The sequence below is a fragment of the Caretta caretta genome, chromosome 10, assembly GCF_965140235.1.
Source record: "Caretta caretta isolate rCarCar2 chromosome 10, rCarCar1.hap1, whole genome shotgun sequence".
Taxonomy (NCBI): Eukaryota; Metazoa; Chordata; order Testudines; family Cheloniidae; genus Caretta; species Caretta caretta.
Window position 1 is genome coordinate 77,458,214 of NC_134215.1, and position 251,570 is coordinate 77,709,783.

General features: G+C 45.1%; 2 protein-coding genes and 1 pseudogene across 7 annotated transcripts; all 3 read left to right on the plus strand.

Moving 5' to 3' along the window:
* The first annotated feature begins 16,342 nt into the window (after nt 1–16,342).
* Nucleotides 16,343–66,983, plus strand: ALDH1A3 (aldehyde dehydrogenase 1 family member A3). Its single transcript, XM_048867621.2, has 13 exons — nt 16,343–16,563; nt 21,294–21,398; nt 32,527–32,667; nt 36,936–37,065; nt 38,768–38,829; nt 42,529–42,657; nt 45,630–45,743; nt 49,082–49,184; nt 49,961–50,145; nt 58,018–58,182; nt 60,753–60,910; nt 62,185–62,259; nt 64,748–66,983. Exons 1-13 carry the CDS (start codon nt 16,465–16,467, stop codon nt 64,818–64,820), a joined length of 1,539 nt encoding a protein of 512 aa, XP_048723578.1. The 5' UTR covers nt 16,343–16,464; the 3' UTR covers nt 64,821–66,983.
* Nucleotides 66,984–69,903: 2,920 nt separating this feature from the next.
* On the plus strand, nt 69,904–179,686 carry LRRK1 (leucine rich repeat kinase 1). 6 transcript variants are annotated; one of them, XM_048868355.2, is made up of 35 exons: nt 69,906–70,132; nt 72,340–72,466; nt 77,231–77,446; nt 99,751–99,914; nt 101,696–101,867; nt 104,450–104,629; nt 105,256–105,404; nt 119,193–119,419; nt 119,802–119,929; nt 120,217–120,380; nt 121,186–121,323; nt 125,587–125,699; nt 126,936–127,012; nt 132,432–132,561; nt 133,409–133,521; nt 134,784–134,998; nt 138,114–138,278; nt 139,254–139,426; nt 141,978–142,098; nt 142,383–142,542; nt 143,315–143,591; nt 148,281–148,452; nt 149,659–149,822; nt 151,353–151,492; nt 154,046–154,295; nt 157,851–158,017; nt 159,854–160,051; nt 160,716–160,993; nt 161,811–162,005; nt 162,887–163,038; nt 164,587–164,704; nt 166,451–166,567; nt 173,451–174,295; nt 176,101–176,202; nt 178,145–179,686. In XM_048868355.2, exons 3-35 carry the CDS (start codon nt 77,380–77,382, stop codon nt 178,320–178,322), a joined length of 6,009 nt encoding a protein of 2,002 aa, XP_048724312.2. In that variant the 5' UTR covers nt 69,906–70,132; nt 72,340–72,466; nt 77,231–77,379; the 3' UTR covers nt 178,323–179,686. The 6 variants fall into 6 exon arrangements, with proteins under 6 accessions (XP_048724317.2, XP_048724312.2, XP_048724316.2 ...); XM_048868359.2 differs by having other exon boundaries at nt 126,936–127,000; XM_048868356.2 differs by having other exon boundaries at nt 77,234–77,446.
* On the plus strand, nt 82,537–86,765 carry LOC142073466 (centromere protein H-like; annotated as a pseudogene).
* Nucleotides 179,687–251,570: the final 71,884 nt, after the last annotated feature.

The following is a 251,570-nucleotide window of genomic DNA, read 5'->3' on the forward strand; positions in this document are numbered from 1 at the left end:
GCGTCTGCTCCCTTATTAGGGGAGATTTGCACGTCTCGGCCTTTGGTGTCCCTTGCAAATGAAGCTCACACCCTAAAAACATGGATCTGGTTAGTAACTCGCTCCGTTCCGCATGATCTTTGTATCTGGAGGGAGAATTCTTGCCTTCTTCCAATGTGCGGTGTCTGGTTAAGCATCAGCCTCTGCTGGCTGGATTCCTTTGCTTTGCCTTGAGCTTCTCCAGTTATTTTCCAAAGTCACCTTTTCCTTTCCCTGCTCACCTCTTCTCTCCCTCCGCCCCCGTTTCTACTGGCTTCGCTCCATTTCACCCTCCTTACCTGTGACCGCTGCTGTGGCTGGTGTTTGAGATGGGCTAGGATTGCTTTCCTAGCCCCCGCTGATGATTAGTTAGTTGTTTTTTAATCGAGGGACTATCAGGCAGCAATGACTAGGTGGCCACACTGCTACCTGATCTGAAAGCCCAGTTGCAGGGATAAGTGAATTATAAGTGAATTTAGTAGGGCTGGACTTTGATCCAGTGCATGCAGGACAGAAAAAAAATCCAGGGGAGAGAGAATTATTCAGATGCAACTGGACCAGCAGTTACTTCACCTGCTATCTAAGGTATTTATGTGCCCCTCTATTACTGTAATAGCTGAGCATCCCACAATCTTTAATATACCCCCCCCCCCACACACACACACACACCATGGGGCCTGGGAATGCTACTATCCCCATTTTACAACTGAGAAAGTGAGGCACAGACCCTCAAAGGTGTTAGGCTCCTAACAGCTATTGAAATCCATGAATGTTAGGAGACGAAGTAGCTTTGAGGGTCTGATCCTAAGTGACTCGCTTAAGGTCATAGAGCGAGATGCAGGGTTGAGAATGGAACCTGTTTTCTGAATCCCAGGATCATGCCCTAACCGCTAAGCCATCTTTCCTCCTGGCTATAGCATACCCTGTCCTAGCCCTCTTCCGTATCTTTGGGTACGTCTACACTGTACACTCCTTTCAGCAGCCTGTAGCGCACAGACACTGCACATCTCCCTAGAATGGGTATAAACAGCAGTGTAGACCGTGAGTGAGCAAAGACATGTCTGAACCCTATGGGTACGTATCCTACATGGCTCTCTACACACCCCCCCTGCCTCCCCCGTCTACACTGAAATTTTTTAGCCATGTAGTGTCCTGCAGCTGGAGTCTTTCCTCACTGTTGGGAAAGGCTCTGGCACTGGGGAAAGACTCCAGCAGTGGGGAAAGTCTTGGGGCCTTTCCCCACTCTTAGATCCTTTCACTGATGTGTGTAGCTACACATGGCAATGTGGATGCAGCCTGCTTTTCACTGCAGGGTGTAGCTCTACATTCCTTACACACCACTACCAGCCGTGTGCAGTTGTAGCCACACCGTCAGTATCCTGCTTGGCTTAATTTTTCCTGTTACAGCTGTTTTACACCAGTGTGACTCCACTGAGCCAAATTCCATCCTCATTTACATGGGTATAAATCTGGAGTAACTTAATTGCCTATTGGAGTTACTCCAGTCTTATGCTGGCTTCACTGAAAGCAGGATTTAGCTCACTAACTTCAGTGGAGTCTCTCCTGTTTTACTGCCATGTAAAGGAGTTAACAGGACAGAATTTGGCCCTGTTGTAGATTCCAATGTTGATTGTTCAAAGAAAGGCTTTTATTCACTTGTCACTGAGGAGAGTCCAGAAGATCGAGATATCATCATTCCGGGCTGCATCTAAGCACCGTAAAGGAGTCATTGAGTATATTATGGCTGCTCCAAACAGAAACTTGCACCAAAATAACTATAATGAATAATCTTTTGCTAATTCAGTGCAGGTGTGTCTGTGGACACTAATTTCAGAATTAAAGTTTTGTTTTAGCCTGTCTTTAATATTTTTTTTTTTAAATCAAAATAGGACACTTTTTTGTGACACTGTCTTCAGTGCCAAAAAGGTGTGGTTTGAACATCGCAATACCTATCTTGCTGTAAAATCCTAGGGGAGGCAAGTTGCAGATAGTTTTGATGTCTGTGCAACTAATTGAAATCAACACTACACCCTACACCTAGGGAGGACCTCAACTAGCTACATTTGAGTGTAAACACAAGACTTTAGACATAGAATCAGCTCCTCTGATTAATAGCTTGGAATGTCTGAAGACCATGCAGTTGCACCTGATGCACAAAGAAGGATGTTCCCATGGTCAGGGCACAGGCCAAAGACTTGTGTCCCTGCTCTCCCAGGGTATGTTTGCATAGAGATTAAAAAACCCAGGCCTGGCCCTGGTCAGCTGACTCAGGTTCTGGGGGGGTGAAAAATTGCTGTGTAGGAGTTTGGCCTCAGGTTGGGGCCCTGCAAAAGTGGAGGGTCCAAGAGTTCAGGCTCCATCCCAAGCCTGGATCTCTACACAGTGATTTTTAGCCCTGTGAGCCTGAGTCAGCTGTTGCCAGGCCGTAGGTCTTTTATCCCTATGTAGACATTTCCCCCAGAGGCTTTCTGTGTGATCTTGAGCAAGTTGCTTAGTCCTGAACCTAAGCTATAGCCCAGCACAGAGCTACTTTCCCTGAAGCCCTGTCTACACCAGACACTGCTATTGTGGATGGAATTAAACGTATCCTGTTTCAATCCAGTCTGCATGCTCTAGATCACTCTGCTTTTGTAAATGAAATCAAAGGACCTTTGCTGCTGCCACTGAAGTCAGTGGCATATTAACTTCAGGGAGAACAGCATCAAGCCTTTCTCTGGACACACAACTGCAGTATCCTTTTGTTCAATTTCCTTATCTGCAGAAGCAGATACGCTGAGCTTCATTGGTACCTAGACATTAGGGCTCAGATCCTCAAGTATTTATGCTCCTAAATTCCACTGAAATCGTTAGAAGTTAGGAGCCTGAATACCTTTGTGGATCTGGGCCTCCCTGACTTTTATTTCTTTAATTGTTTTAATAAGACACACCTACCAGGAGAGCATCCCAAACCCAGTATGTTCCTACTTCCCTGCACAGAGCAAGTCATTTTAGGGTGAGCTCATTGACTCCTGTATGTCATTTGGGCCAGTTAGAATGAGGGTTGTTTTACTAAATGGTGATTGAGTTTTGAATGGTCTCCCTGGAGCATTGTGCGAACGCCTTCCTCCCTTGGGAAAGATGCAGTTAACATAAGAATGGCCATACTAGGTCAGACCAATGGTCCATCTAGCCCTGTATCTGGTCTCTGACAGTTGCCAGCACCAAATCTTCTGGGGAAGTGCTCAGAACTGGGCAATTTTGGAGAGCTCCACCTGGTCTTCTCCTCCTGGTTTCTGGCAGTCAGAGGTTTAGGGTTGCCTGAGCATGGGGTACATCCCTGTACATCTTGGCTAATAGCCATTGATGGACCTATCCTCCTTGAACTTACCTAGTTCTTTTTTTAACCCAGTTATACTGTTGGCTATCACAACGTCCCCTGGCAATGAGTTCCATAGGTTGTTTGTGTGCTGTGTGGAAAATGTACTTCAATATGCTTGTATTAAACCTGCTGCCTATTAATTTCATCGGGTGACCTCTGGTTTTTGTATTGTGGGAAAGGGTAAATAACACTTCTCTAGTCACTTTTTTTGACATTATTCATGATTTTATAGATTCTATCATATCGCCCTCTCAGTGGCCTCTTTTCTAAACTGAACAGCCCAGATCTGTTTAGCCTCTCTTTTTGTATGGAAGCTGTTCCTACCCTTGATCATCTTTGTTCTCTGAATCCTTTCCAGTTCCACTAAAAGAAAAGGAGTACTTGTGGCACCTTAGAGACTAACCAATTTATTTGAGCATGAGCTTTCGTGAGCCACAGCTCACTTCATCACTTCATCAGCTGTGGCTCACGAAAGCTCATGCTCAAATAAATTGGTTAGTCTCTAAGGTGCCACAAGTACTCCTTTTCTTTTTGCGAATACAGACTAACACGGCTGTTCCTCTGAAACCTTCCAGTTCCACTGTATCCTTTTGGCAATGGGCCGATCAGAACTGGACACAGTATTCAAGGTGTGGGCACATTGTGGATTTATATAGAGGCATTATGATATTTTCAGTCTTATTTTCGATCCCTTTCCTAATAGTTCCTAATGTTCTGTTAGCCTTTTTGACTGTTGCTGAGCACTGAGAATTCTGACCCAACCGGGGGAGTGCTGCAGGAGGTGTGAGATTTGGCAGTCCCACACCAGGCCTTTACACTAACACATAGGGTTTTACTGGCTTGAGCAGCAAGACATAATCCCTGTAACTGGGGAGGGTTTTCACTCCAGCTGACCCTGAGGTTTGGACAGAGAGAGGCCCAAATCCTCAGAGGTAAACAGGTGTCTAAATCGATGTCCCTGGGAGGCAGGCACCGAAATACGGCCTTTGAGGCTCTGAAACTGCATTCAGTGCTCGGGTGGGTTCTGAAGCACTGACAAGTTGCTCTCCCTGAGGTGCTGCCCAGTATTTCAAGGGTTTATCTTTCCTGACAGGTAAATCAGGCCCAGGAACAATAAACAAATGGCTTCTTCAGCCAGCCCCTGGGAAATGGGTCTTGTCTCCTTATATAGAGAGATCACCTTTTAATGCCAGAGCTTCACCTTTCCTTTATTTCTTCAGAGAGGATTTCTGTATCCTCAGTTTATCCTGAATCCCAATCCTTTGTAAGGGGGCCTGGCTGCAGCTCGGATACCCTGGCACATTAACAGCAGGTGGTTTCTGTGGGCCGGTTTGCGTTTGAAGCAAAGGCGGCCTTTCCTTAATAGGCATAAAGATGGTTTCCCTAGCCTTGGTAACCATGTCCCTCTGCCAATCCTTTCTCATGCCCAGGTTAAAAGCAGGAGAGGAGGATGGGGGCAGATGTATGGAGTAGGAGATCTGGGAAACACATTGGCCATGTCTATACTACAATATTATGTCGACCTAACTCACACTTCTGCTTGTGTGTGCACTTTGTCTCCTTGTGTCGGTGGTGCGCGTCCTCCCCAGGAGCGCGTCTATCGATTGGATGGTCTGTGTGGGGGATTGTGGGATGGCTCCTGAAAGCCAGTAACAGTCGACGTAAGCAACACAGTGTTTACGCTGAGACGGTGTTGCTCTAACTACATTGACTGTGACTCTGCGCCGCTCAGGGACTAAATCCGTGTATAGCGGCACTTAGGTCGGCGGAAGCCAAATTTAAGTGAAGGCGCGTCCACGGGTAGGTTGACGTAAGGCAGCATACGTCAACCCAACCGGGTCGTGTCAACCAGGCCTTTGACTGTGCTTTGAGGGTGGCTTAAAAATCCAGAAGGGCAGGAGCGTGTGTGCAGGATATGGGGAGGTGGTCTAAAGGGGAATGGAAAATACCTCCCGAAATGCGAAAGAACCAAACTTCCCAGGACAGCTAGGGTGTGAATTCCCAAACTGTGCAGAGTTCTGCAGGGATCCGGGGCTAGGTGGGACTCTGGTTTATCAGACATACATACACTGGTTATTTAGGGTGACCAGATGTCCTGATTTTTATAGCAACAGTCCTGATATTCGGGGCTTTTTCTTATATAGGCGCCCATTACCATCCCCACCCTCCATCCCAATTTTTCACACTTGCTATCTGGTCACCCTACGGCTATTACACATGTATACGCTGTCTGTGGTGCAGGGATCTGGATCTGAGTCCGGTTGATCACATACACCCCCCTGGAGCACAGCAGGTCTCCATTTGGGCTGGATCCTGGCCTCTCCCTCGCTGCGCACAGCTCCTGTGGGGCCTCCCAAAGCCCAGATCTCTCCAGACCCTTCTCTCCTCGTTAGGGAAGTGTTGGAAAGTTGCTGAAGTGCGAAATGAGCCTGCGAAAAGCTCGTTGTCCTAATTAAACTTTGACAAGGAGAGTGACAAGAGGCAATGGAGGGGAAACAATGCCACCAGTGTTGGGGACCCAGGCCTGAGCTGGGAAAGCCTTTGTCCCCGGGAACAAAAGCAGTTGTTTGCATGTGTTAAAGTCCATTAAACTTCATCAGACCCAGGTGCAAACACCATCCGCCCCAGAGACCCTCGGAACCCACCCCACCTTCCGAGAGCTGCAGTCAGCGCTAATCAGGGCCCCGCTCCCATGGGGCACCGCATCAAAACGGCTCCTTTACAGTGGAAATATTTTGCCCTGAAATGAATTATTGTCACTCTTTCTATCACTCTGCCGCATGGGGCTGGCGAGTGGGGGCACCGATTGCGCTGGGGCCTTTGTTAACGAGGCAGGGAGTGGGGGAAAGGGCCGTCATTAACATGTGTGTAATATAATCACTTAAAACTGGGTGGGTTTTTCTCTCTCTCTCTCTTTCTCTCTCGGACACTCTCTCTCCTTACTCCCCTCCCTGGAAATGAAAGCAGGGACTCATACTTTATTATTGCAGGACACAGTGTTTCCTCTTGTGTTCATCACCCCCACCTAGGAGCGGAAATAGATCAATCCCAGTGCAGGGTGGGATCATGGAGCCCAATGGACAAGTACTTGGCTTTTAAGTGTTTTATTTACTGGAGTGCCAATGCAAAAGGACAGTCCTAAAATCATAATGTAGGGGGAAATTATACCTCCTCCCCGACCCTCAGAGGACAGGGCCAGACCTTGAAATAAAAAAGGTAGCAGCAAAAAGAAAAGAAAACTGAATTAGGCCAGGAAGGGATGGGGTAGGCCCAGAAGGGGAAGAAAATAAATATGTATTTACTAGCTAGAAAGAGTAGCTGTGCAAAGACAAAGACACACACACATGAAACAAAAACCCTTGCTCAGGACCAAGCAGATAAATCTTTAAAATCTCCCTGTAATGTTTGCAAAAAGAAAAGGAGTACTTGTGGCACCTTAGAGACTAACCAATTTATTTGAGCATGAGCTTTCGTGAGCTACAGCTCACTTCATCGGATGCATACCATGGAATGTTTGTGTTTCATAAGACCGGAATAATGTGTTGTCCAAGAACAAACCATTCCTGGGTCATTGTCTGTCCCAAGTGGACTTACTGGTTAGTTTCTGCCCCACTGCTATTTTCAAAGACTCGTTTTAGGGGGATTTTTTTTAATGTGGTGTTAATAATAATTTATTACTGCTGATGGAATTGGGAGACATGTCTCTTATTTGGCAATTTGACATTAAGGCCCTGATCCAGCAGCAACTTAAGCACATGCTTAACTTTAATGTGAAGTCAGTTGGGACTGATCACGTGCCTAGAGTTAAGCAGGATGTGTTTGCAGGATCAGGGCCTGAGAGGGTATCTTCTTTAAGACTATTTGTTTGCCTAATTTATTCTGTGATTTTCTAATTGCATGATTGCAGCAGGCAACATTCTCCGATGGGAAAACCTGGGACGGGTGAGCTGTCTGCTGCTACTCACTAATAATGTGACAAAGTCAAATGATTATGTTTGCAGCAGCTTGATTTGGGGAGGGAGACGAGGTAATGGCACTGGGCACGTTGCATTGTAAACTGTTCAGCTGTGCAAGCCTATGTGCACTGAGGCGTTCATGGCAAATTGTGGGGCACTGGGCCCAGAGCAGATGTGATCATGAATAAGAACGAAGAGGAGCTGAAGGGAAAAGCATATTTTAGGATCCTAAGATCCTTAGTAGGCATCCAGTGCTTACAACACTGTGCACCCGCCTACAAGGCCTCTTACCACTCTGAGGTGGATAAGTCTAATATCTATAGCAATGTAATCTCTTCTATTATATAATATGTATTTGCCTGCAGATAATATGCAGCCAGCTTTTGCAGGCAAAATAATGCCCTGGTCTAGATTGCTGGATCAATCCAGGAAGTGGTTCCAAGTTTACAAATCATGTTTGCTGTAGCTTCACAGTATCGACCACCTTGAATGGTTTCTAACATGAGTTCTCAGGTTTTTTCAGAGCGTGCTCCACATTTTAAAAGAGAGGTTATCCCACCCCAAGAACAATATTCACTTCCATTCATGCTCCCATTTCCTCAGACACTGGTGCAGGCAAAGACAAGGGCTGGGAGGAGGGAATTAAAAACTCCTTCAGTATGTGAGAGGTAGGGTGACCAGACTTCAAGTGTGAAAACTCGGAACGGGGTGGGAGGTAATAGGAGCCTATATAAGAAAAAGAACCAAAAATCGGGACTGTCCCTAAAAATCGGGACATCTGGTCACCCTAGTGAGATGTCAAATATTTTTGCTGTTTTATTCTTCCCCTACCTGCTTCACAAAATATTTGTGGGGACCAGAACACCAAAGAGAAGGCCACTTCTAGTCTTCAGAAAGCCTGGCTCCATGCCTGTGATTTGGTTGAAAGAAGAAGATTTTGACCAGATCCGTTGCTTAGTTAGATAAACACCATGTAAATTATAAAAGGTTATTTTGCAAACCAAAGGGTTGCTTTGCATTTAGGACTGAGATTAGACGGTCTCATGTTTTACTAGTAGCATCCTAGCAATATCCATGTTGTTTCATTGCATCTTCTCACCCTTAGAACACGATTTGTTTTGTTGGGGGAGTAGGGAAACTTTTGCCTTCAGTCATAGAACTATTACAATGGATGCTGTTACATCAGTGGGGTGGAAGAATAAGAATTCTGAGAAGAACAATAGACCATACAAGTTGATGTCCAGCATTGCCTCTTGATCCAGAATGGTGCCACCTCCATTAGACACAGCCAGGTTTTCAGATGATGTAAATCAGCATAGCTACACTGAAGTTAAACTAATTTATCCTACAGTCAATTCCCTAGTCAGCCAATGGGCCAGATGTTTATGCCAAATTTGTTTCCAGGCATTGCCATCTAAGTTCCCCAGCACCACTGTGCTGAGAGAGTGATCCACAGGGCCTTCCCTGTCAGTTCTCCTGGATACAAAGTAAATGAACCTGGAAAAAAGCAAAGGAGCTGTGAGATGAGTACTCAGGATGCAAGAAACAATTGTAGGCAAAAATCCACCACAGTAAGATTAAACGAGAGTGGAAAACCTGGTGAAAATGCCTCCCTGAGGTAGTTTGATCTAATTCCAGCAGCCCTTGAGGCATAGATAGCCATGGCTGTCTCACGGCCTAGTGCACCGTCCCTTGAAGTGACAGGGGCACACCCACCAGGAGCTCACCCTCCTGGCATAGGTAGACAAAACTGAAGCACAAAGGTGTGTTCAGGTCTAACTGGCGGCAGTGCGGGAAGATCAGTCTGCTTGTGACCCAGCACCAAGAAGGCAAAGGAGCTAGTGCTGGATGACTGAGAGGAGATGGGAGAAAAGTGTTGAGAGACGTGGCTCTGCAACGATGCAAACCAACAAAGCAACCCAGAGCTGAAGCTGTCACCCTTAAGGCATCAGGCTATGCCGGAGGTATTGCAGACATCCGTAAATATTGCTGCAGTGGTTGGATGTAATAGGGTGAGTCAAGAATGGTGTGACCTTTATTTTAATAGTCTCTTCCTGCTACATCTACTTCTGACACATCTATGAACAATTATGAGCTTACCCATTTTTCACCATCTAAATGGCAGCCTGGTCTTATTGCACTGAGTGTAGGGTTGAGAACCAAAACCACCCGAGTTTGAATCCTGGCTCTGCCTCAGACTTGCTGCATGGCCGTGGGTGACTCAATTAGTTTGACCCCCGTCTCCTACTGAAGGCATCTCAACAGCTGGCAGGACCCAGCCCCAAACTCTCTGGATGAAATTCAAGCACTGGCACAAATAAATACGACTCCTGTTGAACTGAGGGGAGTTGTGCCCACTTATGCCAGGTCTGCATTGGTCCTTCTGTGTCTTGTGTTTCCTATGAGTAAAAGGGGGGTGGTCATTCTTGCCTGTGTCACAAGGGGATCAATACATGTTTTTAGATCTCTTTTTGAAGGTGAAGAAGTTTTTATTGTTCTTATTGGTGGTGTTATTAGGGGAGTTATACCAGAAGGCTACACATAAATGTGGCTGGTCAAAGTGCATGATTTCTGCCCATCCTTTCTGTGTCACCAGCTCATACCCTATATTCATGTTAATTCCAAACCACCTTTTAAAAGAACCAGTAGCATGCAAAACATCTGCCTTAAACACATCTCCCCCCAAATATCCATAAATTCACACAAAGAACAAACCAGGTATGACTAAAATACTCTCCCAACAATGGCGTATAAATAGACCATCTCCCTTTATGCTGTGAAATACACGTTGTTTTGTTTTCACTCCATCAGGGGTGACCCACTGGCATGACTCGTTAGATTGTTCTGGAATTTCTTCTTCCTCTTCCTACTTCTCCCCCAGATATTTTGTCCCACTATAACACTCATACTTGGCACTTCAGCTGAGCAGTCCTGGTAGGCAAAATAAAGACTGAGGGCAATGGATTAATTCTAGTAGTGTGCTTTCCACTCTACCAATTTTCTAATGCATTCCCTCTGGCCAGACCTTACCCAGTTAACTTCCTCTGCATATGACAGTGGATAATCAAATCCATCGGGAAGTCACCCACTCGATAGTCCAAATTCTGACGGCCAAAAAGAGTACATCCATAGCTACCTGGAATGTACAAACTCTAAATGGTGCAGGAAATTAGCACAGGTAATTAAAGAAATGGACAGATATAAAATTGACATCCTAGGACTTTGTGCAGTTAGATGGAAAGATCAAGGTATGATAACATTTGGAGAAAAAACAATGTTATATTCAGGTGGAAACAAATATGAGAGGGGTGTAGGAATCCTCATGAATACTGCTGCAAAGAAATTGCTTCTGACTTGGCAGCTAATATCCTATAAGCTACTGGCAGCTCAATTCCACTCTCGGCACATTAAGTGCACCAGAGTCCAGGCATATGCTCCAACAAGCAATGCAGATGAAGAGAACAAAGAGCAGTTCTATACAGAATTGAACGGTGTAATGAAAGAAACACCAAACCACAATCTTGTCCTGGTTACGGGAGATTTTAATACCCAGATCAGAAGTGAAAGAAGAGGTTGGGAAACAGTCATCGGCCCCCATACAACTGGAACAACGACAGACAATGGCACAAGACATCTTGAATTTTGTGCCGAAAACAATCTTAGCATCTGCAATTCTTTCTTCCAACACAAAAAGACATGGATTTCACCAGATGGCCATACACAAAATGAGATTGACTATAGCTGTGTTAGTCAGAGGTGGAAAACATCAGTGTTAGACACAAGATTATTCAGAGGAGCAGATATAGGGAGCGGTCACTACTTGCTGAAAGCAAACATCAAATTGAAATTTAAAGCGCTCAAAAAGAAAGAACCCAGACTCCGATTACTCAATACACAGAAACTACAAGATTGCAGGATACAAAAAGAGTACCAGAGAGAGGTCAAGAACAGGTCTGAGGCCCTTAAAGATCTTGAAGAAAACAAAGTGGGAAAATACTACAAAAAAGTGCTAAACCAACCAGAACCAATTACAAGACTGGAATTTAACAATGATACATCTATATCTAGGTCTAATGGTTTATCTGAGGTAAAAATTGAAGAAGTAAAAAAAGCATTGCAGAAGCTGAAAAACAACAAGGCACCTGGGTTGGATGGCATTCATCCTGAGATGCTTAAATATGGAGGTGAAGATGTGGAATCAATCATCTGTTCGCTGTCCAACAAAATATGGATGGAGGAGAAAGTGCCGGAAAAACGGACCCTTGGTATCATAATCAAGTTACCAAAGAAAGGTAATCTAAACAATTGTTCAGATTGGAGGGGAGTAACAACTGAAAAGTATTAGCAACAGAACAGAATGAAAGAAAAGATGGATACCATCCTACGTGAACAACAATCTGGATTTAAACAAGGGAGATCGTGTACAGATGCTATTTTCACCCTGAAACGGATTATTGAGAACACAATTGAATTCCAAGGCAGTCTTGTCATCAATTTTGTGGACTTTCAAAAAGCATTCGATGGTGTAAACAGAGAAACAATGTGGAAAATTGTGGAACAATATGGAATTCCAACAAAATTAATCAACATTATGAAGGCATTCTATGCCAGCTCAAAATGCTGCATTAAAATGGATTGAGTAAGCCATTCAGCATCAAGACAGGTGTAAAGCAAGGGTGTGTCATATCTCCTTTTTTATTTATGCTAGTCATTGACTATGGATTAAAACAATGCAACAGTGATACATATGGCCTAAAATGGAACAATTCAAGGCTATTTGATCTGGACTTTGTTGACGACATCGCTTGTATCAATGAAGGTACCAACGGACTACAAAAATGCACAAATCAACTAAAAGAAGTAATGGAAATGTAAAGTCATGTTAATGGAGACTACAGGGACAGAAATCAAAATTGAAGAGGAGGAAACTGGAGAAGGTGAATAATTTTATGTATCTTGGAAGTAGCATCAGCCAAGATGGTACTAGTTCCGAGTAAATAATAAGAAGAATCGGGAAGGCAAATGTGGCATTTGGAAGACTCAGAAACATCTCCCTCAAGACAAAACTGAACATGAACAAAGTAATTATCGCCATCACAACATAGATCAGTGAGAGACAGTAACTTACCAAGAAAGATACGCAAAAGCTGGATGTATTTCATCACACGTCTGAGAAGAATATTGGGAATAACAGAGAGAGATAGGAAGACTAATGAAGAAGCCAGAAAAATTACTGGACAAAGTACCCTCTCACAAATCCTCTACAAAAGAAGACCTCAGTGGCTGGGACATGTGCTGGAATGGAAAAAGAACGCTTACCAAATACCACCCTTGAATGGAAGCCAGAAAACGCAAGAAGAAAGAGAGGAAGACTGCAAATAACATGGAGATGAACAGTCATCAAGCACCTCAACATGAAATGTGAAGATTTGGAGCGAAGGGCAGCTGACAGGCAAGGCTGCACATTGGGCTACCCACATTTGCCATCAACGGATGGGATGGACTAAGGTCTAAGGTAAGGACTGCTCACATAGTCCCATGGCATCTACTGGCCCAGTTGGGAATTGCAATTTATGGGGGACCAAAAAAATCTTCAGCACTGAGATGGGCCAGCGAGCGCAGGTTTTAGTTTTGCAAAACCAGTCTGAAATCAAGACTTGTCCTGATAAAATGGACTCTAGATCTGCTCCACCCAAAAGGTCATGGTTTTGTCCAACTCTTGCAACAGGCAAGCTAGGATGATTTTGACTTTGCAAAATCTTATCAGCCAAGTGTTAGTGAAACCCAATGAAAACTAGGGATAGTTTGGATCCAAGTTCCACGTTCTCAGAACCACCAAAATTTGGGGATTTCATTAAGAGATTCTTGCTTTGACCCTCTCTAGCCTAAATGAGAAGTGACAAGCTCAAAGGTGGTGGGTAGTTTATAAACAAATTTATTCCATAATTTTCTATGTCTGACTCATTTGACGACAGTATTCTCTAAAGCGACACCTACATACCAGGATAGCTGCAAAAAAAAAAGTGAAAAGTTATTTAAAACATAATAATATCCCCCACAAATTATTTAGAAATAATGCACATTGGCACTCGGTTTTGTTATTGCCAGGCATCTGTCCCTTTCAGTGTTTGCAGCTCCCAAGGGAAAGCTAGCTAGCGATTTGTGACTAATGTGGCTCTTCTGGCTGTGGAAATATTATGTTGCATTACTTATCAGCTTTCACAAGCTGAGCCGAGCCAAGCAGTGTCCGACTGGGTTCTTACCTGGATGGAAGATCTCAAAGGGAATACAGGAAGTCATGCTTATGATTCATGCTGTCTCTTCTAAATCAGTATTAACCATTAGACTGGCGTGATGTTATGAGGCCTACCACCACTGGTAGTGCTATTCTTTTAGCCAAGATATAAAAGCAAAATCCTGACTTCTCCTGGAGATTCGAGACCCCATAAAACATTTTGTAGGGTAATTCTGGTGTCCTGACTCATCTTAATATGTTGTATGGAACATTTATTTTATATCGGACAAAAATAAGCGTGGTGGAGTTTCATTTTTATATGTGAAATACTCTACAAGGAGAATTTACTAAATGTGTGTGTCTATATGTACATACACATGTACTGACTTGCCCTCAGTATTCATTAAGTCCTGCAAAGACTTACACACATGCCTAACTTTACTTATAGTGAGTAAAGTTAAGCAACTGGGTAAGCCTTTGCAGGATTCAGCCCTAAATCTGACTCTCTGGACATGTTCTGAGTCTCTTACAGCTCTTTAAAGGAAAGGACTTCTCCCGATGTTTAACTTATATAATGTTATTGATAGCTTGCCCTAGGTGTGAGGCACACACATAATGGCTGATCGCCTCCCAAAGGGAGTTGTAGCTGAAGGACCCAGTTCTGTTTCCTTTCAAGTCAATACAGCAAAACTGCCATTGTCTCAACTAAGACAGGCTTGGGCTTGAAGTCAGACCCAGATAATACAGTAGACACACATGGGACTTGGGGAATCCAGGTATCATATTAGTCTGGAGTTTTTGTTTACTTCTTCTTTTTCTGTCTCTTTTTAGAATACTCTTGGGAAGATTTTTGGTTTGCAGAAGACGTGAGTGTGAAGGTTGGGGGGAGGAGGGTTGCATGAGGAAAGGGAGGTAGTTTGGTGCACCAGGGAAGTGAGGTGTTTCCAAACAAAGGCAGCATAGAGGAAAGCATGAAGTTGAGATCAGGAGAAAGATCCAAAGGGGGGCGGGGAGTGAGCCAGGAGACAGGGATATAGCGCAATTCCCCGTACATCTAATGAGGAGGATGCAGCCTTTTCTGTGGGATACGGACATTGCTGCTGAGATCACCTTGAGAGTAGAGGACTGCAATGCAAACAGGGTCAGAGTTTCACATGTGGGGCTAGTCTGGGAAACTGAAGCTAGTAGAGATTGTGGCAGCTCATGCTAGGTGGAGCTACTCCTCATGAGTATATATCAGTCAGTTCTCCAGGGTGTGAACAGGCTGCTGCTTGGCTTTGGGAGGTGTGACTGTGAGTATCCTGAGGCTGACTCACTGCTCTTGGCAAGTGTCCTTCCATAGGCCAAACTGAGGAGATAATTGGTAAAGGACTGGATGATTAACCCATTAACAATGTGATTCAGCTGGTCCGGTGAGGACAGGGAGGAGAGGGGAAGGCCAGAAAAGTGATATCTCTTGCCTTGTGCCTAAGGAGAAGACAAAAGCCGTATGGGGGAGAGAAGGCTTGTATAGCAACTTCATAGAATATCAGGGTTGGAAAGGACCTCAGGAAAGTCCAACCCCCTGCTTGAAGCAGGACCAATCCCCAATTTTTGCCCCAGATCCCTAAATGGCCCCCTCCAGGATTGAATTCACAACCCTGGGTTTAGCAGGCCAATGCTCCAACCACTGAGCTATCCCTCCCCCCACTGAGCTATCCCTCCCCTTGCCAGCAGTGTGTGCATGAGGGCTGTTTGTAGCAAGGAATAGAGGGGTGAGGGGCCCCCACCCTTGTGACACACACCCTTGTGTTTAAGATTTTAGTTTTGACTTAAAGGCATGAATGACTTGTGATATGCATCCTGGAGAGACGTCCTCCCTGGGCCGTGCAGTCATGGAGGTGCCCAAACTGGATCTTCAGGGTTTGAAATAGGAGCTGCCAACAGGGCATTCTCCAGAACTCTCTGCCTGCCCTCCCCTGAGCCAAAATGCCCAAGTCAATAGCTTCCAGGCATCTCTTTAGAGACGAGTCTTAACGCATCTCAGACCTTGGGGGGAGGGATGGCTGTGCTGAGGATGGGATATGTATGCCAAGTGCTAAGGTTCATAGAATATCAGGGTTGGAAGGGACCTCAGGAGGGCATCTAGTCCAACCCCCTGCTCAAAGCAGGACCTTTTTTTTCTTCTTTTTGCCCCAGATCCCTAAGTGGCCCCCTGCAGGATTGAGCTCACCATCCTGGGTTTAACTAGGCCAATGCTCAAACCACTGAGCTCTCCCTTTTGTTGGGATGAGTGTAACTGTTCTCAAGGTTGCCAAAGCTCTTCGCCTACCCTGCAGCACCCAAGCAAAGTGGAAGCCGGCCGTGAGCCAAAGTCAGTGGGTAAACTTTTTAAAGGTGGGGGGGGACTGGACGCGGTTGGTCTCTGGTTGCCCCGAAAAGACCAGAGAGACCTAGCTGGTGGGCTCCGTGCCTAGCCAATGGGCTGCATGTTCCAGGCTTGCTCTTGGACCCATGCAATTTTGTTAGTAGGTTAATTTGCTATCACATCTCCCCCCCCCCCCCCCAAGGAGACCCTTACAATCACCCTCATTGTTTGAGCCCTGCCCTCATTCCTAGGGCCACAGCTTGGGCCAGCTGCTGCTGCAGGCGCGGGCTCAGCAGCGCCCCGGGCTGGAGGGACGGGGAGCGGGAGCGGGCGGAGCGGGGCCGAGCCCCCGGGGGACGCTGTACCTGCCCCGCCGCCGCCGCCGCGCGGTGCCCGGGGATGGAGGGGGCGTGGCGAGGGCGGTGCGCGGAGCCTGTGGGCGCTCGCCGGCCGGGAGCCCTTAAAGGCCGCGCCGCCCGGCTGTCAGCCGCAGAGGCAGGGCTGGCGGCCGGAGCGCGGCGCTCGGCCCGTCCTCTCCCTCCCTCCGGCGATGGCTGCGGTGAACGGCACGGTGGAGAACGGGCAGCCGGACAAGAAGCTGCCGGCGCTGCCTCGGCCCGTGAAGAACCTGGAGATCCAGCACACCAAGGTGAGCCGGCGCCGCGCACCTGCCGCCCGAGACCCGGCTCTGCCCGCCGGAGGTGCACATGGCCCGGCAGGAGCTCCCCCCAGTCTGCCCGCGCTGGCCCGGGCGCGGGGCGCCCCGGCAAAGGGGACCCCGCTCTGAAAGGAGGGACTCCGCTTAGATCCAGCTGGGTGGGGAGATGGACAACCACCCCGCGGGAGACTTTCTGGCTTTATTCTAGCCAGGATTCCGGGTGCCCGGTGGGACCGTAGATTCTGGCCAACCTGGTCAGGAGCCAGCGGGGATTTAAAGCAAAACAAAATCTAAATGTCTACATCAATGTAAGCTGAGTCTAAAACCAAACCGCTCCGGCGCAGAATGCACTGGGCCCTGATCCTGCGACGCCCTCAATCCATACTGAATGCCAGGGGAGATCTGGGTGCTGCAGGAACGCAGGGTCTGACCTCTCAGGCAGGAAACTTATTGTTGTGCACCTCTTCATTGTATTATGTCAACAATAAGATTAAAGAGTAGATGGGGAAAATTAGGTCATTTCCTCCTCAAAACCTGAGTTTGCAAAAACTTTCCCTTCTTTGTTATAATTCTTCTCTGTAGGAGCGGGACTCCAAACACAGAAGTGTTGCACTTCCCATTGTTGCAGGATACATCTGTCTAGTACTTTTAATTAACAGCAGATTTCCCCCCCTGTCTGCTGTGATTCAGAGGCTCAGTTAAATCCTTATTGATCATGCAGTGTTCTGTTTAATTCCTTTTTTTTTTTTGTTTTAGCTTGATATTCCACAACCTCAGTCTGTGCTCTTGTATTTTAACAGACTGGAAGTTTATTGTGGTATTTGTAGCAAGTGGAGAAAGGTGCAGGTTCTAGGAGGGATACAAAAAGATATTTGTCATTGGATGTCTCCTGCCTCCTGCAGACATGTCAACTGCAGGAAATCAAGTGAAATTGATTTTTGGGGTGTTTCCCCCTCCCAAAGTTTATGATTTAGCAATTTCTGCTACAGGTTGAAGTTATAGTTTTCCTCTTCTGCACATTAGACTCACTTCAGCCCCAAATGAAGTTGCATCTGTGTGTTCCTGAATTTGTACTGCTTAGTCACCCTGTTCTTTGGGATTTTGCTATCGAAGAAGAAAATGGTTTTTGTACTGAGTGTGGACCTAATGTGCCATCCTGGGTCACTAACAGGGTGAGGCATATTCCCAAATTAGTATGCTGGGCATACAAGAGCCAATCCTCCAAGATATGGAGCACTTCTTGGGAACTCAGAGGGCTCAGCAGTTTCCATTGAAGTCACATCTGGATAGAGTGAAGCTGCGAGGAGGATTAAAAAAATTCCTATAAAAACAGGGTTTTTTTTTTTTCTGTGGATTCAGTCCTGTTCCCATTGTGGATACTGGGGGTTTTGCAGTGGCTTCGTTGATGGCAGGATCAGACCCTATATTTATGGTATAGGAAAGGGAATTGGGAATCAATGTTGCAAAGTTCAGAGGGCCCTCAGCTTCTGCCAGAGGCACTAGGAGTGAAGGGTGCTCAGCAACTTTTAGGATCGGACCCAAAATTGCTGGTTGCGCTGATCGTACCCCTCTCAAAATGTCTGATTTTACACTTGGGGGGGGGGGGAAAGCTCCTGGTATCCTTGCTAAAGTCAGGGCTTCAGTGTAAAAACACACAACCAAAAGTCCAGTCCGCTCTTATGCGATCAATAGAGCTTCCCTTTAAAACACAAAAAGAAAAGGAGTACTAGTGGCACCTTAGAGACTAACCCAATTTACTTGAGCATAAGCTTTTGTGAACTACAGCTCACTTCATCAGAAAGCTTATGCTCAAATAAATTGGGTTAGTCTCTAAGGTACCACTAGTACTCCTTTTCTTTTTGCGAATACAGACTAACACGACTGCTACTCTGAAACTTTTAAAGCACCTTGGTTATCCCAAGCCACTGAAATGTAAAACTTCCAAAGCCCTTGTTAGAAGACTCCTACTTTGTTCTTGATATCCAAGACATCTGCTCATTGCTGGTTTCTAAGGCATAGAGTTGAGTCATTGCAGACCTCAACATCCTTTTTTAGGAATTGTCACATTGTGGTAGTTAAACCCCTATGTTGTTTTCACCAGTATCCTACAGCACTGCTCCCTGTAGTGGAGGGACTCCTCAGGTCTATTGACGTATGACCTTTACTTTGCTAATTTCAACTATGCGACTGGACTAGACAGGCTAGTGGGGTTTAGAATGTTTTAGTTAATATAAAAGAATTCATGCTGCTTACATTATATAAAAGAGATCATTATAATTTGTCTCCCAGCTGCGAGAGGACAAATAAAGCTGAACTGCATTAATTTCTCAAGTTGAAAGTTGTTCCTTCGGTGTGTACCTGGATCCAAATGTGATTAGCCATTTATTAATAATTTGTCAGCAGATAAGCTGCCGTCTTAAACCAGTTTTCCCTACGTTACTTTTTAAAAGCTGAGCTTTCTTCTAACCTGGGACTTGCACCTTCTGCTGCTGATTTCAGAATGGCGTAATGTTACTTTGGACAGACTTTTATTAACTTCACTGGCGGTTGCATGTGAGATGGGTGTGGAGAATAGGACCCCTAGAGGTGTCTAGACAATCCAATAGACTGTCTCAAAAGTGGAAAATGTTATTAATTAGAGTATAAATTCTGGTTTGATGCTCAGAACACATCATCTGATGAGGAAAATTGTGGGCAATATTAAGCTTAGAATGATGATAAATACACATCTATGGGGGGATTCTGCAAACTCTATCAACTTCTCCCAGATGTTTGCAGCTGTCTCCCACCAGCACTCATCCCTCTGTAAAGTGAGAATCTTCTTTTCAATTCTACTAGCTACTGAATTGGGGAAATGGTTTTAAGACCAAGTCTTGTATTGATCAGCATGATGCTTTTATGAAGCAATGATCGCTCACAAATGATCTTTCCATAATGTCCCTAGAGATGAAGATGAAAGCGAGTGCGGTGATGATCCATGTCATACGCTCAGAGTGACTTCTTATGGAAGAACCAAGCTTAGTTGTATGACGGTGAAAAGAATCTTGGCGAGTCTGTCAGTCACTTGCGTCCGCCGTTCGCTGGAGTGATTTCATCTCCGGCTCCCTGATCCATAATTAATGCTAACACATAGATGCAGGAAAATGGTGCCCCATTCATTAGTAGCTGTAAACATTCCATTGTAGTTTCATGGGCTCCCCTCCCTGTATCTCTCAAGTTTGCAGTGAAATGTTCCCCATTTTAGACCCAAATTTGCCTTTGTCTTCCATAAACCTGCTCACTCTTACCATTTAAAAATGTTTGCATCCAAAGTGCCGGATTGTAATTTGTGAGCTCCAGGCTACTTAAAACTTCCCGTGCAGTGAGTTCCCTTCCAAAACTCCATTTTGGTGTCTTGTCACACTGAGTATGGTAATCGTGACACGTCTGCCCCCCACCCCCCAAAAAGTGGAAAATCCTCCAGGATAGGTGGATCTAAAAATCCACTTTCAGACGCGTTCACATATAGGCAGCTTCCTCCAGTATGTGCTGCACACACTTTGCAGAAGTATTCAGAGAATAATATTTATTTATTTTCAGTACTAATATTAAGGAGTAATTATGCTTTGAAATGGGCAAGAAAAGAAATCTATGCGATCCAATTCAATGGGCATGTTGAGTGTGCAAAGACTGCAGGATTGGTTAGGTTTTTGGTTTTTCTTTTTTTGTGGGACAGAACTCTAGCATGAGCTGATGTGCCAATAGACTTGTACGTTGCATTGGAAAGGGGAAACACTTTTGTTCAAATAAAATAATTTACTGTCTTGCAAAGATTAACCAGGGCTCATTATCTAAAGACTGTTTGATCTCATTTTATTTACAAGGAATCATTAATAAAAGCATCATCAGATAGTCTCAAGATGGGTCAGAATAGTGCAGATGCTTGTTGAATCAATTCTATATTGGTGTCTATGCACAGTTCATACTAAATATCAAAATTTTAATCATTTTAAAAGTATTTGAATGCATTTTTAGTTACACAACATTGGGACTCTTTGCCCTTGCTATAGAAAGGCTTATGGGTTTGTTTGCTTCTTTTGGTGTGTGGTTTTTGTTTTTGTTTTTGTTTTTTTTTTTATTGGCATATAAGAATAAACTGCCATAGACAAAACTTTTCCAATTGATTATTGACAAAAGACTGGCAAAGTGTTAGGGGCGTGTGTGAGTAAGGACTCCTTGGGTGAGGTAGCATTGCAAAATTGGGTCCATACTGCACATTCACTGGTGGAAAATGCTAATGGAGAAACCACTGATGAGTAGCCCAAAATAAGCAACATCAGCAGCATATACCCAACATCTATAATGTTTGTGCTTGAAATATGTAGATTTCTCTCGGTGTTTGCTTGCTAGACCCAAGGAGATGGGATGGAATAAATCCTGGCTATTTCACAAGTCTAAATCACATGAATTACACTGCGCAGACCTGATCCTGCATTCTTTGGTCAAGCAAAACTGCCTTCACTGGACCTCTATGTATGTGTACTTCCCTCGGTTTGGTTTAACTGCAATTAAAAATGGAACCCTTAGGGCCTAATCCTGCAAAGCTGCTCAATGTTCTTGACTTCCTTTGGCTTCAGTGGGTTCTCCGCTCCTTGCAGGATCAGGCCCATAGAGAGAGATACTTGAGCTTCCACATGGTACATGTATGTTTGCTATTTTTTTTTCTTTTTGACCCCTGTTAGATATTTATTAACAACGAATGGCACGAATCCATGAGTGGAAAGACGTTTCCCACATATAATCCCTCAACGGTTGAGAAAATCTGTGATGTAGAGGAAGGTGATAAGGTAAGTTTCTCTGGGTTACAAGTCAGGAAAGCATCCTGGGTTCGTTTTTCCTACAAAATGTGGTTGGCCCACCTGTAGGTTTAAAGCCTGTGGTAGCTACCATTGTGGCATGCTCATTCAAATGCATTCGAGAGAATCAGTTATGTCCCACTCTGCTAGAATCATGAGTTGCTTCTTTGCTAAGGATGGTGATTACTGTAACGATTTAACTGAATCCTAGGAGTGATACCAAGTATTGTTTAGAAGGAAGTAATTGATTAAACACCTACTGCCCCATTGCAGCCCTTTTTTGGTCACTTATTTGATGTAATTCAGCGCCCCCCCCCCCCAGCTTGCAAATGCTTACTTGCTTAGCTTTACGCACATGAACAGGCTCAGTGATTTCAGTGGGTTTACTCACATGTGTAAAATGAAGCCTTTGCAGGGTTGGGGACAGAGATTGAGACCAAAGAAGGAATGTACATTTATTTTTAAAGATCCTTTTAGGGAAAGTTTTTTAAAAACAAACTACCTTGGATTCTGGTCCCTTCTCTGTGGATGTGCATTACTCCCATTAATAGGTGATGATCAGTCAAACCAAAGGATGAGTGGGAGTGCTCAATATTTTATATTGGCTTTAGTATCAAGCACTCTATAGTCCATGCCTTGTGCATAGGGCTGGATTAACCATTCGGCTAATAAGGGTATAGCCTTAGACCCTCCTATTTTTTTTAGGCCCTACTGATCAGGCAGGGGGCATGGCCAGGTGGGGGGAGCAAGCTTGCCCCCTGTGGCTTGGAAGGTGCAATGGTCAGCCTGCTGCGTCTCCCCATGCTGCAGGAACACACTGCCAGGGATCCGGTTAACACTGGTGACCGGGCACTAAAAATCGGGTTACCATGGGAACCCATGCCAGCCATGGGTGTAGTTTGAGCAGGCATTGTATACCACCCCTGATTTCTCCAGAGCTCCTCTTAGCTGACAGGGGAGGGAAGAGGCTCCCTCTGTCCCTCTCCTCCACTGAGGCTGGCAGGCAGCTCCAGACGCTGGGTCCTAGTGCTAGTCATCGTCCTCTTCTATGTGTGCTCGGTCCCATTTCTGGACAACTGGTGAGTGCCGGGGGGGCAGGGCAAGGGGATAGCCAGGGGAAGAGACCGTACGAGAGCGGTAGGGTGGGAAGCTTGCACAGAACCTGCACGCAGTCTATCCAGCTCCTGCCAGAACTACTGTCCCTCCCGTGTATAAGGAACGAATTCCCACACATTTGTAGGAGAAACAAAACATTCCATTCTGGATTCCAGTCCTTTAACTTTTACAGAACCTTCCCTTGTGGGGCTTCAGATTGATGATGCACTGTGTACAATACTGTATTGAACTGTACTAAAAATCAAAGAAATCCAAATTTTTTTCTTTGCTGTATTTTTCTGTATTGCACAGGCAACCAAGTTCTTTCCTTATGCTCATCCTAGTTCCACATGCCAACGCATCTTTGTACATTTAAGGGGTTGAAAAATTACTGGAGGAAGCTCAACACACAATGTTGTAGGTTTCTCCCTCCCCACTCCCTCAAGGATTTTAAATCCACTTCTTAGCAATGTATGATAGAAAGACTGGCTGAATAGGTTAAAGGCAGGTTCTGTCCATTTGCTAGTTCTCTAGAAGTTCAATCCATCATAAAAGTAGCTCGCATTTGATTTCTTTTGAGTTTCATTCCAAAATCTTAAAGCTAAATAAACTTGAAGTTAGTCCTCATTTTTCTGCCCCAACTCAAACCAACTTCTTTCCCAAGGGGAAATTGTTGGGTAAGCATGGGATGTGATTCGAGAAGGGAATGAGAACACAGGCCAGTTCCTGCTGACCATTGCACCTGTGTAGCTGTATTGACTTCAGGGATTTTTGCACAAGACTAGATTTTTGGTTCCTTCTGCTTTTTCCCACCTGGTATAAACAGAATCTCATTCACTTTCCTCCCCTAAACTCGGAACACTTAAGGGAAAAAAATAAGCAAGGTCTGCTTGATTTACACAAATAAAACAGGAACACCAGACCTGATGTTACAAGGGTGTCCCTGCAGCAGCCTTGGTCGGATTGTTCTTTTGAAAGGTCCTCAATGGTTCTTTTAAGAGACTGATTTTTCAGTGAAGTCTCTTTGTCCAGGAGAGCAGAGAGCACAACATGGAATAGCTCTGTTTTGTCAACTCCTAGTGATTCAAAAGCTGAAAGGCTTTAGATTGTTTAATGTTTGTACAGTGGTTTTTGAAGAGCTAACACAGTACAAAAGTGCTAAATATTATGACAGGGCAACCACTTACAGATTGGTGTCCCTTCTAGCTGTTACCTTTTTCTTACAGAAAGCTTAAAACAAACAAATGCAAACCATAGAACTCATGCCTAGGAAACCTTGTATCAGAGCTGCTGATCACACGTTCTAGAATAGATAATGCTTAGCCCTTCCATGAGCACAGGGGACTGGACTAGATCACCTCTTGAGGTCCCTTCCAGTCCCATGATTCTAACTGAGGAAAAGCTTGGTGACAGAATGGCCTGATGTGGTGCATCACTGGAGACTAACTACACAAGCTGGGTATCACCCCACAAATATTTGGGTTCAATGTGAAAATGGCAATTCATTGTCCTCAGCCAGTGCAACACTGGGAGGCTGCTTTCCGAGCAAGACAGCCTAAAATTATGCCACCCCATGTAACTTTCCCACTACTACTTGCTCTACTTCAGTGGATTTTACACCTGAGTGGTTTTCTTTTACATAACAAAAGCTGGCTGCCTCCCAGAGGGAAGTCAGAGGGAGATGGGGTCTGTGGTGTAGAGGCCATAGCTTGGGGAAAACACCTGCAGGGCTTGGCTTTGCACAGTGCCATGTGGAGAGCTGAGGGTTGAAGCACCAGGTTGAAAGAGGTGAGCAGGATGGGGAGTGTTGGAGTGTTCACCCTCATACAGACGAGCATCCCACTAGCTAGGAGGAAGGAGGCCTAAGAGAAGGACTGCATAGCATCCCCTGTGCTACCTCCTACTCAGAAGTATCTGTTTGAAGAATGGAGTGTCGAGGGAGTAGAATAAACTATTTAATGTTACATAAATAAATGTCAATATGTATGTAGAGAAATGTTTGATGCCTTCATAATTTCTTTTGCAATATGTCATTCATACTTACGCCTTTCCCTCCCATTAGATTTAGGTTGCTCATAACCTTAATCTGGCCCTGCTTGTGCACACAAACCTCTGATTGGAGTCAGTGACACTAGTAGGGCTGCCTTCTCCCCATACCACAACTCTTCACAAACATGGGCCTTGTGGAGGTGCTGTAAGGGGAAGGACCAGTCCAAGAACTTGCCTTTTTCCATCTGATGACTGGAAGGCTCTCCTGTCACCGTTGTTAGTGGTGGGGCCTCACCCTCGTGTTGTGGAACGACGTCCCCTCTTTATCAGCAGTGGGATGGGGAACGTTTTAAGCACAGTGAGTATCCTCACCTCTGTGGCCAAGCTACACACCACAGCTCTAGGATAGGAAAACTGAAGGGCCAAAGGTACTTTGTTAGAAGAATGCCCCTGCCCATCCCAATGAAGTTCCCATGGACCCTAATGCTATAACAGGGTTGCCACTTCTGCAGTACAAAAAATCGGGATGTCTCGGAGTGCTGGTACAGTACACTGAGCACCCTTCCAGATTTCCCAGAAAGCCACCTCCAGAAAAAAAGGAATGATCCTGGGAAAACCTGGGCAGGTGGCCACCCTGACTATATATGGCAATGGGGTGGAGTCTATGACTCAGCCTGAGGGAAGAGGGCAAGGCTGGGTAGTGGTGCAAGCTTGTCACCGGCTTAATGCAGCCAAATCCAGAGAGAGGAACCCCTTAGAATAAGGAGAAGCCTTCCTGCCTGCAATGTCCAGAAGACTTGGCCTGTCCATGGACAATGCAGCAGTGGAGGCAATTGTAAAGTGGCCAGATAATATCATGAAATTACATGTAATTATAGGCTAATTTTATATAGCACATCATTGGATCTAATTATAATTACCATATAAACTGAGGGCTGAGGCTAATCCTGAGGTAACTTTGTTTTACTAGGCAGAAACCGTGGCTCCGCTATAGCTAAGTGCCTCTTCGAGTAGTTACAAAGTCGTTACGTGGGTATTTCAGGCCTGCTTTTCATGCCTCTGTTAAAGAAACCTGTTGAGCAAAACCAAGAAGACCACCTCATGTCTTGCCTACAGAGAGAGCCCTCATTACTCTGTTCTCTTCTGGGTGCCAGGGAGAGATTTTAACTTCTAGCTCATGGGACTATCATTGGAAAAATCCCATCTCTGGGCTCTCCTGAGAGAGACTCTCTCTGGCCTATAGGGATCAATCTGTGGAAGGTCTGGAAGTTTCTGTGGATATCCGGTGTGCAGGCTAATCTCTCTATACAGGGGGGAAAATGCACTATATTCTGGTCACAGAGGGTATGTCTACACTGCAGTGTAAAAGACCTGTAGTATGGCCATGGCTGGCCCAGGTCGACTGTCTTGGGCTTGTGGGGCTTGGGTCATGGGGCTGAAAATTGCACTTAGACCTTTGGGCTCAAGCTGCAACCTGGGCTCTGAGGCCTACTAAGTGGGGGGAGGGTCTACATTACAATTTTCATCTCCATAGCTAGAATCAATTGCCCCAGGCTCTGAAATGCAGAGCTGTGTTATTTTTTTTTATTGTGTTTTAGCTGTACCCAGAGAGTCTCTCCTTGCATCCCCTAAATCCTACATGCAGACACTCCTGCTGTATGTATGGGGTGGGAAGGGGGCAGCAGGCAAGGCTGGGGTTGGGGCTGAGTGAGTTTAAAAACTTGTGTTCGGGGCCCAAAACAGGCCAAACTGGGTGTATTCCCCTGAGCTTTGCTTTGCAACTTTGGGTCTGTTAGTGCCTAAACATGACACTCTGAGGTTAGTGGTTGCAAATCCACATGGCCTGGAACCAAAGAGTCTTGTGCAAACTGAACCCCCTGAGACGAACACAGCCCCAGTTTAATCCCCCCCATCCTAGATCTCTGGAAGTTTCATGCAGGCAGACTTGGGTTTGTTAATGAAGAATGCTGTGGAACTGGGCTCCGGAGCATTCTCAGTGGGGTGCCTTGAGGAGACAGAAGCTACGCAGTTGCGGTGGCTAAAACTCTTGTAGGGGCTGCAGTCACTGGTGTTGTCGCTACAGAAGCTGCTGCTCACCCTGACTCTAGATTGTGGGGGCTGGATTCCATCTCCCTTACCCTCTGTGTAAATCCCTCCCGAGATGCCTGTTTGCTTAGGCTGTGCATGAGGGATGGGAATTTGGCAACTAATAATCTGGCGATGACGGTTGGCTGTGGGGCTGAAACGTGGCCAACTTGTTGTTCGCTTGGGAGCAAAGGTTTTGTTTTTCTTTAGTTACAAAATTAAAATGGAATTACTTGCAGGCAGAGGGAAATCCTGGGTGGGGAAAGAGGAGCTGGCAGTGATGCTCTGCTGGAGTTTTCCTTGGCCTACAAATAAGGGCTGAGTGTTCGTGTCTGTCGGGCTGATACCAGGCATGGGAATAACTGATTTGCCTAATGTTAAGGCTGTGTCATTGTGCTGCTTCCAGGGCTGTTACCCATCCTGACCTGGCAGACCAGTTCCCTGTAAAATACTCCATCTGTCCCAGTTTGCCTCCAGTGCGATCACATCTCTGTCTGCCTGTGGTTGGCATAGTCCTGTGTGCAAGAGTGAATGTCGAGTGCTCAAGGGATGCCTCGCTTTGTTGTCTTTCTGCACATGGCTGAGTTCCACCCTGGAGTGGAAAACCTGCAATGCTATGCCCTGGCTTTATGGGTCACAGCCAGGCCAGAGGAGTCGGCCTTTCCTGTGCTTGTGATTCTTAGGAGTTTTAAGGGTGTCTGTTGCTATCCATGCCACCCATCCTTGTATTTTAGGGATGGACTGAGATTAGGAGGAGCAGTTATAGATGGGTACTTACTACAGGCTGAACTGGTGGGGCTGCTTGTAGTTAAAGTGACCCAGCGTTTCCCATTGTTACCCTCCTGCCCCGTTTTTAGTTGCTTGTAACTTTGTCCAACATTGACCGTTTGGGCTGAAACTTTCCATGCTGAATGTCTGCCTCAGTCTGAATATTCTTGGGGGATTCAGCCATTTATGAGAGAGATTGGAAGGGAGAATACATTGTTTTTTGCCCATGTTAACAAAATTCTTCATGCTGCTTCATTGAGAAGCTCTAGTGGCTCCATGCTTTGAAACAGAGACTTGACATTTGGCAGGGGTTGTCACCTTGGTCCCAGGCATGTGCCTGTTGCTGTTCCTGTGGAGATGCCCAAATTTGACTTAAGTGTTCAAAGACTTATTCATCTGTTTGCCCATGATCAGTAGAGACTTACCAGAATTCCCTGGAGACTCCATCGGCACTGGGCAAGCTCTACCCCCTCTCTTCACCTACTAACCATAGTGCACGTGTGCTATCCTCACAGAGCCTGGAGCTGACCAGGACTTTCTTTGCCATTGCTCCTCTGGGCTGCTGTGGCACTGGGCTTGGGAACTAATCGTTGGGGGACCGTCTTCCTAATGGACTCAATGTTCCATCTGCTGGCACCCTGGGAGGAGGAGGAGGAAGGGGGCTGACTCTAATGCACAGGTGATGAGCTGGACCTGTGAGTTTGAGTAGGAGGTTGGGGAGGGGGAAGAGAGGGTTGGACTGGGATGAGCCGTAAGGGTCCTGTGGAGAAAGTAGTCTGTGATCATGTAATGAGAGACTGTATCACAATCGCATACACACACAAGGGGGCTGGATTAAGGTTTCACAGGCATCTTTAATTCTAGCGTTTCCTAACCTTTTAGCATTTGACTTTGCAACCTTAACACTCTTGAGGTAGTTTTGTGTGTGCAATACTAAATAAATTCCCCCCACAGATTGAAACTCTGTGAATTGTTAGGTCTTGTGTGTCCCTCCTTTTTGTCCCATGTTTTGTCCTTGGCACCTTGACAGCTATGACTCTGTCCTTATGTCACATATTGTGTCTACGGATTGCAACATCTGTGTACTGTAATGCACCGTTCTGACCCCTTTCGTGCCAAGTTGTCATAGGGTGGATTAAGAATGGAATTTCAGCCTTACCTAAGAATTTCCTGGTCTTTGCTGGTTTGAACTCAGACACTTAATGTGAGGGGTAGCTGAGTTTTATTGTGCCTGTATTGTATGGCATTTCCACTGAGGTATTTTGGGGAAGTCCTCCTGCTTGCATGCATAATGACTATGCAAAACACCAAACCATGTATGGTATCTGGGAGCGCAGCGAGTAGGAATGAACATAGCTAACCACAGAGTCGCCCACATGCCCAGTTTTGGAGAACAGTCATGGTCCATAGTAATGCTGTGTTCTGTAAGATTGCTCCTAGCGTGACTTCTGGAAAGGGCTGGATTGTTGATGATGATTGATGATGATCTCAGTGGAAAATTGCAAAGCAGCTGAGGGCTAAGTCACTTCTTTTTGAGATGCTAGCACACAGGGTAGTTAGTGCAGGAAGGGGGGCCTTTCCCCAATCATGGTCCCATGAAAGGAAATGAACAAGATCTTTATGTAGCTCTCAGGAGCCCAAGAGGATGTGGTCTGCAGATTAGGGAGTACATCTAGCATCCCAGCTGGCTAGCAAGTATTTTGCAATCACCTGAAAGTGCTACCCAACAGATGGTGCTCCCACGCAGAAGCACTAATGGCCATCCCACCACCTAGGACTTCTGCTTTGGCTTGCAGGTCTCCTTTTGTGGAGGATGTACCAGGCAGCATCTCTGTTCCTTCTTCCTACACTAGCCAGGGCAGGACTGAGCCTTATAAATACTCCACTCCTAAGTCTCAGATGTCCTTTGCAGGGAGGTAGTCATGGTATTCAGAAGGGATGTTTGCTCTTTTAAAGAAACAACCCAGTTTTAGTAACAGTTTGAATGTTCAGTAATATACTGCAGATCAATTAGCTTGTCTACTTGTGAGTGCAGTGTGTAAGCAGCCTAGGGTGACCAGATGTCCACATTTTATACGGACAGTCCCAGTTTTTGGGTCTTTTTCTTATATATTCTCCTATTACCCTCCCCACCCCTGTCCCGATTTTTCACACTTGCTGTCTGGTCACCCTAAAGCAGCCAGGGTTCTGTACTGAATTATCCCCGACTCTCTCTCATTTTGTGCATTGGTACCTTTCTGCTGGATGAGGCAAATACACATTTGGGTCTAGATTGTGGCTTTAAGCCCTAGCCCAGTGGTAGCTCATGGAGCATCACGCCACAGATAGTGTGACTTGGAGCACTGGGTGAGCGAACAAACCACCCGTGATTGCTATCCCAGTAAGCTTCAGAGCTCCCAGTTCTTGGAGCTTGACTCCACTCCCATTGAAACCAATGGAAATATTCCCATTGACATCAGTACAAGTTGGATCAAGCCCCAGATGTGCCTGGGGCCTGGTGAGCACAAGCCTGTGCATTGCACAAGTGTGCAAGGCTGGTGGGAAGGCTCTTTGTGCTGCATGCCTGCCATCCCATTTGTGCACTCTCAGAGCTAGGGGCAGTCCTTGTAACTTCATTTCCCACAGGCCTGGCCAGCATGGGCATAGTGCTGCCTGTGCTAAGGGTCTTCCATATCCCAATAAACACAACAGCGTTTAAAGGGAATGTGTTTAAACCTGACGCCTTCATTATGTGTTGTGTCCTGCCTGATTTACCGTTAAAATATTTTTCAGCCGTGGCTTGCAGATCCTAATTTCAGCATGAAATTGGGGACTTCTTAGAAGTGGGAAGGTTTGACACTGGTTTCTGCTCTGATTGGCAGGTGCCAAATGAGTTGATTCAGATTAAACCAATTATGTCAAATTGTGCCCTGTATGTAACCTGTGTGAATTCAAGGTAGGAGCTTGCCAGTAACTCCAGAGCCCTGCTACTGTCTGTTAATGCATCCACCCAGTTACAGTGTGCATTCACTCTGACACCCCCCACTCCCACATACACGTCAGTCTCACAGAGCCTACCATAGTTGTGGAGATAAAAATAGCCTGACATGACCAAGGTAACTGGGTGCCTAAATGCACTAAATTCATAGAATATCAGAGTTGGAAGGGACCTCAGGAGGTCATCTAGTCCAACCCCCTGCTCAAAGCAGGACCAATCCCCAATTTTGCCCCAGAACCCCCTAAATGGCCCCCTCAAGGATTGAACTCACAACCTTGGGTTTAGCAGGCCAATGCTCAAACCACTGAGCTATCCCTCCCCCCTCTCAGGCAGCAGCATAGCCAATGCCCTTCTGACAAGGGTGGGGTTCTGTATTCAGCTGCTTGTACAAATAGGCTGATTAAATACCATGTAACCCATTGCAGACCTGGAATAAGTAGGTGTGCCTGTAACAGGGTGGCTTGCCTCTTTAGACCTAGAGACCTGGGGACAGCCCACCCTAGTTATTAAGGAGGCGCATCTGAACTCTGACTCCCCTGTAACCAGCCTCAGGAAGCTACAGAGAGAGAGGGTGCCCGGGGAGCTCAGAGGCTGTTGGAAACAAGTAAGCTCCAGCAGAGAAGCTTGGGGTGAGACTACAGGCAAGAGAGGCCTGGGAGCGAAGGGTTAAATGGATGGACGTGTGGTGGGACTGGAGAACTTTATTTTGAATGCTTGTTCATTTAATACAACAGGACCCAAGAATGGCTGTGAATGGACAAAAGGTGGGGAAACTGCTTGCAGGACTAACCTGAGGTGATGGGGGGGGGGGGGGCATATAGGAGGCAGCTTGCCCAAGAACATTAAATAACAATGGGATATGGCTGTTTATAAACCTTCCGGTGTAATTTTAATCACCAGTTGTGTTTTTCTGTAGCACTCTTCCATGACCCACTCCTCCCTTGAAAGTGTCTGTCCTTAGTAAGGTGTCATTTCTTGTTTGTTGGCATTCAATATGTTCTGGGATAGGTCTGTCTTGTTGTCTCCCATACTAGAGGACTATGTAGTTTCACAGAGTTAGAATAATCCTGTTCTAGAAGATCTTGCACAGGGCGGAATTCCTTCCAAAGAAGGCGGCAGCGTCCATCAAACATACACTTGGGGTGAAATCCTGGCTCCATTTAAGCCATCGGCAAAACTCTCATTGGTTTCAGCAAGGCCCAGATTTCACCCTGTTTGAAAAATATCAGTGTACGTTTAGAGGGGGGAAAATTGCTGGGGCATATCGTGACCGGATAAGGTGTATGTAGGGACACTTCACTCATGTGAGTAATCCACAGCAACGTCTTGTGTGAGTAAACGTAGCAACCAGTGGTAGAACAAAACACATATTTATCGTCATGGGGCCCTATCCCCGGCTGGAAATTGACTTCAGTGGAGCTATGCTGGTTTGCATCATTTGAGGGTTAGGGCCATAGCATTGAGCTAAAAACACTAGTAGCCCCCCATAAAGGGGGACGTGTGGTTCTTCTGAAAATGCTGTCTAGGATCTAAGTGAATTTTGTGAATTAAAACTGTTATTGACACATTTGATTATGGATTTATAAGGGAAAACTAATTTACAAGGGAAAACTGGGATTGTCCAGTGAGGTCTGTGAGCTGTAACTATTCCCTGGGCTAAAACCATCATAATATCCATACTCTGAATATATCCTCTTTCCCACCTCTTTGTTTTAAAAAATGCTGATCCATCCAGATTTGGCTTGTGAGTGCACCAGGCCCAGTCTTGCTGTCAATGAAAGTCTTGCCTGTTCCCCACTAGGACGGGGGCACACTTTTCACTCTTGCCAACAAAGTATGTAGATAAGAAAATATAGGGGCTTGAATATATATATATATTATTTTATCCTGTCAGGGAAGCCTGGTCCAATTCTGTAAACTTCACAACTTACCCTGAAAGATCTGATTGTCTCTGCAAAATTTGAATTTAGGTTCCTATCCGGCAAAGTCAAATCCTACCAGAGTCTGAAGCCGCTTAGGTCAGATCTTGCTAGATTCCATGTTCAGCAGCAAAACAGCAGACTCTCTTCGCAGATGATCCAATATTACAGCAGGCAGGCTCTGCAGGACACTGCATAGGAAGCAACCTGCTTGGGAGCTGTTCATAGCACTATGCAATTTCTCTCTCTCACCTGAATATTTCATGTGTGTGTTTGGTTGCTTTAGCCAGATGTAGATAAGGCAGTAGAGGCCGCAAAAGCAGCATTCCAGAGAGGATCTCTATGGAGACAAATGGACGCCTTAAGCAGAGGGAGGCTCCTCCACAAACTAGCTGATCTCATCGAGCGAGACCGAGTCATTTTGGCGGTAAGTGAAACATGGTGGGGGGGAGCGATAATAAACGAGAAGCAATTGACTGACTACTTAATTCTGTCCCTCTGACTGCCCTGGAGATCTGGGGCTGTTTGTAGCTTGTGTTTAGTTTGTTTTGAAAGGGGAATCCCATCTGCAGGGAAGCTTCCGTTTCCCAAGCTCCCAGCTTGGTTTAGTAACATCTGGATAGAGGGACTTTTTAATAATAATTTAAACAGCTCTCTCAAAATCAGTGACTTTTTTTTTTAAGGGCATCTTTGCCTTGTTAAAGGGAAAAATTCCAAATCCATCGTTCGTACTTTTCAGTGCTCTGGATGAGGTCACCCTAGATCTTAGCATTGCAGGTGAAGCCTACCTCCCTCTTCAAACTTGAATAGTGCGCCCTCCCCATTTTCCCCCCCACACCTCCCCGCCACTCCAATGCCCACACACCATGAGAGGGGAAATCCCCTGGCTGACTTGGAAAAGCTGCCTCTCCTCCCACCGTTTGATCTCCATGTCCCATGCAATGGGAGGCTAGGAAAACTTTCCAAGTCAATGGGCTTGAGTTGTCCAGGAACAACAGCAGCGAAACCTCACCTTCTTAACTCATTTCTTTTTGCCATATCCTCCCCCAGCCCCGTGTCCACTTGGTGAAGTACAGTTGATGGTTGTCTAGCTTTTGGGGGGGGGGAGGTAGGGCGACAAAGGATGCTCAACACTTAATGCTGCTTATACTTACTCTGTGAGGAACACTGTTTTAAACTACTAGGTGTTATTTGCTAAACCAATTTTTTAAAAAAAGAGAGAGTGAGCAAGAGAGCCATGGAGCCATATAAGCATTGTCTTTGGGGCTGCCTCTGTGCTGATCGTTTAGCAGTCTATCGCAATTCAACAAAGCGCACATAACTTTAGACAGGTGCTTAAGTGACATTGACTTCAATAGGGCAACTGACTTGTTTAGGCTAGGCTGGGCAAAACTGAGGCCGACGTGAGTAAAGGCTGCAGAAAGGGGCCATGAGAGCCTGTATCCACAGAGTGGATTCATGGGAGGTGGTGGCACCCATGGGCAGTCATGTTCATCCTTGGCTTAACGGCATTGGTGCCAGGGGTGAATTCAACTCCCTCATTTTAAGAGAGTTCAGGTCATGCATCAGATGTCTGTATCATGTGTTATCTTTGAGTTACTGATGTAAAAAAAACCATATCCCTACTTGAATTTAATGTTCTTGCCTATGGTGTTGAATAAATCTTTAAATAAATGAAGTCCTAGAACAAAATGAGCAAATAACCCCCACCCTGTTTAAAACTAACAGACAATGACAACTGACTAAGGCTAAAAGCATCTATAATCACTATGTTAACTATTGAATCGTCTGTGGAATTAATGAAAGAAACGTGAAGAGAATAACAAAGATACAGAGTTGGGAACAATCTTGCATTGGCAAAGGATGACCTAAATAGGTCTGTGCCATGCCTGACTTGGGTGTTCTACTCATCAGAACATTAAAGGGGACAAGTGACAATGGCAACAATAAAACAACGTGACTGATTTGCAGTAAACCACATCAAATGGACTGTCTAAAGGATTTAACTTCCTTATAGCAATTGAAATAAATGGCAGAAAGATGTGTGTGAAGATTTTGAGCTATTCACAAAACATCCATTTGTTCCTCTGGCTCTTCATAAAAATTATTCCACGGTGACTTGACTGCTCACAGAACCAATGCACCTGCATTGTGTATTGCAACTCCTCCCTCTTCCTAATCTGGTTCCCCCAGGAAGCTTGGTCCATGCAGTTCGGTCCTGACCTACTTCTAGTTCCTCTGCCAGATAGAGAAGTGAGTGATGCTAGACTGTGATGGCTGTGTGATATGGGACCAGAAGGTGAGACACCAGCTCATTTGGACGTGACATTTGTCATCATTTTTAAAAAAAAAAAAAAAAGGCAAAAATTAATTTTTGCCCTAAGCCACAAAGTTCTGGCTCAAATTTTTGCAGAAATTAGAGTGGTTAGATCTCAGTAACCAACAAATTTTTTTTAAAGTTGGCCTTGTGCCCCTTTTTCTTTCCAATGGACAAATTTTTCTGCTTGGTTTTTAACCTTCAATATCAGGAATGTCCTGTCTGGTCGTCTTTGTTTGCCAAAGAATTTGATGGGATTTCAGAGGATGTCTGTTTAGTTCTCACATTTTAACTGAAAGAGATTTAACAAGAATTTCTCCAAAACGTCGACTGGCCATTGATATTAAATGTGTGTTAATAAAAACAGTTCTTTTAAACTGTTAAAATTTTCCTTCTCCGCTTTTTCAGTCTTCACTCTTGTGATGCTGTCCTGGAGTTTTCCAGGATAGACGATGTAAAAACATATATGCACAGAAATCTCTTGACCTTTTCTATATATTACAGAGGAGCAAAGAGGGTGCACATCCAATTCTTGTCAATTTGCAAGTTACTCTTAATTAAAAAAAAAAAATGTAAAAGGTAGCACAGGGTAACTACTTCCTGCTGCTTTTAGTTCAGGACTTAAAATGCATCATTGGGCATGCTTTTCACGAACATGCTGCTCGCAAAATGAAACTTCAAGTAGGATGTGACACTGTGTGAATTTGGACACACTCTTGTTTACACCGAAAAGAGAGAATACCATTTTGCAATAACGTCCCGGTCTTGAAGAACGAAGCCTCGTGGTCAGTTGGAAAGGAGGACCTGCTCCACAACCTGATAGTCAGTGGAGAGACTTCCATTGATTTCTGTGGGACTCTCTTCTCTAATTTTGGATGTGGGGCTAAACTAAAAAACATACAAGCCCTCCTGGAGTTCAGGGATGTTGGATCTGTACTCAGGCCAAACTGTATGTTCATATTGGCCCTGATTCAGCATAACACTAGAGCTTTTGCTTCGTTTTAAGCACAGGCTGAAATCCACCCGTACCTAGCACTGCACTTCAGAACATGCTTATGTCTTATGGCCATTGGGACTTAAGCACATGCTTAAAAATTAAACACCTACTTAAGTGCTGCGGGGAATAGCAATGGGCTCAGCCGTGTGCTTAGAGTTAAGGATGTGACAACTTGCTGTGGTGAGCTGAGGCTTTTCCTAGGGCAACCTCATTGACCAGTCTTCATGGTTGACTCAAATCTCAAGAATGAGCACAACCAAAACCCCAGTTCTGAACATCCCTGAACTCAGGAAAAATCCAAGTCTGCATCCATGTGGTCTGCATCAGAGTATCATAGAAGATTAGGGTTAGAAGAGACCTCAGGAGGTCATCTAGTTCAACCCCCTGCTCAAAGCAGGACCAATCCCCAGGGCTTTGTCAAGGTCTTAAAAACCTCTACAGATGGAGATTCCACCACCTCCCTAGATAACCCATTCCAGTGCTTCACCTTCCTCCTAGTGGAATAGCTTTTCCTAATATCCAACCTAGACCTCCCTCACTGCAACTTGAGACCATTTTCTCCTTGTTCTGTCATAAGCTACTACTGAGAACAGTCTAGCTCCATCCTCTTTGGAATCCCCCCTTCAAGTAGTTGAAGGCTGATATTAAATCCTTCCTCCCCCCCCCCCCCCCAACTCTTCTCTTCTGCAGACTAAATAAGCCCAATTCCCTCAGCCTTACCTCATAAATCATGTGCCCCAGCCCCCTAATCATTTTTGTTGCCCTCCACTGGACTCTCTCTAATTTGCCCACATCTTTTCCGTAGTGCAGGGGCCCAAAACTGGACACAATACTCTGGATGTGGCCTCACCGGTGCCAAATAGAGGGGGAATAAGCACTTCCCTCGATCTGCTGGCCTTGCTCCAGCTAATGCAGCCCAATATGCCATTAGCCTTAGAAAATGACTTGGGGATTATAGTAGATGAGAACTGCCATTTAGCCAGTTGGTCCCCAGCTTGTAGCAGTGCATGGGGGTCTTCCATCCTAAGTGCAGGACTTAAAACTTTTGTCCTTCTTTTGGCCCAATCCTCCAATTTGTCTAGGTCACTCTGGACCCTATGCCTACCCTCCAGCATATCTAACTCTTCTCCTCCCCCCCCCCCCCCCACTCCCCAGCTAGGTATCACCTGCAAACTTGCTGAGGATGCAATCCATCCCATCATCATCCATGGTGTGGGGGAGGGGGGAAGAGACCACCTCTCTCCATTGCGCAGGGTGCGAGAAAGATGAAACCTTGTAGATTGCAGAAAATTTTTTGTCTAGAACCTTTAAAAACAACCCCAACCCCCACCCCAATAATTATTAAGCAGTATATAACCATGCATGTGATTTGTTGTTTCAGACCTTGGAAACAATGGACACAGGGAAACCTTTTCTTCATGCCTTCTTCATTGACTTGGAAGGCTGTATAAAGACACTTAGGTATTATGCTGGGTGGGCTGATAAAATCCAAGGAAGAACTATCCCAGTGGGTAAGTTGAACCATTCCATGTTCACCTTTAAAAACTCCTTCAGTCTGTGATATCAAGTACATTGAGACAATCAGTTTAAGGAGTTTCCCTTCTGAAAAATTCATCCCTCCCTCCCACCCCACAAATTACTTTATGCCTTTTCCCTTATGGAAAGGCCATAGAGTTTAACGGAAGATTATATTCCTCCCCGAGAGTTTTGGAATTGCCCTATAGACTTTTATGAGAATTCTATCCCTGGTTATTGTACATCCAGTTTCACTGAAACTAAAGATTTCGCTGTTGGTGAGAGTGCATTGGAAATCAAAGTTCAAAGGATATTTTTGAGTACCTTCTTTGTTGTTAGTTAAATTAGGTTTATTGGAGAGAGGCCAGATCTGCTAGCTCAGATCTGTCGGTAATCCAAGTACATGGCAGACATTCAGTTCCTGGGGGTTCGGTCAAGCTCTAGTTTGTAGGGGTATTTAATTTATTTATAAACACTTGCAGCACTCGTTAAAAACTCCTCTCCTAGGGTCTGTGCTTCATTACACCCATGCCAATGAATTTAGTGTGAGTAACTTAGGGAAGAATCTATCCGCTCATGTGTGAGCACAGGTGTGGCCTTGGGAAATGACGGCTGGTTTTTAAGATAACAAGGGTGTTTGCACGAAGTCAGCGAACAGCTAATTGAAAGTCATCAGCCTGCTCCTTTCCTTTGCCCTAGTGATAGCTGGTGGTCTATGAAGGAAAGAGCACCACAGACAAAGGTTAAAGACTGGCTCCTTCTGGTAGCTGTGAAGGACTGCACTCCTTGCCCGCCTCCCGCCAGTCAGCATTGATTTAAGGGTAGCAGAGTCCAAGCCTGTCAAATCCGATATTTCTGTCACACAAGCTCAGTTTAATTTGTAGAATTTCTCTCTATGGAGATGGCTCTCAGTCTTGTTTGAGATCACTTCCAAAGTGCATAATAACTAGAGACCACCCCCTAACACGGAGCTTCATAAAAAGCAAAAGTTTTAGTGGGCAAATGGTTTTATTAAATAGTCTTTTTTTTGTTTGTTTGTTTTGTTTCTGTTCTCAGAAACAAAATGATTCTAATTGAATCAAAACAAAACTTGATTTTTGTATCAAATTGAAATACTGTTGTGTTTTTTTTTTCCACATATTTCTTGTGGGAATCTGTCACAAAACTTAGGAATTTTTCCCTAAGAAATAAACCTGTTTCCCCACCACCACCACCAAAACTAAAAATCATAAAAGCGTTGATAATTCATTTTCTTTTATTCGTCACTGAAATGAAGAATTACACCAACTGAACATGTCTGAGCAGCAGGAGCAAGTGTAAGGGAGGAACTGACCGAGTGGAATTGATGTGATGCAAGTCAGTGGATTTCAAAGGGTTATACCAGTCTGAATTAGAACAGCACTTGGCCCTCTGTAGATCGCAGATCTGAATTGTTCTGTGATAGATGTATCCTATTGAATAACTTTCTTCCTTTTTGAAGAGCACCTTGCCTGAGTGTGGGATAGAATGGATGACTCCACAATCTTCTCAGATTAGCTTCACCTCATATAACTCATTTATATTCATTCTGCCTCACCATTCTGTTTATATCATCATTTTATATTGTTTCCACTATTCAGCCCCGCACAAGTGCAGTACATACAGGTATGTCACAATATTGGCTTTGATCCCTTACACATTTTGGTTTTTGTTTTGCAGATGAAAACGTTGTCTGTTTCACCAGGCATGAACCGATGGGTGTCTGTGGGGCTATAACTCCAGTAAGTATAAGACTGGCTAATGTTTTTAGCCAAGAGGTGCTCGGACCCTGAGGATCCCCTCTATTTACAAATATATGTATGCCCCACAGCATTACAGCCATTGCCCTCTGTCGTGGGGCAAGTGCGCCCTGTCCCCTCTTGGGGCAGGGTAATTACTTCCCCACAGTCATGTCCTTACAGCCACCCCTTGTCTTGGAGTTGTGTGGGCTAACAGTAAAAGTCAATATGGCCGCACTCTCAAGGTTGTCTGGCACACCAATGGCCAGAGTCAGGGTGATGGCCCCTTCCCACAGGGCTGTGGGATCCAATGGCCCAAGTCACTATGGCTTCAGCTTGACTGGGGTGTATTGCCTAGTGGTCATCTGTCAGTGTGGCCACCTGGCAAGAATCAGTAAGTTCGCCCTCTCTCAGGGCTGTGTGGCCTGGTGGCCAGAGACAGTATAACTGCCCCTTCCGTGGGGCTACGTGACCTAGTGGCCTGTTAGAGGAGTGGGTGGCAGCCTGGTAGGAGGGCCCAGGCCCTCCCTGCTTCACCAGGTCCCAGCTCAGGGCTCGGTCAGTGGCAAGTATGCCTGTCACTGGGGAATCCATCCAAAATATGCCAATTCCACTCGGCAACAGAACTAGTCTCCCTGAGCTACTTCCTACTCAGTTCCTGATGCCATGGTCCCAGCGTTGCCATGGTCCCTGGGCTCCTCGGTCAGTGCAGCTCCCAACAACTCCGTCATGCATTGGGTGTCCTCCAGAGTCTCAGCATCCCTGGCTTCCACTCTCTGGGGCTTCTGCAGTTCCTGGGCTGGAGCTTGCAGCGTGCATCCTCTCTCTTTGGTGGTCAGCCCTGAATGAGCTGAGCAGCTTCCTTTTATACCTAGTCTCTAGCCAGAGCATGCCTAGCAGGGCCACAGGTTTGTGGCCTCTTAGGCCCAGAGAGTGGAGTTAACTCTCGCAGTAGCAGTGCGGGGCAAGTGTGCCCCATCACACCCTCCTAGGCGAGGAGGCTGGACTGGAGGGCATTTCCTTTGGAGCCTGATGATGATTCTTGACTCATCAGAAGAAATTGGCCTATGGTATTCCAAATAGCTCTTTGGCATAGAAGGCTGGGTCTCAAGATCAAGTCAGTCTCCCATATGGCACTTACACAAGAGTCACCAGTGACCAATCCATGATCATCTGCTATTCTTACCTCTTGAGCCTTTTCTTACTGAGTGGTTGCAAGCTAGTTGTCCTGACAGTTAAGGCTGCTGACTGCCTCTGAGGCATTGTGGTTTTTTTAGTTTTAAATTGTCATTTTTTAGTTTGTTTCCTTGTTCCATAGTTTGGTTTTATAGCTGATCAATACCATTTTTCTTCTCCTGATGGGTTTGTTTCTGATGCTGAGAAACTCTGGCTAGTACTTAGAATTCCTCAGTTCTTCAGCAAGTGGTATTTGCTTTATTTAAATAGGCAGCCGGACTTTACAGCTGTTGAGGAGACCCTAATGGCTGTAAAGTGCTTTGACCATCTGTTATAGAGGCAGAGTAGTTTGTGAGCTACTCTGCTGTGAGAGTCTGTTGAGGAAGGTCAGAGAAAGATCTTGGGCCAGTGTTGTGGAGGGTGAACCAGACTATACTAGAGGCTAAAACAACTTTCTGTTTTTACTGGGACGCTGGAGACTTAGAGCCTGATCCAGTTTGCATTAATGTCAATGGACGTTTTTGCTTCTAACTTCAGTGGGAACAGGATTGGGTCCCTCGTGACTGACTTCTGACCTAGATCTTGGAGTTGAATGGGCTGTTTGTTTGGTTTTCTTTGCCCGATAGAGGTGACTGCAGAGAGAATAGAAGATGGCATAGATGAGTGTCCTGTAGATGATAGATTGACATGCGGAGACCGAGTTTGGCTTGGGAATGCATGCTGTCTCACTCTGTTTTACAGAGCCTGGCTCGGTTGAGGTAACAGAGCATTGTCATTTTGTGACTGTGCTGCATTTGAGTGAATCGAGTCCAGTGAAGTTGAGACTCTCAAGTGTTTTGCATTAGGGGCATAAGACTGAAGAGGCCCTCTTGGGTCATCGAATCTGCAGCCAGCCCAGTCCTACAATCCTGTTCATACACTTCGCAAGCTCCAGCTTGCATTGACAGCTGATTTAAATGCCTCCATTTCCGTCCTCCAAATGGACCTGACTGTTTGCAGATGCTTTTTTGGATTTATGCCCCTTCAAAAATTCTGTGGTGGCTATTTTCAGGCAGGAGGTTTGGAAAGCCACCATATTGTGGGGAGGGGGAAAGAACTGAGCAGATGCTATCTCAAGATTCTATCTCTAGTGTTGCTATTTAATCTATGGGAATTGTACACAAATATTGGGCTTAAACTGCAAATGTAATAGTTATCCAGGCTGATATGACTCTGTGCACCCTGAGGCATATTGTTCCACTTTAAGGACATTGTCATAATAAAAAACCAAGGCCACTATCCATTCTGGTGTGTAATTGCCTTGATTTCAGTAGCATCTGTATTTGTATTTGCTTCTGTAAAACCTCTTATTTATTTTATTTTAAAATATCTGGACAGAATCCCTGTACATTTGAGATCGTTTAGCTCAACGTCAATTATGTGGAGTTAAATGATTTGATTAATGATCCCTCCAACGTACTGAGACCCACCTATGTTCAGAGGTGCTGACTCTGTGGGTGCACCAGGGCTGGAGCACCCATGGGGGGGGGGAGTGGGTGCTGAGCACCCACTAGCCACCAACTGATCAGCTCCTTCTGCTCCCCTCCAGCAGCTCCCACCTGCCACCATCAGCTGTTCAGCAGCAGCCAGGAGGTGCTGGGGGGAGGGGGCGGAGCTGGGGCAGGAAGAGGCAGAGGAAGGCCGGGGTGTGTTTGGGGAAAGCTGAAAGTCAGCACCTGTGCCTTTATTTACAAATTATACCAACCTCCTTTTGTAAAGTGCTTTGAGATCTACTGATTGTAAGAGCTAGGTATTATTGCATGGTGGTTTGTCCCAAGTCTGGCTCTCTGGCTAGTCTCTTCACTTATACCAGCACAATGGCATTCTGGGGTGGGGGGGATCCTGGCAGATTTGGATCACACCTTCACAGTATGGTTTTCAGGTGTTTGATTTTTAAATCATGGGTTCTAAACCTGAGCATTCTGGCCTCCAGGGAGGGCTGGCAACAGGCATTGGGGAGGGGGTCATGGCCACGGTGCCCTTCTCAATTGCCAAATCGGCGAAGGTCCCAGTTTGCTGGGTGAGGCATCATGTTTTGGAAAAGCAGGTCCCAGTATAGGAAAGGTTGAACCACTGTGGCAGATTATTTAAAATTCTGCTTTGTGTCTGGAGTTATGGATTAGAATACCAGAGTCTTATCTTAGAAGTTACATTACTGTTCTGTTACCTGTGTGAAGTTCTGGATTCCTGTCTTGCTTGCCTCCATATATTTACAAAGAAGACCCTTGACTTGAGACTATGGAAGTCTTACTACAGTAAGAGAACCCGTCATTCGTGACTGGTACAATTTGTACTCTAAACTTTTTTCAGAGGCAATAGCTGTGTAACCCACCTAGGCGCTATACGCGATGTAACGGTGGATGTCTTTCTAGTCATTTTATTTTCTCTGTAGCCAACAAATGTCACTGAAAGCAAAGGGGAATACTGCACAGAGGTCAATAGGGAGCTGACTGGTGCTAATTTCATCAACTTTATACTCTCTTTCAGTGGAACTTTCCATTGCTTATGCTTGTTTGGAAGATGGCACCAGCACTGTGCTGCGGGAACACACTGATTATTAAACCAGCTGAGCAGACACCCCTCACATCCCTCTACATTGGCTCCTTGATCAAGGAGGTAAGAAATCTTAGCAGCACGTTCAAGGAGTTTACGCAAGTTACCGTTTCTCATAGGCAGCGAGTCCAATTCAAAAGGCAGCTGTAGCCATCGTCAGCTCCCAAAGATGTTGCTGCCAGCTCCGTTCGATGCCAGATCTAGAAACAATCTCCCCTTTTTCTTTCAAACTTTTATCTCTTGATCTTCTGTGCATGAATGCCCTAATTCACCAAGGTATTTATGCAAGTAGTCCCAGTAACTTCAATGGGACCAGGCTAGCCACATGCTTAAAGTTGGGCACGTGTTTAAGTATCTTGCTGAGACAGTGCTGAAATCACCAGGTATGTCGTGGGTTTTTTTTTTTTCCCCCCCCCCTCTTTTCTAATATGTTTAGTGAGACTATTTGGAGCTAAATTCTGCCACCCTTAGTCATGTTAGCGGCATTGTCCCATAAATTGTCGGGCTGATCACAAAGCTTGAGACTACTTGGCATGAGTACAGGGGGCAGAATTTGGCCCTTAGAATATGGGACTGGATCCTGCAGCTGCTTAATGCACAGAAATTGCACTACATCATTGTGACTGTTTTATTATGATTTGACTTATGAAGGTGTGCCTGGTGCTTAACAGAGAATGAAAGTCTAGTCCCCATACTGAGCAGAGGGCTAATGACGCAGGATTAGGGTCCTGGGTCATGGAAAATAATGCAGGTGCAGGCATGTGCCCTCTCAGTTGAAAGATCAGGACCCAAGACCCTCCCAGGAAAATACATTTCAGATTTATGGCCTAAATCATCTTAACCAGGGAGTTGACTTCACCTGGTTAAGATGATCAGCAAGCCCACTGATGTCAATGCAGTTAAGACAAGGATGAATGCCCCCCATGGACGCCACCACCTCCTCCACCCATCCTGATGGCCCAGTCCTGCAGTCTTTACTCACATGGGCCTCAGTTTTGCCCAGCCTAGCCTAAACAAGTCAGTTGTCCTATTGAAGTCAATGTCACTTAAGCACAGGTCAAAAGTTATGTGTTCTTATGTGCTTTGCTGAATTGTTGCCATGGGCAGTCCCAAAGACTATGCTTATATGGCCCCACACATCTCTTGCTTGCTTTTTTTTTTTTTTTTTTTAAAGTAGTTTAGCAAATACCTAAGAGTTTAAACCAACGTTCCCTGCAGAGCAAGTAGCAAAGTGTTGAGCATCCTTTGTCTCCCCCATCCCCTCCCACAAGCTGGAACAGGCAAGCTAGACAACCATCAAAACCCTAAAACGTTACCCAGAAGAAAGTAGAATTTTCCAAGGCAATTTATAACCAAACCATGTTCCTTTTTTATTTTATTTTTTTTTTCTGTGTCAGATGAGATTCCTGCAGGTGCATTCTCTTATTCTCTTAGTGCAGGTGCATTCTCTTATTCTCTTAGTGCAGGTGCATTCTCTTATTCTCTTAGTGCAGGTGCATTCTCTTATTAGCCTCATGAATGTGTGTACTGGAAGAATCCACCAGAAATGAAGGGAGCTGAATAACAAGTGACTCACAGGATACTAGGGTTGTGTGCCTGCACTTCCCAGTCAGAAACAGACTGGCCAGCCTAGAAATATATATCTTCACAGCAGCCCCTGTTTCAGAGAATATCAGGTTTGGAAGGGACCTCAGGAGGTCATCTAGTCCAACCCCCTGCTCAAAGCAAGACCAATCCCCAATTTTTGCCCCAGATCCCTAAACGACCCCCTCAAGGACTGAACTCACAACCCTGGATTTAGCAGGCCAATGCTCAAACCACTGAGCTATCCCTGCCCTGCCCCCCCACCCGCCCGCCATTTATTGTTTCAGAGAGCAATAAGCAGATCAGTTGGGCCAAGACTTTGGCTTGCATTTCACTAGAATTTTACCAAAGTTTTTCCTATTGTCATTGTGCCAGAACACACAAAATGGCTGTCATAGGTTAATACATTATAAATGTGGTTAAAAACTGGTTACCATCTGCTCTCTTGGCACTAGTGGGGAAAAAAACGCATCATCGAATGGTATCTTACTGACATCTTAATTCTCCTGGCCTCTGAAGAACCACAAAGGCAACCGTGGGAACTTTCTGCTCAAAACAAACTTTAAAGGGCCAGATTTTGCCTTTAGTCTCCCATTGACTAGGGATGCACAGCTGTGGCTGGAGGCTAAATTTGTCCAGAAGACTATTTTGTTATAACAGCAGGGCTGCAAAATGCAAATCCTTCAATAATTCTCTCTCTCCTGGTGATTCCAGGCACTTGTGAGTGGCTCTTATTTTCATCATGTCCAATCCAGGAGGTAGCAAGCAGCCACAGTGCTGGAAAAGATCATGAAAACCATTCTTAATCTGGAAAATTGTCTGTTTGCCTTTGATTTCAAACCTTTGGGTGCTACATGCTTCGTTCTTAAAAAGTACTAAGCATACTTTGGGGTTTAATTAACATTCGGGCCCTGATTCTGGTTTCAGTGTGACCACTTATGAGAAGTCATACATGTACGTAAAGTGTTTGCAGGATCAGGGAAGAGGTGCTGGTTAACTCGCTGTGGCATTGAGAGGCTCATCTAATTAATGTTTATAAAATTCTTTGAGATGCTCAGATCGAAAACACTATAGAAACTATTTCCATTGACAGGTTTCAGAGGAACAGCCGTGTTAGTCTGTATTCGCAAAAAGAAAAGGAGTACTTGTGGCACCTTAGAGACTAACCAATTTATTTGAGCATGAGCTTTCGTGAGCTACAGCTCACTTCATCAGATGTATGAAGTGAGCTGTAGCTCACGAAAGCTCATGCTCAAATAAATTGGTTAGTCTCTAAGGTGCCACAAGTACTCCTTTTCTATTTCCATTGAGTGATGGTAAAACCTCCATATGGGAGCATAGTTTACATGTATATCCTGGTTCTTAGTCCAAGAAAATTGGAGTGCTGAGAAGAAATCTGAATGGTTCTTATTACCCTATTTCTATAGTATAATCTCTCATTTCATTTTCAGGTGGGCTTTCCTCCCGGTGTGGTAAACATAGTGCCAGGATATGGCCCCACAGCTGGGGCCGCCATTTCTGCCCATCAGAACATTGACAAAATAGCTTTCACTGGATCAACAGAGGTAGGTGATCACTTCCTGCTTTAAACTTGCCTTTAGCCTTAGTGCATTACCAGATACTGCTCTTTGCAAGGAACAGTATTTCTCTGGTAGAAGTGCTATCTGTGGAAGCTTGGACCATTGTAAATTTCAGTGATACCCAGTGCTTGGAAAAACGAAATCTACTTGGTGGAATTTTTCAGAGGTTTTTGGCTGCTCCCACTGTAGTCCACTTCTGTCGAAAGCATATATATATATATATAAAACCCAGTGTTATATCCATTCTGGGCCAAATCCTGATCCCATTGAAGTCCAAGTCAATGACAACATTTGTTATGAAAGGGACTAAGAGTTGGCCCTCTGATAGTAAAAATGGTATCATAAAAACACCTTCAACCCAATGTTTTCTTCTCCCTTTAAATTTAGATACAATTAAAATGTCACTACAATAAGCATCCTTTTTGGCTGTACATGCATGATAGAGACGTAAGCCTGCTTTGCTCAGGGAAAATGATCTCTCCAAGTGCTCGCTTGGGGTTAGCAGTCTGGGGGAAGGGAGAGGGGTGTGCCTGGTCAGTGTTGTGCTGGTCCAGCTCTTGTTGTCTGTTAGTACTGAGCAAATAACTGGCAACCAACTTATATACTGAATTTCACTTTTTTAGTGAGGTGATGAGCCAGATATTTGCTACTAAAACCTGAGCGCTCTAATGGCAGGCCGAAAGAGAACATGCCAGGGTGGTGAATGCTGCTGAATCAAAATTTGCCGGCGAGTTTGAAGAGTTTTGTTTTAAGAAAAAGAGGACTTGTGGCACCTTAGACTAACAAATTCTGAAACTTGCTCCCCCCTCCCCCACTAGTTGCTGAGTTCCTTTGCCCCTGTAATAATAATGCAAGAAAATCTATAGCAAAATGTATGCAGCATGTGTATATCTTCATCTGCTATGACAAAGGGCAGCATCCAATAAAGGAGGGTGCGTTATGCCAAGGATCTATGCATGTTGGCTATTCAACTAGGCCATGTGTTGGACTTGTTTGTTTTTCATTTTCCTCTGAGTACTCACATCCTACTCGAGCATTCTTCCAACGCCTTCATTTTGACATTCACTGCATGCTTTTTATAATTTGCATAATTATGATAAATTACACTGAGCTGCCTTCTCCAACACCAGAGGTGTGTCTCATTTTATAGGTTCAAAGACATGCTGAAGGCCAAATGTTTTGTGTTTAACAACACCATCTAGTGGCTCATCATACATATGTGCATTCCCATTGGTTATCCCAAAGGGGACATGGCACAGAGCATCCTTGTTCCTTATGAAGATTGTAATATAAATATGAATGGGATCGGCAGCATGCTCATGTTGAGTGTTGCCCTTTGATACTCTATATAATTAGACAAAATATGTAAAATACATAGAATTATCTTTGTAGGCTAAGAATAATCTTTCTATAATCAAAATCAGGCACTCTGTTCTAAAATCCTAGAAACTTTCTTGTTTTTATGGATCCACTTTTTATAAAACATGAACAGATCTATCTAATGCATTATCTTAATGTTCGGGCTGAAATCCTGTCTCCATCCAAGTCAGTGGGAGGTTTTCCATCAACTTCACTGGAGTCAGGATTTTACACGTGGTATTTTTATCTTTGAGTTGTGGGTGGGCATTTAAAAATCAAAGTGCTTTGACACAGTAATGAGGGTCATATTGAGTACATTAGTTAGGTAGATATTTCTAATCCTTTTCACTTTCTGGTTCTTGTGTATTAGCATCATGATTTAGTATTTGGGTGCAAATACTGCAGGCGATTGTTTAAATCAAAATGAACATGGAAAGGTGGAGAATGAAAACGTTTTTAAAACCATGTTTTAGGTTAACATAAATGCCTAACAATTTTGATCTTCAATTACCTGACAGTGTCTCCTTCTAGCTTCCTACTTTTCAGCATATTTAATTTATTCCTAATCAAGCAGCTACCATATAAGGTCTCTCTTACTCAGTTAGCTTTATAGCAAGTTATGTTAATTTTCAGCAGAAGACCGCTTTCTGTTTCTATTATCTTGAGGGCTAGCTGGGAGGACTCTGCACTGCTAATTGGAAGGACCAGGTTCACTTCTGGTTTGGGAATCTTGCTCTGGTTATAAAGGTAGCAGGTGAAACTTGTGTAACAAGCTCTTCAGCTGATTGAAACTTTTATGTTTTTTTACTGTTCTGATTCAACAAGATCTGAGTGTTTCTCCCAGGCACACAACTGAGTACAAGGTTGAAAGGACATACCATAGAATCAAGGAGCACAGTCTCTTTAGTGGAACAAAGAGAAGGCTAAGGAGTAACTTGGTCACAGTTTGTAAATGCATGTTTAGGGAACAAACATTTGATGATGGACTCTTCAGTCGAGCAGGCAAAGGTAAAACAAAATCCAATGTCTGGAATTTGAGCCTAGACTGATTCAGACAGCAAATAAGGCCTACATTTTTAAGGGCCAGAGTAGTTCACCATTAGAACAATCTACCAATTCTTCAGTTAAGATTAAATCTTTTCCTAAAAGATAAACTGTAGTTCAAACACACATTGTTTGGGGAAAGTTCTGTGATCCGTGTTATGCAGGAGGACCGACTAGATGATCACAATGGTTGATTTTCAAATCATCTTGTCAGAAAATACTAGGGGAAAATTCAAATGAAACAATTTTTTTATTTTTTTTAAATTATTTTTGTTCAAAAATTTTCGTGGAAAAAACACTTTTTTTTTTTTTTGACCAGCCCTATTTATATGACTATATTGTAAATTCTTAGGGCAATTCGTTCTGTAGTCAAAAATTAAAACCTGTCATGTGGTAGAGGATCTACTGATACCAGAGACCGAATCCCTTCTTTAAGTGCAAAACTCACCTCATTAATTGTGGAGCCATGACAGTGATTTCATAAGAAATGGCAGGGTGTCACCTGATTGTTCTTTTTATAAGAACAGTAGTCCATTAGTAGTCCTTCCTGCATTGTCCAATTAGGGGCCTGATCCTGCAGCCCTTACTCTGTCCAAAAAATGACTTCCAGGGGACCGCTTGCATAGGTAAGAACTATATAATACCAGGCCCCTACATTTCCCTTATATCTAAGACAAATGATAAATATTTGTGATTTTTAAAATTGCAAGGCCCACCTTGGATGGCTAAGTACCTTGTAGAAGCAGGTGGTGAGAACTAGAAAATTCAGCAACTAGAAACCTGGAAGAATTATTTTGCAATTCCAGCTGTTTCACAGCCTGTCCTGCTCTTGGTAACCTCATGCATTTTACGACACTTTGAATGAAGTAATTTTTTTTTTTGAGGAATAAACCTGTGTCCTGTGAATCCCAATGCCATAGGTTGGAAAACTGATCAAGGAAGCGGCCTCTAAAAGTAATCTCAAAAGGGTGACCCTGGAGCTTGGAGGGAAGAACCCCTGCATTGTGTGTGCAGATGCTGACTGTAAGTATTTGTCACATTGCAATTAATTAATTTTCTAGTCTCCGTGGCCCACACAGCACTGCTAGTGACTCCCATGTAACCTCTCCAGCAGAGGACACAGCGTGGTCCAACTTGCCACAAAGCCTGGCCAAGACCTCTTTGCTAGAGGGTGTGCTACACCACGCCCTGCACCAGCCAGGCTATAAAGGGAGGGCTCATGTGAACAGGAGCAGACTGTTCCGAATGCTGCCCTCTCTGGGGCAGGGAAGAGCCCCGCTGGCTGAGGCTGCAGAGATGGTGTATTGTATCCATGCACCCCTGCTCGGCTGCCCACACAATTTTCTCAGCCAGCACTCCTGCGCTGACTTGTTTTTAGTCTCCCTGACGGAAGAGAAGCTGCAGCTGTTTTCTGTAAAGGCAGCATCCGTCCCACAATACTTCCCATCACAGGGGATAAGGACTAAATTCTGCCAAGCTTAATGGGACTACTCCGTGTGAGTCAAGGTGACTGAACTGGGCCCTTAGCTGAGACGTGCGCAACCAGAGACTGTACCGGGAGGGAGGATGGTGGTGCAGACAGTCAGAAGATTTGGTCATGTCTCGAGGCTCACAGGGAGCTTTCTTTTTTGGTATTTTTATAGGCCGCCTTGAAATGAGCATGTTTTTTTTTGTTTTGTTTTTTTGAGGAAGCATTGAGAGGGGGAACAGATAGTGAGGGACTTTCAACAAGTCTCGTTAATTTCTGGTTCAAGTCAGTAGAACGCCTCACTCTCTCTGTGGTGACCTTTCCATTCCAGTGGACTTGGCGGTCGAATGTGCCCATCAAGGAGTTTTCTTTAATCAAGGCCAGTGCTGCACTGCTGCCTCTCGAGTATTTGTGGAGGAGCAGATCTACCCAGAATTTGTCAAGCGCAGCGTGGAGTACGCCAAGAAAAGACTCATTGGAGACCCATTCGATGCCAAAACTGAACAAGGGCCACAGGTAATGATGATGTGCTCAAGAATAGTTTTCCACACTCCTGGGGCGAGTGGTGCTCCTGTGTGAGCTGCAGTCCTGATCCAGTGACTAATACCTCATTGTATTCTTTCTTCTCTCTGTTCTAAACATCAATTAATCATGAGGGTTGACATGTTGGCTCTTTCCATAAATGAACTGAAAGCTGGACAATAAAGAAATTTACCCAAGTGGGCTGCCCTTTTGCATAGTAATGCAAAACCTATTACGGCACGGAGTATTTTGTGCAGGCAGAGTGTGGTGGCTGCAGATGTGTTATTATTCAGCTCTAAAACAGTGATGCCACCCCCTTGCAGGAGGAATAATATGTAGAAGTGGAGAACAAAAACCCCTAATGCACAGAGAGGGGTTTAAGCAGAGTCCTTTAAGCAGAAGGCAGGACGGTGCCAAGCTGAATATCAGTCTTGCCAACATTTTGGGCTTTTACACCTCTTCTTATCCCTTCTAAGGAAGCCATAAAGATCCACAATTGAGGGAAATGTTTCATCTTCTCCTAGGTCAACCAGTTATTAATAAAACATAACAAACCCATGGCACCTTAGAACTTGTGCTCTGCCAAAGGTAAATGGGAAAATGCCACTCCAAAAAGTTTCACGGCTTGTTCTAACTCTGGAATCCATAACTTTCTACTGGTTCAGACTTTTCCCAACACAGACTTGAAAGGCTTAGGCCATCACCCTGATAGCCCTGTATGAAATAGGCAGGTTCTGCTTACAGTTGGAGCTCTGAAACTGATGAGGGCCCAGCTCTGCCAGCCATTCTGACTGCACATAACAACCTCCTCGTGCAAGTCATGGCTTTGAAATCACTGGACTGCTCGCATGAGTAAATTACAGCTCAAGGTGAATAAGGATGGCAGAAAGGGGCCCTTGATAACAGGTATGTGGTAATTAAAGAATGCTAACTAATGGCTAGTGAGATAAGACCAGATTCTGATGCCTTTCCCTGGGCCTAGTCTACAGCTAAAATTTAGATCAACATAGCTACATTGCTCAGCAGTGTGAAAAATTGGTATGCCGGAGTGCCGACCTCCACCCCAGTGTAAATGCAGCTAGGTCAATGGAAGAATGCTTCTGGCTCCTGCCAGCTGGGGGGAGAGATGACCTACCGCACCTGGGAAACAAAACATACCTCCTGGTCCTGTAGGAAGCATCTACGCTACAGTGCCCAGCTACAGTGCTGTGGTGTAGATGTGGCCTTACGTTGAGCAACACCTTCCTTTGCAAACAGTCCCATTTGAAGCCAGTGGTATTACTTGCAGAGTAAGGGCTGGTCTACACTTAAAACACTGCAATAGCGCTGCTTCATAGGTATCTCCTTCACTGCTGACGGGAGGGGTTCTCCCACTGGCCTAGGTAATCCATCTCCCTGAGAGGCAGTAACTAGGTTGGCAGGACAGTTCTCCTGTCGACCTTGTGCGGTCTACACTAGGTCAATTTAACAATGTTGCTCAGGGGTGTGGATTTTTCACGCCCCTGCCGTGAGTGATGTAGTTATATAGACCTAATTTTCTAGGGTAGACCAGGCCTTAGTTGCTATTCAGTGAGAGTGAGGGTACTTTGGACTGAAAGCTCCTAAGGGTTGGAGCTGTGGTTTTTTTTTTTTTTAATTCTGTGTTTGTACAGCACCTAGCACCACAGGGTCCTGGTCCATAAGTAGGTGCTATGGTAATACAGATGATAAAGCAGCTAGTAGTGAAGTTGGGGTGTTCACTGGCTCACAAGCAACATGACCACATGTCCTATTTCTCCTGTTCTACCTGATCTGATGCATATGACTTTTCCCTCTTTCCCGCATGTCTGTGTGCTAACCATCTAAACAAGAGGAGACCCAAGATAGGGAGTGGAGCATGGGAGGCTGTTTTCAGCACTGTCCTGTAGCTTCCAGTGCAACACAAACCATTTCCTCTGTCTGCACATAATCAGAACAGCTGCTTCTCTGGAGTCTGGCTTTTGGACAGGGTGCATTCCAGGCTGGCAGTGGGGAAATGTGTGCATTTTGGAACAAATGGCTCAAATCTCAAGGAGGGAAGGAAAAGGAAAAAACCTTCAAAACCATTTAAAATATCAAAAACCAGTAAATCCTCCAGAAGTAGTTATCAAAGCTACAGGGCTCAATCCTTAGCTTGTGTACACCATTGAAACTCTGCTTACACCATCTGGCCCAGCGTGTCTGAATCAGATTCTCCTTTTACTTACACCTATGTAACTCAGGAGTTACTCCATTTGTAGTCAGTAAAGTTATTCCTGATTTACACCAGGCTGAATGGTCTGGAATTTTTTTTTTTTTTTTAAATCTGCAAAATTTTTTTCCAGAAAAAAATCCCTGATGTCCCAAATCAAGGTGGTTTTTTTGGTCCTGCTGTGAGAATCTAGGAGTAGCTCCCCAGCTGGTGTAAATCAGGATAGCTCCACTCAAGTCCTGTGGAGCAATGCAGAGTGCCAGCAGCTGGAAACCTGGCCCATGGTCTAGACATTTTTAAAAAAACACAGTTGGGAGACTTTGGCTGAATGGCTCCTTAGGCCTGTGTCCACTGTCAGAGCCGCAGCAGGCAGATTCCATTGTTCTCTCCATTACCTTCTCCTGGGCAGGGAAGATGAATATAGAGAGAGCACGTCTTAGATGTATGTTTAATAATTTGCAATACTTAAAAGCCTTAGCTGTTGCTCTGGGCATGGCACACCCAGAGGGGCGTCAAATAGGCATTCAAACAGTAAGGAGAAGGAGCACAATGTCAGGGCAAGGAAGCTACATAGAATATTTCTTCTTCTCCTCGTCTTCCCCCCCCCCTCCATGCATGCTATTTTCCCTGCTGCAGAATATCCGTGTAGCTGATGGGCCACATAGTTGCTGGGCCCCAAACTCCTTTTCTATCTGCACAAAGGGTCTTGTTCCATCTGCATCAAACGTCAAAATGTGTGGCAATAGCCCCAACAACTCACACTGCATTGCTCCTCTGGGCTGGGTCATAGCATGCAGCTGGCGCAATGGGAGCAGGCCACAACACTACACTCTCTCCCTGAAGATGCCCAGGAGCTGGGAGGCTGCTTTCCTGGGGATGCCCTGGCCTTACATCCATTTGTGTCTCCCTGACCCATAGGAAGGACAGGTATGGCCCATGCATATTTGTATATGAGCAGCCGAGTTACTGCATTCGCTTCCCCTTTGTAGGGCCCCAGGGGAACACATGTGTAACCCTTCTGTCAGCAACAAGGTCCAGGTTCAGTGTCTAGGGGTTCCTTTTCAACAATACACCACAAAACCGGCTCGAGCCCACACCCCTTGGGACAATAACACACCACCCGCTGGGCGCCTGTAAGAGGCAATACTTCCCTTCTCCCAAGCACAGAGTCTGAGTTTAGCAAAAAACTTTTAATAAAAGGAGGGAATTAACTCAGCATTAATTTGGGAAAACACCACCACTAGGGCTCATAAACACAAACCATGAGCAAAAGACCCACCCCCAAATAAGTTGGGCAGTGTCCTTTTCCCCTCTTAAGTCCAGCAACCCAAAAGTCCCTTTAATGTGCCCATCCTTCTCTGTACCCCACTCACAGTTGCCAGTGCAGCCCCAGACTTCAGAGGTTCATCTGCAGAGTTCACCTCCCACCTTGTGTGGAGGGGGGCAGGGGGAGAATCAGGAGGCACCTTACATGCTGCACTGTTCGGGCACTTGCTTGTTGCCCCCAAAGGCAGATTGCCACGCCTCTGTGGGGCTCTCCTCTGGCCCTCTCCACCAGCCACCCTGCTAGCCACTTGCTATGCCTCTCCACCAGCTGCCCCCTCACCAAGATGTCTTCAGCCCCCACACTTAACACAGCTGTCAGTGATTTCAGCTGTTAGTGGGACAGCCTCTTGCAATAGAGACACTATCACAAAGTAGGCCTAATATTTAAACCAAGGTATCAGCGATTTCAGCTCTGCAGCAATTGAGTCCAAATTAGCTCTTTTGTTATACCATGGAGAGCGGAAGGGTTACATGGTATCTGGGACCCTTAAACTGGGCCCATACCACCAGATACAAGTACCTCTCCCCACCCTCTCTCAATTCATTGAGCTTTGGGACCCATGTCCCCTGTCTAGCGAGTGCCGCTCAGTTGAGGGTGAGTCCCTCCATTGGGGTATGCCAGGTGCAGTTCTGCTGCCCTCAGATCACACAGCAAGGATAGCAATCCTCTATTACTCCTGCCCCAATAACAAGGAGACTGGGGATCCAACACCAGCCACAAGTGATCATTTGAGCAAGCAGTCCCATCATGCGGAGCACCTAGGCAGGGTGGGTGTGTCCATCCAACCTATGTTGCAGCATACATGGCATCCAGCATGGGGGGTCTGAGCCAAGTGCTGATTTCACATGCAGATCCAGGGAATTCTGGTGCTTGGGGTTGAGTGACTGTAGAGGATAATACAGTAAGTCAGTCCAAACTGCAAATTTGCTACCTAATCCATCAATAAATGGTGCCTGGCAGACAATATTCGGTTGTGTTAAAACCCTAATAGACTGGGACAGATTACCACTGTCTGCCCATTCTGATGAGATATTGGTGGATTGGGTATCTAGTCTACTTGCACAATTACCTGCTACAGCCGATGGAGGAAGAAAACCGTACAGTGTTCTGCCACACATTGGTTAAGGGTATTTTACCTTACATTTCTAGCAAAGATCAAAATGGTCTGGAGAAGGGCCACAATGATGGCTAAAGGCCTGGATGGGGCATGCAGGGGAGGAGAAACCACAAATAAGAAATATATTTTGCTTGGGAAGAAAATGTTGGCGGGACCTTGAGGGGGGCCCTACAAAATTCTGAGTGGCATCTTGAACTCCAGTTAGTCTGTGGTGTGCGTTTGTGGGTTGAATACCTTTCCTTGTAATAAATGAGCAAGACAACACCCGTAAAACAAATGAAAGTGAATATTCCTTTATGCAACCTAGAGTCACCCTGTGGAATTCAGTGGGCAGAAGCCACTGAGTCAGACATTGGTGCTGGATTTTAGGAGGCTGGATAATTTCAATAACGTGTAGTTGAGCAAAGCAAGATAATAAAAGAGTAATCAAATCTTGCACATCAGGTCATAAACATCTGCTTATGAAATAATATTGAAATACTGCAGGCATCAGGAAGGCAAAGCTTCTCCATGTAGACCCTTGCCCAACTAATCAGGTGTGCTAGAAGGAGGGGTTGTTCGTTTTTTTTTTCTTTTCTTCTGATGCTTCTACTATGATCGTTGGGGGAGGGGTATACAATATTGTCTGTGTGTGTGTATATATATATATATATATATATAATTTGCTTTCCTCTGAATCAGGTATTGACCACTGCTTTCTGCTTTAGATGGATCAATAACAGCATTTGTCTTAGCAGATCAGGCATCTTTAATAGAGGGTAAAACCAAAATTCAAAACTGTAAATAATAAATAGCTCTTGTTTGATCAGAAGCATAATATATCAGAACATTTCGCAGTCTTTAATTTATTTCTCCTCACAATGCCCCTGGGAGGTAGGGAAGTACTAATATTGCCATTGGACAGATGGGGAAACTGAGGCATAGAGGCTAAGTGACTTGCCCAAGGTCACACGGGAAGTCTGGCAGCCCAGGGAACTGAACCTGAGTCTCCCAGGGGCTACATTACTGTCCTAACCATTGGATTATCCTTCCTCTCCTTGATAAAGTAGTGGTCAGAGTTAAGAGTCTTGCAAGCTCTAGTTGAAATGAAAAGCACCAGCAATCCTACCCTTGTATGTTGCTTTTGGAAACAGGTTGTTTTGTTTTTGTTTTTTTCCTCAATGTGTTTCATCATCTAATAGGCCTTTGCTTTACAAGAAGTTACAGCTGTATAAATATTCTTGTTTTTTGTGATGCAAAGTGGTTGATTGACCTAGATTGGTCATGGCCAGAGACAGGTCAGCATGGGAAGTGCTCACAGATACTTTCAAATTATTCACATGTGGCAACCAGGCAAATAAACAATATGCAAACCACCTGCCAACTCTTGTAGGTGGCACCCTGCATCATCTGTGATCGCAGCCATTTCCCCAGGCAGTACTTTGCGTTCTTGAAAGATTGTTTTCCATCCTCTACTTTACCCTACCCTATGTGTTACATTTGAGTTCAACATGTATACTTTAAAAGAAAAGGAGTACTAGTGGCACCTTAGAGACTAACAAATTTATTCTTATTTATCGGATGCATCTGATGAAGTGAGCTGTAGCTCACGAAAGCTTATGCTCAGATAAATTGGTTAGTCTCTAAGGTGCCACTAGTCCTCCTTTTCTTTTTGCGAATAGAGACTAACACGGCTGCTACTCTGAAACCTGTCATGTATACTTTGTATTTGCTTTGTGTTTTTGTTGCAGAGGCAAATTTTGCATGCACTCAACAACACGTACATTATATTGTGTTCTTCCTTGTGTACCTGGCTTCCCAAATATCTCATTATTCCCCAGAGCTCTGATGTTTGTTTTTTGGGTAAATTCAGATTGGAAGCATGAGGTCAGAATTAATTATGGCGAACTGTCGCGGGTGGATAATCTAGCGGGGGTTATATGACTGCGTCTGCTTTGGGCTGGGTCTTGCATCCTGATGCCCGCATCTACTAAGGTCAAAACAGGACCCTTCTCTGACTAGAGGCCAAATTACTCATGAAAGTTTGTAGTGAGTGGGAAAGATTGACAGTCCAATACTGGATCATTTTGATGTGCACTTGCTATTAAAAACCATTTCCAAAAGGAACAGGCTGTAGTACTGCCCACCTGAGGGCTGTGGTATGCTTAGATCTTCACTGGTTTAACAAGGTTGGGGATGAACCGCGTCCTAGGGCTGTCTGGTCCTGCCAGTGTGGAAAGAGGATGACAGAGGACCAGAAATTGTTGCGACACTGTTATGGGTCTATCTGCGTTAGTACCACAGGGTGCGGTGGCGGGGGGTGATTTGAGGTAATGCAGATATACCTGAGCTAGTTTTAATCCAGCTATCTCGGGTGCCGTTAGCAGTGTAGCCATGGCAGTTCCCCGTGAGTGAGGACCAGGTTCCAGGTAGGCTTGTCCAGGCCATACTGAAATGCATTCTGCCACAGGTTCACTGCTTCCAGTACCTGAGCTGGCTAGACTACCGCTGGCTTGGGTATGGCTATGTGAGCTGCAATCACTTCCCATGACTGTGCTGTAGACCAATGGTTTCAACCAGAGGTACCGTACCCAAGGGGGGTACACAGAAGTCTTCCAGGAGGTGCATAAAAAGCACTAGTGAAGTCAGTACAAACTAAAATTTCATACAGACAATGACTTGCTTATACTGCTCTAAGAACAATATTTATATTCCAATGGATTTATTTTATGATTATGTGGTAAAAATGAGAACATCAGTAATGTTTCAGTAAAAGTGAGCTGTGACACTTGTATTTTTATGTCTAATTTTTGTAATCGAGTAGTTTTTAAGTGAGGTGAAACTTGGGGGTAAACAAGACAAATCCGACTCCTGAAAGGGGTACAGTAGTCGGGCAGGTCGAGAGCCACTGGTGTAGACATACCCTTAGTCTCCAAAAGGCTTGTCTACATTTGAGTGTTAATTCACATTAAGGGAGGGGGTGATTTTTAAGTGCAATAGCTATTTTGGACTAAGTCCAGGTATAGACAAGCTCTGTTAATCATGCTTAGATATGGTCATTTTCGTAATGTAGCTGAATCCTAAGTGAAATGCAAACCTCAATAGTACAATCTAACAATGTGCTGAAATTGTTTAACCATTGTCCGATAATATAGCTGCAATTGAATCAAGTCTTTGGAATTACAGTGACAACACAGAGCTGCTGTTCCATGACATGCCTTTTGTATCTGACAGATTGACCAAAAACAGTTTGATAAAATTTTGGAGCTGATAGAAAGCGGGAAGAAAGAAGGTGCCAAGCTGGAGTGTGGGGGTTTAGCCATCGGAGACAGAGGTCTGTTCATAAAACCCACCGTGTTTTCCGAGGTTACTGACAACATGCGAATTGCCAAAGAAGAGGTACAGTACTCATCGGCGGGTTTAGATTTCCGGTCGCGTGTAGAAGCCACAGCCACAGTATTTTAACAGTGCTTTTCCTTCATTATTTTCAGTGAGAGTCCCACTAATCTGAAAATTTTTCAGCCACGATCTTAGTAGATGTCAAGCAAAATAAACTGCTGAAAATTGCAGAATTTATTAAGTTGACAGAGCATCCCAAAAAGCTGCGTGGGGCAGAAATGAATTTCTAACGTATCGGTAATAGGGGAATTTCCGAGGTTTATTTAAAAAATAATCTGCCAAATAACCAGAAGTGGCAATTTAATAAGAGGGGAGAGGGAAGGGGATATTGTCAAAGTTGTTAGAGCCAAAGTGTGATTGCCTGTTTTTCTTTTATCTGTTTGCATAGTACGTATAATTCCTGGGGGTTCTCCCCCCCCCCCCAATAAAACAAGTGCTTTCTTGCCCTTCTTTTTCAAAATAAGTGCCAGCAGCACAGTGCCAATGAGCATGCTACAGGAACGTATCTGTGCATGAACTTCAGTTGTAAGTGTTCAGGCCCCTATTCAGAAAAGCACCTCTAATCAGGAAAGCTTCCTAAGCCCCCATTAAAGTCATTGGCACTTAAGCACATGTTTAAATTTAAGCATATGCTTCAATGTGGTGCTGAATCAGGGTTTCATGTAGTTGCTTTGAACGTTGTTACTGAAAACGAAACGATTTTTAATGGAAGGGCATTGACAGTATTTTTCTGACTTGCAAATTCAGCAAATTGCAATAATTCAGGCATATATTTACTAGTTACAGAAATTCCTCACCTGCCTGCTCTCTCTCCATGATCAGAAAATTCTTGGACCATCTAAATCCACAGTTACATATTATACATAGCTGGCTTGGTAGGGTACCATGTGCTGTTTTGTGCCCCCTACTGGATGGAATGAGAACTGCTCAACTATGCATGCCAGGGTTTATGCTGCCCAAAGTTAGGAGATGTTCCCCTTTAGCTCCAGGGATATGCCCCCTGTGCTTTTGGGCATGGTGATCTAAGTTCTAACCCCACTGTTGCTATAAAGCCATGAGTACTTGTAGTGCCTCCGAGTGAAACCCTGACGTTGGAACTCATGGACAAGTTAGAATATCCCAGGAACCTACAAAGAGAAACTTGGTGAGCCCAATAATTGCAGATGTAAATGCTATTCTTCTCTTGCTGTTATCCTTGTTTGTGCTGGCTCAGTCATCCTAGTGTCAAAATACTGGGAAAACCAGACTTGTAAGTCAGAAGCTCTGGTTTTCAGTATTGAATAGCAAGCAAGCTGAAACAAGCGGCATGTGATTAGACCCTGAGGTGTCCCTTTGAAACAGTATTAACTAATGTATTTCCATTGGGAAATGGAATGGGAATAAAGTGGCTGCCAAGGTCCTGTTGACACTGGTGTCTGATAGTTTAGCCTAGACCTTTTTATGGGGACACTTACTGTGTACTCCTGGGAAAGCAAGTGTTGTCTTGATGTGTCAGATCTGCCATGCAGTCTCTGAGGAACCTGGAAAAATCTCAGTCAGCCTGGGCGTGAGTGTCCTAAAAATAGAGAAGAATAAGAGCTGAACACACAATCCCATGACGAACCTCTCTCAAATGAGTTACCTCCAGATCCCAAACTCATGATTCATGGGGCTTCTCCAATTTCTTTCATTTGCAGTTTTGCTGCAAATATGTCCTTTTACTCTGTCTGCTAGTAAGACTCCATTAAGAACACAGACCTTAAAAAGGCAGGAATTTGCAACAACTTGTTTGGAGTCCATCTTTTTGTGAAACAATTGATTTAAGCTCTTGCAGGGGATGTCCCTGTGGAAAGCTACATGTGGGAGCATGTCTCCATTTCATCAGTGGAGTATCAGCCTGCATAGCATATGATCATCAGCACATAGAAGTCTCCTGGCATTGCTTCTGTATTGTACTTTGTGAGAAACTTCAGCCCACTTGTGCTCAGAACAGTAGGCTTCTACTATTTTGTGGCTGCAGATTGCCCTTATGAATATACGAGCCAGGTTATGCACCTGCAGAGCGAGTGCATGCAGAAGTGGTGGGCAGCCACTTGTGTGTGCAAAATCAGTGGCTTGTATCAACAAAGCTATAGAAAACCAGAGGCTATAGAAAACCTGGGTGAAAATGTATGTAAATGTTGTACATTTCAACTACAGCAAGTGCCTGTTAAGCCCATAGAAAGTTAGAGTTCTGAATGGAGAAAGAATGAACCATTTTAAACGTACCCAGAACTTTCTCTTGCCCATTTTAACCAGATAATTTTTGCTCATGTAGATTACAAGATTCCATAATGCGAAGGAAAATCTTTAATCTTCTGAGGTTTGCATAGGTCTATTACTGTAGCACCTCACTTCACACTGGGCCTGAACCAGATTCCATTGGCAATCAGTGGGGAGTTTTGTCATTGGCTTCCACAAGAGCAGGTCCATCATACAGATTTAAAACCTTAAAACACCAGAACTGAAGACATCCATATAACATTTCTAAGTTTTAATTTTCAGAACACTCCCTGATCTTTGCAGAGTAATGCCGGTTTAATTGCTTACAGATTTTTGGACCAGTGCAGTCGATAATGAAGTTCAAAAGTATAGAAGAGGTCATAAAAAGAGCAAATAACACTGAATATGGACTCACAGCAGCAGTGTTCACAAAGAATCTGGACAGAGCTCTGACATTAGCTTCTGCGCTGGAATCTGGAACAGTCTGGTAAATGTGTTTCTGCCTATGGGATTGCGATACACCGAGGTAGTTTACAATGTGTCTGAGCCCTGCTGACCAGTAGCACTGACCCTGAGCTCCCTTCCTCTTGAAATTTTGTCCTAAGAAGCAATAGCTATTGCTCAAAATGAGATAGTGAGAGTGAAATGTATTTTAGAGAAACCAAACTGTGTTAGTTCCCACACATTTTAAATGTACTCTCTCCTATGGAAAATCCCAACAGCATATGCTGCCTTATCGATGAACATGGTTATGCCTTCTGAGAAGCTTTATTATGTAATTATTGTATAAGGTCTCAGACAAGGTAACAAATCGGTTTGAACAGTAGATGGCACCATGTTACCGGTTAACAAGGCAAGTCAGCATTTTGTGTACAAAGCTCCTGATTTAATATTAGGACAGTTTAAAGAACTGGGCTGAAATCCTGGCCTCGCTGTAGTCAATGGCAGTTTTGCTCTGGTGCCTGATAGTATGGTTTTTAAAAAATCTTTTCTATTTAGAAACAATACTTTGTATTTATCCAAGATTTTCAGCCTCTGCCTCGGTAAGGATATTTACTGGAGAATAGGGTCTTTGGTTTTGAAGAAGACCTTCACCACACTTCTTCATGTGATGCTAAAGTCCTGTCTGTTGCAACAGACCAAATCCTGCTCACCTTGCTCAGGTGCTGTAGTCAAGGGATCAGGATTTGAATCCTTGTAATCACATCACAGCTAGTGTCCTATAGAAGTAGAACCTCGGTGGAGCTAGTGTGACATTCGCTCACCAGTGGGTTACACTAGCAATTTCTACTCTCACCACACCACAGATGTGTCTAATACAATTGTATTCCTACACCCATTGCTACAGGTTGAGCCGGCATGTACTCTGGACAGTAGCAAAGCTGTTGCAGCTGAGACGGGCATGTCTAGACAAGGAAACAAGTTATATTTTTTAAAAAGTGTGTTTTTAAACGAGGCTTGGAAACTAGCATAGACACAGTTTAAAACCTTTACATACGTGTTCGCTGGTCCTGGCTGGAAAATGGACAAAAAGGACCAATCTTGGTAGAGAATGATGGTTTCTCAAATATTCTGTTTCCTGCTATGAAAAAATCAAACTCTGTGGCTGAAATGACCAAAATGTAGTGAACAAAACACCTAGTGAAGTATATAAAAGGGAAGAGATACACGTTTGTCAGGCAACTCATGGCTATTAATAAACATGAATATATTTCCCCCATCTTCCAAGTGTTTAATCTGATAAATTATGTTTGATCATAGGATCAACTGCTACAATGCCCTTTATGCACAAGCTCCTTTTGGTGGTTTTAAGATGTCAGGAAATGGCAGAGAACTGTAAGTTTGTTTTGGTTTTTTGTTTTTTAACTCAGTTTTGTTATCTCTTTTCTATCTAGAAATTTAAATGCAATATTGTAAGTGTGATGACTTAGTAAGGATTTCACCGAGCTTGCCTTAAACTGTTGGGGCTGGATTGCCCTTACACCTCTATGTTGTGATTTATACCAGTGAAACTTATCACAGAGTTCGAGAGCAGAAGGGACCACCAAATCAGTCTGACCGCCTGTATATCATAGGCCACCAACCCCCCACATTAAACCCAGCAACCGAAAAAAATGAGACCAAAGTATTACAGCCCACAGGAGACTAGACTGTTATGTGCCCGAGGCCCCTACAATGGCAGGGAAATAATGGAGTGAGAGCAAGAGGGTGTAAAAACTTCCATTGTGATTTGTTCATGTGAATAGTGCCCTTAGAATCCCCCTCGCCCAGAGTGCAAGTCATCCACAGCACTCAGTGCTCTCTGTCCTAAAACCGCTTTTCAAAACTCAGTTAACTAGCTCCTACTCTTGCTTTAACGATAAAGGATATTTCCTTGCCAGGTAAACATCAGACCAAGGCTGTCATGTGATGAATTCCCCTTGCTTCACCTGCTGATAGAGGTTAGGGCTTGGGAAGGTGTTTGGGGATGGGTTCCTGTGGTTATACAGAGAGCCTGCCAGAGAAAAATGAATTCTGCTTCCCTCATTCCAAGGCTTTTCAGTTACTGAAGGGCTGCTAGCTTTTTCTCAGTACCTCTGGAAATCAGGTCTGTCTCAGGTTGGTCACCCCAACATTCTAGCACCCAACTTAGCGTCCACCCTTGAAAATTTTGGCCCAACGTCCCATGAGAATCAGTGGCAGGACTGGGAACAGAACTCACATTTCCAGAGGCGGATTCATCGCTGCATAGGCATAGGAGAAGCAGCTTGCAATTACCCTGTTCAGGGGCTTCCTAAGGACTTGCTTTGTCCTAAGCACAGAGCTCCTTCCTAGGTGTTAACTAACAATCTATTATTAACCATCTCAATTGGCTTTGTTTTGGAAGAGAAATGTGTTCAGATGCTTGATTTGCTAAACAAGATGGAGAGTAAGGATGATGAATCATCCCTCCAAAGAATTATAAAGACCATGAGAAAATGTATAGCTTTCCTTTGCATGAGGGCCTGCCTAATTAGATAATCACATCAGGGCTTTATCCCCTGACCAATGAAGAGAAAAGGGGCAAATCCCCCTTCCCCCCTCCCCGACCTGGACGTAATATAATGAATGCACCTATCATCCAGTTAGTTGTTCTATACTAACATTATCTGTTAGGCCACACACGACAAGTTTCCCCCACCCCCATATTTTATATATGTATATACAGTACATGCTTCCACACAGAAGCTTATTTTATTCTAAGGAAGAAGAGATCAAGTGTAATTTTAGTTACTGTCTGTAATTTTAGTTAGTGTGCACGCAGTGCCTTTCCTTCTGCAGACTCCCAAAACGCTTCATGAATTCCACCAAGCTGGGAATTGAGACATTCCTCATGTGAATATTAGCCCCTCAACTCTTGCTAGACTTGTATCAAAGCGCGCGTGCGCTCTCTCTCTCTAGAGATAGATAGATATGTATATAGAAAGTGCATTATGAGTAGGGCCCTACCAAATTCACGGCCATGAAAAATACATCACGGACCATGAAATCTGGTCTTTTGTATGCTTTTACCCTATACTATACAGATTTCACAGGGGAGACCAGCGTTTCTCAAATTGAGGGTCCTGACCCAAAATGAGTTTGTTGAGGGGTTGCAAGGTTATTTTAAGGGTCGGGGGGGGGGGGCGGTATTGCCACCCTTACTTCTGTGCTGCCTTCAGAGCTGGGTGCCGGAGAGCCCTGAAGGCCGCACCCTGCCAGCAGCAACGCAGAAGGAAGGGTGGCAATACCGTACCAGGCCATCCTAATTTCTGTGCCGCTGCTGGCAGCGGCTCTGCCTTCAGATCGGGGCTCCCAACCAGCCACCCCCGCTCTCCAGCTGCCCAGCTCTGAAGGCATCGCCACTGCCAGCAGCAGCGCAGAAGTCAGGGTAGCAGAACCACAACCCCCCCACACACACACAATGACCTTGCAACCCCCCCGACAACTCCTTTTTGGGTCGGGACCCCGACAATTACAACACCGTGAAATTTCTGATTTAAATAGCTGAAATCATGAAATTTACTATTTTTAAAATCCTATGACCATGAAATGTACCAAAATGGACAGTGAATTTGGTTGGGGCCCTAATTATGAGACAGGACGGGTCCGCTCTCTAGCTGCGATAAGTCAGCAGAGCGCCATTGGCTTTGGAGGACCTATGTTGATTTAAAGCCGCTGATGATCTGGGCCTGCATAGCGTAGATAAAATGTAGCGATACTATGAAATAGGACCTGCTGGGTGAAAGCAGCTGTCCTACATGAAAATGTGGTATGGTAAAAATGGCAAATGCAAGCGCTGTGATTGCTTTATTTTTTCTTTCAGTGGTGAATATGCTCTTGCGGAATATACTGAGGTGAAAACCGTCACTATTAAACTATCCCAGAAGAATCACTGAGAGAGCTGGAGGCCTAAAAATTCTGACACTCTGAATGTGACACGCAGACATGGGGGACAAGTTCAAAACATGGGGGAAGGGGTGGGGGGGCGGGGAAGAAAACGGCACTTCTTTTTTTCAAAGAGAACTTTTTTACTCTGTAGAAACTTTGAATCTACTGGAATGCTCGTCAGTTAGCTTTTGGAGACAGAATTTAATTGACCTATCAGCTGTTCATTCTGTGCCCTCACATGCTGTATGCTGCATTCAGTGGACTAGTCCTTGGCTTTACATCAGTCTCTTACCAGTGACCAAACTTCTGGTCACACAGTGCTTTACAGGAAGTCTGCTTTTATCGTACCGTGGCTTTGAAGGCAAAATCACCCCCAGTGCCATATTAGAGAGACCCAAGGCATCACTAGCATGGAATGCTGAAAGACCTGTGGACTTTAGCTGGTGTACACCAACATAGCTCCATTGACTTCAGCGGCATTGCTGCTGATATAAGCCAGTATAATAGCACTGAAATCACAGGAGTTATATTGGGGTGAAGAGGAGAATTGAGCCTTATGGGGAGGGGGGAGTTTGTTTTTGTGGAAGGTTATGTAAAGCACTTTTATCTGAAAGAGTTGTCTTGGTCTCTCTAATACACACACATCCTCCATAATGGTGACAGCGTAGCCCCATTGACGTCAATAGCGGGTTTGCCATTGACTTCAGTGGGACCAGTTTCATCCTACATATTTAGACTGGAGGGGGAGGGGAACTTTTGTACCCTATGTATTGTGATACATGTACTCTACAGGTACTGAAAACAAGTCATTGACTCACCAACCTGTCTGGCTTCAGAAGAGTTCATACGGTGTATGATAAATCTTCACTAAGGCACTTTTCACAAGAGGATTTTGCACTGCATCTACAGTAATGACGCCAGCGCTCCTGCCAGTCTTGTAGCAGGGCACGCACACTGCAGAAAACATCCATGGGATAGAAAACCAAACAGAAATCTTCCAAAAGAAACGGAAGGATGGAGAGACAGCGAGACCTGCGTCTCACTTCTCTGCCATCATCATTATCCCAACATGTGAATCTCATTTTGTTCAGCTGGAGCTGTTCGTTATGTTGAGCAGGATTAGTAAACTCTCCTAAACCTCTGTTTCCCCCCACCCCCAGATGAATGTAATTTAACAGATTTCTGAAAATATGCTATGAAAAAGAAATTGCTCCCAGGCCAGGACTGTTATGCAAAGTTTCAACTGTCTTCATTCCATGGGCTAAATCACCGAGGATCTATGCTGGAGGAAGCCATTGTGCAACCTGTAGGTGGGCAGTGGTATAAAATTCCTGCCATGCTGGCAGTCAGGCCCCAAATTGGGCAGCACTGGCTGGGGAGGGCGATTTGTGGGGAGGGTGGTCGGAAGGTGCTCTGATTGCACAGCCAGTTCCAGCAAGGCTCTGTGTAGAATCCTCAACCAAGATCCAAGCTGAGGGAAGGTAGGTGATGGGCAAATACCCCACTCGGGCATCATGGGAGCAAATTGGCCTGAGGTGCATAACTCCTTTGTGTTGTACCTAGGACTCCTAAGGCAGCAAATGCCTGTTGACTTCACTGGAGTGCTCATAAGGGCCCTTTGTTGTCAAAGGGAGTTATGCAGGTGGCTAAAGCAGCAGTAGATCACAAACCCCAGAAATTAGGGTTTAAAGTGGAAATGCATTGTGGGGCAAACCGCAAAGCTAGAGCCTAACCCAATATCTTTCTTCACCAGAGATGCACCTCCTGGATAAGTAAGAATTATTACCGTGCTGATGGATGAGGAGGTATGGAAGAAGTTTGCGTGGGGCTGAACTCCCTTGTTAGTCACTGAATCTTGAAAGAAATTAGGCTTTTGTACTCCTTAATCTCTGATCACTCATAAATAACATACCACTGACAGCTGTACACAACTGGTTGGGGGGCAGGGGAGGGAAAAGTGTCTGCTCTCCCATGGATGTAGGAGGTGGGACTTCCACAGATACATCTCCCCACCTAAATGCAGAAGAGATCCCATGAAAGTCCAAATGGGAAAACTGTAAATATATTTCTATAGGTTTCAGAGTAACAGCCATGTTAGTCTGTATTCGCAAAAAGAAAAGGAGTACTTGTGGCACCTTAGAGACTAACCAATTTATTTGAGCATAAGCTTTCGTGAGCTACAGCTCACTTCATGAAGTGATGCTGTAGATCACGAAAGCTTATGCTCAAATAAATTGGTTAGTCTCTAAGGTGCCACAAGTACTCCTTTTCTATTTTTATAGTACATTTAGCGAGATCTCAACTGTCTTATCAGACAAGCATTTTACTATTGCCAACTTACGTTTTCTAGAGCTACAAGCAAATGATCTGGAGGCAAGGTAAATAGTAAAATGAAACTGGAATAATAATAACCAATATAGCTTTCCGTATTTTTTTTTTGTTTGATAAAACATCTTGGGGGAATGAAAACGTGACAACATCTGAAATGTACAATCTTTTTTAGCATTTGGTTTTTATATATAATATTTTCACCTCTTTTTTTCCTCTCAAGTTAAACAAATGACTTAGTAATGTATTCTCTTACTGTATAAATCAGGGTTTGACTTTACACACTGAATTTTCTAAGTGATATATCAAGTAACATTAGCCACTAACATAAAATGACCCGTTAGAGGATTTATATTCTTTCATTGCACAGTAATACTTTTCATATGAAATACTGCTTAATTTTTTAAAAATATATTTATAAATTAGAGTACAGTTAATCTAATGTATTTTTATAGCTGAAGGAACATGGAAATGTTATATGTGGTTAAACCTCATGTATATATTTAGAATATGGGTATCTTTTTTTAATATTAGCTTTTCAATTCTTAATAAAAATGTTTAACTTGTTGTGGTATGGTTTGTATAAATGTTACAGGTGCGATCTTTCTCTTTCTTTTCTCCCCACCCCCCCACTCCATTATCATTCTGGAGCTGTCCGGAAGTTTACAAAATTTGGAATTTTGATTTTTGTGAACATTTTGGCTTGTTTCTGGACCAGCTCTCTTCATTCCTTACATGGTGTTCTCTGCTTCTTCCTCTCTCCTTTGTGCTTCTTTCCACAACTTCTCTCTAGTCCTGTCCAATCATTTACACCCTTGCATCACCACACACAGGGCTTGGAAATGTTGCCACACGCTTTGGCCTTGCGTAAGCGCTTTGGGTAGCTGGAGCTTTAACAACCAGAGTACCTAGCCTACTACCCAAGATCCCAATGTCCAAGATCAAGTCTCAGATGAAAAGCCAAATCATGGTACCAGCTCCCCCTACCATTGCTACTACAGCGCTAGCCCTAGTCCCTGCTTGGGAGCCAGGGCCTTTATTTTTCCCTATCATCCTGTAGCTAGTAAGTGCCTGATAAAACAAAGCTCTTCTGACCCATTCCCGCTGCTTCTCCGTTCCATATACACGTCCTGCCCTACAATTTTAGCCTAAACTGCTTGACATGGCCCCTTTAAGAAAAGGTAAGCAACAGTGAGGATGTAGTGGGCCCACTCTTGCAGTAGCCTGTCATCCAGTAAACCTTCCATTAGAGGCAGTGGGTTTTGCCCAAATACAAACTGCAGGAGAGAGACTGGGATGAAACCAAAAAAACAACCCTGTGCTTGTGGGGGACGTGGTTCAGACCTGGGTCTGTGTTTGTAGCAGGCTAGGGTGTCTGGCTCAGCCAGACAGGGTACTGAAGTCCCAAGCTGGCAGGGAAAACAGGCTCAGGGGTAGTCTTAACACATCAGGTGACAGCCCCCAAAGGGCCTCCATGACCCCACCCGTCACTGTGATCAGACTTGCACCCACTCACTAACCTTCCTTTCACATCATCTCTGAATTTGGCCTGTTGTGTCAAAATGACAAGATGTTTTTGTTTAAAGTTTTCGTGTTTTTTAAGCCAATCTCATGATTCGGGGGCGGCCGCAGGACTTTTGGCAATACTGATTGCCAGGCTCAAACATGAAAAAATCATGCATGAGGCCAGAAAAAATCATGACATTGGCATAAAAATCACAGGAATTATAAAAATAATAAATTCTGAATTTTTATTTACCTTTATGGTTACAGAAGTGCATATATTTTTAAAAAATGAAATCTGAGTTTTTCATGCAATCGTAGAACTCCAGGAGGGGGGGCTTTCAGAAAAATACAAATTCTAGAAAACTTGTCTACATGATTCATCAATTCCAAAGACCGAAGGGTTCACTGTGATCATCTAGTCTGCCCTCTTGTATAACACAGGCCATAACGCTTCCCAACAATAATTCCTAGACCCTATCATTTAGAAAAGCATCTAATCTTTAATGTGGACTGGAGGGATGTCAATTTTAGTCCACACTAGCGTGTTGTGCACTAACTGATCCTGCTGGTGTGCACAAAAAGTTTCCTAGTGCGTGTTAATGTAGACTTGTTTTAGACAGCACTATGCACAGAACAGAACTTTTAATGCATGCCAGCAGGGCTCACAAGGGCCAGTTTGTGTGCGACATGCAAGTGCAGACTAAACTTTACACCCCTCTGGTGTGGACTAAAGCACTGTGCAGATAAGCCCTTAATCAAATTGTGAGAGTGGCCACATTAGCAAAGCGGGCGTAAAACACTGCCCAATCCCCTTATATACCTCTGTGTGCATGTAAAATGACACATACACATACACTCCCCTTTCTCCTCCCATACTTAACCACACTCATATTCAGCCCCCCATCCATGCCCCTTTCTCCTCTGCCCTCCTCTCACACTCACCCCCCACAAACTCCCCTTTCTCCTCCTCCCACACTCAACCACACTCATATTCAGCCCCCCACCCATGCCCCTTTCTCCTCCCCTCACACTCACCCCTCCCACGCACTCCCCTTTCTCCTCCTCCCATACTCAACCACACTCATATTCAGCCCCCCATCCATGCCCCTTTCTCCTCCCCCCTCCCCTCACACTCACCCCCCCACAAACTCCCCTTTCTCCTCCCCCCACACACACTCAGCCCCCCACCCATGCCCCTTTCTCCTCCGCCCTCCTCTCACACTCACCCCCCCACAAACTCCCCTTTCTCCTCCTCCCACACTCAACCACACACATACTCAGCCCCCCCCCCGCTGCTCTCTGGATTGAGGAAGTGCTGGCTGCCCCGGCAGGCTGCGCACAGCCCTGGTTCCTCGCTCGCCCCGCCGCGCAGCCCCAGCCCGAAGGTCGCTGTGGCCGGAGCAGCCGGCGGCGGCGTCCCGGCCCCGCACCCCCGAGCGGTGCCCCCCCCTCGCAGGGACGCCGCCCCGCCGCGGGGAGACAGGAGGTACAGCGGCTTCGCGGGGTCCCCGCTGGGCTGCGCCGGGTTTCTCTGCTTCTGCTTCTTCCCCTTGCAGGGCCCCCCCCCCCCGCAGCAGGGCTGGCAACCTCCTGCCCTCTGCAGCAGAAGTTTCCCCTTCGTGGAGGGGGAAGCCGGGGGTCTCCCTAGGGCGACCCAGGCCGGTAGTTATCTGGCCCTCCTCACCATAGTACGGGCGCCCTGTTCCTGAATGCCCCTCCCCGCGCTGGCAAACACACACCTGCCTTCCTACAGGAGCGCTCCAGCTGGGTGCTCTTGAAGGGCACAAACCGCATTGAAAAGGGGCTTGAAGTCGGTCCTGGAGGAGGGGGTGCTGCCATAGGGAAGAGGAGCGTTTCCCCCCCCCCGGCTGGGGACAGGGCAGGCTCTTGAAAGGGACCCAATGGGGCACACTCCGCTCCATAACTTTGCCAGGCCTATGGCGAATGAGGTGTGGCGCCTAAATAGCAGCTGGATAGTCACACCTGAGGTTTGAAGCGGCTTGGCCCTCTGGATGGTTTACATTGTGGCTGCTCTTTGGTAATCCACAGTCAAGGGGATCCTGGTGGGATAACCACTTTCCTTATCTTTGTTAGAGCTGGTTGAATAGCTTGCCCTAATACTGTTTTTTTTTCAGTGAAAAGTGGCTTTTTGACAAAGGGTTAATTTTCATGACCAAATGTTTTTCTTTGGACGTTTTCAGGTTTTTGTTGAAAAAACCAACTTTAGGGTTTTAATTTTTTTTTTTAATTAAAAAGAAAAGTTTGTTTTTGCCAAAATATTTTTGGGGGGGGGGGAGGGCAAATCATTTCTTCACCCGCTCTCATCAGAATTTTAAAGATCGAATTTATTTTTAATCGTTTATGCCGGCCACATTGTTTGCTTTTCACCTGCTCTGAAAGAGGAAATTATACTCGTCTGTTTCGCCTTTTGTTTATTCTATATGTGTTTGTATAGAATAATAAAGACAGGCAACATATTACATAGCAGGCAACAAGTCTAGATCCCTTTTCCTTATGGTCTAAGGCCCCAAGCTTCCAGACATTTAAGCATATGGTTAATTTTACTCATGTAAAAGCTCACATTGATATCACTGGGACTTCTTATGTGAGTAAAGTTAAATACATGCCTATGTGATTAGAAACTCAGGGCCTGTCTCAGTCTGGTTCTCAGGAGAAATAAAAGAGTGAGAAGAGGTTCACAAAAAGAAAACATTTCTATAAATGTGGATTGTTTGGGGTCTTTTTTAATAGAACCTAAATTTGGGATCCATAAAGGAAATGTTTGGGTTAAATAAGTCATAAGCAGGAAGCTGTTGTCCTTTCCTGAAAGCTGGTTGTTGAAGGGAAATAGCCTATATTAGCTTTAAGGAAAAACTTCTTTTTATACAATCACCATTACAACAGCCATCAGGAAGCACTTGGGGCTCCAGAATAGAAACACTTCACTTTTATAGTACAGAGTATTTATTATTATTATTATTTTCCACTTATATAGACTTCTCAGACAGTAATTTCAGAGTGCTTCATAAATAGTAATTAATCAAATGTTACTATGTGTCTGGAGGGAGATAAATAATATAACCACTTTGCAGATTTGGAAATGGATGCACATAGAATTTACCCGTGATTTGCTTAAGGTCACACAGCATACTTTTGTCAGAGGGGGAAACAGAACCCAGGAGTCCTTGCTCTGACCACTAGTTCTCCCTCTCTCTGCTGCTATGACCAGTGAAACAGTGTACAAATGCATTGTCACTTATCCGAAAACTTGAGGTAGATTCCCAATTTTGACATGTGTCACTTGCGGAGCACTTAAAAAAGTCCTTGACAAATGACTTAAGTTGAAAGATGAGGTGCAATGTCATGGTATTGTGACAACTGATTTAGTCACATGGGACATTAGGAGAAAAGTGGCAATCCAGTGGAGAATGCAACAGGTACAAAGGGTTGGCCTTGAATACAAACTCTCTTCTGTTTCCAACTTCTGTTATTTTTTTGTATGTTTCTAAACATTCTTTATCTAAATAAGCACTGGGTGCTTTATTTTTTACTCTGTCTGCTTTTATTACACGTGATGAGTGATATTAGTGTCTGCCAGCATGTCGTTGCAGGGCACTAGACTAGATGAGCTCTTGCGGTTCCTTCCAGTCCTATGATTCTATAGAAGTAATTGGATTCTATTTTTCTTCACAGAGTTTCTGGTGATCCAAGAAAGCTGAGGATACATTGGCTTCCTATAAAGACCAAAGATGGATTGCTGTTTAGCAGGGATTTTGCCCTAACCAAATACCAAGAGCCACATTCTCTTCTCGTTGCCTTGGTAGGTATTAGAGGTATTAATACCGCTTCTGAGTGTGACTACATCCTCACACTGCTTCATCCACATTCATGCTCCACAATATTACCTTGTGAATACCTCTGACACCATCCCTGGTCTTGGATGTGGCATAACATTGTTTTCAAACGCATTGGTTTGAGCAAAGGACTCAAGATGCTATTCCAGTCTGCTCTTGACTTGGTGAGTAATCTTGGGCAAGTCATTGCACTTCTATGTGCCTCAATGTACTTACCTACAAAATGGGTCTGATACATTCACAGGGGTATTGTGAGACTTAATGAATGTTTATGAAGTGTTTTAAGATCTTTGGATGAAAAGGGCTGTGAATGCAAAATATTTTATACGATTTTATTTTAAAAAATTGGCAATAATTTCTTTAGCCTGTCTCTAAAAGTGAGCCATTTGCCTGCTAGTGAATCTTGAAGGAGAAGCTGGACAGATGCTGAATGGAATCTAAATCTGCATTAAAATATATTGCTCCTTGCTCCTAGTCCTGCTGAGAGGAATCTCGCAGAAACTACAGAATCTTGTGTAACACCAGCCTGTCTAATAGTCAATAGTTACTATACATTCTAGGACAAAACCTATGTTATTGGAGTTAAAAGTTGAGTGTATGTATCAGCATCTTAAGGGTAAAAAGCATTATAGTCGTGTTCCCCAAACCAACCATGACAAATCCAGGAAATTCAGGTTATACATAAAAGAAATTCAAAGGTGTTAAGGTATAGAAATGCATATGTAAAACATCCCAACAACCTTAGTTCAGTCTTGTATTGAGACCATGCAATAATAATATAATTATGGTTAAGGCATTTTGTAGTCTCAGATTAAATGAAATTGATTTTTAAAGACACAGTCCCCTTCCCCCACCCGCTCACCCCCCAGGGTCACTATAGGGGAGAGTGGCTGGATTAGGAGTTCCTGAAATCATGAATGGGATGATTTTCAAATATCTAATGGGCACTAAGTCCAGAAAATGAAAATTACTTTCCCCCACAATTTCTGAAATTGTGCGAATGTGTGCCATGGATTGTACTGCAAAGAAATGCCACATAAGTCTGAATGTGTGCTGGAAAGAACGACTGAACTAGTCTCTGCTCTGCTCTGCAGATTCATGCTTGATGTAACTCAGTGGAGTTATGATCAAGATGAATTTGAGCTGTGATCAGAGGTGGATTTACTGTGAAACAAAGAGTGCGGTGGCACGGGGCCCCCAGTGACAGGAGGCCCCCCAAAATGCAGGACGAATCTCATCTGACAACCTGCCCTTGGGTCCCTGCCAGCAGCGCAGCAGGGCTCAGGCAGGCAGGCTGCCTGCATTCGGGGGCTGGTGGCCAGTGGCCCCATGCTGCTCCCGGAAGCTGACGGCTGCTGGCACGTCTCTGCGTGTCCCTGGTGGGGCGGAGGTGGCTCCACATGCCGCCCCTGCCCTAGGCAGCACATGGAGACCCGCTCTCCGCAAGGGGCGTGCAGAAATGTGCCAGCAGCAGGGCTAAAGCGGCTCCCTGCCTGCGTTGCCTCCCTCCCTCCGCGCCGCACCGCTCATGGAGGCGACTGGTATGTCCCTGCAGCCCCTGTGGGGGGGAGGGGGGTGTCCCCACACGTTGTCCCCTGCCCCGAGCACTGACTCCGCAGCTCCCATTGGCTGGGAGCTCCAGCCAATGGGAGCTGCAAGGACAGTGCCTGCAGGCAGCAGTGCGCAGAGACCCCCCGTTCCCCCCCTCACCTAGGAGCTGCTGCCAGAGGGGTGCGCCAGTCACTATGGGAGCTGTGCCGCCCAAGGTAAGTGCCGCCCCCCTGACCCCTCCTGCACCCCAACCCCCAGTCCAGAGCCCACATCCCACACCCAAACTTCCTCCCCGAGCCTGCACCCCTCACCCTTCCCACACTCCAACCCCCTGCCCCAGCCCAGAGCCTGCACCCAAATTCACTCCCTCCCAGAGCCCAGTCCCCTGCACACCCTCCTGCACCCCAACCTCGTGCCCCAATCAAGGTACCTCACTTTATTGTCATTTACGTCCTATTACTTATAATATAGGAGGAGGATGAAGAAAAAAAGAATGAAAAATGGGGGGTGGGGGAGATAAGAGAGAATGTTCTTTTTCTTGGCTGGGTCTCAAGGGGGTCCCCCAAAAATGAAGCTGCGCACAGGGCCCCACTAACTCTAAATCCGCCACTGGCTGCGATGTCAATCATTCAACCCTGCAGAAATATCACACACACTAAATCTTGGACTGCAGGCATTGGAAAGCAGAGAACCCCCGTGTTAATAGTTTGCAAAATGACATGCTCTGTTATTCGGCAAATATTTTTGCTATTTTAGTTTTCTTAAAAAACAAACAAAACCCCCAAAGTTGTTTGTCCCATCATTGTTGGGTGGTTTCACATGAAGTGACCCAAATTATCTGCTGATTTAATAATTCCCATGTTGGTCCTTGAAAATAATGGACTAGATCCTCTTTATAGAACAAAAGGGAGGAGTGGGGGTGATCAGGTATTTTCCACTGAATGCATCCGATGAAGTGAGCTGTAGCTCACGAAAGCTTATGCTCAAATAAATTTGTTAGTCTCTAAGGTGCCACAAGTCCTCATTTTCTTTTCATGGAGGTTATGGCTCCCTGATCCTCAAGGCCTGATGCCACTTAGAGCTGCCGCCGAACATCGCTAGGTTATGCTACTGATGTGGGGACCTTAACAGACCATGTACCAGTTGAGGACTGGCATGGCATAGCATAGCAGGGCTCGGCCATGCCTCTTACCTGCTCCAGTGATACCCCCTGCATTGGGAAAAGGGCCAGAGGTGCAGGGACTGGCTGCAGTATACATGCATCAGCAGAGAGTGCAATTCTACCACAAAGAAACACTCTGCTGGCCACTTGCAGTTGGGTTACTGCTCTTTTCACCCACCTCAGTGGCACACAAGAGACATAACCCACCTAGTGAATCTGGCCCTGCTCTCTGTCTACAGGTTTACAGGGAGTATAATCCTGGGTCAGCCGCAATATAGACCATTAGAATTAAATGATCACTGCAATCGGATCTGTAAAATGGTGAACTTGTCAAATCAGACATGTGCAGGGTAAGCAAACACTCCCTATCTTGTAACGACTGGCTAGTAGAATTTACCCTGTCTAATTCCAAAGCAGGTCAATCACATTGTTATTGGCTCACGCATGTACTCCCACAAGCTGTAACATATTTTACTGGCAACCAAGGAGCACACAAAAATGCATGTCCTAGCTTTGAAAGCATCAAAAATTCGATTCAATATGACCTTTAAAATCTAATATGCCACTGATCCACATAGCCTTAGGGCAAGCAGTAGCTGGAATGGGCATTTGGTCTTTGTTGCCAGACAAGCTCCACAAAGTGGGGATCACTAGAAATTGCATTTGTCTGTATGGACATAAAGTAGGACCAGACTCAAACCTCTGCATAGAAATGAATCACTTGCCATTCACAGGTTTTGTAATGCATTGCCAACTGGACTTAAAGTCCTGTGAAATGAAGGAGGAATGTGAGGAAGCGGAATCCAGATCTGTTGAAGGATGAGTGTATTTTGTACTGCCCTTGCTCTTAAACCCCAATTCAACAAACAGCTCTAGTTAGTAAAGCACTGAAGCATCTGCTTAAGTCTCATTGACTTTAATGGCACATAAGCACATACTTAATGTTAAGCACATGTTTAAGTGCTTTGCTGAATTGGGGGCCTCCTTTCATGCCTTTGATGGCATGCAGCAGACATGAAAGAAATGGATTAAAATCAGATCTTTTTAGTGATGCTCTGTTACATTAATGAAATAATTTACATACTGAAAGTGAAAGCAGAAAATAAAGGAACAAAGTATGCTAGTTGTGTGCATACTGTAAATGCCACAGCAGTGTTAGACAGGAGACTTTTAAAAAGAGAGAAAATTTCAGAGACTCGACTTTAAACAGGTAAGAACTTCAAAATTCCCTGGGAGAGTGAGACAATCAATGCCCTGGTCATTGCTAATTTTGCAGGGTGGTTAAAAGAAACGAACAATTTGTAGCTCTCGGAAATCAAATATGGCTCCTTGGATATGTTCCTGCAAAATGTTTATTTTGCAATGAAATCCTTGTGCATTACTGGTCTAGATACGAAGTTTGTGCTCTTCTTTTCCCCTTGTATTCTTTCCTTCCATAGAGGATTTCCCCTTTTTGGTAACCAGAACAGTATTTGTTGGGGGTAATATGGAGTTTCTCAAGTGCACTCTTACTGGGATCCACAATTTCTGCTAAGATTTCGACTTCTTTTGTGACTGAAGATGGTTATGAAGTGGAATTTCTTTAGGAATTTTCAAGAATTCCCACCAGCAGGTATACACCACTTCAGTGCTCAGCCTTTACACTAGCCCACTGAGAGTCAGAAACTAGATCTGCATTCCTTATCCAAAATATCCCAGCTCTGACTGTAGTCTCTTTAGTAGTTTTGGCTGAGAGAAATTGAGACTAGCCCCCTTTTTTTAGTGTGGAGACATTGTCACGCTATTTTGTTGATTCACGCTATGGGTAGCTAAAGTATTATATAATAAATTGTATTTACACTGGCATGAAATGAATGCACTTTTGCAAGGTAATGTCTAGAGAAGCACGTTTTGTATGTGCAAAGGAATAAACATCTTGCCATTCCCGTGCTGGGATGATTTATGGTGTTTGCTTTTTCTTTTCTTTTCTTTTCTTTTCTTTTCTTTTCTTTTCTTTTCTTTTCTTTTTTATTTAAAGCAGGGCAGATGGTGTTTCTTCATGACTGTGACAACTAGCAGTGACTCCAATCCTGCACCTGGAGAGATTTCGTTTGACTTTGACAACACCATTTAATTTTAAATGCTGCAGAAAGTTGGCTTATTGAAACTTCGCAACTGCAGCCCAGAATGTACTGGTGCGTGGGAACTGAGGAATCCGCTGTTAGCCGAGAATGCAACATGGAGCACCAAAATGGTAAATGGAACAGCTGTTTCTTTCCTATTTGGAGCAGCAGTAAATATTTAGACTTTGATTTTTTGAAGGTGCCCAAGGGACTTAGGTGCACAGGTCCCATTGGAATTCAATGAGATTTAAACACCTAATTCCCTTAAGTTGCTTTGAATATCCAAGACCATATCTTCAAGAATCTACAAAATGTAACAGTTAATTTTACTTGCAAGAAGAATGACACATATCTATTAATAAAGAAGGAACAGTGTTCCTTACAAGTGGAACTAGTCAATATTTCTATCACATACCATTGATTCAAAAATGTGTTATAAGGTTCATAGTTTTTAGCACATGAATACAAATGTGCTGCCAGCTATTGATGTAGTATGTGCTCAGGGTACCAAAGCTTTTAAAATCAGAGCATCATTCCTAAGGCTGAACAGATCCTGCTCCTATTGTACTATAAACTTTAATTCAGCAACTACTGATAATTTAAGGTTAAAAATCCGTAGCATGGATTAGAAAATTTGTGTTTATATAATAATATTTTGAATCCATAGGTAGAAATCCTTCTTTAAAAGGTGATGTATGTTTCAGGTTAGTTTCTGTTGGTGTGATAATTTCTTCTTCAAATATTATATTTGTTGCCAAAATTGTCAATCACGGGACAATAACATTAATTTTCTCCAAGTCAAAAACAGTTATGTCTCAGTAACAAGAACCAGTCTTTGGCTTATTATATTAGTGTGTTTTTCCCCATAATAAACAATTCATAAGGAGGCAGTCTTTGCGTTAGAAGTGTGGGATGAGGTGTTTTTGACGCTGGGTAGTGAGTAAGCAAAGCTCAGAAGAGGCTAATGTTTTAGCAACCTTATTTTGGATTTTATCAGCAACTATGAAGCAATGCCTGATACTTTATTCAGAGGCCTTTTTACCTTTATCAAAGACATTTCGCACCAGTGTCACACAGAGCTCCGGGAACTCTTTCCTTTCCCCGTATGTATTATGATCATTTTGTGGTGGCTTTTTTTTCTATATTTAAAGCTTTATCTTTGTACAGTGATCAGGAGCTCTTGGGAATAAGGATTAAATCTGGTATTTGCCTTAAACTGTTAATTGTATGTCTAAACTCTCTTTCTGGAAATCTGAATTCATTTCTGTTGGCATACTAAATTATAAACCATGAGAAGAATTTTAATCTGCTGTAACTATTAGCAGACTTTAATGGATCACCAACAGTTTTAGCCTGTAATTCTGATTTGACAGATTTTCCTCAGTGTTTCAAAGAGAAGGTAAATAAACAAGTTTGTCTGTGTGTAAATAATGAGGTGGGAAGGGGAAAAAAAGCTATAAACTGTTTTTCTATTTAATGATAGAAAAGAATTTCCATGAAGAAGCTGGCTTTCTTCATGGAAATTTTTATATTGCTTCGTTGTGTAAAATGAGCCATAAGTTACAAGTAACATGTAGTGTACAAAGCACACCAGTATAACCACGATACATAGAATTGTGTGTGTAAGAAATTGTAGGGTTAGGGAAGATTGGCCATGTGGTATTGAGGTTAGGTTTTCAATCATGTACTACTTCAGGAAGTTTGCTACCTGTGTGTATGCTGTATGTTTTTAAACTTATTTTGGTTAAGGATTGCTTAGTTTCTCCCAAGGATGAATTATGTCAGCTAGTCATTCCACTCCTTAGATTAGATGGTCCTTGTTCGCCATTTGGATTTACTTACCTAACTTGAATGCTGGAATGCAGTGAGTCATTAAACCTTCACATGTGAATGTATTGTTTTCATGCTTTTCATGCAGATGGTGTCAGCTGCTTTCATTGTGCATGAACCACTGGGAATAATAATAGGCCATAGCGTCTCATCTGTAAATATCAGGGATTCCAGTAGAGGTATTTCTTGTAGTCCTGTCATCTTATGCTGGGATCCAATTAGCTCTCACAAGCTGAGCAGGGTAGCTCTGGTCAGTATATGAATGGGTGGCTTCTAACACATAGTGTAATGGTCTTTTGGCTCAGTAACTGGCTACTGCATCCAGGAGGGTACTGGAGGCCATGTGCTGCTGGAAGCCCCTTCTGTCAGATGAGAAATCACACTTGTGTTCTGATCGCTTACCAGCCTTACAATCCTAGGCCACTTTTCATGAAAGCTGAACATTGGGGCAGATCCTCAAGCTGGAGCATATTGTCCTAGCTACGTTGACTTCAGTGGAGCTGTGACAAGTTAGACCAGCAGAGAATCTCTCCCATTCTGTGTATCTAAGTTCCCCCTGCAGTTTAAACTTGGTATGTTATTCCTGCCCTAACTTGTATGCTGGTTTTGTGTCCGGCTAAACTTCTGCTCTACTCCCGCTCTGAGGTAGCTGCATTTCAGTGGTATGTGAAGTGCTCCCTATATAGCCTTTGCTACCTCCCAGGGATGTTGCTAAGCTTAATTAGCCAATGTCTGTAACACACGGTGGGTTCCTCAGATGGAAGGCATTATAGAAGTGCAGAGTAATATTTATTGTTTTTTCAGCTGTCTAAATAATTGACTCACTCCCACCCCACCTCTGCTTCCCCTCGCTATTACACATTAATATCATGCTTATTAAAAGAAAGCATTGTGACCCATATGGGGCAAGTGTAGGGATATGGGGGATATTCCTGCCTTTTGTGAATCAAAAGATCTTTACCCTTATTGAAAAGTTCTATAGAATTTAATGGAGATGAAACCAAACGGGATTTTGCAGCAATTCAGTAGGGTTCTAAAGAAGTTACTCTACAAATTATATAATTAGAATTAGTTCCTTTCTAGAGTGCTGTTTTTTCTAATTTTATAGAATTTTGTAGCAGGGATATAATTCTCTATTAAATTCTATGGGATGATTCAAGAAAGCTACAGAAAGGTAATCACTGTTGATTGAATTCATCAGGGCTCTCCTTTGAAAAATACTTAGTGACACCTCTGTTGGTAAAGCCTGTCTAGGTGCAATAATAAATGTGGTCCTGAGCCCCAGAGTGGCCAGGATACCTCTGTATGATGGTTTCTAAGGGGAATTGGGCCACACTACAAAAACATTGAGAGAGTCTCTTCCTTGGTTTCAGTAATGATTAATATTAAAGAAATAATAATGATCGCTATCATAATACTTTTTATTTCCATAGCAACTTTACAAAAATTAACTAATTAAACCCTTACAACCCCCCACTGAGACAAGTCTGTACAGTAAAAGGATCATGCTGCCCACCACTGGAATTCATCAGCTGTCCAACGGCACAGAGACACATTGCATTACAGTATAGGGTAGGAGCTGAAGGAAAAAGAACATAAATTTGCCCTGCAGATTTAGGTGGCCAGAGCATAATTACATGAGTTGGAATTCAGAGCGGCCCAGAGGTTTAATGCCCTTATGTCTCTTGAAAAATGCAAGAAGATCTTTGATTGACCATGTGTGGCCCAATCCACCTTTTTATTTCACCTGAAAGGTAGCATTCCTGTCATTACAGAGGCGCCTACAACCATGCTAGGGCATTAATTCAGAACTGAGGGCTGGTCTACACTGACAAGTCAGGTTGACCCAACTTCATAGCTCAGGGGTGTGAAATATCCACACCCCTGCGCGACATAGTTAATCTGACCTAACCCCTGGTGTCGACAGCATAGTGTTGATGGAGGAATTGTTACATCAACCTAGCTACTACCTCTTGGGGAGGCGGATGAACTAGTGTGATGGGAGAACCCATCCTGCCACTACAGCGAGGGTCTACACTGAAGCACTCTGGCAGTGCTGCTGCATTTTAAGTGTAGACACAGCCTGACTCGGATGAAAATGAGCTGCCTGCACATCACCAACCCCACTTCCTGCATCACGGAAAAGTCTTTCCTGTAGGTATCCCATCCAAGCTGTGACCCACCCTGACCTTGCTTCGCTTGTGAGATCTCGCAGGGTCATTTTAAGTGGCTTCCTCATGAAATAGTTAACTCTGCAAAGCAATTTCTCGGAGAAAATTTCACACGCCGTTAGATAGTAACTACTTTTGGTTACTTAGTAGCAGCATAATCCATATTTGAACGGCTTTCCTTGAAGAAGAGGCCCCCTTCTCCATCTCTGCTCTGTTTGCATTGGGGGTCAGATTTGCAAATGTGGAAGAGAGACTCTGGTGCCTTAAGCAGCCTTTGGCTCAGCCCCTTTTCTAGTGGGTAGATGCCCCCATCAGTACCGGCCCCCTCACTAATAGCAGGCGAGAGGCTGAGCTGTCCTCTCCCGCTGAAGCACACTGATGGGAGAAGGGGGCGGGGGGCAGGAGAGAGAGAGTTTACAAAAAGAAAAGGAGTACTTGTGGCACCTTAGAGACTAACCGATTTATTTGAGCATAAGCTTTTGTGAGCTACAGCTCACTTCATCGGATGCATACTGTGGAAAGTGTAGAAGATCTTTTATACACACAAAGCATGAAAAAATACCTCCCCCCACCCCACTCTCCTGCTGGCAATAGCTTATCTAAAGTTATCACTCTCCTTACAATGTTTACAGTGTTCCTCCCCGTGCTGTTTCTGCAAATTTAAACCACTAGTCCTGTTAGTCTGGCACCAACTTTACATCAGTTTAGAAAATAAAAGTCTACAGCAGCAACTAGTGACTGCCTCCTAGCAATAAAAATAGCTGAAGTCCACATAACCCTGGGCGTTAACATATGTGATGCCTCCAGATTAGACCTTTGTTTTTATTTCTGGAAAATTCTGCCTGGTTGACTGTGTTTTCTTTAATGTCAAGGGCCAGGACTTGCACTTATTACTGTGACTGTTTTGTTGTTTTTTTGTTCATAAATCTTTACTGCTGAATGATTGGGGGGGGGCGGGGCGGACACAGGTTTTGAAGTTCCATGAACAGTAGTGGATCTAAATGTTCTCTGTGTAACGTTTTACAAGGAGGAGTTATGCCAGCAGAAAGGGGTCATGGTTATAGCACAGGACTAGGGGTCAGGGCACGGGCATTCGAGACCCAGCCATGTCACGATGCACTGAATAGCCTTCAGCAAAAGGCTCACAGTTGCTCTCAGCTTCCCCATCTGGAAGAGAGGGTGGTGGTGTGAGGATGAATTGGATGCCCTTGGGGTGGGCAATGCGCTACAGAAGCACTGTATGTAGTGTTAGTTTGGAGTTTATGGAATAGGAATGAGAATAAACGAATCATGAACTTTTTTTCTTCCTGCTTCTGAATCTGAGGTCTTTGGGGGCAAACGGTGAATCAAAAATAATCCTACAAGCAAAAAAACCAAGTTGCTATGTGAGCTGGACTTATTGAGCATGCCCTCCAGAAACAGAAGTAGGAAACGGCAAGCAGAAATAGGAAGTGCCCTTACACAGCAGTAACCAGGTTTTATTTTTAACCCTCTTGAAATGTAGACGATATACAGAAGTGGTGAGATTTGGTGGAGGCCCAAAAGCTAACAGAAATTCAGCTTTGTTTAGAATGCATTGAGATTGCTTGCTGTCACATAAAGATGCTGTGTGATACCAAGGCAGCACATTGCACATTCACAATTATCTTGACCAAGATTTTCAAAAAGTGACTAGTGATTTTGGTGCCTCAGTTCTCTGACACCTTGAAGGGGGCTGATTTTCAGAGGGCAGACGCTCAGCATATTCTTAAAAAACAGGCCCCTCCAAGGTGTCTCAAGGTGGGTGCCTAAAAATGATGGAGGCATCCAAAATAATGAGTCACTTTTGAACATCTTGGCCTTTGTGAGTAGGACGCATCTGCGATTGCACTCCTAATCATTGCTCAGTGACTTAGCCTCGTTGGTGCTGTACGCTTACAGGGGCCGACATTTATACAATAGTGAGCAAAGCAAAAGAAAAACAAAATACAACTATTAGCGGTAGATTGGCTCTGCATCTCTTGAACCCGTGCCCCGCTGCAAAGAGGAGAGACATGCAGCAGGGAATCAGGAACATATCCACAAAACTGGAGAAGCCGGCAGCCTCCTGAGGGGCAGGAAGCCAGGGGCAATGAAGGGAAGGGGGTTTGACTAGGAGCCAGGCACAGGAGCTAGCAGGAGCTGGACCTGGACATGTTGCTCTGATAAGGAGGCACAAATAGAGCAACAACTCACGGAATATAATACAACAGTTCATGCAAGCGAGGGAACTATTCCTCACCCAGTTACTGAAGACGAGCCGATTAAGACAATCGAAATTTAGTAAGACAAACAGACCAGGTGAGCATCTCCTTCCAAATCATAACCTAGGTGTTACAAAGGATCCAGTTTACAGAAGCCAGATGCTCTCAGGACCAAACTGAGACTAACTTATGCTGGCTCAAAATGTATCTCAGTGACTATAAAGCACATAATGGTAATGCAGAGAACAAATCCCACCAGCATGCGCATGAACTGGAAGGAAAACCAGCGGATCTTAAAATAGGAGTCTACTGCTACACATGCTGGATAATATAACCTGGTCCAAACCCACACTGTGAAGAAAGACACTGTAAAAGGAATGAGAGGCCATGGAAGTGGACGAGATGGTAAAGAGGATAAGTAGAACCTTGCAAAAAGAAATACAGATGTCCACACTGATTCAAACATATCCAAGAGCATCAATAGTAAATTCTTTGTAAGCACCGAGAGGATAATAGGGTGACAAGTAATAGCCGACATGGATTTGTCAAGAATAAATCATACCAAACCAATCTACTTTCTTTCTTTGACAGGGTTAGTGGCTTAGCGGATGGGGGGAAGCAGTAGACGTGATATACCTGGATTTTTAGTGAAGCTTTTCACACAGTCCCACCTGACATTCTCATAAGCAACCGAGGGAAATGTGTTCTAGATGAAATTACTATAACATGGGTTTAAAACAGTTCAAAAATTGTACTCAAAGAATAGCTATTTGTGGTTTGCCATGTTCACTGAAGGTAGGGCAAGAAGTAATCCGCTTACTCTGCATCAACAGAGATTTAGGTTAGATATTAGAAAAAACTTTTTACCTATAAGGACAGTAAAGTGCTGGATTAGGTTAACCAGGGAGGTTGTGAAACCCCCATCAATGGGGATTTTTAAAAACAGGTTACACAACCACCTGTCAGGGATGATCTAGTTATACATGGTCCTGCAGGGGAGGATGGACTAGATTAGTGGTTCTCAACCTTTCCAGGCTGCTGTACTCCTTTCAGGAGGCGGATTTTTCTTGTGCACCCCTTGTTTCAGCTCACTTAAAAACTATTTGCTTAAAAAATTCAGACATAAAAATACAAAAGGGTCACAGCTCAATGTCACTGGAACATTGCTGATTTTCTCATTTTTAACATATAATTATAAAATAAATCGATTGGATTATAAATATTGTACTTACATTTCAGCGTATAGTATATAGAGCAGTACAAACAAGTCATTGTCTATATGAAATTTTAATTTGTACTGACTTAGCTAGTGCTTTTTATGTAGCCTGTTGAAAAAAATCTAGATGAGTTGATGTACCTTCTGGAAGACCTCTGCATACTCCCAGGGGTACACATACACCTGGTTGAGAACCACGGGACTAGATGACCTCTCAAGGTCCCTTCCACTCCTACATTTCTGGGAGCAGAGTCGACTGAGCAGAGGGTACAACTCCAAATACAGTTGTTTTACTGCTTGGGGAAAGTGTGATCTTTATTTGGGCAAGAAGAAACAAGACTTCCTATTTAAATCCTTAGTTTTTAATATAATATACAACCAATACATAGGAGTTCAAGCAGCCTGACAGAAGTAATGGTAACAATATAAGGGAGGCAATTGGAAAATCTTTTGCAAACAGGACTTTTATATAAATGGGTCTTAAATGCTCTTGCGAGTATGTGATGATAAAATAGTTGGGGGACAGGGTTCAATCTGATGGAAAAACAAAATCACTGTCCTTAGTTACATCATGAAATTACTAATTGCCTGGCGTGTGTGCACATCCAACACTTACAATCGCGATCATGGCTACCATTTTACCAATAGTGTTGTAGATACATTGACACGTGCAAAAGGAATTGTGCTGAATAGTTACTTTTCATAATGTCAAAAAGACTATATAGGCCTGTTCCAAAGCCCATTGAAATTTACGGGAGCCTTTACACTAACTTCAACAGGCGTTCGGTCAAACCCTCAGTGATGGTCAGAGCCATTTGGTCAGATTTTTTTCTTTGAAGGCCAACTTCACTAAAGATGCTACCAGTGTTTTGCTCTTCAGAATACAGCCAGCCCAGAGGAAATGTTTGCAGTGCAGAATGGGGTGGGATTTTTGTTCCATCCTGTTCTAAATTTTCTATAATAGTTTGATTTTGTATTTATATTTTGATATGGTTCGAACCTGTACTTCATTCCAACTCAAAGGAGGTTGGCTGATCTGAATACTAGGGAAGGGCATTTAGGCCCTGATGCTGTAAAGAGACCCTCACAGGCAGACCCTGCAATCAGCGTGGTTCTATGTTGGTACAGGTGTCTTTCCCTGAGTGCTGTCACAAGAGTCCTGCTGTTTGGAGGAGTGGGACCTTAGTGCAGTTAATAAAAACAGCTAAACCCATAAACCTAAACTGTACCCATGACGTTTATTTTTACTGTATCTAGCCAAACTTTTAATGACAATGTGATATAAAAATAAAATGGAGCAAACAATGCAAAGTTCACCCTTCGTTAAAGTCTGATTGGTTTAAAATAGCTTTTCCATCATAACAATAGCAATGCTGGGTTTTTTTGGGGACTGGGAGGGGTCACTATGTAGCTGATTTGGCAGTCTTTGCAAACCCACACCTCCCCAGAGTAATACTTAGAAGTGACATCCACCTTCAAAGAGCGGTGTAGGTGTTAACTAGTTCAGCCCCACGAGCGAGGCAAGAATTATTGTCCCCATTTTGCAGATGGGGAGACTGAGATGGAGAAATATCATGACGTGCCCGAAGCTGTAGCATGTGTTGGTTGCAAGAGCCAGGGTTAGAACTCAGGGTTTTACTCTCTGCCCTGTGTTCAAGACTCCCAATTATGCTGACCTCCACTTTAAATCACTGGGCCACATTTTTATGCTCAAATGCTGTTGGATTCTGCCCAATTCTAGGACCACTTTTCCTCACCCTTAATCTGTATCAGCTGTAAGGTGTAGATTTCATAAGACTGAACTCTTTATGTCAATTGCTTATTAATGTGGTTTATCAAGGACTGTGTTGGAATCACAAGCAATCACTGTGGTGGGGTGTTTCCTGGAAGCAAGGTGATGCGAGCTGTATCTTGCTGCCTTAGAGAGCAGTCTGTTTGCTCTCTCTCTGTTTTGGAGTTCTTGTGTGTTATCATGGAGTTTTCTACAAAATAAAATGGGGTTACACTGCAACCTTCCAGCAAGAGCATTTGTTTTTATCTAACTTTTTGAGTATATGCCATGAACATATCAACTAATCCCTGGGATACATGAACAGAACTCTCATTTAAATCCATTGGAGTCATACACATATGTGTAAGAGGGTAGATTGTGTCCATGAGCAATTTCCCCCCCTTTCTCACTGCCTCTTTGTGGTTTCATTAGTAATGCTGACCTACTGCTGCTGTCTAGGGATTGATTCCTGTTGCAGAATGAAAAATAAGGAGAATTTTCCTTCCACTTGGCAGTACCACAGAAATTCTTTCAATATGACGTATTTCCATACATTTGGTATAGGCTGGGGCAGGCACATATTATTAGTACCTTCCATTGAGCGCTCTCGTGAAGGTGGGATTTCCCTCTCTGCTTGTGTGTTCCTGTTAGCAGTAACATAGCCACCTACATACAGAAAGGGAAAAGTCTGTTCTCCGAGGAGTTTAAAACGCTGGGTTTCTAAGGTGCTTAGCTGGCACAAGCAAAAGAGCTTTTGCAGTGGTTAATCTGGAACTTTGGATGTCTGGGTTCAGTTTTCTCCTCTGCCACAAACTTCCCATGTGACCTTGGGTAAGTCACTTAGTGGCTCTGTGCCTCAGTTTCCCATCTGTAAAATGGGGATAATAGCACTTCCTCCCTCACAGCGGTGTTTGAGGAGACTGTGTTAACAGAGTACCTCATGAAGACTTGTACTGAAATTGTACTTAGGGAATGTTAAACTCCACCTTTCCCTTCATTTTCCCTGCCTTCTTTTTTGTATTTTAGACTTCAAATAGCCAATAAATGGCTTGCAGTGTGACAGGGCATAATCTCAGAACTCACTGGGAAAAGCTCAGTGAAAACTGTCCATAATCCCTTGCTGCATACAGTTGCAAGTTCTGGTAAAATAATGAATAATGAAGCAGGGCAGAGATTCAAACTTAGAAACAAGAAGTCTGGATAAATTTAGCTCAAATATTCTTGGTATGTTTGTGGTTCCTGTGGAATTTACACTGCTTCATGCTTTAATGATTGCATTATTGTTTAGAAAAACTGGCATCACTGACTGGACAAAACTTTACAATTAAGACTCTTTAAAATTGTTTTAAATGATTCACCTGGATTTCTTGTTTTGGAGTTACTCATTCCCCCCCCCCTCCCCCCTTCTTGGGGAAGGAGAGTTTGACTATAGATTATTACTTAATTGAAAAGCCACAAAGCTGGGTTTGCAAGGCTTAGAGCTGATACACACTTCAGTATGATTATCTACCTTACATTAAAAGTCTGTCTAGGGAGTAAGATTCAAAGGGAAAGCTGATTATCACTTCAGACAAGAACTCCCCCAGAATCTCTCTCTCACATCAAAGATGTTCGAAAGCTTTTGCGAAAGCTTTTATTTTTGCATCAAACAGAATTTTTTTAAACACTAATGGACGGGATCCCCTTTCATATCTCAAACATAGCTCCATATTGTTAACTAAAGTATAGCTCTCTGTATTCAGCCCACCGTTGTGGGTGTGATTTTCCACTGCCTTGCATCTTGAGTACTCTTCCTCACCTGGGCAAAGTGAGAATAAAATGCTATCACATCTGAAGTCTCCTTTGTCTTTACATAAATGGTAGCCGTTTGCACCCCTTTGCACTCATTGGGCCAGATCCTCAGGCACACTGGATTTGTGTTTAGCACACATTGGTGGGAGGGTGGATATAAAGTGGCTTTCCTGTTTTGGCCCCTGGTGCAATTTAGATCAGCCTCTAGGTTGCTCTGAGTTTCATTGGCTTGTAAAGGTCTCTTAAGGCTCTCAGCTCATTCAACCCCCTCCCCCTTTAAATTATACCAGTTGATCACTGCGTTACGCTGTCAGTATACTCCATGGGTGAAATCCTGACCCCATCCAAGTCAGTGACAAAACTCACATTGACTTTCCTGGGGCCTGGATTTTACCCCATATATTTTGCAAGATCAAAGTATATGTATTTCCAGCAAAATACACATAGTAGAAGTTTGTTTGCTCAGTGGTAACGCCTCCCTCCCAGTGAGAGAGAACGTGTGTTTACTATGACTAAGGGAGACATTTTTTGTGGGAACCGCTTGCTGAAATTTTGGCTGCACATCACTTGTCTCAGGACCAATGCTGCTTATCTTGGATATTGCTTGTGGATGTTTGACACGCTTTCCACACTTTTCAGTCCATTCAAAGCACAGCTGCTAAGATAAACTTCCTTCCATGTTGTTCTCTCCATACCCACCTCTCTGAGGATCTGATCCAGCTTCCATTGAAGCCTATGGAAAAATTCTCATTGAAGAGAGGAGCAAGGGGGGGGGGGGGGTCGTGCAGGGAAGAGGCCATGCAGGAGCAGGGCCTTGGGGGAAGGGGTGATGTGAGGCCAGGGACTTGGGGAAAAGGGGTGGTGTGAGGGTGGGGCCTTGGGAGAAGGGGCGGTGAGAGGGCGGGAGCTCCAGGGGAAGGGGCATCGTGGGGGCAGGGCCTCAGGGGGAAGGGGCAGTGGAGGGGCGGGGCCAAAGTTCAGGATCTGGTGGCCACCCCACTTTTAGGGACCTTCTGCCATTCCTGCCCTGTGCTCCCCCAGTGCCCACCACAACCACCCCTCGTCTGATCCTCCCACAAGCCCGTAGCCTTTTCTTCTGCTCTACCCCGACACATGGAAGGAGTATCCTCTCCAAACAAGCTTGTAAAGCCGCTAACCCTTCTTCAAATTCCATCTCCAGGCTTGCTTCTATTGTGAGCCCTACCATCAATGGCTAAGAGCTATGTGAAGGGCCAGCAGGGATTGGTGGGATAGTTGAACCATCTATCGCATATGTAGGCCCTAATTCAGGAAAGCAATTAAATATGTGCTTAAGTCTGACTGAAGTCAGTGGGACCTACTCACATGCTTAAAGCTATGCTTAAGTGCTTTCCTGAATTGGGGTCATCATCAGCCTATGGAACCCCATGTTCTTAGCGTTGTGATCTCTTCCCCCTTTCCTCATATTGTTTGTAACATTCACTGGTGTCTTGTCTTAAATTAGGCCGTGATTCAGGAAAGCATTTCAGTGTGTGCTTAAAGTTAAGCATGTGCTTAAGTGCTTTCCTGAATAAGGATGCTTTCAGGCCTCAAATTGTGAGCGGTTTGGGGCGAGGACTGTGTCATCATATGCGTTTGAACATTGGCTAGCACAGGGTGGCCCTGTTCCCAATTCACTGTTGGTATTGCTGTAGCAGCTAATACGAGTAATCATTAGTGCTGGTTGGAAACTAGTAAACACGTTTTTGAAAAAAATATTTAAAGGAATGAAAACCTTTTTTTTTTTGTTTTTTAGGTGTTTTTTCCAATGAAAAATGAAACACTGGAATATTTCCCAGGGGGTTGGGAAGAGAAGGTTGCTGTGGGAAAGCTGGAAAATTTCAAAAGAAAGTAAAATTGGCCATGAAAATTTTAATTGCGAAAAATGGCCATATTTCGTTTTTTAAAAATCAGTTGAAAATTTTGACCAGCTCTAGATATACTAATTAATTCCCTCTCTTGGTCTGGATTTCATGGGTTGTACTTTGTTTAGTTGAACAGGGATGGTCCTTATATCTCCTTTTTGTCACTTCCCACTGGAGACCCAGGAACGGTGCTTTAATATTCTCTCTTTGTTTGGCATAGTCAATATTTGGAAAAGCAGCGTGAAGGGAATCAAAGAGAGAACAGTAATTGTACTTATGCCTGTTCCAATTAAAAGTATATATCTGGTAAAGAAAAAGAGTAGCAGAGGTGGCTTATATCCATATTCACGTTTGTGAATGATGCAAACTGTAGGACTGGGATGAAATCACTGAAACCATGCCGCAGAAATAGAACTTTCGTTTAAAAGCTGAGTCATTTTAATTTTTCTGCACAATAACCACATCTCTGGCCATTTTAGGGGTCTGTTCCCTGATATTTATTTTATTTTATTTTATTTTATTGTTTTCCCTACTGAATGGAATTTAATATCAACTTTTTCACTTCTTTCAAAAAATATTGATGTTCTATTAAAGTCTTTTGTTTATGCCTAGAGGAGTATAATATGGGTAAGGACGGTGTAAGCTTCTTCACACGGCTCACCAGGGCACCTCGGCTTTGATCTGGAGGGGCAATATCTGTGGGCAGGAGGTCAGCGCTTTCTGCATGCCCATTCTGGTCTTGGCCTAAATAGAGTGTTGACACCTGGCCTCCTGGTTATGATGATGATTTCATGAGTCTGACACCTGCCTACTAAAAACTGGATTGTGACCACGAGAATTTTGAAAGCTCTTAAGTAATGGGGAATTAATTTGTTACATAACATTAAAGTTAATGGGCCTGATCCTGCACTCAGTTAAACAGGTGAAGTCACCTGTGTGTCTGATTAGCCCAATTAATTCATTTTTTCCCAGTGAATTAAGCAAGTTGCTCTGACTTGTTCTTGTGCCCCTCCTACTTGCTTCTCTGGAAACCAGCCAGGATCCCACCAGCGCAAATGCATCAGAACAAACTTTTAACTTGGTTTCAGCTTCATCTCTTCCTCTTCAGCACACGGAGCAGGAAGGGCAAACAGGAACCCAGGGACTTTCGGACAGATAAGCATTCTGCATTTATGATCTGAGGACAGCAGGGTTAGCTAGCTAATGCCTGCAAGTGTTCCTAACGCAGTCATTCTGAGTCCCATTCGGAAAGAGAGAGGGGCAGGTCTAAGTTTGCTTTTCGCTTCCTGTCATTTACTTGCGACAGTTTGGCTAGCTTGCCTAGGATACGGGATCTATGTTACATGTTAACTCGCTCAGTAAAGGACAATGTTTATAACTTGAGTTGAGGGAGTTGGGGATGAGATGTGGAGAAATGTACATTTGAATGTCTGAGTGTATTGTGAGTTGAGACTTTACATAGGGTTTGTCAAACCAGATGATACAGTATTGGTCCCTCTTTAAGTCTTTCATTGTAGCCCAGACATACAAAATACCACCATGCACTTGAATAACTAGCCTGGTGGTTCTCAGACTTTTGTACTGGGGACCCCTTTCACATAGCAAGCCTCTGAGTGCGACCCCCCCATAAATTAAAAACATTTTTAAATATATCTACCACCATTATATATGTTGGAGGCAAAGTGGGGTTTGTGGTGGAGGCTGACAGCCCACGACCCTCCATGTAATAACCTTGCGACCCTCTGAGGGGTCCCGACCCCCATTTTGAGAACCCCTGAACTAGCCAATGGTGCAATGCTATACATAAGGCAAACATTCCTTCCTGATGACCACAGGGGAGTAGTTACAGCTTTAAGTGTGAAATTTAAATGCCCATATTCCCTTACCATTCATAGCTACAAATATAGCTAGTAGACATGAACTTATCCAGCTCTGTTGAATGTGATTTAACTTTCTATAACACAAGTCGCAGGTTGATGCTGATGTTGTGATGCACTGAAATGTATTTCTTTGCATGCGCTCTAAACTTGCTGCCTTTTCATGGGATTAAGTGGCCTCTTGAATTTGTGTTATGCTCCAGCACAAAAGGAATAACTGACCCATTTTCACTCAGACTCCCAGAATAAAGTAATTCATTCCCATAATCCAAGGTAGCAGGCAGATATACACCCAAATGCAGATGATTCATTACAGAAAATATCCTATAAATGTAGAACTGAAGCTGCAGCTTCCTAGGCCTGCTACGTTTTTGTAATTTACCTCTGGGTGTAGCTTTTCAAGGGAGTAAAACCCCAAATCATTTTCCTTCCCAGAGTCCATTTTTTTCACTTTCTGATTTTCATTTACAATTTTAACAAATGATTTCACTTCCAGATTAAGGGAATTTTGCTTTTGACCATTTCCAATGGCTTTCACTATCATGGTGCACAATGCGTCACTGAAATTACCGCTTGTCAAAGTTTGTCGTATAAAGTCCACAAACACTTTATATGGGACAAAATTTGACATGCCAGGTACTGGCACTCAAGCAATTTAAAAATAGTGCTAAATCAAACAACAGCAGCAAAAGACCCCTTCAATTTCTGATTTTTCTCTGGAGTCAGCCTGGCACTATTCCTCCTGATTTCATCTTTGGCCCTCTCTAATTACATAGTTACCAGCTCCATTTGTAGGGGAATTGGGCATTGATTATACTCTATGTGTTGTGGGTGATGCCCAGTTTTACATCCTCTTTTCCACTGGCCTACCCAGGGGCTCTCAGTGTAGAACAATTGCTGTAATTAGTTTAAATAATGGATGTTTGATTAAACTGAACTGCTAAGCCCTCAGAGTCAGCACAGAAGAGATTTCCTCTTTGCTTGGAGAAGTGATGTGATGTTGGTTGCATGGAGAATGAGAAGGTTTGGTGTGATCATAGCCCGTGTCTCCAGTCATTACATCACACTAGTCACAGAGAGAAATCACTTTACCATCAGGAGGGCTTTGCCCAGTTCTGTCACTTTGGCTCTTCAACAGATCCAGGCCATTTTGTTACCTCCTGGATGGATTTATTGTAACCTCTCTGATGGGTCTCCCAGCAGGGACTTTGTAATGGTTCTGATTGATTCAAAATGTCTCCACCAGGATCATAAATCAGACAGATGGGACTTTGTATATTTCATCTAAATCATAAGAACCATGTAAATTAGATTATAAACTCCTCAGAGCAGGAACCGTGTCTCCCACTGGGATTGTACAGTACCTAGCACAATAGAGCTCGATCCTGAGTAACGGGGCTGTGATGTAGTAAAGCCACTCTGTGGCCATAATTGCAGCCACAGTGGCTATCCTCCTAATCCCCATGTGCATGGTTAACGCCTGGTGGAGCTCCAGAATTGTCACTCCACTGTCCTTGGAGTGAGCTCCCTAGCACATAGGGTGGGGCGGGTGGGCCTGCCACAACTGGGGCCTGCTGTGGTGAGTGGGGGAAGGACGTGTGGTTTGACCATACAAATTTACCAAAGAAAATAAAGAATATGCCCCAAAGTAGTTTGTCATCCATGGAATGAGATCTTCTTCCCCGCCCCCCTTTGTTTAATCTGGAGAATAACAATCCAGTCACCTGTGCATGGTTGGGGCACTATCTAAATTCTCTCCTAGTTTGATTTTGTTCAGAGGGACAGGGGCGTTTCACTCCGTGTCTCCCTTTCCTTCTGCAAACCCAGCATATTTAACACCGATTTCAGGGTTGTTGGGGTTTTTTGTTCAATAAATTGGGAGCCGCAAATACGCAGGCAGGGGATTTGTGAAACCTGTTCTCAGACTCTCTAGAAAGTAGAGCTCCAGGTACCTCGTCTGGCTGTTGGCACCTTTGGGGTGAATCAAGGAGTAAAGTACTACTTCGAATTAGTGCATCATGGTGGCAGAACCTGGCCTATAATGATTGTGAAGTACTCTCTAAAGGAGACTGATCCAAAGCCCACCCAAGCCAATGGGAGTCTTTCCACTGACTGCAGTGGGCTTTATTTAGGGTCCTAGAAGTGCAAAATAATTGTTAGTATTATTAATTTAAAACTTTTCATAGAAACAGGAAATAAATGGGAGCGTGGGTCTGTTACAGAAGGTGCAGGAGGCATGCTAGTATTAGCATGGCCTGGAGTTTGTTTCAGAGTTTCACAAATACCTGCTAAAATGTCTGGATTATTATTGTAAAATTTCAGAATCTGTGCTGGGTTTGGTGATTTATTTATTTTTAGTCTGAACTATTTTGCCCATTTTAAACAAGGCCAGTACCCACCACTTTTCCTTTTTTCATTTGCTCTGTGACAATGTTCAAGAGTCAAAATGGCAAAAGATTAATCTGATAAACCTCAGCACTAGCCATCTGGTGCTGCTGAGGAATTAATGTCTGAGGTCACCCTGGTGCCGCTATCTCCCCACCCACCCATCCATCCCCATCCCCCGAATCCTCTCTTAAGAACCAGAGGGTTGAATTTCACTGTAATAGGACATGGAGATGAAAATTACCATCAAGGCTAAAATGCGGTAGTCACTTCAGACAAAGAGCCATCTCTCCAGCCAAGAGGCGTTACATCTAGTGGCCGCAGTAAGGACTGTCTGGAAGCTATTTCTGCTGATGCAGAGTTCAGATGGTTAAGAGTTCAAGGAATTAATAGCTTAATGGACCATCACTGAATAGGTTGATACCTTATGGGAGATGGTCTTAAAATAATTATCTTCGATTTGCTCCAGTCCTTGGAATCGTCTTCCTAAAGTATGACAAGGTTAGTAGCAGTTTTAAAGCAAGGGTGATTGGGGTTTTGTTTTGTTTTAAATCCTTTATTGAAACAGAAAAACTCCCCGCTCCCATTTTATCTTCTCTCAAACATCTCATTTGTGTCCTGTCTGTTTTATGGTAAATGAAATATCGTGATATGAAAGTATTTATGTCTATTGAGTCCAAAGATCTTTTGCCTAATCTGTTATAGGGAGTTGTGGCCTTTTAAAACTTTATATTGTGACTTCTCAAAGACAGGTACTACTCATATATTCTGGTGAGTAGATAATTTGGAATGTAAAGAGACCCATACGATACTGCACAATCTGCCCCTTTACTGTGCTATCGTTCACTGACATATTGATAGTTTGCTGTGGAGTTTACCTGCAGTCACTTTTTTTAATTGAAAGAACACTGTCAGTTTAGAAATGGTATATTTTAAACAAACAGATTCCTTATCCAGGTTACTAACAAGGCCTTAGAGTTAATAAAACTGCACGTAATTATAAAATCCCCATATATTTTCCATTGTTTATGACATTTGTTTACTTTTTATTGCATTTTGCTTAGCTTGCAGAATGCTGTCAATTTCACTTCCAGGTTGTTAGTGCCATAACATTTAGGTTGCAAACAGAGCAGGGTCATGTTTGTTTGTAAACAACAGTTTCCTTGCATACTTTTTAAAAAGAAAATCTGAGATATTTCTACTGCTCTTAGCTTTAAAAAGCCTGATATTGAATAATCTGTATTTGAGTTGATGGTGACCCCTTAAATAATATTGAAATCAAAAGTGTGAAACATCTCCTAAATTAGTTCTTTTAATATGAAGTCTAAAGTGGGTTCAACTGTGAAAGAAAGAAGCACTGTTAAAAGTCAGTGAATGCCTACAACTTTTCCCTTTTAAAACAATGCTTGGTTCGCTTACTGTCCTCATTGGAACAAACAGAGTCTGGGGCTTCAGAAGTCTCAAATAGGGCAGATACCAGAGGTGGGGGTATGAATAGGCAAGAGAAAGCCCATGGGCCTTATTTTGTTTGATTCTGATGGCCTTTTACAATATTATCAGAACTTCTTGGGTATATTTATAGTAGTGTAATTCACTAGTCCCTATATGTTATCTTATATTCATTTAGACCCCTATTCAGCAAAGGACTTAAGCACATGCTTAATGTTAAATCCCTGCTACTGAAGTACATGCTTAGATCTAAACTATGGGCTGGGTCTGGGCTGGAATACTCAGCACCTTGCATGATGGAACCCTTAAGGGCATTTTCAGAGTAATTTGTCTTCAGCAGATGGCCACACGTACATTCTTTCAGTAATTTTACACATGTGAGTTGGCCCATTCAGTGAGACCCCTCACAGGTGTTGAAGTTATTCACATGTGTAACAGTTTGCAGGATTAAAGCCTTAGGCAAAACTTAATTTACCCTTGATTTCAATGGGGAGTTCTGCTTAAAAATGGATGATACAATATGGCAAAATTAACATATTTTAGCAAAGAATTTTCCCAGAAACATAAATGCAGGTATTAAAGGTAGTTCAGTCATAAATCTTCTAAAAATAAAATCGTCTTTGATCAAAGAAAGGTAATTATTCTTTTCTTTTAATACTTAATATAAATTAAGCAAATAAACATACTTCTTACCCATTATTTCCTATCTCTTAAATAATGTTATTAATATTTTTGCAATTGCTTTAAGAAAACCAGTGCAAAACTTATGACAAAAGTAGAAGCGTGGTTTCTCAAGCTGCCATTAGTAAATCAGGTAATTACTGTGACCCAGTCACACCGATTGCTATGCAACAGATGACATTTTTTCTTTTGAGACCCCAAGAATGAATGAACTGGGTTCCACTCTCACTTAAATCTGTGGAACCTCATTAACTTCAATCTGGTCACATGGAGGTAAATGACTTTGAGGGAAGAATTTTTCTTGCCCTGTGACTCCTCAGTTTTGCTCTCTTTCTGATTGGAAGTTGGTTGAGTTGCAAGCTTTTTCTGTTGCTAATGATCAAATGATAGCTCGGGGTCTCAGGCTTTTGAGGAGTGAGATCAGTTTCCCTTAAGCAGAGTGTTATCTTAGAAAGACATTGTGATGACAGTTACAAAACTAAGTTAAGTAATATGCAATATCAACTTTTTGCCCTTGTTATGACGTTTAAACGTAAATACAGTCATTTCAAAGACTAGAAGTTAGCTAGGTTCAGTGAAGCATTCTTCTTAGCATATGCGCAATATGCCTCAGGTGGTACGTGACCAGCAGTCATCACTTAATTTGGTCTGCTGGTTGGATCTTTAGCTTCCCTGGCCCGGGCCAGGTACCGATGGGGGGTGCGACATGAACGCTGATTCACGTCTCCCAGTGAAGCAGTTATGAGCCCTATCTTTCCCACATGATATGAGTGTTCAAATGGAGCATTAATGGGTTAGTTCTTGGTTATACTTTAACAGGTGCTGAGCTCACTGGGGTAGAGACCCATTTTCCTTTAAACTTCCCTAGCTAGTGAAGTACCATCTTATCACCATTTGAGCTAGTGTCTTATAATGACTTACCTGTGTTGATCACCTTCCACAGCCATTAAAAACCTGCAAAGAAATGAATGCATTCAAATAGACAATTTAAAAAGTAACTTACTGTATAAAAGCACAGAAAAATATAGTTATTCTGATAGGTCAGCTATAGCTGTGCAGTGATTTTTAAATGATCGGGGCAGGAGATTAGTAACTGTTAAATGTTCTTCTATATATTCAGCAAAATCCCTACGAATTGGGGGTGAAAATTGTCCCTGTTGCGTGAATTCAGAGCTGCTGCCCATTTCACTTTCATTTAATATCATGTTCATTTGGTTTGAATTCTTGCTGTTTGCCCTTCACACATTTTGCAGCTCCTGAGAAGGATTATTGTTGCCTGCATATCTTAATAGCATGAATCTCTGGAGCCGTCTCAGATGTCTCAGTGAGTTGAGCTTGATTTAAATAATTAATGAGCAATGTTAGTCAGAATGTATTGGTAATTCAAACTGCATTATCCAAGGGTATGTACTGACAACTATAGATTGATTCAAATGTATTCCTTATTCCAGCCTGCATTACACTAAAATTCACAAAGATCTCCTTGTTACCTCATGCAATAAACCCAGGCACACAACTAGTGTGACCAGATAGCAAGCGTGAAAAATCGGGATGGGGTGGGAGTAATTGCTTATATAAGACAAAGCACAGAATATTGGGACTGTCCCTATAAAAGCAGGACATCTGGTTACTCTGTGCAAAACTGATCTGCTGGTGGCTTTGAAGGGTTCTTTGAGACAGATTTTAAAGGAATTATAATGATGGTTTAGTAGGAAAAACTTCTTTAACTACTAACAGATCTCTCTTCACTGGGGAGAAAGCACCCCCATTTTCTTTCCATATAATTATGTCTCATTCTTTCAGGCTTTTCATAATTTCATTTTTAATGGAGTCAGCTGTTGCTGTTGGTGGTTGTTGGTGGTGTTGTAACATTTACAGGCCTCAACCAAAGTCAGGGCCCCATTATGGTAGGCAGTGCACAAATACATGGTCCAAGACAGTCCCTGGCCCAAAGGGCATGCGCCCTGAATAGACAAAACAGACAAAGGATGAGGAAGGAAACCGAGGCACAGAGAAGTGAAATGACTTGCCCAAGGTCACACACCAGGTGAATTACTGAGCCAGGAACAGAATCCAGACTTGCTGACATTGCTGGCCAGTGCCCTTCCTGCTAGGCCCTGATGCCTCTTGGGCACTTTTTAGTCATGATTGTTTTAGATATAAGCTTATTTGGGATTTGGTTTTTTATGAGCTGAAAAAGCAGCCTTGCAAACTCGTTGCCCCATAATGCACTCCCCGTCAACACTAGCTTTATGGCTGCCTCTTAATGAAGGCCTCTGTCTGCCGGTCCTGACAGCTCATGCACCTTTAAAGGGAAGAGTTAATCCCTTTGCTCCCCAACTGGGGGCGTGGTGCATATACACCCCATCACACATCCTCAGACAAAATGGATCTAATCTTTCTAGGATGGTTTTGTAGCTAAAACACAGGATTTAGGGCTCTGGTTTCTATTCCTGGCTCATCCAAGGTGGACCTGTGTGACCTTGGGCATCTTGCTTAATCTCTCTGTGCCTCATTTTTCCCATCCAGAAAACGGAAGATGATAATTTTTCCTCCCCTCATATGGGTGTTGTGAGGCTTAATTAATTAATGTGTATAAAGAGCGTGCGAGTCCCTCTGATGCGAGGTGCCACAACATGACAATGGCTTGTTATTTAGTGTGACTGTACTGATGGTGGAAGAAGACTTTCATATAAGAAGTAGGCCTAAATAATAATTCAGAGCTGTCTTGCTACCTGTAGGGACCACTCAGTTCCTCAGAACTACTCCAGGTGGCAACCTTGCCTAAGTACTTGCTCAGCCCATGTTGTTCTGCTAACAGACTCTAACAGAATCCAAAGTGTGTCTGCTTTTATGCACCTCCCTTTGGAAAGTCCCTCTAGCAGAGATTAAGGAAGTCATTGCCCTTTTCAGTTTCATGTCCCCATTGGAAAGTTGTCTCAGCACCGGTTTTTAGGATGTTCTTTGGTTGTTGTTGTTGTTTTTTACTGTATAAATTGGTTAGTCTCTAAGGTGCCACAAGTACTCCTTTTCTGTATGCACAAAATAATCCACAGCAAATGGATTGCCGTTTGTTCTTCTCTGTGTGCTTTGACATTGCAACAGTGCACGAGTAATAAGCAAATGCTTCTTCCTTTCTTTTCTTTCCTTTTAACCAAGGTACTGTGGACATGGGTGGCAAACAGTCCACAGTTGGCGATGTCTCCGTAGGCCACTCCCCTGTGATAAGAAGCATTCAGGACGCTTACAAAAGTGGAGACACCAGTAAGGCCCAAGAGCTGATTAAACTCTCATGTGAGGAGAACATATTACAAGTGGAAAAGGTAGAGTATGTGTTATCTGTCATTGGGTCTCATTGGAAAAGAAACCTACCAACTCTGGGCTTGGATCTGCAGTTGTTTCTCATGCAAAAGGCCCATTCACTTTTATCTTACAATATTACCCAGAAACCCGCAAAAGCTTGGAGCCTTATTGTGCTGGGCACCACACAAGCACAAAGTAAGAGGCAGACCTGCCTTAAACTTTCTAAATAAACAAGAGAGCCAATGGTGTGGAGAGAAAACAGGCACAGGTAGGTGAATTGGCCTATCCAAGGTCACATAGCAGGTCAGTGGAGAGTGGGTAAAATCCTGGTTCCAGTAAAGTCAGTGACAAAACTCCCATTGACTTTGATGGGGTCAGGATTTCCCCCCAAATTTCCCAACTCCCAGTCCTCTGCCCTGGCCACTGGACCTTACTGCAGTTTTGCCTGGGTGAGGACTGAGTAAGCCCTGCAACATTTAGCTCTTCACTTCTCGACGCTATTTCAAGATGATCTGCTTGGTTGCAGGGAAGGGAAAAGATAACTCTTGCACCCTCATTTCAGAAACTGTCAATTAACCATTCGTTCTTCACTGAGTGTTTAAAGTGAATGGTTTTACTCAGAAAAATGACTTTGTAAAAATGGTTTGGGGAGGAAGGGGGGGGGCGGTTTCCATGTTGTTTCATGATTCTAGAAAAAGAGGCCACTCATGGCAAAATACATTCTAGATTATGGGGTAAATGGTTTAGTAATCTGTATTCGCCCAAGAGGGGCTTGTGCTTTGAGTTTAGTTTTTGTTCCATTTCTGTTAGGATGTCATTGGAGATGATAAAGGGGCTGTTTCAGCCACTTGGACAAAGCTATTGGCTTCTTTCATGCCAAGAGTAGTGTGACTTTTACCTCGCCTACCCTACTTATGGCTGCTGGTTCTTTTAGCTTTGACAGGAGATGCTCATGCGTTTAGATCCAGAGGTCCCAGCTTCAGTTCCCAGCAATGACCTCTCCAGGGGCATTGCATAACGCCAGCAACTGAGCGGGCACTAGTCATGGTGTAGTCTGGAACGATTGTGCAAATCTGCTTGGCAGGAGCTGATCACTCTAGATATTCTGGGAGGTGGGGTTCCTTCAGGTCAAGGTTGAGGTTTCATATGAGGTAATTCAAAGGAAATGTACAATGTGTCTGGCTGCCCTGAGCCTCTTCCAGAGTCTACATCACAGACCTTGATTATCTTTGGAAGATACTGAGTTGTTTTAATATAGAATGAAAACTTGCATTCTGTGGTTACACAAAAAATGTAAAATCTTATCTACTCAGTGTAGTAGACTGTTCCAATACAGAAAACAGATGGAGTCAGTGAGATAATTTAGAAGGGCATTTACAGAAAAGAGATTTTGTCAGCTGAGAGATTGGTTTGCCCAAAAGCCATAGTGTGTGTAATACAGTAATATAAAGTACTGAGTATTACAATCGGCAATGAAAGGCGGTCTGTATTCAGGCCCAGATTTGGGAGGTCTGTATTCAGGCCCAGATTTTACTATATGCTTCCTCTGTGACCCTGCTCTCTTAATCTCTTTCTGTCTGAATTTCCCATCTGTAAAATGGAGATAATAATTCCCAGGGGTATTGTGATGATAAATTCATTAGTGTTTGTGAATAGAGTTCATATACCACAGTGATGGGGGACATTTAAGTACGTAGCTAGAAGGCCTCCGTCATCACTGTCTACCTACTTCATAGTCCTCAGAAAAAGATGCCGGAGGGAGAGATTGCCTTGCCTTATTCTGCTGTGTTTTCTCCACTAGTGCCAGCTTTTGAGTGTTGCATCAGCGTATGGAGATCTGCATGCAGTGCGGTATTTACTCAAGGAAGCGTTGGTGGGGTTACCGACGGAACCCAATGATGATAATCCGGCTGTGGTGGCAGCATATTTTGGACATGAGGACATTGTGAAGGAATTATTAGATTCTTTGCTCAGTAAGTTGTTCGTCTGACTGACTGTCGGTGACCAGCTTGTTCTCTACCTTCCCCGCCTACTTTTGCCTCAGCCTCATGGGATTGCACAGTTGTGTTGCAGATTCAGACCAGCACTGCTTTTCTTTTGCCTCCTCCAGAAAGGGGAAACGGGTGGCAGGATCTGATATCCCTTGTGCCTTGAGACAACTTCCCTTCTGGGAAGAAATATTCCATGTTTGCTGACAAGAAGCCGTTTTTGGCAATCAATTCCTATCAGTCATCACAGCTGGGTGACATCCCAGCCCCTGCAGACAACAGAAAGTATTTTCAGAAAGCACAATCCCACTTAAAAAAGCGTTCTGGCACTCTGCAGTGATACAGTTCAGATGAGCCAGAGCCAGAGCCTGTTGAGTGAGCACTGGTTCGAGCTCACAGGCAGCCCTACATTTTCTTCTCTTTTGCTGTTGGCCTTTTCAGCTTGTCTTTTCGGGAGGGTTGTTTGTTATTTTGAACATGTTATTTATTTCAACGATGTGCAGTTACTGCTGATGGAAAAGGCTAAAGCTCCAAACCCTAGCGTAAGAGCAGATGCAGGGGTCTGGTGCAGCCCTACAAGGTTGGATACTCTAGGCATCAGGGCAGTCCGTTTTAAACTCCTGGTCCTTCATTCATGAGGGCTAATGGGTTTTTTGCCATTGACTTCAGTGGAAGCAGGATGAACCCGTTCAAAGACAGGTAGATGAGCTTTTAATTTTTAAAAACACATTTAGAAAATGAAATAGCAATAGAAAAGTTTCCATCTCTATTAAAAACAGTTTGGGGGTTGAGTTTAAACATCCCCCTGCCAGGTTTGCAATGCAGACATTGCATTATTGTGCTGGGTCGCTGGAACAGAAAATCACACTGGCCAGACCATTTTTATGACCCAAGCTGAGCAGGGGAAAGAGGAGGAAGCGAGCCACATTAAACAGTGAAAATTAAATTTGATTTTAAAAAATCTGTTCAGTCTCAGTCATCAACGATGGTTTTAGTAAGACAGGAAATTTCGATCAGTTTGAAGCTGACCAAGTCCCTGTAGATTCTGAAGCTAACTAATAAGAAGATTGCAACGATTTCTTTTACACTTTCTGGGTTTTTTTCTGAGTTACAAGCAGCATAACCTTCAGTAGATTTTTATGCAGGACTCCCCACTGATTACCATGAGAATATCATGCTTGGATCAGTACTAGGGCATGATGATAATAAATGACCTATATATCCCGTGCCAGAAGTCATGCTCTGGCAGATTTGCTGCAATGACTCTCCTTGGGAAGGGATGGCCCAGTTAAGGTGTTTGAGTCCGTAGCTCACTGTCGAACTGGCGCCTGGCTTTCAGGAGATTTGGTGGTGTTATGGAGTTGCTAAGGGTGAAGAGGGTGAGGTAATTTCAACTGAGAAATTATGAAGAAGTTGCATGTAAATTCAAGCATATACAGTAGACCTTGCAGGGCTCCAGCTCGCACCTGCTGTGAATGTTTTATGCAGGATGTTACTTGGTAACATAAATGGAAACTGACAGTTTGTGCGTATTAAATGTAAGTCTGGGAAGGTTTATGAGGAACACCTGCGGTGTACGCTGAGAGACCATGTCAGGAAGCCATTTAATCATGTAAGGCAAAAGGCAGGCACAACCCTGCGCAAAGCCTAAGGAAATGGGCTATCTTGGGGGTTGGAAACCAACCGTCATCCACTCTGAAGCCTCTGGACTCAGTCATCCTGCTGGGATTTATAGGCCCTCGATTCACCTAATTGCAGCCTGCTAACCGGCTGCCAACCCTCTTCTGCACTGGCCTGTGAAGAGCTAGTACAGAACTGAGCACTGCCATGGGTCTGGCGTCTCCCTGAGTACCTGCTCTGCAGCCACGCGTCCCCATGGCGAGTCTGATGCTGTTCTGGGCCCCCAGCGCTGCTGGGCGAATGTCGTGAGAACTGCTGAGGGAATGGGGATTGTTTAGTCTGCGGAAGAGAAGAATGAGGGGGGATTTGATAGCTGCTTTCAACTACCTGAAAGGGGGTTCCAAAGAGGATGGATCTGGACTGTTCTCAGTGGTAGCTGATGACAGAACAAGGAGTAATGGTCTCAAGTTGCAGTGGGGGAGGTTTAGGTTGGATATTAGGAAAAACTTTTTCACTAGGAGGGTGGTGAAACACTGGAATGCGTTACCTAGGGAGGTGGTGGAATCTCCTCCCTTAGATATTTTTAAGGTCAGGCTTGACCAAGCCCTGGCTGGGATGATTTAGTTGGGGATTGGTCCTGCTTTGAGCAGGGGGTTGGACTAGATACCTCCTGAGGTCCCTTCCAACCCTGATATTCTATGCTTCTGTGCCTCTTGTCTTGATGGGAAATGAAGAACAGAATGGACAGCACTTAGCATTCACCTCAGTTAAGAAAAGAGAGTGCATCTAGTCAGGTTAGGATTCCTCTAAAGGATGCGGTAACAGCATAGTCGACGGTCTGGCCATTTGGGGGCCCCTTCCTGTACGTCCTGCCTTTTAAGTTGTTAATGATCAACTATTTCGCATCAAAAGCAGCAAATAAAGCCCATGTCTTATCGTTCTGATAGGTCCCAGTAATTTCCAGCGACTCCTGAACTGGATGCTGGCCATCTCCTGCCAGCAGGGACACTTGGCGATAGTTAAATTCTTAATCCTCACCTACAATGCTGACCCCGGGAGCTGCGCAGTAAGGAAGAATGAATTTCCAATTCTTAAGAGATTACCACTGTATGCTGCTATAAAGGCAGGTATGTAATTGCACATTCTGCAGCTGTGTCCCTTTTTTGATGATAATGTCTTCTAAAGAATGGGACAAATTCTCTCCCTCTCACACTGATGTCAACGTGGATTGACTTATCTGGAGTTATTATGGATTGACACCATTGTCAATTTGGCCCTGAGCCTTTTGTCAAATTTAAGGCAGAGCCCTGCAAAATGGAGTAAACTCAAACCATGGGAGACTCAGAACTTCCTCCAGTGGTAATTCTTATAATAAATTCTCTGTTTCAATTGTCTAGTTAGAATTTCTTTTTCTTTTTTTTTTTAAACAAAGCAAGAACCTCATAATCAAACATATATCAATCAGATACACTCTTTGAAACCTAGATCGGATCTGGAATGAACATCATGTATATTACAACACTGCTGCACATACAGCTTTACAAGATGCTAAAAATGAAGCAGCAGCCAAACTTGGTTCAATGTTTTGAAGGTTTGACTGTAGCAAGGAGCATAGCTAGAGGAAACAGGCTTATTTAGTGCAGTTCCTTTTTTGCACACCCAAGCTGTTTTTTTTAAAGGGTTAGTTCCATAGCTCCTTGTGGCTTCGTCCTTTTGAAAACAAGAGTACACATAGTCTGTCTTTTCTTTCAAGGGAATGAAGATATAGCTGTGTTTTTACTTCAGAACGGGGCTTGTTTTTGTTCTTACATCCTGATGGACAGTCCTGATTCTAGCAAGCACCTTTTGAGGAAATATTTCATAGAAACAATCTTACTACCTGGTAGCGCTCCAGCAAAAACAGTAAGTAGCCATTTATGTGTCTTCTGAGAAGGTGTTATAAGAAAGCATCATACTAATAATTGATGCTTATCTTTGCATATTGTGCAATGAGTATTTTTTCTTCTCATCTAAGAGGTGGTTTGCTATCAGATACAGAGCAACCTGACACTATGTCTGCTACAGAGTAGCTTACAAGTCAATGATGAAGTATAAGCCATAAATAATTGGGTCCATTAAACGATATCCTTTTGCAAGCCACAATATATATATAGTCATTTCCACTTGGTCATTTTAATGTTATGCATGAACTATGATGGTGTTTGGGAAAGGAAAGGTTGGTTTTGTAGTACAGGCACTGGGCTGGGACTCAAGAAACCTGCATTCAATTCCTTGCTGTGTCACAGACTGCCCATGAGCAAGTCACTTAATTTCTGTGTGCCTCAGTGCCCCATCCATCAAATATGGCCAATAGAGCTTCTTTTCTCTCACCCTTTGTCTCTCTTGTCTATATAGATTGTAACAACATCAGGGCAGCCTCTTACTGTGTCCATGTACAGTGCCTAGCACAGTAGGGCCCAGGTGTCAGTCAAGGCTGCCAGGTGTCACTGCTGTAATAAAATGGTTCATATTTACTTTTCCACGCTCAGGTCCTTTATATGCCTTTTTTGGTAGGATGTATATGGGGTGCAGTCATTTTGTTCCTCTGTGAATAAGAAGCTAATAAGTTTTAGGTTGATTGGGGTCGGGGCGGGGGGCATTCATGACTTAGCCAGTGACGTATAGCACGACCTCGGGCAGATCACTTAACAGCCTTGTGCCTCAGTTTCCCCACCTGTGATAATTGCTTTGAGATCCTCAGATGAAAGATGCTGTGTTAATGCAAAGTATTATTATATTTCACTGTTTTATCATACTTGTTTGACTACACTATCCTCTTCATTATTTCAACTTCAGTTATCCACAGTTCCCTCTTATCCAAAATTGGGTTATGTCCCACAACACCTGCTTTTGGAGCTACATAGATAGGTATGTAGATGATCAATAGAACATTTTCTCAGTACTCCAGCACCTTAATGATTTCAAATCACTTCCCTTCTCCCTTGATATTTAGATAACTGAGGCTAAAAATAAATATCTAACCCTGAGCCTTTAATAGTCATGTTCTTCATCAGGTCATAGAAAATCGGGTGAGGGAGATGACATTGGCAAAAAGCTCTGCTTATACAAATCCCATTGCAGGGTCAGTGCCGCTGTTTGCCCAGCACTTAGCACAATGGAGCCTCAATTCTGGCTTTATAGATAATAAATACTAATAAATAAAGGGGCTCTAGTGTTATACACTTCTCCATGTGATTGCCAGAGCTCCCTCTGACTACTCGAGATAAAGCTGTACAAGACAGGAACTTCAATCCACACATGTCAATTCTGTTTTACCCAGTTGCCCTTTGATTTACCGACTCTCTTAATTTAATTAGGAACGCTAAATTCTGCCTTACTCATGCCGTGTCTACACTTAAGTCATACCAGCATAGCTACATCAGCTATGTCAGCAAAACCCCTAGTGTAGACGCAGCTTTGTTGATGGAAGAGGGGTTCTATCAGTATAGCTAACTGTCATCTGGGGAGGTGGTGTTCCTACACTGACAGAAAAATTCCTTCTGTCTGTTTGGGTTGTGTCTACACTACAGAGCTATGCTGATATGACTATGCCAGCATAGGTTCCGTAATGTAGACATTGCCTCAGTTTTATATGGCCTGGTGATGAGATTGATTCTTGCAAGTTCAGGGCTTGTTTTTAGCTTGTCCGGTGAAAGGAACTGCACTGTACATCCTTCTTCACATTTTCAAACCCACCTGTTAGAACTTAATATTAGGTATAAAGCACTGGGGTTGGGATATTCAAAGGAAGTTAGGGACACAAATCGCAGACACTGGCTCCCGAAAGTTCCTTGGAAACTCCGAGCTATGATTTTATTTATATTCATTCAAAGTCTGTGTAGCCCTCACTAAAATACCCAAGAGCTATGAAATATAGAAAATCTCTATGGACCAAATTATCAGTGGAGTGTTGGGGAGGACTCCATTTATGTGCGTACAACCTTGCACAGACAGGTAACAGGACACCTGTTTGTGTACACAAATAGCATTTATTTTGCAACTTCTGTCAGTTGCATGCATAGGTGATAGTGAGCAAAAAAAACAACAACTCTTTGTGGAAGTGCACGCACTTAAAAATTGCATGTGCACGCACAGACCATATTAAAAAAATTGTTCTATGCATATAAATATTGTACTATAAATGCATTATTGACAGTCCATTAAAAGTCTTGTAAAGTCATGCAGGATTTACCCTTGGCCTTTTTTTTAACTTCACTAGCCTGTACATTGGCCCAATTTATACTTGTCTGCAATCAAAATGGAATGACATAAAGTGAGTAAAATCTCCAATAAAGCTGTTCTTTTAACAGATTACGCCAAAACACTTGTTGCCAGAACACTTGTCACCAAAACAGTGATGGTTTCCCAGACTGCAGAATTGCACAAGACACAGCTTACTGTGCAGCAATAAATTGTCCTGTGCAAAACACTCAAGTTTAGGCTCCTGGCCAAGCTGTCACTTTAGCTCTGTGATTATATGCTACTAGCTTCACAGGAGGCTGATGCTTGTAAATTTAGGGGTTGCATTATGTAATGTGAGAAAGAGGCTGGATGTCATATGTCACAAGAACAGCAGGTGAGTTTCTGTAGAGTTAAGGGCATTTTACTACAGTCTGGAGCTAGCAAAATAGTTTTATATGAGACTCCCAAGGAAGTCTCATAGGTGGAGGTGGAAGAAAGTGGGGATGAATCTAAGGTGATTTCTTAGCTTTTGATAACAGATGAATAAAAGGAGATTAATTAAGCCCAGGAATGCCAGAACAGCAGCTGAGACAACTAAGTAACATACTCGTGCTTGTACAGAAGAGGTGCTTTCCAACGGAGTGGATATCCCATCGCAGAATACAGGTCTGAAGTGCAGTACAGGAATTTGTTTTCCTTGTGAATATCCTGACAATATTTAACATAGGCTCTATTATAAATGGCTTAATACTTTGCTGTTGTTACACCAAGAGTGAAGAAGAGACGAGTTTGGAATGATTAATCGATTAGCAGAAACTTGGCCCTGTTTCTCATGGTTGCTGTTTATTTTTGTATGTTGAATATTTTAGGTTTTCTGTTTGAATTAGCTTTGATATATTGGGCCAGAATTCACACCTAGTGTAAATCCCCTGACATCAAAGGACTCCTGCCAGGCATGAAATTGGCCTGATGTCTCTGCGAAGTTCAGATCTTTGAATAACTGGAACAACACAGTTCAAGAAAGCGCTTACGTGTGCACTTAAAGTTGATTGCGTCCTTAAGTGCTTTCCTGACTAGGGATGGTTTGCTGAATCCGGGCTTGGACGAATATGCCCCCAAAGCCCAGCTTGAAGGAGGAGGAAAGTAAACATTATCTTTTTCTTTCCTCTAATTAAAGCAAGGACTAGACAACAGCAACCACGAAGATCGGCAGTGGGCAATTTGGCACCAGACTCCATAACATCCCATGGGAATTGGAGACTAACTCTCTCCATTTGAGTGAGGCAGACCAGGTGGTAATATTTTTAGTCTCAGGACAGGACAAAAAAAGAAAAGAAAAGAGATTACTCCATCTTTGCTTTCAGAGGATGGAAAACATCCCAGTTGGGTGCTCAAAAGGGGGTACTGGCCCTTTGCACAGCAGTGAATTTCACCTAAAATCTATGCATACAAGATTTTATTATTAGGACAGCCTGTTTACACCCACTGTTCCTCTCAGACAGCCGCAATGCTGTTCGGAGCACTACTTGCTTTCACTCCATCACGCTGCAGAAGGAGAAAGATGAAGGGCTAATTCTCACTTTTCTTAAGCCTGTTTCTCTTTTTTCCTAATATAAAAATCCACCCAGCCACTGCCACAATAGAAAGAGGAAACGCTCCATTTATATAGGAACAGGTTGCAATCACCAAAATATCCACTGCGTTAAAGTGTAGGTTGAGCAGGCCACAGATTCCGGACATTTAGATGAACGTGGTCTGTACACAGATATATCTAACTGTCCAGCTGCATGTAGTGTCAGGAATATTTTTTTCCATTACAAATAGGAAAAGAGCAAAATAAACTGTTGCAACTTTCCTAATGAGCCCTTTTGCCAGGGGTGTGTGTGTGTGTGTGTGTGAGAGAGAGAGAGTCTTCTCTGGCTTCTTCACCATGCTGATTGCTCCATTGCTGTTACAGAAATCTTCACTGGCTACGCCCCAGCGTCACTCTGGCATTGGGCCTACAATCCTTACATTGTCCCTTCCATGGCAAGAGTGGCAGTCTATCAGACAGGTATAAGAGCTTATCAGACAGCCTAGGTTTCTGGTAAATACTATTTGCTCATTAGTAATTAGTAAATCAGCATCACCACACCCAGCAGAAGAATTTTAACTAGGAAAGAATTTTAGAAAGTAATTTAGCTAGAAAGGATTTTTATACTTCTGCAGAATCAAGTAGCCAGCTGCTTGCCAAGATTGAAAGGAAATTACAGAATAGGACAAACAGCAAAACTCCAGCCAATTATCCTACACCTCCTTCGATTGTGGATGCATAATGTAACCAAAGTCTTCCATTTAGAAGCAGCAGGCTGCTCCTGACTAGTTCCAGTTAGTTTTCAAGACTGGGAAGGGGTCAGATGATTGCAAAATGCTTACCACGGTAGGAGGAAAGGAGTCTGTAGAAGCCTTCTTTGGTGATATTGAAACCAGTAAGTGATTCACGGGCAGGCTGTGTACAGAGACTGTTAGTCTATTAGGACTTGAGAGCATCGGGCGCACTCTGTGGAGCCAGTAACAGAACAGCTGTGTGGCCCCAACACATTGCCACTCTATGCTTGTTTATTCAAATCCCTGGGGTTCTGAGAGTTCGACATTCACGGAGACAGGCTTGCCTGCGAAGCTAGGGGAGATCATTAAGTGCTAGCTAGGAAAGAAAGCTCCTTTCTTGATGGCATTGCAGCCAAGTTTTCGCAAAAAGAAAAGGAGTACTTGTGGCACCTTAGAGACTAACCAATTTATTTGAGCATGAGCTTTCGTGAGCTACAGCTCACTTCATCGGATGCATACCGTGGAAACTGCAGCAGACTTTATATACACACAGAGAATATGAAACAATACCTCCTCCCACCCCACTGTCCTGCTGGTAATAGCTTATCTAAAGTGATCATCAGGTTGGGCCATTTCCAGCACAAATCCAGGTTTTCTCACCCTCCACCCCCCCACACAAATTCACTCTCCTGCTGGTGATAGCCCATCCAAAGTGACAACTCTTTACACAATGTGCATGATAATCAAGTTGGGCCATTTCCTGCACAAATCCAGGTTCTCTCACCCCCTCACCCCCCTCCCAAAAACCACACACACAAACTCACTATCCTGCTGGTAATAGCTCATCCAAAGTGACCACTCTCCCTACAATGTGCATGATAATCAAGGTGGGCCATTTCCAGCACAAATCCAGGTTTTCTCACCCCCCCCCCCACCCCCATACACACACAAACTCACTCTCCTGCTGGTAATAGCTCATCCAAACTGACCACTCTCCAAGTTTAAATCCAAGTTAAACCAGAACATCTGGGGGGGGGGGGGTAGGAAAAAACAAGGGGAAATAGGCTACCTTGCATAATGACTTAGCCACTCCCAGTCTCTATTTAAGCCTAAATTAATAGTATCCAATTTGCAAATGAATTCCAATTCAGCAGTTTCTCGCTGGAGTCTGGATTTGAAGTTTTTTTGTTTTAAGATAGCGACCTTCATGTCTGTGATTGCGTGACCAGAGAGATTGAAGTGTTCTCCGACTGGTTTATGAATGTTATAATTCTTGACATCTGATTTGTGTCCATTTATTCTTTTACGTAGAGACTGTCCAGTTTGACCAATGTAAATGGCAGAGGGGCATTGCTGGCACATGATGGCATATATCACATTGGTGGATGTGCAGGTGAACGAGCCTCTGATAGTGTGGCTGATGTTATTAGGCCCTGTGATGGTGTCTCCTGAATAGATATGTGGGCACAATTGGCAACGGGCTTTGTTGCAAGGATAAGTTCCTGGGTTAGTGGTTCTGTTGTGTGGTATGTGGTTGTTGGTGAGTATTTGCTTCAGGTTGAGGGGCTGTCTGTAGGCAAGGACTGGCCTGTCTCCCAAGATTTGTGAGAGTGTTGGGTCATCCTTTAGGATAGGTTGTAGATCCTTAATAATGCGTTGGAGGGGTTTTAGTTGGGGGCTGAAGGTGACGGCTAGTGGCGTTCTGTTATGCAAGGTAGCCTATTTCCCCTTGTTTTTTCCTACCCCCCCCCCCCAGATGTTCTGGTTTAACTTGGATTTAAACTTGGAGAGTGGTCAGTTTGGATGAGCTATTACCAGCAGGAGAGTGAGTTTGTGTGTGTATGGGGGTGGGGGGGTGAGAAAACCTGGATTTGTGCTGGAAATGGCCCACCTTGATTATGATGCACATTGTAGGGAGAGGTTTCAGAGTAACAGCCGTGTTAGTCTGTATTCGCAAAAAGAAAAGGAGTACTTGTGGCACCTTAGAGACTAACCAATTTATTTGAGCATGAGCTTTCGTGAGCTACGTGTAGGGAGAGTGGTCACTTTGGATGAGCTATTACCAGCAGGATAGTGAGTTTGTGTGTGTGGTTTTTGGGAGGGGGGTGAGGGGGTGAGAGAACCTGGATTTGTGCAGGAAATGGCCCAACTTGATTATCATGCACATTGTGTAAAGAGTTGTCACTTTGGATGGGCTATCACCAGCAGGAGAGTGAATTTGTGTGGGGGGGTGGAGGGTGAGAAAACCTGGCTTTGTGCTGGAAATGGCCCACCTGATGATCACTTTAGATAAGCTATTACCAGCAGGACAGTGGGGTGGGAGGAGGTATTGTTTCATATTCTCTGTGTGTATATAAAGTCTGCTGCAGTTTCCACGGTATGCATCCGATGAAGTGAGCTGTAGCTCACGAAAGCTCATGCTCAAATAAATTGGTTAGTCTCTAAGGTGCTACAAGTCCTCCTTTTCTTTTTGCGAATACAGACTAACACGGCTGTTACTCTGAAACCAGCCAAGTTTTGTTTCAATTTATTACCATACAAACACAAAATCCAGGGCCAAATTCATCCCTGCTGTAACCCCATTGACTTTAATGTGTTTACACTAAGGATACATTTGGCTCACTAAGCTTAAGCCAGACAGCAAGGTTTGACTCATGCCTCTGGCTTCCAGGGCTCATATATGAGAACGTTGTGAGTCCGAGAACCAAAATCAGAAGGACAAGTCAGTGCAAAAAGCTTAATGCCAAGATTTTCAAGATGCCTAGGGGATTTGGACGCCCAGTTCGGGTCTTAATCCCTTAGGTGGCTTTGGAAGTCAGCCTGAGTGCTACAGTGATAGATTTCTAGAGTATTAAATAACCTCGGGATCATGACTGTGCATTTTCTTTGTAAATGATACACAGTAATAGAAGGTAAGACATGAATGAGAGGCAGTTGAGACACATGGTCTTTCTTGCACCCACAGAAGCATGGTAGTTCTATCTATTATTATTTGTTATGCTTATGGTAGTGCCTAGGGTCCGACTGAGAATGGGCCACATTGTGCTAGGCCCTGTACAAACGTAGACACAGTCCGCCCCTAGTTTTTTACAATCTAAAGAGACAAGATGGACAAAGGGCAGAGGAAGGGGACAGAACACAGAAGCAGCGTGAACAATGTGATGGTGGCAAAGGTCGTGTCAGCGCCATGATTTGTTGCTTTTGTTGTTTGAGTCCACTCAGTGGCGTTGTGTTAGAAGGGGATTAGCTCAAGGGAGAGACAGAGAGAGGGAGGGGCTGGAGCAAACAGCCAGTCAGTGCAGCAGGGAGAATGTTCAGCGTGAGGTCTGTAGAAAAAAGTCTGACAACCCCATCAGTGTCCATCAGCCCCTGCTCGAACAGCTTTCTGCAGCTGCGGTGCCCTTTCAGTCTCCGTCCGGTTTCTCTCTGCCCTTTCTTTCCAAAAAGCCACGTGGCTGAGGAGAGGGGGCTACCACATGGGCCCTAGTGCCTCCAAAGGGTGGAAGGCTCTCCTTTACGGTTCTGGGGCTGGAATGGTTCCAGCTGGGCCCCATTTGCCTCCTTCCCTTCCCCTGCTTGAGCTGTCCTTATGTATTTCTTCTCCCAACACCCCTGTGAAGAAGCAAAGTGCTGTTATCCCCATTTTGCAGATAGGGAAATGAGCCATAGAGCCTAGCCCAAAGCCACACAAGTTGTCTGCAGTAGAGCAGGAACAGAATCTAGGTCTCTGGGGTCCCTGTTCACAACCTTCACTAACCCATCCTTCCTCCCCTAGAGTGGAAACTAAACAACCAGGCTAGCTAACATCTGGCACTTGATTCCCAACACTGCGAGAATGTCAGAGCACTGACATAGGTCCCATATATGGCTGCAGTTCCTAAGTATAGCATTTTGGATGGAACAATAGCCCAGGGTTTTGGCTGCAACTCTGGATTTCCGTATTTTTGTGGGTTTAAGTCACGAATTCAAATGGTCTTTCACACATCCACAGCAATTTGGAGTGGAGTGGTTGGGGAAACCCTTACAAGATTTCCCTGCAAAACGAGTGCTAGACTGTCGACATAAAGCTCATGTGTGAAACATTTTCCTTGTGTGCCTAGCCAAGGGGGGGTCCTCATTTTTGACTGCCTATCCTAGGCGCTATGGTAATACACATAAATAATAATAGTGATGATAATGCTAGTGGCACCTTAGACTATTAACACTGAAATAACCTTTGAAATATAACTTCACTGTTTGTTTTGTTCTTTGCAACTTGGATGAGGAAGTTCTGCTTATGGAAGGTTTCAGGGACAGTCCGGACTCCCGCCCTAGTCTGTATTGCTCCAGAAGTACAAAGCACGGGGAAAGCCATCTTAACCGGCTGGTGGAGGATTTCCCCCAGCCAGGGGTTACCTCAGCTGGTGGAGAGCTTCTCAGCCTTAACAAAGCGGGCGTGTTAGGCCTGGCCGGAACCCTGCTGGGCTCCAGTGCTCCTTGCCTGCTGGAATGGTCCCTCGGGCTCGTAGCCAGCAGAGCACAACTAAAGCTGTGTCTCTGATGAGAGCTAGTGAGTATAAGTAGCCGTGTAGCCCCATGGGTAGTTGCCGCGGAGGCCCGACGGAGCCATGCCACGTACAAACCCTCCCGAGACCAGTGGGTATGTACGCAGGGCTTCTCGGCCGTGCCACCTCTGCTTCGACCTGTGCGTCCGCGCCCACCGAGCGCGCGATACCTCCAGTATGTGCGCACCAGCAGGGGAATCACCACCCCTAGTGTAGACGTAGCTTTAGAGTAATCATGAGGCTACCAAGTGACTGCCAGCTGGCCCCGGGGTAGGTACTGAGGAACAAAGGTGACACAGCCACCTTGTTTCCAAACCCTTCCTCCCGGTCCCGTGCCGAGGACTGCTTGTTGCGGTTGCTGGGCTCTGCTTCTCAGGCCTAGCCTCTCCAGATGTTTATGTGAAAACAAACCTTGTCACTGAAATAATAATCAGAAACTGATGAAATATTTCAATTCTTCTGTTTATATAGGGGATCTGACTCTTCCCTCTGCTCCCATAAGGGGAAGGGGCCCAGATCAGACTCCTCTCGTACCAAAGCGGGGAGTGGCATTGCCACTTACCTGCCTCCTGCTGTGGAAGGTGCACAGCAAGCTGGAAGGAGGCAGGCTAAGAAGATGGCTGATTTCCGTTGAGTCATTGCCCCTGGTGCACTCCTCCACGGAGTGAGAAATGCTTTGCAGGGCTAGGGGAACGATCGAGTAGACAGCACATGACTTGTCTGTCTTTCTGCCTAGACACTTATACTGTGGTCACCTTCGTGGTACCAGCTCAAACGCTATTCCCAGTCTTGCCTCCTGATGCAGGTGTCAGAGACGTGGGGAGCAAGGCAATCAGTGGACAGCCTCTTGTTCCCTAGATTTGTAGATTTTTAAGGCCAGGCAGGACCATTATGATTTACTCTCACCTCTTGCATAATGGGCCGTAGAATTTCACCCAGGCCGTTTCTACACATAAGAGGTTTTCTGGTTATATCAGCAAACCCTCCTAGTGTAGACACAGTTTATACCAGCAGAAGGATCATTTTGCTGGTATAGCTTGGACCAGTTCCCCAAACAAAACAGGCTGTGCTGGCAAAAGGGCTGTTTTTGCCAGTATAACTGTGTCTATACTAGAGCTTTCCCTGGCAAGACTATGTCAGTAAAAAATCACTTCTTTAACTGACATAGCTGGCAAAACTTTTAAGGCTAGACCAGGCCCAGGTCACTCTTGCATCAAGCCCATAAATTCTGGTTGAACCAGAGCATGTCACTTAGAAAAACATTCAGTCTTGATTTAAAGACTCCAAGTGATGTAGAATCCCCTGCAGAAGTTGTTCCAATTGTAAGTTCCCCTCACGGATAACAGATTCATTTCTAGCCTGAATTTATCTAACTTCAGCTTCCAGCCATCGGATCTCGCTGTGCCTTTGTCTTCTAGATTAAAGAACCCTCTACTATTAGAAATCTTATCCCCAGGGAGGTACTTACATACTGTGATCTAGTCCCCTCTTAACATTGTCCGAGGCCAGGTCTACACTAGAAACTTTTACCAGCATAGTAATGTTGGTTAGGGGTGTGATTTTTTGATTGATTGTTTTGCAGATTTTCCATGCTGGCAAATAGCCTTTGGGTAGATGCACTTATAGTGGCATAAGATCAGTATAAGCTATACCAGCCAAAGCACTTTTTGCTGGTAAAAGTTTTGTCTATATTAGGAGGTTTTGCTGGTATAGCTAAGCTGGTAAACCTTCTAGTGTAGACCTAGCCTTAGATAGGCTTTTTGAATCCCACATGTTTGAATCTTTCCCCCACCTCTTCCTGGTGAAGGGGCAATCTGGGTAATGATCGAAAAGAAATTCTGCTAGCTTATCTGCCCATGTTTTCTCTCCTCATATGGAAGAGTTTTTCCCATGTTGGGGGATGATTTAGCTGAAGTTTTATTAACTCCCACAACCCTGTTGTGCCAGCACTAATTGGCAGCATTCTTCTGATTGTATTCTGGAATGATGGCAGTGGAGGAGGGTGCCCAGACCTGTCTGTGTTTTATGCCCTCTTTATACCATAACTCAAAAGTGTGCCCACTGATTTTTGTCTAATGCTGTAAATAAATTTGCTTTTGGGCTGTTACAAGCTTCAGCTGGGAGTAAATGTTTAGAGCTGACATATAAAATGTAGCCACTGGGGTTTGTTAATGAACAGACCATTAAACAGAGAGGCACAAGAGACTCTGTGATAAAACTGCATTCACTTGGTGTCATTGCAAAATCTCTGAAATGTATTTTGCACAGGGTGCTCTGTAGTCACCATTGCACTGGATGCCCTGGGTAATTTGATTTCTCACTGTGGACTGGGGAAGCCTGTATCAGATGCCATGGCCACACAGCAGTGTGATGTGTGTGGCCTTGGGCAAGTCCATGGCCCTCTGTGCCTTATTTTCCCCATATGCATAATGGGGATAATAATAATAATTTCCTTCTTAGTTCACAGGGAGTTTCTGAGGTTTCGTTAGTGAATATTTGTTAAGTGTTCTTATGTCTAAAGGACTATATATATCCTATATATTGTTACTGTTATTTGTTAGACTGCACAATTATTCATAATAATTCCAATTTCCTCTGCATCTTCACCACTTGCTCTTCTTTATCTGGAATTCTGTATACCAAATAAGCATTTGGGATCAACCTGGAAACCACCTTTGTATTTCCTTTTCATTTAAAATAAAATGTAAAAATAAATCACGGGGCTATAAATTCAGAATTTAAAAGGAAATGAAATCAGCTTATCAGTTGCTTGCTGCCTCCTGGTGGTGCATTCATGAATCACTCCATTAATCCCAGTTTTTAGGGTTTAGCATTATATCGTATAGCACAGGGGTGGAGAACCTTTTTTCTGTCGCAGGCCACTGACGCACATAAAAAAATTAATCGCGGGCCACTCACCCGCCATGGGGGGCACAGAGGCTTGGGGCTTTCCCCTGAGGCAGGGCAAGCCGGCGCTTGCAGCTCCAGCCCGGGGGAGAAGTGCCAAGACTCAGGACTTCTCCCCCTCCCACCCCCCTGCAGCAGGGCAAGCCAGCCATTGCAGCTCCAGTGCTGCGGGCCAGGTGAAATTTACCAATGGGCCTGATCCGGCCCATGGGCCATAAGTTCCCCACCCCTGCTGTAGCATCTGAAGCCACTCTTGGGGTAAAATTTTCAAAAGCACCTAAATCTCATTTTCAAATGTTACTTAGACTCTTTGAAGCCTGTGTCTCCACGCAAATGAATGGCACTTAGGCTTCCAAGTCACTGAGGCACTTTTGGAAGTGTTGCCCATGCGTTGTTTCAATGCAGAGGCGATCATTAGGTGGTCACGTTTTCCCAAGTGTTCATGGTAGTTCAGGCTTCCACTTTGTTTTAGCCTTTAATAACTTTCAGATTTTCTTTGATAAGAATAGGATGCAGTGTTCTTTTTGTCCTGTTCTCACAGGCCGCTGTGGTATCTCACAGGCCGCTGTGCTGCCCAAATGGTGCTATTTTGCCAATTTATTTCTAACTTCACGAGCAAATTTCCCCTGTTCACAAACACTCTTTCCAATAGGGCAGCTCTCATTCTTCCCCTGGTCTGGACATGCCTTTGTAAAACACTCCTTGAAATGGCTCAGAGCTGGTGATGTTCCAAGGTTTGATAGGGAAGAATGATACATGTGAAAATATTATGTATTCTAGCAAACAGCCCACCAGCGATAAATCTTATTCTACTGCTGCTAATCTCCTACGGGAACTCCCTCTTAGGGCCGGTCCAGACTGGGCAGTTTTGGACTGGTGTTGCTAGACCGATGTTGCTGCAGTGGTACAGACCTCTCATGTACGTGTGACTTGCATTAGTGTAAGTTACCGTAATTTGACCACACTGGTGCATGAAATTTTTTACCCAAGTGCAGCATATCTACCCTATGGGCTTGCACCGACTCCTTTCCAGAAGCTTTTAGGCAGCACTCCTTGAGTGCTTCGCACTCTCCACCCCACATCTCAGATGTGGGTGCAATCCTGCACCTGCTTCACACACACAACTCTAAACTAGTCCTTGGAAGAGTGTCACTTGGAGGAAATCGAGCCTGTACATCCAGAGGTGCAAGGATCCCCCTGGCAAAGGACCCCGTATAGCTTCAAGACACGAAAGAGGTGGGGAAGCTGGGATTTAAGAAGGACTTGCAGTATGTATCCACATCTAGGTTCTCAGGCTGTGGCCATCACTGAGGCATCTGAGTGCCTCCTGGATCGCACAGAGCTCCTCTCCCTGCACAGTATAGGATGGGGCAGGGTTTGAGGATCTACCCTGCATCCTACAGAGAAGAGTGTGTAGGTTTCATGGAAGACCACTTCACCCTCAGTGGACCAGCTCTGTAGCGATTCCACTGCTTAGGCTGGGCACTGGGTCATTGGATGAAGCCCACGGAGCAGCTTTGTGATCAGGGCCTCTGACATCAATGCATTATTTTATAGCTGGGTCATCTGAGTTCCTAGAAACTAGTTGCATGGAAAGTGAAGCACTTACAGCTACTTGATGATTTGTCAGTATTGTAACAGGCCCTGGCTTATTACCATAAGGCAAGTGAGTCATATTAAAATTGCTTTTTGTTCTTTCTTTGGCATACAGGCACTGTCTGTGAGTTGGTCAAATCTCAAGCTGCCTTGGGTGGATCTGGACTGGCTGATCGATATCTCATGTCAGATAACTGAGCTCGATCTGTCTGCCAACTGCCTGGCCTCCCTCCCATCCGTGATTCCGTGGGGACTGATAAACCTCAGGAAACTGAACCTATCTGACAACCAGCTGACCGAACTGCCCAGCGTCCAGTCATCCGATGAAATTATATGCACAAGGTGTGTGTGCTGTATCCTTAAATCAAAGGATAGCGAGTGCAAAGAGCTGCTTCAGATCAATCAGTTGTGCATGTGTGACAGACTGAAACCTGAAGAGAACAAATGAACCTATGCCCCTTGGGCAGATGAAGATCTTCTTGGTTTTATCTTTTCACTACGAAGACTCAGTTCTGCTCCATACTTTATAATACTGTTATTTCCAAGTTAATTATCAGGATGGTCATGTTTTAAAGTGTGGCTTTTGCCATGGCTTGTGAGAACCATACCTCATACCTCTGCCCAAGGGGAGCTAAAAATGTGATAAAATAGATGTCTTTATACAACACTAGTCATTGCTCATGCTTTTATTTATTTTTTGTTGGATGTTTTTCCATACTTGCAGGTTACTTGAGGTGGATGTGTCCATCAACAGGCTCTGTATTCTCCCTTCTGGATTCCTTCATCTCACAAAACTTCAAAAACTCATTGCCACCAAAAATTATCTGGAAAAGTTATTTGATGAGGAAAGTGGTATGTTAGCTCCAGTGATCAGTGTTACCCTTACACTTTTCACTCCCAGGCCTGATCTTGCAAGGGGCACCCAGGCTTCCTTTGACCTCTAACCCACCAAAGCCAATGGTGGTCGTGAGGGTGCTTAGTACAGCTATGGGATCTTCATCCAAAGCACACTGAAGTCAATAGTCTTTCTGCTGACGTCACTGGGCTTTGGCTCACACCCACAAAGTACTGAGCACTATGCAAGATTAGACCCAGAGTGACAGCCCTTCACTAAATTTGTGGTGTTTTGTATTTTCTAGCAACTAATTGGATTGGATTAAGGAAACTGCAAGAACTTGATGTGTCTGACAACAGATTGGTGGAGCTCCCCACACTGTTCCTTTACTGCTTCAAATCCCTAACCATCCTCAATGTTTCCAGAAACAATCTGAAATTGTTTCCAGACCCCTGGGCCTGCCCCTTGGTAAGTCAAACTGCTCTGGTGGGAGCAAAAGAATGAGGAAAGCTTTCCACGCACAGGACAGTGCAAAGAAATGGGATGTGCTACATTAAGACTCTGTCTAGCTTCTTAGGCTGAAAAGCTGGTCTCCCAGTGCAGTGGTGATACCAGGGTGATTTTAACTTTTGGATTTTCAGGGTGGGTTTTTGGAGATCCACTGCGGTTCAACTCTGTTCATGTGGATATTCCCAGTAGGGCCAATGGTACCACTGCCATGGATAAAGCAAACAGCTTGGACCCTGCGCATATGACCGAAGGATGTACTGGGTCGTGTTACAAAACCCACAGCCTTCCTTCAGATTAACTTTAATCAAGCCAGTGGATACATTATGAGACATCAATACCTACATGTCATTGTGTATTTCAGGAGGAGATAAATGTCAGTGTTTCATGGATAGTGGTAAAAAATAATGAGTGCAAGAAAGTATTTTGTTGGTTAAATATATATTTGTGGGGGAAGAGTTACAGTCTTCAAAATAACAATTAAAATGCATATCCTTAAAAATGGATTTGCCTATCAATTAAGTGTATGCTTGTAGAGTTTATTGGGGGTTGCTTGGAATTAGACTTGCAGGAATTGGATCTTAGACCTACAAGTGCACAATTCCTTGTTGTGCAGTAGTTACTCTTAAAAAAAACAAACTAGGAAGGCTGCATGAATCAAACGTGTTAATGTATAAAACGTGACAATTGATCAGCATGTTTCTTGAAAGATGTATGTGTCTTAAAATTTGTTATTGTCTCAGTATTTTTTTTTTCATGCTTCCAGAAATGTTGTAAAGCATCTGGAAATTCATTGGAGTCCCTCCCGGACACATTGACTGTTTTCTGGAAACATCACCTCAGAGAAGTGGATTTTTCTGAGAACTCACTAAATGAAGTTCCACAAGGACTTTTCCAACTTGAAGTAAGTGTAAAACCCTCCTAGAGCTTTTTCAACAGAACCTGTTCAGGACAGGAACACCAACTGCAGCGTGTATGTGATTATGAACAAGGGATTAGAGGATCTTTGTGTGTTCAGTAAGATAATGTCCCTTTGCTCCCTTTGCAGAGCTATTGTGCGGGCCTTCCATGCAATATTTAATAGCTGCCCCATTTTCTCCAAAGGTGCACTTTAGCCATGTCCCAAATGATCCTTGTGTATTGTTTGTAACATGCTTTAGGATTCCTTTGAGAGCTATTTTGGTGCCTGCAGCTGTGTCTTTAGGACTGCATTTTTTTAAACCAACCTCCATTTGGTAGTTGCAAGTCAGAGTTAGACGTCCAATGTCTAACTTAATTGCACCCACAGGTCATTATGAGTGCAGAAGGGAAGGCCAGTTTGTTAATCTGTCCCAGAAAGCACTATATAAGCAGGAAGTATTATTGTTCATTGGGTCCATATTAGTGCTGTGTGAAATACTTGCTTTGAAACCTGGTAGCATAGGAAACCTGGGTTAAGGTGAGTTACAAACTCAAAGCGCAGACCACGTTCATTGAAAGGTTCATTGTGTTTGACAAACCTTTCATGCAAATGCAGGGCCTCTTTCCAGCTAATAGGACAGATTCATGATTTTGCTCCAAACTTGTTCAGAATTTGTGGTTTCAACATGAACCAAGGCAGAACTCAACGGTTTCATCTGAGTTTCCATTTCAGATTGTGAAGCACAGGGGCATAGTCTTGAGTGGATTGAAATCAAGGAAAACATTTGTGAAAGTGCCAAGATTTTCACAGCTCTACCCAGCATGGAAAATTGAGTGGTGACAGCATATGTCCATGTCTGTCTAAGTCAGTTTACTTGGACACCAAGGGAGCAGTTGTAGCAGGAAAAACATCTGACAGGAAGGTGTAAGATAAGCCACATTCAAGAGAAGCCATCCTGGTCAGCCCTGATTTCACTTGAAATCCCCATAAAGGTAGTGGGAGAACAATGCCTCTGAAAATAATTCTTCACCTCCCTCCCCAATCCCACTCAGCTAGCCTGTTCCCAATGGAATGCCCACAAGGGAAAGGAGGAGCGTGCTAGAGAGATGCCTCTGGCTTTGTCCCGCTAATAGGAACAGAGAAGATCACTTTCTTCCTAAATTATTATTTGCAGCAGGCTACAAGTGACCTCTGCATGTGCGAGTTGCCTTTTCATTACATATATTTTTAATGATTTCTGCTCATCATTTCCTCTATCCTGGCACATCTCCGGAAGGATGAAATCTATGTGCTATTGACTTTAACATCACTTTTACTTTACTTGACTTTAACATCACTTTTTTTTCTCTGAAGATAGTAAAAATACAAATGGGAGAGATTCAGTCGACACAGCAAATGCTGGACACTAGATGGTGCTCCAGGGTCACATTTCATCCTACACTGTAGTTTTTGTGTATGGAAGGCTGGATTTGTGCATGATGTGATAGCTCCCAGGGCAGCATGTCTAAGTGGAGTTGGATAAATTCTCCACTGGGCTGTGTGATTTAGAAGCTGGCATACTTTGGCAGGCACTTGGGCATCCTAGGTAGCTCCAGCTCACATCTCTGTTTCTTTAGTCCTAACCAGATAACATTAAAAAGTGCCAACTCACCCAAGTTACCCAGAGCTAGACTGAGATGTGATTACATGTGTGCCTAAGGGAATCGGAGGAAATAAGAACAATAAACCTTCATCTTGGATGTGGGTGCATTGGAGCAAATGAGACTACTCACCCACTTGCACCCTCTCTAGGTTTATATAGGTGGCGAGGGGTGGAAAATGGACAGAACTTTGATGCCAGCCCGCATGTGCGTACATGCTCACTGGCCAGCAGTAAATTACTATCCCAAGCCCATGGAGCAAGGAAGAAGTGTGTCTCAGAGGAGCATCTCTGGTATAATGCTGCTGCTGGAATGTTGTAGTCCACCCATCACCCTTTGGTCAGTGCTGGGTCTAAAGTCAGGATCTGGTCCATGGTAAAGAATATGATTTAGATATGTCATTGTTCAGATGTGGCAAGAGAAGGGGAAGCTAAACCAGCTCATGTTCTATGATTCCTTGTGCAGCACAGATGTTCCTACACAAGGTCCTTTTCAGCTTTGCTGTAGAGCCCATTATCCTTTTCCAAAGAAGCTGGTACTTTTCCAAGTCATGGCTCACTTCTCTAGAGAAGTTGATCACTCCTGGAGAAAGACCAGGAACTTTTCTCTGAGGGACATATGCAAAGCAGTCCTGTCATGTTTTCCAGATCCCTTACAGGTTGACTCATGCAGCCCCTGTCATAAGGAAGTGACAGTAGCTTTTTCCACTCTGTTTTAAATTATATGACAGTTCCCTTATTGTGTGTTGTGGCAGAAAAGAGAAGGAAGTTACCTACTATGGTCCATTTCTTGCTCCTGACAGCGCCCCATCTCCCTGAAACTTTGCCAGTGGACAGTCACGATTCTGGAAATCTGTGGTGATACCTGCAGGGAACTTGGCACAAAGTGTTGGGTGGAGGCAGATTCTTCTTGTCAAACTGAGGTTGATTCCAAATGTGCAATGATTTTGACAAAATGTGGGGGTGGAGTAGGGGGAAGGCTGTATGGTTAATTTGTTTATACTTCTCTGGAAGTCTCTGGTGTCGTTCAATTCCAGCATTTAAATTGACTCAGCATGTTCCTTCACCAGTTCCCTTCCAATGGCCTTCTCTAATATTTCACAGTTATCTATATTTGTTACTTTTCTAGCATTATGTCAAAGCTTTGTTGTGCCCCTGTCCTGGCACTGTGCAAGTTACACATTAAATACCGACCTACTCACCTGTTGATAGGCGGCTACCCTGGTCCCACTCCGATTTCTTATTCTTCTATTTGACCTCATCACAGAGGAACAATCTCACTTTCTGAGACAGTGTTATTGTGGCTTGATTAAGTACTTGCCACACTATGCCAGCACAACCTCTTAAGTGGTATCCACCATTTACACTAAACCTTAATGGCATATGGAACATAAATGGTGTCTAAAATACCTAGGGTCAAATTCTCTGCTGGCACAACTCCATTGACTTTGGGTATATTACACTAACTTCAGTGGAGTTATGCTAGAAAGAATTTGGCATTTCTAGGTTAGAATTCTGCTTATCTCAGATCACATCAGGGGATGTATTGACTAGGACTTGATTAAATTTTCAGTCAAAAGCTGTCTTCCTATGGATAATTGGATCTTTGACAAAATGAATATTTTCTTGGAAAACATTGACTTGCTGAAAAAACAAAAACATTGTGGCCAAAAATCCCAAAAGTTTCAATTTTAGGCCAATACATTTTTTAATCAAAAGTTGAAATTTCTCATGGGGGAACTCCTCATCCCCAATTTTCCATCTAATGCTGACACATTTCAAAAACTATCTTCTTTTCCAGCTTTTAAAAGCACTTTATAGTGCCTTTGGGTATTGTCCTGTTGCCTTACTACCTTGAGAACATCTCTTCAATGAAAATCTACTCTTGTTTTATTAAAGGGACACCATCAAATGGTTTTAGCTTCAAATTTATTTGTAAAGCAAGGTGGGAGAGTGGGGAGATTTACAAAATCTGGCATAAATCATTTTTTTGTAAATTTCAATTAACTTTTTAGGAGGGAGGTGGTATTTGGAATTTCACCATATCTCCGTGGTGCTACTTAATACATGAAAGCAAGCAAATGAAACTGAGTACAAGTAAAGAGTAAACCAATAGTGTAAATGGTGAAAGGAAATGTAAATCTACTTTTAATAATCTAAACCACATGTAACAAAAATATATGCAGATTCTACTGTATAGGTAGCTCACATTTTACATTTTGGATTTATACAAGAGAATATATAATCTGAAATATGAATTAGTAGGAGAGGGCCCACTCATATCTTAATCCACACACATATGCAACACCTATGACAAACATATGGCATAGTATCCATATAAAACATATCTCTTATCTACATGGGACTGTTTCATTAACACCAAAGCTGACGTTTGGAATTTATAGTTGAATCTTTCAGTAATTGTGTTGGGCTAAAAGGAGATGCACTAAATGTGTGTATTGGAGAGAGTTAAGGAGGGGAATGTTTATATCCTAGGAAGCTAGTCTCTTTGTTAAATAAGAAGTGCTTTCTTAGTTTTCCTGTGATTTAAGGAGCTGTACTTACCAAACCTCTTTCTGCTTGTTTAATGGATTGCTTCTTGTAAGTGCAGCCTATTCCTCTTTCAGGCGCTGGTGTCACTGAAGCTTTTGGGAAATCAGTTAGTTTCGTTGCCTTCTCAAGATAAGTGGACTTGCAGGCAACTTAAATCACTGGATCTTTCTAAGAATCAGCTTGGGAAGTAAGTGTTCCTTTTAGTTTGTGTCAGAGCTAAAATTTAAACTAAAGATTAAAAATTAATAACAAAACCGATCCCTTACATGTGGTAGAAAGTGACGATGCTTTGACAGACTCGCTGGATTAATTCCCTCTATATAACATATAGTTATCCGTACAGCATGGACCACATCTTCTTTTGCATCTCCAAAGTGTCTTGTACACCCATGGCATTGAAGAAATATTACCCTTAGTTCCTTTGGATATAGCACATGACATTATATCATGAGTGAATAATTATTAGTGGTAATAAAATGTAGAACACGCTTCACTCTGAGTGGTTTACCAATGCAAGTACTTATTTGTGGGGAGCATATCTTAACCATAAGCGTTTTGTCTGGGCTTAAACTTTTGTACTTCTGTTGGGAGTACGTGTTTTGAAAAATGTTAATAATCTTTGGGTTTGGTTTTTTTCATTAAAATGTAACAGGCCATTAGCCCATAGCCAGACTAATGACTTTGGTGATTTAGAAAAGAAAAGAAAAATTCGGAGTGATATTTTTTCCATTTAGAAAACATTATAAGGACGTTTGATAGGCAGACTTGCGGGTCTGTTCCCTTCTCCAGCGGTGACTGTCAGCGCATCCAGCTTGCATGTATATCATCTGGGTGTATGCCCAGCAGCTCTGCTAGATTCATTATGATTTGCCCTGCCACTAGTCTGCATGGTCCATGTCAATAAAGAAGGATGTATAAATGCTCTAGAAATGTCTCGGCCCGCCTCCACAATAGCATTCGTGGGTCACCATGTCACAGTACTAGCTGTAGCAGGAAAAGGCTATTCTCCAGAGTCTCTCAGTTTGCTATTTGACAATCTCCTAAGCCTTGATGCCAGTAAAGAGAACGCAGTCAAGTGTGCATTTCCCAAATGGAATCAACACGATGCCCCAGAGCTAGGCTAATATGCTGAATGACAGAGATGAGTCTGAACCAAAACCCTTGGGTCCAGACGGTTCTGAGTTTTGGTGGTGTTCAGAACTGCTGCTGAACTGTGTGGCTCAGACTCCTCTTCCACATTCATGGGAATGGGAACCAGCAAAGGCTGTACTCTGACATTGTGAAGCCTTGCAGAGGTCCAAATCCTACAAGGTGCTGAGGTCCCAAAGGGTGGGCCCATAACAGTACGGGTTCATGTGAATGTCCCCCCAGCGTGGCTTTGCCTTTCTCAAGCATCGCTTTGTGCATTTTGTTTCGTCCGCAGGAGCGAGGAGGGGTTTAAAACAAAGCGGATTTCCTTTTTTACCACAAGAAACCGAGTGCGTGCAGGTACAGAGGCAGGTATGGTGTGTGGTATGTCTCCTGGGAAGGAGATGGTCAATTGCGCCAAGTGAATTCCAAGGGTGCAGGGATCCTCCTGGAGTCTGGCAGATGAGTGGTCAGTAGTGCAGTGACATGAAAATAAGACGGGAAATGCTTTTAACGTACAGATTATTATAGAACTGGTCTATCCCCTCTGCCCAAATGGCTAGTGGGTGAAACCTGCTTCTCTCCCTGAACTATCAGTCCCTCTCTTTGTCCAAATTACTAAAGTGCTTGATGCAGAGTAGCAGCCGTGTTAGTCTGTATCCGCAAAAAGAAAAGGAGGACTTGTGGCACCTTAGAGACAAACCAATTTATTTGAGCATGAGCTTTCGTGAGCTACAGCTCACTGCATCGGATGCATTGTATTTCTGTTGGGAGTACATGTTTTGAAAAGCTAGTCACTCTAGCTAGTGTGCCCGTTAGTTCACTGAGATGGGGAAATGAACCAATAATTAGATGATCCCAAGGGGAATACAACTATGTCGCTGAACTTGCAAGGTAGGTTTTGCCCTTTGCCGCTTTGATGATTGCCAAAGGTCTGGCAGGAGATTTTCTGGATTACCACCTGTGAAATCCCATAAAATTCAAAAGACCATTTGAAGATATCCACACTGATCCCTAATCTCCCTAATCCCTAATTAATTTGCTCTGCTTTTCTTTTTGTTTGTTTGTTTTTATTTTAGGCCACTCTGATCTTTTATGTGCTGCATTCTTCCTTGGGAGTACCTTCCTGACAGTGCATTTAACAGTGTGCCCGGGGAATTGCACAGAACGGAATAAAATTCAGGTTTTGTGGTGACCGTTAACATTGCCCTGGACATCCTGATGAGAATAGTCCACTAACCATATAGTCTCACCTCACTGCACTATGAATGAATCCCTCTATTTTTCCCCTTCCTTCATGGGTCATGGACAAAGCAGAAGCATTACCCCCAACACACCCATGACCCTTGCAAATCTGCATTAAGACAAAGACTATAATAAAATCTCATGCTTCAGGGCTTTAGCTGGTTGGCTACAGGGGTCAGGAAGGAGCTTTTCCCCTGGGGCACCATTGGTCAGATATGTTCTGGGAGTAGTTTTGCCTTGCTCTGAAGCATCAGGGATTGGCCACAGCTGGAGATAGGACACCTGACAGATGGATCTGAGGTCACAGAGAGAATCCTCTTCCTAGATGCCTGGCTGCTAGGTCTTGCTCAAATCCTCTGGGTCAAACTGATCTCTAGATTTGGGGTCAGGAGGGAATTTCCCCCCAGGTCAGATTTGCAGGGATCTTGAGTGTTTTTTGCTTTCCTCTACAGCATGGAGCATGGATCACCTGCTGAGATCATCCAGGCACACCTCACCTAATCAATAGCCAGCCATTGCAGGGGCCTCAGGCATTGGAAAACATAGTCCCAACTACATATATAAAATGATGGAGTCTAAATTAGCTGTTACCACTCAAGAAAGAGATCTTGGAGTCATTGTGGATAGTTCTCTGAAATCATCCATTCAATGTGCAGCGGCAGTCAAAAAAGTGAACAGAATGCTGGGAATCATTAAGAAGGGTATAGATAATAAGACAGAAAATATCATGTTGCCTCTATATAAATCCATGGTACGCCCACATATTGAATAGCGTGTGCAGATGTGGTCGCCCCATCTCAAAAAAGATATACTGGAATTGGAAAGGGTTCAGAAAAGGACAACAGAAATGATTATGGGTATGAAACGGCTTCCGTATAAGAAGAGATTAATAAGGCTGAGACTTTTCAGCTTGGGAAAGAGACAACTAAGAGGGGATATGACTGAGGTCTATAAAATCATGACTGGTGTAGAGAAATTAAATAAGGAAGTGCTGTTTACTCCTTCTCATAACACAATAACTAGGGGTCACCAAATGAAATTAATAGGCAGCAGGTTTAAAACAAACAAAAGGAAGTATTTCTTCACACAGTGCACAGTCAATCTGTGGAACTCTTTGCCAGAGGATGTTGTGAAGGCCAAGACTAGAACAGGGTTCAAAAAAGAACTAGATAAGTTAATGGAGAGTAGGTACATCAATGGCTATTAGCCAGGATGGGCAGGGATGGTGTCCCTAGCCTCTGTTTGCTAGAAGCTGGGAATGGGCCACAGGGGATGAATCACTTGATGATTACCTGTTCTGTTCATTTCCTCTGGGGCACCTGGCATTGGCCACTGTTGGAAGACAGGATACTGGGCTAGAGGGACCTTTGGTCTGACCCAGTATGGCCATTCTTATGATTTCTCTTGTTCTCTGCCTGTGGCACACAAGAGTCACGAGGACTGAAATGCTTTGTTCAAACCCAAGTTATTGGGCTCAATACAGGGTTAACTGTATTGAGCCCAATTAACTGGGTGAAATTTAATGGCTTGTGATACAAAGGAGGTCAGACTGGGGGATCTAATGATTCTTTCTGGCCTTAAATTCTAAGGAACCATGAAACTTGCAAAATTTCCTCTCCGTGGAGGTAGAAGCTGCTGTCCAGCAAGTAATGTGTGTGTTCATATGAAGAAAATAAATCTCTGTTGTGCGTAAGATTTTCTTTAACTAGTTACAAATGAAAAGAGAAATAGCAGGATTTACCTAGAAAGATAAATGCTGTGACATCAATCCCGAGTATAGAACATGTGGGAATATGACCCTGAACCTTTGTTCTAAAGAGTTTGTCAGCATCAGGGGCATCATATCCTCTCTGTAAAGCTATTACAACAGCTGGGGGCCGGGGGCGTGAACGGAGGACTAACCCCAGGGATGCTTTGAGCCAAAGATCTGTCCTGGCCTTACTACCAACCCCACCCCACTCAAATCCTCCGGCTATTCCAGTTAATGCCCATCTTCTGTGCCTACTGTTGTCGAATAATGTGAAAAGAGGAGCTGAGAAGGAGAGACAAAAGGAGAGAAGGAGGCACTTTCGTCAGGTCATGGAGCAAGGGGATAAGAGGTGCATTTGTCAGTATGGGCTAGGTGATGTCGATCCAGCAATCAGCTGCAAATGGGGAAGGGTCTCAGCAAAAAGGATTGGTGTGTGTTATGTTGAAATAAGAAACATGAATGTTATAACAAGAAGATGGAGATTCAGAGGGCCAGACCTTCAGCCCTGCCATAGCTCCTTATGCTGCTCTGGCCGTGCAAAGGGACATAAAGCTAGTTTAACCAGCTCCCTGGGGATTCCTTGTGCAATGAGAATCCCCAAGCAATGCAGAGCCAGCAATGCAGAGCCAGTCCAGTCTTCATAACAACCCCTTCCCCTAGAAAAGGGGGTGGGACCTTGTGAAAGGGAGTATGGCCTGAGTGCCATGGCTCTCTGACAGTCCCTAGCTAGAATGTCCCCTTTGATACGTGGGTATCTGGGTGTGACTAAACTTGGGCCAGGGGCCAAACCAGCTCCCTGGCTGGCGCCAGGACTGGACAGCCACAAAGATGGAGTAAAATCACCTTTGTCTCCCAGCTTCTCCTCCTGTCCCAAGTGCAGCTTGGTGAGACCAGAGGACATGACCAGGAGTTTAAAGGACATTTAGTGAAGACAGGAGTCAGAATGCATCAGTTTCGTACAAAAAGCTCCCTATATTTAATATAGTTTTACCAAGTAAACTGTTTACTTATGTCTAGGAAATTATTTACAGAGGATGATTTACGGATACTCAGTACACTAGGTTGATAAAACTCAGAATAAACTTCTTGCATATGTATGTGGTTGCATTTGTGTAGTTTACCCATCCAAAAATATTTTTAGGATGGGAATTCTTTTAACAGAAAATCCAGACCCAAGCCAGAAAAGTCATACATAATTCATGAATAAATAATTACAATTCATAAACACTTTGAGCCTGCTTCTAACATAACACACTCTTTTCTATCTAGGGTTAGGAAATGAATTGGGAGCATTGCTGCTATTTTTGGTAGTTACTCCTGTGTGTCCAGGATGGACTGAATCTGTCTGTCTATAGCTAGATTAGTTCCATTCATCCATACTGAAGAGGAGCAATAAACACTAAAAAGATTAAATTCATAACAAGTCAAAAAATGAGTGAACTGAACCCAGGAGTGTTGGAGGAGTGTTCATCCTCAAATTTAAAGACGTTAATTTTTCTTGTGATTCACTTTACTGGTACTTTCCTCAATTTCATTTTCACTGTGGCAATGCACAGTTAGTTGATGATCACTGCCTACATCTGCCCTTCTGTATACTTGGATGTCTTGAGGTGACGATCAGAACTTTATTCATATGATTTTTGCCATCAGGTGAGAACCACATTGTTTTATGGTGGTGTATGATGAAGGAGTATCCCTCTAACAATAAGATGGTTCAGTTGACATAATTCAAGCAAGTGTTCCCTGTTAAGTGAGCCGGTTTCACCGGTGCCCTTTATGTCTGTCGTGTCATGATTGTCTCTCCCCACCACAGCATTTATATCACCCATAACAATAAAAATATCATCATGTGGGACTTGCTGATGAGCTTCTGAAGACCGTTATAAAAAGTATCCTTATTGTCATCATTGAATTCTCTTGTTGGGGCGTAGCATTGAATGATGGTCATTTTTATATAGCGTTTCTGAAATCTTGCTCATATCATTCTGTCATTCACTGGTTGACAGTCTGAAATGGCTCTTTGTGCAGCATCATTCCAGATCAATGCAGCTTCTTCTATGCCTCCATCTGGGGCCCTTGAGTAAATCTTAGCTTTATTGTTGCCTGTGGTGAGGGCCTACATTGACTCATCTGCCCACTGTAGTCACTGTCAGATCCTGCGGCTCGCTAGCTCCCCCTCTGTGCAGGGTTAATTCCATAAATTGACCTGATTCTCTGCTCACCCTGAACTCTTGTTGAGTTATTCACATGTAGTTATCAGAGAGTATTGTGGCCACATTTTGGCTGCTCTTGTGAGAGTGCAGGGAACAAACTTCCCAGTGCTTGTGCTCCTTGCGTGCAAGTTATGGGGCTGGATTGGGCATGGATGTCATTGCTCGGACCGTGATGCATCTCAGAGCAGACGCTGTCCAATAAGGAAACACATGCTACTCCACCAAAAAAGAAAAATTAAATGTTCTTCTAGACACATTCCCATCAGTGACTGTGGAGACATTCGGTCTGCCTCAGTGCTCCACAGGTAGAAGGTCTCAGTTCACTGCTGGGGGTTTGCACCTCTACACGAGGGCAAAATCCAACAGTGCTGTGATTGTAAAAACCGTAATCTGGGCCTGGATGCTTTATTACCATTGTTTCTGTTGGTGGTCACTTGCTTTGCATGTATTGCTTCATGGTAACTAATTCAATTACCTAATGACCTTGCTGAAATGTTAAAGACCAAGGGTTATTGGTCTAGAGCCTTGTGGCATGTTCTGTTTGCTTTCATCTCAGCATTTATTTTCTCTCGTGTTGTTTCAGGTCCCTTCTTGGAGTTTCCGGCATTCCTGAGTGACTCTCTGGAAGTCCTGTATGTAAATGACAATAAGCTAGACACCGTCCCACAATCCATTTGCCTTCTGAAAGGTCTAACAGAGCTTTATTTAGGGAAGTAAGTACATGCCATGAAAAGCCACATTATTACTCTGCTGCTTTGACGACCAACCTTCTGTCTGAGGCTACATCTACACTACAAGCTGGGGGTGTGATTCCCAGACCCGTTTGATAGACTCATGCTAGCTCTCATTGAGCGAGCATGCTACAAATACTAGTGTAGACATGGTAACTCGGGCAGCAGCGAGCCACCCCCCAGTACAACCCCACCCAGACCCCGTGGGTACATACTCAGCCTTGCCACTGTTTGCTGCTGCCGTTGCTACTGCATTTACACCACTATGTTTAATGCTCTAGTTCGGTGAAAGCTAGCACAAGCATGTCTGCTTCAGCCCAATCTCCAAATGTAAACGTAGCCATAGAGTCGAGGCGATGAGCACATGTAAAGTCAGAGGGAGTTGAAGACACTCAGCAGCTCATAGGATTGGGCCCATAGATTTGTATAATTAGGTTGGAGATTTTAACCTTTAAACTCTAGAGTAAGGACAGTGGTTGTAATGGGCGGAGCAGAGAACTGGATGCTGCTGGCCTGAATGCTAATCCTGACTCTCCACTGTCTCCTTCTGTAGCCTTGAGCTTTAACCATTCTGCCCAAGCTTCCTCATCTACAAACTGGAGATGATAATACTCACCTGCCTTACAGGGGTGCTGTGGGGGTTAATTAAATTTTACCAAGCACTTTGAAGATGGAAATCACTATGGAAGTGTGCTGAGTATTATGAAAATGTTAATGGAAGAGAGGGGCAGATCTTTGTGAAGACAGAATTGTGTAATATGGGAGCCCCTAACAGTAGCTACGTACTTACAAAGCCTGGTTGTTGGTAGATTGATTTATTTTCCAACAGTAACCCTGGTATCCGAGAGCTCCCTCCAGAACTTGGACAGCTGGCTAATCTTTGGCAGCTGGATGTTGAGGAACTAAATATCAGCAACATTCCTGCAGAGATCATAAAAGAGGGTAAGTCTGTATTCTACACGTATTTTAATAAATTCATCTCTTTGAACAGAGCATCAGAATTACTTTTTTTTTTATCATCTTGGACATGAAAGAACTATATCTGCATAGGGAATGTTAAAAGGAATTGCATAGGGAACTTCCCACACAGTGCAAAGTCAACCCCAGGACACAACAGGGGTCCAGGCCCTCTCTTGGCCATGGATGCTACCACACAGTATCTACCAGTCTCTCCAGTGGAAGGGGAGGGGACACAGAGAGAGGTCCGAGTCTCTCTGAGGGGAGGGGAGGGGAGGAGAGGGGAGGGGAGGCAGGAAGAGATCTGGGCTGGTTCCGATTTCTTTGGTGGCAGGGGAAAGGCTGAGAGACCCCGGTTGATCTGCCTCACCCAGGGCCAGTCCTTGGAGATGGGGAAGAAGTAGCAATTGAATCTCTCAGCCACCAGCATGGCCTGAAGTAGGGGCTGCATCTCTTCCTGGGGCTTTGGCTCCCAAGACACCATGCAGCTGGCTCCCCATTTCCCAGAACGCTGTGAACCATCTCCTAATGCAGCCTCCTCCACCACTTCTGGTTCCAGACCCCCACCTTGGGGAAATTCTGGTTGCGCCACTGTTCAGCCCTCAATGCAAAACGCCAACTATTGGCTCCGTTTACGAAAGATTTTTACGTCAGAAAAATGACCTGTAAATGCAACCTTTTGTTGGCAGTATATTATGCCGGAGAACTTTTGTGGTGGATTTTATAGGACTGCAAATAGTTTATAATACTTTGACAGCCCTTCTAAAGCATTTTTCAGAAATGGCCCAAAACATTGCAGAGTAACGTGATGGTGTAAGCTGTCGTGTTTTTGACCAATTATAACAGCGTAGTCTTTTATTTAAAAAACCCTAATTTTTCTTAAATCAAGTGCTGTGGTCTAAACCTCGTTTTAAGTAGAAACATGAAAGTATAAGAATGTACTGAGTATTTGCCAATGCTGCATTAGTGTTTTATGTTTCCTTTGAGCTTTTGAAGAGTGAAAATGAAAGTATTTTTTTTCTCTTTACACTGACTCACTGTAGCCTCTTGCTGTGTTGACTTTTTGGTGGGATCAGATCTGTCCATTAGGAATTTCGTTCCTTTTGTTTATTCGCTGAGCCCTTTCAATCAACAGAGAAACCGCCGTGAAAATACTTCTACTACCGGCATACCTGCTGCACTAGATTTTAAATGTGCCCTGCTGCACATTGCTAACCACAGGATATGTTCACCCTTTTTTCCAATAGGCCCTAAAACAATATTAGCATACTTGCGGGCACAGCTGCGCAAAGCAGAGAAATGCAAGCTGATGAAGATGATTATTGTCGGTCCTCCACGGCAGGGAAAGTCAACACTTATAGAGATCTTGCAGACAGGGAAAGCCCCACAGATGATGCACAGTGATGCCACCATACGGACAACAAAATGGGAGCTTCAGAAACCAGCTGGACTCAAAGCCAAGGTGAATAATGGTCAGAGATAGTTTGCTAGTGTAGAATGGTTTGGAGCAGGAAGGATCTCCAGTGCGTCATGTAGTCTGCCCCTTAAAACAGTGGTAGACTGACTTCATTACCCTAAACCAGACCTTGTAGATGGTGTTAATTTACTCTTGTGATTCACCATTCCCTTTGTCAGCTTGCTTCATTGTCCAGTTGTCTACATTCCTACACTGTAGTTAAAAATGTTTTTCTTATTACAGCCTAAAGCTCTTTCTTCTAGTTCACTCTTTGCTTGGTAGTCTCTGCCCTCTTTAAAACATCCTTTATTCAGTGCTTAATTTGTAATGAAAGACATGGCAGGGCTCAAGCAATTTTTTTTACATTCGTAACTGATACAGCAAGCTTGGAGATGCCGGGGCTATGAACTGCCAAGCCTAGAGGTGCCGGGCTCAGCTCTGGCAAGCCCTGGCACAAATTAAGCATTGCCTGCGTTAATCACTAGTCATTTCTCACATCTTCCCTTTCTACTAAACATGCCTAGTTCTGACAACCCTTCATCATTTTATTCTGGGCACTAAGGCCCAGATCCACAAAGGTATGTGGGCTCCTAACTCCCCTTGAAACCAAGTGCATCTAAGAGAGTCATCTAACTGCCTTTGATTTCAGTGGGTGTTAGGAACGTAACTCATGTAGGCATGTTTGCAAATCCCATTAGGTGCCCGTCTGCATCTTAGGTAGCTAGTTATCTTTGAAAATCTGACTCAGGGAACTGGTTGAAATCAATGGCCCTACTTGTCCAGCTTCCAAGTGGAAAATAAGGATTTGGAAGAGAAATGAGTGGTCATAGGCATAAGGCCCTGCTTTGCTAGGTAATGTATTGACAAGAAGGAACCCTCTTGGGCAGAGAGAGCCTGGGGAGACCAAATACTGCCTTCTAACCAGTGGCTATAGCACCAAATTCAGGACTACAGTAGAACAACTGTGTTCAAATCTTCAGCTGGCCAAGAGCTTTTCCCCCTAAACTGTTTGTTTCAAGACACTGAGCCCTCCCCATTTTTGGCAAACCTTATGCCATGTTTTAAATAGATGCTCACCATATGAAAGATTAAATCTGGCTCTGTGAGGCAAGCTCCTGTGGAAGAGAAAAGGGGACAGTTTAAAAAGAAAAATTCCAATAGCAAACAGATGCTGCAAAACATTTTTTAGATTGGTGGAAAAGGGAAAGACATTTCTGCCAGGCCTTTATGATAAAGCCCTATAGAGTTTAATTGGGATGAGACCAGTAGGATCCTACAGAAACGTAACCGAATTTACGGTACAATCCTATGGAATTTAATGGAGAATGATATTTTATGGCTAATTGAACTAACGTATAGAATTGTAAAGCAGGGATGAATTCTGTGGGGTTCACATCCGCTATAGGAATGTAAACATTTTCTATTTGGTTCCATGGAACTTTTCCTTAAAGCGGGGGTGTTTCTTTTCCATTCTTTCTAAGTTGGGTGCAGTGAGTCACAGCCTAGTGAAAGAACATGGAGATGTTTGTATTGAACAGAGAGCCCTGGAGATACAAACTTTTCAAGGATTAGCATCCATGGAGCTCCCTTCGATTAACCAAGTTGTCTCCTGCATTTCTGCAGAATGCAGCCTCCAGGCAACACTTCACTGATCAGGAAAATCTAGTTTCAAGTCTTAGGCCTTTAAAGTGGAATTTAATATTCTGACAAAGTTATTGCGTGACCTGCAAAGGACTAGAATCCTATAAACAATGGCCAAAGGGTCTGGTTCTCACCTCACTTACAATGGTGTAACTCTGTTATCTCGAGTGGAATCATTCCTGATTTACCCCAATATGAGATCAGTATCAGGCCCTATGTGGCCATAAGACTCTGCCTTTACTAACACTGAATTCCACCACAGGACAGTAGAAATGAGCCTTCTCCTTCAGTTGCATCAGAGGAGGCGGGGACACAGGGCGGTTCTCGGGCTCCCGCATCCGGGGCAGGCGGAGGGGCCCGGGCTCCCTGGCCTGGCTCTGGCTTCTGCCTTGGACGGGGCTTCGGGGGGAAGAGGTGTGGCAGATGTGGACCACAGAGGGGGCGGGGCCTCGGGGCCCCCCACTTTTAGGAGGAATCCATTGCCCCTGGCTTGTACGGATAAATGCATAAAAGATACTGAGATACTACACTGATGGGGGTTTATAAGCACCATAGATAGACTCCAAGCTGTAGGGGGCAGAATCATATGCAGTACTTTAAAACTTCCTATCAAATTCACAGCAGCCTGGATTTGAGAGTGCTCTTTTGGCCCACCTGTGGCATTACATTGCACCTGGCATCAGGGTTTCTAATGACATCCAGCAGGTGTTAATCAGTGGCATGAGAAGCTTTGAACGCCAAAGTATCTAGACAGATCCTGCCCTTGTGCAAGGTAAACTCAGCCTTGATGGGAATCGGGAGTAAGGATACATCTACATTTCGAGCTGGAGATGTGAATTCCAGCTCAAGAAGACATACCATGCTAAAAATAGAAATGTAGCGGCAGTGGTAGGAGGGTCTGGTCGCCCAAGTATGTGCCTAGCGGTCTTGGACAGGACTGTGCTCAAGGCAGCTAGGCCCTGCTGCAGCTGCTCTGTTTTTGGCTCAGTAGCTCGACCAGAGTTTACCTGTCCAGCTCAAGGTGTAGACATACCTTCCGTGGAATGAAAATGGTTTCTGCAGGGGGCTTCCCTGTACCCCAGCTCTCTATGATTCACTTTTTGGCTAACTAGCTTTAGCAAGTCTATCAAATATACCACAGTCAGGTCTGGAAACCGTTCTTATTCCTGAGCCAGTGAATTACATGGCTCAGAATCAGTCTTTCGTTTGTGCTGGAGCATTAGCTGGAGATTTACCAGTATCAGCAGTGCACCTATAGTCTTAGCAGGAAGTGATTCGTTCCCATTTCCCGCGTGCAAGTGGCAGCCACATTTAATAATTGCTTGTTGATTTTGATTTCCTTGAGGCACAATTGCAACATCGATACCGTTCTAATGGCATACAATATGCAGACACCTAGGCCTCAGTTTAGACTTCAGCTGTTATCGTCCCATGACGTCCTGTAGCTGTTTTATATGACCACTTCTCTTTGTCTAAGTAGATTGATTCCGTGGAATTCAATGTCTGGGATATCGGGGGCCCAGCAAGCATGTCGACAGTCAATCAGTGTTTCTTCACAGACAAAGCATTGTATGTAGTTGTATGGAACCTGGCACTAGGGGAAGAGGCTGTTGCAAACCTTCAGTTCTGGCTGCTGAACATTGAGGTAAGAGGTCCCTTCGGGTTGTGGGATTTTTTTAGTCGTATTTCTGCCCATCAACGGGGATGCTTTACCTTCATTTAGAACCTCTCTTATAAGCTCATCTATCTGTGAATTTTATGTTGTTCTTGGGATATAAATTGCCATTGTACCATAGATAGGTCAGTACATTTAATGGTTTAAATTCATCATCTCTGCACATCAGAGAGTGAAACAAAAGCTGATTTGTAAATTCAGACTAAGACAAAGCTGCAAATACTCATTAGTGCCTAGTCACAGTTTGGTTTGAGGGGATTTCTAAGCAGTTTCTATCTTGTGCTGGTTAGTCGCACTTATTCTATTCTTCTGGCCCAGACAGGTTCTGTTTTAACATTTTTTAGTTCAGATACGTAGGTCTCCAGTGCTCTCTGTGGCTGAATTCCATTCCCATGCATAAAGATAGGTCCGAGCTACAGGGTTGAGATTCAGCGTTCAGAGGTGTTTGGATCTGGAGATTGAGTTAATACCATAACAGAGAGTGTGGTTACACGGGAACCCGGGGGTGTGACTGTAGCTTGTGCAGCCGTTTCCACGTTAGCTTTAATCGAGCTAGTTCAGGTATCGGAGCAGTGAAACTGTTGCGGCACGCACATAATTACCCAGAATTCCAGGGGGCTTGTAAAGCCTGTGCTGAAGATTGTTCTGTTGCAGCGTCACTGAGCTAGCTAGAGTAAAGGCAGCTCTGGTATTTCTGCTTGACAGCAGATACCCATATGTGTAGCGTGGACGTACCCTGAGCTAGCCGCACAGTTTGATTCTAGATCCGAATTTCCCTGAAGTTCAAAGTTGTTTGGATCCAGGGGTTTGGTTCTGACTCTTCTCTACTAAAGTCTAAGCAATCCCATTGAGTTTGGTGAAATGCATTCCTTGACTTCTGATCACTTGTCAGTTCCGTACATTACATAGTCTGGGGCAAATCAGGGTCCATGTTTTTCCTTTCAGGCCAAAGCCCCGAATTCTGTCGTGTTAGTGGTAGGAACACACCTTGACCTTATTGAAACTAAATTTCGCGTTGAGAGGATAGCAACTCTTAGAGCATATGTCCTGGCTCTTTGTCGCTCTCCTTCTGGATCAAGAGCTACTGGCTTTCCAGATATCACATTCAAGCACTTACAGTAAGTACAATATCTCTTCATATCGTTGTGTATCAATCAGTGGGTTATACTTTATGGCCCCTAAATGTAAGTAGCTTTTGTAAATTGTATGTTTCCTTGGCAACAATAGGTCTAAAAACTCATTAGCTTTGTACTTCTTCTGTATATTGGATTTGTTCTGGTATAATTAGAGAGAAAAGTACAGCTATAGTGGTCTCAACATGGGCCTAAGAGGCAGGAACTGAGTTCTAATCACAGCTGTGACCTTGGGCAAATCACTTACCCTGCCTTCATTGCATCTCATTTTCCTTCTAAGTAAAATAAGGATAAATTTTTTTAACTAACTCACAGGGGAGTTGTATCCATTGAGTGATTAATGTTGCAAACACTTTAAAGATAAAGATGGCAACTGTTCTATAAAATCTAAGTATTATTACTGCCAATTAGCAATATACTAATGGGATTTGTAATATTTGCAAGATAAATGCCTTTATAACTTTACAAGACTATAACTACACATTCGTTGCATTCTCATAGCAACTAGGATTCCTGGTCATTGTGCTAGGTGCTGTACAAACCCAGAACAAAAGCTGGTTCCTGCCCCAAAGGGCTTACAGTCTACATCATTTTTTATTTTAGAAAGGCCAAAGAGTCAGCGACTGCTCATTATATAACCAGGTCATGGAGTTCAGCCCAACTTGCTCACGTCTGCGTGGTGTGAGAGTGCACTTGGGGAACAGTTGACTAGGCCCAGAAGCTGATGTTGAATTCCCGTAGCTGGGAAATGGGGTATTCTGCTGCACCAGCCGCTCACGCTCTGCACACACTGTCAGTGTGAAGATCTCTGCCGGGACATTCTGCATCTGGTAAACAGACCCTGCGCTGAGCTTCCCAGCCTCCTGGTATCCTTCCCAACGTCAGGAAAGCCACCCGACGCTTGGTGTATGGCCTAGCTCCCGCTCAGACAGAGTGTTCACGCTCACAGTCAGGGCGGCTTCTTTTATCAGCGTGCAATAGGCACTGTATTTCCTAGCTGCACTAAAACTAGGTCCAGGATACACACTTGTGAGTCCAGCTTTTACCTGGGCCTACCCTGCATACAGTGCTGGCTGCACTCGCAGCATATCACCGAATTTACCCTGGTACCATCATTTCCTACTCACTCTCATTACAGCCACTCTTTTGCCACTATAAAGCAGCCTGCCCGGACCTCTCTCTCTAAAGGGAACTCCCTTCACCCTGACCCTGAACTCTAATTAATATTCTTGCTCAGACTCTCCCCAGCACAGTCTGCTCTCAGCTCCTGTCAGCCTCCAGTCTCCTGTCCAACTTTCCTCATTCATTTCCTCTTAGCTGGAGACGCTATGCCCACTTCCTTCCCCCTACCCCCACCCCAAACAATTTAATTCATTCACCATCATTCACCTGGAGCTGGCAGGAACACGGCTCCCCCAAGCACTACTCGGGGACAGCCAGAGTAGTTGCAGAATGCCTTTGTGCGGGTGAGACAAAAGCACTCTTATAGGCCATTCATTCAGCTCAGCCCGGGTGTGTGAGCGCATACTTTCCTCCATCCCCCTGCCCCCCACCACTCAATGGCCAGGGTTTAAAATACAGGATTTTCCTTTAAAACAAATTTCTTCCCTTTCCCTCCCTCCCCACCATATGTGGAATCCATAAGAAAGAGTCTTTATGGGGAAAATCAGAAGAGGAGTGCTCCTGTGCAGCAAACAAGCAGGCCAGGAATAGCATGATAGGGAGACAAGCATTTCCTAGCTGTAAGAGAGATGGAGAAGGCCAGCTTGTAAGGACCCAGCATAAAGGGGGTCCAGCCAGCTGCAATTTGTGCAGGATCCAGGGTGGGGGAAAGGCAGCTGTGAGCCACCATTCTAACTCCCTGAACCTGAGGCTGGCTGAACCAGTTGGACAAGAACGGTCGCCTATGGACTGCTGACATCTCATACTCCCGGCTCATCCCAGAGCATTGCCGATGCAGGGGCTGGAGATTGGATGGTGGAGCGCTAGATACATTGACTTTGTGCCACCGTGGCATTCCCCCGAGGGAGGGAGCTCTGTGTCCCTGAACAATGCACAATAGATGGCACTGGGAGGGCCAGGATCTGGACCAATGTGTCTTTTTCTCACATTTCTTGGTATGTTTTCCCCAAGCCAAGGACCCTCATTGAGAGCACCCTGCCCCCATCCCACCTCATTTATTCCGGCACTGGAAATTAGAAATTCCAAATAACAGATAAAGAAATAGTGGGTCCGTCTACACTTCAGTTAAACACCTGCAGCTGGCATGTGTCAGCTAACTTGCACTTGGGCTGTGGGGCTGTAAAATTGCTGTGTAGACATTCAGGTTTGGGCTGAAGCCCCAGCTCTGGGACCCTCCCATCTCTCAGGGTCCCAGAGCTCGGACTCCAGCCTGAGCCCAAGCATCTAGACATCAATATTACAATCCCATCGCCTGAGCTCGAGTCAGCTGACATGCAGAGTAGACAGGCCCTAAAGAAAGAATCATAACCTGTATTAACGTCTCACAATCCTTCCCCCTGGTTTTTGTTTGCAGTGAGCTATCGTGTAAGACCCTAGAAGGCCTTGATGGGCTCCGCCAGCTGATATTTCAAGTCACTTGCAACATGAAGGATGTTGGCAGCTTTATTTGCTCGCAGAAGCTTGCAGCGAGATTGGTAAGTGTTTATTTTTTCTAATGAAAATTGTAGCGAACCTGGGTAATTTTTTGTTTTATGTTTTTATGTTTGGCTTTTGGTTATAGCTATAGGAAATACGTACAATGTATCAGCAGCCATAAACCAACAACAAAACAAGCAAACACAAATATTGTAAGTTATTTGATTTTGGAAAACAAACAAATTCATAAGCTTGCTTCTCAAACATGTTTTTGAACCCAACTGCTGAGTAGCGTGATTGTTGTTTGGAATTGGTTGTGCTATTTTTCTCATGTGACTTACAGATACCAAGAAGTTACCTTAGTCTCCAAGAAGCTGTCCTAGCAGAACAACAGAAAAGGAGTCAAAATGATGACGTGCAGTATCTAACAGACAAACAAATAGAGCAAATCGTAGAGCAAACCCCTGGAAATGATATCAAAGACTATGAGGACTTGCAAGCTGGTATGTCTCGGGAGCCCATAATTGCTTGGAAGTTAACGTTCATTGGGATTTATAAATATTATGAGAATGAAAGTAGCTGCTGTTCAGATCGTTACTGTAAAAGATTCTGAGTCTGTGCAGATCTCTATTCAGGTGATTGGTAACAATCATGGGTAGTGGAATCGGTGTCTCCAGGAGGTCTCCAGGGCTCTAAAATCAAGTCACATTCCACCTACTGTCATTAAAAAGAGCATCCTTCTCCAAGTGAGAATCAGTCTGCTGCCAGTTTAGAATATGCTGTATTGTGCATGCTGCTAGTTTGAAGCACCATCTCTTTGTCTGCCCACATGCTGTGACACGTTCTCAACCAGTCCTGCAGAAATTAACATGGACATGTTTTATTAAACCTGTCTTGAGTTTCAAGTATGAAGGACCAGTCCTGCAATCCTCACCCAAGCAGTATTCCCACCAGTGGGGAACGCTGCACCCATGAGAACAACAGGATCAAGATCTGAGTTGGGGCAGGGGCAGAGATCTGAAGAAGAGTTCAGTGTAGTCTGAAAGCTTGTATCTTGCAAACAATAAAGATATATTTGCAGCTGTGTTGCAAGAAATGAGATCTCGTTAGCTATAGCCTCTGCATGTAAATGCTATATGCTGGTTGTTGACTACATGCTGGCATGTTTTCGGGTCTGTTCCTTGTCTGGATGAAGTGATCAAGGCTTTCTTCTAATCTGCTGTCTGTAGTATTGTTACATAACACTGCTATCTTGCTCTTCTGGTTTTTTTACAGCCATCAGTTTCCTTATAGAAACAGGAACGTTGCTGCATTTCCCAGACACCAGCCATGGACTGAGAAACCTCTATTTCCTTGATCCAGTCTGGTTATCAGAATGCCTTCAGAGAATATTTAATATTAAGAGCTCAAAGTCTGTTGCTAAGAATGGATTGATCAAAGCAGAGGATTTCAGGATGTTGTTAGTTGGGACAGGGTTTACTGAACAAACAGAAGAACAGTATTTCCAGTTCCTGGCCAAGTTTGAAATTGCACTACCAGTAGCCAATAACAGGTACGTTGGTAATGATTAAGGCTAAGATTTTTAGTAAAGTACTAAGATTTTTAGTAAAAGTCACAGACAGGTCACGGGCAAGGAACAAAAATTCATGGAAGCTGTGACCTGTCTGTGACTTTTGCTGCTGCGGCTCCATGGTTTCCTCCCGCACCCGTCACTGGAACCCTGAGGAGGGCCCCCATGAGGAGGCTGTTGCCTGTCACTGGAACCCTGCCGGGGCCCCGCTGGCTGCCAGCTCCAGTCCCGTGGTCTCAGAGGCTGAAGCAGAAAATATCAGGGAGGCCTCTGGACGTCCGATACGCAGCCTTAGTAATGGTCACTGGTGATGACTAAGCCAGGGCGAGAGCAAATGGTTATTTAGGTGGGGAATATTAGCCAGCCATGTCACTGGAGGAAGCTTCCATAGTTGTTTGCAGACTTGTTGTAGCTTTGTGTGTCCCAGGATGTGAGAGAGTCAAGGCAGGTGACGTAATATCCTTCTCTTGAACCAACTTCTGTTAATGGAAGGGACAAGCTTTTGAGCTACACAGACCTGAAGAAAAGCTCTGTATGGACCTGAAAGTTTGCACCATCCACCAACAGAAGTTGGTCCAAAAAGAGATGCTGCTTCGCCCAACTTGTCTCACTATAGGTAGCTGTCATAATGAAGGAACTTGTCTCACCATCAGAAAGTATTGGACTATGTCAACTAGCTATAGTCAAAGATAGCAAAGACAAAGGCTATGTCCACGCTCGCAGGTGCTGACTTTTATTTTTCTGGGTGGGTGCTCCACCCCTGCTCTGTCCTGAAGCGCTGCCCCCATTCTGCCTCTTCTCCTAAGGCCCCGCCCTTGCTCCGCCCATTCCCACCCCTGCCCCACCCTCTCCCTTGAGACCCCCGCTCACTGATCTCCGCCCTCCCCTGTGTCCCTCCCGCTAGCCTCCAAACAGCTGTGGCAGGTGGGGGCTGAGCACCTTCTATTTTTTTTCTGTGGGCGCTTGAGCCCCAGAGTACCCATGGCGTCGGCACTTATGTCCACACTGGCACTGGAAGTGTAATTTCCAGCGCGGATAGACATACCGGGGGGGAGGGATAGCTCAGTGGTTTGAGCATTGGCCTGCTAAACCCAGGGTGGTGAGTTCAATCCTTGAGGGGGCCATTTAGGGATCTGGGGCAAAAATTGGGGATTGGTCCTGCTTTGAGCAGGGAGTTGGACTAGATGACCTCCTGAGGTCCCTTCCAACCGTGATATTCTATGATTCTATGATACTTGTGCTGGCTTTGACTGAGCTAGGGCACTAAAAATTGCAGTGTAGCTGTAGCAGCATGGGCAGCCAGATAGGCTAGTCACCCCATGGACAATCCCATTTGAAACCCCGGGTACATATCCGAGGCACTAGCAGCAGCTGCTACGCTGTTATTTTTAGTGTGCTAACTTGATCAAGGCAAGTATGTCTGCCCGAGCTGGACATTACATCTCCTGCTCCTGTGTAGACCAGCTCAGAGTTCCACCAGTGACTGCCTTACAGGAACTACAGACCATCTGATTCGAACGGAGGATCCATGCTCCAGAGCAAGGCAGAAAATCTTTAGGTTCCCACTAGTATTGCGCTGGGGACAAATTGCTCTCAAACGCTGGTGATCTCGTCAACCCTGAGAACAAGAGTTAAATATCTAATCCCCAGTTCAGTGAGCGCAAGAAAGCACATCTTACGCGACAAGGTTTATTTCTTACGATAAAACTCATCACTAGATATTCCTCCATGTTGCACTAGGAATTTGACATGGGGACCATGTTCACTTCAATGTTATTGGATCCCTTTCCCCATTCCTTCTCCTTCCCACTATTTTTCTTTCTGTTTGTCGACTGTCTGTTGAATTAATAGTTAAGTCCTAGCCCTATTGCCTTTTCGGCATAACATTTGCCCGTCATTTCCTAACTCTGCCGCTGTCGCACTCCTTCCTCATTCTAAATCCCTCAGGAGTTCTTAATGCTGCGACAAGTGCTGCATTCGCAATGCTGTCACTGGGACTGTCAGTTATCCAGTCCCGGTTGCCAGCACATTTTCTCAAGCTTAACACAGATAAAGCAATAATGTTTCTGCTTAATCCTAAATGCCTTCCTGACTCCTTGTCCCGCTCTGCTGTTTTTCTCAAAGGCAATTACATTGTCCCTGGCTCAGTAGTAAGGAAATGGGTTGTTATTTTATACTTCAGCCGATCTATTTGGAGCCATCTAAGCTTCCTGGTTACAATATGCCTGCCCACCATTGATGGAGATACAGCAGGTTGCATTAATTCTTCTGCCTGGCAGACCAAAGCAGTTATTTGTGATTGGACTCTTGCAATTATTGTCTAGATTGCCTGATAGGGCTTTCCACACCCTGCAATTGGCAGAGTAAACAGCTGCCAGTTTACATACTGAGAAGGGTGGATGGGGATACGTTTCACATATTTTCAAGATTTACATTGGCTGCTGCTCAAACGCTGTGTTGAATCTCCATCTGTATTATAAGCCATTCTATGGTTTTGGTCCAGCAGACCAAAACTGGCCTTCATATTTCTTACATTCCTAGACACGTTTTGAGATATGCTGAGACAAATTTATTGGCTGTCACAAGATGTGTCCACTAGTTTTATGGAGCAAGAGCTTTTCGTTTAATACGCTCTGCATCTCTGGAATTCAATCTGCCTAAGATGTATGTAGCTCAGCCTTGTCTTGGTTGTTAAATTAAGGCTGAAAGCCTTACCTTTCTGTTTTCAGATTCGAAATGGAAAGGTTACTGTTTTAAATTCCAAAGGTGTTTTGTAGGATGATTAATTTTGTCATGTAAAATGTTATCATACATTATATGTACGACATACAAAAATATGTCCTTAAGATCGTCTTTCTGAATTGATTATTCTAATACTGACATTCACAGGACGCTATAGGTTTAACTATGTAAGAGGGATTGTGATCTAGTGGCTAGAGTGTGGGACTTTGACCCAAGATTACCTTTTGTTTTCTCACCTGTGCCACTGACACCTTGCTACCTTGGTTAAATCCTAGTCTTTTGCCTCAGTTTACCTTTCCAGGGTATAATACTGTAGATTTTACAATTCTGCAAAGGGGTTCTTTATAAGTGCAATTTCTTTATTTATTTATGTGTGTATGTATTTATTTATTTATTTAGCCCCCTGGACCTACATTTTTAGAAAAATCTTCTCCCAATGAAGCCATAAATTTTCCTTCCACATTCAAAGAATGAAAAGAACTTGCACAATGCACAAACGATAAAATTTAGCCAGCTGCTTAGCTACTTGGCTACTTGATTGTGACTACAAATTGGATATTTTGGTGTCTAAATCTTGTTATTCGTGTGCACAGTTTTGCACATACAGTTGACAGTGATTACAAAAGTCCAGGCTGCGCTGAGAGCCCTTTAAATTAAATGTGTGGCCATTAATGTATTTGTTGTAGTAGTACGTATCTGGTTTGGAAAGCAGTATTATTAGTAGGTCTCAAAAGCCAGAAGCCCATTTTAAAGGGGAGTTACGCACAATTTGCTTCTTTGAGGACCTTTGCTAGAGCAGTCATTGAAAACTGTAATTTACCTAGATAATCACTTGTGCATGAATTTCTCTTGCAGATCAACAACCTTTCATTTTGCTTTTCAAAAGAGCAGTGTTCTCCTACCATATCTTAGCTTCTCAAATACCGTGCAATAGGACAAATCAGTAGTCTTTGCTTAACACCACATTTACGGTAGCTTTATGGAAACCAAAAGCTTTCTGTTCTACTGTGACTCTAATATGGGTCTGACTCTCAAAAACAACCCAGCCCTTTTCTGTGGCTCTCATGGCCTGGAGTAGCTGGATTTCGGTCATAACTAGCCAGCAGAGAATTCCCCCGGAGAAAGGTTTTCTCAACGAGTACAGCTGGCTACTGTACCAGCTGCTCGCCTCCCCTACCTGAGCATAGGGACATATTGAGAGAGGAAAGAAGTTTGTCTGGGGCTTGTAGGGGATAGGACAGAACTGTACTCAGCTGATCCTCACCTGCATTATAGTCCTTTAGGGACCATACAGTACGGGGGTAAACTATACTAACCCTTAGGCTGCACTAATTCATGGGGTGGGGAGGAGGGGCAACACAGCCTGGCCCTCGCAATTAGGGAGTTGTAACTGTTGACTCTCTGATACCTCTCATCTGTGCTGGGTGAAGCTCAGCTGCAGTAAACAACTGCCCCTAGGTTTTTATATTCAAAGATTCCTACAGGATTGGAGCTGTAATTCTCTGCTATCAGGACAGCATCTTCACATGTGTCAGCCTGAATGAGTCCAAAAGTCACTTCAGAATTTAATGGAAACCAAATACCATTCCAGTGACTATATCATATTTGTATGCCGTTAATTTTTGTTTATACAAATGTTCTCCCCTTCATATTGCTTTTATCTCCTCCACTCGACCGTACTGAGTTGGGTACAATGCTTGCTCTTCACATGCCGATTTCCGCACCATACATTAAGCACAGTCCTCAAAGCAGTAGCTCTGTGTCCCTTCTTCGTATGTTGCTGCAGTATCACAAAGCTTGTTATCTGCAGTAGGCTGTGCTATTAAAATGCTCTGTGGAGGCTGAAACTGAGTTATTACACAGTACGAGGTATTTGCTGTTGTAAAACTGTAATTGAAGATTTGAACTGTCACATTTGATTTGTTTCAGATACCTCCTACCTCATCTCCTCCCAGCCAAACCAGCGTTAGATATCCATGGCTTATGCCACCAGTCCACAAACACTGTCCAAAGAGTGTTCAAGATGAGTTTTGTCCCAGTTGGCTTTTGGCAAAGGTTCATAGCTCGGATGTTAATTAGTCTTGCAGAGATGGATCTCCAGGTAAGTTACTATATTCACAAAATAGAAAGTGAAAAAATAAAGGATGTCATTTAATAATAACATAATACCACTGGGAGTTCATTCACAAATACTCTTCGACCACATTCTGCTTGCTTTACTCATGTGAGAAATCTCATTGACTTCAATAGCAGTGTTCGCGTGAGTAAGGTGAGCAGGAAATGTCCTACTGAAATTTGATTCCATTTTTATACACTGAAGCATTGTTTAGAGTCAATATAGCCCAAAGGTTATTTTCCAGTCATAAAAATAACGTTGGCATGGTTGGTTAAAGCTATTAATGTCGTTGCTGATGGTGGCACAAGTTAATGCTGCAGCATCTCCCCAGTGATAACCTGGAAGCTCCATTGGAAGCCATTATAATTACCCATTAACTCTACCCTGCCACCTCTTCAAACTGCCCACTTCACTTGCATCAGCTATGTCGAGACATTTTCTTTTGGTGTCCTATAGTATTAGTCAGATTTGGAGATGCTCCAATTCCAAGGCTTCGCAAAATGTTAGGAATGTCCATTTTTTTAACAGGTAAATTTTTTTTTTAATAGTGTAAAAATTTCTCATAACATTTCTGATTATATCCCATTGGGCAGGAAGTAAATCTTAAGCATCTCGCTACTGCCTGTATCCAGTACCCACTGACGTCAATGGGAAGGATCCCATTGACTTAACTGGGCATCAGGTCAAGCCCCAGATGGGTAGGCCTCTGAGTGATGATGATGTTGAATTCTCAACACACTATTTTTAAACAGCATAGAGAAAGTCATTTTCCACCTATTGAAACAGCTTCTGAAATATTGACACAGGTGGATTTACTAGCTCAGTGCTCTGGAGGCAGATAATTGTTTGCTCACCCAGTAAACGGGTTTATTCTCCTTTGTATTTTCAAATACAAAATCCATTTTAATTATTGCGCACGAGAGCAGTAGAATGAACCATGTTCACTGGCTTGAGGCCATTCCGCTGTACGTGATCTGGAATTCTTGTTTTGCTGCTGACATAGTCGTGACTGTATTTATTTTAATCACTTCACAAGCTGTTTTACAAGTCACGGGCACTTTAATTACAAAAATAATGGAATATATCCAAGATGGCCAGAGAAAGAAGGGTCGGCCCTGTTTGCTTGATTAAGGGGAATCCCCATGTGAGGCGTCTCGGTGTTGAATTATTGTGTCATGCTGCTCATTTCAGCTGTTTGAGAACAAGAAGAACACCAAGAGCAGGAACAAAAATGTGACCATCTACAGCTTTACAGGCACTCAAAGAAACCGCTGCAGCACATTCCGCGTCAAAAGAACTCATACAGTCTACTGGCAGGAAGGTCTGTTTGTTACCTTTGATGGAGGCTACCTCAGGTAATCTGTGCTCGCCTGTAACCTACTTCATAAAACCGCATGCTAAATGGACGCTAACAGACCTGACCCAAATATTACACATTCACTAATTTCAACTGAAGAGGAGTCTTATATAGATATATATATAAAAATTCAGCAGATAAAAGCAAAGCTCAACAGTAATGGATCAGTCTTTGTTTGCCAGTTAGGAATGTATCACTTATTATTTCTTACAGATATTGTTGCAGCTACAAATATGAAGAACTCCAAAAATATAAAGTAACATTCGGAGCAGAGCTGTTTGCCTGTGGAAAATTTTGCATTTTCACATGTAAACAAGTGTTTGGATGAACAGATCTCTGCACAGTGCTCTTAAAACTCTCTGCCATATGGTTCAATTCACACCCGCACAGAGGACTTTTCTTTTCTGTGCAACTTAAGCCCTGTGGCTTTGCTGGCAGAAGGGGGCATGTGAGATGTGGTGGGGCTAGGCCAGTGCAAAGCCTTCCATTGGGTGAAGCAAAACAACTGCATTTATTCTTACAAAGATGCAGTGGCCAGGAGTCTGGATACTGGGGGTATGGACACTGTTCCACCCACTAGGATAGATTAGCAGCCATGGAGTTTTGTCCTGCAGCCTCTTCCTCCTTACCTAAGGTACCCTCATTACTGTAGTATCTGAGCACCTCACGATCTTAGTGTATTTCTCCTCACAGCAGCCCTGCAAATAGGAAAGTGCTGTTCCCATTTTACAGATGGGGAACTGAGACACAGAACAGCTAACGCCCAGATCCTCAAGGGGACTTAGGTGCCTAACTCTTGTGAAATGTATGGGAGTTAGGTACCTAAATATCTTTGAGAATCTGGGCTGAGTGACTCTCTTAAGGTCACACAGGAGGTCCGTGGGACTTGAACTCAGGTCTCCCAAGTTCTCGGCCAGTACCTAACCACTGGGCCATCCTTCCTCTCTCTTGGGTTTGGTGGATGTGTACCATCTACCTATCCATATTAAATTCTCACACAAAGCCCATTTACTCAGGCTTTGTTGGGGCAGAAGGACGTTCAGCTCTTTGCATACAATTACCCAGTTTGCACAAGAGCCCATTATTTTGTGCACAAATACCCGGGGCTGTACACAAAAGGATATATCCACATATTTTGCAAGCATGTTTTTGAAGCTCCTTTGAAAATATGGTTCTTAGAGTTTTAGTATTGGTTTTTAAGACTCTTAACCCTTCAGCACTTTATTTATTGCTTCCAGTATAATCTCCACCAGCCTCTCTTCACTCAGACTACGACCTTCTTTACCATGTGCACTTTGTAAGCATCCAGCTTTTGCTTATTTCTGTGCAAGAATGCTCTCTCCAGAGAATGATAGATTCAGTTTGGGGATCATATTTATATGTAACTGAAGACACTTTCCTTTTAAGTACTTGTTAATTACTTGTGGTTTTGTGGCTCTGCTTATCAATGATTTTGCTAAAGAAAAACTGTTAACATTCATGCTTTACAAATGCCTTATTTGGGTGTTTCATGCTCTCCATTACTTAGTGTGGAATCTTCTGATGTGAACTGGAAAAAGAAAAAAAGTGGTGGAATTAAAATCATTTGCCAGTCAGAAGCAAGAGATTTTTCAGCAATGGCTTTCATCACAGATCATGTCAATTCCTTGATAGATCAGTGGTTTCCAGGTAAGAAGAACAACTGTAGCATTCTGTACATTGTTTTGGAATTTATTTTGGAAATTATTCCTGTTTTGGAAATTATTCCTTGATGGTGCTGTCAGTGTGCACAGTGGGATGCACCAGTAGAAGAGTGCTACAAAAAACTCAAAATAGGTCCCTGCTCCAAGGATTTTACAATCTAGAGGCAACAGCAGATTCAATGCAATATAATATAAACCTTTACTGACACCGCGTGGTGTGAACAGTGTATCCAGAGCGCTCAATCCCTCAAAATCCGAAAAGCAAACACAAATTAGATGTTATGGCGCAAACAGGGTCCAAACCTGCTTCTGCAGAAGTCAGTGACCAGATCCTCCGTTGAATTTCGTGGAAGCAGTGTCAGGTCCATACTGCTTAGGTAAGTTACATCAGTGTGTCTGAGCCCCTTGTGCTAGTTTTATACTTGCATGGAGTTACTCCTGATTTACACCATAAGGGAGATCAGAATCAGGCCCACTGTTTCCCCAAGTGATGTTTGTAACCCACAAATAGATTTTGATTTAAAAAATGATGTGCTGTATCCCAGGTGACCGCATGCTGCTTTAGAGATTAGTGTTGGCAGGTATTGATCTGAGATCTTTACCAGAAAATAGTGCTGTGAGCTGCCGTAGCTCAACCTTTGCTCATCTGTTTTATCGGCGATCACTCTGCAAAGGGGGAAAATAAAACTTTCATTTGTGTTTGGATTGGTTTTTTTTTAAATCATTGAAGACTGACCAGCGCCGTGATCCCAAAGAAGCATATTCGGACATGGAGGGATGATCAGCAATATAGATACAAGTGGAGGATGCCAGCCAGTGGGCCGTTTGGGTCAAAAGACAGGCCAACAGCCCAACCAGCAAGACTTGTTGGCCCATTTCTAAAACTTACAGTGCACATGTCTAGTGTCCCTGTCCTGTGCCTCTAGTTGTCTAAGGAGGAATTCTTATCATTCCTTTTCAGACTGGTAACTACAGAACTATATATACTAAGGGCTTGGCTACACTTGCAAGTCACAGCGCAATAAAGGAGCCCCGGGCGCACTAGCTCACGCCCCGTCCACACTGGCAAGGCAGGTAGAGCGCTCTGAGTCCGCAGCTACAGCACTGCTGGTATTCCACCTCGGCGAGTGGAATAACGTTTGCTGCACCCCCGCTGGAGCGCCGCCGTGCCAGTGTGGACGAGGTGTTGCATTACTGCGCTCTGATCAGCGTCCAGAAATGTCCCATAATCCCCTTCAGTCAAGTGGCCACTCTTGTCATTGTTTTTGAATCGCTGCAGGAATGCAGATATGCCCTTTGAAAGCTCCGTTTCTGACAGCCAGCTGCTTATCTGCTCCGAGACAAAGCAACCATTAATGTGGAAAGCTGTGTGAGACAGAGAGAGAGGCGGGGGGAGGAGGGGGGACTGCTGCTGTCTGAACTTACAAGACAGTATGCTGACATGCTCTCAGCCCCCCAAAAACCCACTCTCTCTCCCCTCACATACACACAGCACACTCCCTGTCACACTCCACCCCACCCACCCCCATTAGAAAAGCATGGTGCAGCCACTTGCATGCTGGGATATCTGCCCATAATGCACCGCACCCAATGCCTCTGCAAGTGCGCTTGAAGCTGTCAGGGTAGACAGACCGCAGCGCTTTCCCTACTGCGCTCTCCAAAGGCTGGTTTAACTCAAATCACTGTACATCTGCAAGTGTAGCCATGCTCTAAAAATTTCCCGTCATACTGTTTAAATAAGAATATATGATAGCATACCAAATGAAACAGTGAATTCACACTCCTGCGGTTCTTTTGGATAATGTTGATTGCTAATTTGGCTCCTGAACCACTGAGGTCTGAGTATCACTGCCTCAGATTGTGGCTGGTCACAACCCTCTAACTCACAGGTTCAGAGCCCCCGCTGTAAAGTAACATTTACAATAGATTCTGTTAAATGAAAGACTACTTTGGCCCATGACCCCTGGGTGCTGTGTCTCTGATTCTTTGCCTGCTTGCTTGATTCTGGCTAAAGCAGTGTCAGAAAGAGGCAGGAGCTCTGCCAGTTTTTCTCCCTCTCTGTTTTAAAGGGACAGACATACTTGTGCCTTTCTATTCATTGCAATGGCCGCCATCTTTCTAAAGTGTCGCTAACTAAAGCCATGAAGAATTGCTTCATAAGAAGGCTTTTCCTATCCATGAACCTTTAAATTTCTAGTGCGCTGAAAATGTATTACTTGCATGCCCTGCATTATACTTATTCCTGATAGCTAAATGAAAACCTGCCAGGCCTCTTGAGTTATCTCAACAATCCAGAGTACGTCTCTATCCAACCCTGTCCTTGCTGCCTTTTGTGTATTTGGCAAATAGCTACTTTTTATCACAGGTGATAAACTGGAAGAGCTACTACCGCCAGGTTTGAAAGCGTGGGAGTCAAGTGAGGGATTACACGAGACTTACATGGGACTTCTCAGGCACTGATTTCATGCAGAAGAGGTATACATCTGAATGCACTGGACATTGCTGTTCAAGATCACTTCTTTTTTTTAATTATTTTTAGCACTGACGGCCACGGAGAGTGATGGGACTTTGCTAATGGAACAGTATGTCCCATGTCAGATCTGTGCAACTTCTAGGACACAAGAGAATGGGCCACCTGATAAACCGGAAGAGGAGCAGTACTTTAACATGGAAGATTGTGTTCTGACTGCTATAGAACTGGATTGTATCACATGTCCTAGTCACCCTAACATCCCAGTTCCTCTACAAGAGCTGGTCCCTGAGCTCTTCATGACAGATTTTCCTGCCAGGTAATGTTACTTGTCAGTCATTGATTGGACTTCAAAATATCTATGAATAATTCAGTTTGCATTTCCTCTAGTTCACGACCACTGGAGGTCCATATTGACCCTTGATAGGGAGACAAATTCATCTACCCATGACTCCCAGCCATGTCATTGTATCCTAGCCTATATCTGCCTACATAGTCATTACATTTGCTTACACAGTCACGGTACACTGTCGGTATCTGACTCATCGCCTTGTAAAGGCTCCTGAGGTTCCTGTGGTACGATGTGAAAGTCACTTTTTAAAAAGTGACCCTGTTCTCTACTGTCTTTGGTAACATATTCTGGCCAGGGGTTGGTGCAATATGTCTCTTCCAGGAGATTTTTAATAGGGCACTAACAATATAGAGTGCTGCAAAGTGCCCATCCCGATCTGCATTTGAACGTCCATATAGTTTGGGGATGTTTTGATTTGGGGATCAGTCACAGTGTTCAGACTTGGATTCAAATTTGGATTTGTTCAGAGCTCGGGTTTTAATCTGGAAGCCACGAGTGGGTTACTGAAATGGGTTAACTTCAACCTCTAGCCCTTACATGGCCTGTGTGCAATGAATTTCTTCAGACCCTTCCTGGTGAACAATTACAAACATCCCTTCGTGGCAGGTGGCAGTTTCTGCTCTTGTGGGATGATATCGGACATGCAGCATCAGGAGCAGATTCAGGGGCTTTGGCTGCGAATCAGAGAGACTTCTTTCCTCCTCTGCAGAAAGCCCTGTACTCTGTAGAAGGCTACGCTGCCCCAGACAGAAACTTTAAACTATTTAACTACTTTTCTAGGAGGATTGACTCCTGGTACCCTCTAATTGGTTTGGATAGCACAGTTTCCTTCCTTGAGAAAATTAAAGCACTTTTGCTGTCGAAAGCATATTTGACCCACCAGAAAGTGGGCATTAAATCAAATCTGCTCTAGGAAGTGATGATATTTCCTGAAGTTTACACAGAGACCAAAATCCTAGACCTTGGTCCCCTAAAAGCTATTCTAGGTTACTTTTCCCATTACTTCAGGAAAACTTTAATCTTCTGAGTAATGGAGCCTATTCCACAGTGACTAATGCATTTTACAAACCTAATAATGAATGAGGCTGGGAGAACTGATGCTTTAAAAAAAGAAAAGAAACGAAACACTGGCACAATTTTTTCCCCTCACGCCCTGAAGTGAATCTGAACGATTTGATAAAGGCCTTTATCTCCTTCATATATGTCCGATGGTTTCTGGTTTATTGCTTCTTCCCAATTCCTCTGCTGTTTCTACCCAACCACAAAGTCTAAATCTTTACCCTTTTCCTCATGCTCTTCACCCCCTCTGAACCAAACCCTAGCCCATTCCTACTCACTCCCTGTGTTGGCGCATTGAAGGAAGAAAAGAAAATCTCCCAAAGGATTAGTGGGTAGGGAAGTTTCTCTTCCAGGCTCATCAGGGAGGTCACCAGGAGAGTGTAGGGTTGGATCAAAAGGTTTTGCACGTCCAAGTTAGGGACTAGATAAGCATTCCATATGGAGGATGATTTTCTATAAATGCATCTCTGTCTGTCTGTCTGACAGACCTTTCCTTTTGACTCAAAGGCCATTCCAAGTTGCACACCAATTTTTAACCAGTGTTTGATGCATTGTGTACTAAAACACATACAAGAAAAGGAGGGCTTGCCGTAACCTACCACAGGGTCTGTAGAAAGGCTGAAGGAACCCATTTCATTTTGATTTTTGAGGCCCTCTCAGTAATGAAATAATTTAGGGTTCCATATGCTGTGAGATGAAGTGTTTATTTTTCTGGATGTCTCCAGTAAAGGAGCTAGGCGCCTGACCCACTCACAAAAACCCATTTCATTGGCAATACTGTGGTTGAGACACTCTGACCTATGAGGCACAAGGAGAACCTGAAAGATGGTTGAGGACAGTCAACCTATGAAGAAAGTTAGGAGGCCTTTTTGTGTCCTGTCTGACATACATGACCTTGGATGTCTTCATCAAGGCTATTATATGCTTTGTAATGGGGGCGGGGCGAAGAGTCACAATCTAGGAACAGATTTAAGGGAAAAGTAGACATTTTTATTCCCAGGCTTAGATTAAATTGTTGAGAGTTTCATATAACTAAGGGTTTCAGAGTAGCAGCCATGTTAGTCTATATCCGCAAAAAGAACGAGGAGGACTTGTGGCACCTTAGAGACTAACAAATTTATCTGAGCATAAGCTTTCGTGAGCTACAGCTCACTTCATCTGCATCTGAAGAAGTGAGCTGTAGCTCACGAAAGCATCTGATGAAGTGAGCTGTAGCTCACGAAAGCTTATGCTCAAATAAATTTGTTAGTCTCTAAGGTGCCACAAGTCCTCCTTTTCTTTTTTCATATAACTAAGATTCTATCTTTTGCATTGCACCTATTGTGTAACATTTGCTTTTGGTTCATGCAGCTCAGTTTTGGGTATAAGTAAACACACATACTCAAAGCAAATTGAGCCAGAGCCATGAAGTTTCACCTGGATTTGACGTGAAACCTCTAATGTTTGCACTGACCCTTTTGATGAAACTGGGCTGAATTTTGCCTTTTCATGAAGCCTGTAAGCAGCCATCATTCACCTGGTCCCAGTGCAAACATTTTGCATGGCTCTGAAGATAAATGACCCCATATGTGTGATGTGTATAAGACGGGCACACACTGGGCTCCAGAGGGTAAAGAATCCACTCTTACTAAGTAGAGTATAAAATGTCTGGGGGGGCCTTCATAAGGCCATCTGGGCACTTAGACAGTCCGTGTCCTTTACAGCGCATTCTGTCTGTATGACTCAGATCTTTCTGTTGGGCATGGTGCAGAGCTCTGAGGGCTCTAATCAGCTGCTGCCTGAGCTCCCAACATTTGCGCTGAGTCGTGTGTGCCTGTCAAATAAATCATTTTAACTGCGGCGTTCCTTTCTCCAGGTAGTTTTAATGGGTCATTCTGGACAAACTCGCCAACACTGCGGCATGTGGGCCCTCATCAGGGGTGTCATTTGTTAGTTTTATTTGACTAATACAACAAGGCAAGTAGAAATGTTTGATGTCAGAGTGGCTGTAAAAGCTGTCTCAGGAAGGGTGGGAAAATGATGAATTGCAGCCTGGTAACAGCAGGCTGGTTAGAATATTCAGATTTCAGAGCACAGTCCAGTCCTGCTGGAAGGCAACAGAAGTAAAAACCTATTGAACTGGCCATACATTGTCCATATCAGCTGGATTTACATCATCAGCCTAGAAACGGAGCTTGGCACCCTGATGCCTTTCAGGATCTTGTCGGTTTCCGATGAGATATGTTTGACTCAGTGGACAGTTCATTTTGCAGGTTTGCCCACGTCGCTCTTCCTGTGCGAAAAATGTGCAATGTGTACTGGCATGCAAAATATCTCAGGACAACAAAGTGACTTTCCAGTCTTGTCCTCTCAGTGGAAACCTTTTATTGAAATGAAAATCTGTTTAAAAATGTGCAAAAAATCAGATTAAACGTACAAATTACAGTTCCTTTAAATATTATTTTTTTGTTATATTTCTGGCAGACTATTTCTGGAAAATAGTAAACTAGAATACAGTGAAAATGAAAACAATGTTCTTGGCCAGGGTGGAAGTGGAACCATTATATATCAGGCAAAATACCAAGGAAAACCAGTGGCGGTGAAGAGATATCAGATTAAGAAATGCAAGAGTTCTCCTAATTCGGCTACAGGTACAGTGCACAGAACGCATGGGGAGGGGGGGTATGTTTTTAAATCTGCTCTGTCTGCAGTGAGTTTACAAGTTATGATTGAATCGTCTTCAGTCTGCTAAGGGCTGGCAGCACCTATTTAAATACAGCTTCCCAATATACAGCAAAACTTGTAAAGGAAGGAATATTGACGTATTTTTAAAAAGCCTTTTTGTGTACATCTCCACAGCAAAAAACAACAACAACCCTGTAGCTGCAAATCTCAGAGCTCGGGTCAGTTGACTTGGAGTCACGGGGTTTTCGTTATGAGGCTAATAATAGTAGTGTAGATGTTCCTGCTTGGGCCGGAGCCTGGTCTCAGAAACCTGGGGAGGGAGGAGGGTCTGGGAGCCAAGGCTCTAGCCTGAGCCTGAATGCCTACACTGCTATTTCTAGCCCCACAGCACAAGCCCGAGTTAGTTGACCTGGGCTCTGAGACATGCTGCTGCAGGGGTTTTGTGCCGTGTAGGCATACCCTATGAAAACATGCAAAAGAAATGGAGAACTGAGGCCAGCTGGCGGTCACTGGCACACAATGCACTTCTGCACTGGGGGTTCGAGTTTGAATTCTCAGTTTTGACATGAAACCTCATGTGCTGGCCAGCAGGGGGCTGGGAGCTCTAACAAGACAGAGCCTTAGTTTGGGGGAGAAGACAAAATCTCAATGCTCCATCCTTCTTGTGACTCTCATAACCCGAGCCGTCTGGCTGTAGAGAGGTGGTTGCCTGGACAACGCACTTGACTGGAACTCAGGAGATCAGGGTTCAGTTTCTAGCTGTGACCTTGACCAAGTCATTTAATCAATCTTTACCTCAGTTCTCCACCTGTAAAATGGGGGTGATGATACTTTCTGTGTCTTTTCTACTTGGACTATCAGCTTTTTGGGGCAGGGACTGTCTCTCGTGTCTGTACAGCACCTAGCACTCAGCTTAATTGGGACCTCCACCATAATACAAATACTACTAACTCAATCATCATACCTTCTAAAAGCCGGGCCTTCCCTGAGGTGCTCCCTTCACTGGGACTGTTAGCGAGTCCTAGAAGTTAAACACAGGAAAGGTCAGTTAGATCATCCGGTCAATCACATGGAGGCTAGTACAGTGAGTCTACCGGTACTCTGGCCAGTTTAGTTTTAGATCACAAGTCGTGGGGCTTCCTTCATTATCCTTGGGAGGCTGTTCCACCTCACTATGCTCACTTCTGGTTTTAAGCATACAGTGCCTCCGTGAGCTGTGGAGGAGCACAGCTACTGCCCCAATGGCACACGCCCTTTGGAAAGACCAGTGCTAACAGCAAGGCTAGCCATGAATGGCCTCTGCTTTCCCTTAGCACAAGGACTGCTATTGTGCACAGCTCCTGTGCTGGGGTTGCAGCCAGAGCGGGCAAGTCTCTTGCCCTTGAAGTTTTATATAATAGTAACATGCTGCTTATGTATTGCTGACTCCCTGCTCTAAAGAGTATAGGGAAGGATTTCAAAAGCACTTACGTTATGGAAGAACACAAGTCCCACCAACTTTCAGTGGGTCTTACACTCCTAAGTCAAAAAATCCCACCCCCAGTTGCTTCCTATTGCACTCGTGTAACTCCCACTGACAGTACCAATAATGCCTATTAGCAGCTCATGCTAAGGAGGGGATGGCCCAAAGCACCATCATCAGAATAAGCAAGGACATGGTTTGCTTCCTACAGTAGTTTTCTCAGCTCTTAGAATCCTATCAACAGTTTTAGCTTTCAAGAAAACCGCTAATGCCGCATTGCTGGGTTCCCCTATTGCAATGCCATGTACTGAAGTGAAAACAGGCCTGTGTGTTTTGCTAGATACCATGCTGAAGCACTTGCGAGCTATGGACGCCATGAAGAACTTCTCCGAGTTCCGCCAGGAAGCCAGCATGCTCCACTCCTTGCAACACCCCTGCATCGTGTCCTTGATTGGGATTAGCATCCATCCTCTCTGCTTTGCCTTAGAGTTGGCCCCCTTGGGCAGCCTCGCAACTGTGTTATCTGGAATGTCCAAAGGTAACAGCCCCGAACCTGCTCCCTGAAAATAATGAAATCCCTATGTCCCAGTGTGAGCAAATGGCCTGCAACACTCAAGCTATTTTTTGAGTGGTAGAATAATGTTTTTTCCAAGTTTGGTGGGCAGTGATGGAATTTCTTTCAAATTGGGACTTTGGTGGGGGTCTCATGAAAACTGCCAATAAGGCTGAGCTTTTCAAAACTATGTAAAAAATCTGTGTACCCAGTTCCCCTTAAAATTAATGGGGACTGGGTATCCAAATCTCATTTTAATTCTGCATGTGCAATTTTCCCCCTGCAAATCAGCTATTTAGAGATCTAAATGCTATCCTATGTACCTGTAATTTTGCCGCTGTTAAATTAATGGCATAAAATCCTGAACTGGGATGAGGCCCCTTTAATAACTTGGCCCTGTCTGCATATCAGCACTTTGTCTAGTTGCAGCCCAACAATGGGAGTGTTATGAACCGCTGAAATTAAGGGGTTAAAAAAAACCTGACAGAGTTCTGTCTAAAGTAACATGAATGGTGCCACTTCAGATCATCCCATTCAGAGTGACATTTTAACAGGTAGATTGTTTCCACTAGGTCAGATTAAAATGACAAGAACTGTCATCCTTTTGAAAGTCTGCTCTAATGAACACAGCGTTTTTCCTTTATAACAGGGGCTTCCTTTGTGCCACTGGGGCGCCTGCTGACCCAGAAAATAGCATATCAGATTGCAACAGGCCTTGCCTACCTGCATAAGAAAAACATCATATTCTGTGACCTAAAGTCAGACAATATTTTAGTGTGGTCCCTGGACATTAAAGAGCATATCAACATCAAACTGTCTGACTATGGGATTTCTCGGCAGTCATTCCATGAAGGAGCTCTTGGAGTGGAAGGCACTCCTGGGTACCAAGCCCCAGAGATTAGGCCTCGAATAGTCTATGATGAAAAGGTAACTAAGAAATGTCCATTGAAGTGGCACTATTCTCATCTATAACCCAATGAAAAAGATGCTCCTCAAGGCCCTTCATGGAGTTTTCTCACATGTGCTGACTAAAGCCAAGGTTTTCAAAAGTGGGTACCTAAAGTTGTGCTCCTGAGTACATATTTAGGCATCTAGGTAAATAGCTTGATTTTCAGAGGTGCCCAACAACAAATTCTCTTCAGTGGGAGCTGTAGGTACTCAACACCTCTGAAAAATCAGACCATTATTTAGGTGCCTAACTATGGATTTAGGATCTTAACTTGGGGCACCCACTTCTGCAAAGAGACACGATTTAATGGAATTACTGATGAAGAAACTAAGTGTGTCATTGTGTTAACGATCCGCAAGATATGAGCAAGGCACATGCAAACTGGACTCCTTATTCATAGCACTGATTGCAGCTAGATTGGAAATGTCTGTATGTGTCATGGAAGATTCCTTGCTGGGAACAAAATGATTTGGATTGTTCATTTAGGTCCATTCATTCTTTCTAGAAGAAATTAACCCCGTACATAGGAGCCAGCCTAAGAGCTAGGCAACACTTAAGATATGCATAAGCCTGGCCCACTGCATGGGGGTGCATTTCACCTTCCATGCATATGCTGAATGTGCTGCTGATCTTATTTTATTACCTCTTAATGCTTATTCATGTATTATTTGGTTTCCATCACTTCTGTCAATGTTATCCCAAATTCTAACCATACAATAAAACTCCCTTCCAAAGAAATAGCCATACCCATCTATGGGAGCAGCTTTGTGCTTAACTGTGTGATATTTGCCTTAGGTGGACATGTTCTCCTATGGAATGGTCCTATATGAACTATTGTCTGGGCAGCGGCCTGTGCTTGGACAACATCAGCTTCAGATTGCAAAGAAGCTGTCTAAAGGGATCCGTCCCATTCTGGGGCAGCCAGGGGAAGTGCAGTTCCACAGGATGCAGACACTCATGATGGAATGTTGGGACACTAAGCCAGAAAAGGTACAAGAGGAGCCTGAAAATTGGTGCTTTTTGACCATTTATCCACTGCTTGTTACCGGGGCAGCCCCCCCCACATGCTAAGGGCTAGATCCTCAGCTGGTCTCAATGGGCACTGCTCCACTGACATCAATGGAGCGCCACCTGTTTACACCTGCTAGTGATTGGGGCCCTAAAATTCCATAGACTTCAGTTTGGGTTTGAGCAACTGTATGCTTACCCTAATGGTGAAATCATGGCCCATTGAAGTCGATGGCAAAACTCTCATTGACTTCAGTGGGGCAAGATTCCACCCTTAATTATTAAAAACTACTGACGTGTCATGCTGTGAATGCAGCTAGAAGGAATTCAGGAGCTTTGAAAAAAAGGCACTCTGGGGACAGGGAAGGGTTCCAAATACAAACAGAGATCACACTGTACTACAGCTTTCTTTAATCATTTTGCATTTTTGGATCCACAGTCCTTCACCTAAGGGCCAGGCAGAGCTTTGATTAACAAGCACGTATACTCTATAATGAGTGTGGCTCTCTTCCCTAAATTCTCAAAGCACAAGAGGTTCATAGATAAAATCCTAATGAGAGAGGGAGGCAAGGAAGAGGGGAGGAAAGAGAGAGATGGGCCTTGATTCTTGTAATTTATGTTAGTTTTGCACTGAAATGCAAAACTCAGGGAGCACCTGTGGGACAGGATTTTGAAAGAAGTTTAAGGGATTTGGGTGCAGATTTGGGCACCTAACTCCCTTAGGTTCTTTTGAGATCCCCAACCTCTGGAACTATAGATGTAATAAATAGTAATTATTATGAATGTATTGTTCATTCTTAACCTGCAAAAGAATCTCTGATGTGTACACACCATTCAGTGTATGTAATTTTTTTCCCCCTCAGCGTCCATTGGCCATTTCTGTTGTAGGACAGATGAAAGATCCTACGTTTGCTACTTTCATGTACCTGCTCTGCTGTGGGAAGCAGTCTTCCTTCTTCTCTTCCCAAGGCCAAGAATATACTGTGGTATTCTGGGATGGGAAGGAAGACACCAGGTAGAGGGCTTGTTTTTATCATTTTCGATTCTTCCTTGATTTAACATCGACTCTTTCAATGTCAGCACTCATGCCACGGGGCAGTAAGAAAGGAAGGTGAAAGTGAATTAGGAGCATTTCCAAAGATACATACAGCATCATTTCCCCAGACTGCTTTAATTAGTAATATGTCAGTGGTTATTTCATAAAGAGTATTACTGTTCTTAGCTCATCTTCAAATAATATCAGGTCAAGATTAGGAACCTATAACAAACACAGAGACATCAGACTAGATATGATCTCTTTTTACTAATGAGGCCTTTTGACACGAAGCCTTTCCGAACTGAGGCACCAATTCAGCATTCCATGCCTGTTCAGCAAAGCACTTAAGCCCGTGCTTAAGTCCCCTTGAAATAATTAGTCTTAACCACGTCTTAAGTTTAGTATGTACTTAAGTGTTTTACTGAATAGGGATGGTCTTAAGCAAGTGCTTAAATGCTTTGCTGAACTGGGACCTGATGCTGGTATTTGATTCAAGAACATGTTGGTCGAGCTGTTTTTTATAAATAATATTCAGGGATAGCTCAGTGGTTTGAGCATTGGCCTGCTAAACCTAGGGTTGTGAGTTCAATCCTTGAAGGAGCCATTTAGGGATCTGGGGCAAAAATTGGGGATTGGTCCTGCTTTGAGCAGGAGGTTGGACTACATGATCTCTTGAAGTCCCTGCCAACCCTGATATTCTATTATTATGAATTTATAGCCCCTTTTTGGGTTTGGAAACCATTCATGAGCTGATCCAGATTTTCTATTCAAGTATTCACTATTGGCAAGTATTTGCCAAATGGTATGGGTAAATAATTTTGGCTCTGCACATTGTTCATGAACTGTTTGCTTTCACTATTTGTCATTCATAGCGTTTGGTTGGTTACTTAAGCCATACATTATTATTTCTGCTCCCTGATTGGATAACTAATTCATTTTCGAAAGGAGAGTAACAAGGTATGCACATCTCGTATACATTTTAGAACACAGAACTACTTGTGCTAAAATAGTTGCAACTTCTGGGATTCATAGAACCATTTGTGGATACCCAGTGTCTGTTCAAATACCCATATACAATGTGACCCCGTGAATCATAGTGAAACAAACGAAGTGCTTTTATTCACAAAAATATTCATTCATCAATTTGTTAAAAATTATTTGACCATCTCAAGGGCCTTCATCCTTTCTTGATGTGTCACTTCTCTTTCATTTAGCCAGTAAAATAATCAGAGTAACAAGACAACAGTTGTAGTACACTTAGCAAACAGTTAATAGCAGAAAGAGCTTTTAAATGTCTGAATTTTTCTCCCTTTATGATATACTTTCCTCTCCCCCAAAAAAGATTAAGAGCATTTTATACATCTGCAGGATGATGGGTAGCTAAGGAGCTGACAGTATGCATGACCTGGCCAAAAACATTAGGTGATCTCCAAATTGTACAGTGCAAACACATTAATTGCAAATACTTGCTAATGCTGTTTTACTATTGGCACCGTTGCTATAACAAATTACATTTGCTCCTTTCAGAAACTACACGGTGGTAAATACAGAGAAAGGTCTCATAGAAGTGGAGAGAATGAGCTGCCCAGGAATGAAGTTATGCTGCCAGTTAAAAGTTCAGAGTGCACTGTGGACTGCCACAGAGGTAAACGTTATCTGACATGTCAGCTCTCTTCTTGTCGGTTGTGCGCACTTCATTGCTGTGCTGGAGAAATCTTTAGTTGGGTGTGTTATAAAGCTACGTGGTATTAGCTTAATAAATTAGTAATGTAAAGCTCAGAGAATCAGCATGACAATGGATGTCTTAAATGGGCAGTCAAACTTTACATATGCTTTCTCACTGGTATATTGTTTCCACCTGTTATTTAGCTAGTGTCTAGAGCCTACTGATCCCAAGACCATGTTCTGCTGTTCTGAATGAACGTGGAAACAACAGCTGTCCAACATAAAACTGTCCCAGGTTATAGCACATTAGCACTGAGAGATTCTATCTGGTAAAGAATCTTATCTGTAAGTGATAAGGGGAAGGGGTGGAAGAAAACACATTGAGGCTGGGGATTTAAAAAGAGGCTGAAGGGAGTTGGAAGTCTATGGGAAATGGGGGCCTAACTCTCCTATGCCCTTTAAAATCCCTGCCTAAGAAGATAAGACCAAGATAGCGCAGTGGATTTATCTCTCTAGGGTCCCTATCTAGTCCTCAGACAGAACTGTGTTGAGTGTAACCAGGCTCCAACACAAAACAAAAATGTTCTTGCAAAGCTGTTGAACCATTGCAAATGAATTTCTAGAAGTCAGAGCTTCACAAATGGAAAAAGGGCTAAATGAATTGGGTGAATTATTTGTAATAGGTAATTCAGTCAGCTCTAATTGCATGTGTATGGACAGTGGAACTGAGTGAAAATTGGAATTTACATCCTGCAGGTAATTCTGATATTTTGACATTTCATTCGTCCTGAATCAGATAAAAAAAAAAGTAAAAATATACGCATTTTTTCACAGAAAGAAAAGCTCAGAAAAATTTCAATTTAGAAAGGCTGAAACATTTCATTTTGACACTTTTTATTAAAAATTAAACATGTTGACAAATGAGATATTTTGTTTCAACTTGAACTGAAATTAAAGGTTTAGTTTTAAGTCCCTTTAATATTAACCCGCATCTTCTTACAGTGCCACACCGCTTCTTCAGAGCTGTAGTTCTGGTTTTTCATGCCCTCATTCGTTTGTATGGGCTGGGCTCCCTGGCTGGACTACATCTCCCATGATACACCCTGCAGCTTAGTCAGAGGGGAAACTGCAGTGCATCATGGGAGCTGAAGTGCAGCCAAGAGGCCCAGCCCATATAGTAGGGTGGGGGTATGAAGCATCTGAACTACAACTCCCATAAGGAAATGCAACACCACAGGGAGATGCAGTTTGACGTTGACCTGACTGAAAATGAAATATTTTGGTTGGGTTCAGCAAACTAACCAAAACAACATATGTAATTTTGATTTTCCTGGCAGAAAATTCCCTAACAACACTAGTAGATGTGAACTGTGTGTGGAGTCAATCATATTTTCACCTGATTGCAGATTTGGTAAAAATCTGATCCTTGTACTACCAGACAGTGTTTGGTATCATGCACTGCATTAAGGGGAATCTAAGGTAGCCTCTCCAACCAGTGTGGATCACAGAATCCAAAACAATCATCAGGGAGAGGACTTTTAAGATAAAAGCTGGCCGAAAAAGAATTACATTAACTCCAAAGTGGAGATTATTAACCTCCAGAAACACAAATTGGACAGTTTTATAGGGAACAAATTTGAGACTGTTTATGTGTTAATGTGAAAAGCAGCTAAGTTAAATTATTACTGAATTAAACATCATTTCCTCTGCTCTTGTTGATTTGCAGGACCAGAAGATTTATGTATATGGCTTACAAGGCATGTGTCCTTTAAATACTCCACAAAAAGGATTAGACACTCCAGCTACCGTGAGCTGCTTCTTAGCGGTGCCTGTTATAAAAAAGGTAAAGAGGAATGTTTCTCACAATTGGAAAGGGTATCAGTGAAACTAAAGACTCTGCTTATGGAGCCAGGAGTCCAAGATAATGTTGTTTTTCACTATCCTTTGCATAATTAAAGGGCATTGCTGTGAACTCCTCTACCCTAGAACTTGCTGGCAGAGCAAAAAGAGCAGTTTTCAGGTCTCTGTGTCCAAGCCAAGGAAAGCAGAGGTCTGGAAGTGGTATGGAGAGAACCTGAGGCAGGAGGGTCTAGAAATGGCACTTCCGAATCCGCTGGGGAAGTAGTCAAAATACACCTGCTTTCTTTACATTAAAGCTTTCCAGCTGCATTTCCACCTCATCATTAGAAAAAAATTAGTGTAAGTGAATGAGAAAGATTAGTAGAGGGGAAGTGACTGAGTGATTAGGATAGATATTGATTAATTCCTAATGTAGGACTTGAGTATTTCTTTTAAGCGCATATTTATTGGACACTCTACATCACGGATGGCCAACTGGAGCCTGAGAAGGAACTGGAATTTACCAATGTACATTGCCAAAGAGCCACAGTAATACATCAGTAGCCCCTCATCAGCTCCCCCACCCCCGTGCCTCCTGCCGGCTGGCAGCCCTGCCAATCAGCGCCTCCCCCTCCCTCCCCACACCTCCCGATCAGCTGTTTCGTAGCGTGCAGGAGGCTCTGGGGCGGGGGAGGAGCCAGGGCACTCCAGGCTCAGGAGAGGAGGCTGGAAGGGGTGGAGTCGGGGCAGGGCCTGTGGCAGAGCCGGGGGTTGAGCAGTGAGCACCCTGTAGCACATTGGAAAGTTGGCGCCTGTAGATCCAGCCCCGGAGCTGGTGTCTATGCAAGGAGCCGCATATTAAACCTCTGAAGAGCCGCATGTGGCTCCGGAGCCCCAGGTTGGCCGCTCCTGGTCTACTTGCATGCAGTCTATACATGCATACGTATCACCTATGCCTTATCAACAGCCCTTTTTCTCTTGGGTTAGGAATTGGCATACAACAAAAAGGCAGGCTAGGGATATTGTGATCTCCCCCTGGTAATAACAAAGGGAGGCATTATGTGGTGTATAGCTAGTAGTCTTATTTTTGGAGACATTTAACGTCCTATCATAAGCAGGCTCTTAAGAGAAATGTGGCAATGTGGCATTATTGGCTATTGCAGTCAAGTTTTAGGATATATATACAAATATTTTCTAATTGGTTAGATTATCCTCAGTTTGACCTGTAGCAAGCTAGAGTGAAAAAGTCACATTATTATCCATTTATTTTCAATATCTCTAATGATCTGAAAGCTTATTCACACGCCAACATGCTACGTCTAGTAACTGCACAGAGCAGGTTTCACAGTGTGTGTGTGGGGGGGGTATTTTATTCCATGTGCCCATTCTGTGTTACTGCGCATATCTGATTCAATGGCTCAGACTGCTGTATAGTTAGTGAGATGTGTCCCTGAGCAGAGGGTGAGAGCAGGAATAGTGTGCACTGCTTACATCCCACTTCACCCTTTGGGTAAGTGAGATTTACAGGAGACACCAGGCCAGATGCTGACACAGGAATGAATTTCACCTCCTGGGAGACTGCTCCTGTTGACTTTTTCTGGCTCCCAAAGCTACAGAACTTTTCCTCCCCAATGTTTGATGCCTGACACCTGACTTATCTTTCGTCTGCTACCTTGTATTTTGTCCAGAGAAGTAGAATGTGCCTTTCATTTTGAGACTTTCTGCTGTCACACTGATTACAACCCTATGGGATTTCTAGTGGGTTTTAGATCTCCTGGATTATCTTTCCAGACTGTGATATGTCTAGTGAATGTAATAAATAATTCCAGGCCCTACAATAATATTGAATCTAAACAATTCTCCCTCCCCACTCCCTTCACACCCCCACCCCCCAATCAATGCCCTTTCAGCAGAATTCCTTATAGGACATTTTTCCCTCCTTTCTGTGTATGGCCAGGCCAATCACCAGGAGGAAGTGCAGGCAAGGTCTGCAAGAAGCTAAACTGTTTACAAGTTAAAGAAGTATGGGCTGGATGAATGGACTATAAGGTGGATAGAAAGCTGGCTAGATCGTCGGGCTCCACAGTAGTGATCAATGGCTCCATGTCTAGTTGGCAGCCAGTATCAACTGGAGTGCCCCAAGGGTCGGTCCTGGGGCCGGTTTTGTTCAATATCTTCATTAATGATCTGGAGGATGGCGTGGATTGCACCCTCAGCAAGTTTGCAGATGACACTAAACTGGGAGGAGAGGTAGATATGCTGAAGGGTAGGGATAGGATACAGAGGATTGGGCCAAAAGAAATCTGATGCAGTTCACCAAGGACAAGTGCAGAGTCCTGTACTTAGGACGGAAGAATCCCATGCACCACTACAGACTAGGGACCGAATGGCTCGGCAGCAGTTCTGCAGAAAAGGACCTACAGATTACAATGGATGAGAAACTGGATATGAGTCAACAGTGTGCCCTTGTTGCCAAGAAGGCCAATGGAATTTTGGGCTATATAAGTAGGGGCATTGCCAGCAGATGGAGGGACGTGATCGTTCCCCTCTATTCGACATTGGTGAGGCCTCATCTGGAGTACTGTGTCCAGTTTTGGGCCCCACACTACAAGAAGGATGTGAAAAAATTGGAAAGCGTCCAATGGAGGGCAACAAAAATGATTAGGGGGCTGGAACACATGACTTATGAGGAGAGGCTGAGGGAACTGGGATTGTTTAGTCTGCGGAAGAGAAGAATGCGGGGGGATTTGATAGCTGCTTTCCACTACCTGAAAGGGGGTTCAAAGAGGATGGATCTAGACTGTTCTCAGTGGTAGCAGAAGACAGAACAAGGAGTAATGGTCTCTAGTTGCAGTGGTGGAGGTTTAGGTTGGATATTAGGAAAAACTTTTTCACTAGGAGGGTGGTGAAGCACTGGAATGCATTACCTCGGGAGGTGGTAGAATCTCCTTCCTTTGAGTTTTTAAGGTCAGGCGTGACAAAGCCCTGGCTGGGATGATTTAGTTGGGGATTGGTCCTGCTTTGAGCAGGGGGTTGAACTAGATGACCTCCTGAGGTCCCTTCCAACCCTGATATTCTATGATTCTAGAGCTGACAGTTTTGCTGAAGGAGTCACATAAGGCCTGTTGTATTAAGCTGTCGAGGTTGCTGTATGGAATAAGCCTCTAAAGAGAAAAGAATCTTGCACTAAGGTAGATGGGAACATTGGCCTTTTCCAAGCACAAGAGCCAGCTAGCTGATGAAACTTGAAGAAACACGCAGTCAGATTACTGCCCTGGGATTTTGCTCATAAGGGAAATACTTCTGACTGGCTATATTTGGGAAGACAGATCCAAAAGAATCGTTTCCCATGCTTCTTTTCTCATCCAAAGGAAACATCGTAGACATTTGAAAGAAGCAGAGTGAAGCCCTGAAAATAAACTCTCCGTCTCAAAAAAAAACCCCAAAAAACAAAAAACCAGAGGAATTGAAAGTGTAATTTTGGAGGTTAATTTTTATGATTAATTCTGATGACCAGATAACAATGAAATCCTCCAGACCCCCAAAAAGCAACTTCCTTTTCAATCTGTTTCTAATATTTTCACAAAGAAAAGCAAAAGAGAGGTTGGAACGTGTGTTGGGACCTGGCCTGCATAAGGAGCCTAGAACACATAAAAACAAAAGCTGCATTTAAAGGCTGTAGCCTGCCAAAGTCTTCTGTGCCAGAAGGATCAGCCAGGGAAATGGGATGGGGGAGTGACAAAGTCTGTGTTGTTTGCGGGCTTCGTTTACATGGTATCTGATGAGTTCCAATAGGCTCGAAGCCTTACACTGTACTGTAGTTATGAGGACAGAACATCTTGGCGCAGGCTCATCCTCTGTGCTGTACAGTATGGCACACGCCCCCATTTAGAGGCCATTCTCACTGGCACAGCTGGACTTCTGGCAGGCCAGAGGCTTCCAATGCAGTTTTGTTTCTGTGTTTTCGTTGGCTCTTCTCTCCGCTAAAATGTCGAAAGTGAATTCCGAGAAAGTTGCTTCACGCTGATGGAGGACGCTGTGCTGCTTGGGTTTGGTCACTTTTTTAATATCGCGGTTTGGAGACGTCTGCCTTACGTCCACCACCTCCCAACGCACTGGTGCCTTGATAGCATCGGTGAAGTGTATAGCCCTTGTGAGCATGTGGCTTTCATAGCACTTGCATGTTAAGTGGCTAGCTCTCTTACCTCGGGACATGCTGTGACAAATGTGGGTTCCAGCCCCTTCTTGGGTCAGGAATTCTCATGCCTTGCTTTCCAAAGTGTTGGGGACAACCTCAGTGCCCGAATAAAACAGGCTCTAGTGCCCAAGGCTTGAGTCATGCTGAGCTTAAAATGGCTGCTGAATTTGCCTCCACAGTGATTGTGTTAACGTAGTCCAAGTGTTTTGTAATATTCCTCGGGCTGTATTGGGCCCGACCCCCAGCTAGTGTAGTTGGCGCAGCTGCGTTGACTCTGAAAGCTACCTTGTTCTGTTCGGTTGTAGCTGACACTAACCAAGGAGATCAAATAGATTTTTATGATGCTAAGCCAAAAGAAATACATCACTTGCTAGCCAGACTGTCCTCTCCCAAGGCACTCAGTTGCAGAGGAGTTTAAAAGATCTAACAGTGACTCAGAGCTGGGGATGGGGGCGGAAGGAGTGAAAGGTCAGAGAATAGCTTTCACTGTCCACTAAAGCCTGCTAAAATGTAGCTAGTAGAACTGACTGAAAAATTCCCATCAAAACTCTTTAATGTAAAATGGCCGCCTGTGACGTAATGTTTAAGACACCCAGAACTGCGAGCTACTATGTTATCCCTCTGTCTTAGCAAGAGTGAGAGCTTTGTTACTGCTAAGATGTGTCAGCTCCCTACTGCACCAGCCTATCTGCCTTGCAGCAAACTCTTCAAGATTGCCAGTCTAAACTTGGCCTTACAGGTAAGAGTCAGTGAACCTCAGTTCCCCACAGATATCCCACTGCAGTGTCCCGTCACTCTCACTGGACACTCTTAGAAATTTCTGTGTTCGCTGCCTCCAAAAGGGCAGAGCACACATCAGCCTGTCAGTGTGAAGACTCACACTTCCCTTTGATACGCAGCATGGAGATGGTTTTGTAACAAAACAAGAATAGGTTTGTTAACACAGAACAGAGATCTAAATGACACTAAACAAGGGGGAAAGAGACAGGTCTGGTTACAAACAAAACAAAATGAAACACACTTTCTAGTGACTAAAACTTAATCTTAGCAAGTTACAGTCTTTGCCTAAGCAGTTTTCTTACTCACATAAAGTTACCAGCATCTCCAGCCTGTCAGACCAGGGGATACAACTTTCACAGGCTCACAGGTTGCTGTTTCCAGTGTCCCCTAAGTGATGGGTTACTCAGTGTCTTTTTGTTCCCCTTTATGTTATGGATATAGATGCTGATTTTTGACCTCTTACAACCGAAATGGCCTGTGACTCACCTCCTTGTGTGACTGCCCTTCTCCCTGGTTGATAAGCTAAGATCTGTGGAGGAGCTTGGGCTAGAATTTCTTAGTTATACACAGCGGAGGGGCCTTTGGGAGGGCCCTTGAGCTTGGAACTCATTCCACCCGCCTTGGTCTGAAATAGCCTGAATTTGCTGACCTTTTGGGTATGCTGCAAAATGCATGTTTGTACCAAGAGTGGGTCCTGGTTTGAGGGTTGGTACCTAGGAAGGGTAAGGTACTTGTCAGGGTCTGGCTGCTGGGTTTGGTTTTCACAGTATGATAAAGTGTTAAGAGGCACCGAGCACCTGGGATAGACACATTCTTACAGTCTGATACATTGGAAAAACCCAGCTCCATCTCTCCTATGAGGTGAGTGTTATTCTGTCTGTTTCATAGCTGTGGGAGCCGAGACATAGGGAGGGTTCTGGCACATGCCCGTGGTCGCACAGTGAGTCAGATTCCCAAGATACCCATTTCCCCGTCCTCTAACCACTGTCTCCCGTGTTTTCACTGTCATTGGGATGACCAGGCCAAGCAGAAGTTCTGACAGGCTGTAATGTTCTTTCTTGATGGCTGTTTTGTTATGCTTTGAGCATTCTGCTGGGGAGCAATGTTGCAGAATAGCAATTTGTGCTGTGCATAATTAGACACCTGACTTTGCCTGCTACACAAAGGAGACCCTCTAGCTGTGTGTTGAGAGTGACTATGCTGCAGAATATTATGGCTTGGCTATGATGAAATCCGTGCAGCGTGCGACTTGCTCACTGTGCTGTAAGTTGCCACAGCCAGTGCGTGTTCGTTAATCATAAGCACCTCTGAATTCTCCATCATGCATGTCAGCCTGTCAGCTTGTTCTCTGAAGTGCTGCTGACATCTCCATGTGCCTACAACATAGTCTGGGGCCCCAGACCTGCAGCCTTCATCTGGATGAGTCATGCTGTCAGATTAACCACTGCTAGAGGTGCAGTTTGCATGGCATTGGGTTGAGGATCAACAATTTCATTTTCTCATTGGTCAGAGTGGCTCCCCTGGCAGAAGCACCATTCTGCTTTATTCTCGGTTTGAACTAATCTGGACTTGACCAGTTGGGTTTCCAGGTACGCGATGGCTGCCTCAGAGTGTATCACAGCCGGCGTTTGTGCCTTCAGGGTGGGCTGCATGGCCCATCTTTCCTCCCATACCTGTAAGGTGATGGGGGATGGATAGGGCTGAGTAGAAGGAGCGGGGGGGTTGTGTGTATAGGTTCATTAGGTTTTTTAGGTAGTGACGTTGTTGTGGGGTAATTTAATTTGCTTTTGGGGTAACAGATCAGTCTATTCTGATATTATTGGGGCACCCAGAATGTTGGATGGGGAGCTCTCTTGTTGCAAAACTGTAAACGTCTACATGGAGAAACAAATCTCTCTCTCTCCCACAGAACTCCTACCTGGTGCTGGCCGGACTGTCAGACGGACTTGTGGCAGTTTTTTCAGTGGCACGCGGCATCCCAGAGGACAGCTGCTCCTACTTGTGCTCACACACTGCGAATAGGTCCAAGTTCAACATCTTGGACAGTGACCCCCGGCAGAACCCCTACCCTGTGAAAGCCATGGAAATAACCAACAGTGGGGCCGAGGTCTGGTACAGCAATGGCCCTGGCATTCTCATCATAGACTGCGTGACCATAAATATAAACAGGAGGCTGGAGCCCTACAGCCCTCCATCTGTGATCACATCTATGGCGTGTAACTCGGAGTACCATGGGGAGGAAGTGATTTGGTGCCTGGATGATAAAACGAACTACCTGGTGATGTACCATACTTCAACCTATCAGCTCTGCGCACGGTACTTCTGTGGCGACTGCAGCCCTTTAAGAGACATGTTTACAATCCAGCAGCCTTCCGCAGGGATCCCTGCTACAACAGCTATACACAAGTCTGTGCTTGAGAGTAACTCTTTGGCTGACATGAGCATTATCTGCAGCCCAGAGCTGGGCACACAAATATTAAACCATCAGGACTCCCTCACAGACTATTGCTCCATGTCTTCTTACTCATCCTCCCCTTCTAACAGAATAACTAGGTCCTTCTCCAGCCTGCCGAGCTCTCCTGCAAGCTCATCCAGCGCGCCTTTCTCCATGGAGTGCGAGGAGTCCAACAAGTTTCATGAGCTGATCCCTTCCCCAGACAGATCTGAAAATGATGCTACACCAACAGATGAAAACGCATCGCATCTCCAAGCTGTAAAGATTCTTCCAGTAAAAGACCTCATCTGGATCCCTAGGTAAATCCCTCCTTAAAGCACATACTCAGCAAACCAGATCCGAGTCACAAGTGGAGCATGAGTCCGTTTGGGTTTAAGGAAGCTCTCAAGGACTTGGGTTTTGTTTCTAATTGTAATTTCACAGCAAATTTACCCATGGTGGTGACTAGCAATAAGATACAGCAAAAAAACTACGTAACTGTCCCAGAATTTCAAGTTAGAAACCAACGTTTCTACAACTTTTGGAAGGTATCTAGTGTTGCCCCTTTTGGCAAATTTGGGGTCTTGCAGGATTGTTTCCATTAGGACAAGAAATCCTGATACAAATCAGGTGTATTCTTGGTGCCATCTTATTTACAAAAAAATGTACTCAAAATCCTGGTTCCTTGGACAGAGTAGAAACAAACATCAGCAGGCAGTTTTCTTGCCCAGAAATCCCCAAGCCTGCCACTCCTGTGAAACCTCTGCCCAAGAAGCTGTCTCTGTCTCCTCTCAGGGTCATGTTCGCTGCTGCTTTTGCTGGCTTTCTGCTTCTAAGGCAGAGGTGAAAGTGGGCTGGTACGGGCTGGTACAGCGTTCCAGTAAGAAGTGGCCGCTGGTACTGGCCTGTACACAGGCCACATTAAAGCACAGCCGCGACAGCGCTTTAAGGACTTTAACGTCACTGCCCCTTTTGACGCCCGACCCAGGGCCGCCGATGGGGCCTGGCGATTTAAAAGGGCCCAGGGCTCCCGGCCGCAGCCGCCACTACCCTTTAAATCGCCCCCCAGGCAGCGTGGAAGGACAGGCTGGGGGACGCTGGCCCTCAGCCCCGCCCCTCCTCCCCGAGGCCCCGCCCCTTCCAGGAGCCCGGAGCCAGTCCCCCATACCAGTGAGTAATTTACCTTACTTTCACCCCTGCTCTAAGGGTATGTCTATGCTGCAATGTAAGCCTAGTGTTAGTGGAACTGGAGTTAGCGGACCTTGGGTTAGAAAACCCAGGGCTTCAGCTTCTACACTGATTGTCAACTCTGGGTTAAGAATTTTCTAACCTGGACCCTAACCTGGGGCTCCAGCGTCCACACCGCAGTATGGAGATCTGAGTCGGACCAGCCATATCCCAGACTTCCTAGCTGCCTTCCAACATGGGGCTGCTCTAGCCCTTTGTTCATGGTGCAGTGTGGGAAGACTCGAAGGTCCGCCAAACTTGATTGTCCAGAGGACAAAGAAACTCAGCCAAAAGGATTGTGGGATACTTGAGCGCATTCCCTGAGCATGAGTCCAGTGGGGCTGTGTCCACACTGGAAAGCAATAGGGCTTTTATCCTGGGTCCCGGTTTGACTCAGGTTTGGACCCTCCACCCCCGTGGGGTCCTTCAACCCTGAATCTGAGCCCTGGGTTAGCATGATATGTGTGTAGAAAGAAGGGGGTTAGGCTTGAGCCTGAGTTCAAACCCCCTAGGCCTACATTGCAGTGTAGATGTATCCTAACCTGCACACACCCTGCTACCAATATCCCTGCATTTGCAGCCAGGGAAACCCCTCAGTCCACATGGCTTAATGCTGACCTGCCAGGTGGCCTTCGCTGGCCTATTGCTTTGAGTGGGCAATTGTCTGCAATTGTTTTTACTACATAAGTAATTTGATTGCTCCTTCTTTTGAGCCTGAAAGAGAGTGTTTGGCACACCCATTGTCTTTAACAAGGTCTGTGAGCCTCTTTGGATTTCAGACCTATCCCCATGCTGGCAGCCTTCAGCATAAGTAATCAGAAGAGCTACCGTACATGTGCTTTCCCTGACTGTCCGTGGCCCACGTTGTTGAGCATGACTGTCTCTCTTTTGTCTGTAGGAGAGGTGGCGACATCATAGTTATTGGGCTGGAGAAGGAATGTGGCATGCAGCGTGGCAGAGTCATAGCCGTATTGAAGGCCAGAGAACTGGCTCCCTATGGGTGAGATTGAATTAGAGCCTGTATTTCATGATCACAAAGGATTCCATCAGGGGAAATGCACAGTCAGTGTTTGAGTGCAAGGCCTGCAGTCCTCCAATTGGCCTCTCTTCTTTCAGGGCATTCTAGTGTGGATTCTACGCCATAGGGCAAGCTCTCAGCTGGAGGAGTCACTGTGATTAGGTTCCAATTACACAGGCAGGCCCCCCAAGTGCAAGTTAGAGCAGCCCTGAGGCTGGGGTGGCCCTGGATTGGTAGAGCAGAGCATGCTGTGACTGTGCCCCTTCTGCTCCTTATACTGGGACAAGCAGGAGAAGCTGGGGTAGATCTTCTCCCGCGTGCCAGATCAATCCAAGCTGGCTTCTTCAGGCAATGGTCATGATCTGCCCCAGAAACATCACAGCAAGTTGCATCTCCAGCTCTCTAACTAGCTGCCTTGTTTCCCAGGCTGAGTCAGTGTTAGGATAGTGCCTCTCATTTTGCAAAATGTGATGTTGTGATAACTCTTCGCCCAATCCTGCCAGGTGCTGACTTCCCTGGGCTTTGCAGGCACCGGCACCTGGCAGGGGTCCTCAGTGCTTGGCAAACTCAGTCTCTGCATGAAGAACAAGAAGTGTATTTACTACAGAGTGCAGTGCTTGTCTGTGGCTTCATTCACTCCAAGCAGGTTGAAGTTCTGGCTCTAAACAAGCACCTTTGTACCAGCTGTAGCTCCTGGCACTCCGTGGAAAACAGTTATGGACGTTCATTTAAAATGCTTCATGTAGCAACTGAGCTTCCAAGTAAATAAATAACCATGGGATAGTGTGGAGTTGTTTTTTGCTGACCATTTAAACACCAATATGTGATTGTGCTGTTCATGGCAAGACAAAACAACTAGAAGTTAAGCTGTGCTGTGTGTTATTAATGGCCATTTATTAATAAATCAGCACAGGTAACATGAAATCAAAGCCTTGCTTTCATTCACTTCCGTTGTTCGTTTGTGCCTTGGCATGTCAGGTATAGTGCTTTGTCCCTTTTGTTACCTGCATAGGCCCACTTAGCTAGGTGGACTCGTTTCAGAGATTCAGCTGATTTAAAAAAAAAATAGGAAAGAAAAAGTATGGGGAATAGAAGACCAGATGAAATGGCCATTGCTAGGCTTGTCCTATTTTACAATATTGCAGCCTTGCTGATTCAGGCACAAAATCCGTCGACTCATCCTTGACCAGCAGGATGAAAATGATGAAAAAGCCAACAATATTGCACTCCCAGTGGCAACAAATTACTTCCCCTGGGTGTGGAGGCATCTGCAAGGCTGCAATATCGCTAAGATGGAGCCAGATACTGTACTGCGCCTCTGAGGAGTGGAGGGGAGGGAGGGAGAGGAGATGACTTCCTTGGGGGCTGCTCTCACTTAGGACAGCTTCCCCACAGCTCCAAAATACCAAACTCTCTAGCTACTCCCGCCATTCCTGTTTCCCTTGCCCCGGTGCTGGGGCAGTTCCCCAAGGGGCAGGTCCCTTTCCTTTATCCCAGCACTCCTTTACAGAGTGGGATCAATCCATTATTTGGGTCTTACTAAATGCATGATGGGGCAAATTCTGCCACCTTTCCTCACATTGACTAGGCCCGCACTTTGTGAGCAGCCTCCTTGAAATCAATGGGATGAAGGTCTATCGAATCTGGCCTTACATTAGTGCACAGTACTGTTGTAATCAAAAGAGCCTCATAGAACTATGTCACTGTGTTGGGGTTTTCGGAGGGAGGTGAGGGTTGCTATTATGTAACTAGTAGTTACACAGCTTTATGTTTTCCTGTGTTAAATATCTCCAGCTGTCTTAGAAAAGCAGATTCACTGACTGTAAGACAAACTCTAAGCAGCCAGCACTTCTCACTTTTGCTGGGCTGTCTGTTTTCTGGGAGAGCTGCACTCCATTCTCCAACCCTGTTCTTGCTTTCCCAGGGCGCTGGTCGAAGCTGCTATCGTAGCAAGGGACACTGTTGTGTGCTGCTTTGAGAACAAAAACATGGAATGGTGCCTTGCTGTCTGGAGGAGCTGGGGTGCCCGAGAGTTTGACATTTTCTACCAGTCCTATGAAGAGCTGGGAAGGCTTGAAACCTGCATGCGAAAAAGAAGGTAGTGCTTGTCAAATTTAAAATCAAGCATCCAGGAAGGATAGACTACAGGGAATGGAACCTGATGCCCTTCAGCATTCCAGCCTGGGCACTTTTGTATCCTTAGAGAAGGGTTTGGTTGTTTTTTTTTCCACATTTGCTGCTAAGGAACACTGCAGGGTTCTTGCAGAAACTATCTCCTCTGCAGTGCATTTGCCAGAGATGCAGAAGACCAAACTAGATACCTTTCTGTTTGTTTCTGCCTTTCTTTTCAGCAGGGGATAGAGATGTATTAAGTCCAGAAAGCGGGTGATCTCTCAACAATGTTGCCCTAATGTGTACCACCCTCCTTAACCCTCCACCCATTTCCATTCACTTCTCTATTTTGAGCCACCTTTCTTCCATTGTAAATTCCCTCACAACCCCCAAACATCTGGGCAGCTGCTGCTTAGGTCCTCATCCAAAAGAGCTTCATTAACTACACAGATATGCATCTCTCTCTCCCTCAGAGACTGAGCTTTTACACAATACTCCTATCACCTGCTCTCCCAGTGGGTGAGAGCCCAGCAATAATCCTTCAGTGGCCAATATATTTCTGGGCTGTAAAGATATTGTGATACAGAGTTACTGTGAAAGACCCAAAGATGATGATCTGTCATTGAATACTGCACAATCTCAGTACATTAATGAGCTATTTAATTGCACTGCTGCAAAGTAAATTGTACACAAAGTCCAATGCAAAGCAAAACATGTCAGCATTTCAGATGCTTTACCAGTTGTTAAGAGAAGGGAGTAATTTAATCAGCAGAACTTGGAAATGGTCCATGCCCCTCTGTTACTTTCCTCTGTAAGGTTTCAGAGTAGCAGCCGTGTTAGTCTGTATTCGCAAAAAGAAAAGGAGGACTTGTGGCACCTTAGAGACCGACCAATTTAATTAAATTGGTTAATCTTTAAGGTGCCACTAGTACTAAGATGCCACAAGTAGTCCTTTTCTTTTTCCTCTGTAAATACATTTGGAAGTAAGCTGAGTTTACTGGTATATAAAAGTGTCTGTTATTTTTTAGATAGAATTGCTTATACAGTTTATTTTTCACATCACTAAGGTCACACTGGACCCTGGAAAGCATTGTACCCAGTGTACACACAATCCCATTATCATAGAATGTACAGAAGAGTGTAAAAAGTGAATCAACTCCTGATGAATGAATGTGTACTGTGTATTGAACTGTTTTTATACTGAGAACCTTATACTAAGTTTGAACATATATGCAAGGCTGCTTGATGTAGAATTAGCAGGTTAAATGTCAGATTTACACTTTTACTGCAGGCTGTTAAAATAACCATCAGAAGCAAAATGTATCTCAAAATAAACAGACTCCTCCAAGAATTACATTGCGTCAGTGTCACCGTTTATTGGCGGCTGGTGACTGCATCAGCCACTGGATGTTTGCACAGCTCCATGATCAGGTCAAGAGTTGCTGTATCTGATTAAAATGCAAGCTTTCTCTCAGGGAACAAAGGGTAGGAATAAATGGTAAATTTTCAGACTGGCGAGGGGTAACTAGTGGTGTTCTCCAGGGGTCAGTCCTAGGACCAATCCTATTCAACTTATTCATAAATGATCTGGAGAAAGGGGTACACAGTGAGGTGGCAAAGTTTGCAGATGATACTAAACTGCTCAAGATAGTTAAGACCAAAGCAGACTGTGAAGAATTTCAAAAAGATCTTACAAAACTAAGTGATTGGGCAACAAAATGGCAAATTACATTTACCCATATTAAATTTCAAGTAATGCACATTGGAAAAAATAACCCCAATTATATATACAATATGATGGGGGCTAATTTAGCTACAACTAATCAGGAGAAAGATCTTTGAGTCATCATGGATAGTTCTCTGAAGACTACCATGCAGTGTGCAGTGGCAGTCAAAAAAGCAAACGGGATATTAGGAATCATTAAAAAAGGGATAGAGCATAAGACAGAGAATATCTTATTGCCCTTATATAAATCCATGGTACACCCACATCTTGAATACTGCATACAGAGGTGGCCCCCTCATCTCAAAAAAAGATATACTGGCATTAGAAAAGGTTCAGAAAAGGGCAACTAAAATGATTAGGGGTTTGGAACGGAGAGGTTAAAGAGGCTAGGACTTTTCAGCTTGGAAAAGAGGCGACTCAAGGGGGGGATATGATAGAGGTTTATAAAATCATGAGTGGTGTGGAGAAAGTGAATAAGGGAAAGTTATTTACTTGTTCCCATAATATAAGAACTAGGGGGCACCAAATGAAATTAATGGGCAGCAGGTTTAAAATAAATAAAAGGAAGTTCTTCTTCACTCAGCACACAGTCAACCTGTGGAACTCCTTGCCTGAGGAAGTTGTGAATGCTAGGACTATAACAGGGTTTAAAAGAAAACTGGATAAATTCATGGAGGTTAAGTCCATTAATGGCTATTAGCCAGGATGAGTAAGGAACGGTGTCCCTAGCCTCTGTTTGTCAGAGGGTGGCGATGGATGGCAGGAGAGAGATCACTTGATCATTACCTGTTAGATTCACTCCCTCTGGGGCACCTGGCATTGGCCACTGTCGGTAGACAAGATACTGAGCTGGATGGACCTTTGGTCTGACCCAGTATGGCCGTTCTTATGTTCTCCCCCATTAGATAGCTGAATGGTGGGGAGAGGACAGGGGTCCCCTCCTCCTTGGCCTCTCCAGCACAGCTAACAAGAGTATCACATAACTGAGATATTTTAGACTACATCAGGGCTACAGATACAATCTGCCTGGATGCTAGTTAGGAATGGTGCAAGGGACTGTGGGTTTTTTTAAAAAAACACATTTGGGAAGGACCAAAAGCAGCCCCATCAATGTGAAAGACATGATCCCATCCGCTGTGCTACTGTATGACACAAACACTTTGGGGAGAAGCTGGACGCCAACTTAAAGCTGTTCCAACTGTAGAGTGGGACTTGGATCCATTGAGGAGTGCAGCTTGGATGCTCCTTCCTGGAGCTCCTTCCATCCGTCTCCTGGTGATGTGCAGGGGTTACTTGACGCAACTGGAGTAAAGGAGAGCACGCCAAATGGAGCGTGAAAAGCTAAGGTGCCAAATCCCCAGCTGGTGTAAAGCAGGGTAACTCCACTGCAGCCAATGGCGCAAACTCAGCTGAGGTGCCGCCCCTAAAATCGCTACCTTTGCAGCAAGCTATCTCAGCCCGCTGGAATTGTGTCCCTGCCATTCAAGCCCAGTCCAGACCCTAGCACCAGAGTGTGCTCAGCTAGACAGGCAGCGTAGACCCAGAAAACATCTGGGGATGCCCCATCTTTAGCATAGCAGTGACAAATCATCCCCTGCTTGGAGGCTGTATTCAGGATGCCCCACCACACCAGCACTTCCCCAGGGTGAGGGCCTGAGAAACACAGCCAGGGCTTCCAGTGACTATACACTAACATGAAGCCCATTTGTACCATGTCCTGGGCCTCCTCCATTAGATGGCACTAACAATACCTCGTTGGTATTATTAGTGCCATCTAATGGAGGAGGCCCAGGACATACCTTCCCATCTGTACACTTCCCATCTGGTACCTTCCCATCTGTACACTTACAAAGGAGGGCAGTATCATTATCTCCATTTTACAGATGAGGCAACTGAGACCCGGACAGGCTAAGTGACTTGCCAAAGGTCACCCAGGAGGTCAGCAGCAGAGCCGGGACTAGAACCCAGGTCTCCTCAGTCCCAGGCTTGTATTCAGCCCAGAGGGAGACGCATTCAATAGGTGGGCAGGCGAGAGCCGAGATGGCTGGAATGCAAGCATCTGTCCGTGCACACCTCCCATTCCTTCAGCTGTGGGAATTTCACACTGTGGTGGCTTCTTTCTCAAGCAGGAACTCCTGGGCATGCATTCAGGCAGCACACAGCACTGGTTCCTGGGCCCGAGGCCTCTGTTTGGCTGTGTGCTACATGGGCTTGACCCAACACCCAGCTGAAATCAGTTGGAATTGTTCCATTGACTTCAGTGGGCACTGGATCAGGCTCTGGTCGCATGGAAGAGCCTATGCTTTCAGTAGAGTGGCTTAGTATTATTAGTTATTACGCACCACGCGTGTGCACAGCCCCTGCCCACCCCCTCTCCCAAAAAGCTCTTACCTTCTACAAAAGCCAGACAACAATTGAGCAAGGGCCACCATGGGAATGACTAAGGCGGTTTATACTGGTTACTGTTCTAGCGTTACTGTTATTGACTCACTTCTTGTGGGCAGCTCAGAGCATGTGGATCTTAGCAGGGAGGTGGAAGAAGTGAAGAGGCCTCCACCCAGCCGAGACCATTCCAGGCACCGGGGGCAGGTTCTGAAGCCAGCGGTGGGACATGACTGGGTGGGTATAGACTGAAGCCCTCGACCTATTTCAGTGCCGTTGACCCTCCACGATGTGAGTAAAGCAGCCTGTCATTGGGGGCAGGGAGAACGTCTCCTACCACTTGTAGAACCTGCTTGAGCCCAGTAGGCTCCAGGTTTAGAACACAGCACTTTGCAGGTCTGGGCCGATGAGTGGAGGGGGTGGGTGAGGTTCTATGGCCTGCGATGTGCAGGAGGTCAGACTAGATGATCACAATGGGCCCTTTGGCCTTACAGGCTATGAGACCTGCGTTCCATTGGCTCGGGCATGAAAATCAGTTCTGGAGGCTGTATGGGTGGGAACGCTTAAATTTTATTCCCTGGGCTTCCTTGGAGCAGGATAAGACCCACCATCAAACCAGACTGTTTATTAGCACAGGCCTCGCTTCAGTTAGCAAGCCATAGGCAGATTTAGTAATGCTCCAAAGGAAAAATCACAAGCTAGAGGATTAAAAAACAATTTTCATGAGACTCCCCGAAACTCTCCAACTCCCATTCCGCCCCCCTCCCCGCACCCTAATACAACCCAGCCAAAATCAGAGCAGAATTAATCTGCACAGTGAGGCCTCTCTCCCCTGGGCTGGATGAAGGGCACAGAGTGCATGGTGTCATGCACCACTCCATGTACGATGAAAAGCACAATTTGTTTAAGACAAAAGGATACTGTGGGGCAGGACTGCAGGGGAAACAACAGGGCCAGGTTCTTGTTAATAGTGTCATGGACTCAGGTGCCATTCAAGATGAGTAACAGCATTGGGATCTCGCCCAAAGATTGCGCTGTCAAAAATCAGTCACTGGTAAACAGCAGCTAGAGCAGGAGTGGCCAACCTGAACTTGAGAAAGAGACAGAATTGACCAATGTACATTGCCAAAGAGCCACAGTAATATGTCAGCAACCCCACATCAGCTTCCCAGCCCCCCCAGCACCTCCCACCCACTGGCAGCACTGCTGATCAGTGCCTCCCCATACCTCCCGATCAGCTGTTTCGTGGGGTGCGGGAGGCTCGGGGGGAGGGGGAGGAGTGAGGGCACTGCAGGCTCAGGGGAGGGGGCAGGAAGGGGTGGAGTGGGGGCAGAGCCGGGGGTTGAGCAGTGAGCGCCCCCCCGGCACACTGGAAAGTTGGCGCCTGTAGCTCCAGCCCCGGAGTCGGCGCCTGGACAAGGAGCCGCATATTAACCTCTAAGGGCCGCATGTGGCTCCGGAGCCCCAGGGTGGCCACCCCTGAGCTAGAGGGTAAGAGCCTCTGGGGCGGGGAATCTCCCCAGTTAGGCCTTCAGGGAGAGGGACTTGAGAACATTGGCACGTGCTGACCAAGAGGCAGTGCATTCGAGCTGTGTAGTTTGATGTATGTTGCAACATATTGTTTTAAACAGAAAGTCAATCTCTTCCTCTGTTGACCAACTGGAGCAAGCCAACGGCTCGGCCTTGTTTTGTAAATTGTACGAAGGCGAGGCCAGTAGGTGCACAAGGTCTCAAGCCTCTCCCCCCGCTGCAGGAATGTATAGAAGGGTTGCAGATGCCTCAAGCCAGAAAGCTGCACTCAAATTAGATTAATCCACCACAGACAATAAAACCCAGGGTATTTTTAATTCTGTCAATGACCAAGAAAGCCTCAAAAAGGAAATACACAGGAACCATTTTCCAAATGCCTGAATGACCTGTCAGGCCACTCAATACAGGAATAGGCTGTTTTAAAAGGCCAGTCAGTCACTACCAAAAAAAAAAAAAATGAATCAAGGAAGATTTAAGGGACTCAGCTGTCGGGTTTGAGGCCTAACAATCCTTTAGGTATGACCAGGACTTGAAGGAATACAGGTTCATTGATGTCAGCGTTAATGCTACTAAAAATGTGTGGGCATTTCTGTGTTTGCATACACTGCCATGGAAAATCCTGCCTGTTTCACCCCACCGACATGATTGCCAAAACCTAGAAGAATGATAATCCTGCATACTCCCGAATACACCACATTCATGTTTAATCAAATCAAACTAGACACATGCTCCTGTTTTAACACAGCTGTTTGATAAGTGTCGCATTAGGGATGAAACCGCTCCTCAACTTACCTGACGGACACATTACTAGCTTGGCTCGTATCATTAGCTATTTCCGTGGCAAAGAAAAGTGTAACAGCTCCCCTATTTCAGCCTTGGAAAGGCCTTAGCAAATTGCCCACTTAATTCCACATCCAGTGCGGCTCACATAAAGACTGAGCGCTTAGCTAGATGCAGCCAAGGGTACACAACTTGTTCCTGCCGTTTAAATCTGTTTCCTGGAATGTAGTTTGGCATGTACAAAGCAGGTCTGGCTTTTTAAGAGCTTAACATTTAATCAAATGTCATTTTATCTAACATTTAAAAAAAAAGCCATCTGCGTCTAGAAGTATTCCTCTGTTTAAAGCATAAGACGAGGCCATCTTTTAAAGAGTGTAGACAGGACATTATTTTGCTAGGCAATGGCTGCACTGCTCCCCATCATGGCACAAGCAGAAGTTTTTTTTATAAGCTCATTAGGGCCCTGATCCTTTGACTAATGACTGCATGGTTATTATCTAGTATTAGGCTTGGGCCCCCTGTGAGGAGAAAATGGGTCGGAAATCCCCTGTTCTTTAATATGCAATTTTAGTTGCCTTTCATGTGACCACTTTGTGGCACTCATTAATAAAGAACGAGCCAAGCTCTAGAACAGAGGTTCCCAAACTGGTCCACGAGCTCCATTCAGGTGGTCCTCGGATAGTTCCCTCTAAGGTGCACGCCTAGGCAGCTGCAAACAAGAGAACGAAGGGCCACCCACCCGCGCAGGCGTGGCTCCGCTAATTAGGTGCGTGGACCCTGGAGAAGACACACATGTAAGCTGAGGGTGTGGCCTTGGGAGGAATAGGGGGTAGGAGGGAGGGAGCAGTGGCGTTGGAAGAGGGGGTGGGGGGAATTTGGGATATGCATGGCTGCTGCAGCCAGAGAAAGAGGCGACTTTCCCCAGCTTCAGGGCTGTGGCTGCTGTGGCAGGGGAGATAGGGAGAGACCCCCTTCCTTCCCAGCCACAGCGAGGGAGAGAGAGCACATCCATTGCATTAGAAAGGTAAGACCACTGATATTAAAATATGAGTTGTGTGCTTTTATTTGTAGAACAAAAAAAGGTTAATTATTATTACGTTTTTTTTAATATAGCGCTTTTATCCAAACCATTTTACAATAGTTAACTAATGGTACAAACAACATTTGGAAAGTTCATTAAGTGGTCCGCCGAGACCCTCAGCAATTTGCAAGTGGTCCGTGGAAAAAAAAAGAAGTTTGAGAACCATAGCTCTAGAATAGCCAAAGGCGATTAAGAAAACACTGCAGAAAGACAAGGTAGGTGTAAATGCAAGCAAACGGAACAGGTGAGGCAAATCAAAGCCCCAGTTCTTTGGGGCCAACAGGCACTAACCTTAAAGGAAGAGATGCTAATGAAGGGCAAGTGCAATTATTACGTAATAAACCCACCACAGCTAGAGCGAGAATATCTCTTCGATAATGGAGCTGAGGGTCTGCCCTCACCCTGTGCTGGCTGCATGTAGGATTGAGATATCTCTGCGGCTTTGCTCATTAGCTCCCAGGCAGGGCCGGATTAAGACCTTTAGAGGCCATAAGCACCGAAAAGATTATGGTGCCCCCCCCATATGTAATTCAAAATAAAAACAAAACTATACCGTAAAATAAAACTTTATTTTTTGAAATGACACAAAACTTACATACATGCTGAAATTAAAATAGCTTCTTTCTAGATTTTCTGATTGCAAAATTCTGGATAAGTTCATCGAAGCTGACTCGACGAAGCGTGTCTGCTTCCATACACAATAGGGAAAGTGAATCAAGTCTGTCCTGACACGTTGTTCTCTGAGGGTTTTTTAGTCTTTTCAGCTGCAAAAAAGAGCGTTCTGTGGCGCAGTTAGTAATCATCGATGTTAGAAAAAATCCGTCGTGCAATCTCTACATTTGGAAATACACATTGTATTCCGCCTTTCAGTATTGTGTTATGAAGACCAATGTGACTGAATTTCATTTTTCCTGTTTCATTAAACTTTGTGCGCATATAACAGTGGAACTGCTGTACATCTCCACAGAGATTCATGTTCAAGTTAACAGGCTACGAGTCAACTAGCTTTTGGGAACCTTGTGAAAATTGTTTGTCAGATAAGTCCATATCGTTTAGAAAAGAAAATCTACTTGATACTTCTTTGTACACTTCACGTCCCCTCTTCATATGAACTTCACATGTATCAATTATAGCGTAGTAAGTAGATACGCAAAATTTGTCTCTAGGATTCAATGCTGTTTCTGTTGCACTGCTATCATTTGCTTGTTTTTTCCTGATTCGCTTGCGGGACTGGGCTTCTTTGTAGTTAGTATCAGGCAAGATATCTTTTGATATGTCTTCAAATCATTCGACATCATTCCTCAAAGTGTGTAAGTGGTCTGCTAATGATTGACAGAGATCTGCACATGTTTTCAAATCCAATTCTTTTTCTTGGAGAGCTTGACTTGTGTGGTAAAAGCGTTGTAAAATTTCATTCCACATGGTCAACATGAATACAAATTCAAGTTCTTGCATCTTGTTTGCAATGTTTTCTGCCTCTCGTATAGTTTCTCCCTTTTGTGATTGGTCTTCAGGTCTACTTTCTAATGCATCCACAATCTTTGAGTAGGACTCCAGAATTGCACGTGTTGCCACTGCATGTGCCTCCCAGCAAGTATTAGAAAGAGAGTTCAACACACGATCATTGCCCAAATAGGACTGAGAGAGTATGCAGCACATGGTGTGAATATGGCATAGTTGTTCTGTTCTAAAAGCTTCTTCTGCATTCCTTGATGACGCCCTGACATGCTGGCAGCGTTAGCATAAGATTGATCTCTGCACTTTGAGAAATCTATTTTGCAAGCTTGGCATAGATAATGCAGTACTTGATTTGCCATTTCTTCACCAGGGTGGCTTTTCAAATTGACGAATGTTATAAATTGTTCAACTGGTTTTTCCATCTGTGGGAGACACATATCTTAGTACAACACTCAAGTGATCAATATGTGAAAGATCAGGTGTAGAGTCGACAGATAAACTGCAGTACTTATTTTATCCACAATAGCTGAATGAACATTGTCACTCATTAGACCAATGAGTTCATCACATATTGTCTTGGATAAGTATGATGGGTTACCTTTGCCAGCATTCCCATATTTTGAGATATGGTCTGCTAAAAATGGGTCAAACTGAGCCACAAGCTTCAACAATCCCAAGAAATTTCCATTCTGCAATGATCCAAATGAGTTATTTGATCCCTGGAAAGGCAGACCACGTTCAGCTAATGACAGGATCTGATTTCCTTGCATTATTTCGATCTACGTTAGTAGGCTGGCCCCCTGGTTTAGGGGGATAAGTAATAAAAAGAGAACAGAAAAACAGGGGAACAGGGTGTAGTGGAGGGTAAGGAAGTCTAACAAAGTTCTGATTTTTCCCATGATGACTACTTCGATGCTTTTTTTGAAATATCAAATATCAAATTAAAAAAAAAATTTTTTTGGTGCCTTCTGCTTTGCTGGTGCCCTAAGCACGTGCTTAGTCTGCCTATCGGGTAATCCAGCTCTGCTCCCAGGTCAGGCAGCAGGTCTGATTTACTGGTGTAAAAAAAATCTAGGCCCAGGTTCTCCCCTGCGCTCAGGTTGCTTTGCTCTGTGGTCTCTGCACAAGTGACCTGGCAACTAGTAACCAACGGCTCCTCATCACATAGCGCCATAAGAACAGTTTGTACCTGGCCCCTGACACAGGGACCGTGACCAGGGACTGGCGATGGTTTCCCTGCACCCCTTTAATCTCCAGTCCTTGGCAAGCCGCGTGCATTGGAGTGGTCCTCAGGCTACTGTAGTGTCAGGGTATCGGCCTGGTGGCCAGCTGGCTGTGGATGAGGGGAACAGAGAGGTGATGCCAGTGGCATGACATTAATTTACAGCAGCTGAGGATCTGGCTCAAACTTTCTATACTGAGTCTCCTACTGCATTAAGATCTTACCGGGGGCCTGCATTTCTAGTCGGAGTGAAGCAGCTGATTTGATTGTTAACTAGGGGCTTGTCGTCACTTGAAAGTCAATTTGGATGAAGGTAGGGAGTGCGTTTCAAGGGCAATAGCTGTGCCTGAATAACTCGGACTGTAGGTAAGCCCTTAGTCTGTCAGCATTGGCATCGCTGACCGGCAAAGGTGGTTGTTTTTGTTAATCATAAATGAGTTTACATCGCTCACTGTTGCAGCTTTGTCCCTGTTACCAGCAAGAAGGAGAAAACATCTGCTAGCTCAGGGTATGGCAACACTAGGGAGACTCTCCCAGCGTAGCTGGGCTTCTGCCGCTACGCTGGCATTACCCAGTACCTTAGAGGAGGCCTACGCTGACAGATGGGGTTTTGCCATCAGTGTGTGGCAACACCAGGCGGAAGCATTCGTCCATGGCCATAGTTGCGTCTACACTCTTACCTGGCCATAGCTGGGGCGCTCAGGGGTGTGTGTTTCACACGCCTGCTGACATAGCTACGTTGACCTAACTTGTAAGTGTAGACCAGCCCTTGGTTTTGAATGAGGTTTGGGTGTTTTCCCCCATCTGGGCACTAGAGGGCGCGCGAGCTTCAAGGAGATTCGGACAACAGGAGGGTTCTATTTTGTTCCAGACGAAATAAATCCAGATCGCAAAGTAAGCCCCATTCAGACCTGTACCGTAGCCCCCCGCACCTGCAGCTAGCACCAGTGTGTTGAGGCAGGTACTGAGCAGTGCACAAGGGGAGAGCCGCTTCCCTGCTGCTCTTTCCTCAGTGTCTGGACAGCACAATGATTTGAGTAGGTCAACTTTTCCCTAACTCTCCCTGGGTTCCTATACAGCCCTGCCTGCCTCGTCTTAAGGCGTTCATTGTTTGTTTCCATACCTAGCTAATCCTTGGCCCGACCATTTTCAGCTTGGCAGTTGGTTTCTTGCCGTTCGGTTACATTTTAAATTCTAACAAAATTTAACGGGGTTAGGCGTCTGGCCCTCTTTGTGCAGGTCTGAGCAGATTCTATCCACACACTTGGGCCCCTATTTGCCACCTCATTAGCTGAACCACAGAAAGCTGGAGAAGCATTTCCTCCCCAAAGAGAAATTGGGTGAAATTCACCCCTGCACAGAGGACCTGCCCAATGTTTAGCCCCATTTGCACTCTAGTGCGAGGACTTAGAGCGGTGCATGGGTTTAGGGTGGGAGCTTTGCACAGGGGTGAATTTTGCCATAAAAGAAGAGTGTGTAGATGAGATATTAAGAGCTTGCAGAGCAGCTACTGAGCATGTTCAGTGACTCCAGTCGGCTAAGGATCTTTGTGCTTAGTGAGCTTTTTTTTTTTTAGGGCACAAACTTGTGCAGACGCTCTGCTCTCGGTAATCTGATCCGTACAGTATTAGCCATTATACCGCACTTGGTGAGAGCTGCAGAAGTCATCACCATTTATTATCGAGCGCTGGCAACGGCCAGGAAGCGCTGGGTACAGCCAGCACCTGAGTGAAAATAAAAGCACAACTGAAATTCACCACCAAGCGCCTACACTGGCATATGGCATTGCCTCAATTCTGTGGCCATATTAATCCCACAGCTCTCCGCCCAGCACACATCAAAGATGTGACACACCAGCCACAAAGCCAAGAAAATCCACAGCTCCAGTTAATTCAGTGGCCTAGTGCCAGCGGAGACGTGGCAGGCGCCCCTTTAATAATCCGTCTCAGCTCGACTCCTCAGAGGACCAGCATTGCAAAGGACAGTGCAATTAAAAACTGCATACACAAACTCAATTAAACAATAGAATTGTCACAATGTGTCGACAGCTAAAGCAACACCCCCTCGGGTGAACGGGGCCAGGATTTCATTCCCGGGCCCCAGGTGTATGTCCCCTTCGTGTCCCTGCAGCTGGAGCTTTCTGGCTATCTGTGTGTGTCGTGTGTGGTCCGTCCGTCCCGTCCCCCCCCCCCCCCCCCACACACACACACAGCTCCGCTCGCTTGTGCTCGGCTGCAATGGCCCTAAGGGGCTGTTCCGGCATCAGGAGATGGCTGGAAAGCAGAGCCATTCTGGCCTCTGACAAGCGTCTCAGGAGAGGTGGTTTGGCAAAGAGCGGGCTACGTGGGCCCTTTGCCACACGGGAGTGCTGACTACGTGGGCTGTGTGGAGCTGGTTGGGCTCTGTGGTGGCAGTTGGGGGCAGTGGGGCACCATGGGGGAGCTCCAGGAGGCAGAATACCCAGCGAAGCGCCCCTGCATTTGATGGTACCCCCCCCGCCCCAGCACGACCTCCTCCCCTTGAGGCCTGCTCGACAGGCTGGCATGCTGCGGGGAGGCAGGCCCAATGGCAGGGGCTGCAGCTGTTACTGAGCCTGAGATCAGCTCCTGCCTAAGGCCAAGCCGGTCACAGGCTGGCAGTTTCTCTGCTTCCCCTTTCTCTGCCATGTCGCAAGCTATGGCTACATGGCCCAGGAAAGCAAAGCGACAAGCTGTGTGGTCATCCACGTTAGCAAACACAGGTTAAACAAGCCACACAGCGCAACCAACTCGGCTTTGAACTTGGCTTAGCCACTCCCATTCAGCCCCCGACTCCCAGCTTGGCCTTGACTCCAGCTGTTGGCTTTTCGCTCAGGGTAACAAAGCCTAGCCCGGAGCCTGGGGTTTCAACCGGCGCTAAGCCAAGTTACTGCAGTGTCACGGCTCGCTGACCCCCCCTCGCCACCCCTCCCTTCTGCAGTGTAGACGTAGTTTAACTCAGTGGGCTTCGTTGTGTAAGTGCTATGCGGTTAGGGTGACCAGCTGTCCCGATAAAAACGGGACTGTCCCGATATTTAACCCTTTGTCCTGCGTCCCGACCGATGTACAATCGGGACCCCATTTGTCCCGATGCAGGTAAGGAGGCGAGTGGGGAGGGGTGATGAGGGGAACAGCGAGGGACGGGAGGGGTGAGGAGACGAGCGGCGAGTGGGCAGGCTGGCGGGGGCGTGAGGAGGAGAGTGGTAGGTTGGGGAAGTGATGAGCGGGGTGTGGGGGACTGAGGAGGGACGTGGCAAACCAGCAGCAGGCCAGGGGGGTGAGGAAGGCCCCGGGGGCGGCCGAGCGGGGATGGGGCAGGACCTGGGGCACAGTGGGGGGGGAGCTGGGAGGAGCAGGGGTGGACTGTGGGCGCGGCCAATGTGTCCCGATATTTTACTGTTGTGATGTGGTCACTCTAGATGCAGGAACAGGCTCAGACTGCCAGCAGGGCTGTTGGTTTGTAAAGCACCGTCCCCACCAAGAGAAACAATAATGCAGCCGGGTTGTGTGGCGGGCGGGGGGGCATGTATCAGCTACCCTTTCCGGGAGCCAGATTACAATTAGCCATTTCAGCCTAATCAGTTTGCAATTGTCCCTCCAGGAGGGTTTGCTTAGTGCAGAGGGCCCCAAACTGTGGGGTGCACTCCCCTAAAGGGGTGTGGAACAACGTTTGGGGCCGGAGGGGGCTGCAGTGAGGCCTGGGTGAGCCCCAACAGGGGCATTGGTGCTGGCCCCAGGGGTGCTGAGCATGGATGGTGGGTATCATAGCAGGCTAAGCCTCCCCTGACCCGGGTTGTGGCCCTGCCCAAGTTCCATCCCGAGGCCCTGCCCTTCCTGCCCCTGTACCTGAAGCTGTGGGTGGGGGGGACTTAGCTCCAGCTGGCAGCCCTGAGTTAAGGCCAGAGGCGACCCAGGGCGGCACTGGGGTTGAGGCAGGCCGGCAGGCTGGGGCTCCTCTGGCCGTGGGGGGGGGAGGTGTTCAGGGTGCTGGTCAATGGGCGGGGGGCAGAAAGGGGGATGGGCTAGCCTCCCCAAAGGGTGGGGGGGTGTTCACCCTCTGCCCATGCTATGGTGCTGCAGCACCCCTGGCTTGAAGTGGATTTCATTATTTACAGAGTTTATAGTTTGGTTCAATGGCTCTCAGCACCCCCATTATAAAAATTGTGCCAGCACCCCTGCACAGGGGGGCGGGAGGGGGAAGGGACGGAGCGCCACCCAGCCCCACTCCACTCTCAGCTCTGCACTGCCCTACCCCAGCCTTGGCCTCTGACCGCAGCGCACATGTGCTGGCCCGGGTCCTGGCCCTGTCCCCTAGCCTCAGCCCCTGGCCACAGCCCCACCTCCAGCTGCAGCCCCAGCCTCTGCCCCCTTACCCTTGCCCCCCACCCCCATGGAGCTGCAGCCCCACTCCCGGCCCCGGCTCTGAGGGAAGCGGGGGGCACGGACAGGGTAAGTGGCGGGGGGCACGACCCTGAAAAGTTTGGGGCCCACTGGCTCAGTGGCTTTTCTTTTTAAACACAAGCACACACGGTGCAGGGAGGGACAGGCAGCTGCCCCTGGATTATGAATCAGGGAGGCTACCTCTGTCCCTAGATAACTCGCCCTCAAAAAGAGAGAGGGTGACTCACCGAAACCTACAAATTGAAGGCCTTTTGTGCCTGGCCTGGCCTGCTGCTCAGCTGCCAAAGCAGGCAGGCAAAGGAACACTGCCTCCAGGGCACGACCCAATTTCATGACTTATCACATGCAACGTAACCAGAGGGCCCAAGTCTGCAAAGCCCGACTCATGTGAGCAGCTCTTACGCGCATGCGTGGTCCCAGAGAGTGAGGGGTGCAGGAATGGGCCCTTATCAAACCACCCAGCGCCCAGGAGCAAGGGGCTTGTTAGCCATAGTCCGAGCGGTCACGGCCCAGGCCTGCCAGGCACACACATTCACTCCAATCAGTGCCACTGACAGCGACCCCTGTTTTAAAGGGGAGCGGTCACGTTTCCATGCAAGGCCACAAGGGCTAATAACCTTTTCAGATGGTGCCTGATGACAAATTGGGACTGCTAATAGAGAGAGGTGCCTAAATTAGAGGGGATCAGCGCTAGAAATGAACAGATGGGACTGTGGGGCCTTAAACATGGTGTTAGCAGCAGGAAAGCAGAAGCACAGATGGGGGAGGGGGAAGAAGACGCTTCCGGAAAGACGGCACTGAGACTGTCGAGCTGACACCGGGGCTCCAAACACCTCATTTATTTACTCTTTTGATGAGACAAGCACGCCAGGCTTTCAGTCAGGCCAAGAAGAAAAGCCGTCCCCAAAGCGAGAGCTGTTGGATCTGCCAATGCAAACCCCATTGGTCTGTATCCCGAAGCATCAGCCTGCAAAAGGGTTAAGCAAGAGGTTTATTTAATTAATGTATATTTATTCACTGACTTACCCAGCCCCCGGAGCATTTCTTTGGCAGCTGTTTAGCCCTGAGAGGCCTGTTTCTGAGCTGGCTTGCACAGTTTTGTGCTGGGATTAACGCTGTTGACTTGAGCGGAGTTTCTCTGGATTTACCCCAGGTAACCAAGTTCAGAATCTGGCTCTAAACTGTCAAATGTGCCTTTAGTTTCTACTATATCAGCTGCTTCCTTGACTATGGGATGAACAAGCTATGGTGCTTGGTTGAAATAAAGGGCTTAAATGCAGCATGTACTTCCAGAATTATTTGCAGATGGGAAGGAACAGCAGAAGTATTTAGGGTTCCCCAGTCTGTTGTACCAACTGCATTTCACTCCTATTTCTGCATTCTGATGATTAAAGTCTGTGCTGCCTTTTCCATTGTCCAGTAATCCAACAATTTAGCGTCATTACTGTGGCTTTGATGTTGACATGCTGGAATACTGCTCCCGGGATTATGCTATGAGAGTCTTATCAGTCATCTCATAATCCACACTTTGTCTATTGAGAAAGGAAGAGAAACGGTAATTTAACTGTATTCAGAGTTTCTCCAATCCCAACCAGGCAAATTTATCTGCGCAGAACCTTGCTCCTTATCACCAATAAAAAGGCCTGCTGCACACTTTACATTTAGATTGACCTAGCTACGTCGCTCTGGATGTGAGAAAGTCACACTCCTAAGCACTGTAGTTAAACTGACCTAATGCACAGTGTGGACGTGGCTAGGCCCATGGAAGAATTCGGCTGTGGAGCAAGCTCCCGCCACTTGGAGAGGTGGATCAACCACAGCGATGGGAAACCTGAAGCGTCTACACTATGGCACTACAGCGCCAGTGTGGGAGTTGTGCCATTACTGTGTCAGTAGTATAGACAAGCCCTAATATTCCCACCGAACGATCCCGCCGTGCAGGGTCTAGCTACCTGTTTACATGGCCCGCCCCTTCCTGGCGTGTGAGAGTCTCGTACTCATTAATGGAGTTTATCCAAACACCTCTGCAGACAGGAAAATATTATCTTCATTTTACAACGAGGGAACCGAGCCCTGGGATAGATGAAGGGACTGGCCTGAAGTCACACAGCTCTGACCATGCTGGGATTGGATCCAGGTCTCCTGAGCCCCAGTTCAGTGTCCCATCCCATCTCTGTTACTGATGTAGGCACTCACACCGGTTACAACACAGAGTGATACACAGGGCCTTGCCCTCAAAATTCAAACAAAGCCGTTCAGCAGGCATGGTTTTATCTTCCTGTCTCGGGGAGGTTCCCCCCAGCTGCCCCATCTTGTCTCCCACTCATGCCAGTCCCTCGTTCTGTGACAATTCTTTCTACGTGGCTCTCCTTTGAAGCCACAGGTTTTCCTGCAGCTGCAACTTGGCACTGTCCGCTTCCCACCAGCTATGAAATGTGCAGTTTGGCAGCTGAGCACTTGAATCAGCTCATTAGTTCACTCCTGGGAGTAGCCCACCATTGATCCTTGCTGTGTCGCTTTCTCTGCGATTCTATCAGTTGCAGATGTTTTAACAAGAGCTTTTGGTTAGAGAGTTAATAGGCTTGCGCTAGCATCAAGGAGACCTAATGAGAACCAAAACAGTTCCGTGAATTTTTTTGGTGACAGCAAGAGGCCCTTTTGTGCTCCATTCTGGAGGCTGCGTACTAACATTGGAATTTGCATGGGAAAGTCATGGACAGAATTATGCATGCATATAGGATGTCATGGGGGAGCACTGCTGGCTCTGTGCTAGATGGAAACAAATGGAAGGCCCAGACTCGTGGCTAATACTTGCGCTGTGCTGGGCGAAAGGGCTACTGCCTTGCCACAGGTGCATTGCATGAGGAGAGATGGGAAATCAAAGTCTTCTCCCTGCTATCAATGCAGCTCAAAGTGAAAGACCCCTGTATGTAGTCAGGAAAGTAAGGATTTCCCTGGGACCTGGTCAGCACCCTCTTTTCTCACTAGAGGTTCTCAGCAGCCAGGCCAGGTCCTCAGCTGGTGCAAATGGATATAGCTACATGGCCAGCAATGGAGCAGTTCCAGTTTCCACTAGCAGAGAATCCTGCTGAGGCACATGTACAAAATGTACTAATATGAATACAGGCTTTTCAGCAATCAGGCCCTTTTTGAGTCTGGGTCTATTTGGAAGCTATTCCTACACACCTGAATCAGTCGTTCATTATGTGCTATTATTTCCTTTGCAAGAGATTGATTGTACTCAAAAGCCCATTGTTATTTCTCACAGGTCAAGCAGGATTGGAACTGAAAAATCTTTCCTAGGAAGTCTCCCTCCACATCCAGCATTCATTAAGATTATTGATTTCGCACTAATGCCTGAAAAAATGGAATTTCATGCTAAAGCACGACGCCCGAATGGAAACAAGAACTGCATTCAGTGTGAACATTTGCAGCCTTTATAAGCTCATCCCACAGTAATGAGCCCTGCTCTCTGCATGTCTTCAAACCCTCCTTGAGACACTGCTATTATCCATTTGTGTTATGGGGACTCAGCCACGACTCAGCTCAGAGTCCCCTTGCATGGAGTGATGTTCATAATAAGCAACAGGCTCTTCCCCCAAAGAGCTTATAATTTAAGAGGGGTGGGAGACGAGACAGAAGGAAAGGGACTTGACCAAGGTCACACAGCAGGGCAGTGGTTGAGGCAGGACCAAAACCCAGATCCCCTACCTGGAGGGCACAAGGAAAGGTTAAGCACACTTCACTGTGTCGCCAGAAAACATGAGCATTTGTAGCACGCAAAGGGTTAATGGCCAATTCCTCTCCCTCTGTGGTTGTCCTGGCTGGTTTTAATGGAGAAGAATGCTCTCCATGGTGTTTCTAATGTGCCCATTCACCTCAATATCACAGCACCAAACAAGCGAAGCCAGAACGAACATTGCTGTCGCTCTGTGGCCCTGGGATCAGCTGTGTGGGAGTTTCTACATTCAGGGTTTTTTTAAAGTTTATTATTTCATTGCTTGGGTGACATTCCTGGGAAAAGACAACTAATGGGAAATGCATGGCCTACACATTGCCATCTGCATGTTGTCACGCTTGGCATCAGCAAGGCATTCCATACCCAGGCTTTCGCTGCTGGGAACACTCTGCCTCCAGCTGCCGAGCAGCTCCATCTGGGTCTCTCCTGCTTGGTCACACTTGTGAAATGTAGACGTGCATGAGGGTCACGGAGGGCGAGACCCTCAGGGCTGGAGCCAGGTCCCAGTCTGATAAGGGTTTTGCACAGTAGGATCAAGACTTTGAATTCTGTACCAAAGTGCATGGGGAGCCAGTGGTGTTTGTGAAGCAGAGCGTGTATCTTGATGCTGCACGGACTTCATTCAGCCTGAAGCAGGAGGAGTTGTAGCAGCCTGTCCGGGAGGAGATGAAAGCATGGACCTCAGGGGAGGTCCTCATCTGACACGAAAGGGCAGAGTCTTCCCAGTGAGTCAGAGGTGAGAAATAGTATTTTCTCTCTGTGGCCGTCCACATTACCCATGGGAAGGGAAATCTCTTAGGCACCACTAGGAGACACTGATCTGATGCCTTCAATCGCTGGTGAGGTCAGCACATTTGCAAGCTCTTCCAAATGTTTCCCAATTCCCTACTTATATCACGTGGGCTGAGCTTCATCCAGCTGCTGGTTTCTTCCAACTGCTGGGAAGAAAACAGAAGCAGCGTCAGTGGAAGAGGAAACGTAGTCGGGTGCCACTTGCATATTGGTGGCTCATGAGTCCGTGGCCTCTCACCGCCTCCCTGAACAGCCTCACGTCATTATGGAGGAATGAGGGAACCAGCTGAGCCTTGTGGGCATCCATACAGTAGAGCGCTAGGCGATGGGGAGCAGCTGGACAAGCCTCAGGGATCTGTTCTTCAGGCATTAATGAAGTCACCTGAGCACTGCCCTGTTTAGTCCAGCAGCCTGCTGCGTGAGTCGCCAGCATCTGAATGGTGTCACAAGCCAGAAGGACAGGTAGCGGCAGCCGTACACTGGTTTGCTTCATATCCCAGGCCGTCCATCAGCACCATTTCTGTGCTGGGCAGGGGGTTCAGTCTCACAGGTGGAGAGTTTGAATGTCCTTGGCCCAAGGATTTCCTCAGAAAGCTGCTAGAGGCCTCAATGCCACTTCTACCCCTTTCATCCACTTGCCGAAGGAGATGTAGCTGATGGGGAGAGGGGCCAGGGTGTGGCTGGAATGCAGCTGGGTTCTGGCTATTTCCAGCAGCTGGGCTGGCCCTTTGGGCTCACTGTAATCCCACCACCCTGTTGTTAGTTCCTGTGGGAGCCCTCTCCGGGTAGAAGGCCACACAAACCATTCAGAGGTTTAATACAACGTGGCCCCCAAAGACAGTGCATATGATTGCAATAGTGGTCACAGCTGCTCCGTAAAGACTTTTGTACTCCCTAGTGCGAAAAATCCCTAGGAATGGGAATTCCTCCACTGCCCTGGGCAGATCATTCCCCAGGCTAATGCAGTGTCAGGGGGATTGCACTGATGTTCAGTCTCAATTTTGTGTCTCTCCCCATCACTCCTAGTAATACCCCATCATCTGTCACGCCAGACGAGTCCTCTCCCTCTCCAGGGTCAAATCCTGAGATGGCTGATCAGCTGCGGCTCCTGGCACCCTTACCCAAGCCTGACCCTCTGGCATGGATTCTCTTCCAACAATGGAAGCTGCAGGCTCTCGGGCCCAGACCCCTAAAGGTATTTCAGTGCTAACTCCTATTTAAATTGATGGCAGTTAAGCACCTAAATAACCTTGAGAATCTGAGCCTCAACGTCAATGGAGTTACTCCAGTTTTACCCCGTGTAACTGAGATCATAGCCTGGCCCTGCAGATTTATGGGTCATTCAGGTTAATAAAATAAATGTGTTAGTGATTGGGTGGGTCACATAGCCTCGTTGCCTCAGTTTCCCCCACCTGTAAAACAAGGAACTGGTACTTATCGGCAACAAGTATTTTATAATTTACCATTCATATTTAGTCTGGGCTGCTGAGTGTGTGTTCCATGGGGAATGGCTCAAGTAGCTTTGCTTGGGACGATTCCCTGTTACGTAATTGCTTAACGCTGCCATTCTTCTAGCCCCGTTCCTTGGAGCTCGCATGTTTGCTCAGTAATAGAGTGCAATATTTTAATGGGAAAATAATGTGTGCTAATGGAAACTCAGTTCCGCCTGTGCGAAGGACTGTAATGAGATTTTATTGTAACAGGCTGCTCCTTCAGAGACACAGGCTTTCCTTTTTAGTGAGGGCACTGCTTTGGCTACACACGGCATTCAGCCCTGAGGGAATTTTGCTGCAAAAAAGACAACACGACATACCCACGGGATTTGATTCGAGAAGAGTGGTCATTAGAAAACCACTCATTTGGCATTGTGCTAGACCCAGAGTTAAACAGCTGGGGGAGCTCCTTTTGCTGAGCACAGTCTGACATCCCAGAAGAATTCAGGGCAAAGGTGGGAAAGCAGAAAGGCCTAGTAACTAGGAAACAGAGGCTGCCTTCCTAGAATCATAGAATATCGGGGTTGGAAGGGACCTCAGGAGGTCATCGAGTCCAACCCCCTGCTCAAAGCAGGACCAATCCCCAATTTTTGCCCCAGCTCCCTAAGTGGCCCCCTCAAGGATTGAACTCACCACCCTGGGTTTAGCAGGCCAATGCTCAAACCACTGAGCTATCCCTCCCACCCAAATGCCTTCCTAGAGTGACATCTGAAAACAGGTAGGGAGGTGCAGGCGGTAGCCGATTCATGTGTTCTTAGACACTGCCACCTCCAATAGGCTGTAAGGTCTTGATTAGAGGACTGGCTGGTTTGCACTTCTGTAAACCTTGCAAAACAAACCACAGTGGCGAAGGGAGCTCAGGGCATGTTCAGATTGCTGGAGACACCGGGAATGCTCACTCCGCTGAAGCCAGTGGGAATGACACCAGTGTAAAATTGGTGTGAGAACAGACTCAGGCCCTCTGTAAGTAATGTTCCAATGCCACAGGTGAGCATTTCCCAGTGCTAGCAGTGAGCACCCCATACATTCTTCATTCACCCCACACTAGTGCCTGGGCTCTTCTTGTTTCAAAATCTGGATTGCCATAACTATCATAGAATCATAGAATATCAGGGTTGGAAGGGACCTCAGGAGGTCATCTAGTCCAACCCCCTGCTCAAAGCAGGACCAATCCCCAATTTTTGCCCCATACCCGAATGTTAACAACTCCTTGCTCACTAGACAAGCGATGTCACGGGCTACTGATCCCATGGTTAAAGCAGGGGGCTGGGAGGTTGGCCTCCACAGTTCTGTTCCTGGCACTGCCATGGATGCAGCGCCTGACCTTAGACAAGTCACACCACCGCTCTGTGCCTCAGTTTCCCCCTATAAAACGAGGCTCACACTGGTCTACTTCAGAGGCATGACGAGGCTTCACGATCAATGAACTGTGAAGTGCTTTGGGATCCTCAAATGGAAGGTGGGGGAAAAGTGATTATTGCTGTAAAAAAAATCCTGTGTGCTACAGTGAAGCAGAAAAAGACCTGGAGAGCATTTCCATGAGAAAGAATTGCCACCCACAGCTGCCTTAGAAATAAACCCATTCTTATTAAAAGCCACTGCACACAATAGGGCCTTTTCATTGCAAAATTGTGCAACACGCAGTTGTTTTAGACTGCATCCCTCTCACCTTTGTAAATAAACTCCTAGTTTATTTAAGTCCCCTGGCCTTGCCACCCACAATCACTTGCATTTACATTTTGATGAGGATCCCTATTTATTTAGCAACTAGTGCAATGTATATTTTTCTACAGTGTCTTTCATTCAGTGCACAAAAGGATGGGGGACGAGAGACCTTGCTGTTTGCGGAGTTGGGGCCCCCCTGCTCTGCTCCTGATGGACGGACATGCACACCTAGGCCCACATTAAAAGCATTCGAATGGGCTTTGTCGCTGGGAATCAGCCAGTTTCTCCCACGTACAGCGTCCGACAACATTGTGCAGCTGCTATGGCACCCTGCTAGCTTTGCGGCTTTAGCATCCCACTCCCCTTCCGCTCCTCCTGGTGACCTTTATCATTCTTTATCGCAGTCTGTGTCCATGCATGTGTGAACCTGTTCTTCCGGCATCAAGACAGCACAGTTCAGCAATCAGACCTGTTGTAACAGGACCTGGGCTAAGCCACCTGGCTGCCTCGTTGCTATAATTAATGGGAATCTCTGTTTCATCCCTACTCTAGCTGTCAGTAGATAACGAGTACCATGTCAGTCATAAGACAGGGCGTAGCAGCACTGAATCAAGCGACAGAATGTGTGGGTTGGGGGGGGTGTAGGAGTGGTGCTGTCTGGATTTGTGTTTAAATTGCTTTTCTGACATGGTCACATGCGCTGCGCATATGGCACCTGAGTTAAATGGAAGACTCCACGCACCCTTGAGCAGCTGTCAGAGGATTTTGGTGTCATCTTCCTAAGGCCATGATTTTTTGCAGAATTGCTCTGCAGCAACTAGACCCTTCAGGAAAAGTCCCATAGACGTTAATAGAACCGATACGATTTCTATAGAAACTTAATAAGGCTTTATAGAAAAAAAATTAGCCTGTAGAATGAATAGAAAATGACAAACTTTCCAAAAAATCTATAGAATTGTATAGGCCAGTTCTAAAGCAGGGATAGAATTCTGTATTCAATTCTGTAGGATAGGCGGGGGGGGGGGGGGGGGCGGGGAACAACCCTATGAAAACATTATCATTTTCCTTTAAATACTGTAGGACTTTGACTATCTTGTTCTGTTCTATAGGAAAGTCAAGTAGCGTTCCTGGAACTAACCTTTGCTGGCAAACTATTACTGGACTCTCCGGCACTGCTCAAAAGGCAGCTGCTCACAATGACTACCACTTTGTTATCTATACAGCACCATAAGCATGGTGCATTTCTGGGTTTTTTTTTGATCATTTTGACAGAAAATATCAAGTCTTATTTTAAGCATTTTTCTTAGATGATCAATTGTGGTGTTCACAGGTGCACAAAATTATGGGTTTTAAGCTTTTTTTCAATTTACATTTTCACAGTGTGACCGGAGTCCTCGTGGGGAACCAGCTGTGGTCACTCAATTAGGGTGAACTGCAAAGAATGGGGCAGACAGTCCCCATAAAGCTGGTGGATATTCCAATGCTTAGATTTACCAAGCCAGCATAAAACAGCTTCTTTATTACCTTACTGGTTACTCAGAAGTCCAAACAACACAGTTCCCTTCAAGTGATCCAGCCTCAGGCCTCCATCCAGGTACCCACATCAAATATGGTGAAAATTTCTTTAAATCTTATTTCATCATATAAAAGAAAAGGTTCTACCAATCCCAAAGGATCGGACACGTCACCTCCCAGGTTAATCAATGTTTCAGATCTTACCCAAATACACACCACAGCCAATTCTTACTAACTAAACTAAAATTTATTAAAAACAAAAGAGAGAGAGTCTGGTTAAAAGATCAATATACATACAGACATGAGTTCTAGTCATTTAGGCGCAGATTCATAGCAGAGATGGTGAGCTTTGAGGTTGCAAAGAGTTCTTTCAGAAATAGTTCCTAGTTAATAGTCCAATGTCCAAATATCACATTCAGGGCGTACCAGCATAACTGAGACCTCAATCTTGCAACTCAAACTTCCCCTGAAGAAGCTTAAGCAGATCTTAGAGGACAGAATCAGGACCCAAGGATCTTTTATATAATTTCATGTCCTCGTTGACAAGTTGGGAGCTCCTCAAGGAACAAAAGGTAATTTGGATGGCTTTGAAGGAGGTCCATCACCGGTGCTTAGCTATACGAATTAACATAAGGCCATTTGCTTTTTCCTTCACCATTCGCTGTACATGAATACCGAGATATCCTGTGTTTACAATTCATTGAAATGATATCAGAATACAGCACAGACAGGAACTGTTGATTACCTTGTCCACCCTACTCATACATATGTAAATACACAAAACCACAAATATTATCTCCCCACATGGTTTTTGAGGGTTATTTAGTTTGCGGGCTATTTAACCCTTTCTCGCCATGCGTCACACACAGATGGGAGAAATTATTGGGGGTGGGGGTCAGACAATAATTATTTAATGACCGGAGACATTGAGATTCAAAAAGTTTAAAACTCTATAATCATTAATATACAAATTGTCAACTTCACATGTCAAAATCTACAACGGAAGTATCCTTAAATCAAACACTAATCATTTCTCAAGTGGCATTTTTCAAACTTTGCCTATCTATAAATTTCAGTCATCATCAATGGAAATATTTTTTCTTCAGCCTGTGTGCGTTCCGTGAAATCAGTGTTTACTGCCAGTTACCAATAAAAATCGAATCCTTCTGAGCCTATTTAGCAACAAGGCAGACCACCAAGCCCCTGCCCCAAAGAGTTTGGAATCTCAGTCAAGTGACAGTTTTACACAGTGGCTTTGCTCATTATTTTAGAGCCCTGGATTACGTGGGGAAGGGATCCTCTTGCATGGGGCGGAACCCAGCAGGTGCTGCGCAATTGCCTTTGCCCCCACATCCTGCTCTGCTACAGTGCACCAGCCCTAGCCAGCTGCAGAAGTGGCTGTTCGGTTCCTGGGCCTCCCCAGAGCAGACGCAGGCAATAATGCGGGCACTGGCTGTGGCCTGAGAGCAGGGAAGGGACTGAGATGGCACCATGGAATCAGTTTTCCTTCGTGACCTTGGCACATTCCGATCTTGGATGAACAGGGCATGCTAGCCCATTTCCACCAGCAAAGCTCCCTGTTGAGGCCATGGAACAGAATCACAATGTACTTAGATAATAGAAAGAGGGGGCCAGATCCACCACACCAGACAACTGTGCTCAGCAGCAGCCAGGGCCAATGTGGCCTTAAACCTGATTCCGTGCTGGCCTGGACCCTGACATCCGGTAGAATAGCTTGAGGGCTGCTCTAAATTACACTGGCTGCCAACCATGCCACAGCAGTCCAGAGATCAGCTAGAGGCAGAGGTGTCCCAGATCAGACCCCTTTCCCTCCAGCCATCTCCCCAGGACTTGTGGCCAGGTGGATGGTTGAGTTAGGACAGTGGTTCTCAACTAGGAGTACGTGTAGCCTGGGGGTACGCAGAGGTCTTCCAGGGGGCACATCAACTCATCTAGATATTTGCCTAGTTTTACAACAGGCTACATAAAAAAGCCCTAGCGAAGTCACTATAAAGTAAAATTTTATACTGCTCTATCTCCTGTCCACTGAAATGTAAGGACACTATTTATATTCCCATCGATTTATTTTATAATGATATGGTAAAAATGAGAACGTCAGCGATGTTTCAGTAACGGCGTGCTGTGACACGTCTGTATTTTTAGGTCTGAGTTTGTAAGCAAGTAGTTTTCAAGTGAGGTGAAACTTGGGGTACATGAGACAAATCAGACGCCTGGAAGGGGCACAGCAGTTTGGAAAGGTTGAGAGCCACTCGGTTAGGAGCTTCAACAGTGGCACTGTGCCACCCAAGCATTCCCCAAGGCAGACAAAGAGCCTCAAGATACCAGATCCATTGTGGGTCTAAGGCTGCTTTGTGTCACTAGGTCAGCGCAGCCTGGCCTGAGCAGCCTCACCCCTCTGGGTAAAATCCTGCCTCACCCCTCTGGGTACCTAGCCCAAGCCACCAGGGCCACACTGCGATGTTTAGGCATTAGCTCGAGCAGAGCGAGCACATGTATGTCCCCCCCGCACTGGAAAAAACACCTTCCTGCTGCTCTAATTTCTAATTTCTCTAGAATTCTCCCTATATCTGCCCTGCTTGCACCTGCTGGGCATACTTTGCTCTGTGCAACTACCCTCGCTTTGCCCAAGTGCTGAGCTGAGCATCAGTCAGAGCCGGCCCTTTGGGAGGAACAAAGTTGTTTTAAAGATCACCCTTGGAACAAATGTGAGAAAAGAATTAAGGTGTGCTTACGGACTCCCCGAGAGGCGTCGAGGTCTGCGGCACGCCGTCAGCATGATGAATAGAACAAAGCCTCTAACACGCACGCTGATCACTGAGGGCTCTGGAATGGGCTCTGCACTGGGAAAAGGGTGAACACCACTGCCACCAACCCCAAGCATTGAAAGCAAGACTCAGGCCCCGCGCAATTGACTCACAGAGCAGCGGCTTTCAGGGCAAACATCAAATAGCAGGAGACTTGTAACAAAATTGCAAGAGTTTACAACACTGCAACTTCCTCTATGGTACTGTTACAAATCGGGTCCTTCACTGCTGTTGGCACTTCGCCAACCTGTGTTGTGTGCCATTGTTGTGTGCCCATTGCTATTCAGCTGATAAGGAAGAAATGAATGAAGGCAGAAGGTTTATGCCTCAAACTTTCCCAAAGTTCAGGGGAGAGTGGGGCTGGAGTTTCAATTCAGGCCCATCCCCATTTCCCTCTCTCACCCAAGATGTTATAAAGAGTCATAGAGAGAAATATGGTGCCAAGCGTCCCAAAGAACCTGATCCTGCACTTCCTACTCACAAGAGCAATCCCAGTGATTACCCACTAAAGGAAGAAGAGAGATGTACAGTGGGGAACTGATGGAGGGGGTATTGGAGCTGTTCTGTTGACTGTCTCCTGAAGGTGTGTGTTTTATTGCACTTAGTATACTTTGGGGTGTATTGTCAAGGCACCTTCAGTGCGTGTGACTAGATGCCCCTTTTTAAAATATTTGCATAAATCTAAATAAATGAAATCGCATCTGGCCCAGCGACTTGCTAATATAAGGTCCAACATTTGGTCCAGTTATGGTCCCGCCCCCAATCTACTGCAGACCTATAAGGAAGCATCAAGGGACAAGCAGCAGCATCCTTTACATTTACTCTGTTAGCGTTACAGCCACACGTTAAGGGCCAAATATTGTTCTGATTGGAGCCAGTGGGAGCAGGCTCAGGGCTCTGATCCTATACCAAAGGGAGTTCAGTGCCATTTGAGCCAGTTGCTTTCAGGAAAGACATTAAAGGGTGAATTCAAGCACCATTTGATATTTGAAATCTGCACATCACAGACCAACATGCTAGCTGTAATTGAACACTAGGTTAAAATCAATTGACATTAAGGCCTGATTTTCAGGCCCTGGGTTGGTATATTTTTTATCTGCATGAACAGAGCAAACAGACCCTTCCAGTTAAATGACCTTCATTTTATATTAAGCAAACAACAAAACGGGAAAGAAGACTGTCTGCCAGAGCTCATTGTGGAACTGTCAGTCCCCCTCCCACTGGTACAGTCATCTACATCCATGCAGAGTGAATATAAAACGCTAGAGTAGCATTTTGCCCTGGTGTAACTGACTATAACAAGCTGTAGGGCAACAGAGAGTCAGGCCCGGGGTGTGTATTCGATTCTGCACTATACACAAAATAGCTGTAGATGGAGGAGTCCGCAGAGGTGCAACAGAGCAGAACACAGGACACAAGGACAAGTAGGTAGATACATACGCTGCACTAGCAGGCATGCATTTAAATGGCTATTTTCCACAGGCATGGCAGGTGTGGACACAAAAACCCCCTTCAGTGAACACGCACGGCTAAAGGCCTAGAGACACAAGAGTGTTCAAATCACAAGTTGCATGAGCATGTCCCACAGTGCATGTGCACAGAAGGCCCATAACTAGAGCCCTACCAAATTCATGGCCATGAAAAACGCATCCCGGACCGTGAAATCTGGTCTCCCCCATGCCATCTGGCTGTTCTAGGGGGTTGGTCACGGCATTGCCACACTTACTTCTGTGCTGCCTTCAGAGCTGGGCGGCTGGAGAGCAGCGGCTGCTGGCCGGGATCCCAGCTGCGAGGACAGAGCCACCAGCAGCAGCAGGGCAGAAGTCAGGGTGCCAATACCATGACCCCCCCATAATAGCCTTGCATCCCCACCCCAGGAGTCATTTTTGGATTGGGACCCCCACAGTTGCAGCACGTGAAATTTCAGATTTAAATATCCGAAACTGTAAAATGTAAGATTTAAAAAATCCTATGACCGTGAAATTTACCCAAATGGACCTTGAATTTGGTAGGGCTCTACCCATAACTGTATCTTTCTAAGAGTCTGAACTTCAGGCCCTCACCTGGGAAAAACAAAACTCATCTGCGGTTGAAGGTGGATCTTTTGAAGAGTGGAATCAATGGCAAATGACCTTGGCTGACCCCCAAATGCTTGGGGGGGGGGGGGTTACATTTTTTTCCAAGCAAATTATTCTGCAAATGCACATTAGAAAATTGTTATTGTGTTTCTAACTAGTCTTATGCACATTTCATGAAATGACTCTTTCATCAAGCTTTTATTGCCATCCTTGATTTGCAGGAGCCTTTGATTGCTCTGGCCAGGTATGCAGCAGGCACAAACAAAGGCCCCGTGATTCAGGATGCCTGGCTTGAGCCAGCTGGGGCAGATGGATGTCAGATTATTTTCAGCATAAGGTGAGTGATAATTCAACAATGGACCTGGCAGACAAGCCATTCAATTCTGACAACTTGGAAATGTCAAACATCTCCTAAGATTGATCAGTGGTGCAACAGACAACTGGAAATGACCAGCTACCTCTGATTTAGCCAACCACACGGCCATGATATAATGAGGCAGCTCTCTATAGGAGATAGCTGGGAATTAACTTTAATAGGTAAATGGCGATGATCATCGTGATGCTCTGGTAATCCAGCTTGGTAGTGACGTGATACACAGGGCTCATATTTAAAAACAAAACAAAACACCTCAGCCCAAACTTGGAATTGCAGTCACAAACGTCGGAATTTAGACTTCTACCGGACGGCACTCAAGAATCAGATAGATAGCAGTGACACACTAACCTTTGCCTCCTCCCTTAAATGTACCCATTAATTGTGGGTGCAAAAATTAGAGGGTGGGTTGATTCTCCTTTAAAAATAACCCGCTCGGTCTGTTCCTTTCCTGTCTTCAGCCAGCCCTTAACCACAAGCCCTTTCTGTTTATTTTATTTGTTGACTTCCCTGCCTTGTAAAAATACAAAGGAGCAGAAGAATGCAGGTCTCAGACTCAGCTTTGAATATGGAAACTCCCAGCAGTTAGTTTGGGGGGCGCAATCTTTACGGTACTTGGGGTCAGGTTCTGCCCTCCAAGGCACCTGCCCAATCTCACTGGTCGAGCCAAAAACGTAGCTGAAGTACAGCCCGTGCAATCTATTGGACCCATTCATTGTACACCCAAGTTGGCACTATATATATGGTATAAGACAGCTGCCCCATTCCAAGTGTGCTGGGATCCTCTCTTCTTAAAGTTTTCCTGCTGCAGGGGGGCAACTTTTTGCACTACCCCCAGGGAGGTTAGTACCAGCGATAATGCTTTCCCCCGGGAGGCGTTTATAGCCCAGTTCATGATAAGAATCTCCCCCCAGTTCAGGGTGATCCTGCTTTTCTTTCAAAAATTAATACAAAATTGAGGGGGAGGGGTTCCTTTTAAATTAATCAGAACCAGCCCGGGCTTTTCATTCCCACACTCAGGTTTCATGTGGCGTTATGACAGCAAGGAAACCATCGAAATCCGGAAAACATCTCAGATGAGAGATGCAAGCCAAACCGTCCTCTCCACATTAGCACCTTGTAAATCCTGTGGATGCTGTTTCTAAAGACAGCACGGTAGGTGGTGCGCAAGCCAATGCGGCTGTGCTCTGTGGCTTTGCCTGAGTTTCCTTCTCTATCTTAAAGCTGAGCCTACAGCATTCACTGGGAAGGGGTTGCACTAAGTCTATAGGTTTTACATCTGTGCTGGGAAGATCGGAGGTGTTTTTCTGCACCAGCCATGGCAGTGGTAGAAGACATAGCATGTCAGCTGTGACAGGTTTCAGAGTAACAGCCGTGTTAGTCTGTATTCGCAAAAAGAAAAGGAGGACTTGTGGCACCTTAGAGACTAACCAATTTATTTGAGCATGAGCTTTCGTGAGCTACAGCTCACTTCATCGGATCTACTGATCCTGCTCAGAGATGCAGAAATGTTTTCCTAGCATAGACAGAGCTTCACTGTGTCCTAATCTAAACAGTTGATAGGGAAACTTGATCCCTCTTAATAGGACTAATAATGAGCGCTCATCTTTGAAGCAGCACTGCACATGAAGTGCATGAGTGGAAGTAAGGATGAAAATGGTATGGTCTAGCAATTGACATATCTGGCAGTTATTGGGCAGGACATCCTGCTTTGCTCAGCCCTATGTGGTCTGGGGGATTTAAACAAAAGAGGCTTAATATGTGCATTTGTTGAGACAGTCCCTGTTGTCTGTGGGACAACAACCAATCTGCACCACCCATTTTTACTTCACACAGATCTACCAGCCAGGTTCTGTGTCCAATCAAGACCAAGTTTAGTTTGGGATCAGTCCAGCACCTGGGGTGGCTCCAGAATAAAGTTCTAGGACTGCTGAATCCTAATCTTTGGTGGTAACCGAATGACTTCATGCTATAGGTCTGATTTGGTTTTGAAAAGTGCCAGGCCCTCTCATTGCGGGTGCGTGTTAAACACGTATATGAACCTACTCCCATGAAAAGCCATTAAAGGGAGCTTGAGCAGTTCTGCCCTCTATATTTTTTGTGCCTTTGCAGAAAATTTGATTTGTAACATATTTTCCCTCTGACAGCCAGTGGCTGTAAAACTGCGAGTCTCCAACTTTTAATTGCTAATAATTTTCCTTGTAGAGTGCTGACTTTGAACTCTTTGCGAAGACAAAGGCTCCTTTATAAACTCAGTATCAGAAACAGGACAAGGGAGAATAGCAACTCCAATTATATTTTGTAACCTTTCAGCATGATTAGAAAATAAAAACGGCTTTATTTCCAGAACCCTTAAAGGGCCAATTTTTCTGTGGCATGTTCCTTAGGACAGTATATAAAGAGCTAACCTTTGGCAGGGTGCCAGCCTAACCACTACAGTCATTGTGGTATGGGGCCTGGGCCAGCACAAACTGGTAATACATCAGTCTTCTGCTCTCGGACGGTGCTGAGATCAGCTCATAATGAAACATGGTATTAATATTTTTTCCATTTAAGTCTAATTTCTGCTGTATGCAAGGGAAGAAATTACTCCCTCAGCCACAGCTGGAAAGACAATGTTTGCATCTGGCTCTCCTTCCCCACCCCCACCCCCTGACAATTTGTATCTTAAATATTTTAGGAGTCGAACTGTTCTCCTCATAACTTCCTGGTTCCGCCCCAGTCCTCACAGGACAGTGGAAATCTGCCACTCCAAATGACTGACGAGCTCAAGGCCTTGGAAAGCAACCTCGCTCTGCTCCTTTATGGGAAATCCTAAGCCAGATCCATGCTTTCCTTAACTCTTGACAGAACAGTTCACCATTTCGAAAGGAACACTGAACCAAAAAAAAAAAAAAGTAAAAAAAAAGTAAAAAAAAAAAAGCCCCTACTCATTGCTTGTTACAAATCTCGTGGCTTTTAAGCCAATCGCGTGATCCGGGGAGTCTGATTCATGATTTTTGAACCTGTGGGGTTGGCACTTCTGCCTTTGTTACTAGCAATTTGTTAGGTTACCAAAACAGAAAGAATAAACATTTCACTGGCTTTTCCCCATTTATGGGGTTTACTTTTTGCCTTTTAATCAGCTCGGATGATGAAGCCAGCTTGGACACTTCCTCTTTTGTTTAGCATGAATTTCCCTTTCTGGTTCTCAGGCCCTTTTGTGGTACTGCTGTCACTTGGGTCCAAAACACAGCAAGAGGAAGTTAATTCACATGAAAAATGTTTCCCTTGCCATTCTTATAGGGTTTGGTAAATCGGAAGATTCCATGACATTAGAAGTATGTGGCAATATCCGAGTGGAGGAATCGATCACCTTCGGAAGTACCATTTTATAGTATCAAACATGATCACCACCATGAGCAAACACACGTGTTTTGAGCGTACAGCACCTGGGAGAAGTCTATGGACCCGAGCCACCACAGATAATAATTATAAGGATAACCGCCCTAGTATCTGAGGCTCAAAACTGAGGACAAAAATTGGCCCTTTTTGAGCGCCAGCATGGTCTACTGCACTGGGAGTCCTAGGATCTATTCCTGGTTCCACCGCTGACCTTGGGCACATCTCTGTGCCTTGGGGTGGGGTTGGAGGCGGTTTCGTTGAGCCCTGTGCTTGAGTGGTACCATGTGTACCAACCACGGCGCCGAATGGGGTTGTTTACCCTGAGACTTCTCTATAGGCCCACTTTCCATCAGTAGTGACATCTCCCTCCCACAGGGGGTAGGAGCCTCTGCTGGAGCCAGACCAAGCTGCAAGGTCACCTCACTCCCAGGCCCAGCTACTACTGCCTCTGAAAATGAATCCAATGGAGTGCGTAACTTGTAGCGTAGGATGCAAATCTTGAGGGCCTGCAATCTTACCGCACTGTGCTCCGACCCTCATAGGTCTCTGGCTCAGTACTCGGATGGGGAATCTGCAAGGTGCTATTGGAAGGACAGCTGGCGAGTCCTTACATGGCACTAAATCAGCAATGAGCAAATGCTTCAGTGTGCCATCAGGGGGTGCTGTGCTGCTGGAGCTACACAGAGGAGATGCAAAAAGCAGGGCTGTAGTCACTCAGTCATTTAATACCCTTGTGCACCGTTCCCATCACAGCTAGAGGGGCTAGCCCTGCATCCTTGCCAAATTCCAGCTGAGGTGATTCCACCCCACTTTTCTAACACCCCTGCCCCTTGCTATTTCAATGGGATATGATATTTCTTAATATTTCTCAATTTTTTGCCATGTTTCACACCAGAGGTGGCTGCATTTCAGTGATGGGATTCCTCTCTCTCTCTCTCAGCCACCCCACAGATGTGTTGTGAGGCTTTATGGAGACAGGAAAGATACTACTGAGACTCAGATGCTCGTGACTCCCAACCAGGCTTCCTGTGTGACCTCAGTCAAGCCACTTAACCTCTGTGCCTCAGTTTCTCCATTGCTCTTTTGGGGATAACAACGCTTCTCAGAATGGCTGAGCTCATTCATTTTTGCAGGGTGCTTTGAGAGCCTCAGATGAAGGACGCTGTAAGTTTTACTATTAGCTAGTTGATGTGGTGTGCCCTGACCTCCTGGAGAAAGGCGGTACAGAGGCGCAGAGTGCCATTCCTATGGGGCATGAAGATAATAGGCCTGGAGAGGCCACCCAGGGGGAGGTAAAAAGACAAAGCATCTTACCGAGCTCAGATATAAAGGCAAGAACTTCTGCCTACTACTCCCACCCACTGTGGGACCCACTTCCCCGCTGATCAGCTTATCGGCCTGCTGATTCCATGCCAACAGCGCTGCTAATGCCATCTTAGGAGACGGTCCGCGAGCAGGAGTCCAGCTGGCTACTATGCTCCTGGCTAAGTCTGGATAAGCAGGACAGCCGTTTGGCTTCCTTTTCATTTATTTATACACACTCACTTCGCTTGCAGGGCTGATGTCATTGGGATGGCCTAACACTGCCTGATTATTTAGCTAATAAGGGATAGAAGTGGCTGGTTCGCTCACAGAGTAAAGGCTGACAGGAAGCTACTCACTCAAAGGGGCTCACTGAAAACACAAAGATCTGCAGCCTTCCCAGAAAGCAGCTTTCCCCCCTCCCTTCCCTTCCCCCAATCTGCTTAAAGACCCATGACAGCTCTTTGTTTACAAAGCTTTGTTTCTCCATCTGGATCCAAGCAGAGCAGATAGCTAACAGGAAAGCCTCTGGTAATCACAACACAGGGGATTGTGAGGATGCCTTTAGCTGCTGAAAAGAGCCACCATTACTTCTCTCCATTTCCAGGGCAAATCTCCTTCCCCCTTTCCTGGGATGTAATAAATCGGGAAGGGGAGGGGCAAAGAGGAAACTGAATTTTATTTATAACCTTTCTGCTTTCACCTCCTCCATCACTGTGTGTCTCACAGGACAATAGTACCACTGTTGTATTAGGTTAGCCTTGGATATGTTGCATTCGGGTGTATGAAGGAGTTTAAGCATTAAACTGTTCTTGATGAACAGTCCCAAACAAGTGGCAGATTTATTTTCACTCCTGTTCAAAGTTTGAAAACTCCATAATTCATATATTTTTCAAAAGGAACAAATCTGAACGATCCAGTAATGGCGATCTGTGAAATATGTTGTATTTAGTTACGTGCTGGCTTTTGTCTCCTAATTTGCACTACATTAAGCGCCCCTCCTGTGAGTGGTTCCAAGTTACCCCTCCACTCAGGATACCATAAAGAATTACATTTGACCAGTAAAAATGAGACTGATTAAAATGCTCTAACTATTCACAGCCGAGTCTTTCCCCTTTTGGGGAATTCAAAGTCTCTTTGTCCAACATAGTTGTAGAGTCTTTGGGGCAGATACCAGGCTCCTTCCTAGTTCCAAGTGAACCCAAACTTGGATCCCACACCCCCAAACTGAGGGGAAATTCTGATCCAGATTTGAATGTTGCAGCTGGCCACAATTTTTAGAATGGTTTCAAACTGGATACAAATCCAAAAATTTGGGGGATGTTCATGTACAAATTTGAATCCAAATGTTTCAACTTGAGCCACCTTTCCTGCCTATCAATTTCTTCCAGTCTATGATTGCCAGTTGACTCTGTGTTTATCTGCTCTGTTCTCTGTAGTTTCTCAAGGTGCCATGTGGAGGGGTATTGTATGCTTGTTACAGATCATAGAATCATAGAATATCAGGGATGGAAGGGACCCCAGAAGGTCATCTAGTCCAACCCCTTGCTCAAAGCAGGACCAATTCCCAGTTAAATCATCCCAGCCAGGGCTTTGTCAAGCCTGACCTTAAAAACCTCTAAGGAAGGAGATTCTACCACCTCCCTAGGTAACGCATTCCAGTGTTTCACCACCCTCTTAGTGAAAAAGTTTTTCCTAATATCCAATCTAAACCTCCCCCACTGCAACTTGAGACCATTACTCCTCGTTCTGTCATCTGCTACCATTGAGAACAGTCTAGAGCCATCCTCTTTGGAACCCCCTTTCAGGTAGTTGAAAGCAGCTATCAAATCCCCCCTCATTCTTCTCTTCTGCAGACTAAACAATCCCAGCTCCCTCAGCCTCTCCTCATAACTCATGTGTTCCAGTCCCCTAATCATTTTTGTTGCCCTTCGCTGGACTCTCTCCAATTTATCCACATCCTTCTTGAAGTGTGGGGCCCAAAACTGGACACAGTACTCCAGATGAGGCCTCACCAATGTCGAATAGAGGGGAACGATCACGTCCCTCGATCTGCTCGCTATGCCCCTACTTATACATCCCAAAATGCCATTGGCCTTCTTGGCAACAAGGGCACACTGCTGACTCATATCCAGCTTCTCGTCCACTGTCACCCCTAGGTCCTTTTCCACAGAACTGCTGCCTAGCCATTCGGTCCCTAGTCTGTAGCTGTGCATTGGGTTCTTCCGTCCTAAGTGCAGGACCCTGCACTTATCCTTATTGAACCTCATCAGATTTCTTTTGGCCCAATCCTCCAATTTGTCTAGGTCTTTCTGTATCCTATCCCTCCCCTCCAGTGTATCTACCACTCCTCCCAGTTTAGTATCATCCGCAAATTTGCTGAGAGTGCAATCCACACCATCCTCCAGATCATTTATGAAGATATTGAACAAAACCGGCCCCAGGACCGACCCTTGGGGTACTCCACTTGATACCGGCTGCCAACTAGATAACATAACCTTCAGAGATACTAGCTTTGGGAGGAGAGAGTGCAAAGTCCTCAGCCAATATGCCCAGAAAGCATGATACATTCTCACGTTCATGTCCTCTGACAGAGGGGAAATGGCTTCTGTGCTGACTGAAAGTACACACAAGAAAAGCCTTCTCCTCAGAGCCATGCCTTGCAAATGAGCTTGCTAGGAAGTCTTGATTTAGAAGCAATCATGTCTACCTTGCTGGAGTCATTTGTATTCTTAAGCCATTGCTGTCTGCAGCAGAGTGACACCAGTTACCAGGCAGGCAGCTCTCTTTCTCCACTAGGTTTTCCCGTTTTTTGTGAAGAAAGCCAAATAAATGCAAAGCAGCAAATGCAAAATGCCTGACCTGCTAATCACCAGAGGGGAGAGCAAGAGAATGCAGCCCTGCAAGACTGTGTGATGGGAAAAAGAAAAGGAGGACTTGTGGCACCTTAGAGACTAACCAATTTATTTGAGCATAAGCTTTTGTGAGCTACAGCTCACTTCATCAGGAATATCCTGGCTCAGGGGGAAACTGATCAACGTCAGGACCACAGACCAGGCCAGCCCAACTCAAAGCGGCACCCTGCCAGAACAACAGATGCAAAACCCGCAAACATCTCCACTGCTGCAATGATCAACACCCCCCCCCCCCGACACATCTTTCCAGATCCATAGATCTTACAGGTGCCTATCACAACATGGGGTGTACCTCAGACAATCACTATGCTCTCGAATCAACTCACACTGGAAAATGCTAAAAGACAAAAACACCACAGCAGCCGTGGGGGAACACTTTTCATAAAGCAATCACTCTGGCTCTGACCTATCACTCCTCCTCCTCAAAGGAAACCTGCACAACACTTTCAGAAGATGAGCCTGGGAGCTTAAATTCCTAACTTTGCTGGACACTAAAAATCATGGTCTTACTACAAGGGTGTGAATGGGCCACTTCACCTTGAATGGTCCCTTAGTTTAGCATAAGTAGTTCATAATATTCTCTACCTGTTGACCTTGTTCTGGATTTAGCTGTAACACTGAGTACCTTTCCTAGGCCTGAAGAACAGCTCAAAAGCTTGTTTCTCTCACCAGCAGAAGTTGGTCCAATAAAAGACATTACCTCACCCACCTTGTCACTCCAATATTAGGAAAGTCAGCAATGCCATCCCCACTTGACCCCTTTGCTACCAGGTGAACAGGGGGTAATTTGACATGCCCTCTCAGCTGTCATACCCAGGAGAAAAAGTTTGTCTAAAGAGCAAGCCTTGGCAGTGAATTTCCTGACTTCCCTGCTTGAAGGTACATTTTAAAAATCAAATTCAAAACTTGTTTGGTTTGGTTTCCATTTCAAAAAAAGCTTGTCCAAGGAAAGTGCATTTGAGCGTGGAGTAGAAGGAACAGTGCCAATCCTTGAATATGTACCTGTAAGACATTAACCCATGCAGCTCTGGGTCCCCCCTGCATGCCATCTTCCCTGTATCTATTTTGAAGTCTGATCTGGCAGCTCTTGTGACCAGCAGTGAGTAGTGGCTGAGGCCACGCACCACCACACACAAGCAATGGGGAACTAGGTGAGCCCACTCCTTGGATGTCCCTGTCCACACACAAAAGTTGGAGCCTTAGATTGCAGCATATCTGGCCAGGTGATCTCTTGCTCTTCAGGTACTGTACAGGGCTAGAAACCTTGCTGGATCTAAACAAAGGCTAATGTGAATCAAGCCTGGCTAACATGGCCTATGGCTAAACAGAGGTCCTCAGGGAGAGTATATAACAGGCCTGTCTCACATGTTGAAGCCACTTGCATTTAGAGAGAGAAATCAATTCTCCTTTTTCATTTATTTCCTGTATTTCTCTCTCCTACTTCTTTATGAATAGGGACAATTTGAAAGCAGGCTTTAGTGGCAGCTTTCTTCGGCCTCCATCTGTTCTTCCTGCTTCTGCCCCCGAATGAAACAATCACTCTCTGTGAGATCCCAACTGGCTTGTCGGGAAAGGAGTAGGGCAGCACCAGTGCAGGACTGGAGCTTCAGAGGGGGAAGAGAAAGTGAGTTGTTAAGAAATGAGGGACCAGTTTCCTAGTAACAAATGAAGGGGTGGGGGTGGGGGCAGGGATAGCTCAGTGGTTTGAGCATTGGCCTGCTAAACCAAGGGTTGTAAATTCAATCCTTGAGGGGACCATTTAGGGATCAGGGCAAAAATTGGGGATTGGCCCTGCTTTGAGCAGGGGGTTGGACTAGACGACCTCCTGAGGTCCCTTCCAACCCTGATATTCTATGAAGAAAGAGGGCAGAGGCCACACAGGAGAGGTAGGCAGAATAATTACTGCACTGGAAATAGGTTCAAAATTTTCATGAGTCAGCAGCTTGAGCTAGAGAGGGAGATCTGGGTTCTGTTCCTGCTCTGATGAGTGAAATTGAACATCACTTTCCCTTCCTTCTCCCATCTACTTAGATTTCAAGTTCTCTCATTATGTGTTTGCACTGCACCCGGCACAATAGACTCTTTCTTTTGGCTGGACCTCTTGACACGTCTGTAATACATCCTCATAATCTGGCAATTTTGCAAGATAGGATGTTGTTTAATTAAATTTCTCCCTCATTCTTCCCAGCTCTCCTTTCCCTCACATACATCTCTCTACTCCGTGCTAAATATCCATGTGCCTCGAGTGATGGTACCAAAGTTCTGCCTGTCTGTCTCATGCAGAAGGTAAGTATGAAGAAAACTGCACTTATGTTTTCCCTTCTCCATATGCAATTAATAGAAAACCATATTCAGCTGCTCGATATAAAAACCTTTTGGGAACACAAGGGGTCATGCATAGCAAATATGAGCGCATGAGGAACAGCTACTGTTTATGACTCCAAGCAATACAGCCCACTCCGTTGACTGAGCCAGTGCAGAGAGGAGAAGAAAGGAAGCGACACGCCAGGCCAGCACAATTTCGTGGTGACTTGAAACTCACTGAAAGCCTGCTCAGAAAGGACAGATCGCAGATCCTCCAGCAGGCAAAACAGCTGCCAAATGCTCCTGACCTGCAAAAGTTTATTTTAAATCCAAACATTCCCCCATGTGCGGTGCGTTCAGTTAGCAGCATGATGAAATCTGCAGACGCCGGAGGGGGAGAAGGCAGCACATAGCCTGCAGAAAAGACAAACCTTCTGCTTCTTCTCCCCAACTGGAACACTGCACAGTCTGATACAGATCAATGCTGACTCAATGGAAACAACAAATAATACACCAGCCGCTGGACCACCCTGTCTTGGGCTTTATCCCATGAGAAAAAGCAACTCTACTGTGAGCTAAATGCCAGTAAAAGACGCTGAAGGGTGATTCAATCTCTGTGTTGAGCCATCCCATGGCCTCCCTGCTAAAGCTACCAAGGAGATGCCGGTCAAGGTGGCAATATCTGAAGTCACTATAGACCTGAGCTAAAAAGCTCCATGTCACAGTTTACATCCCTGCTGCTTTGGAGATATTCCCCACCAGGCGAAGTATTTTGAAATACACTTTCTGACCTAAGCCAAATCGATAGAGTGATACTTCAGCTCCTCCATAGTGGTTCTCATTCCGATCTCTGAAAGTGGATGACAAAGGAGGGTGAATAGCAATATCCTCGTTTTACTGGAGGGGAACGTAAGGTGTGGAGAGACAACGTGACTTGGTTAATGTCACACAGGAAGTCAGTGGCAGGTCTCCTTCCCCCCATTCCAATGCAGGGTCACTATATTATGAACACATAAGACTTCTGAAAAGCCAGGAAGTGTCAAATGCATGCTAATAATTAAAAAAATAGCCCAGTCTTGAGCCATTAAAGCAAAACTGCTTCACACAACCCTAAGTCCTGAGTGTTTTAACAAAAACCAAACCACATGCAGGAAAAAAAACAAACCCAAACAGCATAATGAGTTATTGTATCTTTGTATTTGGCACCGATGCAACCACTGTTGTAATAGTCCAGTTCTGGTGTCCAAAATTCAGGAAAGATGTTGATCAATTGGAGTGGGTTCAGAGAAGAGCCTTGAAAATAGTTAAAGGATGACAAAACCTGCTTTAGAGAGAGAAGCTAAATAGATTGATTTAACAAAGAGAAGGTTGAGGGGAAACTTGCTCACTGTCTATAAGGAACTAATATTTAATAAAGGACTCTTCAATCTAGCAGAGAAAGGTCTAACATGATCCAACGGCTGGAAGTTGAAGCTAGACATTCAGACTGGAAATAAGATGCAAATTTTTAACAGTGCAAGTAATTAATCATTGGAACAATTTACCGAGGGTCATGGTAGATTCTCCTTCGCTGACAATTTGTAAATCCAGACTGGATGTTTTTCTAAAAGATCTGCTTTAGGAATTATCTTGATGAAGTTCTATGGCCTGTGTGATACAGGAGGTCAGACTATATGATCACAATGGTCCCTTCTGGCCTAGGAATCTCTGAGTTTCCTAACAGGATTTTGTCACTAGCATCTTCCCTCCAGAGTGGCAGAGAACGCCAATTCTGCCACAATATGAAAACCTGATTGAACCTCCTGGCTGTTCTTTTCCGCAAATCCTCAAAACTCAGCCTTTATACCTGAACTGGAACTTGGTGGACACTAAACAATCCTGCACCATTGAAATCAGGAGGAGTTTCCCCCCACTGACTATTAGGAACAGGATCAGGCCCTGTAAGACCATCACACCTGGAACTGGAACTCATCAGTTAAGATGGCGTTAAGAGTGCACTGAAGGTTATGGGAAATGGGACTGAGTCTATTGACATCAATGATAAAACTCTCATTGGCTTCAGAGGGAACAGGAACAGGCCCAATGCTAAGTGCTTAAAAAACAAAACAAAGGACAAATTTCTGATTTGTATTCTGTTATCAAATAGACAAAGGAAATTAACTTTTAAAGACTAACTTTAAAGGACAGGAAATTCGGATTTTAGGCTGCCAGGCTGTCCTTAGCTCACCCTGCCATAAGTACACACAGATATTTCAACAAATATGGTTTTGAAGACTGCAATGAAAGCCCTGCGTCCTAGGTAAAAGCAGAGGGGAGGGTGTGGGGACAGCAGAGGGGTTGAATCTGAGCATACAACTCACATCTGAATTTTCACTGATTTCTGTTGGTTTAAAGTAAAGCATTCAACCCAATTCTTTTATTTTAAACAACCAAGACATTTTCTCTAATCAAGGAGGATTTTTAGTCCTGGGCATTGCTTCACTCCTAATTTCTAACAAAACTTCATGAAAATTAAAAATAATTAAATAAAGAAAATCAGCAGACAATTGATATTAACAACATGTTCACAAAGCAAAATTCAGACAGGCTTTAATAAATCTGTTTGCTCCCCTCTCCCTCCCAACACTCATGCTTAATGGCTGATGTCTCCTGGAAAATAGCCAAGTGCATTTAGAAACTATTCCATTTGTAACATTTCTGCCCACGACAAACCGTTTTCATGTTTTATTTCCCTCATTTTTTTACTTTATTTATTTGATTAGTACCGAAGACATTTACATCCAGATCTTTATTGTTCGGTGTTTCACAACAGTTCCGGCTGGATTTTTAAATTCATATAAAGTCATAATCTACTGCACTGTGACCTCAAACAAGGAGTTGCTTTCACGGCTGACGCAGGAGTGGATGAAGTCCTGTACAGGTCCTGTTATCAGGATACTGTCTCCTTTGTTATACAAAACCATGTGTGTCCTTTCTAACCTTTTGGGCAAGTATTGTCAGGAGCAAAAAGGGCTGGGTCCAATTTCCTAGAGGTTCCTTCTGAAGACTTAAATGCCTCCAGCTCCAGCCCCAATCCAGAAACCTGGAAAACTATATATAGCCTCCCCTTCCCCAGGCCACTGCGATAGGCAATACTTCCCCACTCACAAGCATGGAGTCTGGGGCTTTAAAACAAAGAACTTTCCGGGGGTGGGGGAGGGGGACCACAACTGAATAGACTTGAGGAAAGCCAGCAATTAACAAGCCTGAGTGGCTAATGTGTTCTAGCCATGTACCTCCTGTCCAGCTCCCCCTCACAGTCTCTTTGTCCAGGGTTGATGGAGTCCAAAATTTTGGTCAGGTCAGTCTCCAGCCCCTAAGGACAGAGCTCCCTGGGCTGCTCCAGTGATTTCAGCTTGGATTGCTGAGTAGAGGGTTCCCACTGGAGTCCCTCAGGCGGGCTGTTGCTCTCTGTGGCTACAGCCCCAAGCCATCTCAGTGCCACCTCTACACTGTCTACCACCCCAGGTCAGCCGGTGCCTTCAGCACCACTCCGTCCACCCCCTCAAAGCCATCTTCTGTCTGGAGGTTTCCTCTGTGCTGTGCCTTCAGCAAGGGTTATGCAATAATATAAGCCACTAGTAGTCTCTCCACTCTCTGCTGGCTCATGTTTTGCCTAGGTACCATTATCCAACGCTGCCAGCCCATAGTCATGGTCAGGGTGACCCCCACATCAACTGTGCCTGGGGAGAAGCTCTCTTGTCCTTTTATTTCCCAACAAAGACAACAGCATTTATTACCCCAAACTCAAAACTTAATGGCGTTTTAATCCATATGACTCAAACAATCACATAACTGCAATGCAAATGACACCTGGCCCATCCACTCATTTCGCCGTGCTGGCCAACAGATAGATTCCTCCCCTCTGGAGCCCAGGGTCCATCTGAAGCTATCAAGCAGCTGTGGCCTCTTTTCTCTATTCACCAGCAGGTGTCAATAGCGAGCTCCCTGCTCTCGGGCTTCAGGGCTTACAAATACATCAGATTCAACATTCAATAGCAATGAATAGGAATATTCCAAAGCAAAAAAAAAAAAAAAAAAAAAACAACAGAGAAACCCTTTTAGCTGCCATTGGGACAGATTAGAGTAGATGGATTTTTTGAAGGTGTGGCAGACTACAAAAAAGGTTAAATATTTTGCTAAAAATATAGTACAGCATTTTCATTAGAGCACTGGGCCAGCTTTTCTGATGTGCTTGGGACTGAGCAGTGCCATCATGCAAATTGTAAGATTCTTATCCCTGTAGGCAACCCCCAGCCTCCAAATGGATCAGCTCACAGGATCAGGACCATGAATTTCAGCTGTCCTACTTGTGGAGGGACATTTCCTCTGAATCAGGCTCTGATCTCAGCTAGACCAGAGTAAATCTGGAAGAACTCGTTTGACTTCAGTGGCGCTGTCCTGGATTTACACCAGTAGAATGGAAATCAGAATCTGGGCCATAGGAAACATCTCTCCACAACTAAAACTGTTAAGGCCCATGGCTCTGTTCTGCTGGGATGCCAGGGTCAGCTAGCAGTATCAGGTTCATTATTATTACAGCAAATTGTTTCCAAATAGAATTGAAACCATGAAGCAGCGATGGATCTTTTAGAAAATAATCACCATGGTTGTGTAAGCTACATTTTGTGAGCGCTTGTGTGAGAGAGAGATTAATAATTAAAGGCTCCTGGTTGTATATATAAGTTGCCAAGCAATTTTTGGAATTATTGCAATTACCTACTTCTAAAAGTTGCAGCCTTCTGTTCGCCTGTCCATTTCCTCTCCCTTCAGGAACACAATGGATACCACCGGTTCCAGTGCGTGTGTGGGTTAGTGAAGAGTTTTACCCTATTCTGCAGAGACACAGCTGAAGATAATCAAATCTTCATGTAGGGCACAGCAGAGCACAGTTTTACAATGCTGCTTCTGAAACTGCAAGCAGTAAAGTATTGGAGTCCTTTCACAGGAAGTTGGCCATTCTCATCTGAAAGGGTTACAAGAAAAACTTCATTTCCAGAGCATCAGATCTTTTCCTTTCCTGGTTCTGTTGAGCTCGGTTCTGCTCTCAGGAACACAGGTGAAATGCTAGGGAGTTGCCAATAAATTCAGGAGAATGACTCCAGCTTTACATTGGGAGCAGGATTTAACTCATAATTCTGACAGTTCTTTCAGCACTGTTGGCTGATGTTGCTCAATCATTTGCATTTTGTTTAAACCAGATGAGCTGCAAACAGGTTTTATTTTAAGGAAGTGAGCTGCTGACAAGCCATCTGAGAAATGAAATTTAACAAAACAGCAGGAGAATAACTGAACTCTGCCTTTCTTCAATCATAGGATTTCTTCTCTCCCTGATCTTTATATGCTGCCCACAGATCTGCAAGTGAATCACAGAATCATAGAAGATTAGGGTTGGAAGACACCTCAGGAGGTCATCTAGTCCAACCCCCTGCTTAAAGCAGGACCAAACCCAACTAAATCATCCCAGCAAGGGCTTTGTCAAGCCGGGCCTTAAAAACCTTTAAGGATGGAGATTCCACCACCTCCCTAGATAACGCATTCCAGTGCTTCACCACCCTCCTAGTGAAACAGTGTTTCTTAATATCCAACCTAGACCTCCCCCACTGCAACTTGAGACCATTGCTCCTTGTTCTATCATCTGCCACCACGGAGAGCAGCCCAGCTCCATCCTCTTTGGAACGCTCCTTCAGGTAGTTGAAGGCTGCTATCAAATCCCGCCTCACTCTTCTCTTCTGCAGACTAAATAAACCCAGTTCCCTCAGCCTCTCCTCATAAGTCATGTGCCCCAACCCCCTAATCATTTTCGTTGCCCTCTGCTGGACTCTCTCCAATTTGTCCACATCCTTTCTGTAGTGGGAAGCCCAAAACTGGACGCAGTACTCTAGTGGAGTAACTCTAGTTCTTTTAGCTTTCCTAAATCCATGTAGACCTTGTAGTTTATTAACCATAAAGTCCTATATCTTATCAGGAGCATGAGGCTTGGAATATAGGAATAGTTTCAAAACCTGAGAAGACAGTAATGATCCCTCACTACAACCACATAACCTGCACAGTTAGTCAACATTTCCCTGAGCTTTCTGTCTCTCGCTGTACATCTAGTGAATCATCAAATGGCAAGAGTGACATTAACATGTTTTAAGAAGGGACACAGCGATTCTTTTCATGGACTTTCTCAGATGATTCAGAAGCTTGGCTATAATACAAATAAAAAAGGCCACTCATTATTTCTCTGCTAATACCACCCATTTAAAACCACAATGTACCATGAAAGTTTAGCAGAACATTCAATTGAGCTCTGCTGCTAGAAGAGATATAAACCATATGTTTTACAGATGAGGATTTACTAAGAGAGCTAATAATGATTCCAACTTGTATATAAGATCTTGATATGTACATCTGTGCACTCTAGCTTCACAGGCATGGAGAGACTTTATGGTAAAGTGTTCACAGAGCAGCCTTCTGCTCCTGAAATGTATACACAGAAAAGAATTCCCAGCAGCCTGCAGGAAATGACCAAAATGATTTCAAAGAAGATCAAAGAAAAATGCAGGAAACTAGGGAAAGTGAAGCTTTCACGGGCCCCCTCTTCTCACCTGAGATGTCATGAAGCCTCTAAATTCACCTCTTTATGAACTGAGAGGTCCAACAGCAAGACACTGCCAGAGATCTGTCAAGGAAGGGTCTAGCTATTTCATTATATGTATCAATGACGACCCCTGGGAGAATCGCATGGGCTACATTTTCATAAACTGGACCTTCGGGCATGCAAAAGGGACCCATAGCCCATTTAGGCACATGATTAGAGTAACTCCACCTGGGAAAGCAGGCACTGCCATGCATGTGGGGCACCAGCCTCGCCCTATGAAACTCAGGTCATAATGTGGGAGTATGCAGCTCCTCTCATTCCCCATGTGACTAGTCACCTGAACTGCTTTGCTTCAGAGCTCTAACACAATGCCATTGCCAGAGGCTCCCAGCTGGGGGGTTGGGAGTAGGCCATTGCTATGGGTAAAAAGATACAGAGCCAAGAGTAGCCTGGGGAAGAAGCTGAACCGATTAGTAGTCACTAGAGCTAGCCTGGTTCTATAAAGGGCGATAGACAAATGAGTTGATATTTGGCTTTCCATAGACTTCAATAGACTTTGCACGCGGCCCTTTGTACACATAGCATATAAGGGAGAGCAGGGCAGAAGGTGGAGAAAGGTAATGCGAGGCACTTTGAAGTGTAGCTTTGCAAGGGAGTTGCACAGGGCTGGGAAGAAGGCATTGAAATAGTGTGGAAATCACCAAGGCAAGTATAGAGGAGACCAGGGCTTTCTTTGCTGTCATGAGATCCTCGGATATAATTATTTCCAATGCAGCCAGTCACAAGTTCAGTCCTTGTGCCTGAACCATCAATGTCCAGCTTGTTTGCTATTTTTAGGGTGAAAAATAAGAGAGACTTCTTCTCTTCCAGTTGGAGGTTTGGGTCTGCTGATCACAGAAACATCCCAGAGACAGAAAAGTTAGGCAATTGCTTCCCTCTATGTGTTCTATAACATGGCCCTTCCTCTGATGCTTCTAGGCATGGTGGATGGCTAAGTGGGATAAGCACCAGGGGCGGAATAGCTAGCAAAGCATGTCCTGAAACAGCACACTCCCGTCCCAGCAGGGCCCACCGAGCCCTGGAACCTTCTAGGGCACATTGATCCCACCGTTTATCATATGAGAAACTTTAAACCCAGAGGTTCTCTAGGGACATAAAGGTCCCATAAGAATAGGTTTTTGAACTAGAGCTCTGGAAAGCAAAAACGTCCCTGCCCTTCAGTGCCTTGTGCGCTAGTCACTGCTGCCTTCCACCCCCAGAAGTGGCTGCATTTCAATGCCCTGCCTCTGCATGTGTCCACATGTATTTTGTAAAATGCTTTGGGATCATCCAGGATATTTTATGGAACAATAAAGTCAAAAGTCTGTAAGGGCCTGGCCACAGACTCTGTGCTAAAGAGCAGCATGGGGACAGAGGAAACCCAGGGAAACTCACAACCCTTCCTTCTTCTCCACTAACGTTGTGTAAAGCTCAGATTTGCATTAGTGATAGGTGAACAGTAAAGGGTTCAGAGATTCAGAGAAGGACCCTAAAATTCTTGGGTGGATGCAAAGGAACAGAGTTATTTTCATCTATGGCTGAAAACTGCTAGATAAGAGCTAGGCATTATTCCTTCCTTGGTTCAAGTTATAAACGGGATTCTTTGTTCAATGTAGAAATGTTATCAAGAAGGAATCAGGCTGAAGCTCATGAGACCTGGGGAGATGTAATAAATCAGGCATTGAGTGCTGAACTCTGGCTAGGAGCACAGGGATCGGGGGGGGGGGGGGGGAGCAGAAGGGAGAGTGGGAGGGAGGGGCAGCAGGACATATTCATTCCCAGTATAACTCTATTAATGTCACTACAGCTACACTGGGGTGGGGGTGAGGGTGTCTGACTTGGAGCAGTTAAAGTGCAGCGTTGTTTTTCCCCTCTCGGGCCAGAAGTTTGGACAGAAATGCTCGTCTCCAAGGATGTGCATTAAGGGAAGCCTGGCCTCCCTGCAGTAGTAAAAGCCGACATGCTCAGAGGAGTGATCACAGCGTTACAGGGGAGAGAAGCTGAGAAGTGGATGCCACCTGTTCTGTTCGTTCCCCCTGGGGCACCTGGCATTGGCCACTGTCGGCAGACAGGTTACTGGGCTAGATGGACCTTTGCTCTGACCCAGTATGGCCGTTCTTATGTTCTTATGATTGACTGGTACAAATTGACTTCACTGAAGCAAGGGCAGTTCACACCATGGGAAGATCTGCCGCGTCATGTTTATATTGCCACAGAAAGGAAAGTGTAGAAACATGGTATATAACTGCTAACCTCAGTTACAGAACACCTTTTTGATCCTTAAGCTTCTGGTTCTCTTCAGGCATTAGATCTGGTTCTCTGGCTCCTTAGAAAGCAATTCATTGTTATTAGGGGAGGGGCCAGGGTCCAATCCTGAAGTGTGCTGAGTGCCCTCAGTTCCTGTTTGCTTTAGTGGGAGCAGAAGGCACTCAGCACCTTGCAGGATTGGCCCCCAGTGGCAGACCATACAGTTGATATGCGTATCTACTCCCAAGTCCTCCTAGCTTTACATCTGCTTAGAATGGGAAGATTTTCATGGCCAGCGTTACGCAGCACATTCAGAGGATTATATAACTCCCCCTCGCCCCAAAAAATCAGAAATCAAAATAGGCTCTTGGCTCTGAAAGTGCAACATAGGGATCTGCTCAGGCTAGAAAAATGAACGAGAAGCTTTGGAAAACTAGCAGATCCCGGAAGCTCCATGGAGATTTCACAGCTCTAAACCTTCTGATGAACGACTTACCTATACGCGGTGACATATTTGCAGGGCTTTGCAATTTTGTGGTAAGCAGGGAATGGGCAATTGAGACAGCTATTTCCCCCCGAAATCTCAATGGCTATTGTCCTTCCAATCTCGCAGAGACCTAGGGCAGAACAGTGATGCTGAACCCTGCCCCCTGGCTGTCGGAATGCAAGGGGGTAGCCCTCCGGCTTTGTGAAAGGGACTTGGAAGTTGTTCAGGGAAGCCCAGTTCAAGTGTTTCAAACCTTCCTTCAGGCCATCCTGTATATTTGTCATTTGTACCAAGAGGAGGGGCCAGCACAGCTAGTGACTTTGCAATAGCTGGTGTGTCACGTGGGCTCATTCCTTATTCAATCCAGATGACACTGCCAAGAGGCTCCGAATCCTACATCTCTCTTTATACTGGCTTTGCAGTTTTCTTTAACCAGTCTTGATTCATGACCAATATTGTTCTCCCATTGCAACCCCCACCCCCTACCGCCCTCGCTAACCGTGTGAGAATGAAAATAAATCACTACCTGCAGGCCCCAGACCGCACAGCGAGGCTACAGGGCCCCATTCATCCCAGGGCTCAAGAGAACCATAAAGGGGCACTTATAGCAGAACAATTTCGGAATGAAGCATGAAGGTATAACGTAGAGTATCATTCTGCCGCACGGCTTCAAAGTGCTTTCCCTCTCCCTACCCCTCCTCCCTTAGGGATTGCCCCATATGAAAAATATTAGACGTCCAAGGCTCCTTTATATGTCTGTAGTTCTTCTTGACAATAGGTTCCTTTACACTCCTTCAGAGTCAGAATTTTTGCTTCCAGCCGTGGGAAGCCATTCGTGTGCGCTGATTAGTTACACTGCCCAGTAACAATGGTGATTCACAGGGGTTGTGACCCCTCGGGGGGGGGTCACAAGGTTATTATATGGGGGTCGTGAGCTGTAAACCTCCACCCCCCAAACCCCACTTCGCCTCCAGCGTTTATAATAGTGTTAAATATTAAAAAATGTATTTTTAATTTATAGGGGGCGGGGGTTGGACTCAGAGGCTTGCCCTGTGAAAGAGGTTAGCAATACAAAAGCTTGAGAACCGCTGGGCTAGAGTGTGTCTAAAGCTCTACTGGTACCAGGTCACAGAGATTTAAAAGCGAATGGCCCAAGTGTGCTTTTGCTAAACCACCGAGCTGAACGAAGAAAAGGAGGACTTGTGGCACCTTAGAGGCTAACCAATTTATTTCAGCATAAGCTTTTGTGAGCTACAGCTGACTTCATCGGATGTATGCAGTGGAAAATACAGTGGGGAGATTTATATACACAGAGAACATGAAACAATGGGTGTTACCATCCACACTGTAACGAGAGTGATCAGTTAAAGTGAGATATTACCAGCAGGAGAGCGGGGGGACGGGGACGGGACCTTTTATAGTGATAATCAAGGTGGGCCATTTCCAGCAGTTGACAAGAACTTCTGAGGAACAGTAGGAGGGGGGAAATAAACATGGGGAAATAGTGTTACTTTGTGTAATGACACATCCACTCCCAGTCTTTATTCAAGCCTAAAAAAAACTTCAAAAACAGACTCCAACGAGAGACTGGTGAATTGGAATTAATTTGCAAACTGGATACAATTAACTTAGGCTTAGTGGGTACTATTCCCAGCGTATTCCGCAAACACAGGGTGCAAAGTTCAAATTCGCCCCCGGCTACTGGAGGTTGGGCTTCATGAAAAACAAATTAAGAAATTCAGCTCAAACCTTCCCATCCCTCTTTTTCATTTCACCCTCAGGACGACACAGCCCACACACTAAATACCCAGAGAACCTACCCCCAACCCCACCCAACCTAACCTCCCTCATATCCATGAGAACCCACTTAATTCCCAACAGCCGCTCACAAGGTAAGGGTGTCTTGGGCAGACCCTGTCGGCCTGTTACAATCTCAAATCCTTGATACTGCAGGAAAGATGTTTGCCCGGGCCTATATGAACACATAGGGGGTGGAGGAGGGTTATTACCCAATGAAAATGGATCATTTTGGTAAAAATTTTCCAAATATATTTATGGTTTCAGTTTGAAAATAGCCACCTTGTCGAGCTCTTTGTTCACACACAGATTCTGGGTCCTGGGGAGAAAGCGGCAGCTCTAAGTGATCAAGCCCCTGTGCCATTGTCTGGAGGGGCAGCTGAAAAGAAGAGTGAAAACAGGTTTTTCCCTTTCCAGAAATAAACAGAAAGCTTCAAATAAAATAAAGATCAAAGACTCCCACTGGCTATGTCTGCAGGACGCTGTACCCAGGGAAAACCGCGTGGGACAGAGCACTTCTCTTCCTAGCACCCTTTTCTGTCCAACGGTGAGACCTATTACCAGTCAACATAGTGCAGATGACACCCAAGGGAAGCAATGGGACCCCATCAATGGGGCCATTTAAAGTAGGATTGCCTTTTCTGACAATAATGGGCCAGATTCTGATTGGAGCATCTCCAGGGAAGCTCAGCCCAAAAGGGAGGGGCCTATGGTGTCTTTATATCAGGGCCCCCACTCTCAATTAGAGCAATCACTAATTTATGGCAGCTTCCCACAGCCACCTATAGGCTGTGGCTTTGCAGCTCAGCACAGCTAGAGTGCAGAGCGACTGATCACACTACTCCCTTGTCTCTGAGAGCCCCCCGTCCCCTCATTCCCCATCTCGGGGGCTGCAAGAGGGAGGTGGTATAATCTGCCATATCTCACTCAGAGAGCTCTCCTGTGCTGGGGGGAATCCTGCTGCTTTCTGGGCCCATTACACTGCTCCGGAAGCAGAAAGGGGTCAGACTGTGGCTGGGAATCAGGACCCACCACCTTGCATTGAGCAGCGATAGGCTAGAAGGGAGAAAGGAAAGACTGGAAAGGCCCATGGCTGGGAGTCGGTCATTGTTATCACATCACAAGAGGCTGGCTAACCAGGTTCGCTCTGGCTGTAGGGTCCTTTCGCATGTGGGCAGCCAGGGAACATTTCTGGGGTGTTGTGCTTTGTCTGTCCCACCGATTTCTCTAAGCATCTAACCCACAGCCCCATAACATTCTGGACACCTACGGGGCCCAACCCTGCAGCCCTTCCTGAAACGCCGCTCGATCTCAAAGGATCTTTGTCTAAGTAAGAACCGTTCGGATCAGACTCATGCTCTGAGGCTGATCCAGGAGTAGCCAGAGCGATTCAGTCTCAAAATAAACCACACAATGGAAAAATCCTATTTTTTTCAATGGAAACTTGTCTATCGCCCATGAGCTAGTGCAGTGTAGCTGGCAGCAGCCCATGCCTCTGGACAATCTCCACGCTCTCTGCATGGGAGAGCTGAATTTTACACCCAGAGAAAAAAACCAGAGTGACGCTTTTGGATTCACATAAGTGGCATTTAAAAATCCTGCTTTCAATTTGACATTGGACTTGTGGACCAAAGCCTTCCTTGGGCAATTTGATTTATGGCTGTGTGCGCATTCCCAGGACCAGACAGAGACCAGCACCTGCAGAGGTCTGAGAAAGAAAGGGAACTGGGAAAGGGCTCATCGGTTGAAGTGCCTTTGCTGTGACAGTGAGGGCATAGCGCAGAGGAACGACGTTAGCAAAGTCCCTGGGGAATGCCCGGCACAGATGTCAGTATTTCAGGGGCAGAACAACAGAAGAGCATTTTGTGAGCGTGTTAATCACATTGCAGTACCAATTCATTACAATGTGCTTAGATAAGCAGCACACATCTGGGGACGTGTAATTTAATAAGAACTAACAGCTGCTTATTAAAAGAGCTCAAACCAGGCCAATTGACAGCTCTGGTCTGAAAGTCAGTTTGCACAGTGAGCAATACTGGCTTGTTCCAAGGACATTCCAGGTGTCAAAATCTATCCCTCCAGGTGCTTATATCAATACCTGTACCCAAGCCCCCCTCCTCTCTGCCTGCCCTGCTCCTGTCTTAGCCCACCCCACGTGCATCACAACACCAGGGCACTGCAAAGAAAAACCCGGGAGGCATACACAGACCATTTCACACCCCTCTTGAAATGCAGCCTACTCTGGAGTGAGAGACGTCCGCTGGTTAACAGTGCACAGAAACAGTACACAACAGTGCAAACTTGAAGTGAAGAACACCCTAACCACCAGAGGCTGAAGGGAGTATTTTAAGCAGTATCTGAGGGGGAATTTAGCCAGTGCATCGGGGGTGGGGGGGTGCTGAACATCTCCTTTTTGCGTGTGAAAAGCAGCCTGGGGTCTCTGATGCCCCTCGGTGGCCAGGTTTTTGTTTTATGTGACTTGAGAGCTGCTACTTCCACCAACGAAGTGGCCTTGCGACATCATGCTGGGGCGCTGGCTCAGGGGGAAGAGTGCAAACGACTACACAACGGCCACCCTTTTGCAGTGACAACAGGGCCGGCGACCATGATTTAAGATCCTTGGCAATCAACAAACCAGAGCAGGGAATGCCTGGAACGATCCAGTGGGGCTGGGGCCGGGGAGCCATCGCCACATCTAAACAAACTAATCTTTTCTCAGTTAGCGGCAAGCAAATTTGGATCCTCAGCCCATAATCTCGCAAGTGAAGCCAAGTAATTTTAGATTTATAAACAATTCAACCTCCTGAGCTTTGTCTGTGGCCACTGAGAACGTACATTCCCATTGGAAAGGCTCACAGAGCTTGGACACAAAACCATGTCATCACTGCACATTATTCCACCAATGCCTCACTAGCAGTTTGTCCCCGTTGATATTATTATAGCTGATGGGGGTGAGAATGGCCACCGGTGATGTCTGATCTGCTGAGCGAGAATGGGAATGTTATTTTGCTCGACCCATTGCCCTGAGCTGAGTGTGTCAAAGCTTCTGGATCTCTCCGGTACCATCTATTTATTTCACCATTACATCCAGGGCCTGTGGAACGCTGCCCAACAGCTGCAGAAGCCCAGTTAAATTGGTTTCATAGGCTTCTTCCATCGTGCGTCAAGGTCTCCCACACTAAACAACCCCCAAGCAAACAAACAATGGAGAAAATGACTTAGAAAGAGATTGCAGCCGATGAAGTGAGATGTAGCTCACGAAAGCTTATGCTCAAATAAATTGGTTAGTCTCTAAGGTGCCACAAGTCCTCCTTTTCTTTTTGCGAATACAGACTAACACGGCTGCTACTCTGAAACCTGCAAAGAGATAGAGAAGCGTGCAGACCAGCAGCCTTTGCTCAGGCTCAGGGCCTATCTCCCTTCTTTAAATCCAAGTTAGGCCATGTGTACACGCTCCTCCTGAGAGGGCACGCCCGAGAAAGTTACACGCACACAGGGGCGAGCAAAGCACATGCTTTCTCTGTGTCACACAGGCACACTCTACCTCTCAAGTTAGAGCCCATTAAAAGGTTAAAGCCAAGTTAAAGACAGAGACCAGCTCAGAGACCAGTATCTCCGGCTTCAGAATTGGACTTTTTTGGATGAAAACTCAGGGGCCCGGGCAAAGGGCACTCCTCTCTACCCAGGTATGTCCCCTGGCACTTTCAGTGAGGAGTAGATGGCGGTCTCACCCTCGCCTTGTGCGCTCCACCCCAGAGGGGAGTGCATTTTAGCCCAGTCTCAAAATCTTTACTGATCACCGTCTTTACTCACACAAGCAGCCCCTTGGTGGAGGCAGCACCAGCGTCAGAAGGAAGCAGCAACTATTAGCTGGAACTCCACACTCAAGTCAAGTCAAATGAAGTGGAATTCTCTGAGCTTTTAAATAAACAGCTAAGTAGCCAAGGAGAGGAGGCCGTGATCACTTTTAGTTGAGCCAACTCCTTATCACCACCTACGCCTATCAGCTTGTCTCTGCAGAGTCGAATTTCCATTACAGATGAGAAAGGAAACAGCCTTCTTCCTGGAGTAGATGTTGATGAATGACTAAAAGAAGCCCCAGTTAGTTGATTTAAAGGAAGAAGCTGATTCAGATTCAAAAGTTTAAGTATCTGAGTTATATTTTCCCCAGCTTTTGCTGCTTATAATGGGATTCACTGAATGTTTTCCCAATTAATTCCTCTTTCCATCTACATCTTCCAGAGCCTAACCAGCTCAAGGTATGTGTAGCAAAGTGAGACTCACCGGTGCGGCGCCTCCTGCTGGTTGTCCTGGGAATTAGCTCGATTCCAGCTCAGAGCACACTCTGCTGGCCGGCGGCTCACCTGCCTCAGGCCCCCGTGTCCCTTCCAGACCCCAGTGCCTCTTACCCTGGAGTTCTGCCCCAGCAGTACCCCCTTACTCTGGGTTTCCCCTCCCAGGGGAACCCCCAACCCTCTAAGCCCACCTCATCTCAGTGGCTACTGCCAGTCATCACCTAGCCCCGTTCACTGGAGCAGACTGCAGTGTCATGGCCACTCATCATTGGCAAGGGGGAGTTGGACCTGCTGCCTTTCCCTGCAGCCCAGTATCTCTCCAGGCCTTCCCATCAGGCTGCAGCCTGGGAGGTCGCCAGGCCTGAGCTCCCCAGCTCAGCCTGCCCCTTCCCCAGCACTGCTCAGTCCACAGTATCCTTTGCTCCTTCAGGCAGCTAGGCCCATCTCTCTACAAAGCTAGAAAGAGACTGACCCAGCTCCTGGCTCACAGCCCTTTTATAGGGCCCGCTGTCTCCTACTTGGGCGTGGCCCCAGCCGTGGCTGCCTTCCCAATCAGCCTACCTTTTCTCCTCGTTTTTCAGGAGCAGGGTAATTGCCCCGCTACAGTATGTTTCATCCCCACAGGATATAGTATATTATACACCTGCCACAGCCTGGGGAACCCCATGGCCTCTCCAGATTTCTGATGTTCTTTTTATTTTGGATCTTACACAACATAATTCTGCTTTGCGAGGAAGGCAAAGGGTGGAGAACAACAAATCTAAGACCTTAATTCAGCAAGCTTCTGAAATCTGTGGGCCTTGCCTGCCTGCGTAGGTGCTTTGCTGAATCAAGGCCTGAGGTGGAGAGGCGATGGCTGAGGATTGGCATAAATCAGCACTTGTTTTGCTGTTGTCTAAGCTGTTCCGGTGCCGAGCACAGTCCCTTCTGCAACCCACTCTGATGTCCCATAACCTCCCCTTCTGCAGCAGCAACATAATTAGGGGTAAGGTCTGATCTGTATCGAGCGTGCCATAAAAGTAAAACTTTAAAAAGAGACCCTTCTATTCTCGTAGAGAAGAAGCAGAGAGATGAATAAAACATGTACCACCTTAGTAATACCAGGTACTGCAGTGGTGTGTGCCTTATAAATACATGGAATTATCATCATTGCAAGTGCCAAGCGCAATGGGGCCTTGTCCAGGCATTTGGTTCCTAGGTGCTACCGTAATACAAACAATAAATAAAATAATAATGCCAAGCTCTTACCTATGCAGTGCAGTCGTCATGCCAGACCCAGGGTATTAGAGAGACAAGGTGGATGAGGTAACATCTGTTATTGGACCAACTTCCATTGGTGTGAGAGACAAGCTTTCAAGCCACACACAGCTCCCAGACCTGACAAAGGGCTCTGCTTGGCTCAAAAGCTTGTCTCTCACCAACAGCAATTGGTCCCATAACAGATATTTCCTCACCCACCTTGTCTCTCTACGCTCTTCTCTAGCGGCTTGTCATCAGTTGATCTCAAATTGTTGTACAAAAGAGGTCAGCATCATTATCCCTCTTTTACACATGGGGAAACTGAGGTACGGGGACGTGAAATGACTTGCCCAAGGTCACCCAGCAGGCCAATGCCAGAGCTGGGAATAGACCCAGGTCTCGTGAGTCCCAGTCCGGTGCTCTAGTCATGACACCACGTTGCCCCCCTCATAAATAACATCCCCATTGCTACTATCCCTCCCAACTGGATGCTACGGCCAGCAGCAGTTATGCATCCCAAAGCTGAATACCATAAACATCGATTATTTAACTGTGGAAGGGTAGACTCACTCCTGGGCGTGGCATAGCTGGCTCTCCTCCTCTGCGCCCCCTGTCTACGGCACCCGGATTCTACGTTGGTTCACCTTTTCTCATGACTCAGCTCTCCGGCCAGGTCACATTCAGTCCCACGCCTTCCAGGATAACAAAGTCCAACTAAACCAAGAGTCCGCTCCTTCTGTCACGTCTGCTGTCTTTGATTCAGGGCCCAGTGGTCCATACACCCTTGTCTCAAGGCTTGCCATAGTCCATATTCCTGCCTCAGGGGCTTCGCGCCACCTCACAAGTGGCTGGTAGGTGAACCCAGGCCTGCCCTCTACACTGTGTTCCAGGCCAGGGAGCCCAGGACAGACAATCAAGGTTCACTCCACCAAACTCCTCGGACTTCTTCCTACCACCCAGGCCTGTCAGCAGGCCTCTCCCACTGCTTTGCTAGGTTCACCCTTCTTGCAGGGATCCCCCTAGAATCCCCCAACAAAATTCCAAAGTAAAAGTGAAAACCCATTTCTGCCCACCTCAGGCCTGACCTTTCCTCCCTTTGAATATCCCCGGCTCCGTTCCTCCCTGGGAGTCCAGATCCTGCTCTTTTATCTGGGCTCTGGAGCGTGCGCCATCCCAGTGTGGGGTTGCCACCTCTGAGGTGCAAGAAACCCAGATGTCCGGGATGACCCTGAGCCCTTATAACTGGACACAGGGCTGCTACCTCAAAAATGGGACCATCCTGTAAAACCTGGATAAGGGGCAGCCCTACCCCTGGCTAGACTTTGCTATTCAGGCTGACTCCCAGGGCCAACTCTCCCCCTGTCCTTCCCTCCTTGACTCCCCTGGTCTCTCTATTCTCTAGCTCTTCCCTGTCTGTCCACAGGCCCCTTCTGCTCCAGACGTCCTTTCTGTAAAGTCACCATGCAGCTCCTTCCCCAGCTGGGCTGCATCCTTAACTAGGCCTGGCCCACTCTCAGGGGCAGGCATATGGGTTAATTGGCCTCAGACTCACATTAACACTCTCGTTGCCTGTGTGCGGGGGGCCACACTGAATCACACTAACCCTTTGCGTAGGGAGCCCTGATATTTGATCTGTTCACCAGTATGCCCCACCAGCTAGGAAATACCCACAATCCAGACTGCTCATCCTCTGTCATCAGTTTGTATTCTACCTGGCCCATAGAAAATCTTGAAGCTCGACCAGCCATCTATGGTAAAGTAAAACCACACAAAGCTTTCCAGTGTAGTCAGAACAAATCTGAGATGTCATTTCAACATCAAGGGCTGTATTCATCTCCAATTCCCAGCTGTGGGAGGGCCCGTCGCAAAAGATTCATGATGGGGGCAGCAGAGCTGGCTAGAGAAAAAGGGAAATAAGTCAGTGACTTAAAAAAATAATACCCCCCCGCCCCGTAATTGGAAAGTTTAAAAATTTTAAATTATTTGCATTTTGAAATATCTGAAGACTGCCAATCACTGGGCAAAACATGGAAGGGGGAGCAAAATTGCTCCAAATTTTTGTTTAACTTCTTTTTTATTTCCAATTTTTGCCAAAATTTTGAACAATCTTTATCGGCTCTATGTGGCAAGGTGGGGTTCAGGGCTTTGCAGTTGGGATGTCCGTCCCTCGGAGCAATGAATGTGCACAAACGCTCCTGAGGACAACATACCCTTGACGGCTCTCCATAAAACAAAGCCATTGTCTCAGTGAATTATACGGAACATGCTCCCAAGGACACCAGGAAAGGCTAACTGGCTCCTATTTTATGTTAGCTGCACTCCAGGAGGGAGTGAATGATACCAAATTAAAGGTTTGGAGAGAAAAAAGACTAATCCGAGGCTTTTCAATTTCCATCTGTAAAAGGAGACACCAGTACTATATAGGAAATATTTCTCGTCAGTTAGAGTGGGTCCTGGCACCCCGTTTAAAATGCATTTGGCTTTTAAAGTTGAAGAAAGAGCCCATTTTAAGCTCCCGTAGAAGAGGGCACCGAGGCAATGAGGAAAAATGGATGGAGTCATTTACTAAGCTTACACTTGCCAGTCTTGCGTGGCTCTCCACAATCAAACCCCTGCAGAAAAGAAAAATCTCCTGGGACCGCTGAAGGAATAATGATCTAGGACCTTCTGCTACTGCCAACTGCTGATGCAGTCAGGAGGTCACAGATCATGGGAGATGAATACAACCCACAGTGAGTGATAAGACACAGAGCAGCCTCTTTACAATTTACTGCTCTCAAGTTTACTTAAGAAAAGATGGCAAAAGAAGGTAAACAGCACAAGCCAAAGTTTTGTCCGAGAAGGTAAATGTTGCCCGTGTCCCAGAGAGCGGTTCCTCCCCTGCTGGGTGCACTCCGCCTCCTCCTTACCCAATAATGTTGCAGCAGCCGCAGGAGAAAAGACCGACATATGCTTGGTATCCAGAGCCAAGCCTCTGACTGGCAAAGAGAGCGAGGCGCCTTCCAGGCCCCTATTTGTCACTCAGCATTGAGGAGAAAGGCTGCAACTCAATGACAGAGCCTCTGCGAGCTGTCCAGGTTTCCTTACAGCACCGAGGAGGGTAAAATCTCGACTGCAGAGAAGGAGAGAGTACAGGCAGGTGTAATAGGGTAGGGGACCCTGTGAGAACATGCTTAACTCCTCTTCCCTCTGCATCTCAGCCTAACTCTCTGTTGAAGCAAAGGCAGAGGTTTGGCTTTTCAGGAAGCCTATCACAGAGTCAAACCTCAGGGCTGCTGTATGTAAAACCCTGACTGTAGCAGCGAATAACAGTTCCCAGTCAGTGTCAAAGAGAGACCAGTGTACAATTCCTTCGCAAACAGACATTTCATACACAGACAAACAAGAAACGTGGTGACAGCTTTTAACAGAGCAGGTAACTGGCCATTGGAACAACTTACCAGAGGCTGGGGGAGTGGTCCATGGCTGGACATTTTAAAATCCAGAGGGGATGTTTTTCAGGTTCAAAAGGAATTCGTTCAGGAAAGTTCTCTGGTTTGTGTTATCCAGGAGGTCAGAGTAGATGATCCCAATGGTCCCTTGTGGCCTGAGAATGTATGAATGAAAACACTGTCAACAATATTGGGAAACCCTCTGTATAATTTTTAAATCTACTGATTCTTATATAGCCTTTCCCACTTAGTTGCTGTTATATATATTTAAATGCAGGATAACATTTACATTTCTATACATTAGGACCAGGGCACTGGAATTGGGGGAGGGGGGAGAGGTTCATGAGGCCATGGCCCCATCACTTTTTACTGGCTGTAAGGGTGAGCAATGGGGGAGGGAGGGGCGGAGAAGAGTGAGCGGGGGTGGGGGCTAGGGGCAGCGCAAGGGCAGGGCCACGGTTCGGGCACTGGTGCCCCCCCACACTTTTAGGGACCTTCTGTCACTCCTAATCAGGACACAGATTCCCCTCTGATCTTTTTTCAGAGAGGAACCCCATGCAGCGTGCGTCACCCGGACTCTTCAGAGCTTGACAAGCAGGGCAGCGTCTCGATTCTTTCCCAAACTCTGCAGAGTCTTGTCAGCTGGGATCCTTACAGCTGGCAGCATTCCTGATCTTGGGTTAGTCGTAGATGGCTTTCCCCAGTGGCCAGGGTGATAGGACTCTGTAGCCTCTAACCAAAGTGGTGCAGGTACAGAGACCCCGCCCGCACAGCGGACACACCTGTTGGCCCTGCGTCAAACTGCTGCTAACTCGTGTGTTTATAATCTTTTCCTTCCTGAGCTGCGGTTGGCTCAGGTCTCGAACGGTGACGGCGTGTGGCCAGACTGCCTCCCCTAAATGAAAATGTCTCATATAGCTTCTGAAACAGCCGCTGGCCACGTCTAGCAACTGCCACACCCTATTTCCAATGCTCAGGGCACCCCCCTGCAGCTATCAAGTGGTAACAGATTTCAGTCACTGGGGACTTGGGCTGGATTCGAAATGGGCCCTCAACATAACAAGCTTCTCTTAGGGTTTTCTCCGGAGGAGACACAAGTTTCACTCTTCTGGAGGGAAGAGGGATCTGCAGGTCAAATGCTCCCACATCTGGGCAATCATCTCCACAGAACAGCCTGCAAAGCATGTTCCTGAAACAAAGATGACGGAGAGAGAGAGAGACTGGGTTGCTAGAAGCCACTGTCCATGCTACTAGAGAGCTGTGTGCCAGAGAAAGGGATAAAATGGGCCAGTGACATTGTACAAACTCCTAGTCTCAGAGCCCATGGCCTGTGCTCAGCCTAGCACTCTCAGGCCTGCTTGTCGCATGAAAGAAGAAAGAAACCCCAACCCCTTCCTCTCATTTCTTCCAGTCTCTCCCATCACTCCAGTTTCAGCCCCTCTCCCTGCGGCCCTTAGTAGAAGGTGAGCCTTGGTCCCTCACCAACGGATGGAAGTTGCCAGGCCACGTTCTTTCCCATTTGTGTGTGTGGCAGAAATTCTCTCCAGTTGCCCCACTTCTGGATTTGCCCAAGGGGACTGACGACTGAGCCCCCCATAATACTCGCTGACTGTCAAAGGTTCGCATAATCACACTCCGAGGCCCCGAAATCAAGCACAAATCACTTTCCCAAAAGGCCTGGCTGTGCACGTAAGCAGCTTCCACACAGCCCCTTGGCATTACCCACGGACAGGGCCTGTCAGAGCCACGACCTGTCAGAGCCACGGCTGAGGCCCGCAAACAATCAATGGGCCATATGGTGAGTACCAAGTCAGGCCCCTGTGGGGAAAGGTGTGGTGGGCATGATACCCAGGGCAGAGTTAACGGAAGGCTACTGTGCCCGGTACAGCATTGCCAGCTCCTGCAATCTCATCCTGAGTCTTGCTATCTTTGTTACTTTTCTTAAAGCCCTAGCGCGAGACCCTCCACTTTCATTTCAAACAAATAAAACTAAAAGTAAGTTTCTAGCCATCCTGGTTGCAGAGATAAGCTTGAAAATGGGAATCTTAAAAGGTTCAAAAGCCAGCAGGCAAATAAACTCCACATTAAAACAAAACAACACAACCCCTCACAATCACGATTTTTAGGCCAATCTCACGATTTTGGGCAGCCTGAGTCATTTTTGAAAGCTTGGGGTTGGTGATACACTGAAGGTATGGATGATTCTGCAGTATGACTCATGGGAGACTTTTTTCTGACTTGTATGTTACTAATCGCACTGTGCTATCCTGCTGGAGTACTTTGGAAACCCAGGATTCTCGCACCCCCCACAGTTCAGTTAAGCGCTTATTGAACACAGATGTCATTTTTCTAATCCCCCTCCAGACGCTTATTAGTGCTCCAAATAACGCATTTCCTGATGAATATTTCAAAATGATCTCTTGAAATGGTCCAACTTTGGGGCATGAATTTACTCATCCATGCACTGGAATAATTTATGGGTGTCTTCTCGAAAAACGCTGTTCCACGTACTCTGTGTTTCATATCCTGCAGTTCACTCCCATCTTTTTGGGGAATCGTTTAACTTTATGGTGCTTACAGAGAATTTGCCAATCTCTTGAGTAACATCTACAGGAGGACTCAATGTGACTGGCACCAAAGTGAGTAATGAATAGTCTGTCTTCTTGTCAGGTAGGTTTGATATATTCTTGGATTATGAAGGGCTGGCTAATTCAATTTCTGTCCTCCAGCTGGTGCTTCATCAATTGTCTGAATTCGCCAGCCAGGGTCCTATGCAAAACAACTTCAGAATCATGATAAATGCTTTTGTACTGAGCAACGTGGACACAACTTCCATTGTAGTAGCATGTATACTTCATGCAGGGAATTTGGGTTCATGCCTGATGGCCGGCTAGTGAAAACTCTACCAGAGAATTCTCTCTCTCTGTGCCCATGCTTAGTGTTGCACTACAAACTAGATGTGGCATTTGGGGAGTTCATCTTCGCCAGACCTTGCTAGATGGAGGGTCCTGGTCTGGACAGAGCAATGGTCCGACCCTGTATTTCCAGGGTGCCAGGCTTTGGAGTCTGGCATGAGAAAGTAAATCTCATTGATGTCTACAAGCCTTTCTAGTTGGAGAAAAGCCAGCAACAGCCACAAGGTGCACAGTGGTGAACACCGGCATAAGCTCCTGTGAAGTCAATGAAACTAAGTGCATTTACACACCAGATGGGGATCTGACCCAGAGGATGATATCCTGCCCTAGGAGAAAAGCGGACGGATCACAGCAGGGAGCAGCACAAGCTTACTCCGGGCTGAGAGGAGCTTTCAGCCGGGTGCATGCTTTCCTGCTCCTTTGAAAACCAGTATGGCATCTCCTCCTAGATTTTAAGGTCAGAAGGCCCTGGCACATGGTCATATGCCAGCAGGCTAACTGCATGAGCGAGGCCTCTAGTTGGCAGCTTATTATTATTAAAATTTGTAGAATCACAGTGCCTGGGAGCTGCAGCCATGGAGCAGGATCCTGTTGTGCTAGGCGCTGTACAAACAGAGCAAACCCACAGTCCCTGTCCCAAACTGTTTAGCGGCTGTGTCACCGTGTGGTGGTAGGGCACAGACTGGCATCCAGGCGAGGGAGGTTCTCTCTGTCAGCATCCAGAGCCGTAGGTAGATATCCTTCCCTTCTGCCTGCAGAGTGGGAAAGGCTCCTTTCTCCTCAGGCTTCTCAAGTACTTCCACATAGTGCGGGGCAGACAGGAGCTGGGCAAGTTAAGCAAAGTTGTGTCATAAACCTTCCCCCCCGTACCAGTGTGGGCACCCGGTGCAAGTGCCCTAAGATGTCCACACTGGAAACCTGTAACAGGCTGCAAACAAGCTATAGCATCCTCATAGCGACTCTCCACCCCACAGAGCAACATTCCCAACATTCTGCCAACGATTCGTCATGCCAGCCAAATTAGGCTTGCTTTCAGCAGGGCTCGGTACTGCTTCAGCCTGAACTGGTTTAATGCCCGTACAGACACAAACTATCTAAAATGGTTTAACTGGTCCTCCTGCAGCTGTCCCCCGCTGTACCGAAGGCCTTGCGAAATCCCCCAACGTACACCGCGTCTGGGAGCTATGCCAGAAACCAGGGGATAAGTTCCATGTGCAACTGAGCACAGCTTAGAACAGCAGTCCATCAGCCAATTCAGCGTGGACACCCAAAAGCAGTTGTGCTTAACTACCAATGCAGATGTATCCATAGGCCTGGTCTACACGACAAAGTTTTACTGGTAAAACGCCTTATCAGCACAGCTTTGCACGCGTCCACACACAACTCTGAGTCCTGCCAACAAAACCCTGAAGTTCTGTCAGTCAAGTTAAACCACCCCCCCAAGGAGTGTAATGCCTGTGAAGACCCTGCATTGTGTGTACTGAAACAAACCGTCCTTCGGAAACAATCCCACATTGCCTGTGTCCCCATGGTGGCACTGACCACTCTGGTCAAATTTTTGAATTCTGCTCCACAGCGGTCACCCCCCACTTCACAATACCGAGTATGTTTTGGAAACGCCTCTCCTCCTGCTAGTCCACCTTTGCAAGGTTTAACAATAGGTGGTCGGGGGAGGCGCATGAGGAATAGGGCTGTCTTTCAGAGGAAGAGCTTTTGTAAAGAAAAAATTTTAAACACAGGTTTAACTTCAGGTAAAGGCACAGGTAAAACCGCAGCTAAGCCTCTTGCTACTACCTAGTCCAGAAAAGAAGTTTTGGATTTGCTCGGCCTGTGGGGGAAAGCAGAGGTGCAAGCCCAGCTGCAGAATTCCCACAGGCATAAAGACGTTTATTTGCACATTGCAATGGAGACGCAGAAGCTGGGGCATGACAGGGATGTGCCGAGCAAAGGGCAAGGAACTGCAGCAGTCCTACCAGAAGACAAAGGAGGGCAACTAAACATCTGGTGCTCCCCCCCAAAGTGGCTGCTACTGTGCGGTGCTGTGGAATCCGTTTTTATTAATTTAGATGGAATATATGGGCTTAAAGTGTTACCATAACCCAGTTACGGTAATATTCAACCATGTAAAACCAGGTCTGAGGCTTGGAATACGCAGACTATACCCTGCTTAGCACTCTGGCCAACATATAATAAAAAAAATCTTTTTAACGCTTTATTAAACACACCAAAAAGAAGGAAAAACAGTTAAAACATTTCTAATCTAAGTATTAAATCAGGCTCTCTTTTTACCACCACTTTTTGTTTTCTTTCCCTTTAGCTGGAAAGGCTTCTAGAAGGAAAAACCCCTTGGAGGTGGTATCACAGATGGTAACTGTCATCCCAGGAGGTGTGGGGGAGTCAGCTGGAGCCAGTAGGGGTGGCCATGTCATCTGGGTCCCTCTCTTTTCAGCCTGTTCTGATCAGGATACCTCCCAGGAGCAGGAGGACGAAGGACCGGAGGTCCCAGGAGAGGCGGGGGGTGTGGCAGGCATGATGGGGATGCTCACTCCAGTAGCCTCTATCTGTTCTTTCCCATTTTTTTAAATTTTTCTTTACAAAAGCTCTTCCTTTGAAAGACAGCCCTATTCCTCATGCGCCTCCCCCGACCACCTATTGTTAATATCAGTGAAACATCCCCGGTGATCCACGTAGGCTCGCACAAACATGGAAAATTGCCTAGTTCTGTTTATGTACTCAGGTGGGTGAGGTCAGAATCGGGATCCCGTCTATCACCCCAGCACTGTTAGGGAAGCCCATTTCCTCAATTCCATCTGTTATATCCTGCCCGTTTCCCAGTGTCACAATGCTGTGAAGCCGGATATGTTTTATGGCCTTGTGTACCCAGATGATGACTGCCCTCAACACAGATTTTCCAGGAAAGAGGTAGGGGATGAGTGGACTGAAATGCCTGCCCACCAACCGATAGCAACCCTCACTCGGGAAGCTTGCAACTCCAATCACTATCCTTTTCTCCACTGGAGGACTGCGGTGGGTTCGGCGCACCGCTCCAGAAATGTGGCCTTCTGCATCCAAAAGTCCTGCAGCCACTGCTGATGGGCCTGTATTTGCATCAGGATCCGTGCTCGTTTCACGGGCCAGAACCAGCACGCCACTGCACGTATCTGGTCAGTGAAGGCCTGCAGCATCTGTCGCCCTCCATTCCTCAGTTCTCACGTTCTCGGCTGCCCGGCTGGCCACAGTGGTGGTGGCAGAGGTTCTGCAAATAGAGACGAATCAGTCACCCTGTTCACAAAGCAGACAAGACGGATCTCCTGACCTGTGCTGCAGCTATGCTTTTGCCAGTGAGTTGACGGCAAGATTGGAATTTGGCAGGAGGAAAGAGGAGATGACGATGTGGACTAGAGGGACCTGTGAGAATTTTTAAAAAGTGGCACAGAAAAGATTATGGGATGGAACAGAGGGGATTATGGGAAGTGGACCCTAAACACTCAATCCCCAGCGTTCCACAATGCACTTCAAAAATTTCCCAGGCAGCAACCTGCAGAACAGTGGTGAGGGGGACACAGAGGCCTACCCACAGGGCTGTGAGTCTTTGGCCCAGTGCAACCTGTTGTTGTGAGGACACACTGCACCAGCAAAGGCAGCAGGGGCATCATTTGCAGTGCGGTCAGGGGGGCAGTTGCCCCCTCCAGACATTTGTTTGCTCTCCCCCAAACCCTCAACTTTTCATGCGTCTCTGTGCTCCACTTTCTGCCTCCGCAGACTTTGCAGGATATATGATAATTATCTATAATGTTCTAGATGCTAACAACTTTGCTCCCAGCCCCCCCCCGAATGTTTCTGATATCATGGCCCTGAAATGCAGCCATGTGTGAATGGACACTAAAGCCACAGCAACGCTGGCAGAAATTTTACGAGTAAAACCTTCTCGCATAGCCTACGCCAGCCATGTATTTAAGAAAAACTTCTGCCAGAAAAATGACTCCTCTCCCTCCCCGCCACAACTACAGCGCACTCTGCAGCATTTCCCAGAGCAGTCATTCCCAGTGGGTCAAGTTCTCCAGCACCCCTTAAATCGCTCTGGGTTACAGCGGCATAAGAGAAGAGAATTTGGCCCAGGTTCTTTACCATGCAGGATTTATCCATCCAGTCACGCTGCCCATAAGACCTGGTGTAGAAGGCAGCCATTGCGCCCTTTGCCATCTTGCTCCCAATTCATTCGGAGACTGTTTGCTTTATTCCGGAGGTGAACACAAAGGAAAGGATTCCGTTTTCCCCTGGCCGATCCTCGCAAGCTGTGAAGTTCTACGTTTATAACCGGATCCCTGCTTGGGAGGGTGGAGGGAGCAGGGCCATCTAAAAGAAACTCTCCAGGAGGTGAGTTTTATTAAAAGGGAACATGAATTTACATTAAGAATGAAGAGTGTCCGGAGCTTGGCTGGAAGGGGCGTTGTGGGAAAGCAGAAGGCAAAAGACAGATGGCAACAGTTTGTCTGGTTCAAGCTGAAGCTCTGGGCTTTTCAGAGGTGAGTGAACAGCAAACAATCAGCAGCAAAACCAGTCACGCATCCTCCACCGAAGGGCGAGGGATCAGGGAACCAGCGGGTGAGGAATTCCAAGGCTCACTTGGGAGGGGCAGGAACCTCTTCGTGTTGGATTGGACCCTGGGCTGGGTCGGACCCTACCCCCCATTCTGGAGAAGGGGAAGCACATCTCTGCCCTGCCCCAAGAGCAGGAGAGGAACGAGTGATTTGACTTTCCCTCCTGACTCCTGGAGGGTGGGGTTGCAAGGAACGCATGCAGCCTGTGCAGGGCTGGTCGTTGAATTAGTCTAGTTTATCGCCCGTGGGCTGTTGCCCACCTGAACTCAGCGAGTGCCAGTCAGTGTCTGCTCCACGCTACAGCGGCCCGGCTCCCCAGGTGCTGTGCTGTGTTCTCGGAATAAAGCCGGAGAGCGCTTCAGTTGAAGCAAAAAGAAAAGGAGGACTTGTGGCACCTTAGAGGCTAACCAATTTATTTGAGCATAAGCTTTCGTGAGCTACAGCTCACTTCATCGGACTAACACGGCTGTTACTCTGAAACCTGTCAGTTGAAGCAGACTCTGCTGTGAGCGATACTTTGTTCCGCAGCTGGGGTGGGGAAGAACCTGCGCCAGCCTTTAGCGGGTCCATCTTACTTCCCCCGCTGCACCAGCTTGCCAGCGCAGGCTCACGTGTTGGGGATGAGCCAAGGTCCTGCCTCCACGGGAGGATGCGGGCACGGCTCACTTGCCTGTCAGCAGCTGCTTCCCCTTCATCCCCCTCTGTGGGTGTGCAGCTGGGCTCACGTCTGAGCCCTCAGAGGGCAGATTTACACACAAACACCTCCTTATTTTGTATCAGACAGCCATCAAGGCTGGAAAACAGCCGGCAGAAAGCAGCTCCTGTGAAGGAGAGAGAGTCTGACTGCACACACTTGCCGGGTGGTAAATCTCCATAACCACAATTGATACGTTTTTACCCTAAATAAAGGGAACCCCCCTATTCACCTGGCCCAGGCGATCCACTGACATTTCATAGTCATTTGGGGAACGTATCAGGGGGTAGCCATGTTAGTCTGTATCCACAAAAACAACAAGGAGTCCGGGGGCACCTTAGAGACTAACATTTATTTCAGCATAAGGTTTCGTAGGTAAAACCCCCCGAAGAAGTGGGTTTTTTTACCCTTGAAAGCTTAGGCTCAAATAAATTTTGTCTTTAAATAAATTTTGTGTGTTTGTCTTTAAGGTGCCCCCGGACTTTGTATTTTCGGGGAATGTATGTTCTTTGAAACAATGGGATGCTGACTGACTGGATCGGACATCCTGCCTGCTCCGTAGCTGCAAAATCCCACTTGTTGCAGGACCGAATAGTGCTGGAAGAGACAGGAGAGGAAGAAAGGACAGTGAGCTGCATTTATAAAGGCAGCTACCGCAGCCATACTCCAACTCTGGAAGTCTGCATCCATGCCAACAGTAAGAGAATAACTGCCCAAAGGTGGCTCATGGGAGATACACCTATGTCAGGTATGAAAGACCAGGCTACACTGGAGGATATGTGGGGGTCCAGTTCTCAGAAACAGGGAGGGTCCATGAAGGTTTCTCTGATTTAATTCCTTTCCCATTCTCTCACCGCCTCTTCCCTTAAAGGCAGGGCGAGAAGTCAAAACTAATAAAGCAAACAGGTTTTATCTTATCCCCTATCACAGTGAGTTTGCTTTGGAAGTTTGTTTTACCATTGCATTACTCATAGAGTTTAGACTGGGCTCTTTGTATGAGCCTTTTCACATAAAAGTCAATAGCATTAAAGGCTTTTGAAAGACACAAATGAAAGCAGAGAGACGCCTCAGTGTCGGTGAATTACAGCCTGCCTCCATGTCCTTCTTTGTGGTAAAATTTCAGAGTAACAGCCGTGTTAGTCTGTATTCGCAAAAAGAAAAGGAGGACTTGTGGCACCTTAGAGACTAACCAATTTATTTGAGCATAAGCTTTCGTGAGCTACAGCTCACTTCATCGGATGCATACTGTGGAAACTGCAGAAGACGTTATATACACATAGAGACCATGAAACAATACCTCCTCCCACCCAGTGAGTTTGTGTGGGGGGGGGGGCGGAGGGTGAGAAAACCTGGATTTGTGCTGGAAATGGCCCAACTCGATGATCACTTTAGATAAGCTATTACCAGCAGGAGAGTGGGGTGGGAGGAGGTATTGTTTCATGGTCTCTGTGTATATAATGTCTTCTGCAGTTTCCACAGTATGCATCCGATGAAGTGAGCTGTAGCTCACGAAAGCTCATGCTCAAATAAATTGGTTAGTCTCTAAGGTGCCACAAGTACTCCTTTTCTTTTTGTGGTAAGAGGTTTTCAAATCTCTGAACTACACATGCTCTTCATTTTATTCCCAGAGCCAGAAATCTTGGAGTCATCCTTGACCCCAGCTTTCTCCTTCCTACATCTTCCTTTCATCACCTCTGGACCGTTGCCACGACTTATCCGGTCCTTGAACCTTCCTCTGCTTAAATTCTGAGTCATGCATTCATCCTTTGCCATCTGTTTCACTCTTTCACAAGCCTTCCTCTATCTGATCTCAGTGCTCCTGGGAATCCACGACTCCAGCCAACACGACCTTCCAGTCCAAAACTACCTCTACCTCCACAGCCCTCTGTAAAACCAAGTTAAAATGACCATCCTTGGCTGTGAACGCTAACCATGGATTTGTTCCCCTGACTTTCCTCAGCCTTAGCCCCTTCTACCACAAGGCCTCCTCTCTACCAGTCTCATACTCGTGCTGTCCCACCTGGACCCCTCACCCTTTTGAAGACACTGAGGGTGAAGTCCTATCTCTATTGAGGTCAATGGCAAAACTCCCGGCCCCACTGAAATTGGTGAGGTTTCACCCTAACTTGCAAACTCTCTGTAGTCTCATCCTCACACTTTCTTTTCTTCACTTTAGTCCATGATTCCCAGGGAAGTCTTCTGTCAACTTGCAAGGGGGTGCTATACAGTTCGTTGTACCATTTTAGTTGTACGTAAATTCAGAGACTGCTGTTTTCCGAGACACTTTAGAGCAGCACACTGCAACTCCTGGAGCTTCTGAGCCATTAAAATAGAGATTTAATTAAAGCATGAAACATGCAGCCAGCACAGTATTGTTATTTTCTGACGTAAATTCAGTTTTTCCAATCCACCCATAAATGTGACCCAGATTTTTGAACTGGCAACACAGCTCTTCTGTAGAAGTTGTGGAGGAAAAGTTGCGGTAAGGAAGAAAATTGTTGCAGCTGGGAAGGGGCGATTTAGGGCTTTTGTCATGTGGGAAAGCATCTGAGGTGGTCAGGGAGCAAGGGATAAACACAGTAAAGTGTCCTAAAAGACAGACGTCATAAAACTCCTCATAGACCATTGACCTCTCTATGGGCCCAAGCCTGCAAATCTTCACTTACAAGAGTAAGATTTGCAGAATTGGGCCCAGGAATGTCACAACTTCAGTTTTTAGGACACCACCCTGAGGGCTAGGTTACATTTATGGGTGTGGAAGAACAGTAGTTTGCCACAGAACTGCGCAGAAACAAAGGCATAGCTCTAAAAGCAAGCCAAGCAAAAAAAGGTGAGCGGATAGATTTGGCTCCTGAATCAGGTTGATCCACAGCCGAGCCACACAGATGCCTATTAAGCTCCTGCAGGCACAGTAAAATAGAACTGCCCACATTTCATGGAGTAGTTCTTGTTCAAAGTGAATGGAAAAAACATCAAATCTGAATTTGCCCCAGAGAATGCAATAAGATACTGACAGATTCATAGAACTCCTTGTATTGATCTTGGGGAGTATGCAGGGATTGCAAAAAGTTAGATTCATGGATTTATAAGAGTTTAAGGCCAGAAGGGACCATTAGATTATTTGGTCTGCCTTCCTGGATATCACAGGCCAGAGAATTTGACTCTGTTCCCTTGTATTGCACCCAATAATTTGCGTTTGGCTAAAGCATCTTCACGAAAGGCATCCAGTCTTGATCAGAAGACATCAAGAGATGAAGAATCTACCACTTCCATTGGATGTTTGTGGTTAAGCTCCAGTGGTTAAGCTCTGTGTAGCTCAAAAGCATGCTTCCTTCACCAAGAGAAGTTGGTCCAATAAAAAAATATTACCTCACCCACCTTTTCTCTCTAAATAAGTGTGTGTAATTTCTAATTTGAATTTGTCTGGCTTTAGCTTCCAGTCACTAGTTCTTGTTCTACCTCTCCCTGCTAGCATAGAGAGCTCTCCAGTACTTGGTATTTTCTCTCGTGAAGGTATTTATACAGCATAATCAAGTTAGCTCTTGATCTTCTCGTGCAGAGGTTACTGGCCAATCAACACTTGATGGTGACATGGATAACAGATAACCCCCTCCACAGGCTGGCATGTTGGAAACTTACAGGATGTGCTAAATGAAATAGCCCAACAGACTAGTGCAATCCTGTAGGTAACAACTCTCTCTAGATCCCATAAAGACTGGGCCCCATCCCTCCTTGACCACATACTACTCCCCCAGAGGCTCACCCACAGATAAGGTTAGTTATTTTTTGTATTACTCAGAAGCCTCAGTTTAAAGGTCCCATTGTAACAGGGGCCTCACAGACAACCGGTGAGACAGTCTCTGCCACAAAGAGCTCTGTGAAGATAAAGGGAGGGGAAGGGAAACTGGGGTGATTTGCAGGGGTGATTTGCCCAAGGTCAGTGGCAGACCTGGAGACAGAACCCACAGGGTCCTTTTTAGAAAAATCTCGACTCTGGAGCCCTTTAAAAAAATAAAATATTACATTAGCTATCCTCCAGTCACCTGGTACAGAGGCTGATTTAAGCAATAGGTTACATACCACAGTTAAATCTGCAATTTCATATTTGAGTTTTCAGAACTCTTGGGTGAATCCCAGCTGGTCCTAGTGACTTATTACTGTTTATCAATTTGTTCCAAACCCACCTCTTTTGACACCACCTCAATCTGTGATAGTTCTTCAGATTTGCCACCTAAAAAGAATGGCTCAGGTGTGGGAATCTCCCTCACATCCTCTGCAGTGATGACTGAGGGAAAGAATTAATTTAGTGTCTTCGCAATAGCCTAGTCTTCCTTGAGCGCTCCTTTAGCACTTCTATCATCCAGTGGCCCCTGATTGTTTGGCAAGCTCTCTGCTTCTGATGTTCTTAATTTTTTTTGCTGCTAGTTTGTCTTTTGCTCTTCAAATTCTTTTTTGGCTGGCCTAATTATACTTTTACACTTGGCTTACCAGAGTTTATACTCTTGTATTTTCCTCTGTAGGATTTGACTTCCAATTTTTAAAAGGATATCTTTTTGCCTCTTTTACTGTGTTTAGCAATGGTGGCATTTGTTTGGTCCCCCCCTTTTTAAAATTTGGGATATACATTTAATTTGAGCCTCTATTATGGGGTTTTTAAAAAGTTCTCATGCAGCTTGTAGGCATTTCTTGTGACTGTTTAATTTTCGTTTAACTAGCTTCCTCATTTTTGTGTAGTTCCCCTTTCTGAAGTTAAATGCTACTGTGGTGGGCTTCTTTAATATTTTATGCCCCCCCAAGGATGTTAAATTTAATTATATTATGGTTGCTATTACTGAGCAGCTCAGCTATATTCACTTCTTGGACCAGATCCTGTGTTCAATTTAGGACTAAATCAAGAATTGCCTCTCCCCTTGTGGCTTCCAGGACTAGCTGCTCCAAGAAGCAGTCATTAATAGAGTGTAGAAACTTTCTCTGCATTCTGTCTTGAGGGGACACATACCCAGTTAGTACAGGGACAGTTGAAATTCCCTATTATTATTATTTCTGAGTTTTCTATTTTTATACTCCATTTCTGACCCACTAGCACCCCCTGATCCTTTACAGCAGTACTATCACCTAGCCAATTATTCCTCAGTTTGTAGGACATCTGATTTTGCCTTCCTAAGTGTAGTACTTTGCACTTGTCTTTATTGAATTTCATGCTGTTGATTTCAGACCAATTCTGCAATTTGTCTGAACCCTAATCCTTTCTTCCAAAGTGCCTGTCCCAGCTTGGAGTTATCCACAAATTGTATAGAGATACTCTCCACACCATTATCGAAGTCATGAATGAAAATATTGACTAATAATGGACCTGCAGGACCCCAATAGACACATCCGCCCAGTCTGACATTGGTAACAACTCTTAAATCATAGAATATCAGGGTTGGAAGGGACCTCAGGAGGTCATCTAGTCCAACCCCCTGCTCAAAGCAGGACCAATCCCCAACTAAATCATCCCAGCCAGGGTTTTGTCAAGCCTGACCTTAAAAACTTCTAAGGAAGGAGATTCTACCACCTCCCTAGGTAACGCATTCCAGTGCTTCACCACCCTCCTAGTGAAAAAGTTTTTCCTAATATTCAACCTAAACCTCCCCCCACTGCAACTTGAGACCATTACTCCTTGTTCTGTCATCAGCTATCACTGAGAACAGTCTAGAACCATCCTCTCTGGAACCCCCTTTCAGGTAGTTGAAAGCAGCTATCAAATCCCCCCTCATTCTTCTCTTCTGCAGACTAAACAATCGCAGTTCCCTCAGCCTCTCCTCATAAGTCATGTGTTCCAGTCCCCTAATCATTTTTGTTGCCCTCCGCTGGACGTTTCCCAATTTTTCCACATCCTTCTTG

Excerpts from the sequence above, each read along its gene's own strand:
- ALDH1A3 (XM_048867621.2), top strand. The coding sequence starts at position 16,465 with ATGGCTGCGGTGAACGGCACGGTGGAGAACGGGCAGCCGGACAAGAAG. Across the intron at positions 42,658-45,629 it reads TTGGCTCCTTGATCAAGGAG|GTGGGCTTTCCTCCCGGTGT; the intron begins GTAAGAAATCTT and ends TTTCATTTTCAG. Across the intron at positions 58,183-60,752 it reads TGCGAATTGCCAAAGAAGAG|ATTTTTGGACCAGTGCAGTC; the intron begins GTACAGTACTCA and ends AATTGCTTACAG.
- LRRK1 (XM_048868355.2), top strand. The coding sequence starts at position 77,380 with ATGTACTGGTGCGTGGGAACTGAGGAATCCGCTGTTAGCCGAGAATGC. Across the intron at positions 149,823-151,352 it reads TTTGATGGAGGCTACCTCAG|TGTGGAATCTTCTGATGTGA; the intron begins GTAATCTGTGCT and ends TCCATTACTTAG. Across the intron at positions 158,018-159,853 it reads TTCTCCTAATTCGGCTACAG|ATACCATGCTGAAGCACTTG; the intron begins GTACAGTGCACA and ends GTGTTTTGCTAG.